The following is a 276437-nucleotide window of genomic DNA, read 5'->3' as shown; positions in this document are numbered from 1 at the left end:
GGGGTCACAGGTTCTTCTTGTTGTTGATTGAAGTGCCAATTTATCGATAGTGCTGAGAAGTGCTAAAGTTGTAGACTCTTTCTTCAGATGTCAGATGTTACAAGAAATTACTGTGACATGCCGGGGATTCTATAGATGTATATCTCAAGGTTAGAGATTCAATAAATGATGATCCTTTTTTAAATCAAATACCAAACTTTAATTTAAAACTTGGAATCACTGTATGTACAGAATTAAAACTATCAGATAATAACTTTGTTTCAAAGTAAAATAATAAAATATTCAAATTTACTGCTAGATCCTATAAAAATACAAGACTGATCTCTACAAATTCTAACTCAAAACTAAATTACGACGTCTCTACAAGATTGAAGGTTCTAGATGGCGACCTTTTCGACCTTGTTTTTGACACTTAGCTTAACCAATGAAATTGTTTTCTTCAACCAATCGAAATCACTTCATGTGAAGTGTCATACAAGTGATATGGTGTCTGCTTAGGGAAATTCCGTGATTTACAGGCATGGATATGTTAAATTTCAAATTTATACGTGACAGTTGGGTAGGATATAACCTTGGTTACGCCCATGTTATATAGATATTCAATTAATTTTGTACACAAACTGTGATTTTTCCATAAAATAGGACCCCCCCCCCTCAGAGTGCTAGAGTGCGGAGGCCATTTGATGCAATCGCCCCCCCCCCCCCCAATCGGCCAAGATACCTTAAGGGGAGCGACATAATTTAAAAACTATATAGTAACTCAACTAATTTTGCTCAAAAACTATGAAATACTTCATTTTCTACATGAGTTTTCCTCGTTGATGGTAGGCATGTCTTGCTAACAAAAAAAGGGCTCATAAATTAAATACGTTCCTTCCTAACAAGACACTTACATCCTAAATGTATCCATGCAGGCCTATAAGTTTAGTATGTGTATATTTACTTCTCTAGTTTAAAAAAAATGGTTGATAAGCCCTTTAAACGGTGACAGAAAATTAAACAGGCATAAGATCTAGAGCTAGGTTCGTCCCATTAAGCGTAGCCTACATTTAAGTATATATAATTGAATGTAAGTAGTATTTATATAGGCCTAAGTATGTATGGGTGTAAGTAGTATTTAGGTAACTATGAATGTAGGTATGCCTTCAATAGAAATTAAAACCAGTTGACCAATCTTGATGAAACTTAGGATAGACGCTTCTTATATACTTGCAGTAAACATAAAATATGTTAAGTCGCCCTACCATAAAGTGAAGATCCTAACAATAATATAAAAAATTGCCCAACTCTGTGGACACATTATTGGATTTAAGATTGACATCGATAGCTCCATTCATAATATCGACAGCAGCTTACATGAGCAGCACGGAGATAAAAATTAAAAAAGCATGAAAGGCCAAAAACAACCAAAATATTAAAAACGTATTATTGAACATGTTAGCCATTAATAAACTACCTTATATAATAAAACAATTATGACACCTTTCCCTAGATTAGAAAATAATAGCACATCGTTTGCATCTTTTTGATGGGCCAATTTAAGGCTAGATCTATTCACTCTAATCTTCAAAAAGATAACCTTTTAGTTTCAGAAGTAAACGTACAAAATATAGTCTATCCATTTGTTTATTTAACCAAATTTACATTCAAATGGGCGTTTTAATAAAATATTTAGAACTGCAATCACTGTAGTTGTAAGTCTTTATTTTAGACTGTGTTTAGAAAAAAAAACAACTTTCAAATTACTATTAGAGGCCCACTTAGGTATATATTTTAAAAATTATTTTATTAAAACTATTAAAGGTATATTTCAAGTAGATTTACGTGTATAATCTATTTTGTTCACTTATTATATTTATAAGTACATAAGCACACATTCCACCTTTCCCACGTAGCTATAAACAAACAAAAAAAAAACGTATTTATAGCAAATAATCTTCCAGTTTTGAAAAAACTAGCCATGAATATAACAAAAAAAAAAACATAATTCAAAACTGGAAAAAAAAAGCCGGGTAAAATAGCTAGTTGTAAATGATAATGTATAAAATCTGGCAATCTGGGTATATTTAAAACTTGAATATAGATTTAGGCATTTTCGTTATAGAATATTGATCTACCGTGTTTACAATCAATCTAGATGCCCATTCTACACTGTCGTAATATTTAAACGTAGTAATAATCAAACTAATAATAGATTTAGATTAGAAAAACTTTTAGATAATATTAGATGAGCACTATACTTCACTAGAAATAGATTCTATTTTTTAGATATAGCGCTAGATAATCTAGTATTAGTTTAGATTACGGCATTTTACTTAGTTTGTAAACACTGTAGATCTATTTCCGTTAAGGAAAATGCTTATATCTATTTTCTAGTTTTAAATATACCCAGATTAATAGTACTTTATTAACATGGTTTTAAGTAGCATCATATATTACAACTATTCTACGCTCATAAAAAATCGTCTGCAAAAAAAGCATACTAGATCTGATAGGCTATCAGTATTAATTAATTAAGTTGATTTCATTTGATTATTTTAAAATATTGTCTATAATTAAAATGTCCGTTTCTAATGTCGTAAAGATATAGATAGTTAAGCTCGACTTTTATAAACATTGCTAAAAATATAATAGCATTATTAGATATAGATCTAGTTCTAAGTCTCTAAATATAGCCTACCGTCTGCGAATAAGTCTACTATCAAAATATCTAATAGTCTTTTTTGTTTTTCATAATATAGATTTTTTAAAAATATCTTTATTACTTTATATAGATTATAGATCAATTAAAAATTTACTTTTTAATAAAAGGGGTCCTTTCTATCGATCGCGCGTTTATTAACTTCTTTTGCATTAGGCCTATATGTAGGAATACGTTTTGTATTAATTACTGTTGACTGTTGTTATGCAAATATGAATTAAACTAATGAGATATAGGAATGACATTCTCTATGAATTTCGTTTTTTTTTAAATGTGTATAAGTAGGCCTACATGTATAAGTAGCGCATAAAAAAAATTACCTATTACATCTAATCGAGATAATAATATTGACTAACTCTAATAAATTATATCTACTACAACAGCTTGTTTGAAAATGGATAAAGTTTTTATTGATCTGTTTATAAAAAGCCAAAAAAACATTTTACAAGCAACACGAGTAAATTGCGCGCGTTCGAGGCGTAAAATCCTTGTGTATTTCCACCATTTTATTTTGTAGGCATTGCAGGATGCGCGAGACATGCGCAAAGAACCTGTTTTCTATACGGCTTTGTACAAAAAACTCCAAGTCGTAGTTCCTTTAGTATAGTTCCATGGTTACATCTACAGTATATCTAGACTCTTGATCTAAGTCACTAAAATTCGCGGACTTTTCACGGCTGTGTGAGAATTACCTTCACTAGATTCTAGTGATTTAGCGTAGGCCTAAATCTGGACTCATCACACATATTTTTAGCAAGTCAATAAAATTCGCGGGCTTTTCATGGCTGTGTACGATTTATATAGATTCTAGTGATTTAGCGTAAATCTAGAATCTCGGAAATCTAGATTATTTCAAGAGTAATCTTTACATTACATCTAATCGAGATCATAAAATTGACTAAAATTCTCGGAGTTTGTAGGTTATGTGCGAATTATCGCCACTAGATCTAATTTAGATATAAATGATAGTAAATCTAGATATTTCTAGCTAGTTAATTTACGGACATTCCACGCAAAGTCACTCTTACTGTCACAACAAGAAGATTTTAGGTGAGGGAGGGCCCGGAGGGTGGTGTAGCTTACACATTAGGCTGGTAATTGCTCTAATTACAGACAATAGCCCGTCTTCAGTCGTAACAACAATGAAAGGAAACAACCATTTCTACGCTGCCTTCAGAAAAATAATGCCAGGTGAAATGCTTGCTTGAGCCAAGGCCATCTTCAATCACGAGGTAGCGCTTCACAAGTGGGTGAAAGGCGGTGTAGACGCGTCACTGGTCAGCTCATTAACACAACCAGCCCGCCGCGTAACGTTATGCGATCAGATTGTCTAGTTACGTACGCTGTTGTCCCCCCCCCCCACACACTCACACACATTTTTAGCAAGAAATAAGCAAAATTATATTTTTTTAAAAACATCGAAGTCCCTATTTCCAACCAGCTGGGAATTGGCTTCAACCCTATTCCCAGTCCTCCGTATAGGCTTCAACTCTATTCCCAGTCGTCAGTTGACTTCCGGTCTATTCCCAGTTAACTGTGTATAGACTTCCTGCCTATCCCCAGTCTGTTGACCGGAAGTGATGCAATATAAAAGGCTTGCGTAAACATGCCCATGGCATTTATCTAATCAATTATCCTCTTGTGAGCTTGCGCTCCCAGAGCTAATTTTATATATTTTATTTTTATAGGTTAGTGTCAGATTTTATAATTGTACTTCCGCATATTTTTATATAGGTTAGTGCGGGATAATATAAAAAGTGATGTACATGCATGCTGTCTTAAAACAGTTGAGTGTACATTTGACCAGTGGTCAGTACAGTATCTCTGTCTGGGTGACAGCTGAAGATCTTTGAAGATCTTTGTGGTCTGTCGTGTAATTATTTTTATATTTCTGTACCTGGGACGGCCTGTAAGTGTAGAAATATTTTATATTTTCTTTTACTAGATCTATGTCACACTGTGTGTAAATATGCTAGATATATTTAGTTTTATTTTCTAGTTGGCAGTTTATGTTTTGAGCACGCCCATCAGTCCTGCTTTGAGTGTTCTAGATCTAATAGAATATATGATTTTGTATTTATAGTTTTGTATTGTTGCAACCCTGCCTTGCACCAGTGCTTGAGGTGCACACTAGCGCACTAGTGAACGTAAACAGGAAGACACTAGAATGGAGAGAAGAACAGTGCATCAGGGATTGTGAAGAGTCTGAATGTTTGGGAAACTAAGAGGCCAACTTTTGTGCTTTCGAAGGTTGTAGTAGGGACCTGGAGCGAAGCGGGGAAGGCTGTCGTTGGTCCACATTCGGGTTAAGTAGCTGAAGGATGTTTAGTGTTTACCCTAGTGAATAAACACTTGTATTTATTTCCTGTTAAACTGTGTCGAGTTGCCTGCCTTTTCGTTGAATGTCTAACCAAGAGTTGCAACAGTATGTTGCAGGCTATTTTTACTGCCGAATATTACTGTTGTATTATTGCTGCTTTAAGCTGCTATTATTCTGCTGCAATAACCCCTGTTAATGTCCATTCTTACCTACTTCCTTTTTTAATCTAGAAAATTCATTGTTAGTTACATTTTCTGGAGTGATTGTGTCTGTTAGGTTGCTTGTATGATTGTTGACTATGTATGAATATATTTTGTCCAATCTGTCTTCGAGTGATGCAATCTTTTCACATAATTAAAGTAAAACTGTTTTACTGATGGTGAAATCGAAACATGGTCGAGATGTTCTGTCTTAAAAAGAATATTTCAATCGTTAAAACATTTATATAAATATTATCTTTCAGAATATATTAACAGTATTGTGTAAGGAAATAAGTATTTAATTAAAACAAATTACAATTTATCTGAACAATCATTACAAAGAATACAAATGGAAGTAAAACAGAGAAAAAAGGTATAATTAGAAATAAAGTGAACCAAACTTATTAAGTATAATCATTTATCTTAGAATCTTTTTTATGATAGTTAACTATTGTTCTACATTTGAGTTAACAAGAAGAATCAACCATACCTATAAACTCAAAATAAAGCCATATAAAATGACAGCTTATTTTAGGCGGGTAATGAATGTATTATTTATATACTATTTTTACAATTCCCCTATTCAGCTTGCTAATACAAGGGTTACAAATCCTGCGTTAGTGGGCGCACGTTGTTATTAAAAACGTCACTAACGTATTTTCCTAGAACTTTGAAAGATGATACCTAACTTATGGAAAAGAATTACTATATACTTGGCCACACGGGGAAAACTCTAGGCTGACCGTTATAATTTTTCAAAGTATACAAGCGCTATGAAGACACTCTCAAGAGCTCCTTCAAGGAATGTGATATTGACATTCACGGCTAGGAAGCACTAGCTTTCCACCGCTCCTCATGGCGTGAAGCTGTAAGTCTCGGAATCTCGAGATTCGAAGCCAGAAGATTGGCCAGCGTGAAAGAGCGCCGAACCAACAAAAAAACTGAGAGAAGAAGCAAGCCTATCTGTAACTGACCAAACCTACCCATGCTACGTATGCGAGGATTGGACTCTCACCTTGAAGTGGAGTCCATAGGATATGAGAAATGTGCTCATCTTCGATAAAGAAGGAGGATATATATATATATTACAATTAAATAGTTTGACTCTGAGAAGATTTAATTATTTACTTAATCAGGATTTTTTTTGTATGGAGATGAAATCGGGCCCCTATTGAAGCGGGATAGAAAAATGTTCTAGAAATACAGTTTGTGTGGAAACACACTCAAAATATGCCCCCAAAGAGGTCCACCCAGGCAGGTAAAAAGGCCGGTATCAATATTTTCAGAAAGATCATCAGAATTAAATTCTATCAAAGACAAATGACAGAGAAGAATGGTGAAAGAAGGTTGACAGATCTTGAGTGGTGCCCCAGCGGTCCAGCAGACCAAAGGATAGGTGAAAGTGAATGTGAAATTAAATGCGAACCTGGCTTAACTGATGTCTTATAATGAATATCTAATTGATCTAATTGTTTTGTAAAGGGTCAAACTCTTATTCAAATCCTAAAAAAAAAAAAAAGAAAAAAACATTTTCGTTTAAAAAAAATCCTTACGTTAAGTGTCATTTGTGTACCATAGAATACTGCAGTTCACGAGATTACATGAAAACTACTTATTAAGTGTTGTCTTAAATTATGTCCAACTTATATGCAAATTAAATAGCTTTTTCTCTTTAAAAAAAGTAAACATTATTTTTGGGTAAACTTAGTAGTTAGTAGGACAGAACTTACATAACGTAGCATTACAAGAAAAAAGTAGAACTTTGAATGACCTAATTATTATGTCCGATTTTCATTTTCTCTTCTAGGTTCTGAGATCTAAACGGGACAGACGGACGGACAGACAGGCCACACAAAACTAATAGCGTGTTTTCCCCTTTCGAGGACTCTAAAAATAGCTAATTTTTTCTATATTAAAGAACGGAATATTTTAACCAATAGGGTAAACTTGTTTTCACAGTATTTTATATTAGATACTAGCCGGAAATTACCCGCGGCCTGCGGGCCTTATTTTGTATATTTTACTAATCTTTTGGATTGGATTTATATCTATGTCAAACTTGGCTAACGTTTCTTTCAAGTTTTTCTCGTTCGCCACGAAAATAAAAGTAGTTTTGCGAAAATGGGTTTATATCCATATCAAATATAAAATACTATGGAAAAGAATTTACTCGATTTTAAGATCGAATACAGATAACTGTAGCAATTAAAATGAAAGTTGCGCGAGATGAATGGGATATAAAGTACAATTAAAACGGGTTTACCCAATTTGTTAATTGAATGGGACTATATTTTGTATTTTCACGAGTCAAAGTAAAAAAAAACAACTATCTGTGCGAAGTCACTGCGTAGTGTAGTAATTAAAATTAGATCTAGATCCTTTCTATCTTGTCTCTGTAAACATGGCCTAGATCCATGAAATAGTAACACTTTCAACACTTTTTATGTTTTAAATAAAAGAATTTGCTTTTAAAACTATGGCTATGCACCAAATATCTTTTATAGTACAAAGACAATACCTGTTAATCTAAATAGAAATAAAATTTTACATTATAAATTCGCATTACATACATAGCAGCAATGGCTGGCACATTTTAAAAGCTTGTCTTGATCTTTGAGTGGTCTAGTAAACATGTACATGTAATATGCCTTAACTACGTCAGGCTGATAATCTGTCTAGATGTGCGGGTATATCTCCAGAGGCAGAGATGAGCAAACGCCAAATCCTTTTGTTTGTTTAGTCCATAACATTGAATTCATTGATAGACAGCTGACCACATTAAGCCAAATGTCAACATGTTGGCACTGTCTAGAGGTCACATCTTATGAGGGAACTGAGTTTGTTTACTTGGAGAAAATTTTTTATTAGGGGGCTGGACTACAAGCCATACGTCTAAAAGGTTAACCTGGTTTGACAAAGTGGATTAAAATTTGGCCGTTTTAGTATGTCTAGGAGGTTTTATAGTTTGGAGAACTCACACTTGCACACAATAATATACATACAGACACAGCGTTTAAAATGCAGGCAAAAAATACTATGTTTAGATGTAAAATTATGTGCAGTTGTGCAGGTTTATTATACAAGGAAAACAATAAAAAAGGTGTAATGCTGTACAGTAGCAAGGATCTACATATACCAGTATATCATTACTAGATTTGAAAACCAAGTGGTTTGAGTGTCATTAGGCTTGTTGCTTAGCTTTGTGTCCGGTGCTGCACTGATGAGTAGTGTGGCTGGTGCTGACGCTGTCTGCTGGTGGGCTGGCGTAGTAGATCCAGGCACCGGGTTGAGTCCAACGGTTCGTAGCTGCAGAGCTCAGCTGCGACTACTATCAGTCAAGCCAGTGACGGGTCTGTGGCTAGCGTTGTCGATTGGACACTTGTGAAAAGTAAATAGAGCTGGTATCAACAGATCTGGTGCCAACAAATCTGGTATCAGCGTTAGGTTGCTAGGTTTCCAAGTGGAGGTTGCCCATAAATAAAAGCTGCAACGACATGATGCATAAATCGGTTTAGCCATAATGATACCACTGGAGAGTAGATGCCTTTCCATGAAGGACATCTTCAGAATGATGTAGATAAACTATAAGCTAGTTTCATAAATAGCAAAGGGAGCTTACAATAAATATTGCATCCCATCAAGGAAGATAATAATAGAAAGATCCCATAGAGTGAAATAACAAGTAGTGATAAAGTAATACAAGTAAGGTTCACCAGTCACGGTGATAGAAATTATATACATTGCTTAGATGAAGGAGATGAAAGGGAAGAGGAGATCAACAACTGATGCTCACATAAGTACACCTAGCTGGGACGAAGTCTCCAAACAAGAGAACAAGTAAATAAACATGATTTTACCTAGAGTAATACATTTTCACCAACACGGCCGATAGAATAAAATGCAATACATAAATGATTAAGGGATTCCTTGCCAAGGAATGAGGGTGAATGCATACTTGGTAATATGACATGTTATGTTATGATAATCCCCTGCCAAGGAATTAATCAATAATCAATAATGATATGTCAAGGGCTCGTGGTGAGCGATAATTTATCAGCGATAAATTATTATTATTAAAGAGCTAAATACATGTGGTAAGAATTATTAATTCATCCTAGTCCAGATAAAGGGGATGACTTTGGACATTTGCCACAAAAGTCGTGATATAAAATATAAACATAAAGTAATCTACTCACATTATCCATGATAAGAAATACACAAATATGTACACAAATAATTTAGTAAATAAATGCACAAATATATATATATATATTGTTATAACTCTGCAATGCGCACCGCCATCCAGGCTAGTGCTAGAAGGTGCGCACTGTGATAGACTAGAGCTAAAAGGATGTCAACATTAGGAGGAGATCGATTTCCGCCCAAGGAGAGACTGTGCTAAGAGAAGATGTTGTTTTTGTGTAACTGTGATGTCGTGTAAATAAACATCTATGTTTCGTTGAGTTGCCTCCCTTAAGTTATTACATTGGTGTCAGAAGTGGGATTATAGGCAACTCAACGGGAGGAGGTAGGATTCGATCTCTATGGCATCGTTGAAGCTATTACATCAGCTCTTAATTAAAGAGCTAAGACAAGAGCTTCGGGACCGATGTTTAAAACCCGTCGGTAGCAGGGAAACGCTCACGGCTCGTTGCGGCAAGCTCGGATCGATGAAGAAGAAGATCCGGAGACCTATCAATTTGAAATTGAACCTGGGATTGTTGATGTCATTGGCAAGATCCAGGACTGTGTGGATGCATTTAAGGAAAAAATAAACACGATTAGGATCATGATGAGGAACATGAGTAGGAACATAATGTTGAACAGGGTAGATGAAAGTGTATTGCAAGTAGAAGGCCAAATAGGGGATAAAATTGTGTCGCAAGCGAAAGAAGGAATAAACTCGTTAGTGAAAGGGCAGTTACTCGGTCAGGACTGTGGCTGCACAAACAGTGGTGATGGAGGCGCTGGGCATTGTAGCGCCGTCTGTGACTGTGTTGTGGGCAATTCTTGCGGGGGTGACTTTCAAGACGAGAAACGTGACGACGATTGCTGCGACGATCTGAACGGTATGTTTCGATTCGAAAGGAAAGACAAATGAAGAAACAAGAGAAGTCCGTTATGTGCCTGAAGTTTTTGTTCCTGGTGTACCCGAAACGAGTACCTCCATGAGCCGGACAGATCAAGACAACGTTGGGTCTGAGTTCAAGCTTTCTGCTGTGGACCTTAAAGACATCGTTTATCTGTCAGTACCTTTGACGAGAATTCAAACCATGAAAGCCTCAAGACCGTTTCTGATTCCTTGCCTTGGATGTCGTCGTTTGAAATTGCGAATACGAGCCCTAACAATGGCCGAGACAGAAACAACGAATTTGACTTTGCCAGCGGCATAAGAGAGAACTCGATGCTTGGCAACTGCATCCAGGCGATTGACTTGAACTGTATATGCGGCGCCCTGCGGGGACAGTGCTCATGCCAAGAAACCCAGCTACAAGATCTGAACTTAACAGAAATTTGTACTTCTGACCACATCAGTGAGAGTGACTTGAACGGTTGTGAATTATTTCCAGCGAAACCTGATATAGTGGTGGATGAACATTACACGGATGTTTCATGGGCATACCTTACAGATGAAGCTGAGAAAGACTATGTGTTGGAGACCATGGCTCCCTGTGGGCCTACAATTGTACAGTGGTCGCCACAACCTCCATTTGTGTTAAGTGGATGGCAACCCTGACCTCCACTAACTCTCCCTGTGTCAGCTGGCTGGCATCAGCGACTATCGTCATGAGGTCAAAGCAGCGACCACGATATCGTCTCAAGCATAGACTGGCCAACTGGAAGAAGAGAAAGCGACGGCCGCGGAAAACTGTGCAGATGGCATCGTGGGCAACAGGCACCCTACCGTCTGTGGTTCCCACCGATCGACCTCCACCTGAACTGTCAAACTTACACTGCACTGTTTCTTTTCGGGACGAAAAGCTCTAAGAATGGGGCAATGTTATAACTCTGCAATGCGCACCGCCATCCAGGCTAGTGTTAGAAGGTGCGCACTGTGATAGACTAGACCTAAAAGGATGTCAACATTAGGAGGAGAACGATTTCCGCCCAAGGAGAGAGCCAATATGGAGAGACTGTGCTAAGAGAAGATGTTGTTTTGTGTACCTGTGATGTCGTGTAAATAAACATCTATGTCTCGTTGAGTTGCCTCCCTTAAGTTATTACAATATATATATATATATATATATATATATATATATATATATATATACCACTAAGTAAAATGGTTCTCAAGCACTTTACTAAGTTACATACCACCAATCCAAAGTGTAAGAAATAGGGGATGAAAATATGTTCAAGCAAGAGTCCGATGCGCTCCCCAGCAGGTCTTGAGCGTGAATGAAATCTCGGACAGAGAGGTTTATCTATTTAAAGATGGGTAAGAGGTGGAACAAGGGCGGTGGGGAGACAATCGCAAATGTGATGTAGACTATCTGGCGTCTTCGATAAAGAATTCCCCGCTTGACCGAGGTGAAAGTTCCTGGGGATAGACATTACGTGAAGGCGCGAATTGAAAGAACAGGAAACTGGTCGCCTCGCGCCCCTTTGTCTTCTGCCCAGGTGGTCAGAGATGATCGAAGTCGTATACAAGCGAGTCCATGAAGACTGCATCAATGGTGCCATGCACATACTTACATTCTACGTGGAACCGGGCGATAGGATAAATCTATGGAAAAGTGCCACGGTCTAAGGATTGGACCGACACTGTTCCACCAGTGAGATCCGGTGGGTCGACCAGTGCTTTGCTGATGACAGAACTCATCGCACGTTCGGAATCAAATAAGGCCTGGACATAAGATCCATTGACCAGAATGGTCTCTACCACTGGGGGAGATGAGATGGGGTGAGATGGTACCGATGGTTGGGTAAGGCAAAGAGCAGTGGGTTCAGGGACCACGGTCAGCGCCGATATGACGTAGTAGTCCTCCTCTTCCTCATCAAGAGGCGATGGCTGATGAGGCAAAGAGGGTTCTGGGAGCTCAGTCATGGCTGACAAAGTACGTGCGACCTGCTGCTGTCGATTAGTTCTGTCGCACGTTCGGAATCAAATAAGGCCTGGACATAAGATCCATTGACCAGAATGGTCTCTACCACTGGGGGAGATGAGATGGGGTGAGATGGTACCGATGGTTGGGTAAGGCAAAGAGCAGTGGGTTCAGGGACCACGGTCAGCGCCGATATGACGTAGTAGTCCTCCTCTTCCTCATCAAGAGGCGATGGCTGATGAGGCAAAGAGGGTTCTGGGAGCTCAGTCATGGCTGACAAAGTACGTGCGGCCTGCTGCTGTCGATTGGGCCTGTGGTCACTCGTGCTGTTCCAGTCACGGCGATGGTCATTGGTCTGGCTATGTCGAGGCGGGTGATTTTGTCTGTCATAGCTGTTGTGCGAAGCTGGTCGTTGGGTTTGTGCTTTGTTATGCTGAGGTTTAGCGGAAGGAATGGGTTGGCTAGAGGAAGCGGGTTGGCTTGAAGGTTTGGGTTTGTCAGTGGGCTTGTCCTCTGGTTTGTCTGAGGCTGAGGTCTTGCCTTTGATGTCTTTGCAGGCAGTCATGTACCTGTCTGCAGCTGACGCTATATTGCGAGGTGCAGAGGCTTGCTGTTCCCTAACATAGACTTTAACATTATTCGGCATGCAATCTAGTAGCTGTTCCGAGAGTATGAGGCTCAATAGGCCACCTCCTCAGGTATTTGTTGTTATGACATGATTAGGATTTAGTTATTTGTTTCGGGAATCAGGGAAAAGTTTTACTTAGTGACAAGTGACGCGACAGATCCTTTAAAAAAAAAACAAGAACGATCTAAGTTACGCTACAAACAAGACGCTTTGTGTGGAGCAGTAGAAATAACAAATAATAGATTTACGGCTTTACTGAAAAACATTGGACGGATCCCTTCTTAAGTATTAAAGTATTTATGATTGTTTGATACTAGCGTCGACTACTTATATTGATTGTTTGGCATTTCGCCGGTGTTCCTGATTTAGTTGAAGGTTACCTCATGATCATTGTATTGATTACATTCGACACCGCGGAAGAGCCATAACATTGTCCAACTTGTCGCAGAGATTGCCATTAATCTCTCTGCGCTCGAGGCGGGACGTCCTAAACTTCCTGTTTTAAGACTCAGCAATCAGTTCAAACTGGACTAGCAGCGCCTGTTTAAGGGCTGAGTAGTCTTCCCGATGGTTAGAGGGTAGTTTGGCGTAGACCTCATATGCTTTACCTCTGAGGCATTGGGACAGCCGGAAGCACCACTTATCCTCTGGCAAACCATAGTAGCGCGCTACCTCATCGAAGCGGACTAGATACACTTCTATGCTTTCGCTTTTGTCGTCGGCATGTGAGGTAGGCCGTTTCCGAAACCTTTACTGGAGGCAGGGCTAGCCGGGCGAGACTCGGAGGAAGCCTGACGGGCGGCCTCGTTCTCTTTGTCCGCGGCTATCCTTTCCCTCTCAGTTATCTGTTTCTCTTTTTCCCGTTCTGGGATTTCCTTTTCTTTCGCTATCGCTATTTCTGTTTTCTTCCTTTCCCTATCCTTTGCTATAGCTATTTCTATTTCCTTTCTCGCTTTTATCTTCTTTTCCTTTATTGCTATTTCATGCTCTCTTGTTGACCTTTCCTTTTCATCCCTATCAAGAGCAGCAATTTAGACTCCTCTATGATCTCTGCTAGCCGCTGCTTGCGGTCAGATTCAATCTATAAAAAGGTATATAAAAAAATTAGCTCTAAATGACACTCGATAGACTTGTACTTTAACGATGGCGATAGTAAAATATTGGGGAGTTGCCTGCTGTGCCTGCAGTATTAATTGGGTAAATCCCGGACTAGGCTCGACATTTATGTGACAAGGTGGATTAAGCGTTAGGTTGCTAAGTTTCCAAGTAGAGGTGTTACCTATAAATAAATGCTGCAACAACATGATGCATAAATAGGTATAAATTTGTTTATTGGGAGATAAGTTGTCAATCAAAGGTCGGGACCACAAGCCACACCTTTTACACTATTGACCAGGTAACAAGTTTGTTTAATTTGAGTTAAGTATCAATTAGGGGGCTGGACTACAATCCAAACCTCTACACTGTTACCGAGATTGCTAACTTGGAGGTAAATGTCAATTATGAGGTTGGACTTAAAACACACACATACAAGAGTCATTTTTTGCAACCCTAAAACCAAGAGCATATTATTAATAATTATTATATTTAATAGCTTAGTAAGCTAGGAACTAATTTTAATGTAGATACAAATATAACATTTCTGCGTATATTACCATAGAAGACTCTGACCAGGGGTATCTTTAAAGGGAGGGCTCAACAGACTCAACACCCCCAACTTCTTATTTGTTTAATCCATGACACTTATTGTATTGATAGACATTAACCATTCTTAAGCCAGAATGGATTAACGCAAATTGTTAAGACATATTGACACTGTCTAGAGGTCACTAGATGATGACACTAAGTTAGTTTACTTGGAGAGAAATGTCAATTAGGGCGCTGACCTACAGCACACCTCTACAAGTATTTTGTTACACAAGCCACGGGTATAAAAGTGGTTTGTAAGGGCCTTTAGTAAATTGGATAATAATAATAATGGCTGATAAAAAGTCATCACTTATACACAATCTGCAGCTATACACAATCATGGGAGAGGCTTCGGGAGTCAACCTTGAGGAAAAATCAGGAGCTGGCGACCCTAAGGCAGTTTGCAGCACCCAGTGCTACACTCTGGCAGAACCCGCGACGCCGCTGACCCCAAACTGTATATATATTTATATTTATAAAATATCAGGCGACCGAGCCTCGCTCGGATGAATAATTTGTTAAGGACGGATATATACCCGAAGTCATTTTGGGAATATTGTTGTAATTATGAAAATGAACGATCGGGTAAAGACTATCAATCCGAAGAGTTGCTTTTTCGTTCTGTCACTTCTCAACTTATTGTACACTAGACATATGTTACCCGCGACCCGCGGGTCTTTATTTGCGCATTACTTTCGATATAGTCACTGAGAGTGTTTTGTAAACAATTAAACGAAATAATAATGTAATAAGTAAAGCGAATGTATCAATGTAAAAATAGTGTGAATGAAGCTATCAAATCAAAATAGCTAATAGGCTTAAATCCATTTTTTTTTTAATTAAAACATTTGCTTGTAGGCCTACATATATTTGATTGAAATTTGAGATGAATAGACTAAATTTTGTATGTTCATGTGTTAAAGTATAAAGTAGATCTTGAGGTAGACATAGATCTAAATCTACACTAATCTAGAGTTAAAAATTGGCTTTTACAGAGTTCATTCTGTGCTGCGCATGCGTGAACTTCTTTTCATGAATGAATATAGGCCTATCTCAACACGGCTACGCAGCTTTAGCGAACAGCGAACGAATGTATTAAAAATGCTTTAGAAAAACAAATTTGAATGTTAATTTGATTAAAATATGAAATGAATGGACAATAATTAGTATGTTTTTGTGTTAAAGCATAAAACTATCTTTGCGAAAAGAAGTTTTATTATCTTAGAGTTCAATAAGAGTTTTAGACCTAGACCTAGGAATAGACTCAGTAGAGAGATATGTTAATGTGTAACCATTTGGTAATGTCCAATGAAAGAATGTTCGCCAGGAAATCTGTAGTCACAGATATCAGGAACTAATTTATGTAAAGATGTATGTTAAACGTAGCTAATGATCCTCTCACGTTATTTCTCTTTCGCTACGAAAATAAAATTAGTTTTGCGAAAATGGGTTTACCCCAAGTCGATACATTCTTATCTATTAAAAACGAAAAGAGCGATAGCTTTGTTAAATGAATGGGATTTTAAAGTGAACAATTAAACGAAATAATTTTTAGTACGCGATTCATGAATGAATATAGATCTAGGCCTATTGAAGAGGAAAGGATTTTGAAAGCCTTTTCAACTTTTTTTTTTCTTTTAGAGTCTTCCGAAAGAGGAAAAGTCGCTATAAGTTTAGTTGTGATCTGTCCTTAAAACATTAAAAAACGTTATGAAAATTCAAAAGGTCCAATGATATGGATATTTTTTATTTACACCATTTTAAAAACTATTTGATATAAAAAGTAAATTATTTTTAAAATGAGATGACATAGATATGAAAGCTCATAGCGCAACAGAAAAGTTTCCCGGAATAATCAGAAGTTAAAAGAAATTTGTCGTAAAACTGAATCTGATGTTAAACTGAAGTTATTGAACAATTATTCATAAAACGATGGCCAAAAATACTAAATCAATTGCATGAAGCAGTAAAGGTGTACTGGTCATTAAAAGACAGTATTCATGTAGAGAATGGGATATTGAGAAAAGAATTATAATTCCTTCAAGTATGAAATGAAATTCTCGACAAGTTGCATACAGGACATTTTGGTCTTGAGAAAACCAGATCGAAGCCAAGACAAAGCGTTTTGGCCAGGATTGTCCAAATATATTTTTTCGATAATAATGAAATGCTAAACTTGTGAAACCTTCAAAAGAAATAAAGTGAAAAGAAATTTAACAAAAACTTAAAAAGGAAGGATGTGCTAATATGTTTATATTAAGTGATTGTTTGTTGAGGATGTTTTTCTGAGAAAGTACTTAAAAGTCTTTTTTGGTGAGCTAAAAGGGGGTCGACGTAACAGAGGTGCCCACAGGAAACGATTAAAATACCAGATTAATCGCCAACTTGCCTTAGCTGACATAGAAGAGAGTACTTGGTTACATGCGGCCTCAGAATGAGATAGCTGGAGGACACTCACAAAGGCCGCTGGAAACATTTGAGACAAAAAGAAAATCCGCTGGGGAGGACAGACGCAGACGACGAAAAGAAAATTTAAATCGACCACCGCGGACAATGGTTATCCTTGCCCTGGATGTGGCAAAATATGTAGGTCACAGCAGGAGCTGCGCAGCCACGGGAAATACTGCATTGCTCACTAATCTTCCGACTCGAAGACAAGCCTTATTATTATTAGTACCAGGTGGCCTCGCCTCGCTCGGTTAAATAATTTCTTAAGGAAATTTTGGGAATATTTTTGTACCGGTAATTACGAAAATGAACGATAGGGTAAAGACTATCAATCTGAAGAGTTGCTATTTCGTTCTGTTAGTTCTCAATGTAATTGTACAAGACGATTAAATATAAAGTCTCTTAAGTCCTCCTACAGTCTAGACAAACCACAGCTCACGTCTTGTAGTTTTATATTGCATCTTTTGCGTAAAACTATTGTACTATTATTGGCTTGGAAAAAAGTCTTTGGTGAATTATTACAATGTATTCAAGTTTCAAAGTCTACTGTCCCGTACCAAAACAAAGGAAATGGTCATAACACAGCTTCTCTACTTCTTCTTGCTCACACTGAACTTGATATCTAGCTCACTGTCAACGAATTTGCGTACACTGCCGCCACTTTGGTTTTACTATAAACTTCGGTAAAATGCCGGTATGAGCTTCTTATAGTCCGACAGTCAAGCTGAGCACGGCACGTATCCAGAATGGAGGACGAATATACGCCAAAGCAAATCTGATTCTGAAAGGTGGTCGGAGTAACAGAGATGCCCCACGGAAACGCTTCTTTAGAATAATAACGCGATGTTTTTAGGTTTTTAAGCAAAAATTTTTACTGTTACAAAGTGCGTGTTTTACCCATAGACTTATATATTATATCTAGACTGGAAACTGGAAACAAATTCTTATCCGCTATTGATCGATTTACAGATCTATATTTTCTATGTACGTATTTCTTTTTCAAGTTTTAAGGGAAGTCGCCCCAATCAATCTTTTTCTGTCTTAGAAAAGTAATGATCATTAGTTTTCAAAGTTAAGAAAAAATGCAAAATCATTTCTCGGATTTTCTCTAGAATGGGCTATTAATCACAGAACTATATCTATTATATAAAGTAGAAAGTAACGGATTTTCTCTAGAATGGGCTATTAATCACAGAACTATATCTATTATATAAAGTAGAAAGTAAGGCGTATGTATGTATGTATGTTAGGAATAGAAATCAAAACCGTTTGACAAATCTTGATAAAACTTTGCCGAAATGTTCCTTGGGTACTAACTTAGACCGTAGTGTATGTATTGTAGCCCTAAAACAAACTTAAGACCCTCAAAAAAAGACCAACTCTATGAAAGAATAGTATCCTATCTTAGCATCATGTTTACATGATGTGACTAAATGATGAGACAAAACGGAGAGGTCACGCATGCGCAGAAAGGAAAATTTCTTACATCAAAATTAGCCCTAATTCAAGAAATCATAATTTTGTAAATTTACACATGAACATATAAATTAGTGTCTATTCATTTCATTATTTAATGAAAATTAACCTTCAAATTTGAGTTTACAAAACTTTTTTTTACATAAAATCAATTGTTCTAAATGCGAGAATAGCTTTAGCCGCATTGACACACTTTTCCATAAGTCGCGCCCACCTTACTTGTCTTTTACTATAATAGGCTCAAAGTTTTTATTTATTGACTAGACTACAGTGGCATTCAAGTTGTTTACATTGTAAATCTAGATTTAAATATAATTAAACTAACAATGTTATATAAAGAATTACATTCGCGCGTTCGATTTGATTATCATTTTTATTAAATATTGTCACCTACAGTTTAGAGTACTCACCAAGGCAACGCGTATTGAGGTCATGAACTTTCAGCTCAAAATAAAATTAAAAACAGATGTTGGCTTTTGACTAATAAATTGAATTAACTCTATTTTGCGTTATTTTTAGATTTAAATCATTGAGAGTTCAATATTTACTCTCTTAAATATACTTTGACTATACTTTTAATGAAGAATACACATTTTAAACCATTTATCTCTGTCATCTATGTAGCCTTTAGATGATACTTATACCGGTACTAGAAATATCTAGATTCTAGATCTAGAAAGTCTAGATCTACTTATTAACTTACACTTTATACATAATAATTAAAAAAAAATACATTCTTCAATAGCAGTCTACACCAAGATAAATGCCCTGACCCCATAGATAAACTGGTACAAAATAAAGTCTATTCACTTCATACTTTAATCCAATATATGTAGGCCTATGTGACAAGTCAAAAGCTTGCTGACACTCAATTTTATCACAGCTTTAATTATTATTATTTATCTATTTATTTCAATTATTAATAATTATTTATTTATTTTAATTATTTCCCATTTTAGTCCCGATTTTCCTACCAACCACCACCCTTTTCCTCTTCTCGCTAGACTTAGTCCACCACCTTGGCGACAACTAGGCCACGACTTTTCACTTATCTCCACATGACCGGGGAAAGATAAACACACAGTCTCTTTGGTCTTACCCCCCGGATGTCTGACGGTCACGGTTGACACCATCTTGGGTGGAATACCAGTTACTCTTTCCCCCCCCCTCCCACGTCTCTCTTTGATCAAGGAGATTATTCGTGCCACCACGCCTCTTGGCCCTTCCAAGGTGCAGCTGTCGTCGGACTTTACCCACGTGAGAGATAATCCTTAGCCTATTACATTTCCTGTTTTCGCCCAGCCCAACGCTTCCGGACCTTTATAAGGTAGAATAAGGCGGGACAGATACACTCTTTCACTTCTCATTTTTGCTGACCAGTTGAGTCTGGACTATTTCATTCACTCTTACTTCTAGAGGAATACCTGGTGATATGCCGAACTTAATCACAGTTCCATCTTAATTGCTTTGTGTATATTTCTGGATATTATCATGTGTATTTTATTATTTTATTTACATTTAATTAGTGCATTGTGTATTTCTCACTGTCGTAAGTAGGAAACATAAACATTGCAAAGTTATATATTTATGTATTGCATTAATCTATTAATCTACGTGGCTCAATTGATCGTTGATGCAACCATGTATATATTTGTACATCTTATTTTATTCCCTTTATCTCGTCTGACTGCCTTGATAATTTTACTAGCGCACTAATACTGCGCTTAGAGAAGATATATGAATTATCTCCCCCTTTACTCATTTTACTCTAACGAGAGTTGCGCCCCTTGAATGGGCACTCTCCATTCAAGCGCACTCCATTGTTCTTGGCCGACGGCCATATATAAACAAACCGTCATGGTCGCTGACCACCGTCCATTTCTCCCCGCCCCCCTTTTTTTTCTCTTCCAACTTATGTTGTACCATTGAGATTATTATCTCCCTTACTATGTAAATTTTATATTGCTATTATCAGCCATCTATTTTCCAAATCCCATTTGTCATCATCTCCCTACTGTACATCGATAAGATGCATGAGGGACATGTCCTAATTTGTCTTTGTTTATCCGCAGCCTCCCTCAGGTATCTGCCTATTTATTCGGCATTGTTTGACAGCCACTCGTCAACCTACTTAATTGCCTATTGATCGGATCACCTGCCTATTGCCTATTTCCTTTTTGCTAGTCAGCACTGCACTACTGCTTCCTAGTATCACCTATTTACTTGGTGCTATTCAGCACTGCACTACTGCCTATTGAGTATCATCTACTGCCTACTTGGATCTACTCAACTATTTATTTGGCTCTACTACTCGGCGCTATCGGCTCTACTAGCCTGCCTATTTGACAGTTTGTCAACCTATTAGGCACGACGTCCATATAGACCACGTGTCTGTGCGAGACGTCATAGCTCCGCCAGATCTCCGCAAGTCACTAGACTTATCCTGCTAACGACGCTGCTTACGGCAGATCAGGTCTGCCCGCAGCACCCCTGTGCCCATGGTAGCCGGCCACCCGCCCAACTGTGCCCACTACAGATATCAGAACTTTGGATTGAGACTCCACAAGAACTGTATCACCGGCGACCCTCTACCCGCTAGAGCGCCACCTCCAGCTGCAAGACCTCCAGCCAGGATCAAAGCCAGCTGCTATACCCACAGGATAACCAGCTAAGTGCAGAGGACGAAAGTAACATACTCTCTAATTAAGAGCTTAGTATGATGATGCAATATTGCTAACGAGATAGATGCCACCCCCCCCCCCTATTTTATTATACTTTGTGTATTTATGTAAATAAATATTCTTTATTTTTTCAACATTTGTATCTTTCTCCATTGTTTGTCTCGTTGCGTGTCTGCTCCCGATTTATCTCTGATGGACCAGTGTGTGGCTATTCAAAAATAATCATCCCCTAGACATTAAAAAAGCTAATCACACACGTCAAACACGAGGTTCGTCACAGTAAATAATGTATATAATGCTTGTACTATATCTCTGGCTTCAATTCTTTTGAGTGGTATAGCTTCCGTCCATCTTGAGCACACGTCTATCACAGTTAGAATATAACGGTGACCCCTATTCGAAACCACTGGCATCGGACCAATCAAATCAATGGCTATTTTACTAAATAGTCTATCTGGTATATCCACCCTTTGTAATGGCGCTTTTATTTTTCTTGACCCTTTTATTTGACATAGTTTGCACGAAGTCACATAGTTTTTGATGTCCTTACTAATAGATGGCCAATAAAAATCCTTGAATATTCTTTGTTTCGTTTTGTGTACTCTCATATGTCCTGCGTGCGCAACATCGTGCCCATTTTCCATAACAAGTTGCCTGAATTCTCTAAATACCACAAGCTGAATTATATTATTTTTTCTCATGCCACTCAATCTCTCTAACAAGAGCTCCTCTTTCTATATAGAATTTTCCTCCTCTACCTCCTTTCTGAACCCCCTCCCCTATTTTATTCTACTTTGTATATTAATGTAAATAAATATTCTTTAATTTTACATTATTTGTATCTTTCTCCATTGTTTGTCTCGTTGCGTGTCTGCTTCCGATGTATCTCTGATGGACCAGTGTGTGGCTATTCAAAAATAATCATCCCCTAGACATTAAAAAAAAGCCACTCATACACGTCATACACGAGGTCCGTCACAACCTACAAGTAAATGTTTTTATTTGAAAAAAAATGGATTGATGTCGATTAGCTAATTTGATAGCTCCATTCATACTATTTTTACATTCACGCATTCCGCATTCGCTTAACTGTTTACAAATCACTCTCAGTGACTACATCGACAGGACAGTGATACGCAAATTAAGACCCGCGGGTAACATATGGCTAGTATATATATATATATATATATATATATATATATATATATATATATATATATATATATATATATATATATATATATATTCACGCTAATATATGAAACAAAGCCATTTCCTGTTAATTTTCATTGAGATAATGTTTCAAAAATCCTAAATCAAAATATATCATGTCTGTTGATTTTAATCATCTTATGCACATTAACTAAATAACACCTTAACAAAAGAATCAAATCCACTGGAGCTCAAAGCAGGCACGCTCGAAACAATTGAAAGCTACCCAAAAACAGATATCCATATATATACCAACGGATCGGCCTTCAAAGCCACCATCAATGCTGGTCTTGGTGCCTTCCTGAAAAATAAACACTTTGAAATAAGTGCACCGTGTGATGATTACTGCTCAAACTTTCAAGCCGAAATTGAAGCAATTACCATAGCACTACAGACAGTGGAAAACAAATTATATGAAGAAGTGCAATCACCATCAGACATTGTTGTCTTTACGACTCCCAATCCACTCTACAAGTACTTAACAGCAGCACCTCAAACAGCCCAAGAGAATTGACAACACTAATTGTGATAATCCACCAGATGATATCAAAATTAAATATCAATATCACACTACAGTGGATCCCTGGACACATTGGCATCATGGGAAATGAAAACGCAGATAAGCTATCAAAGGCAGGTTCATCTATGGAACAACCAGACAGACCTGTAAGCTACCTCACCCTAAGGTCAATGCTAGTCAACAATCACAAAGAGGAGTGGCTCAACCAATGGGCATCAGGAAACACAGGCAGAGCAATGTACAAAGAAATGACTATACCTAACAAACTGGACAGTATTAACTTCCTCCCCCGCAAAGAACAATCTACAATCTTCCAACTAAGAACAGGACACACACCACTATTAAATTACCACATGAACAAAATAAACTCCACACAACTCCCCCTTTGCAGACACTGCGCCCACCCCTTTAAAACGTAAACCATATCCTCTTTGAATGCCCCTCCCTAATCCAACTTAGGCAGACCCTACTTCCACTACAGCCCAAACATAACCAACACCCTGTACGGCAGTGCTGAACAACTGAAGAAAACAGCACACTTTTTTTTTACCTTGGCACAGTCTGCAAAAGAGCTCACAGCTCAGCAGCAATAAAGCTGGCTAGAAGAAGAAGAATGTGTACAATCACTTTCTATTGAGTTGGAGCCTAATGATTCTAAAATTTTATTGGGCGAAGAATTATTCGAAACAATATCAGATCTTTTTATAGCTTTTAGAAGAATTGAATGTTATTTGGGATTCTAGTTAGTTAAAAAAACAACTAATAACTTGAAGGCCGAAATTTTTATGCAGATTTTTCAGTTAGTCATACATTCATAATTGATTTTTTTTTGGGTTGATTTTCCATTACTATAGATATAAATGCACATTATCTTGAAATTAAAATCAAATTGAATAAAAAAAATAGGTGTAGATCTGAACAAAAGTTGGTAAAGATGTAAGATTGTAGGCTTATTGACTCACTATATTGTTTTTTTTTATTTAGACTAACTCATTCACAGACTTAATTTAGGCCTATATCACCCATTATATACAAAGTTAATAAATGACACTCTCAAAAATGTATTGACTCTTTCAGTAAATCGCTTATCACATTTAAAATATACATTGTAAAAATAATAATTATTATTATCAAATGTGATGATAAAAAAGAAAAACAAATAATCCAAACTGGCAGCACCAATTAGCAGACAATCAATGTCGTAAACAAGAATACACGAAATACAGGCTTGGCTAATTAGTCTTTATTGGCTAAGAAAATCAGTTACAAAGATTTATAGTCATAAATCTAAGTCACAAATTGATTTGTGCACACTTACCTCTGTAAAATCGTATATGACAATTAAGTTTCCATTTATGATTTGCTGTAAAAGTGGTGATGAAAATCTTCGGGAATGGTTTCTTTATATAGTAAAAAATTCTACCGGAAGTCAATTTACCATGCAACCAAGGACGCCTCGGTGAATGGAACTTATTCTTAGTTACCTTAGTGTTGGAAGTCCATGTAATATATAGTCTATGGGTGAATCTCATCTCACTGTAGATGAAACAGTGGCACCAGTGTTCTCCCAGTGTCGGAACATTCCCCTTACTATGAAAAAAAAAAGTCAAGAAAGAAATCGAGTTGTTGGTGAGTCGAAAAATACTTGTCCCTGTCGACGAACCAACTGACTGGGTCAGTCAAATGGCTGTGTTCAAGAAAACAAATGGAAACCTTAGGATCTGCATTGACACACAACATTTGAACAAAGCTCTCAAGCGAGAACACACACTATAAACTTCCAACGCTAGAAGATATTTTACCACAATTCGAAAATGCCAAGATATTCTCCAAGCTAGACATAAAAGAAGCCTGTTGGCATATCCGATTGGAGGAATACTCAAGTTTGTTAACAACAATGATCACAGCTTTCGGTCGTTTTCGATGGGCTCGACTACCATTTGGACTAAATGTAAGTGGGGAAATATTCCAAAAGAAGCTAGCCCAAGCCCTCGAGAGGCTAGACGGATGCATCAATGTGGCAGATGACATAGTCATAGCAGGATGTGGAAACTCCATTGAAGAAGCGGAACGAGATCATGACACCAAACTGAAAAAAAACTGCGTCAAAGATGTGCAGAAAAAATGATAAAACTCAACGAAACAAAGACAGCAGAAAAACAAAAAGAAATCATCTTTATGGGTCATGCAATTAGTGCACTCGGGATCAAACCTGATCTAAAGAAAATCAAAGCCATTACAGACATGGACCAACCGAAAAATGCCCAAGAAATAAGACGTTTTTGCGGCATGGTTCAATATCTGTCGAAATTCTTACACAATCTTGCTGATGTGCTACACCCACTGAGAGAGCTAACAAGAAAAGACAGACGTTTCCAGTGGAGTGACGCGTGCGACAAGGCATTTCATGACATACAAAAATGATAACACAAACACCAGTATTAGCTTTTTACAACCCAAACAAAAGTTTGGAGATTCAAGTTGATAGCAGTAAGGACGAATTAGGTGCTGTCCTAATGCAAGAAGGTCAGCCAATTGAATTTGCATCAAGGACATTAACACCAACAGAAAAAAGGTGGGCTCAAATAGAAAAAGAGCTACTATCTTTGGTATTCGGTTTGGAAAGATTTGACCAATACACTTTTGGCAGACCACTTATCATAATCAATGATCATAAGCCTTTGGACAATATCCTGCGAAAACCTCTAAACCAAGCTCCGAGAAGGCTTCAGAATCTAATGATGCGATGCCACAGATATGATTTTACGTTGAAATGGGTCCCCGGAAAAGAATTAATACTTGCTGACACACTTTCAAGAGCATGCACTGAAAGTCAAAGTGAGTCACCCGAAGAAGTGGAAGAAAATTATTATATATTACAGATGTCTGACATACCTGATTGTCTACTTGAGAGAATAAGAACTGAGTCAACGAAGACTACAGTTTCCAGAAACTGATGCAAACAATCAAAATGGGTGGCCTAACAATCGAAAACATGTGGACAATAACCTTAAAGAGTTCTATAGTCTTGCGGATACTCTAAGCATCAGTGATTGAATAATAATGAAAGGAGAAAGGATACTCTACCTAAAAGCATGCGTCAAGAAATGAAAACGAAGTTACACACCTCTCATCTGGGATACGACAGTATGATGAGAAGAGCAAGAAATGTCATTTTCTGGCCAGGTATGGCTAGTGAGATCTAACAAATGGAACAATCGTGTGCTGCTTGCCAGGGAAGAAAACCCAGAAATCAGAAAGAGACACTCTGTCAACACAGTGAGGGGATTAGCCCATGGGAAAAGGTAGGCGCTGACATAATGGATATTCAAGGAAACCAGTATCTAATCACTATGGACTATTATTCCAACCTCATAGAAGTGGACCTCTTGACGAAAAATGACCACATTTGAAGTAATAAAAAAACTGAAAAGACATTTCGCACGATTCGGAATACCAAAAGTGTTCGTGTCAGATTTTGGGACTCAATTTACAGCTCATGAATTCAAGAAATTCACTGAAAAATGGAACATAATTCATGTAAAATCAGATCCGGGTCATCACCAAGCAAAGCCGAATCTGCTGTTAAAATCATAAAAAATCTGATGAAAAAGGCGAACCAAAGAGGTGAGGATCAGTATAAAGCTTTTTTGGAACTAAGAAACACCCCTAGATTGGAATCATTAGTGAGCCCAGCCCAACTCCTGCTAAACCGAATACCCCGCACCCTAATACCAAGAACAAAGGACATATATCTTGCCCCACCAGGCATACTTGAAAAAAAAGTAAACATAAACAAACTGTTAAAAGGAGCTATGATGAAAGAGCCCGTGATTTACCAACACTAACATTAAACCAATCGATATATTACCAAGACCAAGGAAGGAAAACTTGGCGTCCCGGAACGATTATTGGACAAGAAACTCCAAGGTCCTATAAGATAAGAAGTGAGGAAGGCGGAATGTATATACGAAACAGAGTTACACATCAGACCACAGCGATCAACAAAGATGGAAAAATAGAAACATTGAAAGACAAGACATCTACGACGATGACGAAGATTGGTGGAGAGACTTCAGAACAGTCGATCCAGTCCCAGAACAAGACACCGAAGCAATTGTCTTGTTGACCCCTCCTGTAAACGAAAACAAACCTATCAACCCCTCACATACGCACACTGAACCAACCAAGAATAGAAGACCTGCATCAACAAGAAAAAGGAAGAAACATGTTTGGCAAAAGGACTATCTCATGCCGTAAAACTACGGACAGTAACTTTGTAATCTTTGTGTTGATAAAGAAAAGAGGATGTTGTTATGTTATTATGTCAAATTTGTCACAAGACGCTAGCAGTGTGCTGGCGCCTGCTTTAACTGGTCGTGGTCTAGGGTGATTCTGGAGGCCCGACTGTTGACGCTGGAACTTTGGTGGCTTTAGCCCTGTCGCGATTTGGTGTTTGTCTATATAATTAACATATAAAACTAAACACCGGAATATAGTTAGAAAAACGTAGGCGTATAACTTTATTTACATCCAGTATAGAATCTTCCAAAATAAAACATTTACATACAGGTACATCAACAACTGGTGACTAAACTCAGAACTCTAATGACTATGAACGTTAGATTCTGCTATAGTTTTCTCGTGCAATTTTAGGAAGACAAGCAGGAGCGGGAAATAAGACCGTCCGCTCTACGAAACCCACGCCAACTGTGCGTTCGTTTCGAGAGCAAAAACCCTCCCACGTGGACTACACCGCAACACAGTGGTTACGTCCCCTTGCATCATCAGTGACGCATAACCTCCGTGGTTACGTCTACATGCATCATCGGTATCTGACCAGTGGTGTCGTAGGCCGCGCCAACTGCCCCTTTCCCCAAATAGTCCCCTGGTCACGTGACAACAAAATAAACATTAAAGCACAAACAAAATACTTATTTCCCCTACCAATAATACAATAAATCTAATTCAACTAATTAAAATATATTAAAAACATAAATAATTGCATTAGATCTCAAATATAAATAACAGTAAACAAACTTAAAACTTTCCACAATAACTAAGGCCATGGTAGTGGACTGCGGTTGTTCTGCTACACACACACAAACGGGTGTGGGCTCACGGCGGTTTGTGACACACACACCCCCCACCCCCAAACTCAAGCAGAACAACACGGTCAATAGGGTCATTCTGGTTACTGTTGGAATTGATTAAAAAAAAAATTATTTCTTTGAGGAAAAAAAAAGACTTCTTAGGTATACATTCGTCTACCCATTAGCAGAAAAGGTAAAAATTTAAAAAATTGCTACAAAGTAATACAATGTATTCTAATCACCCATTGATGTCACACACACACAAGTGAACAAAGAAGTACCGTAGTAATTCAGTTAAACGAACCCAATGGATACAATGCAATGAATAGTATATAAGTACTCAGCTATGTACAGAAGAAACAAATAGATACATAGTAGTAAGACATCTGGTATTCATTTCGATACCCTGAGTATCTGAATATGTAGTCTCCTTGTAACAAGTAAATAATAGGTATAAATACAAGCAGTTTTAACATACATGAGTATAGTGTATAGAAATAAACTAGATATGTAGATATACGAAAATCAAAATTAAGATACTTAACTCTGAAAAGATATGACAATAAGCACGAAAGGCTGCATCCAAAAATAAAAATGAGAATTTAAATCAAATCTACTTAAGCTGAAATAAAATAAATGATAATAACATAAAAATGAAGTTAAGTGAATACAATAATGTAAATGTAGGTTGACTGACTTGTGCACATTAGGTTCATACAGTGGCATTATCAATCATACTGTCCTGCAAGCCTATTCTATAGGATAACGGCCCCAACAGAAACATCATGTTCCCCTGAATGTTGGGGTCCAGGGATTGGGCTGCCCTGGCTTTCTCCTACTTTCTCTTTATCAGTATAGAACTTAAGTAAGTTTCCATGGAGTAGTTTTGGACCCTTAGGAATTTTAATCCTATAATCATTGAGCCCAACCTTCTCAATAACTTCATATGGTCCCTTCCATCTTACTAATAACTTGTTCTGGTCGTCGGACAACAGAACGAGGACCTTTTCACCAGGGGAAAACACCCTTATTTTGGCCTTTCGGTCATAATACCGTTTGGCCCGAGCACTAGCCTTCGACAACTCTTTCATGGCGGTCTGGGAGGTGCTTTTTAATTTGTTGCGGAGATCCATCACGTACTGATAAGTAGTGCGTATCTCAGGAGATTCCTGTTCCTTCGCCTATAATTCCCGAAGAATTTGACTAGGGCCCCTAACAGTTCTCCCATACAACAATTCAAAAGGAGAAAACCCCATACTCTCTTGAGGGGCCTCCCTATATGCAAATAGGACGGCGGGGAGATACCTGTTCCAATCGTGAGTTCTCTCACCACACATGCGTCGAAGCATGTTCTTCACGGTCCCATCGAACTCTTTAACCCGCCCGTCACACTGGCGATGGAACGTGGTGGTAACCAATTGCCTCATCGACAACAAACGGGTAATTTCACCCACAAGTTTTGAGGTAAACTGTGCCCTTTGATCGGTGAGCATTTCCCTAGGGACTCCAGCCCGGGCAAATATCTCAACCAAGCCTCGGCCACTCGAATTGTGTCAATTGAGCGGAGTGCAACCGCCTCTGGATAGCGCGTCGCATAATCCACTAGAGTGAGGATATACCGATTTCCTCGTCAGTGGGTGGGTCAATCGGTCCCACGATATCCACTGCAACTCTAGAAAAAGGGGTGTCAATCAAAGGCATTTGACCCAGAGGAAGCTTCCCTGTTCGGCCTCTGGGAGATGTGCGTTGGCACATGTCGCAAGAGGCGCAGTAGCGTTTTACATCGGCGCTTAACCCAGGCCAGTAAAACTCTGCGGAAACTCTATCTATGGTCTTCTTAGACCCGAGATGTCCCCCAAATAAAATTTCATGCCCAACACGTATGACTTCTTCACGGTGATCCTTCGGAACAACCAACTGAGTGGTTTTCATTCCTTCTTTATCTATAAGTTCTCTATATAAGAGACCTTCCTTATGGATAAACTTCTCAGAGCCCCATGTAGACTTTCTAGTTCTCCCAATACCTGCCCATTCTCTCTGTTGAACGATAGTGGGATCTGACTGTTGGGAAGTTTTAAATACATCTGGAGATATACCGGTGGGTGGACAAGGTGGCATGGCAAGTGGTTTGACAGCCGCCTTTTCCCTTCTAGCAATCCCACGGGTGATAGCTGCCCCAATTTCAACGGGCGAGCTTGGGGAATCCACCCCAGCTCCTTTTGTAAAGTGTGAGATATTGGCCCCCTTGGCCTCACTCCTTTCCAATGTATCAACTACATTAGGTGAGCTTGGGCACATCATCCCAGCCACCTTAGCAGAAGAAGAGATGTTGGCACTCTTGGTCGCACTCTCTTCAGATTGTGCGTCACATAAATTAGGTGAGCATGGGGGAATCACCCCATTCACCTCTGCAGAGGACGAGATCTTGGCACTACTGGCCTCACTCTCCTCAAAAGTTACCTGCATCCCTCCAATTAGGATTAGGTTGAAACGGATCGGCAGCGCAAGGTATGTTTCCAACTATGCAATCATATAGTGGATGATCCAACAAATAGGCCTCCTCTTCCCCAGTAAAATAAGGCGAATCTATCAGCACCATGGCATTCGCCACTTTCAACATAGTACTGTCGATGGTCTTAATCCACCTAAATCGACCCGTACGCTTAGGTGCCAGGGTAGATCGCACAACTACCACTGAGCACCCAGTGTCACGTAACACTTTAATAGGAGTTCCGTTCAGGAACCCATCAGCTATGGGACGTCTTCCCTCTTCTTCTCGCCAGACCACAGGTTTCCTCCCCTTTGCCTTATGGCCTGCTTTGGGTTTGGGAGCGGTCGCCCTCCCTTCCTGTACAGCACCTACCGGACTCACCATCCGAAGGTCGCATGACGTGGATTTGTGCCCTATCTTTCCACACTTATAACAAACAATTTTTGCATCCCCCTCGCTTCGCCTATTATCGTACCTGCCTGCCTGTCTACCATCTAAGCCTCCCCTTGGACAAAATGTTACCCTCTTATCAGTTGCGTAATTGGCATGGGATTGGAACGACTCCCCATGTATCCTAGACTGGATCCTTCCCCTTTGGGTTTAGATTTCGATGTTTCTAAACTCCTGGTCGCATGTGCCAGTCTATAGTTTTCGGCCAACTCTAAGGTTTGGTCCCAGGACGTGGGGTTTCTTTCCTTTAGAAATATTGTAAGCCCTTCTGATGCCCCATCCAATAGCTGGTCTATCAGCAGTAGCTGAAGAAGTCCTTCGAATGTCTGTTCGGCCCCAGACATTTGCACCCATTTATTTAGGTACCCTTTGATTCTTGTCCCAAAAAGTTGATAAGTTTCTCCCCTTTCTATACGAGCTGTCCTAAATTTCCCTTTATACCCATCACTAGTGTATTCGAAGGATTTTAACAAGGCTTCCCTCAGAGATGGGTAATGTTTTGTCACCTGCACCTCGTACCTCATTGCAGTATTGAGGGCTTTTCCTGTCAAGAGGGACAGCAGATAAGTGGCCCAGTCATCCTGGGACCACCCAACAGTTTGGGCATGGCGTTCAAAGCGGGTGATGTAACTATCTAACTCATCCACCCGCTCGTCAAATTTTGGGAGCTGTGGGGGTTTAACAGGATTACGGGGTGTATCTAAAGAAGAGCTTGTTGACGAGTTATCACTGGTGTCCGCTTGTCTATTTAACCTAGCTAACCCTATTTCCTTCTGAGACTCTATCCTAGCTAGCTCTCTCTCAGACTCTAACCTAGCTATTTCTAAATCTTTGTCGGCCCTTTCGGATGCAATCCGTGCTAACTCTAACTCCTTTTCCCTATCTGCCTTCTGTGCTTCTCTCTCAGCCTGGCGTTCGGCCCTATCGGCCTCAAGTAACTCTAGCTCTAACTTCCTCTCATTCTGAGCAAACGAGAGAATGTCCGACTCAGGGACACCGATACTCCTACCTAGCGAAATGAACTCTTGGAGGTCTCTTATCTTAGCCATTACAGAATTGAAAGTATAAAAGTTTTTATTTGATATTGAGGTAGAAGCTACAGAAAATTGGAAACTATGAGAGTATTCTAAAGACAGTTTGCATACAGCAGAAAATGGACTAATTTATAAGAATTAAGAAGTACATGAATAGACAAATAGGAAAAGATATCTGAATAGAGAGTAACGATAATGAAAAGACAAATCAAGGTCTAAATTAAAAATAGCAGCCTTAAAATAAATAATGTAAACTATAGATTACACTAGACTCCCACTAGCAAGGACAGTATGGCGACAATAAGGTCCCCACTGAATAGAAAAAAATTTATATAGTGCAAAAAGTCAGCCTACCTTACAGCATGGAATTTTAGTTAAAAAAAAACACAGCAGCTGAAGATCCAGTCTCTTGCGCTGATCCGTCGACGAAACTTGTTTTTGAAATTTTTGATTAATTTGATTTTGTATTTAATAAAAAAAATAAAATACAGTGGCATAAAAATTAATTTAAAGTCAATGTCACCACCACTGTAAGTAAATTGTGTCTACACAATGTTTATTCACAACAACACATCAGCAGTATCGGCAGCACAATCTGGACTCGAGTCTAGTACAGTAAAGTCAAAGTAAAGTCCTAGACCTTACGGGTGTAGACTTAGACTTCGACTCTGGCGATTTAGGCTAGACTGTAGTTGAATAGTAGGCTATCAAGTTAGTTACATTTGACTGGTTCCACTGGATTCTAGTAAAAGGCTCTGCCCCAGCGACGATTGTGGCTAAAATATTTCTATAAAAAAAATCAGCAACAGTTCCAAACGTACAGCAGTTGATCAATCAAGGACGAGCCGTCCACTTTAGTTGTCACAAGACGCTAGCAGTGTGCTGGCGCCTGCTTTAACTGGTAGTGGTCTAGGGTGATTCTGGAGGCCCGACTGTTGACGCTGGAACTTTGGTGGCTTTAGCCCTGTCGCGATTTGGTGTTTGTCTATATAATTAACATATAAAACTAAACACCGGAATATAATTAGAAAAACGTAGGCGTATAACTTTATTTACATCCAGTATAGAATCTTCCAAATAAAACATTTACATACAGGTACATCAACAACTGGTGACTAAACTCATATCTCTAATGACTATGAACGTTAGATTCTGCTATAGTTTTCTCGTGCAATTTTAGGAAGACAAGCAGGAGCGGGAAATAAGACCGTCCGCTATACAAAACCCACGCCAACTGTGCGTTCGTTTCGAGAGCAAAAACCCTCCCACGTGGACTACACCGCAACACAGTGGTTACGTCCCCTTGCATCATCAGTGACGCATAACCTCCGTGGTTACGTCTACATGCATCATCGGTATCTGACCAGTGATGACGTAGGCCGCGCCAACTGCCCCTTTCCCCAAATGGTCCCCTGGTCACGTGACAACAAAATTAACATTAAAGCACAAACAAAATACTTATTTCCCCTACCAATAATAAAATAAATCTAATTCAACTAATTAAAATATATTAAAATCATAAATAATTGCATTAGATCTCATATATAAATAACAGTAAACAAACTTAAAACTTTCCACAATAACTAAGGCCATGGTAGTGGACTGCGGTTGTTCTGCTACACACACACAACGGGTGTGGGCTCACGGCAGTTTGTGACAGTCAAGACTAATATATTATGTCAAGAACATTAATTCTAATGCTTAAAACATATTATGTATTGTTGGAGTAGTCTCCCTTGAGTTTCATGCTTTTTGTTATGATCTCTATGCAATGTGGCGGCAGCCTGAAATGCAAGTGTTAACTATTAAAGTACCCATCGTTTTAGCTGATCACTGAAAGTGTTTGGCCAGAATGTTTAATTAGTGCAAATTTTCCATGACGTCAAAGGGAAAAAAACGCTTACGTCAATAGGCTTACAGCAGTAAATTAAAATATTTCTTTGTAAACATGAAAAACTTTTAATGAATCAATAGACCTAATTAAACATTTGGGCACCATCTTATTGTAGGCTCTATTACCTTAGTAAAAAAAGTAAAAGTCACCTACACGGCTCTCCGCAATTAAAGTGTAAACAATTAATTAAACTCGCTAAACCCCATAATAAAACATACCTATGCAAATTTTATTTCATTTTTTTCTTCCATAGTTCCATAATAAATTAATCTACTAAGTTTTTGTAAGATTCTGTGCATTATTAAAATACAAAATAAAAGTTATGAATATTTATCAATTGCATTATAATAAATGAATAACTTTTTTTTTGATAGTGCAACTTTCATGCTTATAGCATTAACAGAGCGCTACGGTCCAATCTCTATGGTGGGGGAAGGTGTTATCTGGAAGCAGATTTCCTTGATGCCTTTATACAAGCCTTGTCTTCGAGTCCGATGATTAAGGGGGAGGGGTGCAGTATTTTACGTGGCTACGCAGTACCAGCTTCGACCCACATAGTTTGCCACATCCAAAGAAAACATAACCATTATGCCAGTGGTCGATTTAGATTCTCTTTTCGCCGTCTATGTCTGTCCTTGGCAGTGGATTTTTGTTTTGTGTATCTTGCGGCCTATTAAAAAAAATCTCCTTCTATCTCGTTCTGAAGCCACCTGAAGTCAGATACCCTCTTCTATGTCAGTTAAAGCAAGATAGTGCTTAGCTGGTCTTTAAAGCGTTTCCGTGGTACATCTCTGTTACGTCTACCTCCTTTCAGCTCGTTCCCCCATACGACAGCGTAACTGTCAGACCACAAGAAATCCCTCTATACTGTCTATACTGGCGTATTCTGTATGGGGACTTTAGAGACATTCTTTTATAATCGCCATGTACATTGACATTTATAACTAAAAGAACACGAAAGCAATTTTTCGAATTGGGAGTCTTTACCCGATTCAAAATAAGTAAATATATTTCCTCAACAAATTATTCAAACTAGTAAGGCTCGGTCACCTGGAACTTGACTCAGAATTACGCCAAAGAAGTTGGGAAGTAATCAGACTGATCACCACTGTGTCTAATCTGGCTTTTTTGTCCCACATGAAACTGCTTGAGAATGGATAGGAACGTAGGTAAGCATCCGAGCCTGGTCAAAATCCTCCATAAACAATTGCGACTTACTGGTACCGTGTAGAAAGCCTTGGTAAGGTCCACAAAGGCAGCGTATAGATTTGTATAGTATACTAGACTTAAATCTAGTCTAAAATCAAGACTAATTCTAAGACTGCTTAGATATACAGTCTAGAGTAAATTCTGATTACGGTATCTTACATTCCATTTCTACTATATTTATAATCTAGATCTATATTCTAGTAGTAGATCTATGAGACCTACTGATTCTATAGTTACAATAGTAAGCATTTGATTCGAATTCGACTTGAATATTTATTATATAAATTACAGATTCTAACTAGATTTTATAAATCTATTAGGGCAGTTGTTTGAGACAAACATCTATAACAAAGCTAACAAGATCCTCGAAATAAAGAATCACCCTTTGTGTCAGGATTTTGTGATTTTACCATCACAAAAGAGATACAAGACACCGATGGCAAACAGACACAAACACTCTTTTGTTCCCCTGGCAATCAAATAATTAAATAAGAACAATCTGATATAAACTTTGTCACATGTAAATTATGACTGCGTCTGGTGTGAATGTACACTTTGGTTTCTTATAGTTATAATGTTTTTTGTTTGGTGTAATGCACAAATTGTAAGACAATTTCCATATGGACAATAAAGATTATTATTAACTATTATGACAATCACGATCGGATCCAGAACTTTAGAGTGGGGGGGGGGGGGCGATTTTTTTCCAAACGCTAACCCTAACGCCCAGTAAACCCTAACCCTATGCATAAATGTGCGTACAGCATATATATATATATATATATATCATGGGCGTAGCCAGGGGGGGGGGGGGTGGGGTTCAAACCCCCCCCCCCCCGAAATGAAATCCCCCCCCCCCGAAGGGGGGGAGTCGGAATTTAGTGACTGATTTTTTGCTTTAATTTTATTTTAGTTGAGCTTTTAATACTAAACCATCACTTGCCCCAGCACAACCAAAGGGGTTTTGAGTTTAAAACCCCCTACCATGGGGGGTTCAAGTTTAAAACCCCTACCAGAGGGGTTCGAGTTTGAGGATAAAAAATACATCTTCAGTGTAAGAAAAAAAAGCAAATTACGCACTCAAAATATTATGAGCGTTGCCAAAAGGGGTTTTGAGTTTAAACCCCCATTCAGAGGGGTTTGATGCTAAAAATACCTCTTCAATATAAAAAAAAAAGCAAATTACACACTAAAATTATTTGAGCGTAGCCAATCCAATCGGGGGTTTTGAGTTTAAACCCCTCTTCTACAGATGGCTTTTTTTTTTTAAGTTTAAAACCCCTCCAGATGGTTTTGAGTTTAAGATCCCCCTAAATAGCATTTTGAGGTGGAAAACCCCCAACAGATGATTTTGACGATAAAATGTCTCTTTTCGATATAAAATCTAAAGCAAACTACAGTCACTTAATTCCAAGAGCGTATTCAAGAGAGGTTACACATTTTTACCAGTGGCTGGGCTCCATTAATAAACTGCAGTGAATAGTCATCTGCCGAAATTGAAAAACACTAAATATGGTTCAACAAAGATGGCTAAGACAGAATTTAGGAGTCAGTTATAGAGATCGGGTCTAAATCAAGGAAATCCTATGTCGAACTGGGAGTCGACCACTTAGTAAGATTGTGCGAGAGCGACGCATGAGGTTTGCGGGACATGTTCTCCGACAAAATGAATTGCGCATAAGAAGAGTTGCAATGATATCCTAGTACAATTTAGCGCCACACTTTCATGGAGGTCTTCAGAGCAGGTGGGAAGAGGCTTCAGACATTGCCAATGACAGATTTTTGTGAAAACATCTTGCCGCCAAATACGCCGAACGGCGCGGGAGGGTCTAAGTCAGTAAGAATAGTAGATTAAGTTTTTGAAATAGCTGGATAATACACTGTAGATACCTCAGAATATGCATTTTGTTAGCTTTCAATACAGGAAATAGTGCTTGGCGGCGGGGCTATGCCCCGCGCTCGGGGAGCTCCGGGCGCTCCCCCAGACCCACTTGCTAGCAAGCACGGGGAGTTTACAATTTTTTCACTAACTCCAGAAAGTATCTATTTTAGAGAAGAAAGAATGAAGGGTCAGACGCCACTCATTTATGGAGGTCCTCATGGCGGGTGGGATGAGATGAGACATTACCAGTGACAGAATTTTATGGAAACAGCTTGACGTCAAATGCTCCGAACGGCGCGGGAGGATCTAAGTCAGTAAGAATAGCACATTAGGTTTTTGAAATAAAACTTTTTAATAGAAGGAAAATGCACTGTAGATACCTCAGAATATGCATTTTTTTTGGTTTTCAATATCAGAAATAGTGCTTGGCGGCGGGGCTTTGCCCCGCGCTGGGGGAGCTCCTAGCGCTCCCCCAGACCCCCTTGCTAGTAATAGCGGGGAATATACAATTTTCCCACTAACTCATGGAAGAACCTATTCTTGGGCACAATAAACGTCTTCCGAAAGAATGAAGGGTCAGAATGTAATAAAGATTATGTACACACACACACATAAATACATATAATTTTTTCCGCGGGAAGGGGGGGGGGAAGAAAAAATCCCCCCCCAAACCCCCCCCGAAAAAAAATCCTGGCTACGCCCATGATATATATACATATATATATATATATATATATACTAGCCTGACATTACCCGCGGCCTGCGGGTCTAAGTTTGTGTTTACTAATCTAGTGGATTGGATTTAGATGTATGTTAAACTTAGCTAATGATCCTTTGAAGTTTTTTTCTCTTTCGCTACGAAAATAAAATTAGTTTTGCGAAAAATGGGTTTACCCGAAGCCGATACATTCATATCTATTAAAAACGAAAAGAGCGATAGCTTTGTTAAATGAATGGGATTATAAAGTAAACAATTAAACAAAATAATTTTTAGTACTCGATTTATGAATGAATAGAGATCTAGGATCTAGGCCTATCTCAACTCGGCTTCGCAGCTTTTGTAAACGAATGTAGTCTCTTAAAAATAATGCTTTAGAAAACCAAATTTGAATGTTTATTTGATCAAAATATGAAATGAATGGACTATAATTAGTATGTTCATGTGTTTAAGTGTAAAACTATCTCTGCGAAGAGAAGTTGAATTAGAGTTTTAGATCTCGGGATGGGATTATAAAGTAAACAATTAAACGAAATAATTTTTAGTACGCGATTCATTACGGTATTGTCTAATGAAAGAATGTTCGTCAGGAAATCTGTAGTCACAGATATCAGGAACTAATTTATGTAAAAAATGCTTTTGAAACACAAAATTGAAGGTTAATTTTATTATATAATGAAATCAAAGGATCTTCTTTTGTATTTTCATGTGTCAAAGTAAAAAACTATCTGCGCAAAGTGTATTTCTTAAAATTAGATCTAGGTCTAAATCCTTTCGACTTTTCTCATGTCAACATTGTAGACATGGCCTAGATCCATAAAATACTATAGCTGTAAGTGTAATAGACTCGGACAACTTTTTTTTTTTTTAGGGTCTTACGTTTGTTTTAGGGCTACGATACATACACTAAGGTCTAAGTTGGTACCCAAGAAACATTCCTGCCATGTTTTATCAAGATTGGTCAATCGGTTTTGATGTCTTTAAGTAACATACATACACCTCACATTCTACTTTATAGTATACTACTAGTAATACTAGACATATGCTACCCGCGACCCGCGGGTCTTTATTTGCGCATTACTTTCGATATAGTCACTGAGAGTGTTTTGTAAGCAATTAAACGAAATAATAATGTAATAAGTAAAGCGAATGTGTCAATGTAAAAATAGTGTGAATAATGCTATCAAATCAAAATAGCTAATAGGCTTAAATCCATTTTTTTTTTTAAATTAAAACATTTGCTTTTGAATAATCTAGTGGATTGGATTTAGATGTATGTTAAACACGTAGCTAATGATCCTTTCACGTTATTTCTCTTTCGCTACGAAAATAAAATTAGTTTTGCGAAAATGGTTTACCCGAAGTCGATACATTCTTATCTATTAAAAACGAAAAGAGCGATAGCTTTGTTAAATAAATGGGATTATAAAGTGAACAATTAAACGAAATAATTTTTAGTACGCGAGTCATGAATGAATATAGATCTAGGCCTATCTCAACTCGGCTTCGCAGCTTTCGTAAACGAATGTAGCTTTAGAAAACCAAATTTGAATGTTTATTTGATCAAAATATGAAATGAATGGACTTTAATTAATATATTTATGTGTTAAAGTATAAAACTATCTGTGCGAAGAGAAGTTTTATCATCTTAGAGTTGGATTAGAGTTTTAGATCTAGGGATGGGATTATAAAGTGAACAATTAAACGAAATAATTTTTAGTACGCGAGTCATGAATGAATATAGATCTAGGCCTATCTCAACTCGGCTTCGCAGCTTTCGTAAACGAATGTAGCTTTAGAAAACCAAATTTGAATGTTTATTTGATCAAAATATGAAATGAATGGACTTTAATTAATATGTTAATGTGTTAAAGTATAAAACTATCTGTGCGAAGAGAAGTTTTATCATCTTAGAGTTGAATTAGAGTTTTAGATCTAGGGATGGGATTATAAAGTGAACAATTAAACGAAATAATTTTTAGTACGCGAGTCATGAATGAATATAGATCTAGGCCTATCTCAACTCGGCTTCGCAGCTTTCGTAAACGAATGTAGCTTTAGAAAACCAAATTTGAATGTTTATTTGATCAAAATATGAAATGAATGGACTTTAATTAATATGTTAATGTGTTAAAGTATAAAACTATCTGTGCGAAGAGAAGTTTTATCATCTTAGAGTTGAATTAGAGTTTTAGATCTAGGGATGGGATTATAAAGTAAACAATTAAACGAATTAATTTTTAGTAAGCGATTCATTACGGTAGGCCATGGAACTATACTGGGTAGGCCTATTGTCTAATGAAAAAATGTTTGTCAGGAAATCTGCAGTCACAGATATAACGAACTAATTAATTCAAAAAATGCTTTTGAAACACAAAATTGAAGGTTAATTTTATTATATAATAAAATCAATGGATCTTCTTTTGTATTTTCATGTGTCAAAGCAAAAAACTATCTTTGCAAAGTGTATTTCTTAAAATTAGATCTAGGTCTAAATCCTTTCAATCTTTTCTCATGTCGACATTGTAGACATAGCCTAGATCCATAAAATACTATAGCTGTAATAGAGTAGGACAACTTTTTTTTTTTTTTGAGGGTCTTAAGTTTGTTTTAGGGCTACAATACATACACTACGGTCTAAGTTAGTACCCAAGGAACATTCCTGCCTAGTTTTATCAAGATTGGTCAAGCGGTTTTGATGTCTATAAGTAACATACATACATACATACATACATACATACATACATACCCCTCACATTCTACTTTATAATATACTAGACATATGTTACCCGCGACCCGCGGGTCTTTATTTGCGCATTACTGTCGATATAGTCACTGAGAGTGTTTTGTAAACAATTAAACGAAATAATAATGTAATAAGTAAAGCGAATGTGTCAATGTAAAAATAGTGTGAATGAAGCTATCAAATCAAAATAGCTAATAGGCTTAAATCCATTTTTTAAAATTAAAACATTTGCTTTTGAATAATCTAGTGGATTGGATTTAGATGTATGTTAAACGTAGCTAATGATCCTTTCACGTTATTTCTCTTTCGCTACGAAAATAAAATTAGTTTTGCGAAAATGGGTTTACCCGAAGTCGATACATTCTTATCTATTAAAAACGAAAAGAGCGATAGCTTTGTTAAATAAATGGGATTATAAAGTGAACAATTAAACGAAATAATTTTTAGTACGCGATTCATGAATGAATATAGATCTAGGCCTATCTCAACTCGGCTTCGCAGCTTTCGTAAGCGAATGTAGCTTTAGAAAACCAAATTTGAATGTTTATTTGATCAAAAAATTAAATGAATGGACTTTAATTAATATGTTTATGTGTTAAAGTATAAAACTATCTGTGCGAAGAGAAGTTTTATCATCTTAGAGTTGGATTAGAGTTTTAGATCTAGGGATGGGATTATAAAGTAAACAATTAAACGAAATAATTTTTAGTACGCGATTCATGAATGAATATAGATCTAGGCCTATCTCAACTCGGCTTCGCAGCTTTCGTACACGAATGTAGCTTTAGAAAATCAAATTTGAATGTTTATTTGATCAAAATATGAAATGAATGGACTTTAATTAATATGTTTATGTGTTAAAGTATAAAACTATCTGTGCGAAGAGAAGTTTTATCATCTTAGAGTTGAATTAGAGTTTTAGATCTAGGGATGGGATTATAAAGTAAACAATTAAACGAATTAATTTTTAGTACGCGATTCATTACGGTATTGTCTAATGAAAGAATGTTCGTCAGGAAATCTGTAGTCACAGATATAAGGAACTAATTAATGTAAAAAATGCTTTTGAAACACAAAATTGAAGGTTAATTTTATTATATAATGAAATCAATGGATCTTCTTTTGTATTTTCATGTGTCAAAGTAAAAAACTATCTGCGCAAAGTGTATTTCTTAAAATTAGATCTAGGTCTAAATCCTTTCTATCTTTTCTCATGTCAACATTGTAGACATGGCCTAGATCCATAAAATACTATAGCTGTAATAGAGTCGGACAACTTTATTTTTTTTTTAGGGTCTTAAGTTTGTTTTAGGGCTACAAAACATACACTACGGTCTAAGTTGGTACCCAAGGAACATTCCTGCCTAGTTTTATCAAGATTGGTCAAGCGGTTTTGATGTCTATAAGTAACATACATACATACATACCCCTCACATTCTACTTTATAATATACTAGACATATGTTACCCGCGACCCGCGGGTCTTATTTGCGCATTACTGTCGATATAGTCACTGAGAGTGTTTTGTAAACAATTAAACGAAATAATAATGTAATAAGTAAAGCGAATGTGTCAATGTAAAAATAGTGTGAATAATGCTATCAAATCAAAATAGCTAATAGTCTTAAATCCATTTTTTTAAAAATTAAAACATTTGCTTTTGAATAATCTAGTGGATTGGATTTAGATTATGTTAAACGTAGCTAATGATCCTTTCACGTTATTTCAGTTTCGCTACGAAAATAAAATTAGTTTTGCGAAAATGGTTTACCCAAAGTCGATACATTCTTATCTATTAAAAACGAAAAGAGCGATAGCTTTGTTAAATGAATGGGATTATAAAGTGAACAATTAAACGAAATTATATTTAGTACGCGATTCATGAATGAATATAGATCTAGGCCTATCTCAACTCGGCTTCGCAGCTTTCGTAGATGGATGTAGCTTTAGAAAACCAAATTTGAATGTTTATTTGATCAAAATATGAAATGAATGGACTTTAATTAATATGTTTATGTGTTAAAGTATAAAACTATCTGTGCGAAGAGAAGTTTTATCATCTTAGAGTTGAATTAGAGTTTTAGATCTAGGGATGGGATTATAAAGTAAACAATTAAACGAATTAATATTTAGTACGCGATTCATTACTGAATTGTCTAATGAAAGAATGTTCGTCAGGAAATCTGTAGTCACAGATATAAGGAACTAATTAATGTAAAAAATGCTTTTGAAACACAAAATTGAAGGTTAATTTTATTATATAATGAAATCAATGGATCTTCTTTTGTATTTTCATGTGTCAAAGTAAAAAACTATCTGCGCAAAGTGTATTTCTTAAAATTAGATCTAGGTCTAAATCCTTTCTATCTGTTCTCATGTCAACATTGTAGACATGGCCTAGATCCATAAAATACTATAGCTGTAATAGAGTCGGACAACTTTATTTTTTTTTGAGGGTCTTACATTTGTTTTAGGGCTACAATACATTCACTAAGGTCTAAGTTGGTACCCAAGGAACATTCCTGCCTAGTTTTATCAAGATTGGTCAAGCGGTTTTGATGTCTATAAGTAACATACATACATACATACATACATACCCCTCACATTCTACTTTATAATATAGACTAGACATATGTTACCCGCGACCCGCGGGTCTTTATTTGCGCATTACTGTCGATGTAGTCACTGAGAGTGTTTTGTAAACAATTAAACGAAATAATACTGTAATAAGTAAAGCGAATGTGTCAATGTAAAAATAGTGTGAATGAAGCTATCAAATCAAAATAGCTAATAGGCTTAATTAAATCCATTTTTTTTTTCAAATTAAAACATTTGCTTGTAGGCCTACATATATTTGATTAAAATTTGAGATGAATAGACTAAATTTTGTATGTTCATGTGTATAAAGTATAAAGTAGATCTTGAGGTAGACGTAGATCTAAATCTACACTAATCTAGAGTTCTGTGCTGCGCATGCGTGACCTTTTTTCATGAATGAATTTATATAGGCCTATCTCAACACGGCTACGCAGCTTTAGCGAACAGTGAACGAATGTATTAAAAATGCTTTAGAAAAACAAATTTGAATGTTAATTTGATTAAAATATGAAATGAATGGACAATAATTAGTATGTTTATGTGTTAAAGCATAAAACTATCTTTGCGAAAAGAAGTTTTATCATCTTAGAGTTCAGTAAGAGTTTTAGACCTAGGCCTAGGAATAGACTCAGACCTCAGAAGAGAGATGTGTTAATGTGTAACCATTTGGTAATGTCTAATGAAAGAATGTTCGCCAGGAAATCTGTAGATATCAGGAACTAATTTATGTAAAAAATGCTTTTGGATAATCTAGTGGATTGGATTTAGATGTATGTTAAACGTAGCTAATGATCCTTTCACGTTATTTCTGTTTCGCTACGAAAATAAAATTAGTTTTGAGAAAATGGGTTTACCCGAAGGAAGTCGATACATTCTTATCTATTAAAAACGAAAAGAGCGATAGCTTTGTTAAATGAATGGGATTATAAAGTGAACAATTAAACGAAATAATGTTTAGTACGCGATTCATGAATGAATATAGATCTAGGCCTATCTCAACTCGGCTTCGCAGCTGTCGTAGGCGAATGTAGCTTTAGAAAACCAAATTTGAATGTTTATTTGATCAAAATATGAAATGAATGGACTTTAATTAATATGTTTATGTGTTAAAGTATAAAACTATCTGTGCGAAGAGAAGTTTTATCATCTTAGAGTTGAATTAGAGTTTTAGATCTAGGGATGGGATTATAAAGTAAACAATTAAACGAATTAATATTTAGTACGCGATTCATTACGGAATTGTCTAATGAAAGAATGTTCGTCAGGAAATCTGTAATCACAGATATAAGGAACCAATTAATGTAAAAAATGCTTTTGAAACACAAAATTGAAGGTTAATTTTATTATATAATGTAATCAATGGATCTTCTTTTGTCTTTTCATGTGTCAAAGTAAAAAACTATCTGCGCAAAGTGTATTTCTTAAAATTAGATCTAGGTCTAAATCCTTTCTATCTTTTCTCATGTCAACATTGTAGACATGGCCTAGATCCATAAAATACTATAGCTGTAATAGAGTCGGACAACTTTATTTTTTTTTTGAGGGTCTTACATTTGTTTTAGGGCTACAATACATTCACTAAGGTCTAAGTTGGTACCCAAGGAACATTCCTGCCTAGTTTTATCAAGATTGGTCAAGCGGTTTTGATGTCTATAAGTAACATACATACATACATACCCCTCACATTCTACTTTATAATATATATATATATATATATATATATATATATATATATATATATATATATATATATATATATATATATATATATATAAGAATAAATAAGCAGTATTTCTCAGTATTTTCTTGCATTCTTCACTGAAGAAACGCATTCTCCTTACCAAAAGCTCATTATTCATTCTATTAAAAAAGGACCTTTTGAATAATGTTGTACTTGAAAAATATTCTAATTTGAATTTATACGCCCTTAATACATTGCAAATAAAACCTTTTCCTTGAAAAGATCAGATACCCCACATATTTAGATTAAGGCTTTGAGGATCGCCGCCAAAAAAAAAATTCGATAAATAATATTCAATAAAATTCAAGCATAGATTGTGAGTTATAGTCCCAAATTTAACTAGAAAAATATTAGATTGAGTAAAGGTTGGAAAAAAGGCTACTCATCTCAATCGTGACTCTTATACTGAATTTTTTTTTTTTTTTTTGAATTCTAACTTTTCCAAAGCAAAGTCTTTCTTAAAATAATTATAATAATAATAATAATAATCTTTATTATCCGTAAGGAAATTTGTCTTACAATTTGTGCATTACACCAAACAAAAAACATTATAACTATAAGAAACCAAAATGTACATTCACACCAGACTCACTCATAATTTACATGTGACAAAGTTTATACCAGATTGTTCTTATTTAATGATTTGATTGCCAGGGGAACAAAAGAGTGTTTGTGTCTGTTTGTCTTTGCTATCGGTGTCTTGTATCTCTTTTGTGATGGTAAAATCACAAAATCCTGACACAAAGGGTGATTCTTTATTTCGAGGATCTTGTTAGCTTTTTTTATAGATGTTTGTCTCAAACAACTGCCCAAATGGGGTTTGTTTTTTGCCAATGATTTTGCCAGCAGCATTTAGGATTCTATGAAGTTTATTTTTATTTTTAATGCTCAGATTGCCATACCAGGCAGTGATATTGAAACTTAAAATATTGCAGATGTGAGCGTGATAAAACATAGCCAAGGCCTTTTCGCTAACATTAAACGAGGACAGTTTTCTTAGTAATCGTAATCTTTGCTGCCCTTTTTTGCTGATATAATCAGTATTTGCAGTAAAATTTAGTTTATTGTCTAGGATAGTACCAAAGTATTTAAAGGTTTGCACAATTTCAATAGTCTCTCCAGCTACAGAAACAATATCATTTTTCTTCTTGTCCCTACGAAAATCGATTATCATTTCTTTGTTTTTTTTTACATTTAATAATAAAAAATTATCTTTACAATATTTTTCAATTTGTTCTATTTCTTTGAAATACTCATTTACGTTTGAGCTCTCTGAGAGCAGGGCAAGAAGAGCCGCATCATCAGCGAATTTTGTGAAGGAGCAACAAGAACTATCGGATTGAAAATCATTGGTGTACAAAATTAACCACAATGGCGATGTCACAGCCCCCTGGGGCGCCCCTGTAGTAACTATGCGTTTATTAGATATAACATAGTTTACCCTAACCCTCTGAGCTCTCTGGGTCAAAAATTCATTAGCCCATAGTATTATGTATGGACTAATCTGCAACGCTTTCATCTTTTCAATGAGTAAATGAAGTTGTATAGTGTTAAAAGCTGATGAGAAATCAATAAAGAACAATCTTACATAAGTGTTCGGTAAGTCCAGATGTTTGTAGACACAGTTTAAGATATTTAGGATGGCATCGTCTACACCTTTACCCTTTTGATAAGCAAATTGTAAAGGGTCTAACTTATTACAATGATCATTCAGAAGAAACATTTTAACCAATTTTTCTAAATATTTAGACACAATGGAAGTAAGTGAAACAGGTCTATAGTCATTCATTTCCTTCGGTTTGGAAACCTTTGGCACAGGTACAATTATAGATGACTTCCACACAGGTGGTATCTCATGTTTTAGTAATGAAGTAGAAAAAATATTGTGGAAAGGTTCAGCAAGTTGTTCAGCACATTCTTTTAAGATTCGCCCTTTTATTCCATCAGGCCCACCAGCTTTCACTGGGTTGACGTTTTTGAAAATGTTACAAACTTGCTCTTTAGTAATCGCTAATTCTAAACAGTTGTTAACATTGACATCCTCAAGGGCTTTGAGTCTTAGATAATTAAAATCTTTCGTGTCGAAGCGACAATAGAAATCATTTAACTCGTTGGCCAATGTTTTTTCGTCTCTTGTAGCAAGATTATTTTTAATTTTGACTTGTGCTCCTGCCATTTTGTTCATGATGCCCCACGCCTGTCTCATGTCACTTGTATTAATTGAGTCTTCCAGCTTGGTGCGGTAGTTTCTCCTCCCTTCCTCAAGAACGACGTTGAGATTTCGTTGAGCAATTTTCCTTGTCTGTCCATCGCCACTCATAAATGCTATTTTCTTTTTGATTATTTCCCGTTTTATTTTTGCAGTGACCCATGTTTTATTGTTGGGGTATATCTTGATGCTCTTAGTACTGACACACATATTTTCACAGAATTTGATGTAATTTGTCACTGCGTCGACCCATTCTTCCAGATTTGAAGTGGTCTCCTTAAACAAATTCCAGTCAGTGCAGTCTAGACATCCCTGTAGTTTGAGAATATTGTCTTGAGTCCATTCTTGTACGTTTTTCTGAATGATTTTTCCTTCTTTAAGTTTCGTACGGTAAGTAGGCAGCAGTCGTATTGTTTTGTGGTCCGATGATCCTAGTGGTGGCTTTTCACGAGATGTGAATGCTCCTTTGATGTTACAATAACATAAGTCCAGAGTTCTGTTCTCTCTTGTCGGACATGAGATGTGTTGATAGAAGGTGGGTAGGTCAACCTTCAAGGTGCATTTATTAAAATCACCCAGTATAACTACTGGTGAGTCCGGTGACCTTGTCTGAAACTCATGCACTACGTCAGCGATGATTGCAGCTGCAACTTCCGTTTTGGCTGTAGGCGGAACATAAACCAGGACTATGTAAATAACACCAAAGTCTCGTGGCAAATAAAAAGGTCTCAATGAGAGCGCCAGTAGTTCTAGATCCGGACAGCACATTCTCTTTTTAACCGTGTAGTTGGTACAGTATTTGAGGTTGATGTACACACAAAGCCCCCCACCTTTCTTCTTCTTAGACTCAGCCGTTCTGTCAGATCTCACGCAAGAGAAACCATCAATAGCAATCAGGTTGTCGTTGTCATCCTCCTCTAACCATGTCTCAGTAAAAGCCAATAGACAACTTTCCTAAATACGTGGTCGTAGCGTACATGGGCACATATCTCATCCACTTTATTTCTTATTGAGCGGACGTTAGCTAGAATAATCGTAGGAAGTGGTGGACGAAAACCTCTTCTTCTCAGTCTTTGCCGTAGTCCTCCTTTTTTCCCTCTTTTCCTTGTACTAATAGAGGAAGGGTAGAAACAATTTATATGTGCATAACACGGTGGAAGAGGCTTCCTCTCTGAACGAAGTCCGAGGAGTTGATCTTTACTATAATAAAAAGATCTAGTACTAGATCGGCCGCCATCTTGGGTCGCCATTTTTCTTCTTTTATTTCTAACCAAATAACCAAAGTTGAACAAGTCTAGATCTAGTAAAACGTTTAATGTAAATACTCATTGTGGAGCCCACCTTGAAAACAGAAGTCTTCCTCTACATAACTAATTACAAAAGAACATTCAATATACATCCAGCAAACAAATAATAATGAATAATGAAAGCACAAATTGCATGTCGCCACAGTGCAGCGCCATTTGATATGATAAATTCATGTGAAATTACATAAACTCTGTCTGGAAATGGGAGGGGCGGTAGAATGAAAACGATTTATCCTCGCTCCTTTTTATAATTTCTGCTAATGATTGCATTTGGCATTTAAGAATAAGGGTGGGGCGACTCGATATAAGAATTTAATTTATAGCATATATAAATTATATTAGTGGCTGATTTTTTTTACATTTTGTAACTTCTTAACTATAATACAAAAAGAAAAAATATTGCTTTGTCCGATGAGGGAAAGGAGACGGCATGTATCGCCCCTCCCACCTTTTTCCTTTTATATTTACTAATCATAAAATTTGAGACTAGAGTGTGGTGCGACATAATATACAAATGGTTTCACATATCAATTATATAGATATTCAACTATTTTTGTTCACAAACTATGATTCCTCCATAAAAATAGGACCACTCCCCACTCAGAGGGCTAGAGCGGGGAATGCAGTACATGCAATCGCCCCCCCTCCTCCCTACCCCACCGAATCGGCCAAGATACCAGACGGGGAGCGACATAATATCAAATTTATATATCAATTCAACTAACCTTGTTCACAAACTATGATTTCTCCATAAAAGTAGGACCGCCCCCCCCCTCCACTCAAAGGGTTTAGGTGGGAAAGGCAGTAGAGGTTTCGCCCCCCCCCCCCCCCACCACCAATCGGACAACAGGGGAACGACATAATATCTGTAGCATTTTACGTCTCGAGAGACGATCTTTTCCCTTTGCAACTTCTTGTGTGACTAAAGAGGCCAATCCTTGATACACAGCTGCGATCGCAGGTTGGGCATATATAATCACCAGGCGTCGTTGCATTTTCACCCTTCTTTCTGCTTCTGTTGTGTATGACATCTACAATCTGTGACCCTTCCTTTATGCTCTCTCTCCATGTGGATCTGTCCAGTGCCACCTCTTATCAGTTGCCAGTGTCGATTTTGAAGAGCTTCATGTCGCGTTTGCATACATCCGTATAAAGTCGGCTCTCCTGCCTTCTATTAGATCGCCATACAGGATGTCCTGTGGAAATCGACCTACTGGCATTCTATGAACGTGGTCAAGCCAGCCAAGGCGTCTGCTGCTGATAACAGAGCGGATGTCCTGGCATCCTGCTCTTTGTAGCACTTCCTCATTGGTTATCTTATCTTGCCACCTTATTTTAAAGATCCGCCTTAGGCAATGGCCACCATGTCACGGTTGCAGAAAAGAGTCTGGGACAACATATTGCTGACTAGCAGTACTAAAGCCCTATTCTACCGGACCTGTGTGTTGAGCACCTTGCTATACGGAAGTGAAACATGGTCAACCTACTCATGGCAGGAAAAAAAGCTGAATGTCTTCCACCACCGACATAATATAAAGATCGGTTAAAATATCAATAACAAGTTTTAATCATATAGATATTTAATTGATTCTTTTAGCAAGCTGTGATTTCTACAAATAAATTGGACCGCCCCCCCACTCAAAAGTTTATGGTTGGGGGGGGGGGCGGATTGATGCTATCGCCCCCTCCCGACCCCACCAAATCGGCCAACATACCAGAAATGGGGGGGGGGGGCGAAATAATCTAAAAATAGTTTGAAATATAAATAATTAGTATATATTATTAACATAAGTAATAAATTCGTATACAAATTGTGTGACTTCTATACTAAAATTCGTCGGGGGTGGGCCGAGTGGGGGGGGGGGGCGATCGCCCCTACCGCCCCCCCCCCCGGATCCGCCAGTGATGACAATGCCCATGGCATGTGTGAGATCAATTTTCAAAGCAACTATAATTAATGGACTTCGTCTAAAACAAGTTCATTCATATATTCAAATGCGATTTTCTTTTTATATTAATAAGCTTGGCATTATTTTGGACCAATGTCTCACAACGGCTGATAACAGAAATCAGGCATAAACATTAGGAGAAAACACGACCCCTTAACTCAAGAAAACATTAAGAAACTAGAACAGACTCTAAATAGACAGTGAGATTCATAACAAACGAATATTCACAATTGATTTCAGTAACACCACTGCTTGGTAGACAATGATTTTTGTAGGCAAGCGGAGCGATTAATTCGCCAAACTCTTGCTTGGAGGCATCCAAAAGCACTACTGGCTCTGGCCAGACGGTTATCAACTTTCTTTGAAAACGATGCGTCATTCCATACCATGCTTCCTAGATATGTGAAGTGGTTTACCATTGATTTACCACGTTGAGAGGATGTCCATTTACCGGTGTAGGAGTAGGTTTTATTGGGTGAATTTTGGAACATGACTTAAGTTATTATTATTATTTTTTTAAGTTTATAGATACAACAAAAGAAGCGGCAGCGTATGCCAAAAATGATATGATGAATCCTTCTTAAGAATATTAACGCTATAATTTAAGTCTTTCTTCCATTTTATCTTTAGCGGCCCCCGAAAGGGGAAAAGACGCTATTAGTTTTGTGTGAAATGTCTGTCCGTCCGTCCCGTTTAGATCTCGTAAACTAGAAAAGATAGTGAAAATCCGACATCACAATATATTAGACCATTCAAAGTTCTGATGCAACGGCTACTGTTTTTTTCCGAAAGCGAAAAATCTAATTTTTTTAATCGTTTATGCAAGCATTTTTTTTCAAAGAGAAAAAGCTATTTAGTATGCATTATAAGTTAGACCTAATTTAAAACAAATAGTTATCTTGTAAATTGCATTTACTTTAACATTTTCTTTTATTTGGCAAAGAGATAATTTTTTTTTAGGATTCGAATAAGAGATTGAGCCTTATTAAATCAATTACATCAATTATAAGACTTCAATTAGGCCAGGGGTCGGCAACCTTTTGAGTCGGAAGAGCCAAAAATTACGATTTACAAAATTTCGAGGTTTTTAAAGAGCCACAAAGTTTTTTCTTGCCAACTATAAATAGTTCTCAAACATTGAATTTTTTTTAATAAAAAAAATCGAATTCATATACAAGTAGGTTAGTGTTTTTCACAACAAATTAGATAATATTTAAATGGCATTATTAAATAATTATTTTTTATTTCGATAACAACTAAAATAGCTAAACATTTACTTAAAACACCAACTACTTGTACTTCACTAACAAACAATTGAGCAAACAAATTCAATGGGAGCGATGACTTTACATGGTTTTAGAAAGTTTGGATACATTTGGCTCATACGGTAACATGATGTTTTTAGTTTCAAACACGACTCTAAATTTTCATTTGTTAGTTGGCTTCTTACTTTACCTTGCTCGCACGAATATGTCGATCCAAAGATAGTCAGCACTTCAAATGTCAACTTCTTCACCTCACTGTAGCAATCTGGAAGATTGTCCAAGCGGCGCTCCTTTTAAGGCTGTCCACTTTTGTTGCGTTACGTAGGCCTACTTACATTTCTTAACCTCCATCACTAAATGATCACTTACAACTTGCTTTTCAATTCTGGAAATTTTCAACTCCACAAAACTTTACTTTTTAAATCGATCAATCGTATTTCTAGATATCCTGTATCAATTCCATACCTTCTAGTGTGGATTTCGTTACTATTTGTGTTGAGATGGTGTACTAGGAATGCTAGAATAGTTTGTTGGTTTTGAATTGCTCAAATCTGTCAAGAAATTTATCTGTGATTTTTTTGTATAGCTGTGCTGAAGTAGTTCGTGTCAAAAGTTGCACTGATTTTATCGCGATACTGCTTTACACATTGAAAATGAAGTAACTTACCGCTCTGAATATTTTCTGCAAAAAGAATTTTTTTTTCTTCAAAACAAACCAGTTCTTCTATCAAAACATAGGATGGGTTTTCCTTTCCTTGCAGTTTTAGATTCAGCTCATTTAATTTCTCTGTTATATAAATCATAAAGTAAATTTTTTGCAACTATTCGTCCTTCTCTAATTCGGTGTGATCCCTTTTTTTCATTTTGAAATGTATTCAAGCACAAAGTAAAACGTTTCATCACCTTACCTTTGGAAAGTCATAGGTCGGAATACTGAGTCTCCATTTCGTTTAAGTGGTAGAGTGCTTTTGACCAGATGCTGTTAATAATCTTGATTACCAAATTCATGACCTCAACTATATCGGTCGGAATCGTTTTGGGTTCAAAGCGCTTCTTTGTGCATTAACATAAATATTTCTTGGTTTATTTTGCTCCGACGAATTGTTGTTGCTCTTTTATTTTTTCTTGTCATACATTTGGCTCTATCAGTTGCTATTTAAACGATTTTATTTAAATCGATCTTATTGTCTTCAAGGTATTTTTGCATGAGCTCTATCGTCCCTGTCTAGTAAGTCATGAGAGTGGTGGCAATCCTTGGGAAGACATATACCTGACAAATTGGGCAACTTGTGCCGTGTCATTATGTCGCAAGACTCATCTATAGCAAGTGATAAGGCAGAAGAAAGTTGAATATCTTCCACCTGCAAATGTGCTACATTTGAAGACATTTTAGCTATTCTATCGTACTGTTTCAGCGAATAGTGGCAAGTCTTTGAATTTTTTTTCAAGATTTCTGGTTTGTTTTTGAAATCACGAAACTGTTCTTCAGATGCAAGTAGGAAGCAGTCTTTCACATACTCATCATCGGTAAATGGTTTCCCTTTTTGAGCAATTTCTAGTGGTATACGCAAAGCTTGCAAGGATAGCATTACTTATAGATCGCTTCTAACTTTGAGAAGATAAATTTGCTTACAACTCGTTTACTTGAAACAACAAAATATACGTCACAGTCAAAGCAAGTGGTTGAGATGCCAATTCTTCTTGCGTCAAATCGAATTAAAACCTACATAGAAACATCCGACGACGGCGTCATTCGAGAGCTTACGACGGACTGACGACAGCGACGACGCGTGTCAAGGGGAAGGGGTGTAGTGAAAAGCGAGTACAAGTGGCTGAGAGATAAAATCGGCGCCTAAGTTTCGTTAAACGATTCAGAACTATTTTAAAAGTGTTTCGATAAAATAAATAATATTTGCGTATGGAACTAAAGAGCCGCAGATTCACATCCAAAGAGCCGCATGTGGCTCGCGAGCCGCAGGTTGCCGACCCCGGAGTTAGGCCAGGGGAGGCGCGGTAGCTGAGCGGTATAGCGCTTGGCTTCCGAACCGGGGGTCCCGGGTTCGAATCCTGGTGAAGACTGGGATTTTCAACATCAGAATCTTTGGGCGCCTCTGAGTCCACCCAGCTATAATGGGTACCTGACATTAGTTGGGGAAAAGTAAAGGCGGTTGGTCGTTGTGTAGGCTACATGACACCCTCGTTAACCGTAGGCCACAAAAACAATCAAGTGCATCGATAAGATGCATGAGAGATGTGACCTAACTTGTATGTGTGTGTCATGTGTCTGCCTACTCGATGCTACTTGAAGTACTACTTGCTTCGTATACGCCCATGTATGCTAGCCACTACTACTTGATAGCTCCTGTTGATAATACTGCCCATGGTAGATAAACTCTGCCTATAGTACAGGTACTCTTCGTGCCGACGGTAGCCTGCCACCCGTACTACTGTGCCCACAACAGACTTCAGATTGACACTCCGCTAACACTGAGTCACCGATAGAATTCAAAGTCAAGTTGTATGACAAAGTGACATTCTCTCATACATGTGCTAAGAGTGATGATTAAATATCTCAATTAAGGGATATGATGCAATCCCCTCCCCTTTATTTTCTCTATCTTTTATGTAAATAAACATCTTATAAAGCAGTGATTCCCAAAGTGGTCTATATAGACCCCCAGGGGTCTACGAAGACTTCCAAGGGGTCTACGAAAGTGAAAAAATAAATTGGGGGTCTATGAGATGTCTATGGGGGTCTACGATAATGAATTTCATTTCATTTGTGACTTTAATTTTCACTCCCATTAATGCAATTATTTCCTACACTAATATGTAAATGTACCTTTAATCCTTTAAATATTTATACTGCTATTCAAATGAAAAATAAAGATAAAGTTCAGAATACACCCACAAAATCTCTCTTCGACATCATATAGAGAAGATGATGCGTTTGTGAGCGTCTTACAATGTCTCGGAAAACACTAAAGGTAAAACATTGATTTTACCTGCCCTTGAAGTAGTATTAAAAACTTGTATTACACAAACCTACATCTGATATTATGAATTTTTTTAAAGCAACAATACAGTTCAAGGGCATATCGGATTAAAAGCTTCTTATGTAATTCTTTGCAAACGACATATACAGTTTGGGATCAACGGTCTAGCAGGCTCTGACAGGATGTAGAGCTGTTTGCTGCAAACTGCCTAAGGGTTGCTGGCTCCTTATTTTTCCTCAGGGTTGACTCACAAAACCTTTCCCATGTTTGAGTATAGCTGCAAGGCAGCAAAAGTTTGAATTCAGTTCTTCTGCTAGGTAGGTAGAAAGCGCCCGCCTTTCCAAAGCTTACTGGTTTTGGCGCTAGTTACTCGCCTTCGCCGCTTCTCCTGTTAGTGAAAACAGTTATGCGGACTCAATATTTGAGCCACACATGAAAGATCCAGAAATACAAGAGAAACTGCTCTTTGTGAAAACGTTTACAAGAATCCCTAAAGCAAATTACTGAATTAATATTTAATGTTTCATAGAACAAAAAATTCCTATATGAAACATAATATCCGTAGCAATGGATGATGAGCCTACAAAAAAACCCAACATTTCCAGTGTGTTTGATTCCAGAAATATATATTTTGTTATTTTAATTGGTTTAACTTTAAATTTTATCAATCTGTAGAACTTCAAATGTAGCTTTTAATTGCCTTTTCACTCTTAGACTCAATACAGTTAGACATTAGTTTAAAAAAATGTTGATTGATTTGCAATAATGCAACACAAGTTAAGCAGGGGGTCTACGGAAAATCAGAAACCAAGGGTTCTACGAGACAAAAAAGTTTGGGAACCACTGTTATAAAGTATTAATTATTGTATCTTTCTCTATTGTCTGTTTGTTGCAAGCCTGTTTCCGATTTATCTTTGATGACCCAGCATACAACACACTCAAACAATCATCCATTAGTCACCAAACAAGTTACAGATACAAGCAATACATGCGGGTCGTCACACAGTTGTTAAAGGAGAAAACATGGTACAGTCAGTGTTGCTAATTGTACAGTATTGGTTGTAATCATACGTTATTCTGGAGCGCTAATTTGTCAAGTTCTTTGAATTGGTAGTGTCGTGTGGAGTAGTTTGCCGAAGTCTGGATAGTGAAAGTTGTTACAATATTCAACTCTAACCTGCAGTAAACTTTACTTATAATAAGAGCAACACAACTCTCAAGAAAAGAAATGGAGCAGAACTAGACACAATGGACCAAAAGAAATTGGGTGCTTTATTTCTTTTATTTGTTCCTCATTGTATTATGATATGACAGCAAAGCATTTAATTCCTTGTTGAAAAAAAGAGTTCAGTGAATAAATAAAAAAGAAGCTGAACAAACACAAAAAAGTACATGAAAGAAACAAAGCATAAAAGCTAAACATTTCGATGATGTTTCTGTTTAAGCAAATTTATAAAACAATAAATAAAGTAAAAAAATGATAATCATACTAGCAAAATATGAAAAATAAAAAGCTTTAAAAAAACATCAACAAAGCTTATCTAAGGAAAGAGAAAGATTTTTTTTAATCGAATAAGGGAAACAACATCTAAGTTCTTGAAGATATAGTTGTAAACGCAGAGCTTTTTTTTTTTTTACTAATGTTTTGTTAGGTACAATAAATAATTTTTTTTAAAGTAATGGTGCGAGAGAAATAACGTGTTCAATCATCTAAGAGGAAGAAACCCTAAATATTTAAAAGTATCTGTGAATACTGAAGTATTAATTTCCCATGTCGGTATCTAATAATTAATTGACTAATTGTTGTTTTTTTAAGTCTTGTCTATGACAATGAATAATTGTGCAAAGTTTTAACTTGATCCAAGAATGGGTGTGGGAGAAATAACGTGTACACACTTTTTACCAGACAGAGTGAATTTATATTAGCTTTGCTCCACAAGCGATAAGAAAACTGGATAAGATAAACTTTGTACTAGAGAAACATACAATTTTGTATTATGTATTGATGAAGCTTATTTCTACCATGAACATCTTATTTAACGGTACTTAAGTCTATATTTTAAATTTTATATGCATGTTAGAAAATAGTTTAAAACTGCTACAAAAGAAGGTTGTTTTTCATTTAAAGTGTATATTTTAAAAGATAATTGTGTATGGAATACATCACTGAAATTTACGTGACCTTAAACATGACCTAAGTAGCATAACTAATTTTTTTTATCCGCAAAGAAGCTTGTTTGGTGACCTCTAAGAGAAGTATTTTTAGAGTCATAACAACATTTTTTTTAAATTTCAAAATACTTATAGCTTTGTTAATATTGGACAACTAGATTTTTAAAAATATTTTTAGTGAAAAACTAATCCTTTAAATACCTTTAAGATATTTTAAACCATCCTAAATTTCACTAGTTTAAGACAAGATCCGGTCTCTCGTCTAGATCTAGGCTTTAGATCTATAGATATTGATACATTGCCCATTTCAACACTTGATCTAGATTTAATCAAGTGTATAAACGCCTAAATTCCACTGACTGTTTCATTAATTGATTCATCTATCAAGAGATCTCTTTAACTGCCCAACAGATTCACATGTAATGTACATATGTTTCTTTTATCCCAAAGGGGCACGCGAAGAAACGGTTTTGATATTTCTCAGTCGGAACGCCGCAATTCGCGAAAAATCGCAAGCTTTTCATTAAATATTTGTATTTAATTTTTAGTATTTACCCGAAAACACAACTGTCTATAGATAAAGCATAAATACCGGTACAAATGTTTAAAAACACAAAATAGATTTATGTATTTTATTTTCGAGCTAATTTCTTCCTTTTTCCTTAATACAACGGCCCACAGGTTGCGACGTCCCAGGACAGTGTTTGGGCCTTCTTAACAATTGGTATTGCTCCCTCCCCCCGTCGTTCTGGTAAGAAGAGCTTAAAGAGTTGGATAGGTTCAAATACCTAGGCAGCATCATAACAAAGGCTGCGGCCTTTTTGGACACACCAAGCTATTTAGACTTGAAAGAAAGATCCACCCATAGACTTATATATTATATCTAGACTGGAAACCGGAAATAAATTTGTATCCGCGATTGATCGATTCACAGACCTATACATATATAGATTTTTATGTACGTAAACTCTTTTTTCAAGATCTAAGGGGAGTCGCCCCAATCAATCTTTTCTTGTCTTAGAAAGTAATGATCTTTAGTTTTCAAAGTTTAGAAATAAAGCAAAATCATTTCTCTGATATTCACGCAAATATATGAAACAAACCTATTTCCTGTTTGTTTCCATTGAGATGTTTTTCAAAAATCCTAGATGGAAATAATTCATGTAGATTTCAATCATCTTATGTACATTTAAATAGATTGATTACCTAGATCTTTCTAGATTATGTATTTAAAAATTGCAAAATAATAATTATGAGACGAGAGTACTCTTACTTTTGATGTTCAATTACTAGATCTAGATCTAAAAGTAAATTATGTTACATAGGTTAGGGTTGAAAAAAACAACTTTACTTCTTATAACTACTTTACAAAACAAGGCCTTGAACCAACTTTCTAAAAATGTTCACGACATTTTTTGTAGTGTTAAAAAATCTCCATGTCCAGTCTAGAGTAGTAAATATAAGTCTATGGATCGACCTATCTAAACAATTGTGTGAATACGTGTGTACAAAGTTTATAAAAATAACAAGAAACCAATAATTCTTTGGTGCGCAACTCACTATTGTGGACAATTAACAAAACAATATTGAGATATTTTTTTTGTCTCAAAAACACCAAATATCTTTGAGGTCCAATTAAAAGTGTGTGTGACTTTTAACTTTTTCGATATTAAAAAAATAAACAAGGAGAGGAAGAGAGAAGAAGGATATTATATGGGTAAGCGTTACGATGCGCAGGGTGCAAATATGGGAAGTTCCAGAGTGAGAGGGGAGAGAGAGTGAGCAGGAGAAAAAAGAGTTAGAAAGATATAAAGAGAAAGACAACGAGAGCAATAGCGAACCGTTTAATTTCAAGTAAAAAATGTAAATGGGAGAGCATTACTATATGCATGTTTTTTTAAAAAAAAGGGGGGTTCAGGTAGAGAGAGACCAATTCTACCAGTCGGGACGCCACACAAACAAAATGGCGGTGGATCGGTTGACGACGCTTCGTGGGCCTTAACACTAACACTATCTAATGTTAGTTTAAGTTATAACTGAGTAGAAAGTGTCACACTGTTAACTAAAACATCACCTACAGAGTAATTATTATATGCATTGGACACATTTGAAGACCCTTGACAAAAGTTATCTTTTCCAATAAGATCATTATGAAAGCTTGTAGACCTTTGTTTAGATGTTTCTTCTGCTTTTATAGTATACATAATAGGTTCATCCTTTTTATGTTCGCAAGTAGAGATGTGTTCAATTGAACCTACATCTGAATCCACCAAATTGTCTTTTAAAATAACATATTCCAATTCATTATTAATAAAATTATTATCATTAAGAGATCTATTTTTTGAAATAGTAATTTTTTCCTCGTGCAAAGAGGATGAAACATCATTCCAAGTATATCCAACACTAAGATGTTCATCTAGATATGAACCTATGCTGATTTTATCTCTTGCTCGCTCTCCTTCACAGTCAATAGGCGAAAGGTAACATTTGAGTCTGGAAGGCTGGTACTGTTCAGAAAAGCTAAGAATGTTAATGTAGGTATCCGATTCAGTGGACATTGAGCTGGAGACTGATATTGGTTGTAAATCTTTTCTGGATTGCAAAACTGTTTCTTTCAGCTTTTTTTCTCTGTCTTCTAAACAGTACAACTCTTTTAGCTTCAACTGTAACATTTTCTTTGAAAAGAAAATATCAAATATTAGAAATACTAATTTGAACTAGATGGTACGAAGAGTAAGTTGGTAAACACAAATAGTTATTTTTAAAGTTAAAATTGTGCAGCCCATTGTGATTCTCTGAATTATTTTTTTTAACCTTTATAATAAAAATTCAGTAGAACCTTTGTTCAAAGAAATAAGTAAGAATAAAAAGGGGCTAAAATACTGACAGGTGTGTTTTGGATATGATTGGTTACCTTTATTGTTGATAAAAAATAGTGGCTTAATTAAGTAAAACAAATGATTTTATTTTTCATCTGCTCACATGCACCCGAGTCTCATATTCTTCTATTTTTTTTCAAGTTAAAAATATTTTCATACAAAATCACTGGGCTAGCTTCGTAATGAAGTACTCAAAGGCACATTTTTTTAGCCCCATAGCTTCTCTTCTAATAAATATCCTGTATCTCATATTCTTTTTCCCATGTACACCAAACAGCCAAATTGTCTTACTGACCAATGACAGAAAAGTCCTTCAAAACCTGAAAAACTCGGATACTTCCTATATAAATCAACTCAGGACAGCTCTTGTAAACCCTAACATCAACAGCAAAAAATTATATTCTTTAATGGATTTCAGCACACATTGAATTAGTAAGGCAGTGAAAAAGCATACATACTGGCCAAAGATGGAAGAATGAACAAACAAATGAAAATCCCTCTCTAACCAGATTAAATGATGAAAAAAATAGTGTAGAATAAATGAGAATCGGACCAGCTCACATTCCAATTACAAGAAAAAAGGACGCCATGACCAACACATAATTTTTCGACTCATAGCCGAGCACAACAGAATGAGACAACAAATGTTTCAAAGCTAAAAGTCGGGACTAACGAAACCTGCCATGGATGACGCATCATCAGAGAATGCTGACCGTGTCCTTCTAAGCTCCATACTAAATCAAGAGGCCCGAACAATACTCTAGCCCCAAAACCCTCCTATAGAAGAAAAACTATACGGAGAACTGCCTGATCAGGAAACCACTGCGCGGTTTATCTTAGATATAGGATCACCGGTACTGATCTGAACATTCCAACATGTAAAATGAGAACGAAGAATAAGAAGAAAATTCTTTTTGACTGCCCCAGATTTGCTGATTTCCGTCACGACATGTATGGGAAACCTAAAATTCTCGACTTGTACGCACTACTCAAAACAGCAGGGTTTCTGACAGGGCATTTGCAAGAAAGGATCCGAGTCTCTCAAGCCCTCACTTAAATGGATTTTGATGATAATGATGATGAATAAATTTCCTCCAGCAGATTGTGTTTCAAACCTATTCAAACCTACGGTATAAATTAAAAAGAATTTTGTAGCGAAGCGATATATTCTGTGTTAGGATAACATGGGACTCATTATAAAAACATCATACAACTATGACTTTGCACTTTTATAAGTACCGTAATAAAAATGTTTAGAAAACACAAAATTTTATATTCATTTCTTTTTCCGGTTTTTCTTCTTTTACTTACAGCCTCTTTCAAAACGCACTCGTACCATTCCACATTCACACTACGCTGCGAACCTACAAAAACCCTCAGCATTTTTAAAGCAGTTTTGAAAGAGACAGTCTGTACCATCATAGACTTATATATTATACTAGACATATGTTACCCGCGACCCGCGGGTCTTTATTTGCGCATTACTTTCGATATAGTCACTGAGAGTGTTTTGTAAACAATTAAACGAAATAATAATGTAATAAGTAAAGCGAATGTGTCAATGTAAAAATAGTGTGAATGAAGCTATCAAATCAAAATAGCTAATAGGCTTAAATCCATTTTTTTTTAATTAAAACATTTGCTTTTGAATAATCTAGTGGATTGGATTTAGATGTATGTTAAACGTAGCTAATGATCCTTTCACGTTATTTCTCTTTCGCTACGAAAATAAAATTAGTTTTGAGAAAATGGGTTTACCCGAAGCCGATACATTCTTATCTATTAAAAACGAAAAGAGCGATAGCTTTGTTAAATAAATGGGATTATAAAGTGAACAATTAAACGAAATAATTTTTAGTACGCGATTCATGAATGAATATAGATCTAGGCCAATCTCAACTCGGCTTCGCAGCTTTCGTAAACGAATGTAGCTTTAGAAAACCAAATTTGAATGTTTATTTGATCAAAATATGAAATGAATGGACTTTAATTAATATATTTATGTGTTAAAGTATAAAACTATCTGTGCGAAGAGAAGTTTTATCATCTTAGAGTTGGATTAGTGCTATTAGAGCATGGAATGGGTTGCCTGAGCTAGCCAGGAAAACCAGTGACTTGGCAGAATTTAAGTCATTGGTTAATATGCATGACTAAATGCATGACGCGTAGGACGTAAACATCTTCTTTTTTGAAGTAACGTCTGTATTATATAAGAAGATAAGAAGATTAGAGTTTTAGATCTAGGGATGGGATATAAAGTAAACAATTAAACGAAATAATTTTTAGTACGCGATTCATTACGGTATTGTCTAATGAAAGAATGTTCGTCAGGAAATCTGTAGTCACAGATATCAGGAACTAATTTATGTAAAAAATGCTTTTGAAACACAAAATTGAAGGTTAATTTTATTATATAATGAAATCAATCGATCTTCTTTTGTATTTTCATGTGTCAAAGTAAAAAACTATCTGCGCAAAGTGTATTTCTTAAAATTAGATCTAGGTCTAAATCCTTTCTATCTTTTCTTATGTCAACATTGTAGACATGGCCTAGATCCATAAAATACTATAGCTGTAATAGAGTCGGACAACTTTATTTTTTTTGAGGGTCTTAAGTTTGTTTTAGGGCTACAATACATACACTACGCACTACGGTCTAAGTTGGTACCCAAGGAACATTCCTGCCTAGTTTTATCAAGATTGGTCAAGCGGTTTTGATGTCTATAAGTAACATCCATCCATCCATACATACATACATACATACACCTCACATTCTACTTTATAATATAGATCTAGACTGGAAACCGGAAATAAATTTTTATCCGCGATTGATCGATTCACAGATCTATACATATATAGATTTTTATGTACGTAAACTCTTTTTTTCAGGCTCTAAGGGAGTCGCTGCAATCAATCTTTTCTGTCTTAGAAAAGTAATGATCTTTAGTTTTTAAAGTTAAGAAATAACGCAAAATCATTTCTCAGATATTCACGCAAATATATGAAACAAAGCCATTTCCTGTTTGTTTCCATTGAGATAATATTAAAAAAATCCTAGATGGAAATAATTCATGTTGATTTAAATCATCTTATGTACATTTAAATAGATTGATTACATAGATCTTTCTAGATTATGTATCTAAAAATTGCAAAATAATAATTATGAGACGAGAGTTCTCGTTAGGGTTGAAAAAAAAATTTACTTCTTTTAACAACTTTACAAAACAAAAACAACGCCTTGATCCAACTTTCTAAAATATTTTCAAGACATTTTTTGTAGTGTTAAAAAATTTCCATGTCCAGTCTAGATAAAGTATATATAAGTCTATGGTCTGTACATTTTCCCTCTTGGCAAAATCTACTGTGCACATACTATAAAAACTACGTGGCTTTCTGTACTGGCAAAAATAAATTAATCGGCAAGTAAACAAAGTGCTAAATGTTTAATTTATATTGAATGGTGAAAGATACGATTTGACGGAAAAAAGTAACGCTAACCTTCAATTTAATACAGCGATCTTGTAAATCTATTTTAGTGCAGCAGTTTTCAAACAGGACAGCTAATCTGAAAGATATTTCGAAAAACTTACACATATTTTTATATTTCTAATTAAGTAAACCAACTAAAATGAATAAGATAGTATAGCTTATTTAGCACAATTTTCATTCAAAGTGCAGGCACAATATGTAACTTGTAATAACTTAAGGGAGGTAACTCAACGATATACAGATGTTTAATCACAAGAAGACATTCTCTTTATCAGTCCTAGACTTGGGCGAAACTCCGTTATCCTCTTCTTAATGTAAACATCCTTCTCAGTCTAGTCTATAACAGTATGCACCTTCTGCACTAGCTTGGATGGCGGTGTGCATGGAAGGGTTATAACATTGCCCCCTTCTTAGCGCTCTTCGTGGAGTTTGGTAGTTCAGGTGAAGGTTGAACGGTGGAAGCCACAGACGGCAGTGATCGTGTTCCCCATGAAACCATCTGATGAGTTTTCTGCGGCCGTCGCTTTTTCTTCCTCAAGTTGACCAGGATGCTCTCGAGACGATATTGTGATCACTGCTTCGACATCATGACAATTGCCGCTGATGCCAGCCAGCTGACACAGGGCGAGATAGTGGAGGTCATGGTTGCCAGCCACTTAACACAAAGGGAGGTAGTGGCGATCCCTGTAGTTCCTAGGGCAGTTGTTCTAAGAGGCCAAGTCCACAGACTTATTCCATGGACGTCTTGTAGATTTGTAGTCCCACAGGAAGACAAACAAGCAGTTTGCTGGTATCTCCACTGCCATACTTTTTGCAGGTATAGTCTCTGCCACACATTTGCAGGTATCTTCTCTGCCAAACATTTGCAGATGTCTCCATATTTGAGGCGACGCACATACAGTTCTTGTTAAACACCAGTGTGCAGTTATCAGGATTCGAGTTTACCTGACAGATAGACAGAGGTATTTAAGATCCACAGCACAGGATTGGACGCAGACCCAACTTTCTCTTGATCTGTCAGACTCATTGAGGTACTCGTTGCAGATACACCAGGAAAAAATGCTTCGGGCGCATTACAGACTTGTCTCTGTCCTTTCGGTTCGGCACATCCCATTGAGATCGTCCCAGCAATGGTTATCACGTTTCTCGTCTTGAAAGTCACACCCGCAAGACTTGCCCACAAGACAGTCACAGACGGCGCTCCTATCCCCAGCGTCTTGGTCACCACTGTTTGTGTAGCCACAGACCTGACCATGTAACTTCTCCTTAACTAAAGAGTCTACAGGCAACTGCTCCTTCACCAACAAGTCTATTCCACACTTCGCTTCGTTGCAATACACTTTCATCTACCTTGTTCCCCATCCTGTTAATTTGTTCACGCATAGCATCAATATCTTTCTGGATCTTGCCAAGGAGCGCTAAAAAATCTCCGGTTCAATTTCCGGCTCTTCTTCTTCATCGATCAGAGCTTGCCGGAGAGCTCTTTATTGCAACCACCAAGCTCCTAACGTCGGTAACGAAGTTTCTGCTTTAAGCTCTAAAATTAAGAGTTGGTCTAGTTGTTTCAAAGATGCCATTGCCATTGAGATCGAATCCTACCTCCTCTCGTTGAGTCGCCTATTATCCCACTTCTAACACCAATGTAATAAGTTAAGGGAAGCAACTCACCTATATCTTATCTTAGAAAATACGGTACAGGTGTTTTATTACAAGAAGACATTACAAATACATAGAACAACGTCTGCCTTGAGCTCATCCTCTTTATTTCCTTTTTATGTCGGTCTGCATGGCAGGGTTATAATAGTATCGATAGTAATGGTTTTAGTTATGTGGAATATCTGCACATTTCAGACCATGTTGTGTCTATCCATCCTCATCAAGACTAAAAATCATTTACCCTAAGACTACCATTAAATGAGAAGCTTAAAAAATTCAAATGATAAAAATTCTAATTTTAAACACTAAAACAACAAGATTACAAAGACAGTTTGTGTGGAAACACAAACTCAAAACTGCCCCCGAAGTGGTCCACCCAGGCAGGCTTCAATATTTTCAGAAAGAACATCCAAATGAAATTATATCAAAGACAAATGAAGGATAAGAATGGAGAAAGAAGGTTGACAGATCTTGTGTAGTGCCCCAACGGTACAGCAGATCAAAGGATAGGTGCAAGTGAATGCAAAGTTAGATGTGAACCTGGCCTAACTAGTTCCCCTTTCAGACCTTGTGGTCTATAGGGCAGATGACGTAAAGTTCATCTGTTTTTGTGGCCTACGGTTAACGAGGGTGTCATGTAGCCAGCACAACGACCAACCGCCTTTACTTTTCCCCAACTAATATCTCGTACCCACTGTAGCTGGGTGGACTCAGAGGCGCCTAAGGATTCCGAAGTTGAAAATCCCAGTCTTCACCAGGATTCGAACCCGGGGCCCCCGGTTTGGAAGCCAAGCGCTTTACCGCTCAGCTACCGCGCCTCTCCTGGCCTAACTGAAGTCTTATAATTGATGTAATTGTTTTGAAAAGGCTCAATCTCTTATACGTGCTCAAAAAAACAACAACACATTTTCGCAATAAAAAAAGTTTACGAAAATGACGTTTACAAGATTACTATTCGTTTTAATTTAGGTCTAACTTATATTGCATACTAGATCAAATTAGCTTTTTCTCTTTAAAAAACTGCTTGCATAACTGATTTTAAAATTAGATTTTTCGCTTTCAGAAAAAAAAAAGTTGCCGTTGCATCAGAACTTTGAATGGTCTAAAATATTGTGATGTCGGATTTTCAATATCTTTTCTAGTTTACGAGATCTAAACGGGACGGACGGACAGACATTTCGCACAAAACTAATAGCGTCTTTTCCCCTTTCGGGGGCCGCTAAAAAACAAAACAAAGAAAAAAAAACTAAAAAAAAAAAAAAACTAAAACAAAAAGTAATAAAAAAAATAAAACTTACATTAAGTGTATCAATTACTGTGGATCAGTCATGTAATAAAATTTGTACTAGATATAGACTAACAATAACAGGATAACAAAGAGAGTTTGTGTTGTCACACAACAGTTTGTGAGAGTTTTTGTTGTGTTGTCACACAAACTCAGAGGCGGCCCCCGTCGGAGTCGGATCCCTGTCGGATCCGCCTATTCGCAAGGAATATTCAAGACGTGATTTTGTTTTGATTGTCAAAAGTAATAATGTTTTAAAGATTCATTTGGCGTTGATAAAGAGATATATTACACATTACGGCATGACAATTACCGGATATGAACAATATTGTTATAAACCTGGTGGTGGCACAGATGGGGGTAGTGGTGTGTGTGTAGTCAGCCGACGCAAATCGCCCCAGGCCAGCGCTAGACGAGCGGTCAACCGTGACGAGTTACGACTGTCAGCCGAGTCGAGTGTCAACAGGACAGTTCGGGAAGGATCGCCGACGTGAACAGAGCTCAGGAGCGTCACGAGAATTGTAGTCATCTGACCACCTAGAAACGTCGAGCGGCGTTCTGTCCGGTTCTAGAAGGCCAGTAGGGACCCTATATAAAGAGCGAAGGTATCAGAGACCAGTCAGTCACAACTTCCCGATCTACAGTTCGTTACAACGGCTCAGTTCAAGTCCGAGACGAGACAGAGAGACCAGTGCAAGAGTTGATACGGCGGAGAGATATTTGTACAGTCTTGTGTTACTTGCTGCCAATTGTACAGTATTGGCTGTTATTTACTGACATTAAACTATTACGTTATTTTCAAGCCCAGAGTTGTCAAGTTCTTTAAGTTGGTGGTGTATGGTGCAGTTTGCAGAGAGCCTGGATAGTGAGATTCGTAACAATATGTCAGACGAGCGGTTTTTGATAATCTTTTGGTATTGATTTGTTATTGAAAAAAAAAAGAACAAGGCATCGAGCTTGTACTTCGGCAACTGTCCCAGCACAGTTACCAACAGAGCTATTGGCATTTTCATTTAAATGGAACTAGAATGAGGATGTAGATCTACCTAAATTAAACTTCTGATTTAGCACTCTTAAGATCTATATCTACTAGATCTAGATCTAAAATATACATTTGGAATACAATTTAGATAAGATTTATGTAAAAAAAAAAAAGGCCTAGATAATCTATTAATAGACTGAATGCAATATTAAATTTAAAAATAGTAGATTAGTTTTAGTATTTTATAACAGTGCCAAATTGATCTAGACATTTGGAAATAAAAATCTACACTTTAAGTCTAGAAATTGAAATTATAGATCTTGATCTTGTCTAAATCATGGCTGCCTGGTCGTGCGGTTTGTGCGCTGGTCGTGCGGACTGTCGTTTGGATTTATCGATGGTCCCCTAGGTTCAAACCCTGCCCGCTCCCATCCCCGTCGTTCTGTCGGAGGTTTGGACTAGAAAGTAAACATCTTCAACTCTGAAAGAACATCCGAAACATGTAAAACAACAAAATTCTAAACTAGACCTAGAAATTCTAGATTTAGAAATTCTAGATCTAGAATCTACAATGATTTTAATTATAATATAAATCTAAATCTAGTTTAAAAAATCTAGCTCGTGTAAAAAAATCTAGATCTAGTGTAAAAATCTAGATTAGAGCTAAATCTAGCTATTATGTCGACAGATTACGTTGTTTAATAAACATTACTATACCGAGTTGTTTTTTTTGCATTTCATTTAGAGAATTAATTCCAAATGACGAGAAAGGAAAATAATCCACTATTTCACACGGCCTAGTTAGACTAAAAATGTCTTTATCAATACGAGCAGACTCTCGAGGGTTCATAGACATTGGTGCACCGAGTTATTTTAGCATTTCATTTATAGAATTAACTACATATTACGTCAAAGGACAGAAATATCCATTACGTCACAATGATCTAGTTAGAATAAAAAATGTCATCAATACCAGCAGGTTGTCTAGGGCTCTTAGACATTAGTGCACCGAGTAAGTTCTTTTAGCATTTCATTTAAAGAATTAACTCCATATGACTTAAAAAAGAAAAAAAATCCAGTACGTCACACTGCCTAGTGAGACTAAAAATGTCTTTATCAATACGAGCAGGCTCTCCAGGGTTCATATACATTGGTGCACTGAGTTATATTAGCATTTCATTTAAAGAATTAACTACATATTACGTCAAAAAAATAATTCTTTTATCACAATGGGCTTGTTAGATTAAGTATGTATGTATGTATGTATGTATGTATGTATGTATGTATGTATGTATGTATGTATGTATGTATGCATGGGCGTAGCCAGGATTTTTTTTCGGGGGGGGGGGGAGTTTTGGGGGTGGGGATTTTTTTCTCCCCCCCCCCACCCCGCGAATTTTTTTTTTTATATGTATTTATGTGTGTGTGTGTGTGCGTGTACATAATCTTTATTGCATTCTGACCCTTCATTCTTTCGGAAGACGTTTATTGTGCCTTAGAATAGGTTCTTCCATGAGTTAGTGAAAAAATTGTAGATTCCCCGCCAATACTAGCAAGGGGGTCTGCGGGAGCGCTAGGAGCTCCCCCAGCGCGGGGCGAAGCCCCGCCGCCAAGCACTATTTCTGATATTGAAAGCCAACAAAATGCATATTCTGAGGTATCTACAGTGCATTTTCCTGCTATTAAAAAGTTTTATTTCAAAAACCTAATGTGTTATTCTTACTGACTTAGACCCTCCCGCGCCGTTTGGCACATATGCCGTCAAGCTGTTTCCATAAAATTGCAGATTCCCTGCCATTACTAGCAATGGGGCCTGGGGAGCGCTAGCGCGGGGCGATGCCCCGCCGCCAAGCACTATTTCTGGTATTGAAAGCCAACAAAATGCATATTCTGAGGTATCTACAGTGCATTTCCCTGCTATTAAAATGTTTTATTTCAAAAACCTAATGTGCTATTCTTACTGACTAAGACCCTACCGCGCCGTTCGGAGCATTTGACGTCAAGCTGTTTCCGTAAAATTCTGTCACTGGTAATGTCTGAAGCCTCTTCCCACCTGCCATGAGGACCTCAATGAATGAGTGGCGTCAAGTTGTACAAGGATATCATTGCAACTCTTCTTATGCGTAATTCATTTTGTCGGAGAACCTGTCCCGCAAACCTCATGCGTCGCTCTCTCACAATCTTACTAAAGGGTCGACTCCCAGTTCGGCATAGGATTTCCTTGATTTAAACCCGATCTCTATAACTGACTACTAAAATCTGTCTTAGCCATCTTTGTTGAGCCACATTTAGTGTTTTTCAATTTCGGCAGATGACTATTCACTACACTTTATTAAGGGAGCCCTGCCAATGGTAAAAATGTGTAACCACTCTTGAATACGCTCTTGGAATTAAGTGACTGTAGTTTGCTTTAGATTTTATATCGAAAAGAGAAGTTTTATCGTCAAAATCATCTTTTGGGGGTTTTCCACCTCAAAATGCTCTGTAGGGGGATCTTAAACTCAAAATCATCTGGAGGGGTTTTAAACTTTAAACAAACGCCATCTGTAGAAGAGGGGTTTAAACTCAAAACCCCTGATTGGATTGGCTACGCTCAAATAATTTTAGTGTGTAATTTCCTTTTTTTTTATATTGAAGAGGTATTTTTAGCATTAAACCCCTCTGAATGGGGGTTTAAACTCAAAACCCCTTTTGGCAACGCTCATAGCATTTTGAGTGCGTAATTTGCTTTTTTTCTTACACTGAAGATGTATTTTTTAGCCTCAAAACCCCTTTGACTACACTCAAAACATTTTGAGTGTATAATTTGCTTTGTTTTAATTATTAAAGAGGTATTTTTTACCTTCAAACCCCGCTGAAGTGGGGTTTAAACTAAAAACTAAGTCAAAACCCATTTAGCTACGCACATAACATTTTGAGTGCGTAATTAACTTTTTTTTTATATTGAAGAGGGGGTTTATCGTAAATTTTGGAGGGGGTTTTAAAATCAAAATCTCCCTTAACTGTGCTCTTGGAATTAGGGGATTTTCGTTTGCATTTTTGTTTTGTTTTATAGAAGAGGGGGGGTTAACTGCAAAAACCCCAAGTAGGGGGTTTAAAACTCAAAACCCCTGGTAGGGGGTTTTAAACTCAAAACCCCCTGGTTAGGGGTTTTAAACTCAAAACCCCATTGGTTGTGCTGGGGCAATTGATGGTTTAGTATTAAAATCTCTCCTAAAATAAACAAAATCAAAGCAAAAAATCATTCACTAAATTCCGATCCCACCCCCAAAGGGGGGGGGGGATTTCATTTCGGGGGGGGGGGGGGGTTGAACCCCAACCCCCCCCCCTGGCTACGCCCATGTATGTATGTATGTATGTATGTATGTATGTATGTATGTATGTATGTATGTATGTATGATGTATGTATATATAAGGTTTAAAGACGCATTTTTGTGCGTTTTGTCTGTCAGTCTGCCTGTCCGTCATGTTATTATCGAAAAAAAAAAAGACTAAAAGCTATTGAAAATCAATTTAATTTCCCTTCCGAAACATGGCAATATATATTTATAGTAAGAGAAAATAAAAATTCCAGATGAATCAAATACCGTTAATTACAATTTTTGGGATAGTCTCGTTTGAAAATAAAATCTACCATAGCCTTGGGGAGAGATTTTCAAACCATACTTTGGTGTTAGGAAGTTGTTTTCCTTAAAATTTGGAACATAATATTTACGATAATTAGATTTTCTAACGTTTGAGCTAAAAAATTTAATGTAGTGTAAGAGAGAAGTGCGATTTTACATAAATAAAGTTAAAAAAATTTCTAAAAAAATCCGGAAAAAACAATTTTCGTAAATGAGAAGAACATTCTCTCTTTTTTTTTGTTTATTAGAAGAGGGATTTCAAAGAATTATTTGGCGTTAGTAGATTTTTCATATAAAATTCGGAACATTTTTGGAGACGATTTGTAAGGAAATTAAAGTAATGTAGGTCGATTTCTTTTTCAAAACAAAATCCGGAACATACTTTACCGATTAAATAACTTTTGGTATTGTTACGATCTCTCTTCCTAATCCGGCCTTCCGTAAACACTGCTAAAACTCAACACAACACATCAACACATCAAGAACTTGACAACAAGAGCTCCACAATATCGGGTACTTTAATAATGAGTGAATAAGTAGATAACAGCCAATACTAGACAATTGGCATCAAACACATCAACAACTGAAATGTCACTCTGTACATCACCGTACAAAACTCTACTGTCTCTCTTTCTGGACTTGTACATCAACACATGAGGACTCGACCAGGACCGACTTCATAGCCGACTAACAGTCCCGGTCTCGACGCTCTCCGGTCTTGAACTGCCGCTTTCCTACACACTGTGTCACTCGTACACGCAGGCTTTCGATCACATCACCATAACATTGGTCATATTTGCGTGTAATCGTAGTACTGTCCCTTGTCCATGGCCCCGCTGACCTGAGTGATTCACGTGTGTGTCAGCTGAGCCTGAGTTAGCCCTTTTGCGCCGCCAATAGGGTCGTAACAGTATGTTTCGGCAAGAAAATTAACTGTAAAATAGGTCTAAAAATGATTTTCAATAATCGTTTCTAGTAAATTACTTTCTTTTTTGAAATTCCTGAACAACCTATTGTCGACATTTTTGAAAAAATAAAGTCATTTGACATACATTTGTTTTTAGTTGAAAATACGGAACAATTTGATATCGATAAATAAACAATAGTGACGTATTGTCAAAGAATATACGTGTAATATTAGTCAATTATGCAATTTCAAACAATCATTTGACATAATTTATTTTGTATAAAACAATATCCGGAACGACTTTATAGTTAATGAAATATAAGTCAGTAGAGATTTTCATTTAGCATTTATATGCTATTTACAATAAAAACCAGAGCAACACATTATTGATCATATGTTTTTGCAACGTTTAAGCATGGAAATTAAATGTAATATAAATTAGAAGAGCAAACTATCATTGCTTGGCATTGATTTTTTTTTCACAAAAACATCCGGAACAATCTATTTTATATACTTAAAACTTTTGAGATGTTTCGGAAGGAACATTAAAGGTTAAATCAGATTTTCAATAGCTTTTTGAGTTGTTTTTGTTATCTAAACGTGACAGACAGACCGATCGGCAAACAAAACGCATAAAAATAAGCGTCTTTTATCCAGATGTGGTCACTAAACAAAAAATAAATAAAATTTGAGTATCAAGTCCATTTTAACAAATGTGCGTGATAATTACATACAAAGTACATTTTTAGCCTTTATAAGAAACATAAATGTTTTCTTTTAATTTTAAAAGCTAGTTGACCAGAAAAAAAAACACCTTTAACTAATATTTATATAATCGACTTAGTGATACTGAAAATACGCAAATGATTGTCGTTCTTTGTTAACATATTGTAACATTACCTCCCATACATTTATGTAATTGTTTCAGAATTGGTGTATTTTTATGAAAAAAAAAAACGCTTGCATAATTAATTTTATAAATTAAACGGTTTGCTTTTAGAAAACCAAAAGTAGCCGTTGCAACTAAACTTTTCAAGCTGCATCGCATGATGAAAAAATATTTTTCATTTCTTTTCTAGTTTTCGAGATCTGAGTGTGACAAACGGACATTTTGCACAAATATAACAGCGGCTTTCCCCCTTACGGGGGCCGCTAATAAATCTGTGCGATTAGAAATATTTTTACCAATTGTTTTTTTTTTTTATCGCAATTTCATGCTTTTAGCTTTCTCTTCTCAATACGCTATGATCCTATCACTCGTCTAGACCAGTTGGAAAGAGGTGGGGGAGATAGAATGGGTATCTGGATGATCGTTTTGTAAATCTATTATATAAAGTAGAATGTAAGGCGTATGTATGTATGCATGTATGTATGTAACGAATAGAAATCAAAACCGTTTGACCAATCTTGATAAAACTTGGCAGGAATGTTCCTTGGGTACTAACTTTGACCGTAGTGTATGTATTGTAGCCCTAAACAGACTTAAGACCCTCAAAAAAAAAAGTTGTCTGACTCTATTAAAGCTACAGTATTTATGGATCAAGGCTTTGTTTACAACGTTGAGATGAGAAAAGATCGAAAGGATTTAGATCTAGATCTAATTTTAAGAAATACACTTTGCGCAGATAGCTTTTTACTTTGACACATAAAAATACAAAAGAAGGTCCATTGATTTCATTATATAATAAAATTAACCTTCAAATTTGTGTTAAATTATTAAAAGCAAGGTCTATTCACAGTTAAACTAATAAAGTTAGTAAAAGTTTAATAATTTAGTAAAAATCTTTTGTAAATATTATATGTTCACAATTTCACAAATCAAATTTTCGTAGACAACCCCACCTCCCGGACAAAGCCCAGTACCTTCCCAGGGTCGACACTATCGAACAGTGTTTTTAAGTTGTGTGCTCTAAAAATTGTCCCCTAATATCCTGATATCTGGGGCAGTCAATGAGGATATGTTCCACGGTGAGACGAGAGTCACAGTACTCACAAAGTGGGGGCACCTCTCTCTTCAGCACAACGGAGAGCGTGATGTAGGTGTGGCCAATCCTAAGTCCTGTATGTATTGTAGCATGGTCATTGTCAAAAGTCACTCAATTTTATCACAGCATTAATTATTATTATTTATATATTTTATTTTAATTATTTCTTATTTTGGTCCCGATTTCACTACCAACCTCCACCACTTTCCGCTAGACTAAGTCCACCACCTTGGCGACAAGGCCACGACTCTTCGCTTATCTCCACTTAACCGGAGGAAAGATAAACACACAGTCACTTACTTTGGTCTTACGCGCCGGATGTCCGACGGTCACGGTTGACGCCACCTAAGATGGAAAACGCTTCATTATTTCTTCGACCTCACCCATGTCTCTCTTTGATCAAGGAGATTATTCGTGTCACCACGCCTCTTGAACATTCCAAGGTGCAACTTTCGTCGGACTTTACCCACGTGAGAGATAATCCTTAGCCTATCGCGTTTCCTGTTTCCGCCCATTTCTTCCGGACCTTTATAAGCTAGAATAAGGCGAGTTAGACTCACTCCGTCACTTATTCTCTTCGCTGACCAGTCGAGTCTGGACTATTTCATTCACTCTTACTTCTATAGGAGTACCTGGTGGTAAGCCGAACTTAATCACAGTTCCATCTTAATTACTTTGTGTATATTTCTCACTGGGTATTATTATGTGTATTTTACTTATTTCATATATGTTTAATTAGTGCATTGTGTATTTCCCACTGTCGTAAGTAGGAAACATAAACATTGCAAAGTTATATATTTATGTATTGCATTAATCTATTAATCTACGTGGCTCAATTGATCGTTGATGCAACCATGTATATATTTGTACACCTTATTTTATTCCCTTTATCTCGGCTGACCGCCTTGATAATTTTACTAGCGCACTAATACTGCGCTTAGAAAAAAGAAATGAATTATCTCCCCTTTACTCATTTTACTTCAACGAGAGTCGCGCCCCTTGAACGGACGCTCTGTCTCCATTCAAATTCGCTCCATTGTTTATGGCCGACGGCCATATGTAAACAAACCGTCATGGTCGCTGACCACCGTCCGATTCTCCCCGCCCTTTTTTTTCTTCCAACTTATGTTGTCTAATTGAGATTATTATCTCCATTACTATGTAGATTTTATATTGCTATAATCAGCCATCTATTTTCCCAATCCCTTTTGTCATCATCTCCCCATTGTACTCAAAAGCGAATTCACCAATCTGACGAATGCACCTCAGTCGAGGGCATCGATTAGATGCATGAGAGACATGTCCTAACTTGTCTTTGTTTATCCGCAGCCTCCCTCAGGTGTCTATTTTATTGGATCGGACTATTGGATACTATTTACTTGGTTTTACTATCCAGTGTCATCTGACCACTTGACAAGACTCAATTGCCTATTAACCTACCTGCCTATTAGGCTCTACTACTTGGCGCTATGTTTGACAGTCCACTTGTCAATCTACTAGACACGACGTTCCCCTAGACCACGTGTCTGTGAGAGACGTCATAGTTTCACCAAATCTCCGCAACTCATTGAACTTATCCTGCTAACGATGCTGCCCACGGCAGATCAGCTCTGTCCAAAGCACCCTTGTGCCCACGGTAGCCGGCCACCCGCCCTACTGTGCCCATTACAGATATCAAAACTTTGGATTGAGACTCCACAAGAACTGTATCAACGGCGACCCTCTACCCGCTAGGGCGCCACCTCTAGCTGCAAGACTTCCCGCCAGGATCACAGCCAGCTGCGACATCAGTAGGGCAACCAGCTAAGTGCAGAGGACGAAAGTGACCTACTCTCTAATTAAGTGCTTAGTATGATGATACAATATTGCTAACGAGATAGATGCAAATCCCCTCCCCTATTTTATTCTACCTTGTACATTTGTGTAAATAAATATTCTTTAATTTTTCAACATTTGTATCTTTCTCCATTGTTTGTCTCGTTGCGTGTCTGCTCCCGATTTATCTCTGATGGACCAGTGTGTGTCAATTCAAAAATAATCATCCCCTAGACATCAAACAAGCCACTCATACACGTCATACACGAGGTCCGTCACAATCGTGCTACCACGCCTTGTCAGACCCTTAGATGTGGACCGCCACCTGACATCCGCCACAATCTGTTGTTTGAGTTTGTTGTTGGGTCTCATCCTCCCACCCGATCCTGCCACTCTCGATAGGTGGCAGAGGCAATACTCTGTCTCAGGTCCGAGCAGTGAATTCGGGTTCCTGGCACCGCTTGATTTAGGGCTCTCTTTGCTTCTCTGTCTGCGGTTTCGTTTCCCTCTATGCCCACATGGGAGGGGATCCAGATGAAGGTGACATCCCTATGGTCAGCTGTTATTTGGTCCAACAGCTTTATGCTCTTATGTACCAATGGAATGTCAGTCTTCATCCGCCCCAAAGCTTGCAATGCAGATTTTAAGTCGGAGCATATGATAAATTTTCTTCTTTCTGATGCTTTGACAGCCATTAGTGCAAGCGATATTGCATGTAATTCGGCCGTAAAGATGGAACATCCATCAGGGAGTCTACGGGAGATTGTTTTGTTTCGAAAGGAGCAGGCTCACGCGACCTTTCCATCCATTTTGGATTCGTCAGTGTAAATGGTGCCACAATTTCCGTAGCTCTCCTGCAGTTCCCTATAGTGGACTTGTAGTATGCTTGGGTCTGAATTTTTTTTTTGAAATTAAGGAGGGATACATTTAATTTGGGTTTAATCATCAACCAAGGAGGGTTCTGTGGGATTTCTATTTTAGAGATTTGGTCGATGGGTGGGGTTAAATTTTGGATGGGTTCTCTCATTCGAAGGCCCAACAGCTTTATAACGTTAGGCCTTCGATTGTATAGTTCTACATCTGTAGGGTTAAATATGGAGTTTAAAGCAGGGTTCGTGGGGTTGGATTTTAGCTTGACTATATACTGCAAGCTTTTTCATTATTATGTCCATGGGGAGTTCTCCAGCCTCTACGTGGATACTTGGGATTGGTGATGTACGAAACGCGCCGAGACAGAGACGCAGGGTAGCATTTTGTATGGGTTCCAGTATTTTTAGTTAAGATTTCCTAGCTGCTCCATATATTATGGATCCGTAGTCCAACTTGGATTGGAATAGACTCTGATATAGAAGCAGCAAGGTATCTCTGTCAGCTCCCCAGTCCGTATGGCTGAGTACTCTGAGTATGATTAATGACTTTTGGAATTTCTTCTTAAGTTCCTTAATGTGGGGGAGAAAATTAAATTTGGAATCTAGGGTGAGGTCTAAAAGTTTTGTAGTTTTCACAATATGGATTTTCTTTTTGTGTAAAAGTAGTTCAGGGTCTGGGTGGATTCCCCTTAAATTACAAAAATGCATACTAACTGTTTTGGAGTCCGAAAATTTAAAGCCATTATTGTTTGCCCAATTTTGAATTTATAATTGTAATTTTCTTTCTAAAGTATTCATGTTTTTTCCATGTGTGAAAATGACAAAATCATCAACATACAAAGAGCACTCTATGCCAGGGGACAGAGTCTTTATAATACTGTTTATTTTTATGTTGAATATGGTTTCAAAGAGAATGCTGCCCTGTGGTACACCCATTTCCTAGTCATACGTGTCAGAAGAGGAGTTGCCCACTAGGACCTGAAATTTCCGGTCCTTCAGGAATTCTCCCACAAAGCAGGGAAGGTGTCCCTTAAGCCCCATAAGCTCCAGGTCACGTAGAATGCAATGTTTCCAGGTTGCATCATAGGCCTTTTCTATATCAAAGAATACAGCTACTAGATGTTCTCGTCTAAGGAGTACATTTCTGATGAAAGCTTCCAGCCTTACCAGATGGTCAGTTGTCCGCCCCTGCCGAAATCCGCACTGGTAGTTGGATATTATTTTATTTCTCTCGAGGTACCAGACCAACCTATTGTTTATCATCCTTTCCATGGTTTTGCAGATGCAGCTTGTTAGTGCTATTGGGCGGTAGTTAGCTGGGTCAGACCCAAATCTTCCCGGTTTAGGTATTTGTATAACTGTGGCTTTTCTCCAGCTGTTTGGGAAAGCACCTGTTTGCCATACACAGTTATAGATTTTTAGCAGGGTTACCAATGAGGGTTCGGGAAGATGCTTGAGGAACTGATAGTGGATTTCATCTTCTCCTGGCGCCGTATCATGCGATTTGTCCAGCGAGTCCCTCAGTTCTTCAAGCGAGAACGGTTTGTTATAATCTTCATTGTTCTCTGATCTGAAGTCAATGGGGTGTCTTTCCTCCCTTTTTTTGACTTTTTGGAATTCTGGATTGTAGTGTGCAGTGGATGATTTATCTGCTATTGAGGCTGCAAGGCATATAGCTATATCTCTGGGGGACGTAACAGTTCGTCCTTGGTTTTTCAAATGCCCTATTGCATTTGATTCTTTCCCTTTCATTCGCCTTACTGCATTCCAAACCGATTTAGCAGAAGTTTTGGCATCCAGACTGCTAACAAAATTTCTCCAGGAATTTTCCAGGATTCTTTATAAATGCAGCCAGACGTTTTTTCCTATCGCCAATAGCAGTTCTGCAAGGTGTATCAAACCATGGTTTGCTAAGCCGTTTTGGATTTGCGGAGGTTAGGGGAACAACTGTCGGGGCAATATCAAGTAGTTTGCTAGCAAAAATATCAACTGGGCTCTGTTCATTAAGGATATATTCTGTGACAGCCTTGGAGCATCTTTTTTAGAATCGTTCCCAATCTGCTTTATTCAGCTTCCACCGCTGAGGTCGTTCCATATTAGGGGAGATTGTTAGCAATGATGATTGGGAAGTGGTCACTTCCCCGTAGATCATTGCTTACTGACCATTTAAAATCGTCCAGAAGTCCAGGGACGCATACGCTGAGGTCAATGCAAGGGAGAGATCTAGTTCCTGGATGCAAGTACATCGGTGATGCATCATTAAGTATGCATAAATCATGTTGGAGAAAGATATCCTCCAATATGCGACCTCTTGCTTCATTTTAATGGATACCCACATAGTGTTATGGGCATTGACGTCTCCAAGGATTACATGGGGGCGAAAGAGCTGTTCTTTTAGGTAGGTTCTCAATGTCTGTTGGATTCAATCGAGCGCCTGGAGCAAGTGATAACCTTGTGTAGAGTTAACCGGTATCCTAGCTACTACGGCCTGTAGTGTGGTTTAGAGTTCTACCCTCTCATGGGGGATGCAGTCCTTCACAAGGATACAGACTCCACCTGATGCTCTCTCCGCATTTTCAACAGTATGTGCTGTAACTGCGAAAACTAATAATATCCGAGTTTTCCAGAAATGTATCCTGTGGGCAAACAGCTACAGGAGTCTCCGAGTTCATCGGTAGCTGCATTTCCTCATAATTGACCTTAAGGTCGCTACAGTTCCACTGCACAATCCTGGAATCCATGGCTTATTCTAAATGACCTACTTGGAGCTATTAGGCCTTGGAAGCCCCCGGAGGGGTTTCCCTTTATTCCTGTAACCTTTTGGGGAAGTCTTTCTCTCTGGAGAGGAAAGATTGCTCCGATTAAGCGGACGCTATTTACTCCTTCCACACTTCAGGTATCTTCTACTTTAGTTTGGCTTCTCCCTAGGGAGTTGATAAATCCCTAATTCAGTAGAAGTTGGGGTGTCTGGCTGGGTTCTCCGAGGAGAAACTGAGCCACAGGATAGTCCTTGGAGTAGGCTGAGTGGCCAGCGTGACAGCTTGGGCATTTGAACTGGGCTGCAGCCCTTCTCCTCATGACCCTCTACAGCACATCTGCCGCGCCGTGTCCATAATCCTGAAACTTTAAGCACCTCATGGGGTTAGAGATATAGGGCCTCACTGGAACTCGTAGGTACATACTCTAGCGGTGTCCTAGTTCCTCACCATCCCTACGCCTACGCCTTGTAATGCGCCGGGCATGGGTGACTCCTTTAATTCCACTATTTCCTTCTCGCAACATTCCAGCAGGTCTCTACAGCTGATTACACCTCTGCTGGTGTTCTGACTCTTGTGTGGCATGACGTCTACATGGAGATCACAGATTCTTCTGCATCGTAGAAGCCCATCAGAGTGTATCTTGCTATTAACTTCTACGAGACATTCAGGTGATTTGTGCAGCTTTGATACACTCTTGCGCTCTCCCACTACTGCCTTAAGTGCCTTGCGAATGAGAAAAGGGTTCATCTTTGTCAGGCTTTTCCCCTCTTCTGTGCATATGACCACCTTCGTATTTTGCCCAAACATAAATCTGGGGCAAGTATTTTTTTTTTTGGTGTTGCCCATATACATTTATGGTTGTTCGACACCTGTGCTCCCCATCCGCCAACGAGTCCAACAAGGAGACAAGCCATTCTGATGTTCAGAATGAGCCCGGCAGGGTGCTATACTCAGTCAGCTTCTGCATCGGACATTTGTCCGATACAGCAGCTTCCCGATGGTACATCTAGCCACTGCCCTCCAGCATAGGTTGATGACCTCAGGTCTAGAGGAACTTAAGCCAAAGTACTGTGTTGTAGTAACTTATCCTCGGATAGGCACCTACTCAAATACCAGAATCTCTTTATCCCCCCTTACCCGTCGCAGTCCACGGCAAACGGACTGGTCTAAGACGTAGGGAGATTTTAAAGATAAGGAGAGAGAGAGTGATGGGTAATGAATGCAGACCGAGGAAGAGAGGAGGCAGATACAATTATAAAAAACAAGTAGGGCACTTTTGAGCTCCTAAAGTGCTAAGCGAAGAGAAGCTCAGTTTAACGTCATGTCTCAGGACGCTATTTTTTATTTAATTATTTTTTTACAATAAAAATACTAAATACTAAGTAATACAAATAATCACAAAAACATTTTTTAATAAGTGAATCGTATACATGTACGAGGTAAGTTTTCACAACTAAATGTAATTAATTAAGCTTACGTTATTTTATTTTTGAAGACGGCTTGTCTGCCCATCTAACCTGTCAATATAAAAGATGAGGGGGTGTAGGTCACGTCAGGTTGGGACCATAATTGCTTGGAAGTGCAGGGTGGGAATTTTATTGTTCTCTACCTGAAAATGCCTTGGTCAACTGAAATTTATGGGATCGGGAGCATCTAAATTCATTGTCCATTCATCGTGTCCTCGGATACGAATCTCATTTGTTATAGTTCGTTCTATTTAATCGTTAAATATTTTTTTTTTCTTTTTAAATACCGTAATCCGATCCTTTTTTTTCTTCATATCGAAAAAAAAGTTTCTTCATATAGAAAAATATGTTATTACAAAATGTTGCGTGCTTTCTAAAACATTGACAAAACGGCCGTAGCCAAAAAGGCATCACCAAACGTCGCGTACCGGAATGGTATAGAGGAGGAATTTGCCAAACTGTATAGTGCTCTGCATGTTTTAGGGAATAGCTTTCGGTAGTTTACGTAGTTTAATTGGACAGACAATTTTCTCTAGTACTACAAACAGACCACTTCTACCGACAAGATCAAAAGCCTAATGAAAGTATGTGGAAGGAAATCGCGCAAGATCGGACAACAAGGAGACAGACTGTGAGTGCTGGTACAAACCTCACCGAAAGCAAAAGGGTTGAAGTGGCGTTAGACATAAGAATGATAACGAAATCTGCGCTATCAGAAAGTCCTAAAACAGGTGCATTTTCATGCACGAACTGTGGCAAACTTTGCCGCTCAAATGTTGGCTTGTTTAATCACTACAAATTCTGCCAGATTCGAGAAAAAAAATCGAAAAAAGGGATTCATCTAGGCGCACCCATTGTCTTTCGAGACAGAAGGAGCAATATATATATAAAGTAATTAAGCTAAATCCTGTGCGAGAAGTTCAATGTTGACGTGAATGATTGAAAAGCTTAACACCTGACCATGAAGCTGCTAGCTTAGTTGCTTATTCTGGTTAAGTCGATCGAAGTTAAACCAAATAATGTCGGAGACAAAAGCGTCATTATTTCACTAAACTAGAACCAGAGTTTCCTCGAGGCTGTTCTTCTGAAGCCTTAATACAGCAAGGCAGCGGAAGGGTAGTTTAAAATCAAAGTACACATCAAACCAGATGACTTATTAAGTTGACAAATTCCACCTGAACATCGCTCTCAATTTTAGAAGACCAGGTATCATCTACCTTAACCTGCCACTTCCGGATGGCCTAGTGTCTAAGCTATACAAGTCAGCACAGATGCGTGCTGGCCTTAGTTGTCAGAAGCTATATCTACTTGCCCAACTCCCCTCCCACTACATTATAATATCACATCTTTTGTTGTTAATGTTGTTCACAGCCATTTTAATGTTTGAAAATATGAAAGTGCGCTATATATTTACATTTGGATTAGCTAAACAGGGTTAATGTTTTAAACAAGATTCGTCTCTCCTAACTCTAAGAAATATTTTTATCTTACCTTAAATCTATGCTACTTTTTTTTATTTTAGTAACCAAATCATGATGGGAGTCATTTTCAACACTTTCTCCATTTACAGAAAGAATCACGTCACCTGGAAAGTGAAATATGTATTTTGTCTCGATGATATATGTTTATTGAGTCCTACACATAAAACTCATTTTATAACTTTGTACGCACACATATATCCATGGAGGTAAGGGATAGAATTCACAAGTAAAATTTCTCTGTGGGCAAGCGTTACTATGCATAGAATGGAAAGAAAAAAAAAGCAACATACACATAAAAACCTTTAGAAGCCGAAGAATATCATTTTTGGTGGTTGGGGAGGGGGGGGGGCATAGAACGAAAAGTATGTGTCTGTGTGTTTTTAAGAGTAACGGTGTTATAATGCGAGTCATTTCAATTCATTGTAACAGGTGCTAAAATTCACGGGCCAAATTATTAAAGTTAAAATGCGGACCATTCTATTGAAAGTACAAAAAAAAAAAAAAAAAGAGAATGGTGCTATTTTCCTCTGTGCATGTGAGGACGAAATGGTGCCTGAGTTGATCTTTGTAGCGGTTACGGGGGGCTCGCCAAAGAAAATCGTCTCTGGCATGAGGTCGTCTCCCAAGCGGGACAGGTGTCAGACCCAGCGTAGCTGTCGAACGATAAATTAGTGCTTATACACTGTCCACATTGGCCTCCAGCAGAACACAGTTTTTGTATGTAGTCGTACCAGCGTTGGACCATTATGGTGCGAATACATATTTGATGGAAGCGTTCGAGGAGCCTTAAATGCCTTTCTATAGAGCACCCAGGTCTCGGAGCCATATCAAGTGGTTCTCACCACTGCTTTATAAGCATTAACTTTTGTTGCTAGGTGAAGAGACCCATTCCGCATATTCTTAGCTTGAGAGACGATTTGCGAGACGGTTGTCTTTTCTCTTGATTGTGACGCACCGTTGGACACTGTGCTTCAAAAGTAGGTAAAGTGGTCAACAATATAAGTAGATGGCCATTCACATTGATTTTCGGATCTGGATTAGTTCCCATTGAGGCACTGGCGAATCCATTGGGGGGGGGGGACGGCATTGGCGATCACCCCTCTCACTCGGCCTACACCCCCCCCCTTGGGGGGGGGGGAAACGAATTTTAGTATAGAATTAAAAAAATTTTGTATACGAATTTATCACTTATGTTAATAATATATACTAATTATTTATATTTCAAGCTATTTTTAGTTTTTTTTCGCCCCCCCCCCCTCCCACTAATATGTTGCCTAATTTGGTGGTGTTGGGAGGGGGCGATGGCATCAATACCGCCCCCACCCACATAAACTTTTAAGCGTGGGGGGGGGGGCAGTCCAATTTATTTGTAGAAATCACTATTACCCTTCCCGCCGAAACCCTTTGAGTGAGGGGTGGCGGTCATACTTACATGGGGAAATCATAGTTTGTGAACAAAATTTGTTGAATTAAAATATAATTTTTATATTATATCGCTACCCGTCTGGTATTTTTGCCGATTCAGTGGGGTAAGGGGGAGGGGCGATTGCATCTACTGCCCTCCCCACTCTAGCCCTCTGAGTGGGGGGGCGGTCCTATTTTTATGGAGAAATCATAGTTTGTGAACAAATTTTTTTAGTTGCATAGCTATATAATATAAGGTACACATTGATGTTTTAACCCATTTTTAGCGGCCCCCGAAAGGGGAAAAGACGCTATTAGTTTTGTGTGAAATGTCTGTCCGTTTTAGATCTCGTAAACTAGAAAAGATATTGAAAATCGGACATCACAATATTTTAGACCATTCAAAGTTCTGATGCAACGGCTACTTTTTTTTTTCTGAAAGCGAAAAATGTAATTTTTAAAATCAGTTATGCAAGTATTTTTTTTTTAAAGAGAAAAAGCTAATTAGTATGCATTATAAGTTAGACCTAATTTAAAACGAATAGTAATCTTATAAGCTTCATTTTCATGAACCTTTTTCTTTATTGCGTAATTTTTTTTTATATTTTTTTTTGAAGATTCGAATAAGAGATTGAGCCTTTTCAAAAAATTAGATCAATTATAAGACATCAGTTAGACCAGGGTGGCGCGGTGGCTGAGTGGTAAAGCGCTTGGCTTCCGAACCGGGGGTCCCGGGTTCGAATCCTGGTGAAGACTGGGATTTTTAATTTGGAATATTTGGTCTAATGGGTACCTGACATTAGTTGGGGAAAAGTAAAGGCGGTTGGCTACATGACACCCTCGTTAACCGTAGGCCACAAAAACAGATGAACTTTATATCATCTGCCCTATAGACCACAAGGTCTGAAATGGGAACTAGTTAGGCCAGGTTCACAATTAACTTTACATTCACTTTCACCTATCCTTTGATCTGCTGGACCGTTGGGGCACTACACAAGATCTGTTAACCTTCTTTCTCCATTCTTATCTTTCATTTTGTCTGATATAATTTCATTCGGATGTTTTTTCTGAAAATATTGAAGCCTGCCTGGGTGGACCACTTCGGGGGCCAATTTTAAGTTTGTGTTTCCACACAAACTGTCTTTTGTAACCTTATTATATTATGTCGCACACAGACTCTGATCTCAAATTTTATCATTAGTAAATATAAAATGAAAAAGTGTTGTACCAGGTGGGAGGGTCGATACATCGCCTTCCGCCCATCGGACAAACCAATACTTTTTTTTTCTTTTTGTATTTTAGTTAAGAAATTACAATATTAAAAAAAAAATTTCACTAATATAATTTATAAATGCTATAAATTAGATTCTTATATCGAGTCTCCCCAACTCTATTCTTTAATGCCAAATGCAATCATTAGCATAAATTATAAAAAGGAGCGAGGATTAATCGTTTTCACTCTACCGCCCCTCCCCTATCCAGACGAAAAAATGATGTTTTAAAACAGAATAGTCAAATATGGCGACAGAGTTTATGTAATTTCACATGAATTTATTCTAATTTATTAAAGTTATGCTTTTGCTTTGGAAAATTTAGAATTCATACGAAATTATTCAGTAGAAGAGTAACGATTGAGATGAGTTCTGAACTCAGATATTCTTTTCCTAGTCGCCTTTTTCCAATTTTTACTCAATCTGCTATTTGGGGCTATAGCTCATAATTTATGCTTCAATCCTAAAAAATGCAAACAAATTTAGAGTAGAATCTAATTGGTCCACTTAATTTCTCCTCCCACTTCCGAAATTTTTTGTTATAGTTCTGTAACAAAGCAAAGTTACAATCATGCCTATTGAACAAAATGTATCACTTACAAATGAGCTTGTTTAAAAAAAATATTTTTCGAATTTTTTTTTCGGCGGTGATCTTCATAGCCTTAATCTAAATATTTGGGGTATCTTCAAATCGTTTTTGCAATGTAGTAAGGGCCTATCTAATTCATATTAGAATATTTTTTAAGTAAAACATTATTAACAAGATTACAAAAAGAGTTTGTGTTGCCACACAAACTCAGAGGCGGCTCCCGTGGGAGACGGATCCCTGTCGAATCCGCATATTTGCAGGGAAAATTCAAGACGTGATTTTGTTTTGATTGTTAAAAGTAATAATGTTTCAAAGATTCATTTGGCGTTGTAAATAAAGATTTTTTAAAATTGTAAAATCTCCCGCTGGTCGACGGAGGATGGCATCGAGCAGGGTATGAAACCGAGACCGTAGAGACAATCAGCCCTGCGCGCTAACCGCACGACCAGGCATTGCACTTAACCTAATGACAAACTGGTTACAAACTAATAGCCTATTATTGATAATATACCTACACATTACGGAATGACAACTACCGGATATGTACAATATGTCAGAAAAGCGATTTTAGATAATTTTTTTTGGTATTGAGCATTTTCATTTAAACGGAACTAGAATGAGGATGTATATCTACCTAAATTAAACTTCTAATGTAGCACTCTCACTATCTATATCTACTAGATCTAGATATAAAATAAATATTTGGGATAATGTAGATGTAATTTAGATAAGATTTATGTAAAAAAAAAAAACACTAGATAATCAATTAATAGACTAATTGCAATATTAAATTTTAAAATAGTAGATTAGTTTTAGTATTTTATAACAGTCCAATATTGACAATCTAGACTTTAGAAATAAAAATCTACACATTGAGTCTAGAAATTAAAATTATAGATCTTGATCTAGTCTAAATCATGGCTGTCTGGTAGTGCGGTTTGCGCGCTGGACTGTCGTTTGGTCCTAGGTTCAAACCCTGCCCGCTCCAATCCACCGTCGTCCAGCGTGAGGTTTGGACTACAACTCTGAAGGAACACCCGAAACATGTAAAACAACAAACATTCTAAACTAGACCAAGAAATTCTAGATCTAGATTCTACAATGATTTTAATTAGAACTTAAATATATATTTAGTTTAAAAAATCTAGCTCTAGTGTAAAAAAAAAATTAGATTTAGTGTAAAAAAATCTAGCTCTAGTGTTAAAAAAGTATAGATCTAGTGTAAAAAATCTAGATCTAGTGTAAAAAATCTAGATAAGATCTAAATCTAGCTATTATGTCTTTTTAAAATGCGAGTCACATTACGAGGTTTAATAAACATTACTATACCGAGTTGTTTTAGCATTTCATTTAAAGAATTTTTTGCCATATGACGTCAAAGGAAAAAAATCCACTACGTCACACGGCCTAGTTAGACTAAAAAATATCATCTATACGAGCAGCTTGTTAAGGGTTCATAGACATTGGTGCACCGAGTGATTTCTTTTAGCATTTCATTTAAAGAATTAACTCCATATGACGTCAAAGGAAAAAAATCCACTACGTCACACGGCCTAGTTAGAATAAAAAAAATGTCATCTATACGAGCAGCTTGTCGAGTGTCCATAGACATTGGTGCACCGAGTGAGATCTTTAAGCATTTCATTTAAAGAATTAACTCCATATGACGTCAAAGGAAAAAAAATCCACTACGTCACACGGCCTAGTTAGACTAAAAAATGTCATCTATACGAGCAGCTTGTCGAGTATTTATAGACATTGGTGCACCGAGTGAGATCTTTCAGCATTTCATTTAAAGAATTAACTCCATTTGACTTCAAAGGAAAAAAATTACATTATGTCACACGCATAGTTAGACTAAAAAATGTCTTCTATACGAGCAGTTTCTCGAGGGTTCATAGAAATTGGTGCACCGAGTGAGTTCTTTTAGCATTTCATTTGATGGGCTAGTTAGACTAAATATGTATATATATATATATATATATATATATATATATATATATATATATATATATATATATATATATATATATATATATATATATATATATATATATATATATATATATAAGGATTAAAGACGCTTTTTTTTTGTTTTGTCTGTCAGTCTGTCTGTCCGTCATGTTAATAGCGAGAAAAAAAAGACTAAAAGCTATTGAAAATCTGATAAAAAATTTAATTTCCCTTCCGAAACATCGCATTAGTTTTAAGTTTCTATAATGGATTGCTCCGGGTGTTTATATATTTATAGTGAGAGAAAATAAGAATTCCAGATTAATCAAATACCGTTAATTAAATTTGTGGGATGGTCTGTTATGAAAATTAGATGTACCATAGCCTTATGGAGAGATTTTCAAACCATACTTTGGTGTTAGGAAGTTGTTTTCCTTAAAAATCGGAACATAATATTAACGATAATTAGATTTTCTAACGTTTTAGCTAGAAAGTTGAATGTTGTGTAAGAGAAAAGTGCCATTTTACATAAATAGAGTTAAAATATTTTTCATAAACAATCCGGAACAACCAATTTTCGTAAATGAGAAAATTATTTGATTTATTTATTAGAAGAGGGATTTCAAACATTTATTAGCGTTATTAGATTTTTCATATAAAATTCGGATCATTTTGGGCGACGATTTGTTAGAAAATTAAGGTAATGTAGGTCGATTTTTTTAAAAACAAAATCCGGAACATTCTTTACTGATTAAACAACTTTTATTATGTTTTGCAAGAAAATTAACTTTAACATAAGTCTAAAAAGTGATTTTCAATAATTGTTTCTAGTAAATTACTTTCTTATTTTAAAATCTTGAACAACCTATTGTCGATATTTTTGAAAAAAAATAAAGTCATTTGACATAAATTTGTTTTCTTTTAAGTTTAAAATTCGGAACAATTGATATTGATAAATAAACTATAGTGACGTAGTGTCAAAGAATATAAGTGTAATATTAGTCAATTATGCGATTTCAAACAATCATTTGACATAATTTATTTTTTATAAAACAATATCCGGAACAACTAGTTAATGAAATATGTATTAAAGATCATGTGTTTATTGCAACGTTTAAGCATGGAAATTAAATCTAATATAAGTTAGAAGAGCAAACAAATATTCGTTGGCATTGATTTGTTTTTCACAAAACATCCGGAACAATCTATTATAGATTCTTAAAACTATTGCAATATTCCAGAATAAAAAATTAAAGGTTAAATCATATTTGCAATAGCCTTTAGTGTTATTTATAAAATAAGCTTCTTTTATTCGGATGGGGGAAGTAAACAAAAAATAAATAAAATCTGATTTTTTAAAAAAGTTTAAGGAATTGGTTTAGCACCATAACATGTTGCGACGTTACGCTACTGCACGAAAGTCGCTGCATAAAAAGTCCATTTTAACAAATGTGCGTGATATTTACATACAAAGTGCATTATTAGCCTTTATAAACAAACAGAAATGTTTTCTTTTAATTTTAGCAGCTAGTTGACCAGAAAAAACACCTTTAACAATTATTTATATTTGTTGTAAATATTTCTTGTACATTTTATAAATATATTTGACTTGGTGATACTGAAAATACACATTTATTGTCCATCTTTGTTAGCATATTGTAACATTGCCTCCCTTACATTTACGTAATTGTTTTAGAATTGGTGTATTTTTATTAAAAAATCGCTTGCATAATTAATTTTATAAATTAAACGGTTTGCTTTTAGAAAACCAAAAGTAGCCGTTGCACCTAAACTTTTCAAGCCGCATTTAATGGTGAAATAATATTTTTCATATCTCTTCTAGTTTTCGAGATCTGAGTGTGATAGACGGAAATTTTGCACAAACCTAATAGCGGCTATTTCCCCTTACAGGGCCGCTAAAAATGACATTTTTTAAAAGGATGAATAATGAACTGTACATGTCAGGAGAATGCGTTTCTGCAGTGAAAAATGCAAAAAAAAAAAAGCTTTTGGCGTTAAAGCTTTGCCCCGAACCCATTAATGAGTAATATGCTGTAGATGTCAGGAGAATGCGCTTCAGCAGTGAAAAATGCAAGAAAACGCTTTTGGCGTCTGTGCTTTGCCCCGAACCCCACTGATAAATAATGAGCTGTGATTGTCAGGAGAATGCTTTTCTGCAGTGGAAAATGCAAGAAAACGCTTTTGGCGTCAGGGCTTTGCCCCGAACCCCACTGATAGATAATGAGGTGTAAATGTCAGGAGAATGCGTTTCTGCAGTGAAGAATGCAGAAAAAAAAACAAGCTTTTGGCGTCGGGGCTTCGCCCCGATCCCCACTGATAAATAATGAGTTGTTATTGTCAGGAGAATGCGATTCAGCAGTGAAAAATGCAAGAAAACGCTTTTGGCGTCTGGGCTTTGCCCCGAACCCCACTGATAAATAATGAGCTGTGATTGTCAGGAGAATGCGTTTCTGCAGTGAAGAATGCAGAAAAAAAAAACAAGCTTTTGGCGTTTGGGCTTCGCCCCGAACCCCACTGAGGAGGCTTACAGCGCTCCCCCCAGACCCCCAAGAGAAGGGGCTCAACATGACTGTTTTTTTTTCTTCGCACAAAGTTGTGAAACACTGCTTTATAAATAAATAAATAAATAAATAAATAAATATATATATATATATATATATATATATATGCTGTACGCACGTTTATGCATAGGGTTAGGGTTTACTGGGCGTTAGGGTTTGGAAAAAAATCCCCCCCACTCCAAAGTTCTGGATCCGCTTGTGCATTGAGGACTTCTGAATCATGACATCCGTTTTTTTTTTTAGGTTGATGGACAGACCAAACGAGGCAGCAGCCTACGCAAATTCATTGACGGCAAGTTGAAGATCCTGTTTGGTGTGTGCAGGAAGGGCGCAATCGTCCGCATAGAGCAGCTCAGTAGCAATCATCACTTCCTTTTTTTTTTGTACGGGAGAGCAGGCGCCGTATCTATATATATAATTCTCTTCGTGGCTCAAGAGTTTGGACACACGTAAAGGAGAGATCACTCTTTTATTTCTGCAAGTCCGACGGACTAGAGTTACAATACGAAAAAAAAAAAAGATGGGGAGAACAAGTAGTAGTCACCCGTCACAAAATAGCAGGGCCGAACTTAACCGTTGTGACCAAGAAGTCATGGAAAGATCACTCTTTTTTATTTCTACCCCACGTAGTTTTAGCGGCCAAAGAAAAAAAAGGGGTGGGGGAGAACAAGTAATCTACTCTGTATTAACCGGTCACTAAATAGCAGGGCCGGACTCAACCGTTGTTGGGTCCTTTGCAAAACGGATTTTGCGTGGCCAAGTTTGGGTAGGGATATGGATAATAAGTGAAAATTAAGAGTTTATAGTAGAAAATATATTCGTATTTGAATTTTATTCATTCTTTACTACGCACAGAATTACTACACGAGCCTGCGTGTAGCGAAGTCATAAGAATTCTGTTTCCTACATAGATCACGCTCAATAGCATGATTTATCAAATGTTTCAATCTATCTTCGAAAATTGTTGACCTCAAGTAATTCTTCATTAGTTTGAGGAGCGAGAAGCTTCTTTCACTAGATTCCACACTTACGGGTATCGCATAATGCCATTTTTTTATCGCGCGTAGGACTGGCGTTTTCCATATTGAATGGCACCCCAAATGACAATTTTTGTCTATATATTTCAGGACATTTGTATGAGTTTTCAAAAGATTTCAATAATTTCCGGATATTTCCAGGACTTTTTCGTATATTTTGCAATTTCAGGAGATTTCCAGGAGCTCCTGGTAAATCAACAGGAGGCCACGGGATATCTGTTATAAGTTATAAAATGGTTTAATTTAATAATTTATACACCTAGAATTAGCGCGAGTCCTATGATAGTGCGAGGCCCATTGCGGTCAAAAAGGTTGCAGTGGCCTAAAGCTGGCCCTGCAAAATAGCGGCGTATGCTACACCGCCGGTCGACTAGTATTAAATATGCTGCTATCGGTACGGAACCTGGTGTAAATGCCCTCATGATGGCGTCACCTCATTTTGTTTAGCATTTTCTCCAAAGAATATTGCAAAGTGTAACCGAGAAAGCACACAACACTGCTGCACACTATTCTCTATAGATTAGTGAGCTGATAGGCGAATGAGAGCTGAACAGGTTATTAGGTCACATTGTTTATGTCAGACAAGATTTTTAAAAGACCTTCAATTATGTAAAACAAGCGTAATTTAGAAATACGTAGAAAAAGTTGGAGACGAAAGTTAGAGAACTATAGAAGATCGTTTACATCGCAGGAACTAGAAAAGATATTAAAAATCCAACTTCATGATATTGTAGATCTTTCAAATTTCTGATGCAACGGCTACTATTTTGTTTCCTGAAAGCGAACCTAATTTTTTAAATTAAAGATGTGTCAGTGGCAAGTAAGGCGAGAGTGAATGTGTTATTTTTTTGTTGCTGTTTTTGTATGAATGAGTTATATCCTTTTTTATGAATAGTCTGCACGTGATGTGAACTAAATATTTTGATTTCTGGGTATGAAAAAAAAGAGAGAGATTAGTTATTCAGTTGTTATCATGTGGTGGAACAAGACGTTAGTTCGTTATGAGTATAAGTGTTTGCGATAATGGATATTAAACTTTTTGTTCTTCTTGAGATGAAGTTTGTGATTTTTTTAATTATTTTTTTTTAGTAACGTTTAGAGATTTTTTATTTAATAGTAATAAAGTTTGTCAAGTTTGTAGATCTGTAGAGGTCTTATCTTATCTTATATGATACAGACGATACTTCAAAAAAGAAGATGATTACGTCCTACCGGTCATGCATTAATAGAAGCTATATGTTTTCAATCATGCCCCTAGAGGAGACAATAGAAGAATCAGACAATATGCAAGCACTTTTATTATACAAAACTTCAAGGGAGGTAATATATATATATATATATATATATATATATATATATATATATATATATATAGTTATACTTAAGGGAGGCAATTCAGCGAGATATAGATGTTTATTTACATAAGAACATCTCAAACACTAAGGTTCTAGACCATAGACATATATATACTATATCTAGAATGGACATTGAGACTTTTTAACACTACAAAAAATGTCATGAAAATGTTTTAGAAAGTTAGATCTAGATCTAGTAAATGAACATTAAAAACAAGAGGACTCTCATTTGATAATTATCATTTTGCAATTTTTAGATACATAATCTTCTTTATGAAAAGACTGAATGCAACACTAAATTGTGATTTTTTGTGCCGATGTGCCTAAACTAAAAACTCAAACTCTAAAAAATAAAATTATATGTTACATAGGTTAGGGTTGAAAAAAACAACAACTTGACTTCTTTGAACTACTTGACAAAACAACGCCTTGATCCAACTTTCTACACAATGTTCACGATCGATCAGTCGCGGATAAGAATTTATTTCCGGTTTCCAGTCTAGTAGTATATATAAGTCTATCATAGACATAAATAAATATAGACTGGCCGAAGGAAGTAACTTCATGTAACTTGAAAACATGTATATCTATTGTATTCGAATTTCCGAATTATGAAATATTGCATGATCTTCATTTTTAGAGATCAAACAAAACTACACTGCCTCCTTATTTACAATATATAGCTGTGTGGCTGAAATAAATATGAATACTTAACTTTTATACTGCTCATAAATGCTGTATAATAAAGTACACAAAATTGCAAATCACAAATTTTCGTTTCATAAAACTCTTTAATCGGCCAGTCTATATTTATTTATGTCTATGAAGTCTATGTTCTAGACTTAGGCGGAAATCGTCCTCTTCCTTCTAATGTCAATATCCTTCTTAGTCTAGTTTCTGGCAGTGCGCACCTTCTGCACTATCTTGAATAGCGGTGTGCATGGCGGGGTTATAACAATATATACACTAGCCATATGTTACCCGCGGCCCGCGGGCGGGTCGCAATATGCGTGTTACTGATGTGGTACATTAGAATAGTTTATGGGAAGCGTGGTCGAGAGGCTGAGTACGCTTGAACTTGGCTTGGCTACCTATGAAGGGGACTCAAGGCTTGACACCCGACTCGAGTTGAGCTGTGTTCACTGAGCACCTAAAGGCAGCACGGAAACAAATGTGAATGGACCATAGCGCTCTGAGCATTCTATATGCATTAAAGTAGCGCTATATAAAAGCTATAATAATAATTACAAGCAATTAAACAAAATAATAATGTTATAAGTAAAGCGAATGCGTGAATGTAAAAATAGTATGAAAAGTGCTATTAAAATAGCTAATCGACCTATATCCATTTTTGTTACAAAAAGATTTGCTTGCATATATATTGAGATCTAGATCTAGAGTCTAATATTGTTTTTTACCAAGATTAAACTTAGATTCATTTGTTTAAATTAAGTAAAATACATCTACTTTCACTAAACATTCTTATCAGTTTAAGATGAATTTAAGGTTCAATAAGCTTATTATTTTATGTTAGTATATTTAAGATACCGATATAGAGCCTCATTTGCCTGTCCAATCACAGCGTGTTTTCACTGCGCATGTAAGGTTTGCGCGACACATGAATGAAAATATTAAAATTTCTGTCAACACGGCATTGCAGTTATGGCGAACGAATGTATCAAAAATGCTTTAGAAAAACAAATTTGAATGTTAATTTGATTAAAATATGAAATGAATGGACTATAATTAGTATGTTTATGTGTTAAAGTATAAAACTATCTTTGCGAAGAGAAGTTCTATCATCTTAGAGTTGAATAAGGGCTTTAGACCTAGAAGTAGAGAGATGTGTAACAGTTCGGTCTTGTCTAATGAAAGAATGTACATCAGGACATCTAACAGATTTGAAGCTTAATTTTTATTAAATAATGAAATCAATAGACTATATTTTGTAATTTTTGTGTGTCAAAGTAAAAAACTATCTGCGCAAAGTGTAGTTTTAAAAATTAGATCTAGATCTCGATACTTTCGATCTTCTCTCATGTAACCATGATAAACATGGCCTAGATTTATTAAATACAAATAGTTGAATAGAGTTGGGCAACTTTTTTTTTTAGGGACTTAAGTTTGTTTTAGGGCTACAATACATACACTACGGTCTAAGTTAGTACCCAAGGAACATTTTTGCCAAGTTTTATCAAGATTGGTCAAACGGTTTTGATTTCTATTCGTCACATACATACATACGCCTTATTTGCTACTTTATAAAGTATATATATATATATATATATATATATATATATATATATATATATATATATATATATATATATATATATATATATTGTTGTAACCCTGCCTTGCACCAGTGCTTGTGGTGTCTACGAGCGCACAATTGAACCAGAACAGGAAAGCGCTATAATAGAGGAAAGAACAGTGTATCAAGTGAATGTGATGAGTCTGAATTGTTGGAAGCTAAGGAGCCGTCTTTTGTGCTGCCTGAAGACTGAAGTGGGGACCTGGAGCGAAGCGGGAAAGGCTGTCGTTGGTCCGTATTCAGGTTGCTGGTGAAAGGACTGGTAGAATTAGTGAGAAGACTCTTTGTGATGCAGAAGGCTGTTATGTGTTTGTCCTGGTAAATAAACACACTTATTTATTCACTGTAGGACGTCGTTGAGTTGTCTGCCTTACATTTACAACAATATATATATATATATATATATAACTAGCATCTATATCCGGTTTCGTTCAGACGGCAATGTGTTCAATCTTCGACGTCTACTATCCCATACAAAAAAAAAGAGATGGTCACAACGGAGCTTCTCTATGCCGATGATTGCGCCCTGCTAGCTCACAATGAACATGATCTCCAGAACACGGTAAACGAATTTGCATACGCTGCCGCCTCTTTCGATCTATCTATAAACCTCGGGAAAACAGAAGTCACGTTCCAAAAGTCATCCAATAAAACATAATCAGCCCCAAGGATCACCGTAAACGGAAAGCCTCTTAATGTGGTTGACCACTTCACATATCTAGGTAGTGTAGTGTCAAATGACGCCTCACTTTCAAGGGAAGTTGATAACCGTTCTGGCCAGGGCCAGTAGCGCTTTTGGACACCTTCAGGCGAGAGTTTGGCGGAAAAAATCGCTCCGCCTGCCTACAAAAAACAATGTCTACCAGGCGATGGTTCTCTCAACCCTTCTATATGGCTCTGAGATATGGACACTATACAGAATACAACTAAGACTTCTTGAGCGCTTCCACCAAAGATGCTTGCGCTCCATCATGGACATACGGTGGCAAGACCGATGTCCTTGCGTACGCCGGTATGGACAGTATAGAGGGACTTCTTATGGTCCGGCAGTTACGCTGGGTAGGGCACGTATCCCGTATGGGAACGAACGTATGCCAAAGGCAGTCTTTTTTTTTTGGTGAGCTACAAGGTGGTCGACGTAACAGAGGCGACCCACGGAAACGCTTCAAAGTCCAGCTTAGGCGTCAACTTTCCTTGGCTGGCTTAGAAGAGAGCACCTGAATGCATGCGGCCTCAGAACGAGACAGCTCGAGGTCACTCACGAAGGCCGCGGGATACACATTTGAAACCAGACATCGAAAAGAAAATCTAAATCGACCACCTGTGGACAATGGTTATGCTTGCCTTGGATGTGGCAAAATATGTAGGTCACAGCTGGGGCTGCGCAGCCACGGGAAATACTACACACATTTTATTACTTTAGACAGTCAAAACAAAATCATAGCTTGAATAGTCCTTGCCCATTGGCAGACCCGATGGGGGCCGCTTCTGAGCTAGTGTAGTAACACAAACTCTTTTGTGATCTAGTTGTTTATTTTTTTTAGGGATGGTCTGTAATTTATAAGATACTAGTAAATGAAACAGCAGGGTCAGAGAAAAATTGACAGCAAGCTGAAGCTCCTGTTCAGTGTTGGAAAGCAGGGCTCAATAGTCAGCATAGAAAAGCTATACAAGGCTCATTGATTTGTGATGATAGGAAGCATTGGTTGAATAAACTGCAGTTTGAGTAAAACTTGCCATTATTGCCTTTGTCAAAATGCTGCTGCATTTGACTCAGCAATACTGTAAAGAAAATGCAAATGTTGGAAAATTTTATAATACTTTTTTTGTTTTCTAGTATGTTAAAAATGATAGAATCATCCAGACTGATAGGCGTGGCAACTAGAAGTATAAGATACTTTACATTGCTGTAGTACCGACAAGTGACACATCTAATCAGTCTTTATAAATTGAGTTTGGGAATGTTAATGCTAAAATGCAATTCTTGCAATTAATACAACATTTGAGTCTTACAATAAAAAAAATAGATTTACCACGTTGAATGCCAGCTAACCAAGCAGGACTGTGTAATTCAACATAATCAACATAAGTCGTGACCTCAATTTCTCTTGTTTTTTTATTTCTGATTCCATAAGTCTAAAAGCAAAATACACAAATGTTACATTAAAACTTTTATAAAATACATCATTTGTCAAGTATTTTATTACTTGTAGATGCTCTTTATCTTCTATCGTTTTCAAACTTTCGTCTCCAACTTTCGCACGATAAGACTTGATAAACTGGGTTTAAGAACGCAAATGATTTATCTATATACAAGGATAATTATACTCATTTGCACCATTGGTGATGGCGCAATAATAAGTATTAAAGAATGAAAATCAGCCAAGAGCTCTGGAAGCAACAATGATACAGTTACAATTACAGGAGAAAAAAGTTTTTTTTTTTTTTTTTAAAAAAAAAGTTAGTTTACATTGACTGAAATCGCATAAATTATTTTGAATCAATCATGTAATCAGTCATCTGGGAGAAGGTTCCGTGCTGCATTTTCAAAAGCAATTAAAAAAAAAAAGTCTGCTCGAGTCATAATTTGAACTCAACCCTGCATGATGGTAGACAAACATGTCTTGCTATTGAGCTATTTTCTCTATATATTTTAAATAATTTAATTACAACTAATTGGTTAATGTTTTTATTGATTCATGTATTGTCAACAACATTGAATAATTGTGCAAAAGTTTTATCTTAATACGACAATGATAAATGGGAGAAATAATGTGTAAAAAGTTTTGACTAGACATACAAACAGAATTGGTAAAAAGAAAAACATTAACCACTGCTCATCCAATTTTGTTATTTTAGCCAACTGTGTGAAAACACAAACATCCTTAAGCTATTATGAAAAAAGTTTTCACGTAAACTTAAAGCCATAGACATTGCCTCCTTCAAAATGGACGCGACCTCTTTGCTGTTGCAACAGAGCAACACAGACGTTCTGAGCAATAACAATTCTTGCTTGAAAAAGTTGCTGGATAGCCATGCACCGCTTGTTACTTGTACAGTCTCAGGCCATCTGCACCCTGGATGACGGAAGAAATAAAGACAGCCAAACTTATTCGCCGACGTGCTGAACAAACATTTCGAAAGACAGGTCTGACGATGCATCGACAAATCTTCATCCAAGAAAAAAACAAGGTGAACCAACCGCATGATTAGAGATGCAAAAGCTAGTCATATTCGACAAAAAATCGAAACCTCTGATTCTTCAAAGGAGCTATTAAGGATCTCTGCTGAAATGTTAAGCGGAGCAAATAACGAACGTTTGCCGTCATCTATCCCAGCATCTGAACTCCTTGATTCTTTCAAAAGATTCTTCATTGGCAAGATTGAGCAGATAAGAATTGACATGTCATCCCTCTCCACAGCTTGACCACTATCCAATCTTTCAAAATTCTCCTTTTTGTGAGTTTCATTGTGTCTCTGATGATTATGTCATGAGTCTTATTTTGAAGATGCCAAATAAGTTATATGAACTTGATCACATTCCAACTTCCTTGCTCCTTGAATGTTTAGATGAGCTTGTACCCACAATTACTAACATTGTGAACTCTTTACTGACTTCAGGCATTGTACCACAACAATTTGAGCATGTACTTGTCAGGCCCTTATTAAAGAAATCCAGCCTTGACCCGGAATGTCTAAAAAAAAACTATTGCCAGTATCAAATCTTCGCTTCCTGTCAAAGCTTCTGGAGCGCATCATGTTAGCGCAGGACAGAAACAGCAGTAGTCAGGGTACTAAACGACTTACTTCACAATTCCAACATTGGCCACATATCAATACTTTCCATAATGGACTTGTCATACACGACCATGAAATTATGATGGCCAGATTCTCTGCAGTTTTTGTTTAGCAGGAATCGGGGGTCCCGGGTTCGATTCCTGGTGAAGACTGAGAATTTTAATTTTGGGATCTTTGGGTGCCTCTGAGTCCATCCATCCATCCATCCCAGTGGCGCTACAGCCCATGAAGGGCGGCGGCATGCTTCAACACATCCTTCCATTCAGATCTTTCCGGGTCCTTTCGTCTCAACGCCCTAACCCCAAGCTGTTGCAAATCTGCTTCCACATCATCAATCCATCGCATTCGGGGTCTGCCTTTGGGTTGCCTGCCTTTTGTTTTTTGCCTGTATACGATTTTCGATCCTCTGTTATCTGACATTCTTTCAAGGTGACCTGCCCAACGTAGTCTGTTCTTTTTTATTTCGTTCACTATTGGCGGGTCTTCATACAATTGATATAACTCATGGTTAGTGCGTGTCCTCCACCCTGTTTCATCCTGTATGGCACCATAGATTTTCCGTTCCAAAGTATTAAGTAAATTTTCAGATGTCTTAGTCAGTGTCCAGGTCTCACTTGCATACATTGCTGCTGGTCTTATTATGGTTTTGTAAATTATTTTCTTGGTTTTTCTTGAAATTGTTTTGCTCTTAAGTAAATGATGGGTGCTCCTGCGATTCTTTCCTTTATTTCTGTTAGTAGGTCATTTTTTAAATCAATTGTACTTCCTAGATATTTGAAAGTTTGGACGTTTTCAAATTCGTGGTCTTTGATTTTGATATATTGTCCCTCTGTTTGATTGTCTCTTGTCATTGTGATGTAGTTGGTTTTACTGTCATTGACCTCAAGCCCTGCTGGTCGAGATGCTTCTTCTAGTTGTGTGAAGGCTCTGGCAATGTCAGAGGTTTCTTTACCCAATAAGGCAATGTCATCGGCATAAGCAAGGTATTGTAGAGGTTGGCTGTATATCGTCCCTGTTGGTTGTGGACCTGTGTTTTCTCTCCTGAAGTAGTTAGTAATAGTTTCCCTTGTGTTTATGTGTATATTTCTTATAACTCTCTCCAGTGTCAAATTGAAAAGCATGCAAGAAAGTGAGTCACCTTGTCTTAATCCTAAATTCTCGTGAGTATTCACCTTGAATTATGACTTTACTTTTGTTGTTTAATGTCATATGTATAAGTCTTGTCAGCTTGTTATGTATTCCAAAATCCTGAAGAGTGTCATATAGATATTTCCTTCTGATACTGTCATAAGCCATTTTATAGTCTATAAAGAGATGGTGGATTGGTATGTTGTATTCACGGCATTTTTCTAGTATACATCTTAGTGTGAAGATGTGATCGGTTGTGGATTTATTGGGTCTGAAACCACATTGCTAGTCACCTAAGATTTCTTCTGAATATTTTCCAAGCCTCTTAGTTATAAGCCTAGACAGGATCTTATAAGTCACATTTAGTAGAGAGATTACTCTGTAATTACAGCACTTTAGCTTGGATCCTTTTTTGTGTATTGGGGTTATAAGAGCCGTTTCCCATTCTGTTGGTATTACTTCTTCTTGATATTATTCTGTGTATTTGGAAATGTAAGTCTTTCCCTCCATATTTAATTAGTTCTGCTGTAATTGGGTCCTCTCCTGGTGCTTTGTGATTCTTCATGGTCCTAATTATTTCTGATGTTTCAATGAGTGTTGGAGGGTTCAATATGGGATCTGGTCATCCATGAGGCAGTTCATATTCTCCATTGTCTCCATCTTCAGTGGTATTTAGGATCTCCTCAAAGTATTCAGCCCATCTCTCAATGACCCTGCTGTTTTCTGTAATAAGCTGATCATCTTTGTTCTCACATATCTGTGATCTAGCTTGAAATCCGTTCTTTTCATCTTTAATTTTCATATATATTCCTCTTCTCATGTCTCACACCTTTGCAAGTTCCTCAATTTGAGTAATCTTGGACTTTTCCCATTCCCGTTTTTCTTTCTCACGGCTTTTGTGGCCCTTCTTTCTGGTTTCTCTCTGTAGCATTATCATCCGAGCATTGTTTTTCTCTTCTATAATGTGTCTGCATTCATCATCATACCACTCCATTCTTTCGTTCTTTTGTTTAAATCCAACTACCTCTTCTGATGTTCTTTTGATAACTTCATTATTTCCCAATGTTCATTTATGTTATTTTCGCTGTCCTTTTCTAATGTTGTTAGTTGCGTTTGGAGTGCAATTCTATAAGTTTCTGCCACAAGTGGATCCTTTGTGAGTTTTTGACTATCGTATTGCTGTGCTCTCTTTCTTTGGTAATTGTGTATGGTACTTATTCTTTGTCTAAGTTTAGCTTTTACAAGTAGGTGGTCTGAGTCAGCATTTACTCCTCTGAAACTTCTTACATCTAGTATATCTGATCCATGTCTCTTATCTATGAGTATATGATCTATTTGATTCTGGGTATAGCCATCAGGTGAGATCCAGGTTACCTTGTGAATATTCTTATGTTGGAATTTTGTGCTGCAGATAGACATTCCTTTTCCTGATGCAAAATCCACTAATCTTATGCCATTATTGTTGTCTCTTCATGTAAGCTTTCTTTGCCAAGTGTTGGTCTGAATGCTGATTCCTTTCCAATTTTTGCATTAAAATCTACTAGGGATATTTTGATGTCATGCTTTGGTGCTTCATCATAAATTATTTCCAGTCCATCATAGAAGGCTTCTTTTGTGTTATCATCTGCATCTTCAGTAGGGGCATGAACATTGATAAATGATATGTTGAAGAATTTGCCTTTCAAACGTAGTGAGCAGAGTCTATCACTTACAGGATTAAATCCAATGACATTACCTACCATTTCCTTTTTAACAGCAAAACCTGTACCTAAGTTGTTAGTGCTTCCACCACATAAAATATAGTATACTCCTTGGTTCTGAGAATGTCCGAGTCTTTCCACCTGATTTCCTGTAGGGCTACAAGGGGTATCCTATATTTCTTTAACACTTCAGTAAGTTGGGCTAGCGCACCTGCTCTATAAAGGCTTAGCACGTCCATGTCGCAAAAAAAAAAATCATGTCCTTTTCCAGGCCTAGGTCGTTTTTCATTGAGATCTGTCCGGGTTTTCTTGTGTGTAGAAGCTTATAGTATTTTTTTTTATGACAGAGTTGTAAGCACTGTACAAAACCATCTGGGGGGCTGCCCCTTTCAGCTCTCTGGATAGATGCCTTTGTTTTCGGATAAGGTGCCCTAGCTTTTGTGGATCCCTCCACTTCCTGCAAGGCAGCAGGTTTGATACCCCGGGTATTTTATTTCCCCGTACCCACCATATCTGGAGGGTATTCCACTATCCACCACCTGAGGAGGCGCTCGATGGGAGATCAAAAACTCCACACGAGCCTCTGAGTCCACCCAGCTCTAATGGGTACCTGACATTAGTTGGGGAAAGGTAAATGCAGTCGGTCATTATGCTGGCCACATAACACCCTTGTTAACCGTAGGCCACAGAAACAGATGACCTTTACATCATCTGCCCTATATACTGCATGGTCTAAAAAGGGAACTTTACTTGTACTTTTTTGGCTTTTGTCCATTGAACAGCTTCAATTGGCTTTGCAACATCTTATATTGTCAGATTTCTATAGCCTTGCTAAGGGTCAACTTCTGTTCCTGATTAAAAAGTCTTTTTTTTTTTTTTTTGCACTTTTCTGTTTTGTTAATGATTAAATCAATAAGCATGTAATCTGGATTATCATACTCACTGTCCATAATGATAAGCTTAAAATCTTTGACAAAGTTGTTAAACCTTCACCTTCTAGACTTTTTGTTTTCTTTGATGCACTCTAAATCTAGACACTCTCTTATTTTGTCTTGGTCATATGTAGTTTTCAATTTTCTTTAACATAATTGCAGATCTCCCTATTCATCATCATGAATATTGAGATTTTTTAAAAACTTTCCATCTTTTTGACATATCCTCATTCCCACCCATACTGTCTTTTGTTGGTAATATGCAGCAACTAACCAGTCCTTTGTAACAAAATCTCGCCTGCTGTTGGAATCTCAAAAACTCTTGGTTTTGCTTTCTGATTCAAGCTTGGTAGCTCAAAATAAAAAGAGCTGTTATTAGATTCATAAATACCTTTGTCTAGACAGCACCATATAAAATAACAGTGCAATATAACAAGACAAATGTTCATGAGGGAAGGCATACTTGGAACCCCATTTATTATTTGATTGCACTGTAGTGTTGGTAGATATGTATCATTTGATGTTAGAATATTTCTTTCTTTTTTTTTTTTTTAAACAAATAAGAATGGCTATAAGCTGCGATTTATTTCTAAGCTTATGCTTATTATATATGGATAGTTATTTCTAACCTGTTGACTCATGGTACATGGTACCATTCTGATGTGTGGTGTTTTTCCTTTCCAAAGGAAAAAAAAATAATTTCTACCCTGATCACTCAAAGTAGATTTGTATCATACATTACTAATACAGGTGTGTAGAATTTTTTCCTTTCCTGAATGAGACCTTACATTGTCTTATGGCATATGATTATTTTTTTATTTAATCTACAATATATGACTAGTAACTGATGAGTCATACTGTTTTAGATTGTTTAGTATTTACGACTATTTATTTATGCATTTCTTTATCATATTTTTTTTACACTTGTAAATAAAATCATGTGTCTTTTATTTACCTACAAGCTCAGCTTATTATTTGCATTCTTATTTGTTGACTTACTTTCTAAAGTCTTCTCATGTCTAAACATAATAGAAAATGAAAATTTACATCACTAAAATGTTGGCTATTTAGAAGTTTAAAAATGTGCTTCTTGTGTATATCAAATAAACAAAACTTAATATTAAGTGACTAATTGGAAAATATAATAAAAATAAGTAATTAATTACACTAATTTGGCTTCCTTGTGTTTATTAGTAAATATATCTATTATCAATGAATGTCAAGTAAATATGCCCTAATAAAGAGCTTCAGATAAAAAAAACTTTCTTGCCTGAAGTGTGAATCCCCATGAGTTATGGTTGCTGCGTAAAAGTCGAATAGCTCTTCGTCTTTTAGTTTCTTCAGGATTTGTAAATATCTCCCTGTCTTTGGCTAACACATAGATATCAGCCCCAAATGATTCTTTAAGTACAGGAAACTGTTAAAAAAAAAAACATTTAAAAAAATTAAACCAAATATTTAATGTATGCTTTAAAAAAATGTTTCTAATGGCTATTATAGTGTTTTATACTTTTAGAATGGCAAGATGCAAGCCTTCACAAATATCAGTCTCTCTTAACTTTTATTGAATTGCCACTTCCAATGTTCTTCTTTGAATGATAATATTTTCAAATGAGGTTATGAAACCAAATCAGCTTCAGGAACATACAGCAATATCCAAGAATATTCATGAACAATTAAAAAACTTTCTAAAAAAAAAAAGTGCAAAGAAAAATAGGTTTTAGTGGCCTCTTAATAAATTGACACAAAGACTTTTTTTTTCATAGTGATGAAATTTTATTTCAAATTGTGCAGTTATGTACCTAATTGACACATATGAGGCAACATCAGTGGTTGGACTCTACAAAGGCTTCAGAAGTAATATAGAATATAGAATAAAGAGAATCCAGATCTATCCACTATTCATCTTGTGAGTTGTGATACACAGGCAACATCTTGTTAAGATTTTAGCACAGAATTTGATTCCTATTTGAATCTAATTATACAAAAGTAAAATAAAATACAAACTCATGCGGAAAACAAGCTCCATCTTTCAACAGTTGTGTGAAACAAATGATGAGCAGCATGTTAAATTCTTATTACAAACTGAGGTTCGCTGGATTTCAAAACAGAGTTGTATTGTTTTGTTGGGTTCTTTAATACAACTGTGGAATTTATTTGAGAAACAGGAAGATTCATCGGTTGGTGATGACTTTGAGCAGGTTTAAAAAAATTTTTTTTACATGGTAGGCATCTAACCCAAATGAATGAAACCAACCTCCTACTGCAAGGAAAGAAATTTACTTTCATTAATTAAATTATTTTCTCTTTTATTGAGATATTAAATGTATATTATAGGGTTTTACAATCTCACATAACTTTATGTTGACAAATGAATTAGTATGAATTACTGCCTAAAGACATCGATGTCTATGCATTCATCAAACAATGCTCTATGAAGAAATGATGATTCGCTCCTAGGATGTAATAAATTTACAAATTTAAATATAAATGACAATATTTAATCATTTATTACTGATATTCAAATACAGTTGATGGAAAAATTAGATTTACAAAATTATGTCTTCAGTAAAAAGAATGTTAATATAGGAGGCACAACAGAGATATGGCTGCACTTAAATGTTCCTGTAAAATTCCAAAAACTGTGGTTGAAAATGAAATTTATTTTTAGCTTTTCCATCAACATACATGGTTAAACTGGATTTAGTGTGTAACAAACTTATGAGTGAGCAAAGAAATAGACTGGATGTAGCCATCAGAGGAGAACTTCACCATACTAATTTAAAGCTTGACATGTTTGTTGAGTCACGTGACCTAATACTGGGAGATAGCCCAAGACTCGGAAGTCATTAAAATTTAATTCGGTTTTTAAAATAGGCCACTGCGATATGAAAGCCGGCACCATGGAGATTGAACTCAATATTCTTTCAGTCTCTTTCTTTAACAATCTTCCTTCCAGTAAGAGGCTTGCACTGGATGATGATGATAATGGTATTATTAAGTGGGAGGGAATCTCTTCGATCCCCCCATTCATATCCCAGCGCCATTGTTGGAAGCTGGCGCTTACCATTTTTGCTGCATAAATTAATCATTCAACAGTGGAGAGTGCTGCCAAGTCCCCAAGGGAGGTTGTCTTTTGTTTTATGATTTCCCATCCAGATTCTAGACATACTTGAATTTAAAATTAAAAGATTTCCCCTTAACACAGGGGAGAAAAAACATAGAACACAGGAAACTTTTTTTTTTCTAACTCAGTAAGGAACGCTTAATGCGCATGCACACTTGCCCATTTGTGGAGTAGGTTTTAAATATTTTTTTTCCAGTAGATGGGATTCATCTCCCCTTGGATTCGAGGTGCGGTAATCCACAATCATCTTGTATATATTATAAAGTAGAAAGTAAGGCGTATGTAGTCCTATGTATGTATGTTACGAATAGAAATAGAAACCGTTTGACCAATCTTGATAAAACTTGGCATAAATGTTCCTTGGGTGCTAACTTAGACCGTAGTGCATGTATTGTAGCCCTAAAACAAACCATCAGATCCTCAAAAAAAAAAGTTTTCCAACTCTATGAAAGCATAATAACTTCATCGATCTAGACTATGTTTACCATATTTACACGAAAAGATCGAAAGGATCTGATCTAGATCTAATTTGCAACAGATGGACAGCATAACCCCTGTAAAGTTTTCATCATTGTTCTGTTGAGACAGCTTCAACAGTCTGTAAACAAGAGTCTCAGAGAACAGCAAGCAGGCTTCTGAAGAGGCAGATCATATGCAGAGCAGATCTTCATTCTACAGAATATTATTGAACCAAATCTCGAATACCAACAATGGCTAATTATCAGTTTCGTAGACTTAAAAAGCATTTAATAGTGTGCGCCACTATGGAAAATAGTTAGAGAATATGGCATACCTGAAAAATTCAAGCAGATCCTTGGACACTTATACAGTCAATGTAGTTGCTGCATTAAAACAGAATATAAACCCCATTTGGGCAGTTGTTTGAGACAAACATCTATAAAAAAGCTAACAAGATCCTCGAAATAAAGAATCACCCTTTGTGTCAGGATTTTGTGATTTTACCATCACAAAAGAGATACAAGACACCGATAGCAAAGACAAACAGACACAAACACTCTTTTGTTCCCCTGGCAATCAAATCATTAAATAAGAACAATCTGGTATAAACTTTGTCACATGTAAATTATGAGTGAGTCTGGTGTGAATGTACACTCTGGTTTCTTATAGTTATAATGTTTTTTGTTTGGTGTAATGCACAAATTGTAAGACAAATTTCCTTACGGATAATAAAGATTATTTTTATTATTATTATTATTATTATAAGGAACAACTGAGTCCTTTAGAGTTGAAACAAGTGTGAGACAGGGGTGCATCTTGTCTTACTTCCTCTTCCTCCATTGACTACTTAATGTGGAGATCAATGAATCAGACTGCATTCGGTATTCCATGGCATGAACAGAATTGAGTGACAGACTTGGACTTCACCGACGACATTGCACTACTCGGGTCTACAAGTAAATGCATACAAGAAATGATGAAGAGCCTGGATAGACAGGCACCTAAAATTGCCTCCGCATAAACTTGGATAAGACTAAAAGTGTGTGATTGGGATATAAGGCAAAGGGTGCCCCCGTCATACTTGGCGAGTCAGAGCTTAAAGAGTTGGACAACCTAGGCAGTATCATAGCAAATGATGGAAATGCCTACCATGACATAGTCTGTGAAAATAGGAAAGGCAGGGAGCATTTTCCAAAGGCTGAGGCCTATTTGGACAAGCCAAGCTATTGGAATTGGGACAAAAATACACATACTTAACAGAAAAGTCATTCCAACAGCAATGTATGTATGCAAGACATGAAAGTCATCTGCCAAAATTGAGAAAAAACTAAATATAGCTCAGCAAAGATGACTAAGATGTATTTTAGGAGTTAGCTACAGATTCAGGTCTCAAACAAAGAAACCCTAAGCTGAACTGGGAGCCAACCACTTTAAGAGGTTGTGACCAAATGTCCCATGAATTTGCAGGACATGTCCTCCAACAGAATGAATTATACATCAAACATTGCAATGACATGGAGGCCAGTATGAGGAAAGCACAAACATCCTAGTATTACTTGGTGCCAAACCTTCATGGAGGACCTCTGAACAGTGTGCACCAAGTGGGAAGATGCTTCAGACATTGCCAGTGACAGTTGTAGAGACAGCTTTACGCCAAATGCACAGAAAGGCGTCGAAGGATCTAAGTAAGTAAATATATTTTATAGATTAAGATTGCCTGTTATTCATTTTGTATTTCTTAGTAGTTCGTAAATAATTTATTATAAATATCTTTTTAATTCACACATTTAATACATGCTTATAGCAATTCTAGTAATTCTACAGAATGATTAAGCAAAGAAGAAATAAAAGAGAATCATTTTGCACTTTGCCCCAAAAAGCCAGGCATTCTTTAAATTGTCCGCATTTCACACTTTGCCGGTATCAACTTCATTTTAAAATATTGTATTATTTACAATCAGAGATACTATAGTGCCTGTTCAGTTTACAAATTAATTTAAGGTTCTTAATTTCTTCACAGACCTGCATCATGCTCATGATGGGAAGAAAATGTCAATAGATTTAAGAGTTCATTACACAATAAATGTCAGTTTCCTATTCAGCATGACAAGTTAGTTTTTTTCTATACAAAATTTAAATTTTACCTTAGGTTCTTTTTCTTTTTCATCTAAATTGTGCATAAGTTGAAATGAGCGAGATCGTAACATTGTGATGTCTGATGAATAAAGATAAAACATTTTTAATATTGATCTTAAATAGTAATTCACATTATAAAAATAGTTTATTAATATACAGGTAGCTCTCACTTTATTACAGGTCCACTTAACACTACCTAATTTTGGATGGGCTTGACAACTGATTTTTATACAATAAAATTTTGAAGTTATGATGGTCAGGCAGCCAACCAAACAATATTTTCATTATGCAGCAAGTGCAGTATGTGACAGCAGTCACAACTGATTTTTATACAATGAAATCTTGAAGCTATGATGGCCAGGCAGGCAGAGAACCAAACTATATTTTCCAAGTGCAGCACTTGACAGCAGTCACAAATGTTGTGTACAAAAGGCTCGGCGTTCCACAACACCTCATAGTGGTCGCCGGGTGAACACCCCACTCTTTAGAGGGGTGGCCAAGGGTACTGGTTGCTTGCTAACGATGAATGAGCGGTCAGCAAATGTAAAAGAGCAAACAAATGGGTTATGTCCAACCCCCCCCCCCCGGCCCGCCGGGCACGGGGCAACAGTGAGTAAGAGACCTAACGGGATCTCCGAAAAGCGAATAGCGCTGGACACCAACTCGAGGGTTGGCCGGGTTCTCCTAGAGCTCTGCTAATTTGCTGGTCTCTCTTTGGGCAAAGACTGGACTGACTGGCGCGACCTTTGCGGGTTGTCTTGTTGGCGTCCAAGAGCTAGGCTCTAACTAGCCCGTTCCCTGGTGCGCTAGTGGAGGAATTTGTTGCGATAAATGGTAATTCCAATACTGGGAATATCAAGAAACGTGTACCATCCCACTCCTGTCCTGCAGGAAACTATTTTGCCAAACTGTGGTGTTGATTGCTGAGGCAGGTTCTTCCTTGACCTCTATGGTGACATGAGTATAGGTTATACAACTGCTGCATTAGAGCAGTAATCAAGGCCGCCAACGGTCTTAACCATACATCTATGACAAGTACAGACACGAATAAAAGCGGGAATGAGTAGATCCGAACAGGCTACGCGCCCCGGGTAGTGGGCGACAGGCCCGGGCATGAAAAGTCCACTACTGGTCACTCCACGCCCTCGGTGAGGGGGAATTTGTCAGGTCGCAATGAATGGGCTAAAATTCCTCCACCAAAGTCCTCTTCTCAATGAACACTGCATTCGTACCTCCTTCGGAGGTCTGATTCGAATAAGGTTGATGGACGTCAGTCACAACCTCCTGTCAAGAATGATACGCGGCAGACAGAAATGACTGAATGCGATATAGTGATGAGAGCCCCCGGCTATCAAACAAACCAACTAGATATTAGTGGGATCCAACCACCCCAGGGACTAAGCCCATTAACACTAGGTCCTTCTCGATTCTACAACTAAACATCTGTGGGGTCACACCCAAGATTTTAGAGCTCTCTAGACTCCTACACGAGAGGTATATGTCAATTGACGTAGTATTACTACAAGAGACACTTACTGGCAAGCGAAATGCCAGCATAACCGGTTACACAGCACTTAAATGCAAGTGCAACAACCTGCAACAAGTCCCCGGTCCACGAGTGCACGGGTGTACCGACGCCATCACCCTCGAGATCCACAAACAAGGGCGAAAACTTACAGTAACTAATCTGTATACCCCCCCCTCCAAGCACGAAATCGGCCTAGAAATTGACAGTACAAATATCAATTCTCAAAATGTCATCGCGGGTGATTTCAATGCAAAGTCTCCACAGTGGGGCTATGACCTAATGGGCAATGTTGGACTATTGCATTTCGTTTCTTTGATTAAAAAGTAGAATCATAAATTGGGCCGGAAGTGCATTTTTTCCTTATATATCTTTGCATGTTTCAGTTCTCGTTTTAAATTAAACTGACATTATTTTGCTATAATTTTAAATGTGCCTGATAGAGAAAAAAATTCTGCACAAAAGTACAGGTAGTTGGGATAAAACCCGATAGAGCAGTGGTCTTCAACCTTTTTTGGCCTAACGCCCCCTTTTCGTATTTTTTCTTTTAAAAAATCTGCCAGCGCCCCCCTCTAAGAAAAAAAACACATAAAGAATCGTGAGAAAGCAAATTTGAACAAAATATTATTTATTTATTAATTTTTATGCTGTCAATAACACTAATCCCGCATGGGAGACGACCGCATGCCAAAGGCGATCTTCTTTGCGAGCTTAGAGGAGGACGGCGTTACAGAGGTGCCCGACCCCCCGTAAGCGCTATAAAAATCCTTTCAGGCGCCATTTAGCACTCACTGGCATAGAGGAAAGTACCTGGCAGTAGATGGCCTCTGAGAAAAATAGTTGGAGAGCTCTCAAAAAGGCTGCGGGACAAACATTTCAGACTCAAAGTAAAGTCATTATTGAAGACAAGGTGCAAAAGAAGGAAAGAAAACTTAAATAGACCATCAGCGGACAGCGGCTTTGTCGGCACAAAATTCGGGAAAATATGCAGGACGCAACTGGGTTTGCGTAGTTATGTGAAACATTGCACTCAGCCTTAATATTCAGAATTGAAGACATTGCTATTATTATCAATATACAAAAATTAAGTCAAATAATTTGCAGTGATTACACAAAAAAAATAATGTCATAATCATGACTTTCTTTCAAATCCTAAGAATAGTCCCTTTTTAAATTATTGAATAATAGGGTCTACTGTTTTTAGGTTTAAGCTAATGGGGACCTTCTGCAGTATTAGAAATTTCAAGCTTTAAATTAGCCAAAGCAAGGCAAGGTCTCCTCTAGTGGCTACAACCAGTTTATTTCTTTGCTTATTCTGTAAGTTTGTTACGTACTAAATCTAGATAAACCATGTATGTTGATAGAAAAGCTAAAAAAATAATTCCATTTTCGATCACAATTTTGGAATTTTACTGAAACATTTACGTGCAGCCATATCTCTGTTGTGCTTCCTATGGTAATATTCTTTTTTTTTTTGAAGACATTATTTTGTAAATCTATTTTTCTTCCTTGCTGTCGGAGGTTGGTTTCATTCATTTGTATTAGATGCCTACCGTGTAAAACAAATTTTCTTTTTATCCTGCTTTAAGTCATCGCCAACCGTTTTCATGTTTCTCAAAAAAAATTTCCAAAATGGTATTTAAGAACTTAACAAAACGAGCAGTATCAAACCCCATTCGAAATCCAGCGAACTTCAGTTTACAAGAGTTTAACTTGTTGCTCATCATTTGTTTCACAAAACTGTTGAAAGATGCGCTTATTTTGGGCATAGGTTTGTATTTTATTCACAATTTTTATAATAAGATTCAACTAGAAATGAAATTGCGGCTAAAATTTTAACAAGAAGTTGCATAAAGCCATTGTAGCGTTCAACCACTGATGGTTCCCTATATGTCGTCATAAGCTACAAAGCTAGACAATTTTGAAAATATATTTCATCGCTAACAAAAACAGTCCTTTTGTGTCACAGAAATGTTTCGAAAAAAAATTAATTTACTTTTAATCAATTCTCAAACAATATCATAAGAATTAAAAAAAAAAAGCTATGCATTTGTCGTTGTTATTTTTTTATTTTTTTTTTAAATATTGTTTGAATAGTAAATTGAATAGTAAATTTGTATAATTTTTCATGAATATTCTTAAATTATTTTTGGATATTGCTATATGTTCGTGAAGCCGATTTGGTTTCATAACCTCATCTGAAAACATTGGATTACTTTTTATCTAGTGGCAATTCACTAAAACTCATAAATATACTTTTTTTTTACATACCAGCAAGTTCTCCTATCAATGTTTTTGTCAATCTATTTGAATGTTAGCTTTAAAGTTGTTGTTTTTTTTTAATTAACATTTACATATCAATATATTAGCATATGAAGATAAAATAAACTATTATCACAAGGGTATAGGCGAACAAGATCTAAGGACAAAAGATTCGCACAAATTACAATAACAGAGTAGCCTACTAATTTAAAAATAGAAACTGGGATTCCCGAACTCAATTTCTACCGTTGTATCTGTTCATAAATTAGTCTTTATTTAGTTTGCCAGCTTTAATTTAGAGGAATTTTTTACTATTTGTTTTGTTTCAGTGCACTTTTAGTTCTTCTTTCCTCCTTTATACCCAGCGCCCCCAATTTTGCCAAGCGCCCCCTATCTCCCATTTTGCTCCCAGTGCCCCACAATTTTACGAAAACGCCCCCCAGAGGGAGATAGTGCCCCCGTTGAAGACCACTGCGATAGATGCTATACAAATAAAAGACCTGAAACTAGCGCGTGAAACTACACATTTACAGTACCTTATTTGATGAGTCTTTTATAAAACGCTGTTAACAAACAAAATGTAGGCTCAATTAATCTAAAAAAAAAAGTCTTAATGTTCTTCTTAAAAGTGGTGTAGCATGTTGTCTGTCTGAGATAAATGGGGAGTGAGTTCCAAACCCTTAGTCCGTGAACTGAAAAAGCCCGCAGACCGTAGCTTTTGAGGGAGAAACGTGGCACCACTAAAAGCGTTGAGTCCTTTGAGCGCAGGGCTCTCTGGGGGACATATGGAGTAATCAGTTTGCTAAGGTGCAAGGGCATCTCATTGTTATATATATACTGATGACAAAGTGTGGCGACCATGTAATCGATTCTCACTTTCACGGGAAACCAATGGAGCGTGCGCAAGAGCGTAGTAGCAGAATCTCATCTTGTTTTTTCTAAGGACTATTCATGCGGCATTGTTCTGAATACGTTGAAGCTTGGCTATTTTTTTATCGGGTATACATGTTAGCACGGCGTTGCAGTAGTCAAGGCGGGAGAGTATGAATGCCACAGCTAGCGCTTTTTGTTGACTTCGTTGTTAAATATGGTCGGATTTGGCTTAACTTGTGCAGCTGCAGATAAAGACCCTTGCAGAGCTGACTTATGTGTGGGTTGAAAGATAGTGTTGAGTCGAAGAAACTCCAAGATTCCGCACTACATGGACAAAAGGAACCTGGCAGTTTGTGATAAAAAGAGAACCTGTGCTCTCGACTTTTGAGACGTTGTTCCGAGTGCCAATCTTAATTATTTCTGTCTTGTCTTCGTTCATCTTGAGTTTATTCTCAACCATCCAATCGCTCACCCTTGCAACGGTACCACTGATTTTCTCTGCCAGATGCGACACCTCTGAGGGTATTGAGGAATCATATAACTATGAGTCATCGGCAAAGAACTCGTATAAGATGCCGGTTAACCGTATGACACCGCTGAGTGGACATGTATACATAATGAACAGTAGGGCCTACTGGGCCTAGAACTGATCCTTAGGGTACTCCGTCCCGCTAATAACGACACTTTGGGTGCGTTCGGTCAGGTAGGATCTAAGCTACTTTAGAATGATTCCTGCTAAACCAAAAGAGGCAGAGAATCTGGCCATCATAATTTCATGGTCTAGCGTATCAAAGGCTGCAGACAAGTCCAGCATGGAAAGAATTGATATGTGGCCTATGTCGGAATTGTGAAGTAAGTCGTTTAGTACCCTGACCACTGCTGTATCCGTGCTACGGCACTTCCTATAAACAGTGATGTCCTTGCGAACGCCGGTATGAGCTAGTATAGAGGGACTTCTTATAGTCCGACAGTTACACTGGGCAGGGCACGTACCCCGTAAGGGGAACGAACGTATGCCAAAAGCAGTCTTTTTCGGTTAGCGAGACAGACAGCTGGAGGTCACTCACAAAGGCCGCGGAATGCACATTTGAGACCAAAAGGAAATCCGCTGCCGAGGACAGAAGCAGACGGCGAAAAGAAAATCTTAATCGACTATAGGCGGACAATGGTTATGCTTGCCCTGGTTGTGGGGAAATATGTAAGTTACAGCTGGGGCTGCGTATCGATGGGAAATATTGCATTCAAGATACTCATGACTTTAGTCAGGTAGAGCTAGATCTAGACTAGTGACAATCTAGTCTCTAGATTTCTAAACTAGATCCGATCTGAAATGTAGATCTAGATATAGAGTCTACTTAATGACAATGTCAGTGATTCCGAAGATTAATGATGAGTGCAGTGTTTACTATGTATTTTAATGTTTTACGAATCACATGTGACCATGTGGTGATATGACTACGCCTACATTATACGCAGAACCGTGAATGGCGTAAACTGTATACATATACGTAAAACCAAATTGCGACTTGACGGCTTTTGTAAATTTGTCTGCTGTGCTGTACGAGATGCAAAAAAATATGTAGATTTTAAAGTTCTAGAACAATAGATCTATTCCACTTAATTTATCAACATAAAAAATAGATCATGTGAAACACAACTAATAGGACTAATTGATGATTTTTCAAAAGGTTTAGATAATAGTGAACAAATAGATGCTATCTTACTAGATTTTTCTAAGGCTTTTGACAAAGTTCACCACCATAGTTTGCTTAAAAAAATTAAAATATTTCGGCATTAATGGTCCACTGCATCAGTGGATTAAAGATTTTCTGTTAGGGAGAGAACAAACTGTAATAATAAATGGCTCTAAATCAACACTGATAACAGTAAACTCAGGTGTACCTCAAGGAACAGTCTTGGGTCCACTACTATTTTTAATTTACATAAATGATTTACCAAATTGCATTACTTCAGGAACAAAAGTCAGATTATTTGCAGACGATTGCATAATATATAGAACAATAAAAACAACACAAGACATAGATATTTTACAAAGAGAATTAGATGAATTACAGAAATGGGAATCAAATTGGAGCATGTCTTTCCACCCAGAAAAATGTCAGTTGTTAAGAGTAACAAAAAAACTAAAACAAATTAATTCCACTTATCTTATTCATGGCAAACCAGTAACACAGACTAAAAATACAAAATACCTAGGTGTTATAATAAATGAAAAACTGTCATGGAATCCACATATTGATGAAACTACAAAAAATCAAACAAAGCATTAGGATTTATTAAAAGAAATTTCTATAAATCAAATAAGAACATAAAACTAAAATGTTATTTAACCTTGGTTAGGCCAATAATAGAATATGCATCCTCCGTTTGGGACCCCTAAACTCAAGAAAACATTAAGAAACTGGAACAGACACAAAATAGAGCAGTGAGATTTATAAAAAACGAATATTCACATTTGACTAGAGTAACACCTTTAGTAAAATCACTAAATTTAGAAAGCCTTCAGGACAGAAGGCTCAAAAGTAAAGTAGCAATAATACATAAAACACTGAACCATAATCTTCAAATACAAAAACAAAATTTAATAAAATACTCTGAAAGACACAAAGATAAAGGCACATTCCTCGTCCCATATGCTATGACAAATTTTTACAAATACTCCTTCTTCCCTAGTGCTATTAGAGCATGGAATGGGTTGCCTGAGCTAGCCAGGAAAACCAGTGACTTGGCAGAATTTAAGTCATTGGTTAATATGCATGACTAAATGCATGACGCGTAGGACGTAATCATCTTCTTTTTTGAAGTAACGTCTGTATTATATAAGATAAAATAAGAAGAATGACTTTTATAATTTCTTTTACTGAAAAATTTGGGCTATTCACGTCTGACAGATATATAATTTGTATTTGCAGCAACAAAGCCCATTGAAAAGCAATTTTGTTTATAATTAGTAATACGTTGTCATTCTTTAGTCCATGTTATTGAAGATACGTTAAGAAAAGAAATTAAATGATGATCAATGTCTACCAAGCAGTGGTTCTCTTAACCTGCATGACTGCTTGAACGCTTTCACCAAAGATGGACATACGGTGTCAAGACCACAGTCAAACAGTGATGTCCTTGCAAACGCCAGTACTGACAGTATAGAGGGACTTCTTATGGTCTGACAGTTACGCTGGGCAGGGCAAGTATCCCATATGGGGGACAAATGTATGCCCAAACCAGTCTTTTTTGGTGAGCTAAAAGGTGGTCGACATAGCAGAGGTGCCCCATGGAAAAATTTTAAATATCAGCGCCAACTTGACTTAGCTGACATACAGAGAGCACCTGGAGGTCACTTACAAAGGAATTGGGATACACATTTGAGACCAAAGGAAAATCCACTGCTTAGGACAAAAAAAAATCATAGCTATGTCCATGATTGACAAGGCTTTTCCCCTAATACTGAAGGAGAACATTTTTCTTAGTAGTCTTAATCTTTATTGTACTATTTTAGTTATGTAATCTTTGCTTGCAATGAAATTTAATTTATTGTCTAACACAGTTCTGAGGTACTAAAGGTTTGAACAATATAATTTTATTTCTTTTCTTTTCGGAAGTTGATAATCATTTCTTCAGAGTTTTTTGACATTGAATTTTAAAAAATTGTCAATCAGTATTTTTCAAATTTCACTTATCTATTTATGATCAAGCTCTCTGACAGTAGGGCAAGAAGAGCCATATCATCTGTAAATTTTGTCAAGGAACTAAACGGACTATTTGAATGAAGATCATTGGTACTGGCAGGGCCGGTCCTAACAATTGCGGGGCCCTATGCGAAACTGATTGCGCGGGGCCTAGTCTGGGTGGGAATAAGGGTAATAAGTGAAAATTTAAGATTTTGTATTAGAAAAAAAAATTCGACTTTGAATTTATTTATTCTTTACTAAGAACAAAATTGCAATCTAATTAACTTTAATTTACGAACCGTGCTATCTATGGCATATTTATATGCCAGTGGTTTTAAAACTAAATAAAGAATTGTAACTTCCGATTAAGGTGAAAATTCGCCCGATTATTACATTTTATTAAATGAAAGCTGACAATGCCTTTTTTCTTTTATTGCGCATAGGATTGGCGTTTTCTGCAATGAATGACACCCACAAATGACAATTTTGACTATTTTTCAGGAGATTTTTATTATGAGTTTTCAGGAGATTTCCATGACTTTTTCGTATATATTCTGCAATCTAATAATTACACATAGAATTAGCGCGGGGCCTATGAAAGCGCGGGGCCCACTGCGACCGCATAGGTTGCAGTGGCATAAGACAGGCCCTGCTTCAACCCAATTCCCAGTCAACTAAGTCAAATTAGGTCAAAAACCCAATTCCCAGTCAACTGTGTTTAGGTCAAATTAGGTCAAAACCCTATTCCCAGTTAAAGAATTGTTTGTTTTGTAATGTTTTACATGTTTCAGATGTTCCTTCAGAGTTGAAGATAGTTTACTTCCTAGTCCAAACCTCCCGCAGGACGACGGGGGATGGGATAGGGCAGGATTTGAGCCCTCGACCATAGATAAATCCGAACGACAGTCCAGCGCGCAAACCGCACGACCAGACAGCCATTAAAGGTATTAGTTTACGTGACTATATAGATTCACAGAATCAGATTTCTTTTATATTTTAAGAATACGCAGAAAAAATGCAGATTACAAATATGTAATTTGATTTCTCCCGAGATATGTCTAAATACTTTTTAAAATATATAGAATGCTAGATCTAGATCATATTCTAGATCTATCTATTAATCTAGCCTTAGTCCTAGATAGTAGATTATCATTAGTTAGATATCTAGATTCTATATATATAATAAATAATAAGATCTAGATTAGATCTATAATCTAGATCTAGACCCATCATCTAGTCATCTAGATCTAGAATCTAGACTATAGTAGAGTCACTAGATATATATATATGACTGTATATTCGATTACTTTATATTATATTCAATGATTTTTAAAAAAATCATAGAATGTATATTTTATGTTGCATAATTAAAACAAAAATTATAATACAAAATAAATATTAAATTCTGTAAGAGTGAGAGAGAGAGAAAACCTTCTAGAATATGTACTGTATTACCAATAATAATAAAAATCATAGACTGTTTATATATATATATATCTAGTGACTCTACGATAGTCTAGATATGTATATGTTATAGGACTTTCCGATAAATATTAAATTGTTTAAATTATCATTCTTGTTTTGTGATATTCCTTAATTAAGTTTTTTTTTAATTTGGCAATAGTCATCCCACCTATATACATTTTAAATCATTTAATATAATCACTGTATAATAATAAGCTTTTTTTTAACATTTATATAAACTAATTTCCCTTGTTAACATCGTTTACTTTCAAAATACACCACCAATAAAATACAGCAAGAGAAATAAATAAATAGAAATCGCTATATGACAAGTGTGAGAGACATAAAACGCTTGGGCTTGTCTTGGCTACTTATAAGGAGGCTCGAGGTTCTCAACACAGGACTCAATCAGAGTTGTGTTTACTGGGCACCTAAAAGCATCACTGAAAACATTCTCCCTGGATACCCCCCCCCACCTAGTGATCCAGAAAACAGATTGGACCATAGTGCTCTGAGCATGCTATAAGCATGAAAAATGCTCTTTATGAAAATAAAAACTATTTAAAATAATCTGGAATCTGGTCTAGCATTTCATAAAAGCTTTTTTTTTAAAAAATCTCAATCCAGATCTTGTCTTATAAAATACAGACATAGGTTACTTCACAAAAAAAAAAGTATTTTTACTCAGAGAATGTAATAATTCATAATTCAGTGACAATGAAAAGATGTTAAAAATTTCACTGCAATAAATCTTTAAAAAAAATAATAAAACTATTTTATTGTGGTCTAAATTATTTTGTCTAACATTAATACATTTCTCATTTCTAGTTGGCAGCACTTAACGATGCCAAAATTATTTTTGATAAAAAAAATCTGGATTTGTTTTTGGCCAGACAGTGACAACAAGGAATGTCGCGAAAAATAATTTTTAACGCTCACATTTACGATTACCCAGTTTTTTTCCTAGGTCTAATTTTTACAGAGATACACAAATTTAAACATAAAAAATGTCGGCGACTTAGCTTTACTTGTTCAACAGATGTCAGTTTACTCTATTAGATCTAGAATCTAACTATCTAATTTAATCATAGAGGAGGTTCTTATATTTTGAACACTTCATCAAATTCTCCTTCCTTGAACGGGTCGCTTTTTTTGTTTGTAATTCATTTGTTTTTATGTTTGGAGCAAAAATCGACCATTGGGGACTGCGCATGTCCAATTATAGACAAGTTCTGGTAATTTTGTTCCTTATTCCAAAGCTGATGGCAGTTTTTTAAATTCTCTGTAACCGTGTATGTAAAGTTGTTGTTTTAACCTCCCCTGGCAATTCATACCCATATAAGGGATGAAGGCTATTTTTTTTTTTTTTGCCATAAAGTATGGTTCATAGTGTGCTACAAAGACACTCCTTTGAAACATCACAAATACACTAAATAATAACAATAACACATTTAACCACTCTCTTATCCTGCCTACGCCCTCTTAGCCGCACTTTCTTCTAACACAATTCCACTCTCCAACATTCACACTTTTTCAGTGCAAAGTAACAATGTAAATTTCAAGCCACCAAACTAACACACAACAACAAAAAAATGGTTAGTGATAGCGCAACACACAGTGTAAACCAGGCCATCAACACAGCCCCAAAACATTGTTCAAGTTGTAGTAAGAACAATATTGAGTGGAAAGGGGGAGGAGCCATCAGTCGAGTACCTACCGTCAAGCCACTAATTAGGTCACAAACACTAGGTGTGATAGATATATAGATATGTTGTTTGTGTGTGTGTGTGTGTGATAAATACAAAACGTGCTATAAAATATGTTGTTTTTTTTTGGTCAACCAGGTGGTTTAGGGAGGGCGGATCTATCTACATCTATAGGTAACACAGCTCACAAGCTACCATAACTTTTCAGCCCCCCCTCCTCCCCCGCCCTGATCGAAAAATATCTCTACAGCACTGACGTTTGGGCATACACTGAGTGTGCTAGATCGGCGGCTAGATACGTAGAGCCGCATATTTTTTGTTTTTAGGTCAACCACGTAAACTGTTGTGTCCTGCAATGGCTTGTGGAGGGCGGGATTATCTATTGGCTCTCCCCCAAATAATATAGAATCTGGATTTATTAAGGGCCTTATATCTCAAAATAGCTTAGAGTCACCTAAATAAGTACCGGTATGGTAATGTGTCGGTAATGCGTTACTGGGCTTAGCACCTTACACATATGTGTATTGTCAGTTTCTTAGCAGAGCTGATAGATTCCTTCGATGTGGGGCATGTGTATAAAAATCTGTCTGTCTTGACATGGCGTGAAAAGAAAATGATATTTATTATAAATAAAAAAAAATTAAACCATACTTTTCACAAAATTTTAAGATTATAACACTTTTAAAACACCATACTTCTCGTGTGTTAGATAGTTTCTTAATATGTTTGATAAGATAAGATTCTTGAAGGTAGCGGTAAAACGATGTTCGATGCTTGAAACTGAAAGCATCGACCTGACCCACTTTAACATCAAATATAATTTTAACAATGAGTAGTAATAGAATAAAACATACAAAGTCTACATTATAAGAAAAATGGATGAGGAGTTCATAGATACAATCAGTTTTTTTCTAGGTCTAATTCTTACAGAGATACACAAATTCAAACATAAAAAATGTCGGCGACTGAGCTTAAGGGCTTAACTTGTTTGATAGATGTATTAAATGATATGATAATGTAACGTAAGTTTATAAAGTTACTCTAGCTGACTCTAGCTAGTTAAGCTAGACTTAGACTCTAACTTAGAGTACTTAGAACTTAGTCTAGACTTAGACTTAAAGGGTAACTCCGATGGTTTTGACAATTTTTGATATAATATGTGTTTTGATTTATAGATAATGAATATATTATTCTTTTTTTTTTATTTGCAAGAATAACTTAGTAATTGATGTTTTTGTGACATAATTTTTCTGCGCATCCAAAACAGTCAGATTTTCACTGAATTTCTGTGTGACGTCACGACGGTGCACTCAAATCCTATTGATACTCATTGATAGGGAGGCGAAAAAGAAATTATCTTTGATAAAAAAAATTTTTCATTATTACATCATTAAAATACTTTAAAAGAAATTTCTAATGGTGTATAAATTATGACTGTATGTTTGACCGTAAGAAAATTATGATTTTTTTGTGCTGTTTCGACCTAACATTGGTTGACATGGAAAAAGTGATGAGAGAGCTTGACGCTGGCTCAGCCGGCGAGACACACCCCCAAGGTCAAAAGTTAAAAAGTTGGAATTGAGTTTCGTAGACGATAGATCTACTTATTAAATAAGAAATTTAATAGTAGATCTAGTATTCGTAGTAAATTTCTAGCTCACAAATCTGATTTCATTTATATTTATGAACTTCAGTTGTTTAAAATGTCTCAGTAGTATCATTAATTGAATTCTTTGGCCTGGAAATCCAATGTATTGTTGGTACTGCACCTGGTATTAACTTCAATTTTTTTTTAAAATCCCATTTCCACAGCAGTGAAGTTGCTGAAACAGCTTCTCTCAAAATGGTTTGAGCATAAACAGGAATTAGCTAATGCCTTTGTAAAATATTTGCTCTTCAGGCGAATAAATTTTCCCCATTTTCCCTTTAAAACTTCATCTCTTGGAAACAAATGAAAAGAGACACTAATTTCTGTATCAGCATACTTGCTGATTTTATCTTTGTGATTGGAACTACTGCAACAAGCTGAAGAACAATATTTAATTTTCTTCAAGTAGAAATAGAGGTTTATAAACAATGACCGATTATAAATCAACGTGGAGACTAGATCTAGCTGTGAAGCGTAACAATAAATGCGACCCGATAGGTCTAGATCTAGACTAGAGAGTTTATCGGTTATATAGGTCTAGATCTATATTTAGCCAGCACTTTCGTGACGTCACGTTTTTAAAAACTAAAAACATCTCGCAGAACCCCGTTTTTTGGGGGGCGTGGAGAATTTTCTGTCTAATTTATTAAATATAAAATTTTCCGAGCATTTAAATAAAAAATGATATAATGTTTACTATTACAACTTTTTACGCAGAATTTAAATATGTCAATAACTAAAATTTGAAAAACTATCGGAGTTTACGACTACATCATATTCATGATCATTGAGACATTATATTAGATCTATATGAATAATGATTATCATTATGATCATGAATCATCATGATTATCATTTATACAATTTATTATGATCATCATACATACTAGATCTAGATCTAGATACATAGTTGATACTCATTGATAGTAACATAGTACATAGGTCATAGATCTATATACTTATATAGTATAACTGTATATAGATCTAGTAACATTAAACATATGCTGTTTGTGTCCGTTCTTATTCAGTTATTATGATCCTACCTTAGCTTAGCCCCTGATCTGATAGACCTGAATTTAAAAGATTTTTAGAGCAAATTAAGATCTAGATCTCTAATCTGTTATTTTTTTATCTAATCTAGATCTAGATTAAGCTGGGGAGAAAATATTTAGAACGCCATATTGTTTGTGAACTCTGAAGACTAAAGAGTAAAATCTCCATAGCAGAAATAAAACAAAAAATGAGGATGAAGTATCACTGAACTATAAATCGTAGTGCAAGGTCATCTAAATGAGAGTCGCGACTTCCTGACGAAAAAAAAAATGTAGGACATATAACGTTATCACTAGAAGCATCTGCGCCATGGGCGTAACTGGGGGGATGGGTCGAGGTTCAAAACTCCCCCAAAATGAAATTGGGGATGTGGAATTTTGTAGGTGATAATTTTTATGTTAAACCATCACTTGCACCAGCGCAGCCAAGGAGGGTTTTGAGTTTAAAATCCCCTCCAGGGGATTTTGTCGTTACCCCCCCCCTCTTTAACATAAAACCAAATTCTGTAAGCTTAGACTAGGCCCCCCCCCCCCAGGTAAGTTTAAAACCTCCCAAACAAATGTTTTTGACGTCGAAAGTTCCCTGTAAAATAAACTATAGTCATCAAATTCCATGAGCGTAGCAAAAGATGGGTTTTGAAGTAAAAATCCCTTTCCAACATAAGGAAAAGCGCGCGCCAAGCTACAAATACTAAATTTAATGTGTAGCCAAAAGGTGTTCCCTCCAATAAAAAATAAATTTAAATAACTACTGTAAAACTATAGTTATCAATTTTTATCTGTCGCTGGGCTTCATTAATAGAGTGCAGTAGATAGCAGATTTGTTTTTGTTTTTTTGTTAATTACATTTTTAGCGGCTCCGATAGGGGAAAAGACGCAATTAGTTTTGTGTGGAATGTCTGTCCGCCCATCCATCCGTCCCGTTTAGATTTCGTAAACTAGAAAAGATATTGAAAATCCGACATCATGACATTTTTTAGACCTTTCAAAGTTCTGATGCAACGGCTACTTTTTTTCTTTTCTGATAGTGAAAAATTTAATTTTTAAAATCAACTATGCAAGCAGTTTTTCCAAAAAAATACACCATTTTTACAACTATTCACTATTAATAGTAACAAACACACGAGGCTATTAAGTAAGGGAGATACTATTATATTTACCATATTTTTAACACATTAATGCAAACGGTTTTAGATTTTTTTGTCAATTTTTTTATTATTTTTTTTTTTACAAAAGTATTGCTAAGTTATGTGAGTTCTCTCATACTAAATACTACATTTACAAAAAAAATTTACTTTTTTTTTCAAATAAAACAAATCTAATATGCATATAAGAGAACATAATTTAAAACAACAGTTAATAAGTAGTTTTTCATATTATCACTTGAACTGCAGGGTAGCATAATGCCCACAAGACACTCAACTAAGGATTTTTAAAATTATTTTTTTTTGCGAATTTTTTTTTATGAGGTTTTGAATAAGAGATTGACGCTTTACAAAACAATTAGATCAATAAGATAATCATTAAATGAAATCAGGCCAGGTTCACATCTAACTTCAACTTCACTTTTACCTATCCCTTGGTCTGCTGGACCGTTGGGGCGCCACACAAGATCTGTCAACATTTTTCTCTATTCTTCTTTGTCATTTGCCTTTGATAGAATTTCATTCTGATATTCTTTCTGAAAATATCGAAACCTGCCTTTTTATCTACATGGGAGGACCACTTCGGTGGCCGATTTTGAGTTTATGTTTCCACACAAACTGTCTTTGTAACCTTGTTTTTATTAGAATAGTAGCAGTATACATACCTCAGAACATGGGCGTAGCCGGGGGGGGGGATCGGAATTTAGTGACTGATTTTTTGCTTTGATTCTGTTTATTTTAGGTGAGATTTTAATACTAAACCATCACTTGCCCCAGCACAGCCAAGGGTTTTTAAGTTTAAAACCCCCTACCAGGGGGGGTTGACTTTAAAACCCCCTACCAGGGGGTTTTGAGTTTAAACCCCTACCAGGGTTTTTTGAAGTTAAATCCCCCTCTTCTATAAAACAAAAAAAAAATGCAAACGACAATCCCTGAATTCCATGAGCACAGTTAAAGAAGAATTTGATTTTCAACCCCCCTCCTAATCAAACAAAGCATTAGGGTTTATTAAAAGAAATTTCTATAAATCAAATAAGAACATAAAACTAAAATGTTATTTAACCTTGGTTAGGCCAATAATAGAATATGCATCCTCCGTTTGGGACCCCTCAACTCAAGAAAACATTAAGAAACTGGAACAGACACAAAATAGAGCAGTGAGATTTATAAAAAACGAATATTCACATTTGACTAGAGTAACACCTTTAGTAAAATCACTAAATTTAGAAAGCCTTCAGGACAGAAGGCTCAAAAGTAAAGTAGCAATCATACATAAAACACTGAACCATAATCTTCAAATACAAAAACAAAATTTAATAAAATACTCTGAAAGACACAAAAATAAAGGCACATTCCTCGTCCCATATGCTAGGACAAATTTGTACAAATACTCCTTCTTCCCTAGTGCTATTAGAGCATGGAATGGGTTGCCTGAGCGTAGGACGTAATCATCTTCGTTTTTGAAGTAACGTACATGTCTGTATCATATAAGAAGTAGAAGTCTAGTTGCTAGCAAATCATTGTTACATCATTGTAAAATCAACAACATACCTTTTTAGAACTACCAGTAACAAACAAAACATGCTGATCTCTTCATGCTTCTTGATAAATTCCTTGAATATTGTGAAATATTTGAATGATTTTCCTTCCATGTTGTAATTAATGATATACGAAATAAAGTAAAAATGGTCAGAAGATAATTGATTAGATAAATGCCATGGGCCTGTTTACACTAGCTTTTTATATAGCAACACTTCCGGTCAACAGACTGGGGATTGGCAGGTATACAATATACATAGTTAACCTCGTTCCATATGCTAGGACAAATTTGTACTAATACTCCTTCTTCCCTAGTGCTATTAGGGCATGGAATGGTTTGCCTGAGCTAGCCAGGAAAACCAGTGACTTAGCAGAATTTAAGTCATTGGTTAATATGCATGACTAAATGCATGACGCGTAGGAGGTAATCATCTTCTTTTTTGAAGTAACGTCTGTATTATATAAGATAAGAAGATAATAGACCGGAAGTCAACTGACGACTGGGAGAAGGATTGAATCGGCACCTTTGACGGAGGTCACGGTTGAAGCCTATGCTTATACGCAGTTGACAGGGAATAGGCTTGAAATTCCCAGCTGGTTGGGAATAGGCACTTCGTTTATCATAATCATAATAATTCCTAACTTCTTTTATGAAAACTTTCGCCCATACTAGACTCCAGTTGTAGTTCATAAACATTAATTCTAGATCTATACAGTATACGACTAATACGTCTATAGACACTATAGTCTATACTATACAGATGATGATACTTATAAACTATCATCTATAGATCTAGATAGTAGATTAGATAGATCTAATCTAGACAATCTAGTGGTTATAATAGTTATATCCGTATCAGTGATATTATTATAACGGTAAAACTTTACATCGCAGGACCCTAGTTTTTCAGGTCAATTATTTGGCAGCTGTCTATCCGCACGTATGATGACGTACTGACGTGACCTCACCTGCTCGCGCGCAGAGCGCGCCCGGTCACTGCCCTCTCTCTCTCTCTCTCCTCTATGTAATATAGATTTAGATTTTTTTGTACAATTTATTCTTGGAATAACTATTAATGTTTAGATGGTATTTTATGTTTTTGGGGAATTTTTATTAATATATTATTAATTAATTACAGACCTACGTATCTTTGCTAAAAAAATAATATTATAAATCTAATCGTGATAAATCTAATCGTGTGTTAACTGTTTTGTTTCTTTTAAATACGTATTGAAATACATTTTTTTCTGCTCTTGTTTTTTTTTTTTTTTTAGAGTATGTAATCTTATTTTTCTACTTTAAAATTAATTATAATTATTAAATATGCAAGCAAAAAATGTGTATTTTGTATATTTTTATGTTTGCGGAAATATAGGCACAGGGTTGACGTACTGCCGTAAATCCATAACTGGATTTTTATATTACGAGTACGCTACAAATGGACATTTTGTTAACCATGACGAAGTTGCCGACCGTAATATGTCTCTTTCTGTCTTGAAAGACAAAGGATGTAAATAATGTACTCACATGAAAAACTAGTTTGTGTTTCTTTTTGAGTCCACGAACAATCGGATCCTACTAAGTAAGCCGATTCCGAAGCGGCAAAGTTAGCCACTGTTCGTATGTCTGAATGCTCCTGTTTTAGGGCTATCTAACAGGGCTGCTTTTTTGTGCATCCCCTTTTTTATGGCAACTTCATTTCTTTCGCTATCGGCGAGGTTCGTACCAGCACGCTCAGTTTGTTCTGTTGTCCATCCTGCGCGATGTTCTCAAACTATTTGTTTATACCTGTAGTCGTCAAGATAGGAACGGCCCAGGAATATATGGTGCCGCAATTTGGAAGCAGATGTCAAGCAGATGGGCAAGACGTGGGGACAGTTGGAGAGAGTCTAACTTGACTCGCTGATTCTTAAGATGAAGGTTTATGTTTCTCATCTTTGCTGCCACTTGCAGTTTTCTCAGTCTCGTAAATGGTCCTGACGTTCCTTGTACTGATGATGGTGAAGGTCGGATAATCCTGGCGCCGAACAGCTGGAGATCCATCTTCTTCCAGGTCCGCTGTTTGGTTTTTCAAGTTCTTTATTGTTTAGGTCAAGTGACCCTAGCATCATATAAGTAGATAAAATTTTTACGGAATAGGCTACTTCCAAATATTTGAGATTTCTCTACTCCTTGACTAAGCTAAGCCGAAATAAACTAAGATACACGTCCAAAAATCTCTATAAAATGTTTACAAAGCTGTGCGTTTTCTAGTTTGTGAACCTAGTATAAAATGCAAAGGTTTATAGACGCCAACTAAATTAGGTAACTTTTGGTGTGCTTGGAGTGAATGGAAAAATTCAAATCCTGGGCGGGTGTCTTGTGGGGGGGGGGGCCTGAGCCGTAAGGGTAAACTACAGGGTGCGTCAAAAAAATGGTTCAAAGTTCCTCTTGTCCTGTAGCCCAGATGGCCCGCTCTGAGTCAATCGGCTGGTCGAGCTGAGCTACCAGCATAGGTCATCGACCTAAAGGGTCAATCAGGGAGCTGCTGTATCCAGTTTCAAAGCTCCTGATTTGAAACACGATCCTCCAAGAATGACACATTATGGTATAATGCTGTCTAAGCGGGCTCAGAGGGCACTGGTAGGATGAGAAGCGCATGGACCACGGATAAAAACAGCCTCATTCCATTCAGTGAAGAAGAGGATTAACTTAGATATTGTCTTAACAACAAATGACAGTGAAGAGGAAGAGAAGGATAATATTTACAACAGACTGACTATCATCATACTCGACAGACTTAAAAAGAGAAAGATAGGGACGGCCCAGGAATATATGGCGCCGCAATTTGGAAGCAGATGTCAAGCAGATGGGCAAGACGTGGGGACAGTTGGAGAGACATGCCCAGAACCGAGACGCCTTGAAGAAGCTGGCTGGTGGCCTATGTCCCATAAGGGACCACAGGCAGAGATGAGATGATGATGGCCAACCATGTACATCTAATAATAGGCTTGCAATTCTTTGCACTATAAAAGGTATATTAGAAAGTTCTTCAACTTCGTACGAGTCAAAACGTTGATTTGGAATAAATAAATAAAAAAATACGAGCAAGAGCATTATGAATCAACTGAATTTGCCGGGTATATTGGTGGTGAAACGCAGATATCTCAGGCCCTGCTCAGTCACGGTGAAAGACAGGGCATTTGAATACTTTTGTCCAAGCATATGGAATAAGAAAAGTGCCTTTATCGGCTTCAACAATCTGTAGATGAGAGGCTCAGAGAAGAACAAGCAGGCTTCCAAAGAGGCAGAACATGTGCAGAGCATATCTTCGTTCTACGAAATATCATAGAACAAAGTATTGAGAACCAATAATGGCTAACGATCAGTTTCGTAGACTTTAAGAAAGCGTTTGATAGTGTCCACCGAGAATCAGTATGGAAAATAGCACCGGTATAGCCCTGGTGGGTTCATTCTGAACACCCGAATGGCTCGACCCTTGTTGGACTCGATGGCGGGTGGGGAGCACAAGTGATGAACAGCCACAATTGTCTATGGACAACAGAAAAAAAAACCTACTTGCCCCAGATTTATGTCTGGGCAAGAAAGGAAGAATGGAAGAAAGAAAGAAGGAGGGCACAAGAAACTCTACCAAGCCATCATTTCTGGTGGCCAGGTGTACAGAAGAGGGGAAAAGCCTAACAAAGATGAGACCTTTTCTCATCTACAATGCATTTAAGGCAGTAGCTGGAGAGCCCAAGAGTGTATCAAAGTTGCACGAGTCATCTGAACTTCTCGTAGAAGCTGATAGCAAGATACATTCTAATGGGCTTCTACGATGCAGAAAAATCTGTGATCTCCATGTGGAAGTCATGCCACACAAGAGTATGAACATTCGATGTCTATGCACCTGAGATGAACCCCAATTGGTAACAAGACTGGAAGGATTAGTCCTCCCGTAGAGCCTTGGCGAGAAACTCTTCTGTTAGGCGTAGTACCTTCAAGCTCCCATACAGGTTAAGTGACTGCAGACAAACTATCCCGCAGCTCTCGGAGCTGCATACACTCTTGCAAGAGACGCGTCACTGTCTCCACCGACTCTCCACAGTGTCGGCAACGGGCATCAAAATTTGGCCGGAACCTGGCAAAGTAAGCACCAACAGGGCAGTGCCCCGTTTTACACTGCGCAATGATAGATTGTTTCGACCTTTTTAGCCTCCACCATGGATCGTCGCGGTCCGGGCGACGCAAATGTTGCCAGACTCCACGGGCTTTGTTGGAGCCATCCCAGGATTTCAACCACTTGCCATGTACCCACTCTCGGATTAATGTCGTAGCTTGGTTAAACGTGTCTATGCACAGTAGCCTATAAAACACTTAGGCTGAAAATATGTAGTGATCACGTTTGTGACAATAAAATCTCCGATCGCGCCCCCCCCCTCAGACGTAGGGCCTGGGGTGCTTGCCCCATTAGCTACACCCTATGGCCGCTATTGCTTCTTATCTCTCTTCTATTTTCTGCTTAGCTCTATTTTAAGAAAAACTTTCTTTTGGAAAATTTAGAATTTATACAAAATTATTCAGTATAAGAGTAAAAATTGAGATGAGTTCTGAACCCTAATATTCTTTATCTAGTCGCCTATTTGCAACCTTTACTCAATCTGATATTTTCTATTGTATTAATACATTTGGGACTATCACTCACAATTTATGCTTGAATCCTAAAAATGCAAAAAATTTAGAGTATAATCTAATTGGTCCATTTAATTTCTCCTCCCACATTTTTTTTTGTTTAGAGCTTGGAATTATAGTTCTGTAACAAAACAAAGTTACAAACAGGCCTGTTGAACAAAATGTATCACTTACAAATGAGATTATTACTTAGGTGTCTGTGAGGGTGGGTCGGGGTTGGTAGGTGGTGGGGGGGGGGCTCCATTCTGTCTAGCGCTATGTCATGTGCCAAACTGTCCAATGGGGAGAAATGGAGGAAAGGAACGACGTAGGTATTAAGAGGATTGACCTTAATTACTGGATGGCATAGATATGTTAAAAAAAAGTGGACAAGATTAGAGGGCGATAGCCACATAGCCGTAGGGAAAGAGCAAACATTCGCATGTATGTAAATAGAATGTATATACGGCGTACCGGCACCTTTTTCAATTTGGGAAAAAATATTACTTCTCTTGTATTTTAACGTTTATTATTAATTTATTAGTGAGTACCGGCACCTATTTCTTTAGAAAAAAAAAAGCACCGAATAGAAGTAAGTATGATGCTGATACCATCCCCTTACCAGGCTAATTGACCCCACTTTTTATTTGGGGGGGGGGGGGAGTCAATATGTCCGTGTTTTATGGCCGACCGTCTAGCGAGTTTGATAGCAGACGTGAGAAGAACTATTGCGCCGGAGAACAGAGATCCTATACGTTGGTTACGGTAAGACACAACGCCGACGGGGCAGTAAAGCACGCGCGTAGCAAATAAATAGGAAATGGTGAAAATGTTTCAAATAACTATACAAATGGGATTTTTATATAGTTTATTTAAATAAACACACTTTTTATTTAATTATTCTAATAATTAGCTAGATAAATAAACAAAATCTACGTATCTCTCTTTCTATGCATCCATTTACCTATCCTCTCTCTGTCTAACTTATCTCTCTCTATCTATCCCTCTCTATCTATCTATCCTTTCTCTATCTATCTATCCTTTCTCTATCTATCCCTCCCTCTCTCTCTCTCTACCTATCTATCCTCTCTCTGTCTAACTTATCTCTATCTATCCCTCTCTCTCTCTATCTATCCCTCTCTCTCTCTATCTATCCCTCTCTCTCTCTCTATCTATCCCTCTCTCTCTCTCTATCCCTCTCTCTCTCTATCTATCCCTCTCTCTACCTATCTATTCTCTCTCTGTCTAACTTATCTCTATCTATCCCTCTCTCTCTATCTATCCCTCTCTCTCTCTATCTATCCCTCTCTCTCTCTATCTATCCCTCTCTCTACCTATCTATCCTCTCTGTCTAACTTATCTCTACCTATCTATCCTCTCTCTGTCTAACTTATCTCTATCTATCTATCCCTCTCTCTCTCTCTCTACCTATCTATCCTCTCTCTACCTATCTATCCTCTCTCTGTCTAACTTATCTCTATCTATCCCTCTCTCTCTCTATCTATCCCTCTCTCTCTCTCTCTATCCCTCTCTCTCTCTATCTATCCCTCTCTCTACCTATCTATTCTCTCTCTGTCTAACTTATCTCTATCTATCCCTCTCTCTCTATCTATCCCTCTCTCTCTCTATCTATCCCTCTCTCTACCTATCTATCCTCTCTCTGTCTAACTTATCTCTATCTATCTATCTATCCCTCTCTCTATCCATCTATCTATCTATCCTTTATCTCTCTACCTCATCTCTGTCTATATATCTAAAATGTTTCTTTTTAAAAGCTATACAGTTGAAGATACATGAATCTTTTTAAGTAATAAATGTAGGTTTACATACTCAATACATACAATACATCATGAGCCCGCAGGCCATATAAGACAGATGGACATGTTGCGTAACTCCCTCGCCACATGCTAGACTGTCAACATCCACCCATTCCTTCCTATCACCCCCCCCTGCTGTTTTGTCATGTAACCCTCACTTAAATGGTCAAATCACACACATTTGGATAACCCACGACAGATTTGCATGATTGGTTTGTTTGTCTTAAGTCACGTGTCCACGTTTTAGTTAGGGCAGTTTATTATCAAGCTATCCAACAGTGAACATCGCATCGTCGCTTTCAATTTTTTATTCCTGATTGATTCGGATACAAAACCCAGTGTGAGTTTCAATCTTTTCAATTCTTTAGTTGTCTCATATAGTTTCATGTCATGACATAATAGATTCTGTTAGCTTATCTGCTTCTCACTTTCCCAACTGATTATTTTTTTCATAGTTTCCTATTCACTTAATGCTTACTTTATTACATTGGAAGTTACAACTTACGTCACTTGACTTTGTTTCTATAAATATTTCTTTGATCATAAATTGGTACCTAGCTGTAATTCACTTAAACATCAGTGTAGAAAATGGGGAGACATATGTTATCATTATCTATTAATACAGTTGATATCAATTCACTTCACTGGTTTTATGTAAAAGCCTTAGAGTTGCTTCTAGTCTCACTCTAGTGTAGCTGAAATAAGTATTTAATTTAATTATGACATTTGCGAAGTCTATGTGGACATAAAAGTAGTCGCTATAGTTTCAATAGATCATTCTTCATACAGACAACTAATGATGTAGCTCGAAACTATGTCTATCCCAAATGAATACCGAGCGCTCATTTATTATCGGTTCCCGAAGACAAAAGTGGACATCATGGTCATGGTAATCTATGTATCTTTCTTTACACAAAAGCCTCTATACAATTAATATTTGAGCGTTGTATGTTTTACGGTGGATTTCACAACTTGAAATAATTAAAAAAAAAAAAACATTTGTAGAGATCTGGCAGAAATGCGTGGATTTTAGATAAATATCTGTACTTATAAGGAAACCCATTCAGTTTAATTTAATTTGAAAATAAAATAAAGAATATGTTGCACATATACGAAACCCAATATGATTGGTTTACTTCATAGACTATGGTTTACTTTAATTTTAAAGTAAAATTACATTAAATCAATAAATTAAAAAATAATAATTTAGGTCTGTAAAACATTACAAATGAAAAAAAAAATAGTGTCAGCAAAAATATATAAATATAGGCCTATAACCCGTACATATATAGGATAACGGTACCATACATTAGTGACACAAACAAACAAAAAAAAAACAAATTAAAAAAATAAAGATTAATTCATTCTCATTATTTATTTTTTATAGCCTTTTAAATATTTTTTTTATTACATAATATAGATCCAGAGTTTTCATATCATTAGCGAATGACTAGATCTATCACGAACTATTAGGCCTACATGATACTACCGACACCGTCTAGCCGGTAGTGACCTTGTGACCTGATTACCGTAGCGATAGACAGCGCGGTGCTGCCACTTGCGTAACATTCTTCATAAGGGTCCTGCGATGTAAAGTTTTACCATTATAACTACCCTATTCCTATACTATAATCTAATCTAGAATCTAGATACTATCGTAATATATATCGTAACTAGATCTAGATCTACATCTAGATTCTAGATCTATGTCTAGATCTATTTACTTTAGACACTTTAGTATTTACTACTAGAGTAGATCTAGATGTAGACTCTAGACTAGATTGTTGCTAGATCTAGATTCTAGATGTACTCTATATCTAGAATCTTAATCTACTAATAGTAATACTATCTAGATCTACATCTAGATCTAGTAAATCTAGTATCAACTGATCTAGATCTAGATATCAATTCTAGAATCTAGTCCTAGAGGCTAGATCTACTATATAATTATTATAATATAGATTATAGATCTATATGTAGTATAATATTATTAATAAATATAATAATATTAAAATTAAATATATGTGATTATCATATGATTATGTCTAGATTTCTAGAATCTATTTTCTAGAATATTCTAGATCTATATTAATATTATTATATATATAATAATAATAATAGATTTAGTGACATTTAATGATTTATAACATTAATCATTTACTGATTTAGTCGGACTTGTGGCTGTGGAAAAAATGTCAACTAACTTATCTGATGGGCCAACAGAACAAGATGAACCTGCTGTTGCTAAATATGACAAGCAAACCCTGTTTGCAGTTTTGCAATTTTTACAAAAGCACAACTTAAAGGTTTAAACTTAAAGAATTTTTTAGATCTAGGAAATCTAGAGTTTTCTAGAATTTTTTAGATCTAGGAAATCTAGAGTTAAAATTTAGATCTAGATCTAGAATCTAGACTCAGTGTAGAATCTAATTTTGGATATTGAAACCCTAGACCCTCTAACTCTAGGCTAAAGTTAAAGCCCTAGTCTAGGCAAAAATTGGCTAAATCAAGTAGATCTAGATCTAGATCTAATAAATTATAAAATTATAAATCTAGATCTTGATCTTTTCTAAATTTAAATTTTAACTACTTCCAGCCAGTTGAACCACTTCAAGAATCAAGATAAACTTTAAAAAAAAAAAATAGACCTGAATCAAGAATCTAGATCTAGTTCTAAAATTCTAGATTAGAATCTTATCTTATCTCTAGAGTGACTAGAGCCTAGTATTCAGACTAGTATTCAGACTATTTGATTTTAGATCTAGACTATATAAATCTAGATCTAGACTTTAGTCAGATTTCTAATAGTCTAGATTCTAGAAACACTCTTAATCTACTAACACTAACAGTTAGACTAGGGAATGCTAGATAAATATCTATATAATATTATATTATATTAAAGGTGGTGCAGTAGCCCAATGGTTAAGTGCTTGGCGCTTCCAAACCTGAGGTCCTGGATTCGAATCTTGGTGACGACAGGGATTTTGAATTTCTCGATTTTTAGGGCGCCTCTGAGTCCACCCAACTCTAATGGGTGCCTGACTTTGGTAGGGGAAAGTAAAGGCGGTTGGTTGTTGTGCTGGCCAAATGACACCCTGCTCATTAATCGTTGGCCAATGAAACAAATAACCTTAACATCATCTGCCCTATAGATCACAAGGTCAGTAAGGGGAGCTTTACTTTACTATTGACCAATACTGGGTTGGGTCGTACCATAAGTATGGTGCTCCACACCTTAGTCCTGGGCCTGCTCACTGCTGAAAGCAGTGCTAACCACTGGGAATTTCTTTAATACTGTAACTGCCATGATTCTATGTAAGGGCGACCACTCCAGACACAGGTCTCTGGTGACGGCCCTCTGCACAGAATGTGTAGTTTTATTATACCTGTTACAGAGGTCAAGTGTTTCTTAACAATCCAGCATTTTTTTCTTTGCTTGTTAGATCTAAATGCGGTGATAATTATATACTTATAGCAGTAATAACGAGGATTTACTTGACACTCCCAAATTATTAAGAATATTATCAAATCAAGACATTTTATTTGATATTAACATGTTAAAGTAATTGAACTGAAATACTTATTTACAGTGTCCGTATGCTGTCTTAGCATGTTGACATTCTGGCTTAAATATGGTCAATGCCTATCAATAAATTCAGTGTCAAGGACCTAACAAATAAAATAAAGAATAAGGGTGTGTTTACCTCTCCGTTTAAAAATTGCCCTGGTCCACAAGAGGCATTAATGGAACGAGGTCCACTATACATCTTAATAGAAATGTAGGTACCATGTGTACTTTTTACTAATTGGCCAACTATCCTGCAGTGATATTTGACTGGAGCTAAATATGGCCCAATAGCGAAGAATAGCTGGATATTCGTCTGGATTCAGAGCTACCCTAGTCATAATTTTCTTTCTTTAGTTTAATAGGTTATGTTGCTGAACTATAAAATATATATATGTTAGTCACAATTTGACCATGATTTCCCATTTAGAAGTTAGAAAGAAAATTATGATGATATACACTTATACATGAGAGGATCAATAGTTGCTTCTCACCTCAAGGAGGCCATAAAAATATAGTAAATCTAATTCTATCATGGATGCTATTAAAAACTGTATATATACATTTACCAATTTTATTATTTTTCTTGTATTAATTGAAAAGCTTGAGAAATATCCTTCAAGATTCCAAGTTCACTAGTCCAGATTAAGACCAAGACTGCATTTATATATTTTGTTTAGTTCTGAGATTTGGTCTAAATTAAACCTCAGTGAATCAATAAAAAATAGAGACATAACTAAAATAAAACCCATTTTTTTGAAGTGTAAAAATGTCAAATATTCAGCTGGCTATTTACTTTGATCTACTTATTTTGAAAATAACATGCTTTGAATAGGCCCTATTTACTATTTAGTACCAGGTGACAAGAGTTTTGCTCGTTTGAATAATTTGTTGAGGAAATATATTTACTTTTTTTGGATTGGGTAAAGATTCCCAATTAGAAAAGTTGCTTTCGTGTTCTCTTAGTTCTTAATGTCAATGTACATGGTGATTAGAAAAGAAAGTCTCTTAAGTCCCCATACAGAACATGCTGGTATGGACAGTATAGAGGGACTGACAGTTATGCTGGAGAAATCACTATCCTGTATGGTGTTACGAGTGTTTGCAAAAGGCAGTCTTTTTTTGTGAGCGGAAAGGTGGTAGATGTAACTGAGATGTCCCACAGAAACGCTTTTAAGACCAGCTTAGGCACCAACTTGCTTTAACTGAAATAGAAGAGGGTATCTGACTCCAGGCATGGTTTAATCCACGAAAGTGGATTGAAGCAGGAGACCTTTTTTTTAACCACCAGTTTAGAGCCCGCATATTTTAATGGCTTGACCCTTCACTAGGGGGTGAACTTACTCCAACACCAAGACCACTAAGTCGACAATGCCCTTGAAAAAATCCATGCAGTCTAGCTCTGTCGACCTTGTATACCATCAAATAACAGCAGCGATCCTGGGCATGACTTAAAGGTTTATTCCTCGGACTTACCCTTGTAAAACATTCAAGAACTTTTGGACAGCTAAAATCAACAAACTTGTTACGGCTTGGAAAAGGGCGTACCAAAAGAACCCAAACAACCCAACACTCAGGCAGAAATATAGCAGACTCAGCCTACTAGTCAAAACGTCTGTCAACAGTGAAAAACGAGAAAGTTGGACCAACACCTGTGCAAGGTTAGACCTAAGGGAAAGCTCTAAGGCTTGAAGTCTTCTGAGAAATCTCGAAAATGCTGGCCACATGAAAACAGCAACCCCATTATCTTTACCCAGTGGGGTAACCATTTCATCAAAGAAGAAAATTGCCATCTTATTGAACAAATATTTGGATAAAATCAACAAGGCTGCCAAGAAGTTCCCAATGTCCAAAGCCATTGATAAGGCTCGCAAAGCTGATGAAAAAAAAAGACAGAAAGGAACCACAGACCGAAAGTGATAGGCGATAATGCAGCCATAAGGAAATGCCAGCTCAAAAAGGCTCCCGGGCCGGATGGTTCCACCCCCCAAAATGCTCAAGCATGTAGGGGGGAAAGGAAGGGCCTTTCTCTTGGCATTTGTAATTGAACCTGGGCAGATGGGCCTGGAAACGTGCCACCATTATTCCTATACCAAAAAAGGGAAAAGATAGCTTCCACACATCTTGTGTGGGAAAGATGGCTGAAAAAAAAAAGGTATATGAGCGTCTGGTTTGCCCATCTTATAGCTCTGGAACAGGCTGGTTTCAGGGCTGGAATGTCCGCTATAGACCAAGTCAACATCTTTGTGGAGAGCATGGCAGATGGATTCTAAAGGACCGAAAGCACATACGCAGTCTTCTGTGACTTAAAACAGGCATATGATAAAGTATGGTGGCCTGGTTTGCTTCATAAGATAAGAGCAAGAGCCTACAAGAAGAACCAGGATGTAAGGAGAAGTCTCAGGGGAAATGACCCTCGAGCACAGCCTCCCGTAGGGCTCCGTCCTGTCATGCGTCCTTTTCACGGCCTTTATAAATGAACTACCAGCTCAGCTAAAATGCCAAAAGCTGCTATATGCTGATGATATTGTCCTTTGGAAATCCGGAAATAGCGCAACCACTATACAAAAAGTGTTGCAAGAATATCTCCATACACTCTGCTCATACACACAAAAATGGAGGCTAGAAATAAACACATTCTTTGTTCATGCTCGGGACTGGCATTCTCTGGGCAACCTTTCCAGCTCTCCCTTAATGGAGTGGCTCTCAGCATGGTAAAGCTACCTAAGTACCTTGGTGTTAGTAGATTAATTTATTATAGAACTATGGAAGAAATAAAGTTTTCAGAGGTATGTTTGGTTATTGTGTTTAGTGAGTTTTATTAATTGTTTACACTTTAATTGCGGAGAGCTGTGTAGGTGTCTTATACTTTGTTGACTAAGCTAATAGAGCCTACAATAAGATGGTGCACAAATGTTTAATTAGGACTATTGATTCATAAAAAGTTGTTCATGTTTGCAAAGAAATATTTTAATGTACTCCTTTAAGCCTAGTGACGTAAGTGGTGTTTTTTCCCTTTGACGTCATGGAAAATTTTCATTTATGAAACATTCCAGCCATAATTAATTTTTCGATAATGAAATATTTTCAAACTGATATAACGTCAACCTCGAGTTTTCCCCTTGCTGAGTTGAGAATTTTTTTCTCAATTATATACATATACCTTGAAATTTTAAAGAAAATCGTTAGAGCCGTTTTCGAAATAAAATTCATATATACGCTTTATTGCCAAACAAACAAAAATCTGAAAAAAAAGGGAGGGGGATAGAATTACTTAAACCAATGTACCGTTTTATTTTTTATATAATTTAACATATTTGAGTTTATTTTAAAAGGCAATAGGTATCCATCTGTGCTAGCGAAGTTGCTCCCCGAGAAAAAACCTCGCACTGAAAGAGATAAGAAGTTTGACTTTAAATAAATAGAATATTGTAACTGTTAATTTTTAATTAAAAAATATATATTAATATGGTTAATTTTACGCATAAAAAAATAAAAGTTCCCCTTTCAGACCCTGTGGTTTTAAGGGCAGATGATGTAAAGGTCATTTGTTTCTGTGGCCTACGGTTAACAAGGGTGTTATGTGGCCAGCACAACGACCAACCGCCTTTACTTTTCCTTAACTAATGTCAGGTACCCATTAGAGCTGGGTGGACTCAGAGGTGCCTGAAGATCCCAAAATTAAAAATCCCAGTCTTCACCAGGATTCGAACCACGGTCCCCAGTTCGGAAGCCAAGCGCTTTACCGCTCAGCCGCCGATCCTCAGCCTTTTACATATATAGGCCTAAATTTATTTATTTAACTGTTATGTGTCTACATATCTTTGTAGATCTAGAATTTATATTTCAATCATACTTTTTGGCAATGCCATGACAGGTTTGTGAAATCACTTTATCAGTCTAAATGCTCATGAACCATTATTTGTGAGCCGATATTTTGATTTTATATATTTATAGTTAAAAGATCCTATTTTATTTTTAAATAAAGGGTATTAAATTCTTTATTACAAACTTTATCATAATTTAATATCTTAATGATATAAATAAAAATATGAAATAATTAAATAAATTTTTTAAAAATTTTACAAAATGATTTTCTAAAAGACTGTTTTTATATCACCAGGAAACAGAACAGTTGCTGAAGCAAGAAGCAAAAGTCAACGATGATGATCTGAGAGATGAAAATGACAAAAAAGCTGAAGTATCTCAAGCATTAGCTGCAGTGTACAAAAGGTTTGAATTAACATTATAAAGCTATTTGGCACATAAATATAAATTTAGATTTTTTAAATAAGATATTTTTAAATGGCTATTTTTTGTTGGATTATTTAAATGGAGAGTGAAATTAAATAAGTCAGGATTTGTAAAATTAAAACCAAGTGAAAACATAGGAGATATTATCATATAGATAAACAAGAAAAAGGGATCCAAAAACTATTAGCTAAAATAAAATCAAATAAAGCATGATGACAGATGATTTTCCAGCCGGAATACTAAAAAAAAACTAAGCGATGAGCTAGCATCAGTGTTCAAAATACTTTTGTAGGTATCACTTAATCAGGGTAGAGTACTGAGGAACTGTAATGAAGCTCCCCTTTTTAAGAAAGGATATAAATCTTATCATGGGGGTAGCCAGGATTTTTTTTCGAGGGGGCGGGTCTAGCCTCTCCCCCCCCCTACCCCCCAGGCGAAATATATATCTGTGTGTCTGTACATAATTAATCTTTATTACATTCTGACCTTTCATTTATTGTGCACTAGAATATTTCTTCCTAGAGTTAGTGGAAAAATTGTAGACTCCCCGCCCATGAATTCTACACCCATGAATCTTATCTAGTTAATAACAGACCAGTATCACTTACCAAGCATCACATGTAAAATATTAGAACACATAAGGTTGCACTATCATAAACCACTTACATATTTGTTCTGTTCTCACAGAGAAATAAGTTTTTGTAGACAATTAAACATAAGAATTAACAGAGACTAAAAGTTGATAAAAGTAGACATTGAAAACTATCATTTTATTACGTCGCATCCTTTCAAGTAATATATTAGCACATCCTTCCTTTTTAAATTCTTAACAACAATACAGTAGATAGATAGCACTATGCTTTTTTCACTTTCAGTTGACAGTCACCACACTTATGTCTACAAACCTATTAAGTACTTAATCAAAAAACATGAGTAGGTCTAGGTTGAGAACATGATTCTTCAAAACAATGCTGGAGAATGAAGCAAAACTGCAATGAAAACAAAGTATATGCTATTTAACTTTGGTCTTGCACCTGTGTTTCCAACAATGGCAAAAAGCCACTGATGGAGTTTCTACCTGGCATTGCAACCAACTTGAGTCTGTGACTATCTGTTTATATGAAATAACTGATCAAAAAGTAATTTTAAAAAATAAGATAATAAATTTTGGCACTATTTTGTCATGGGCGGTATTCTGTCGCTAAAATTATCCCCTTAATCTAATTTTGTAATATATCCCATTATGTGTAGAGCTCCAACAAACCAATGATTATGATCAGTAATAAGCGATCTTTCCCACCACTTTATATCTGCAAGTGGCTATATAAGTAAGAAACTTTGCACATAGGTTAAATTTAAATCTATTGTATTATATAAATATAGATCTAATTTATACAGGTTGCCAGCGTAACACAGGAGTAAATCTATTTACAGCTTTTTTTTTTCATTGTTGCATTAAATGAAGTAAATTGGTACGAACCTGGGTTTTTTAAAGTTCCAATACTTGGTGTATAATAATAATACAGCACCTACCTAAATAAATTTTGTTCATAAACCATGTACCTATATATATGTCATAGTATATATAAGTCTTTAGTTTTATCGAATATATAATTTTTGTAACTAATCAGGTAAAAATAAACTTTTGTAACTTATTGTATACAAAAAAAATTGGGCTATATGTGACTGACGCATACATAATTTTTACTTGCAGCAACATAGCCTATTGGTTGATACTATGTATTATGGGTCACTTCATGTGCATTATTATTATTCTTATTATATAGAGGCTACCTACCTAGGAGAAGGAAAACTCTGAATTCAAACCTCTGTTGCCTTGCAGCTATACTCAATCATGGGAAAAGCTTTGGGAGTCAACCAGAGGAAAAATCAGGAGCTGGCGACCCTAAGGCAGTTTGCAGCACCCAGTGCTACACCATGGCATAACCTGAGACGCTGCTGACCCCAACCTTTTTTGGCACTGCTGTTCCTTTGGATACATCATCTGCATGGAGGGGGGGGGGGGGGGGACTGATGTATGGGCGACATTGTTCTGATCACAGCTAATGCCCAGGCATTCATCTCATTTCCATGAGATGATCCATAGTCGCTTCGCGACTGAAAGAGGCCATAGATAGATATAAATCAACGCGGTGAACCTTTACATCTTTTAAGTTTTCTTTGTTAAGATTTGATTCACAAATTATATGCCATTGCAGTAAACAGCAGTGAAAAATCCAGACATGACCCCTAAAAGGAGGACACTGCCTCTTTTTGCCAGACGTTTTGTAACACTACAAAACAGGTCCACTACTTGCTGAACACAAGGATGGTCTTATGATAATCAAGCCCTTTACAACCCTTTACAAACATACATGCTTCAGGGACTCAAATGTCTCTCACCCATTATAAATTAAACTTTATTTAACCTGCAAATTCTACTAGGAGAAATAGTTCATTGTATATTTTGGAAAATAAATTTTGGAATCTTAGAATGCAGAAAAGTGATGTGCTCTACCTCCTGCCTTTTGTATACATAATTAGATTTATTACATTTGTGGGTATATTTTATGCTGAGACATTTACTTTTCAGTTGGCCATTGGCTGGAAAATAAAATTATTTTTTGTTAGAATAGATATATTCTGAACTACTAGGCCTACTACTGGCACAATATTTATAGTGAGAACTTCTTACAATTTTCTTTTTAGTGATGATGATCCAAGCTTGTATGAGGACCTCTACAAAGATTTAAAAACATTTATAGATTCCTGTCTTGATGTTCATAAGGTGATAACTATTCATTAGAGTTTTTTTTTAATTTATTAGCAAAAAATAATATGAAGTTTTAACTGTACTATGTAGATTCACTTAAATTGAAAAACTGAAGCACCAACAGAAGCATACAAATTATTCAAGTATAATATTATGTGTTTATAGTTTTAATACGCAATTAATCTGAATGATTAAGTTGTTGTAACTTTGATAACTGAAATTCAATCAGCTTTAAAGTGTTACAGTGGAGCAGTTTGAGCTTGAAGCATAGATTAAAGAAATTATTCCTATGTATAAACAGCAAAAAAACTTATCTTATATAATACAGACATTACTTCAAAAAAAGAAGATGATTATGTTCTATGCGTCATGCATCTAATTATGCATTTTGACCAATGACTTAAATTCTGCCAACTCACTGGTTTTCCTGGCTGGCTCAGGCAACCTATTCCATGCTCTAATAGCACTAAGGAAGAAGGAGCATTTGTACAAATTAGTCCTTACATATGGAATGAGGAATTAGATGTTGTTTTTGGAATTGAAGATTATGGTTCATTTTTAATGTTTTAATTTCTACTTTACTTTTGAGTCTTCTTTCCTGAATGCTTTCTAAATTTAGTGATTTTACTAAAGATGTTACTCATGTCTAGGAAAGTGGAGAACCATCAGAGCCCTTCGAAGTATCTAACTGGGTAAAACAAGGCTGTGTCCTAGCACCTACACTGTTCAGTATCATGTTCTCTGCTTGCTGACAGATGCATTAACAAACAGAGAAAACAATGGGATAAATAAAACATACAGATTTGATGGTGGCCTATTCAACCTGAAGCAGTTCAAAGCAAAATCAAAAATAAAATCAGCAGTAATCAGGGACTTGCTATTTGCTGACAACTGTGCCTTAAATGCCTGCTCTGGAAATGATCTGCAGAGCATCGTCTGTGACTTCTCAAGAGCATGCTCAGACTTTGGCCTTACCATACACAAAAAAGACTGTCCACTGCTCTTAAATCATATCCATTTATCTTGATGCTTGGATCCGAGGAGGCTTTCTCTGGAGCAGGCAAATTCTATTATTGGCCTAACCAGGGTTAAATAACATTTTAGTTTTATGTTCTTATTTGATTTATAGAAATTTCTTTTAATAAACCCTAATGCTTTGTTTGATTTTCAATATTTTAATCAATATGGGGATTCCATGACAATTTTTCGTTTATTATAACACCTAGGTATTTTGCGTCTTTAATGTGTGTAACTGGTTTAATATGAATAAGATGGGTGGAATTTATTTGTTTTATTTTTTTTGTTACTCTTAATAACTGACATTTTTCTGGGTGGAAAGACATGCTCCAATTTGATTCCCATTTCTGTAATTCATCTAATTCTCTTTGTAAAATTTCTATATCTTGTGTTAATTTTATTGTTCTAATATATTATGCAATCGTCTGCAAATAATCTGACTTTTGTTCCTGAACTAATGCAATTTGGTAAACATTTACCCGGTATGTAAATGTGGACCTAAGACTGTTCCTTGAGGTCTACCTGAGTTTACTGTTATTGGTGTTGTAATGGACCATAAATGCTAAAATATTTTAATTTTTTAAGCAAACTATGGTGGTGAACTTTGTCAAAAGCCTTGGAAAAATCTAATAAGATAGCATTTATTTGCTCACTATTAACAAACATTACTATTTATCACTCTCCTTTGTACAGAACTGGTTTGACACTAATTAATGAGTTAGAGGTATGGATTTACAGAGAAATCAGTCAGGCTACTGAGAACTTTCAATGTATTTTTACTATGAATACAAATGATCTTGCTACAGAATTGTGCCTCTACTAAAATCGAATACATCAGCTTGCCATTCTGCTTATGAAAAAAAACTTTTTTCATAACATAGTTTATTATTGATAAGTTGGAATTACATATAAAAAACTACATTGATATGGATAAGCTAAATTCTTTACTATTCAGTCTGTGAGATATGAGCTTATCTTATGAAAATTTTCAGGAATGCTTAGAGAATAGTATGGGGATACCTGCAAGAGGAATTAGTTTTAGATGGAAGGGTGGTTTATTTTTTTAAATACATAAAACAAGCAATTTAGATATAGTAGGTTTAGTGGTGTTTCTTATTTTCTTAAATGTATTTCTAGAAAAAATAGTTAAATGTATTAAATATTACATAGGATTTTGATGAAAAAAAAGTCAACAATATTTTTGTATTTTCTTAGGAACTTTCCATTATGAACATTTGAGTAGCTATAAATTGTGGAAATCACATAATTTTCACTTCTGTTAAATTTAAATGAATGCTTAATAAAAATGTCTTTTTATTCTTCAAAGCTACCATTAGGAGAAGGCATACTAATTACATTTAAATGATTTGTTCTCTTTTAATTTGTTAGGTTGAACTTTCAACAATTTTGTATCCAATTTTCGTTCACATGTATTTGGAATTGGTATACAACAATCATGAATGGAATGGTAACAGATATTAATTTTTTATTAACTAGATAAATTTAAGAAATGGTAATAGAACTTAGTCTTTGTTCATATTATATTACATTCATTGTTTGATTTGAAGTTGTAATATAAATCCATTTTCATTATTAGCTGCAGAATTTTATGCTAAATTTTGGCAAGATCAAGATGAGTATTATCATGAAGATCTGTCTAGATTGGCTTGTGTAAGAAAAAAGGAACATATGAATGGAAACCAACTGCTGGAGAGTTTCAAGTAATTAAATCTATATTTTACTACATAACTTGTTTTGCACTTAGAATATATATATTTTTTTTTACAGCAAACTACAGTTTCCTTCATTTTCATACCATTGTGATAGGGACAAAAAAACAACAACAAAAAAAACATGCATCATAAATACTAATCCAGGGGTGGCATGGCTAAATGGACATGTGCAGATGTTTAGTGGACCATTACTAAATAGCATGACGCTAAACAGTGCTCCTCTTTCTAAGAACTTTTGGAGCTCAAAAGTGCCCTACTTCTTTTCTATCAATGTGTCCTCTTTCTGCCTTCATTACCCATTGCTCTGTCTCCTTATATAAAAAATCAACCTACGTCTTCAGACCAGACCGTTTGCCATGGACTGGGACAGGTAAAGGTAAATAAAGAGAACCTTGGCTCTAAAAAAATGTTCTTCTAGACCTGAGGCCTATATTGCACTTTCTGGGTCAACTGGCTGGTCATGCTGAGCTACCACCTTGGGTCATTGACCTATACTGGAGGGTGGTGGCTAGAGGGTCAATCAGGGAGCTGCTGTATTGGATGCATCGGCTGAATATAGCACCTTTGTAGCGATGGTAAGCTCATTCTGGACATCCGAATGGCTCGCCCCCTTGTTTGACTAGGGTGGGGAGCACAGGTGTCAATCAACCATAAATATCTATGGATAGCACAAAAAAAAAAAAAAAACTACTTGTCCCAGATTTAGGTCTGGGCAAGAAGTGGAGAAGAGAAGAAAAAAAGGAGGAGGCCACAAGAATTCGTGCTACCTGGCCATCATTTCTGGTCGTCAGATGCACAGAAGAGTGTAAAAGCCTGACAAAGATGAGCCCTTTTCTCATCTACAAGGGACTTAAGCCTAAGTGTGTATTAAAGCTGCACAAATCGTCTGAACTTCTTGTAGAAGTTGATAGCAAGCTACACTTTGATGGGCTTCTACGATGCAGAAGAATCCATGTGCTAGTCATGCCACACAAGAGTCTGAACACCAGCAGAGGTGTTATCAGCTTTAGAGACCTGCTGGAATGTTCTGAGAAGGAAATAGTGGAGGGATTGAAGGAGTCACCCATGCCCGGCGCATTACCATGTGTAGTGACGGTGAGGAGGTCAAAAACGCCACTATTATCCTCACAATTGGAACTAGGACACTCCCAGTTCAAATGCCCAAACTGTCACGCTGGCCACTCAGCCTACTCCAAGGACCGCCCTGTGTGGAAACAGGAGGTTGCTGTGCATGGGTACAAGGCAAGAAATGGATATACCTTCAGTCAGGTGAAGTCTGCTGTATTGGCTCTACCCAAGGGCCCATTCAGCTTGACAAAAACCTAGGCCCAGGCTGTGTTTAAGATAGGAAAATCCATAGCCACGTAGACAGACATATCAACCCCACCATCTCCTCCTTCTCCAACTCTGAAGAAAACACCGCCATGAAGCACACCTCAAAGCTAAATAAAAGCAGCACTATTGTGAATAGGACATGGAGATTGAGCAGCATGAGAAATCCATCACTCCTGGAAAACCTGGAGACAACATGTCTGACTCAGGTCCTACTTGGAGAACCCAACTCTGTCTCCTTATCTTAAAATCTCCTTAAGTCTTTAGACCAGTCCATTTGCCTTGGACTTGGATGGGTAAGGGGAGATAAAGATCTAAGTTCTTTGAGACCTGAGGCCAAACAAAAAGTAGGAGATGCCTGAAGTGAGGGAGCAGGAAATAGCCTCTGCTATAATTGGTGAGATCTTTCCTCTCCATCCAAATTTAAGTAAAAAAACACTTAGGTCACAGAAATTAAGGGAGCCTTCCAAGGCCTAATAGCTTCAAGTAGGTCATTTAGAATAAGCCACAGATTCCAGGATTGTGCTGTGGAATTGTAGAGGCCTCAAGGCCAATTATGAGGAAATGCAGCTACTGATGGACTCAGAGACTACAGGAAACATTTCTGAAAACCTCAGACAGTATTAGTTTCAGCTGTTCCGGCTCATAAAGTAGAACTGTTGAGAGAGCATCAAGCGGAGTTTTTATCCTTGTGAAGGACAGCTTCCTTAATGAGAGGGTAGAACTCCAAACCACACTTCAGGCCCAAGCAGCTACGATAACTACACAAAGTTATCACTAGCTGCAGCTTGTATCTACCTATAGGTGCTCCATTGAATCCAACAGACATTGAGAACCCAATAGAACAGCTCCCTTGACCCTATATAATCCTTATATAATAATGCCCATAACACTGTGGGGATCCAACAATACTTACATAAGAGGTTGTATGCTGCAGGATACTCCACTATGATTTATGCATACTTAATGATGCATCATGACCTACTTGCTTCCAGGAACTGGATCTTTTACATGCATTGACCTCATCTTTAAATGGTCGGTAAGCAATGACCTACAGGGAAGTGACCACTTCCCAATCATCATTGCTAACAATGCCGCCTCATTGGGACGATCTCAGCGGTGGTAACTTAATAAAGCTGATTGGGAATAATTCCAAAAAAGATGCTCCGAGGATATCACAGAAAATATCCTTAATGGACAGAGTCAAGCTGATATTTTTGCTAGCAAGCTACTTGATATTGCCAGGAAAGTTATACCCCTAACCTCCACAAACCCAAAATGGCCTATCAAACCATGGTTCGATGCAGCTTGCAAGAGTGCTATCGGTTATAGGAAAAAAAATCAAATGCAATAAGGCATTTGAAAAATCAAGGATGAACTGTTATGTCCCCCAGAGATATAGCTGACTGCCTTGCATCCTCAATAGCAGATAAATCACCCACTGCACACTACACTCCAGAATTCCAAAAAGTTAAAATCAGGGAGGAAAGACATCCCATTGATTTCAGATCAGAGAACAATGTGAAGCTGTTCTCACTTGAAGACAAATCACATGACACAGCATCAGGAGAAGATGAAATCCACTATCAGTTCCTCAAGCATCTTCCTGAACCCTCATTGACAACACTGCTAAAAATCTATAATTGTGTATGGCAAACAGGTGCTTTCCCAAACAGTTGGAAGAAGCCACAGTTATACCAATACATAAACTGGGAAGAGATGGGTTAGACTCATCTAACTATTGCCCAATAGTACTAACAAGCTGCATCTGCTAAACAATGGAAAGGATGATAAATAATAGGCTGGTCTTATTCCTAGAGAAAAATAAATTATTCTCTAACTACCAGTGCGGATTTTGGCAGGGGCAGAAAACAACTGACCACTTGTAAGGCTGGAACCTTTTATCAGGACTGCATTTATTAGATGAAAACATCTAGAAGCTGTATTTTTTTATATAGAAAAGGACTATGATACAACCTGGAAACATGACATTCTATGGGACCTGGATCTTATGGGGCTTAAGGGACACCTTCCCTGCTTTGTGAGGGAATTCCTAAAGGACCGGAAATTTCAGGTTTGAGTGAGCAACTCCGCTTCTGGCTTATGACCACTTTTGACCTGGCAATGGGTGTAATCAGGGCAGCATTCTTTCAGTAGCTCTGTTAAATATAAAAATAAACAGCAGTATAAAGGCTCTGTCCCCTGGCATAGAGTGCTTTCTGTATGTTGATGACTTTGTCATTTTTACATATGGCAAAAACATAAATACTTAAGAAAGGAAATTACTATTATGTTAGACTCCAAAACTGTTAGTCTGCATTTTTGTAATTTAAGGGGAATTCATTCAGACCCTGATTTATTTTTATACTAAAAGAAGATCCCTGTTGTTAAAACTAATAAATTTTTAGGCCTTACCCTAGATTCAAAATTAAATTTTTTCCCCCATATTGAATAACTAAAGAAGAAATGCCACAAGTTAGAGTACTCAGCAATATGGACTGGGGAGCTGACAGAGATACCTTCTTGCTGCTTTATTGGAGTCTGATCCGATCCAAGTTAGACTATGGATTCATAACATATGAAGCAGATAGGAAATCGTATCTAAAAATACTTCAGTGCATACAAAATGCTGCCCTGCAGCTCTGTCTCGGCACTTTTCATAAATCACCATTCCCAAGTCTCCATGTGGAGGCTTGAGAACTCCCCATGGACATCAGAATGAAAAAGCTTGCAATATAGTAAAGCTAAACTCCAATCCTGCTTTCGACTCCATATTTAAAGACCAACTGAAGAGGTTTTGGGGTCAGACGCGGAAACCGGTGTGATACTTTTTTTTAGTTTCATAATGCTTAAAAAAACATACATACGAAATATTAGACATATATTCTTTGTAATTATTTAGATATAATGTGCGTTTTAGGGACTATAAAATTTCACAATCTCGAAGCCATTCGAGATCAGTATTTCCCAGACAACCAAGGTCGATGACATAGTATAGGGGAAATTAGGTCAAATTTTTCAGTTTATGGCTTAGCGTATTTCCCTATTCCTTTTTACAGGAATGCCAGTTTCTGAAAACAAAGGCGACTAAAACACACCAATAAAAAGTGGATGTTAGAGTTAGGGAAATTAGGTCAAATCACGCAATTTATGGCTTTGCATGTTAGATCTACTGTTTGTCGGCTTATTCTTGATCTAGTCAAGCGAACAGCGTTTCAGCCCACGCAGTACCGCGCGCCTCAGTTCACATGTTTCGTTTTAGTCAAGTTACACAATTTATGGCTTATGTTACTGCCTCAGGCTTATTCTAGTTCTAGATCTACTGCTTTTGATCAAGAGCTAGATCTTTTCTCGGATCATTGTATTGTTATGTTGACCCTGAGAAAATTCTGGGCTTTATCTGGGAGGTGTGGTTGACTACGAAATTTGATTTGAGATAGGGTAAAGTAATTGTAAATATATATTTACAACAGATTTGTATTAGATTATATAAATTTTTTATTTTTTTTTTACTATCTGAGCTATGAATGGACCCTATTGTTAATAACTTAGCTGTATAACATTTAGATCTTGAGCTATAACGGGGAAGTAAGCCTTGAGGGTTTATGGGTACTACATAGCCTAAATTGTGCCAATTTGCCAAAACCCAAAAATATCAAAATATGGTGTTCATGGGAAATGAGAAATGTGCTCATCTTTGACCACAAAGGAGGAGATATATATATATGGTAATGACCATGTCAAGTTTTTTTTCTTGGTTGTAATTTGTTGATGGTAGCAAAGTATTTATTAAAGATTTTAACTTTTTTTAAGGTTTCTTAGTGACTTTTATAGGTTGTGGGTTTGTAGCTAACTGGTGCAGTAGCTTCCAGGCTTTTTAACCATCCATGTTTAGGTCTAGTTGCTCACATGTTGTAACTCCACCATCTATCCCAGTGGTCCTAGCCTAAACCAAATTAATTGTAGATCTGCCTCTACATCGTTAATCCATCGTATTTGTGGTCTGCCTTAGAGTCGCATGCCTTTTGGTTTTTGCTGGTACCAGTATACAATTTTTGTTCCTATGTTCTCTGGCATTCTTTCAAGGTGACCTACCCAGCAAAGTCTATTTTTTTTATTTCTGTCAGTATTGGTGATATATCTCATGGTTAGTGCATGTCCTACACCCATTTTCCTTATTTTTTAAACAAAGCTCATATTATGTGTGATTTTATCAATAATTTTGACTTGATCATATAATTAATTTGTTATAGACTAGACAGTATGGTAGAAATTCATTAATTTGATTTTCATTTATTAATTTTTTTAAAGAAGAACCTGAATCAGCTAATAAAATTTTTTATTTATTTGTCATCTCTGCATTGATGTTTACCTTATGGAATCGATCTCACCATATTTTTCAAGAAGATTCTTTTACTATAAGGAATCATCTCTGTTGGTTTTTCTCAGTTTTATTTTGAAGTACCCTTACAATTTGAAGACCTTTTTCATACAGGAAGTCGCTTACACCTTTTTTTTACAAAGCTTATATCAACTCTGGTTGGCTATCTGGTAAAAAGTTTGTACACGTAACTTATATCTCTGACACCCAGTCTCGGATCAAGCTGAAATTTCGCACAATTATTTCTTTTAATTGACAACACAAGAATCAATTTTAAAAATTACCAATTAGTTAATTAACAATTGGTAATTAAATATTTTGTTTGGTATCCTGAAGAAGGGAAAAAAAAAGTGTATTTGGCTGAAGTGGTAGTATAAACTAAATTAGTCCCCTTTATAGGTTGCCACTCTAAATTGAAACAAACAATTATAACTATACAGTCTTTTCTAGTTGTAATTAAAGTACCTCACTAGTAGAGTGGTTAGCACATACATTGGCATGAGGAGACTGAGCAACAAGTTTGAATTCAGGTCATTCCCTTTTTTTTTCTTACTGTAAATGGTTTTAAAAACCAATTATCCCTTTCTTTTTCTCTTCTCTTGGGTCTAGTTCTATTACAAATTGAATTAATGACTGATCCAAACTAATTGATGACATTTGTTATAAGCTTGTTTTTTTTTAACTATTTTTAAAGTTTTTCTTGTTTCTGTATGTAGTTGATAAAAGCTCCATTAAATGTCTTTAAAAAGCCTTTTCAACCTTCCTTATGTTTTTTAACAGAGTTGAATACATACAATTATTAATATTATTTATTATACATAATTTGTTTATTTTGATACCAGTTAATGGTGTTTTATCACAATTTTTTGTTACAAAATCTTTTCATATACTTGTGTTTGTGGCCTTTGAGAAATAGCAGGTAGTAACAGAAAACATTTTCAACTGTATTTAATTTTTTAGGACTAGCAAGTTTGTGATACGTATGTCTCGAGATTCATACACCCATCTGAAGCGTCATTTTCAAGAAAAAAGACTGTCTCCTTTGTTAAACATTATTCAAGATCATCTTTTTATTGATGGTAATTTTAATTTGTCTTTGTTTTTCTATTTTAACCTTTTTAAAAAACATTTTTTAGACATCTTAAGTAGAAGCTAAATTTCTTCTTGTTTAACCTTTCACTATAGTGATGATGAAGGTGTACCAAATGATTCATATTAATTGTGTTAGCCAATTATTTTTTTTTATAACATTTATAAAATTACAAATTAAAATGAAAAAAAAAATTAACTAGAGCTCAGGAGTTGCATATCAAATTGTTCATTGTGTCCCATTAGATAGGCCAATGCTACGGTTTTGATGAGAATTGGGTACCAAGTTACAAAATTGTGATTGATTACTTCATTGATTCTCAGAACTCCATGATGACAGAGCATCCCTCCAGTCACTTAGTAGTTTTTATATCATAGCTGAGGGATCAAAAGGATCATGGAAGACGAAAAAAAGATTTGAGTGCTGGGACAAAAACTAGCAAAGTTGAAAAGTTTGTCTATTTGGGAAGTACCATATCAGCAAATACCAACCTAGATGACAAGGTATATTTCCGTGTTGCACCTGCCACTGCTGGTTGAAGATCAAGTATGGCGATGGAGAGAACTCTGCATATCTACAAAAGTGAAAGTCTACAGTGCTGTAGTCCTCCCTACACTCTTATAAGCTTCTGTGTCCTGGTCCTTATATTCCCACCACATCAAAAAGCTAAACTCCTAAATTTATTCATCAAGTCAACTGGTTTGACCATAAAAGGTCTCATTTTCAATGGGCGGGCCTTGTAGTCGGTATGCCAGAAAATCGCCTTCCCAAACAACTTCATTATGGGAAGCTGTGTGCAGGAAAGTGCTCTCAGGGGGGGTCAACACAAATGTTACAAAGACACCCTTAAGTGCTCCCTCAAGGAGTGTGATATGGACATTCACGGCTGGGAAACACTTGCTTCTCATGATGTGAAGTTCTGAGTGTCAAGAGTCTTAAGATATGAGGCAAAGAGAGTGGCCAGCATGAAAGAATGCAGAGCTAAGAAAAGGCTGAGAGAAGAAGCAGGCTCATCTGCATTAGACACAACTTAACCCAGCCATTTGTGCAGAAGGCTTTTTAAAGCAAGGATTGGACTCTATAGCCATTTTCGGGTTCATAGGAAATGACAAATGTGCTCATCTTCAACCACAAAGGAGGAACTGTATATCAGCTGCTAATTTAATCAATTAAATATAGCCAAAAATGTTTGTATAGTTATTACAATTCTTTCAGATTCAATTATCATTGTAATAAATGTTTTTTATTTTTGTATAAAACAAATTATGTTTAAGTTTAATTTCCCTTAAGTTTTATTTGACTTGCTTTCCAGCTTTTCATAAGTACAAAGTGGGTTTGCAGAATTGAAAGAAATTCCAAGATTAAAGTTACCTTTTATTTTTTTACTTGGAAGCGCAGTGGCTGAGCAGTAAAGTGTTTGGCTTCCAAACCGGTGATCTCGGGTTCAAATCCTGGTGAAGACTGGGATGTTTAATTTTAGGATCTTTGGGTTCCTCTTGAGTCCACCCAGCTCTAATGGGTACCTGACATTAATTGGGGAAAAGTAAAGACGGTTGGTCATTGTGCTGGCCACATGACACCCCCATTAACCGTGGGCCACAGAAACAGATGACCTTTACATCAACTGCCTAAAAGGGGAACTTAACTATTTTTTTTACATATTTTCTTACTTAAAAATTAGACACAAATTGTTTCATCTTAGTAGCTATTAAATTATTAATTTTGAGTTTTTTTAAGTAAACTTGAAGCCCAATAAAGCATTGGGTAGTATTTATCATTGAAAAAAAATTTTGCTTTGTATTTAACTTAATCATAATGTTTGTAATTTTTATGTAGATCTATCTAATCAAAATGTATTTTTTAAAACAGTATTTGATGGTGTTCCTCGAACTCAACAACAGATACAAGCAACATATGGTGGAATCTTAGGTGAAGCAGAAAAAGATGGTAAGTATGACCACAATTTAGTTATGAATATTATTTTTTTATTCTTTATTCTTCAGCTTTCATTAGTATTGTTATGGAAAAAATTCTTATATACACTAATTACTCAATTTAACAAAATATTTGCTGCTATCACTTGAAATTATATCAAAAATATTTGTACTGTCCATCTGAAAGGCCCAGCTAATGTCTTTCAGTCTGAAGAGATTTTGGCTGCACCCAGATATTTTACTTATTTTGTGGAAGAATTCGTTATGACTTTACAGTCAACTCTGGAAAGGCAAGACTTTTTAGAAGCAACAGATTATTTTATATTTAAATTTATAGACAGATTATTGATGTCATAAGTTAAATGATAAAATCTGTCTCTATACTAGAATGCTTCAAATTACTATGCAAATAGGAATATTATTTTATTGAAAGTTATTGATGCATATACAAAAAAGGCTTCAGAATTGGTGGTGTTTCCCTAATTGAAAGACTAAGACTATCCTATCCCTTTAAAAAAAAAATAAACATCTAAATGCTTTAATCTTTTGCTATTTTTTAAATTAATAATCATAACCAGACCAGGACCAGGGTAAAATAATATAACAATAATAGATCTGATTAATTGTTATTATTACCCTAACAAAAAATATCTTGACTATCTGGATCTAGTAAATCTTACTCAGGAACAAATACAACCTAACTGTTATATGTGCCTGTTAGTGTAAATTTGAAATGGTGCGAATGCATGTTGAAAGGAGAGGAGAACCAAAAATGGAGAAATAGAAATAAAATAGTGTTTTAGTGTTCATGAAAATCAAATGAGTTATAAACGATGATGTTGTTGTTTTAGTGTTAATGTACTGTTAAGAGTCTCATCTTAGAAAGGAACGTAACACTAACACAACTACACCAAGCTGCATTAAACTTTCAACAAACAATCTTATCAGAAAAAGACATTAACCAACCATTTGATAACCTCTGGAATTTCATTAAAAACTCTTAAAAACATTATAGAAAATCATTTACCAACTAAATACTCATCAAACAAAATAAATAAATGCTGGTTTAATAATAGATTAAAGAAACTTTGTAAAAAGTATATTAAAATTAAACATATAACCCAAAAAATAAGCGGACAGCTGCAAAATGAATACATAAACAATGTAATAACTAAGGATAACAACAAAAACCTATGGTCATACATAACGTCTAATAAAATGGAAACAACTGGAGTAGCACCATTAAAACTTAACACATAATGAAAATGAATCTAAAGCTAACAAACACATAATGATAATGAAACTAAAGCTAACATGTTAAATAAATACTTTGCATCAGCATTCTCAGCACCAGGAGACAAAGACATATTACTTAATTTGAACCAAGTAAACAACATAGTAGACATAGAAGTACAAGAACAAGGGATCCGAAAACTATTAGCAAACTGAATAAAGCTTTTGGACCTGATGATATTCCAGCTACATTACTCAAAGAACTTAGTAATGAGCTAGCACCAGTGTTCAAAATACTTTTTCATTTCTTAACCAGGGCAGAGTACCAAGCGACTGGAAAGAAGCTAACGTCACCCCCCCCCCCCCCCTATTTAAAAAAGGAGAAAAATCTTACCCAGGAAACTACAGACCAGTATTACTAACCAGCATCACATGTAAAATCCTAGAACACATAATATGTAGCAACATCATAAACCATAAAACACTGAACCATAATCTTCAAATACAATAACAAAATCTAATAAAATACTCAGAAAGACACAAAGATAAAGGCACATTCCTCGTTCCATATGCTAGGACAAATTTGTACAAATGCTGCTTCTTCCCTAGTGCTATTAGAGCATGGCAAGGGTTGCCTGAGTCAGCCAGGAAAACCAGTGACTTGGCAGAATTAAGTCATTGGTTAACATGCATGACTAAATGCATGACGTGTAGGACGTAATCATCTTCCTTTTTCAAGTAACATCTGTATTATATAAGATAAGATAGTAGTTGTACAATTATAGACAAATAGATAAGCTAGCTTGAACTAGATTTAGATTCAAATCTTGATCAAACCTGAATCTGGACTACAATCTAGAAAAAAATTTAATACCTAATTAACCTAGTATAAATATCTATCCCAGACCTACAACTGATCAGCCAACATGGAACTGCTTTTTATTGAAATAATTATCAAATTGGCACAAATTGAAAAATCCAATCAACCTCCCAAAAAGTAAGACTTCAACATTCATCACCAATCAACACATCATAGATTTATGTAATCTAAAAAAAATAAGAAAAAAAAAATCCCACCACAAATTGAAACTTGCAATCAGAGACAGACAGCATTAACATCAATTACTTTTAATATAGTTGGGGATGTAGAATCAAACCAAGAACCTAGATTTATTACTAAATTTAATATTTGTAAAAAAAAAAAGTATGCAAAGGAAAAAAAAAGCTTTTCTGTCCCTGCACGTAAACAATTCAGTTAATTAGGATGCATCATGTCACTGTGGCTTTCCTTAGTAACGTAAGGGCTATTTGATTCCTTTGACACAGACATTTCTAACCCATACAACATCTTGAACTGTAGGTCACATGAACAGTAGGACACATTGAAACATTGTTATTGTTTGTTTAAATTAGTTTATCTTTATCTTTTTCAGTAAACAAAGCAAAAGTGTTTTATGGTTTATTGAAAGAGCCTGATGTCAACATAACATTAGATGAAGAGGAAGAGGCACAGGAAGGGGATGAAAAGCCTAAGGTCTGTTTTATAATACAAAATTCCCACCTAAAGTTAATTTATTTTTTATTAGCATTTTGTATCTGATAATAATTTTTTTTTTTTTAGAAGAAAAAATCTAAAAAAGATCCATCTTTAATGAAGAAGTCAAAGAATGACCCTAATGCTCCTCCTGTGACCAGAATTCCCTTACCAGAACTGTAGGTATTAATTTTTAAGTTGAATTTAATTTAGAGATACTGTTTGCACAGATGATTCAATGACAATATTTATCTGATCTTGTTAACAACGAAATTAATAATAGACAATAGAAATACCAATCAGTTCTCCAAGAATTGTCTGACATAAGGGCAGAATAATTTGTTTATTGTGTTAATTCATATGCTGCTAATTCAGAGGTGTCCAACCTTTTTTTTTTTCATGCACCAATTTTTAGCGGCCACCTTAAGGGATATAGCCCTTTTAGCTTATGTGGGGTCTGTCTGTCATCTTTCCAAGGACACCTCTGAGTTAGCAGCATATGAATTAACACAATAAACAAATTATTTTGCCCTTATGTCCGACTCTAAAACTAGAAGATAATGAAAATCAGATATCATATTTTAGATCTTTAAGTTCTGATGCAACAGCTATTTTTTTTATTTTCTGAAAGCAATAAAATATTAAAAATTAACTATGCTAGCACTTTTTTCATTAAAATACACCATTTTTACAACTATGCACTATTAATAGTAAAAAAACGGGAAACTTTATTAAAAAAGGATTTTTCATTATATTTTAAACATATTTTTGGAAATTTCTTTTTTTTTCTAAAATAATATTTAAAAAAATGTGTATTACTAAATTAAGTAAATAAAATGTTAACTTTTGTTTTAAATGAGAAATAATGCATTGTTGTTGGCCTCCTTTAGTCGTAGAATGACTATGGTTCATCTCGCACACTTCCTCATGTGGCTATGGAGCCCTTTTTTGGAGAGATACTCCCATCCACAAATATTGCAGGTTAAGGTGGCTTTTGCTTCGGTGGTAGAGGAGCTGGCCATTTTTCGTATTATACATTTTTCTTCCTGAGCTGAGACCCATGTTCTTTCACTGTCCATAGCTTTCTTGGTCACTGTCTCTCTCCATCTGGTGCGGTCTAGAGCTATGTCTTCCCATTGGTCGATATTATTGTTCACTGATTTGAGGTCCCGTTTTATTACATCTATGTAACGGAAGTGGAGGTGATCAGTTTTTCTTGAGTCAGTCGCGAGTTGTCTGTAGAGGATGACTTTCGGGATGCGATTGTCCTTCATCTGGCGAACATGTCCAAGCCAGCACAAGCGGCGTTGTCTGAGGGCTGTAAAGATGCTGGGAATACCTGTTCGCACAAGGATCTCAGTATTGCACACTTTTTCTTTCCATGTGATTTTCAAGATCCTAGGGAGACATCGCCAATGGAATGAGTTAAGTTTTCTCTCTTGCTTTTCGTAGGTGGTCCATGATTCACTGCCATACAGTAGTGTACTCATAACGCATGCCTTGTAGACTTCCATTTTGGTCACTGTAGTGAGCTTCTGGTTTTCCCAAACTCTTGGCCTTAGTCTAGCAAAGGTTGATGCAGCCTTCCCTATGCGTTTTTTTATCTCCTCTTCTAGAGACAGGTCATATTGAATTGTGGATCCCAGATAGCAGAACTCAATTACTTTGTCCAGCTTGTTATCATCTATGAGGTTGGAGGGTGGTGCTGTAGCAGGTGGTCCCAATAACATTTGTTTTCTTCGTGCTAATAGTTAAGCCATATTCTTTACAGGCCTGAGAGAAGCAGGACATTAGTGTGTGTGTGTGCCACTACCGCTGCGTCATCCACAAATAACATCTCTTACGAGGGTGGTTCTGATTTTAGTTTTGGCCCTCAGTCTAGCAATATTTAGGAGTTTGTCATCAAATCTGGAATGGAGATAGATGCCCTTGGTGGATTTGTCAAATGCATTGTGGATTAGCAGTGAAAATAGTATTCCAAAGAGGGTTAGGGCCAAGACACATCCTTGTTTAACTCCGCTGTTTATACTGAAACTTTCAGAGCTGGCACTGTTGAATTGCACTGTACCCATCATATTTTGGTGGAAAGATACAATTACATTTAATAGCTTGGGTGGACAGCCTATTATCTGTAAAAATTTTAAAAGAGGCCATCTCTGCTGACTAGATCGAAGGTCTTTGTCAGGTCAATGAACGCAATATACAAAGGCATCCTTTGTTCTCTGCACTTTACCTGAAGTTGGCATTAAGTATGTATGTTAGAGAAATATAATTTAAGTAATGCATTTAATGTAAGAATATAATTTAAAATAATTTATTTGAAAGAATGTTCCACCAGATGATTCATACTATACAAGAGAAGTGCAATGCATGGTACATGGATGTCAAGAGCGTGGGTGTGTAAGATGTGAGATTGTGTGTGTGTTTGTTTATTTTATTGGTTGGTGTGTGAATTGTTTTATCACGGGATTTTCAAGGGGGGGACAATTAGGTTTCTAGCGGTCAGTCTAGCAGTTGGATGCTTGTAGTAGGGTGCTTGTGTTGTATTTACCAGTTTTATGCCTAGCGTAAGGAGATGTTTATAACTTATATTTCTATTCATTGTTATGTATGAGAACTGACTATTAGTGGGTAATATTATGTATGGCATTGATAGCCTTTTGTCCAATGAATCTAGTCTAAGCACCCTGTAGTGTGTCAGATGGGCACGTTTTAGTATCTCAGTTATTAATGACTATGCATTCAATTATTATATGTGTACTTGCTGTTGACTGTAAATAAATACTAATTTTATACTCCGTTGAGTGATATTTTGTAACATTTACGCATGTTAAGGTCTGCCTGTGAGAATCATACCCTAGATCATCGAGCCATATGTATGTAGTAAGGAACTCAGCACCCCGAGTTCCCTTACAATGGAATACACTTCATCATTTAACCAAAGGGAAAAGTTTCTTCCATGAGGCCTTGAATGAGAGAAGGGCACTTTACAAAACAATTAAATCAATCAGATAAGTGGTGGGCAACGTTTTCTAGAGGGCAGCATGAAAATAAAATTAGGAATGGGGTCGCACACAAACTTTTACCCACATTAAGTCCTTTATTAAAGCATTGTAATTTGGACTAATTTGGCATTTATACATACCCAGTTTAATCATATCCTTGTGGTATGTAAATGGAGCCTGTTATGTAATGAAGATCTGTTTTATAATTTACTAGCCTGATATTGCTCACTGGTCTTAATTTGCGTTTCACTGATATAGTCACTAATCTAGTGTATTAGAAACAAAAAAACTAAAACTACCAATAGAATAGTGTAGACAATAATAGATCTAATTGTCTTTTCTACATTTGATTAACTATTGAAACCACTCTATCTAAAACTGGAAAGTTATCTTTAGGAATATTAAAAAAATACAAGATAGTTTATTAGACCAAAATAGGATATATATCTATTTTTTAAATAAGTATTTTTAATTTACAGTATAGTCAAATGAATAGAAAGTAAAATATTAAACATTTAAGTCTAAAATAATGTTTAATTATTCAATATTATTATTCAAAAGTCAACATTTTTTTTTTTTATCTAGTGCTGCAAGTTCTTGACCTCAAGTTGCATTACCTTAGTAAATACCATAGGAAGCGCTATAAAAAAAATTATAACTTAAGTGAATGTGTGAATCTAACTATTAAAGTAACAATTTTAGTTAAATTTTATGTAGATCTAGAATCTAAGAAATAAATGACTAAATACCTTGAATTCATGTTGACCTATGTCCAATGAAATTCAGAATAAAGACTTTTTCACACTGCGCTGTGTATGTTGTCTGCACACGATATTATGACTTTTAACGTTATTTGATTGTATTACTGCGCTGCGCATATAAGGGGCACGCAATATTGTGAATGGAGCAAATGAAATGTATGTCAACATGGCTATATGGGCTGAAGTTGCAGTTACAAAACATATTTATATTCAAATGTTTTTGAAACACAAATTTGAAGGTTAATTTTTATTAATCTAATGAATATTTGGTTTGTTCACGTGTCAAAGTACAAAATTAGATTTAGCCTTGGTGAATCAAAGATCGTGAGATGTTCTGCTCTGCACATGCGGGCATATAAATGTGACTTTTCTGTTGTGTCACATGTAAACATGGTTATTTACCTAAATCTGTGAAATACTAATACTTTCATAGAGTTGGCAACTTTTTTTTTTGGGTCTTCAGTTTGTTTTAGGTCTACTTTGCATATGTTAGTTTTACCATTAGTATCTAAGGAACATTTCTGCAAAGTTTTATCAAGATTGGTCAAATAGTTTTGATTTTTATTATTTATTTTTATTAGATGTAAATAATAAAGAACTTTTTTTTTCAAAGGAAAGATCAAGATTTTAGAGAAAGAGCGATAGCACTTAGGGACGCAAAAAAAAGAGTTAAACTTGATTCTAATCATTTACCATCTGTTTGTTTCTACACTTTTCTAAATTCTTATCAAGGGTATGAAGTTTGTGATTATATACTATTTTTTAATCTTTTAGTTTCTTCACATTGATGCATTTTTTATATTAAATTTATTTTTAGATTTTATTTGTCATACTTAAATAGCTGTTAATCTTATGAGTCATAGAATGAATAAACGTGTGAGTATTTAATATATTGTTTTTGCAATAGAACTAAATGACATCTGTTGTCTTCTACTTGCACACAAAACTTTCTTGATCCTTATTAAAATGTAGGTTGTTTTTCTTTATTAGTTCATCTTTGATTGGAGATTTAAAGACATTTTTAATTTTTAATTTTTTTATTTTTAAGGTTAACTTCTTTTTAATTAGCTTGAAATTGAGTTTAAGCTAGCATGTGTATTTTTTTTCACACATCAGTTCTACTTAATGAAAAGTTTCTAAAGAAATGTGTTTTTGTATTAGAGTGACAAGTGTGGATGTATCAGATGATACAAGCTTATTAGCAGCCGGTTTTTCTGATGGCAATGTCCGAGTGTGGTCACTTACTCCAAATAGGTTAAGGGAGATGAAAGATCCTGAGGACCTTGACAATATTGATAAAGAAGCTGGTAAAACCATTTATACTTCTTTTCTTATCTAGGCTTAAAATTTGTATCTGTATGTGTAAATTACAACTGTTGGTGTCTAAATGAGCATTCCAAATAAAGCTCTCATATGACAAGTATAAAGTGATCAAAAGACAGTGTTTTACATTGATTGTTGCCTCATTTAAAAATAATCTGCTTAGCTTGTCTTATAATAATTTTAACCAATCAGGTCAAAAGTTGTTCTGTGTTACAGAAATCTTGCCTATTTAGTATGCAAATGAACACGAAAATATGTAAGTATGAAAATGCCACTAAAAAAAATAGAAATAAATTTAAAAAAAAACAAGTCATTGCTAATCAAATATATGTGTGTCCTTGTCTGTACACAAACTTTTATTATTAGATAATAATCTGATCTACCTTGGGAGTATTTTTTTTTTATCATGCGGTGCAGCACGAACATTTAAACATATTGTTTACACAAGCTAAAATGTCTATTAAAGAAAATGATGTTAAACACAAAATTTACATGCAGTAAATGATAAGTAAGGGTGCACCGGCTAGAGCCAAATATGACCCGATAGTAAAATAAGATATTCGGCCGTAGCCGAATACCTACATGTCTTGTAAATAGCTTGTGTTACTGAGCATTTCGCAAAAATGTTAAATAACATACCTATATTCGTAATAATAGTTTTCTTTTTATTTACCTTATTGCTTTAAACTCTGTTAATGATTGATGAATTAAACCTTAACAGTATTTACAAACAGATAGGCCTATCACAAACTAATCTGTGTAGTTTGAGTGTGTATTATGTACGAGTCCACCAACTGTAAAGGGTGGGGGTGTGGCATGGTCAATGTAAAATATGTAAATATATATTTAACTAGTTACTAATGTAAATCTCTCAAAGGTAAAGTGCATTCTGGTATGTATAGTGGGTGAATGTATGTGTTCATGAATTTCAGACCAACAACTGGTCAACAGGCTTGTAATTAAAAGTCCAAGGACTGCTTCTGGTTCTGGCTTCAAGGGTTAGGGCACTCATTGTTTTAGATTAATTCATTTGCGGTAAACGATATTTTGTAAATATCAATTATACCAATTTATAGCTTGAACCTTAGATGATGCCGAAGCATAGATCAAATTGTAGTCTGGTCTATTATTGAGATCTATATTTAAATCTACAGCTATATAGATCTAAGAGTATTAGGAAAACTAAATATAAAAGGAAAAAAAACAACTCATCCACACCCTCCCTGCCCAAAAAAAAAAAATAGACTGTGTGTTTGACAGATTTAAACTACCTGGTCAGATAGAGGTAATGGGCCTACAAATGTAGTCCTAGTGTAGTGTGTATAGTTGATGGTGTTGACCATCACGTTTTTTTTTTTCCTTGAGCATATGCAATAGTGTTGAGAGGTCAGGCTAAAAAAATAACACATTGCCTTTGTACAAGCATGTAAATAAATTATACCCGTACACTAGTTACAGAGGTTAAGTGTTTCTTAACTCTCCAACACATTTTTTTCTTTGTTTGCTAGATTTAATTGCGGCTCTTTAAATAAAATGGCACGTAGTAGGCCTATGGGTATCAGGTGTGTAAAAAGTCGTCCCGGTCTGATACACGCTGGCTAAGTACGTGTCGTAAGTAAAAAAAAATAGTATTAATGAAGAGTTACTTGACGATCTCAAATTATTAAGAATATTGTTATCAAATCAAGACACTTAACGAATGATTAATATTCAATTTAACATGTTAGGAAAAGTAAATCAACCGTAATATTTAATTACAGTGTAGTATGCTTTCTTACCAAGTTGTGTTTTTCCATTCTACAAAATAATTAGTTACTGGCTTACTGGGCTATGAAATCGGTTTGTTCTCTGTATAGCAAAAGGTCTCTTGTTTAGCTGTGTGATCTTTAGTCCAGCTTACTAATTGAGATTTATATCCAAGTAAGCAAACAAGGCATTCGTGAAGAGGTGTGGCCTGTAGTCCAGCCACGTGATTGAGATTTTTCTCCAAATAAGCAAAGTCATTGTCCAGTTACCCCTGAAGAGGTGTGGCTTGAAGTCCAGCCCCTAATTAAGATTAGCTACTAAGTAAACAAACTCAGTTCCCTCGCGTAAACTACGTCCATCGTATTTGACTTGTGGTACCTGTCCATCAATGAACTCAATGTGATGGACTAAACAAATAAAAGGGGGTGGGAGTTGTTCATCTCTACCCTTGCTACATGTGTAGTGGTGCGACTTGAAGTCCAGTCCCCTTAATAGAGATTCTTCTCCAAGTAAACAAACTCAGTTCTCTTATAAAGTGTGACCTCTAGACAGTGTCAACATGTTGATATCTGGCTTAATGTGGTCACTTGTCTATCTATGAACTCAATGTTATGGACTAAACAAACAAAAGAAGGTGGGGGTTATTCATCTCTAACTCTGGAGATATACCCGCACATCTAGACAGATGTCTGGTCAGCGTGACGTAGTTTTGGAATATTATGTTAACTAGACCACTCAAAGATCAAGACAAAAATTTAAATGTGCCAGCCATCGCTGCTATGTATGTAATGCAAATTTATAATGTTAAGTTTTATTTCTATTTAGATTAACACACTTTGCCTTTGTACTAAAACATGTTTGGTGCATTGTCATAGTTTTAAAAGACATTCTTTTATTTGAAATATAAACTTTTATGTATTTCAGAACTGACATTATTGAATCATGTCCACTTTATGAATATTGGCATGTTTTTATTGCTGTAGAGATTTAGTTTGACCATATTCGACGGTTCCCTTCATAAGTATTAAACTTCTTGTTCAACATCGTTTATCAGCGTCAACTACTCTTATATTGTTGGCTTTTCGCCTGCGTTGTTTCGCTATTTAAGTGTTACCTTCATTTGACTTATCTGGAAAAGACTTAGCGCAGAGGCGTCTAACAATATTATTAGAAATATAGGTACTACAGTGTAGTTTTTACTATCCTGTCAACTATTTAGCAGTGATATTCGGCCGAAGCCTAATATTGCCAAATGGTGAAAAATTGCTGAATATTTGGCCGAAGCCGGAGCGACTATCCGGTAGACCCCTAATGAGAAGTAACATTGATTAATGGACATCTCATAGTTTACATATTATAAGTTTTGTTAGCAGATATAAAAAATATAAATATGAAAAATAAATCCTCTAATAACTTATATATAATGTACAAAAACTACTACTGTTTTTCGCTTAAAAATGTGTTTAAAAATGTATAATAGACAGATTTTTTTCACTATATTATATCAAGATAAACAAAGTATACATTCTAACATCCCCCACCACCACCCCACCCCCCACCCCCGAAAAAAAAAAGTCTTAAAAACTTTGAATATTTCATGCACACTGAAGTATGGATGGCATACTGGTCTTGTGTAATATTAGTGATTGAACAATAATTAAATGACAAACTTAAACAGCAAAAATAACTGACATAAATATCTCTTGTTCTGTACATGAAATATATGTTCAACACAAACACACATACAAAACATAGATATGTATAATTCTTTTTAAAGAAATAATACAATGAACGTAAACAATGTGACCAAAAACATTTCGGGCCAAAATGTCCCATGTGCCAAAACGGCTGCGCCAAAATGTCCTGCTTCGTGTTTGACCCATCTGTGCATTTGTTAGTTCTTGTGTCTGATGATTTACCTAGTGATTGATTTAAGAGGTGATGACTTGTTTTGTGCAGGTTTGTGAGCCTTTTGATTCTGTCATACATTCCTCTGATGTTGACTGTTTGGGCTTCAAGCTGAATACTTTCACTGAGCTCTACCCAGTACTAATTGACCCAGTTTCATGCTGTCCTCTGCACAGTGGCTCTAGTTTCTTTCAGAATAATCGGAGTGTTAACTGGGCTGCACTTTATATGCCCTTAAAGCATCTAAATATTGTACTGTAAATGTTTGTTCTTTGAGTTTAAAAGTATTAAACTTTTGAAAGTTAAATAAAGCACTGTGTCATTTCATTGTGTACTAGTGGTGATGGAACTATATTAACGGCTCTTTTGCATTCACATAAATCAGATGATTGTGAAGAAAATAAAATACAACTTTCTCTACAAATAAAATCGTGACACTAGCTTGGCAAGCTTTAATTGGATACTTATGATGAACAAGATTTCACATGATGTTTGTTTTTTAAGATGATTATACCAAAGTAGATTCTATCATTTAATTTCAGATGATGTCATGGAAAGAATATTTGATGACAAGACTGCATCAGATAATAAACTTTTAATTGGTCACAAAGGTGCTGTGTTTGCAGTTAGTTTTAGTCCTGATAGAGCTTACCTGTTGTCATCATCAGATGATGGAACAAGTAAGAAATTTATAATATATTATTAGCACTTAGCATTGTACTGTTGTAGTACGTCTATACATAGTGTGAAATCAACATCTCCTGGACAAATAAATAACATTACATCGTCGTTAGAACAATTGTCACTACCTCTATAAACAACATATTTTGGCACCCTAAAATTGTCCAAGTTCAATTCTCTTTCACTCACCATTTTCCTTTGGCCTAACTTTAATAATGATCAATGATGTGATATTTAATAAAATACTTACTTTCTGAAGCTTACTACAATTACTTTCACTTTCAGTTATTACCTCCCTTTTTCATTTTAAGTTATGTTGTGCCATGTTAATAAATATTAACATATAATAATGTAATCTAAAACAAAAATGTACCTCTATATACATAATTTTTACATCTATCAGTTCCTCATATTAGTATATAACATTACAACTATTTACTATTATCATCAACACACATGTGTCAATCTAGTTCTTGTATGTACTCCCAATATTAATTTTGTAACTTTATAAGTTTAGACACATCACTATTCTATGGAATCCAACCTCATAGAATTTACTCATTATAGTCATATACTCTTTATCATATTTCAACTTAGATTTAATCGTTCCAAATTATTTCTCAACTTTTGTGATAATACAAATAACGACTCTTTAAATAAAACTTATACAATTTCTTAGATCATTTTATTATCATCAACTTGTTTAAATGTGTATGGTTCCATATTCAGAAGACTTAATTCTTAGTTTAATTTTAAACACCATATCTTGTCATATTATCATTTTGATTACTGTAAGTTCTGTACTTATTTATTTTATAGTCTCACTGTACTTAGTTCTCTTTTGATTTATTCTTTCACTTTTTCTACATTAATGAGAACTTGCAATTTTCTGATTCTTATATGCCATGTTCCAATAATCTCTGGCAAAATGTCCTTGCTTATTACAATTATAGCAAGTTATGTTTCTTTTATATGAGCTATTCATAGGTCTTTGTTGGTATTTCTGTGTCATCTATTTCTGTGTAACAAATGACTATTTATTTTGCCACATATCTATGTCTCTCATGTACATTATCTAATTCCTGTAATGTCACCTAACATATAAGCTAGGTATGGCTACACCATTACAATAGCCTATAAAGAAAGGTGTCTTAACAAAAATTCTTCAAGCTTTATACTTCTTTACACTACCATCTAATAGTCTGGCACTTTTCATGTATCCTAAATAACACCATGGTTCTACAAATTTAGATTTAATTGCAATTGTTGTATAAGCTGTGTCACTAATGAAGTCTACACATTTACATTTACTAGACCTGAGAATAATTTAAACTTATTTTATTTTCTTTTATTCATTTCTTTTATTATATTACCATAGTTGTTCAAATTCACTATCCTCATTATAATCCCTCTCATGATTTTCATTTGTATAGTAAAATCTACATGTTTGATTCCTATTCCTATGATTGCCTTTTCTGATCTTTATTATACGAGTCCTATTATATGATCTGTAGTATGTAGGTTTTTACACTTAGAGGCTATGAGACCTTTCTTTTGGCAATTAAAACAAATTATTTCCTCAAAATTATTATCTCTAGTTTTAGTCTTTCATTACTATCTCTATGTCTGTTGTCAAATCTATCCTCATTTTCTCTAGTGTATTTATCTTTGTTTCAGGATTTTTTCTCATTAGTGTATCCTACTAAATCTATGTATCTATATGAGAGAATGGGTTAGTTGAGTATTATTATTATTATTATTGGTCTCCTTCAGTCGTAAAATTACTGTGGTTCATCTCAAACACTTTTTCATATGGCTGTGGAGCCCTATTTTGGAGAGACAGTCCCGTCCACATATATTGCTCGTCCACATATATTGCAGGTCAAGGTGGCTTTCGCTTTGGTGGTAGAGGAGCCTGCCATTTTCCTTATGGCACGCTTTTCTTTAAGAGCTGAAGCCCATGTTTTCGCTCTGTCCATAGCTTTTTGGTCACCATCTCTAACTAGTTTGGTCTAAGGCTATGTCTTCCCAATGGTCAGTATCAATGTTCACTGATTTTAAATCCCGCGAGTTGCTCATACAGAATGATTTTCGGGATGAGATTGTCCTCCATCATGCTAACATGTCCGAGCCAGTGCAGGCGGCGTAGCCGGAGGACTGTAAAGATACTGGGAAGGCCTGTTCTCGCTAGGATCTCAGTATTGCACACTCTTTCTTTCAATGTTATTTTCAAGATCCTTCGAAGGCAGTGCAAGTGGAGTGAGTTAAGTTGATTTGTGTAGGTAGTCCACAACTCACTGCCATACAGTAGCACGCTAAGAAGGCATGCCTTGTAGACCTCCATTTTGGTCGCTGTAGTTTCTCCAAACTCTATGGAGCAGCAAGGAAGTCTTATCTAAAAATACTGGAACCAATACAAAATGCTGCCCTGCGTCTCTGTCTCGGCGCGTTTCGTACATCACCTATCCCAAGTGGAGGCTGGAGAACTCCCCATGGATATAAGAATAAAAAAGCTTGCAATGCAGTATATAGTCAAGCTAAAATCCATCCCCACGAACCCTGCTTTCGACTCCATATTTAACCCCACAGAATTAAAATTATACAATCAAAGACCTAACATCATACAGCCGTTGGGCCTTCGAATGAGAGAACCCATCCAAAATTTAACCCCACCCATTGACCAAATCTCTAAAATAAAAACCCATCAGAATCCTCCTTGGCTAATGAATAAACCCAAATTAAATTTATCCCTCCTTAATTTCAAAAAAGAAAATACAGACCCAAGCATAGAAGTCCACTTTAGGGAACTGCAGGAGAGCTACGGAGAATGTGGCACTATCTACACAGACGGATCCAAAATGGATGGAAAGGTCGCGTGTGCCTGCTCCTTTCGGAACAAAACAATCTCCCGTAGACTCCCCGATGGCTGCTCCATCTTTACGTCCGAATTGCATGCAATATCGCTTGCACTTATGGCCGTTAAAGCATCAGAAAGGAGGAAATTTATAATCTGCTCCGACTCCAAATCTGCATTGGAAACGAAGCCGCAGACAGAGAAGCAAAGAGAGCCCTAAATCATGCGGTGTCAGGAACCCAAATTCCCTGCTCGGACCTGAGACAAAGTATTGCCTCTGCCACCTATCGAGAGTGGCAGGACCGATGGGAGGCTGAGACTCACAATAAACTCAGGCAGATTGTGGCGGATGTCAGGTGGCGGCCCACATCTAAGGGTCTGACAAGGCCACACCTACATCACGCACTCTTTTGTGCTGAGGGAGAGGAGCCCCCACTTTGTGAGTACTGTGACTCTCGCCTCACCGTGGAACATATCCTCGTTGATTGCCCCAGATACCAGGATGTCAGGGAGAAATATTTTAGAGCCATTAACTTAAAACACTGTTCGACAGTGTCGACCATGGGAAGGTACTGGGCTTTGTCCGGGAAGTGGGGATGTCTGCGAAGATCTGATATATGAATTTGTCAACATGTACTATTTACATTAGATTTTTACCAAATTTTTACTACCTTTACTATTTTAACTGTGAATAGACCTTGATTTTAATGATTTAACTGTGTGGAATATGGCCCTTGTTATGTGGAGAGAGAGTGGTTCTTGAGGGAATGCAGGCAGGACATGGCCTAAATTGTGCAGATGTGCCTAAAATCAAAATCAAATCAAATCAATTCTCCAAACTCTTGGTCAGAGTCTAGCAAAGGTTGATGCGGCCTTCCCTATGCGTTTCTTTATCTTTTCTAGAGACAGACCATCTTGAATTGTAGATCCAAGATAGTAGAATTCATTTATAGCATCTAGCTTGTTATCGTCAATGAGGATGGAGGGTGATGCTGTAGAAGGTGGTCCCATAACATTAGTTTTCTTTGTGCTAATGGTTAGGCCATACTCTTTACAAGCATGAGAGAAGCGGGACATTAGTGACTGAAACTTCCCTGTAAGTGAGCCACTACTGCTGCATCGTCCTGAATAGCATATTTCTCTTCTGATTTTAGTTTTCGCCCTCAGTCTAGCAATATTTAGAAGTTTGCCATCAAATCTGGAATGAAGATAGGTGCCTTCAGTGATTGGTCTAACGCGTTATGGATTAGCATTAAAAAGAGTATTCCAAAGAGCGTTGGTTTGGGGTGAGGACACATCCTTGTTTGACTCCGCTGTTTATACTGAAACTTTTGGAGCAGGCGCCATTGAATTGCACAGTACCCATCATATTTTGGTGGAAAAAGACAATAATATTTAGCAGCTTGAGTGGACAGCCTATTATCTGTAAGATTTTAAAGAGGCCTTCTCTGCTGACTAGTACAAAGGCATCCTTTTCTCTCTGCACTTTTCCTGAAGTTGACAATAATATTTAGCAGCTTGAGTGGATAGCCTATTATCTGTAAGATTTTAAAGAGGCCTTCTCTGCTGACTAGTACAAAGGCATCCTTTGCTCTCTGCACTTTTCCTGAAGTTGACAATAATATTTAGCAGCTTGAGTGGATAGCCTATTATCTGTAAGATTTTAAAGAGGCCTTCTCTGCTGACTAGTACAAAGGCATCCTTTGCTCTCTGCTCTTTTCCTGTAGTTGACGGATGGAGAAAATCATGTCAATTACAGATCTCCGTTAGTGAAAGCTGCACTGTGATTCTGGATAGACCCTATCAGCAAGTTTTTGTAGCCTGGGAAGTATCACTCAAGCAAAGACTTTGCCTACAATGCTTAGGAAGGAGATTCCCCTGTAGTTGTTGCAGTCACTTCTGTCACCTTTGTTCTTGGACAGGGTGACAATCTTAGCATCCCGCAGATCCTGTGGCACAGCACCTTCTTGCCCACATTTGCAGAGCAGTTCATGTAGAGGTTTGCTTAGTTTAGTTTTGCACTGTTTCAGAAGATCTAGGGGGATACAGTCCAGGACCGCCGTGAGGGCTGTGGCCACCTGCGTGTGAAATTTTAAAATGCTGCCCCCATTTTTTTTCTACAAAAGAAATGAATTACGACTGAGCTGGACAGTGTAACAAAAGCGCCCGCTAATTTAATTAATTTGAAAAGCATTTTTAAAATTTTCTTTCTGCATTATAATCGTGTCTTTTCAGAATTAATATGACCCTAATCATTTACTCCTTGTGTACCTGTAATGTCGCCTTTATTTATTTATTCCTAAAACATGGACTATTAAATGCAAAATAAAGTGACTCGAAACACAAAAGCTATTGACTGTGAAACATTTTCAACGTTCTGTAAACTTTAATAATGATTATCACGTTTGTATTTTTGGAGAGTTGTACATTGTCTCCACAATCATCTGACATACACGGATTTGGAGGTGCCTACAAATTTATCCAACACATCTCTTGGACAAAGTGAAGCAACTCAACGCTGAATATTTTCTTGAATTGATACAAAATAAATAATCCTAAGTACAGTACAAGTCACTTATACAATGACTTGAAATAAAACACATTGAGGCAGTGTTTCCGGGTGGCGACCCTCTACATGACAAAATTTTTATTTGAGCCCCCCTTAGAACCTGGGGACATAGAGGAGCTGTGTAAAATGAGTCCGAAATAATAATTTTTAAGTGTTGTATAAAGTTCTTTCTGGAGATAGAATTGAACATTCGGCGGATTTCCGCTCAAGTCGGCAAGGGGTCTGATTTTGGGTCCGAGCCCCAGCTCTGAGCGTATTCTGGAGTTTTCAATTTCAGAAATTCTCTTTCTCTTTCTTGTAATAAGAAGAAAGAATATTAAGAAGGTCAACATCAGTGAGTTTTCTTTTAGAACGCTCTATTCATCCTAGTAAAAAAAAAATCTAATAATAAAGAGTCAGCCCTGGCCAATAGTATTATTTGAGGGACATTCTAGGTATATAAAGTGCATGGACGTCTATAATGGGTGTGATCTTTTTTAAGATCATCTTCTTGCTAAGTAAGATGTCTCTGTCGCGGACCTTTTTTCATACAAAAAAATCATCACTATAGATAAGTCGGAAAGAATTCTACCAAACTCAGATAAGGGAATCCAGAAGAATCACACTAGCAGAGACGTTTTGAAATGTTTTCTTCAAAAAGTTTTAACCTTTATGATGTATACGCCTCTCATGAAAACAGTCTACATTTGACAAGGTCTTATTAAAAGATGAAATGATGTCTCTTACTTAAGATATTTTAATTTGTAATTATTGGTAACATTCATACACGGATTAATAACTACAAAGTAGTAATAAAACTTTTTTTTCGCTCTCCCCCAGTTGTTGGTCAGTCGTTACCTTGTTGCTCCAAACAGCTAGTAGCCTACAACTTAAAGTAGATCTACATCTATGATGACCCAAGAATATTATATGCTTAACTGTTCCCTCTTGTCTGTGATAATTTCCCAATTGGTTGATTAGAGAGGTGCTGACTTGTTATGGGCAGGTCTGAGAGCCTGTTTGATTACTTCATACATCCCTCGGATGGCTGCCTGGTCGTACGGTTTGCGCGCTGGACTGTCGTTCGGATTTGTCGAGGGTTCAAACCCTGCCCGCTCCCATCCCCCATCGTCCTGCGGGAGGTTTGGACTAGGAAGTAAACTATCTTCAACTCTGAAGGAACATCCGAAACATGTAAAAACAAAACAAAACAAATTGCCTGCTTGAGCAGTGAGCTGAACATTCTCACTTCTACTGAGTTCTACCCAGTATTCATTGGCACAGACACTTCTTTAAGAGTTAACAGGTTGCATTGGGTAGGTTTTGCCTTTTATGTTGCAAGTGCTTCTCTCTTTGTTCTGATGACAGATGATAGTATAGTTGATTTAGAGTTGAACCAATCGTTTCGCTTTGTAATTTGAGTATGCATTTTTATACATTCTCACTATGTCTGTTATTTCATCTATAGTGGTGATTGAAGTTTGGGGTCACAAATATATTTATACAAACAGTTTAACAATAAAAACATCTTATTTCTGTCTTTAATTTAGACATTTTTTAAAAGTTTCTTCTTTTTTTTTTAAGTTCGACTATGGAGTCTTCTTATTTGGACCAATTTAGTTTGCTACAAAGGTCACAACTTTCCTGTTTGGGATGTCAAGTTCAGGTACTAAAACTTTCTTGTAATGAAACCAAGCATAGAACATAATTTAAATAGATCTACTAGTTATTTTCTTCTAACAAGATCATAGAACAAATTATTCACATTTTTCCCCAACCTTTTTAAATATTTAGTGAGATTTTAAATAAACTTCACCATAACTGTAGACCAAATGTATATATGTACTCTATCTAAACTTCCATAATTAACAAAACATCTGATCATAGCTTACAATTTTTCTAAATAAGCTTCAAATTTGTGTTCTTCGCCTTGAATAACTTAATATTTTCCAAAATATATACAACTAGTCGACTGGCAGTGTAGCATACACTGCTATTTTGCAGGGCCAGCCTTAGGGCACTGCAACCTATGCAACTGCAGTGGGCCCCGCACTGTCATAGGCCCCATGCTAATCCTAGGTGTAAATTATTAATTTAAACCATTTTATAACTTATAACAGATTTTCTGCGGCCTCCTGATTTACCACGAGCTCCTCGAAATTTCCTGAAATTACAAAATATACAAAAAAAAGTCCTGAAAATCTCCAGAAATTATTGAAATCTTTTGAAAACTCTTACAAATCTCCTGAAATATATAGTCAAAAATTGTCATTTTGGGGTGTCATTCAATATCGAAAACGCCAATCCTACGTGCGATTAAAAAAAACGGCATTATTCAGAAATTGTGGTATCTCGTGAAAGAAGCTTCTCAGGCCTCAAACTAATGAAGAATTACTTGAGGTCAACAATTCTTAAAGATAGATTGAAACATTTGATAATTATTGCTATTAAGCGTGATCTATGTAGGAAACAGAATTCTTTTGATATACTGTATGACTTCGCTACACGCAAGGCTCGTGTAGTAATTCTGTGCGTATTTTCTAATACAAACTTAATTTTCACTTATTATCCATGTCACAGCTTTCCTGTTCTATAACTCTATCTTATAACTCGATAGAATCTACCTTAGGTCTCGATACGTCTAGATGTCCCTGGTTCAGTTCTAGTTAACAAAATAAAACAATTAACCACTAGATCAAACACATAAACTTTAATCAGCTTTACTGCATATCACACACGCTGGTCTCTCTGTCTGACAACAAAACACACTTCCGGTCATTCGTGCAGAATGTAAAAATAGATTATACATACATACACACATTCATCCGTGACAATCCATATCCCTACCCAAACTGGGCCCCGCCAAATTTGTTTCGCATTGGGCCCCACAATGGTTAAGTCCGGTCCTGCTGTTTAGTGATAATAATAATTTTATTTATAAAGCGCTGTTAACAAACAAAATGTAGGCTCAAGGCGCTGTAATAACATTACAAACACAAACACGACAATAGAAATAAAAAAACTAATTTAAAAAAGTTTTAAAGAAGTAGGTCTTAATGTTCTTCTTAAAAGTGGTATAGCATGTTGTCTGTCTGAGATCAATGGGGAGTGAGTTCCAAACCTTTGTTCCGTGCACTGAAAAAGCCCGCAGACCGTAGCTTTTGAGGGAGAAATGTGGCACCACTAAAAGCGTTGAGCGTAGGGCTCTCTGGGGGACATATGGAGTAATCAGTTCTCTAAGGTACAAGGGCATCTCATTATTATATATACACTGATGACAAAGTGTGGCGACCTTGTAATTGATTCTTGATGTGTGAATACAGAGTAGATTACTTGTTCTCTTTTCATGACTTCTTAGTCACAATGGTTAAGTCCGGCCCTGCTAGTTAGTGACAGGTGAATACTACTTGTCCCCCCCCCCCCTTCTTTTTTTTTTCGCCTCTAAAATTACGTGGGGTAACTCTAGTCCATCTGGCTTGCAGAAATAAAAGAGTGATCTTTCCATTACTTGGTGTCCAAACTCTTGAGCCATGAAGAGAATTATATATAATATAGATTCTTCATGCTATTGACAACTATTCATTTTTTCTTTTCAGTTCACATGGGTATTATTTTGCTTCAGCTGGTCATGATAGGACAGCTAGAGTTTGGGCCACAGACCATTACCAGCCAGTCAGAATATTTGCTGGACATTTATCTGATGTTGATGTAAGCTTCCATAGAACTAAAGATGTAAAATGTTGGTTACTTTAATTTAAAAAATGTTTTTATAACTTTTTAATATTAAGTGAAAAGCTGCAGTATGATATAGTGTTTGAACTGATATGTTATAAAATGTATTTCAGTGTTGTCAGTTTCATCCCAATTCCAATTATGTTGCAACTGGATCCAGTGATAAAACAGTTAGGCTATGGGACATGTTAAATGGTAGCTGTGTGCGAGTTATGACTGGACACAAGGTCAATATTTTTATACTATCATTTTATTCATATTGTGATTGTCTTGTCTTAGGTGTACATGATATTTTATATTTTATACATATTAATAGTATTGTAACCTGCACTGTATACCACTAGCAGTATAGTTCACCATCCATAATAGTACTGAGCATTGTATTGACATTAAGAGATAGCAACTTCCAGTCAGCATAGTTAAGGGTAAAAAAAATAATTTTATAGTGTCTATGGACAGCACCATATGGCATACAGTTGTCCACCAGACAGTAGTTGTGTTTCAACAGCCAAGGCGTCCCAGATACAGACATGTCAGAAGAAGCATCTGATGACATTGGCAACCTGAGAACTCAGTTACCTGCAAATTATGTGTCAGAGGCAACCAGAGACTTATTTGTATTTGTTGTCTTGTCAATGTCATACTTCTCCAATGTAGATAAACATTTGCAACTTTGGTCACTTTCATTGAATTTATATTCTTAGTTTAAAACAATAATTTTAACTAGGTTATAAAGAAAAATTGTGTTACTCACATGCATGTTTTTAAAATCTTCAAATAAAAAATAATTAAATATATTTAACATACCAACATGGCTTTAGGAAATATAGATCATGTGAAACACAACTAATAGGACTAATTGATGATTTTTCAAAAGGTTTAGATAACAGGGAGTAAATAGATGCTATTTTACTAGATTTTTCCAAAGCTTTTGATAAAGTTCACCACCATAGTTTGCTTAAAAAATTAAAATATTTTGGCATTGATGGTCCATTGCATCAGTGGATTAAAGATTTTCTGATAGGGAGAGAACAAACTGTAATAATAAATGGCTCTAAATCAACACCAATAACAGTAAACTCAGGCGTACCTCAAGGAACAGTCTTAGGTCCACTACTATTTTTAATTTACATAAACGATTTACCAAATTGCATTAGTTCAGGAAAAAAAGTCAGATTATTCGCAGACGATTGCATAATATATAGAACAATAAAAACAACACAAGATACAGAAATTTTACAAAGAGAATTAGATGATTTACAGAAATGGGAATCAAATTGGAAAACAAATTAATTCCACTTATCTTATTCATTGTAAACCAGTAACACAAACTAAAAACGCAAAATACTTAGGTGTTATAATAAATGAAAAACTGTCATGGAATCCACATATTGATGAAACTACAAAAAAATCAAACAAAGCATTAGGATTTATTAAAAGAAATTTCTATAAATCAAATAAGAACATAAAACTAAAATGTTATTTAACCTTGGTTAGGCCAATAATAGAATATGCATCCTCTGTTTGGGACCCCTCAACTCAAGAAAACATTAAGAAACTGGAACAGACACAAAATAGAGCAGTGAGATTCATAACAAACAAATATTCACATTTGACTAGAGTAACACCTTTAGTAAAATCACTAAATTTAGAAAGCCTTCAGGACAGAAGGCTCAAAAGTAAAGTAGCAATCATACATAAAACACTGAACCATAATCTTCAAATACAAAAACAAAATTTAATAAAATACTCTGAAAGACACAAAGATAAAGGCACATTCCTCGTCCCATATGCTATGACAAATTTGTACAAATACTCCTTCTTCCCTAGTGCTATTAGAGCATGGAATGGGTTGCCTGATCTAGCCAGGAAAACCAGTGATTTGGCAGAATTTTAGTCATTGGTTAATATGCATGACGCGTAGGACATAATCATCTTCTTTTTGAAGTAACGTCTTTATTACATAAGATAAAGATAAAAGAAAACAACACTTAGAATGCACTAAAAAGTATTTTAAAAAATGCATAAAATTATTTTTTTTTTAAATTTGAATTCTTAATTACAGTTCCAAATGTTCAATTCCAAACTAATGTTTTACATATTACTATATTTTTTTTATTTCTGGTTTTTAAAATAGTTTTAAATGCATTAGTTTCTTGTCATTTTAGCAATTTTTAAAAAATGTATGCCTTTAAGTTTCTACTGTTTGCTCGAGTGTTTACCTTTATTTACTTTGTCATCCTGCCACTACATTAAAATAAGTCATATAATTGAAAATTACACTTAAAGTAAATAAAGAAGTTCTTCTTCAGCCATCTTGGTCTCCAACTGTGCCCCATATGTACAAGCATAGATAATAGTATAACATTTTATCAACAGACATAATTATATCAATCAATGCTAGGTAACAAAATTATTAAAGTTCTTATAGATAATTTGTACCATCATGTCTCTAAAATCACTGACCGCCTTCCAAGGTTATACCTAATTACAGATGCAGATTTAAATGTATTAAAAATAACCATCTGCTGTGTAATTCGAAATGCCATATATATTCAACTTGTTGAAATAAGTAAAGATAGAATTTATCATTTTCTATAATACACTATTTTGTCGGATTTGTTAGTATATCGTGTGATTATCATTAAGGTATTTTAATAAATACAATCAAAATCTGCAAAAGACTATTTCCTGCCGACTTTGGCCAATCATCCCTAGCCATTTTGCTAAATGGATGGCCTAATTATGAATGGCCTGCCATTCCTGGTTTTGGGCTCTTGCCATAACATATATTTAAATGGACATGGCATTTTAAAACAAATTATAAAAATTATTTTTTTTGTTTATCAATTATAGAACACAGTTCACTGCTTGCAGTTTAGTCCAGATGGAAGATATTTAGCTGGCGGTGGTAAGCTTTTTTCTACAAACTTACAAAGTGCATTCTCACTCTGCCTGATAAAAAGTTTGTGCAAGTTATTTCTCCCACACCCAATCTAAGATCAAGCTGAAATTTGGCAACATTATTTCTTTTACCTGACAACACAAGAATCAATTTTAAAAATTTACCTAGTTAGTTATATAATATGGTATTTTTGACTGAAGTGGCGGTATAAGCTGAATTAGTCACCTTTATAGCTCGTTGTTTGATTCATAGTGAACACAACATTAAAAATAGGACAAGACTATAAAACCAAAAGATAACTACACATTTTTCCAAGTTCATAGTACTCTCCACTAGCAGTGTGGTTACCGGTACCGTGTTGGCCTGAGAAGGCTCAAGCCAAGAGTTCGAATTCAGGTCATAACTGTTTTTTTCTAGCGGCCCCTGTAAGGGGAAAAGCCACTATAAGGTTTGTGCAAAAATATTCGTCTGTCAGATCTCAAAAAATTAATTATGCAAGCAAAGAAAGATACATCAATTCTAAAACAATACATAAATGTAAGGGAGATAATGTTACACTATGTTAACAAAGAAAGATAATTTTTTGTGTATTTTCAGTATCACTAAGTCAAATATATTTATAAAATGTACAAGAAATGTTCACAACAAATATAAATATTAGTTAACTGTGTTTTTTCTGGTCAATTAGCTGCTAAAATTAAAAGAAAACAATTATATTTGTTTAAAAAGACTAAGAATGCACTTTGTATGTAAATATCACGCACATTTTTTAAAATGGACTTTTTATACAGCGACTTTGGTGCAGTAGCATGAGTGCCGCTGCAAAACATGGTACTAAACTAGTTCCTTCAAAAAAATGCATAGGATAGTTTTTCCTTTGACAAAGATAAAATGATGTAAATTTATTTTAATTGTTTATTCATTTGAAAACTAAGATTTTCTATAATTTCTAATGACCCATACAAATTTATTTTTCCAGGAGCAGACAGGCTAGTTCTTGTTTGGGATCTAGCATCAGGGGCTGTTGTGGCTGTTTTGAAAGGTCACACCAATATTGTGTGCTGTCTTTGTTTTAGTAGAGATGGCACAATGTTGGCTTCTGGTAAGAACATTCGATGATGTTTTTTTTTCACTTTTGTGTAAGTTTTTTAGTATTTTGTAGGATACTCTGATATCATGATTTTTTTTTTTGAAGGAGTCAAAATGTCAAAAGTGAAGCTTGTGGAAAATTATATAATTTTATGTGGATACATAGGCACTGCTGTAACAAATATTTTTTCACACTCTACTCTTTTCTCCAAGGATAGATAATCTTTCAAATATTCTTCAGCTTTTTGGAAGCCAGATGCTGGCTAAGTGTTCTTCTATGCTATCAAGAGTAAATCAGAAATTGATGGTCTCTAAAGCACTCAAAGGATTTGTCTCTTGCCACTTAATTCTTTGAACCCAATCAGTATTTGTGTTATTTTATGCCCTTAACCCAATAGCTACCCCCAAACACACCTACTAGGGGGCTGACAAAGGGTGCGAAGATGGTGTTATTTTTATTTTTTTTAAGAACAAAAAACTGTTTTAGTTAAAAATCCAGACTTGAGTATTAGTCAAGTGAAAAGGATGTAATAATCAATGCTTAAAAAAATTATTACATTAAGTGAAGTCGTTTCATCTACAAATTAGGACTTTTCATATTGTTTTTGTGAGATGCGCCTGTAACAAGATCAATTCATAAAGATCTTTTATAGGTTCTAATGTGAAACTTACATGAGATATGTTAAATTTCTTCCTAGTGGTGCGTACCATCGTTTAGTAGACACTTTTTACGGCAACACTTAGGCACGCCATAAAACATCTTTTTGAGCACCATGTGCGAATGTGCATTCTCAAATGCCTAGAATATATCTTACAATTCAGTAGCAACCTGTCCCAAGCTTCACTTGACGCACTTTTCTTTCTAAGAGTACAGTGTGGTATAGACCAAAAGATAATGCAGAAAATAGCTTGATCCTGATGCTTACAGACCTATTACTGGATAAGGGGGTGAGGCAAACATATTTTTTGTTTTGGGTGGAGGAAGTTGGAGAGTAAGCCATTATTAAAATATGAGAAACATTAATTTAGGACTGTGTTCTTCTTAAGAAAAAGATATCAATCTTGATTTTACAATGTGAGAAATAATTGAAAAATATTACAAAGATTGGAGCTTATTTAGCTAGAGTAACTCCTACTAAATTTGAACATTAATTGTGCACTAATTACAAACATTGCTTTTTAAACATTATTCTTTATTTAATGCAGTTATGTAATCTAACATCAGGGTATCATCATCCTACTAGTGTGATCTACAGTTTAGTAATGAAATATGATTACATAGGTTTTGTTAAATACTGTTAGACATCCAGTCTGCACTTGTTATTTTTATAGTGGAATATGGTTTGTCCAGGCCAAAACCACTCTTTAGGCGTAACAGAGATACCCCCGTAAACGCTATAAAGATCAATTTAGGCGCCATTTCGCTCTCACTGGCATAAAGGAAAGTGGCTGACAGATTTTCTCTGAAAGAGACAGAGAGCTGTCACAAAGGTCGTGGGACATACATTTAAAGACTTTGTATAAGACAGGCGCAGAAGGCGTAAAGAAAAGTTAATAGACCCCTAATGGACAAAGGCTTTGTCTGCATCAGATGCAGGAAAATATGCAGAACACATCTGTGTCTGTGTAACCATGTGAAACACTGCATTTATAATTAATCTTCTGAAAAGAAGACATTGTCATTGTGACCGAAATTTTTTTTTTCTAAAATTGTGAATACATCTTTAGCGTGTATTTCAATAAGTCACCTAAAACTATTCCTTGTTAAAACATTCTGTTTGTAAAACAATATCTACATAGCTAAAGACATTTGCTCTCGATGAGGTCAAGTCAAAAAAAGTTTCTAATTTTATTTGTCTTTACCTTTACATATGCCTTAGTTTTTGGACTGTTGAGGCACCATGCAAGATTTGTTGACCGTCTTTTTGCCTTAGTTAGAACTTCTTTCAATAGGATCCATTCTTTTATGTTGTCTTCCCATCGCTTTCTTTGTCTGCCTCTTATTTTTCTTTTGGTACTGTTCCCTGAAGGAAGGTCTTTGTGAGCTCTGAAGACCTTGTAATATGGTTAAAGAGTTTTAGTTTAGTTCTTCCCGAGACATGACGTTAAACTGCGCTCCTCTTTCCTTAGCACTTTTGGAGCTCAAAAGTGCCCTACTTCTTTTCTATCACTGTGTCTGCCTCCTCTTTTCCTCGGTCTGCCTTCATTGATCATCACTCTGTCTCCTTATCTTTAAAATCTCACTACGTCCTAGACCAGTCCGTTTGCCGTGGACTGCGATGGGTAAGAGGGGATAAAGAGATCCTGGTGTCTGAGTGGTGGCTATCTGAGGATAAACCACCACAACACAATACTTTGGCTCCAAGTTCCCCTAGACCTGAGGCCCAGATGGCCCGCTCTGGGTCAACCGGCTGGTCATGCCGAGCTACCAGCAAAGGTCTTCGACCTATGCTGGAGGGCGGTGGCTGGAGGGTCAATCAGGGAGCTGCTGTATCGGACACATGTCCGATGCAGCAGCTGACTGAGTATAGCACCTTAGTAGCCCTGGCGGGCTCATTCTGGACATCCGAATGGCCCGTCCCCTTGTTGGACTCGATGGCGGGTGGGGAGCACAGGTGCCGAACTAATAAGAACACCTTTGGATAAGAAAACACCAAAAAAACTACTTGCCCCAGACCTATGTCTGGGCAAGAGACGCTGTATGGAGGATAAAAAGGAGGAGGCCACAAAAAGCTGTGCTACTTGGTCATCATTTCTGGTGGTTAAGTGCACAGAGGAGGGGAAAAGTCTGACAAAGATGAGCCCTTTTGTCATCTACAAGGGACTTAAGTCAGTAGTGGGAGAGCCCAAGAGTGTGTCTAAGCTACACATGTCTTTGGAACTTCTAGTAGAAGTTGATAGCAAGATACACTCTGATGGACTTTTACGATGCAGGAGAATCTGATCTCCAAGTGGAACTCATGCTACGCAAGAGTTTGAACACCAGCAGAGGTGTTATCAGCTCTAGAGACCTGCTGGAATGTTCCGAGAAGGAAATAGTGGAGGGCATTGAAGGATTTATTAAAAGAAATTTCTATAAATCAAATAAGAACATAAAACTAAAATGTTATTTAACCTTGGTTAGGCCAATAATAGAATATGCATCCTCTGTTTGGGACCCCTCAACTCAAGAAAACATTAAGAAACTGGAACAGACACAAAATAGAGCAGTGAGATTTATAACTAACGAATATTCACATTTGACTAGAGTAACACCTTTAATAAAATCACTAAATTTAGAAAGCCTTCAGGACAGAAGACTCAAAAGTAAAGAAGAAATCATACAGCCGTTGGGCCTTCGAATGAGAGAACCCATCCAAAATTTAATCCCACCCATTGACCAAATCTCTAAAATAGAAACCCCTCAGAATCCTCCTTGGCTAATGAATAAACCCAAATTAAATTTATCCCTCCTTAATTTCAAAAAAGAAAATACAGACCCAAGCATACTACAAGTCCACTTTAGGGAACTGCAGGAGAGCTACGGAGATTGGGGGCACCATCTACACAGACGGATCCAAAATGAATGGAAAGGTCGCGTGTGCCTGCTTCTTTCGGAACAAAACAATCTCCCGTAGACTCCCCGATGGCTGCTCCATCTTTACGTCCGAATTGCATGCAATATCGCTTGCACTTATGGCCGTTAAAGCATCAGAAAGGAGGAAATGTATAATCTGCTCCGACTCCAAATCTGCATTGCAAGCTTTGGGGCGGATGAAGACTGACATCCCATTGGTACATAAGAGCCTGAAGCTGTTGGACCAAATAACAGCCGACCATAGGGATGTCACCTTCATCTGGGTCCCCTCCCATGTGGGCATTGAGGGAAACGAAGCCGCAGACAGAGAAGCAAAGAGAGCCCTAAATCATGCGGTGTCAGGAACCCAAATTCCCTGCTCGGACCTGAGACAAAGTATTGCCTCTGCCACCTATAGAGAGTGGCAGGACCGATGGGAGACTGAGACTCACAATAAACTCAGGCAGATTGTGGCGGATGTCAGGTGGCGGCCCACATCTAAGGGTCTGACAAGGCCACACCTACATCACGCACTCTTTTGTGCTGAAGAGAGAGGAGCCCCCACTTTGTGAGTACTGTGACTCTCGCCTCACCGTGGAACATATCCTCGTTGGTTGCCCCAGATACCAGGATGTCAGGGAGAAATATTTTAGAGCCAATAACTTAAAAACACTATTCGACAATGTCGACCCTGGGAAGGTACTGGGCTTTATCCGGGAAGTGGGGTTGTCTACGAAGATCTGATTTATGAATGTGTGAACATGTACTATTTACATTAGATTTGTACCAAATTATTAAATTTTTACTACCTTTACTATTTTAACTGTGAATAGACCTTGATTAATGATTTAACTGTATAGAATTTAGCCATTGTTATGTAGAGAGAGAGTAGTTCTTAAGGGAATGCAGGCACGACATGGCCTAAATTGTGCCTAAAATCAAATCAAATAATTTTAATTTGGGTTTGTTTGTTTTTTTACAATAGTTAGCAGGCCATGGTGGGGTCCAATCGCTGTGGTAAACCTGTCTCTAATCTCTTTGTTTGTGATGCGGTCTTTAAATGTGATACCTAGGATCCTTCTGTAGCAAATTTTACATTCCTTTTTATATCCATGTAGAGCAGTGATTCCCAAAGTGGTCTATATAGACCCCCAGGGGTCTACAAAGACTTCCAAGGGGTCTACGAAAGGGAAAACATAAATTGGGGGTCTATGAGATGTCCACGGGGGTCTACGATAATGTATTTCTTTTAAACAGGTCGTGACTTTAATTTAACATCAATTTAATGTAATTCTTTTATACACTAATTTATGATATGTTGATTTGTACCCGAGTTAATCCTTTAAACTTTTATCCTGCTATTCAAACGAAAAATTGTTATATTTAATTTCAATATCACTGCCTGGTTTGGCAATCGGAGCATTAAAAACAAAAATAAACTTTATAGAATCCTAAATGCTGCTGGTAAAATCAGTGGCAAAAACAAAACCTATTTGGGCAGTTGTTTGAGACAAACATCTATAAAAAAGCTAACAAGATCCTCGAAGTAAAGAATCACCCTTTGTGTCAGGATTTTGTTATTTTACCATCATAAAAGATATACAAGACACCGATAGCAAAGACAAACAGACACAAACACTTTTTTGTTCCCCTGGCAATCAAATCATTAAATAAGAACAATCTGATATAAACTTTGTCACATGTAAATTATTATGAGTGAGTTTGGTGTGAAAGTACACTTCGGTTTCTTATAGTTATAATGTTTTTTGTTTGGTGTAATGCACAAATTGTAAGACAAATTTCCATACGGACAATAAAGATTATTATTATTATTATTATATTTAACTAGCTTAATTTTGTTTACATGTAACTAATGTTTAACAAAAAGAATGTAGACTGTACAGCATTGATTATTTTAAAATTGGTATTTATTCTTTCCTCGTCATACTAGCGGTTGCCTAATAGCCTTTTTATAACGATAAGAAACCAATGACGCAGAAAGATCATTTGAGACAATTTAACCATAACAAAATAGATTTGATAAACTTAAGAACACTCAAATATAAAGAATAGACCCACAAAATCTCTTTCGACATCATTTAGAGAAGATGATGGTTTGCGGGAGTTGTACAATATCTCTTTACTTATATCAAAATACGGAAAACACTAAACATTGATTTTACCAACCGTTGTAGTTTTAAAAACTGTTTTACAAAAACCTACATCTGATAATATTAAACGAATTTCTTAAAGCAACAATACAGTTCAAGGTCCCATCTGTGGCATGAGTTATAAAATTAAAAGCTTCTTATGTAATTCTTTGCAAACGACATACAGTTTGGGATCATCTGCGTCGCAGACTCTGGAAGGGTGTAGCGCTGTGTGTTGCAAACTGCCTAAGGGTGGCCGGCTCCTTATTTTTAAGAGGGTTGACCCACGAAACCTTTCCAATGTTCGGGTATAGCTGCTAGGCAGCACAGTTTGAATTCAGTTTTCCTTCTGCTAGGTGGGCTGCAAGCCAAGTCTAATGAGCCCTTCCTGCCCAAAGCTGACTGGTTTAGGTGTTCACTAGGTACTCACCTTCACCCCTTCTGTTAGTGAAAACAGTTCTGCGCAACAATATTTGAGTCACACGTGAAAGATCAAGAAATACACTAGAAACTGCTCTTTGCGAAAACTTTTACAATGATACATATGGCAAATTAATAAATTGATTGAATAATATATAATGTTTGAAAGACTACTTCATAGAACAAAAAAAATCCTATATGAAACATTTGTCCGTAGCAACGGATAATAGATGTGCAAAAAAAAATAATAAATTGTTATTTTAATCAGTTTAAATTTAAATTTTATCAATAAAAAATATATCTCTATAACTTCATGTGTAGTTATTTCTTTGTCACTCTTTAACCCACTACAGTTAGAAATTTGCTTTAAAAATTTTTTGGATAAATTTGCAAAAATCCAATACAAGTTAAGTAGGGGGTCTACCGAAAACCAGAAAACATGGCAAAGGGTCTACCAGACAAAAAAGTTTGGGAACCACTGATGTAGAGGAAGATTTTGTATAATCATATATTTTCTGCAAGTTAATATTAGTTGCAAATACATTTTTTCTACAGATTCATGATTGAATTTTAGAAAATCGCTTTAAAAATTCAGAAACATCATGGAGTATCCAAGTTCTTATTAGCATGTAAAATTAGAAGTAAAATAATTGTAGATATTTTAGTTACATTCTAAGTTTTTTTGTATTATATTATTATTAAACACATTTTTATAAGCCTATTTTTCTATGTGATGTTTATGGAAAAGGAAGGGAGGCGCCAATAAATTATCTTGCCCCAGGCACACGTTTTGCTCATTATTCCTTTGCAAAGCAGTTTTGTTTTTATTCTAGGTGGTCTTGATGACAGTATTAGACTTTGGGACATGCAGAAAATTTTTTCTGAACAAGACACAGAAACAGATACAAGTATTCCTAGTAATGTTACAATGTGAGTCTATCTTTATTTATTCGTCCCGAGACATGTTAAACTGCGTTCAAAAGTGCCCTACTTTTTTTCTATCATTGTATCTGCCTCCTCTTTTCCTCAGTCTGCTTTTATTACCCATCACTCTGTCTCCTTATCTTTAAAAATCTCCCTACTTCTCTAGATTAGTCTATTTGCCTTGGACTGTGACAGGTAAGGGGGAATAAAGAGATTCTAGTATTTAAGTAGGTACCTATCTGAGGATAAGTTACAACAATACAGTACTTTGGCTCTAAGTTCCTCAAGACCTGAGGCCCAGATGGCCTGTTCTGGGTCAATCGGCTGGTCACGCTGAGCTACCAACATGGGACACATGCCCAATGCAGCAGCTGAGTATAGTACCTGTGCAGCAGCTGAGTATAGTACCTGTGCAGCCCTGACGAGGTCATTCTGGACACCTGAGTGGCTTGTACCCTTGTTGGGGAAAAACCTGACAAAGATGAGCCTTTTCCTCATCTACAATGGCTGCCTGGTCGTGCGGATTGAGCGGTGGACTGTCATTTGGATTTATCGATGGTTCAATCCTGCCCACTCCCATTGTCCTGCGCTAGGTTTGGGCTAGGAAGTAAACTATCTTCAACTCTGAAGGAACATCCAAAACATGTAAAACATTTAACAAAACATTTAACAAGGGACTTAAGGCAGTAGTGTGAGAGTCCAAAAGTGTGTCTAAGATTCACAAAGCATCTGAACTACTTGTAGAAGTTGATAACAAGCTTCACTCTGATAGGCTTCTACGATGCAGGAGACTCTGTGATCTCCACGTGGATGTCATGCCACAGAGGAGTCTAAACAACAGCAGAGATGGAAATAGTGGAGGGAATTGAAGGAGTCACCCATGCCCAGCGCATTACCAGGCGTAAGGATGGTGAGGAGGTCAAAACCACCACTATTATCCTCACATTCGGAACTAGGACACCGCAAGAGTATGTGAAGGCAGGATACCCATGAGTTCCAGAGAGACGCTGAGAAATCTTCTGAGATCTCTCATCAATTGGCTCCTGGTAACACAAAGACTTCGCCGAGTGTCTCCCAATACTTGGTAGCCTCTAAGGACATGGAGACATCTGCAGAGAACGTGGTTCCATTTGCTTTAAGAGCAGAGGAAAACACCATTTAAAAATGAACAAAAATTACTTGCCAGAGATACGCCTGTACAGTACTCGTATAATCTCAGAAGTAGAGCAAAAAGAAACTAAACGTGGGGTGAATGTTGTGTATTTATGTCTCTTGTTGTGTATTGTTAACTGATCTGTGCTGGTGTATCAAAATGTCGTTGTTTCCAGGTCAGCTTGTGTGTGTGTACTGTGTTATTGTGAACTGTTTTGTCATTCTTCTACAATAAAGCCTAGGATCAAGACATATTTTCCTGTACTTGTAACTTTTTTTTTCAATAAGGCCAAAGAAAAAATAAAATGAAGCAAATCCTAATACACCAAATCAAATTGAATTCAGATTATCTTGATTCCTCTATAGCATGATTGTTTTAAATTAGCCTTGAAAGAAAATAACTGATATGCACCACAATGATTTTCAATCCGATAGTCCTTTTTGCTCCTTCACAAATTTCGCTGATGATGCGGCTCTTCTTGCCCTGCTCTCAAAGAGCTCAGGCGTAAATGAGTATTTCAGAGAAATAGAACACATTGAAAAATACTGTAAAGATAATTTTTTATTATTAAATGTAAAAAAAAACAACAAAGAAATGATAATCGATTTTCGTAGGGAAAAGAAGGAAAATTATATTGTTTCTGTAGCTGGAGAGACTATTGAAATAGTGCAAACTTTTAAATACCTAGGTACTATCCTAGACAATAAACTAAATTTTACTGTAAATACTGATTATATCAGCAAAAAAGGGGAGCAAAGATTACGATTACTGAGAAAACTGTCCTCGTTTAATGTTAGCAAAAAGGCCTTGGCTATGTTTTATCACGCTCACATTTGCAATATTTTAAGCTTTAGTGTCACTGCCTGGTATGGCAATCTGAGTATTAAAAATAAAAATAAACTTTATAGAATGCTAAATGCTGCTGGTAAAATCATTGGCAAAAAAACAAATCCCATTTGGGCAGCTGTTTGAGACAAACACCTATAATAAAGCTAAAAAGATTCTAGAAATAAAAAATCCCCCTTTGGGTCAGGATTTTGTGATTTTACCATCACAAAAGAGATACAAGACACCGATAGCAAAGACAAATAGACACAAACACTCTTTTGTTCCCCTGGCAATCAAATCATTAAATAGAAACAATCTGCATGTATCGCATGTAAATTATGTGTGAGTCTGATGTGAATGTACATTTTGGTTTGTTATAGTTCTAAATTATAATGTTTTTTGTTTGGTGTAATGCACAAATTGTACGACAAATTTCCGTACGGACAATAAAAGATTATTATTGTTATAAACCTGGTGGTGGCACAGATGGGGGTAGTGGTGTGAGTGTAGTCAGCCGACGCAAATCGCCCCAGGCCAGCACTAGACGAGCGGTCAACCGTGACGAGTTACGACGGTCAGCCGAGACAAGTGTCAACAAGAGGGTTTCGGGAAGAATCGCCGTCGTGAACAGAGCTCAGGAGCATCACGAGAGTTGCAGTCATCTGACCACCAAGAAACGTCGAGCGGCGTTCTGTCCGGTTCGAGAAGTTCAGTATGGACCCTATATAAGAGCGGAGGTGACGCAGTCAAGACGGTTCAGAAAGCGGGTTCACGACAGGAGTTCCGAACACGGTCGACTACAGCACAGTTCAACGGTGTGGTTCTGTACGGAGCATTACGACGGTTCAGTGCGGAGTACTGTCAGGTACAGTTGAGACGAACGGCGTCTTGATCTTGGTCTGTGATCGAGTCCGACACAACGAGCCCAGGTGTGTGAAGTCAGTCCCGAACTGTTGAACCCAGTGCAAGCCCGGAACGAGACGGAGAGGCCAGTGCAAGACTTGATACGGCGGAACGGTGTTATCGGAGAGATATTTGTTATCGCCGAGCTATTTGTACTGTTCTACGTGCTGCCAATTGTACAGTATTGGCTGTTATTTATGGACATTAAACCTTTATATTATTTTGGAGCCCTGACTTGTCAAGTTCTTTAAGTTGGTGGTGTATGGTGCAGTTTGCAGAGAGCCTGGATAGTGAGATTCGTAACATTATTATTATTATTATTATTAAACAATTGAGAAATTAATATTTAATAAAGTCTTTTTTCATATAACTAAACTAATTGTATTGTACTCTTATCTTCTCTACAGAAATGACAGTCCATCGTTGTTACTAGCTACATTTTTTACCAAAACAACAACAGTTATGGCTCTTCACTTTACTAGACGAAACCTTCTTATTGGATGTGGACCTTTCATATCCACCTCCTAGCATTTGTTTTTTTTTTAGATGTGTGCATACAGTTCATTAGGAATTTTGAATGATCTTTCCATTCTTTGTTACTGATATTTTTAATGATTAAATTTATGTTAGAAACTAAATATTTGCTAGAAACTAATTATTACTTAACACCATAGCATAGTTGGAGTTTAAAATAGTGAATAAAAGTTTTGTTTCTAAAAGCCAACTTTCAATTTTTCTTATTTGAATGTTGCAGGCTGTTGGTCTACTGCATATTTGTAAGCAAAGCTGAAAGTCAGTTTGTAACTCTGATGTCCCTAAAATGAAAAATGTAATGAGAAACCCTACTGTAGGTTCCACTGCACATAATAAAAAATTTTTTTCATTAAACAGAAATTTTTTTCCTGGCCAAGGAAAAAAAATGTTTCAAGTATTTTCTTAGCTTCGTTTTCTAATTCAGCCTAAATAATTATTTAATTATACGGACAATTAGATTTTTAAAAATCTTAATTTATTATAAAAAAAAATCTAAAATTTTTAACAATTGAAATGAATATAGCATTGAGGCTATAGGCTGAATTTTAAAAAAGCAAATGACTCTTCCCAACTTCATTAAAAAGTTTTTGTTAACTGTGTTGATGTTATCGCTAAGTACAGAAATCAGTTATTCTACACCACCTGTTTTGTGCCGAAAATTGTTTAATTCCTCTCTGTCTCCTTTATTTAAAAAAAACTCTATAAAGATTATTCCGTTTGCCTTGGAGTGTGACGGGTAAGGGGGAATAAAGAGAACTTGGTATTTGAGTAGGAGCCTATCCGAGTTTAACTTACTACAACACTATACTTTGTCTCTAAATTCCTCTAGACCAGAGCCCAAATGGCCCGCGCTGTGTCAAACCGCTTGTCACGCTGAGCTACCAGCATGGGTCATCGACCTCAATAGCCTGACAAAGATGATCCCTTTACTCATCTACAAGGGACTGAAGGTAGCAGTGGGAGAGCCCAAACGCGTGTCAAAGCTTCAGAAATCATCAGAACTTCTCATGGAAGTTGATAGCAAGTTAAACTCTGATGGCCTTTAACAATGCAGGTGACTCTGTGATCTCCATGTGGAAGTCATGCCACACAAGAGTCAACAGAGGTGTAATCAGCTCTAGAGACCTACTGAAATGTTCCGACAATGAAATAGTGGAAGGAATTGAAGGTGTCTCCCATGCTTGAAGCATTACCAGGCTTAGTGATGGTAAAGAGGTCAAAACCGCCACTATTATCCTCACATTCGAAACTGGGACACTGCCAGAGTATGTGAAGGCAGGATACCTAACCTCGTGAGTTGCTTAAAGTGCCAGGTTTACGGACACGGCGCAGAAGTCTGTAAGAAGAACACTGTATGCCAGATGTATTTTGGAGGGTCACGAGGACAGGGCTGCACAGCCCAGTTCAAATGCCCAAACGGTCATGTTTGCCAATCAGCCTACTTCAAAGACTGCACTGTGAGGAAACAGGAGTGTTAGATACTTAGTACACGCACCATAGTTGAAGGATTTTTAGACATTTAGTGACATCACGGATTAGTGGGTTTTAGTTTATTTATGTTATTATTAGTCAGTTGGTGTTAGGAATTCAAGGTGACAACATCTTATTACGGACAAAGACTGGATTGCGGCCTTTATGCATTCAAGTATCTAACCTTACATCTTGTTAATGTATAGTTCTTGTTCATAAGTAGTTTAAACGCATCTAATACACTCTTACAAGAAATTGAGTGATCTGTCGAAGCCAAGTCAGACTGTCATAATACACAACAAAATCAAGGCCTATCACAGGAGATTGCCTAGCAGGAGTACAAGGCAAGAAATCGATGTACCTTCAACCAGGCGAAACCAATTATGTTGGCCCTCACCAAGTGCCCATTCGGCTGACAAAGACCTACGCCCAGAAAACACAGCCGTGAAACACACCTCCAACTCTGAGTAAGAGCCCTGTTGTGACGTAGCAGAGGGAATCCGACTGCAGGCGGCTTCAGAACGAGAAAGCTGGAGAGTTTGTATAAAGGCCGCGGGATACACAAAAGAAAATCTACTGCCAAAGACAGACGTAGACGGCGAAAAGAGAATCTAAATCGACCACCGGCATATAATGATTATGTTTGCGTTGGATGTGGCAAACTATGTGTGTCGCAGCTAGCGCTAAGTAGCCACGTAAAATACTGCATTCCTCCTTAATCATCGGACTCGAAGACAAGGCTTGTATAAAGGCATCAAGGTAACATGTTCCCCTACCCAACATAGAGATCGGAACGTATCGCTCTGTTAATGCTATAGGGTTATAGGCATGAAAGTTGAACTGTAAAAAAAAAGTTATTCAATAATTATAATGCAATTAATAACTATTCATTGCTTTTTATTTTGTATTTTAATTATGCACACTCATACAAACACTTAGTAGATTAGTTTATTATGGAACTATGGGTTTGCATATGTATACGCAAATGTTTAATTAGGTCTATTGATTCATTAACATTGTTCATGGTTGCAAAAAATATTTTGATTTACTGCTTTAAGCCTAGTTAAGTATGTCCAGAGGAATTGAGGCAACAATTGTCGTAGTTGGGCCGAACACTTTTATTCATCACAGAAGGACGCCATCTTAGGCAGGAAGAAAATGTTCACAACAAAAGACGCATAACTCACAATGACTAAGGGCTATAACTTACATATCAACTCTTAACATTGTCAACAGACAACATTGGTATGTACACAACATTATAAATATGAGTATAACATACAATATACGTAGAACATAATATACATCAATATTAAAGGCTATGCAGATCTAGCAAAAAATGTAAGATAAAAAAAAAAAAAAAAAGCCACAAAACTTGAGGGGGTTGTCACCACTTGCCCATGTCATAGTCCTTGTGCCACGTAGGAGTGGCTCTCGTTCACCCACTCCTTCTCACGCTAGGCTCTGCTCCGTGAGCTAAGGGTGGGATCCCATCAGGGCCGGCGCTGGACTCTAAAGCGGGTGTTAAGTCTGTGGATGAGGCATCTAGTGGTGCCTCATGGGTTGCCGTTTCGTCATCTGAAAAGATGTCTGAGTAAGGGACATTCCTGGGCCGGATGTGCACTCTGTTCCTAACGTAGGTACCGCCCGTTGTTCCATTCACGGTGTAGGACCGCTCACTGTTTCTCATAATGATTTTGCCAGGCCGCCAATCATTGTTTCCCGGACTCTGGAAGTAAACGTTTTGGTCCACACTCAGCCGGGGCAGGTCTCTTGCTCTTTTATCATAGTGTTTTTTTATGGTGTACCTGTGACGGGCTTTCGCCCCCAGGCCTTCTGTGTAGCTTTCAGGCTCAAGGGCTTTAGTCAGGGGTAGTAGTGACCGTGGTACTCTGTTCAAACACAACTGGGCCGGGCTATAGCCACAGTCCTGTTTGGGAGTGTTGCGAAGTTCCAGCAGGGCTTCGTATTGATCATCTCCGGTTCCGATGGTCTTTCTCATCATGTTTTTGATTGCTTTTACTGCGGCCTCTGCTTTTCCGTTGGCTTTGGGGTGTCCGGGATCGGACCTGATGTGCGATATGTTCCATCTGTTAGTGAATACGGCGAATTCGTGAGACGTGTATTGAGGCCCACAGTCAGAGATTAGGACTTTAGGGACTCCGAATCTGGCAAAGTGAGCTTTCAGTTTTCTAATCACCTCGGTTGAGGTTGATGTTGTTAATAAGTCAGCTTCGATCCAATTTGAGAAATAGTCAACTGTGATCAATTATGTTCTCCCTTGGATCTCCATTAAGTCTGTTCCAACTTTTTCCCAAGGTCCTTTCCCTTCATAATGTGGCCACAACGTTTCTCTTTGATTGCTTGGCTTATTCTCTTGGCAGGCAGTGCACTAGTCGGACATCTGTTTGATTTCTGCAGTCATTCCTGGCCAGAAAATCAGAGCCCTCGCCTGCCTCATCATGCTGTCGTATGACTAAGGGCTATAACTTACATATCAACTATTAACACTAGTGACGCTAGCGGTGTTTTTTCCCTTTCACGTCAGGGAAAATTTTCATTCATAAAACATTGTAGCCTAAATTAATTTTTCGATAATGAAACATTTTCAAACGGGCGACCTCGAGTTTTCCCCTTGTGGCCAATGAGTTGAGAATTTCTTTCTCATTTATATACATATACCTTGAACTTTTAAAGAAAATTGTTTGTAGGAGTATGTGCATTATTAAAAAAACACTTGCCTTCTTGTTCCAAGCCAACCCAACACAGTTCTTCATGGCATTGAATAAATACTGGCCTGAGTTTGTGTCTTTCACTAAATGTTTCGAAATATTGCCAATAAGAATAATCTTCATTTACTTTTAAAAAAAGGAAATTTAAACCCTAACCCATTTCCTCAACAAATTATTCAAACGAGCGAAGCTCGGTCACCTGGTACTTAAAGACCAACTGAAGAAGTTTTGGGGTCAAACGCGGAAACCGGTGTAATACTTTTTTTTTAGTTTCATAATGCTTAAAAAAACATACGAAATATTATACATACATTCTTTGTAATTATTTAGATATAAGCAATTTAATGTGCGTTTTAGGGGCTATTAAATTTCACAATCTCGAAGATATTCGAGATCAGTATCTCCCAGACAACCAAGGTCGATGACGTAGAATTAGGGAAACTATATCAAATTATTTAGTTTATGGCTCAGCGTGTTTCCCTATTCCTTTGTATAGGAATGCCAGTTTCTGAAAATAAAGGCGACTAAAAACAGACCAATTTATAAAAAGTGGATGTTAGAGTTGGGAAAATTAGGTCAAATTACGCAATTTATGGCTTTGCATGTTACTGTTTGTCGGCTTATTCTGAATATATGTAGATCTGGGCTCTATTTAGTCTTATTTAGACTATCAAGTGTAGGCCCCTGTAGTGAGGATATGTCAAAACTGCGCGCTATAAAAGTAGTCCGTTATTTTTGAAACATATAAATAAAACGAGGTTCGTATCAAAATTCTTTTTTTAAAATAACATTTGAATCAGTATTCTATCCAATGAGTTAGTTAATAAATGAAAAATATATTTTATAATGATCCATTGACACTTTTACCATTGTGACCTTAGATGCAAATGTTTTGTACCAATGCGCGAATCTATGAATAAAGCTTGATTTATTTAATGAAGAAGTCAATGACCTTTTAAAAAAAGTAACATCCCCTGAAGTTTTTCATTGAATAGTGTAATTTTTTTCAAAAATCTGCTAGCATATATAATTTTAAAAATTAGATGGTTCACTGTCAAAAAAGAAAAAAAGTAGCCGTAGCATCAGAACTTTGAATGGTCTAAAATATCATGATGTCCGATTTACATTTTCTATTCTAGTTTCTGAGATCTAAACGGGACGGACAGACGGGCCACACAAAACTAATAGCGTCTTTTCCCCTTTCGGGGGCCGCTAAAAAAGACAACATATACTAAATAACAGAGTGTTTTTAAGCAGAGATTACTTGAATTTCGGAAAAAAAGTGTCCCAATCGAACTGTTCCATTGGAGAACTAATGCAAATGCTTTCATAAAATTCGCGGGCCGTACCGTTAGATCGTCTAAGAGCTGAGCCGAAGGCTCTTCGAGCTCATGTTTAAAAAAAAAACAAGATTACACAGAGAGTTTGTGTTGCCACACAAACTCAGAGGCGGCCCCCGTGGGAGACGGATCCCTGTCGGATCCGCATATTCGCAAGGAATATCCAAGACGTGATTTTGTTTTGATTGTTAAAAGTAATAATGTTTCAAAGATTCATTTGGCGTTTTAAAAAAAAATTTTAATGTAAAATCTCCCACTGGTCGACGGAGGATGGCATCGAGCAGGGTATGAAACAAAGACCGTAGAGATAATCAGTCCTGCGCGCAAACCGCACAATGACAAATTGATTACAAACTAATAGCCTATTATTGATAATATACCTACACATTACGGTGTGACAACTACCGGATATGTACAATATGTCAGAAGAGCGATTTTAGATAATCCTTTGGTATTGAGCATTTTCATTTCAATGGAACTAGAATGAGGATGTAGATCTACCTAAATTAAACTTCTAATTTAGCACTCTCAATATCTAGATCTACTAGATCTAGATATAAAATATATATTTGGAATAATGTAGATGTAATTTAGATAAGATTTATGTAAAAAAAAAACGCACTAGATAATCAATTAATAGACTAATTGCAATATTCAATTTTAAAATAGTACATTAGTTTTAGTATTTTATAACATTGCAATATTGACATATTGACAATCTTGACTTTAGAAATAAAAATCTACACTTAAGTCTAGAAATTAAAATTATAGATCTTGATCTAGTCTAAATCATGGCTGTTTGGTAGTGCGGTTTGCGCGCTGGACTGTCGTTTGGATTCATCGATGGTCCCAGGCTCAAACCCTACCCGCTCCCATCCCCCGTCGTCCTTAGGGAGGTTTGGACTACAACTCTGAAGGAACATCCGAAACATGTAAAACAACAAACATTCTAAACTAGACCAAGAAATTCTAGATCTAGATTCTACAGTGATTTTAATTAGAACTTAAATCTAAATCTAGTTTTTAAAAATCTAGCTCTAGTGTAAAAAAAAATTCTAGATCTAGTGTATAAAAAAAAACCTAGATTAGATTTAAATCTAGCTATTGTTTTTTTTAAATGCGAGTCACATTACGAGGTTTAATAAACATTACTATACCGAGATGTTTGAGCATTTCATTTAAAGAATTTATTACATATGACGTCAAAGGGAAAAAATTCCATTACGTCACACGTCCTAGTAAGTCTAAAAAATATCATCTATACGAGCAGCTTCTCGAGGGTTCATAGACATCGGTGCACCGAGTTAGTTCTTTTAGCATTTCATTTGATGGGCTAGTTAGACTAAATATGTATATAACATATATATAAAAGAATTAAAGACGCTTTTTTTTTTGTTTTGTCTGTCAGTCTGTGTGTCCGTCATGTTAATAGGAAGAAAAAAAAACACTAAAAGTTATTGAAAATCTGATTAAAATTTAATTTCCCTTCCGAAACATCGCATTAGTTTTAAGTTTCTATAATAGATTGTTCCGGATGTTTATATATTTATAGTGAGAGAAAATAAGAATTCCATTTTAATCAAATACCGTTAATTAAATTTGTGAGATGGTCTTTTATGAACATTACATGTACCATAGCCTTATGGAGAGATTTTCAAACCATACTTTGGTGTTAGGAAGTTGTTTTCCTTAAAAATCGGAATATAATATTAACGATAATTAGATTTTCTAACGTTTTAGCTAGAAATTTAAATGTAGTGTAAGAGAGAAGTGCGATTTTACATAAATAGAGTTAAAATATTTTTCATAAAAAATCCGGAACAACCAATTTTTGTAAATGAGAAAATTATTTCTTTATTTATTAAAAGAGGGATTTCAAACTTTTATTAGCGTTATTAGATTTTTCATATAAAATTCGGAACATTTTTGGCGACGATTTGTAAGAAAATTAAGGTAATGTAGGTCGATTTCGTTTTCGAGACAAAATCCGGAACATTCTTTACCGATTAAACAACTTTTATTATGTTTCGGCAAGAAAATTAACTGTAAAATAGGTCTAAAAAGTGATTTTCAATAATCGTTTCTAGTAAATTACTTTCTTATTTTAAAATCCTGAACAACCTATTGTCGATATTTTTGAAAAAAATAATAAAGTCATTTGACATAAATTTGTTTTATGTTAAAAATTCGGAACAATTGATATTGATAAATAAACTACAGGGACGTAATGTCAAAGAATATAAGTGTAATATTAGTCAATTATGCGATTTCAAACAATCATTTGACATAATTTATTTTATAAAAAAAACAATATCCGGAACAACTTTATAGTTAATGAAATATAAATCGTATAGATATTTTTATTTAGCATTTATATGCTATTTACCTTAAAAAACCGGAACAATGTATTAAAGATCATGTGTTTATTGCAACGTTTAACATGGAAATAAAATCTAATATAAGTTAGAAGAGCAAACAAATATTCGCTGGCATTGATTTGTTTTTCACAAAACATCCGGAACAATCTATTATAGATACTTAAAACTATTGCAATATTCATGAATGAAAAATTAAAGGTTAAATCAGATTTACAACAGCCTTAATTGTTATTTGTTAATCTAATCGTGACGGACAGACCGACCAACAGACAAAACGCACAAAAATAAGCTTCTTTTATTCGGATGGGGGCACTAAACCGAAAATAAATAATATCTGATTTTTTAAATAAGATTCAGGAATTGGTTTAGAACCACAACATGTTGCGACGTTACGCTACTGCACGAAAGTCGCTGCATAAAAAAGTCCATTTTAAAAAATGTGCGTGATATTTACATACAAAGTGCATTATTAGCCTTTATAAACAAACAGAAATGTTTTTTTTTTTTATTAATTTTAGCAGCTAGTTGACTAGAAAAAACACCTTTAACTATTATTTATATTTGTTGTAAACATTTCTTGTTCATTTTATAAATATATTTAATTTCGTGATACTGAAAATACGCAATAATGGATTCATCTCTGTTAGCATATTGTAGCATTGCCTCCCTTACATTTACGTTTTTGTTTTAGAATTGGTGTATTTTTATGAAAAAATCGCTTGCATAATTAATTTTATAAATTAAATGGTTTGCTTTTAGAAAACCAAAAGTAGCCGTTGCACCTAAACTTTTTAAGCCGCATTTAATGATGAAATAATATTTTTCATATCTCTTCTTGTTTTCGAGATCTGAGTGTGACAGACGGACATTTTGCACAAACCTAATAGCGGCTTTTTCTCCTTACGAAGGCCGCTAAAAACCTGTTTGAGCGTCAAACAGTAAAAAAAAAAAAAACCTGTCTGAACCACCGTTCTGTCTGGAAGAGACCCAAGTCAATGCCTATATAAAGTATTGCTATTTCCGACAAAACTGGCCTCCGGACGCATGGGCTAGACATGGCCAAAGGACCGAGTTTACCGGGAGCCTCCGCCATCTTCCTATGTTATACCAACCTAACCATGGGGAACTCGCCATTAATGTAACGGTCCTTTGAGGAACGGCGCATGGATTATCGACAGGGTCGTGAGAGCTCTCTTTCAACTCCGTCCGTGCAATGGGTTCACTCTCGCGTACCCTTGGACACTCCCACGGGAATTTTGTATTGCCATTCATTTAGCCTAGTTACCCCCGTTTCCACCCCCGAGTGCCACGTTGAGGCAGAAATGTGTATGTCTATTGCGACAATTAAAAAAAAAATCTCGGTCGAAATAGTCAAAATATAGACATACCAACTATTTCAGAGTAGCGAAGCATATTATTTTTTTTTTAAATTAGTTTATGTAAGGAAACCAACCAAGATAATGCTTGGGAAACACTGCGTTAGAGTGAGATAAAAAAAAAATTCCGCGCATTTTAATAAGTAACATCTGTCTAGTTCCTGTAAGATTAAAAGATACTGGTTTCCAAAATTAAAAAAGCTCATAAAACAAAGTGAGATTATATTTATTAAGGAAAAAAATTATCTAGTATGTAGTACTTTTTATAACATCTCTATATATACAATATTTAGTACTAGCTGACTAACTGAAACTGATAGTGATGGGAACTTAACTAAATTTTAAAAGTTTAACTAAAATAAAGCTTAAACTAAACTAAGTATTGTTATAAATTAAAGCCAGGCAACTTTACGAGACTGATGTTTATTCACAGGACATTACAAAACATATTAACAATGTCTTCCTTGAGTACAGCCTCTTCGTAAGTTTTAGACTTGGGCGAAACTGCGTTGCTTCTCTCCAATATCAACATCCTTCCGAGTCTCTAACAATGCTCACCTACTGCACTAAACATGCCCCCTTCTTAGCGCTTTTCATCCCGAAAAGAAAGAGGTTCATAACGGTGCAATGGTTTGACGAAGTCATCTTCACTGTGGTCAGTCTTCTTTTGAAGCGATGTCGTGGCCGTCGCTTCACCTTCCTAATGATGGCTGACGCTAGCAACTCAACTTACAGATATGTAGTGGTGGTCACTTGTAGTTCCCAGAGGCATTGTTCGATGAACGTCACAATCGAAGGCCTAACGTCATATAGCCTTTGGGCCTTCGAATGAGAGAACCCATCCAAAATTTAACCCCACCCATTGACCAAATCTCTAAAATAGAAACCCCTCAGAATCCTCCTTGGCTAATGAATAAACCCAAATTGAATTTATCCCTCCTTTATTTCAAAAAAGAAAATACAGATCCAAGCATACTACAAGTCCACTTTAGGGAACTGCAGCAGAGCTACGGAGATTGGGGGTACCATCTACAGAGACGGATCCAAAATGAATGGAAAGGTCGCGTGTGCCTGCTTCTTTCGGAACAAAACAATCTCCCGTAGACTCCCCGATGGCTGCTCCATCTTTACGTCCGAATTGCATGCAATATCGCTTGCACTTATGGCCGTTAAAGCATCAGAAAGGAGGAAATGTATAATCTGCTCCGACTCCAAATCTGCATTGCAAGCTTTGGGGCGGATGAAGACTGACATCCCATTGGTACATAAGAGCCTGAAGCTGTTGGACAAAATAACAGCCGACCATAGGGATGTCACCTTCATCAGGGTCCCCTCCCATGTGGGCATTGAGGGAAACGAAGCCGCAGACAGAGAAGCAAAGAGAGCCCTAAATCATGCGGTGTCAGGAACCCAAATTCCCTGCTCGGACCTGAGACAAAGTATTGCCTCTGCCACCTATCGAGAGTGACAGAACCGATGGGAGGCTGAGACTCACAATAAACTCAGGCAGATTGTGGCGGATGTCAGGTGGCGGCCCACATCTAAGGGTCTGACAAGGCGTGGTAGCACGGCCATGTCCAGACTTAGGATTGGCCACACCTACATCACGCACTCTTTTGTGCTGAAGAGAGAGGAGCCCCCACTTTGTGAGTACTGTGACTCTCGCCTCACCGTGGAACATATCCTCGTTGGTTGCCCCAGATACCAGGATGTCAGTGAGAAATATTTTAGAGCCAATAACTTAAAAACACTATTCGACAATGTCGACCCTGGGAAGGTACTGGACTTTATCCGGGAAGTGGGGTTGTCTACGAAGATCTGATTTATGAATTTGTGAACATGTACTATTTACATTAGATTTGTACCAAATTATTAAATTTTTACTACCTTTACTATTTTAACTGTGAATAGACCTTAATTTTAATGATTTAACTGTATAGAATTTAGCCCTTGTTATGTAGAGAGAGAGAGAGTAGTCCTTAAGGGACTGCAGGCACGACATGGCCTAAATTGTGCCGATGTGCCTAAAATCAAAATCAAATCAAATCTTCGATTTTACAAGACATTCATTGAAACTCTCTTACATGAGAGTTCTAGTTCCACAGGAAGCCTGCAATGTAGTTTGATGGTATTTTCTGTCACACATTTGCATTTATCTTTTCTAATGCGAATTCACAGGGATCTGCATTTCAGGCCTCGTAAGTACAGTTTTTGTTAAACACCTGAGCGCAGTTATTACAGGCAATGTCAAACTCATTTTTTTCTCTCTCTCTGCTTTTGTTGCGGTCAGTATTCATAAACTCACATAGTTGTATCAGAGATGGTCTTCAGGGTTCCATGCTTTAAGTTCTAATCGTAGGCACTGGAAGATGGACAGAGGTCTTTAGTACTCTTTACGGTCTACAGCAAAAGGCTTGGACGCAGACACAAAGTTGTCTCTGATTGATTGAGGTACTACTAGCAGATACATCAGTAGCAAAAGCTTCTTTCTTCTCTTCTTTCTTCACCTCTTTCCTTTCAACTCTGTATCTATCGTTGAGATCGTCGCAGCAATCGTCTTCACGTTCCTCGTCTTGAAAGCCACATCCGCAAGATTTGCCAACAACGCAGTCACAATATACCCAATCATGGGAAAGGCTTCGGGAGTCAACCCTAAAGAAAAATCAGGAGCTGGCGACCCTAAGGCAGTTTGCAGTGCTACACCCTGGCAGAACCTGTGACGCCGCTGACCCCAAATTATATGCCGTTCTTTTGGATATATCAGCTGCGTGGAGAGGAGGGAACTGATGTGTGAGCGACATCGTTCCGACCACAGCTAACGCCCAGGCATTCATTTCATTTCCATGAGATGATCCATAGTCACTTTGCGACTGAAGACCATATATCCTATACTCTTAAGAGAGCAATGCTTATATATATGTACGTATGTAAATAAGGGGTGCACCGGATAGTCCCTCCGGCTCCGGCTTCTGCCGAATATCCGGCATTTTTTACTATCCGGTGCTATTCGGCTCCGGTTGGATATCACTACCGGATAGTAAACCGGATAGTAAAAAATACACCTATTTAATATGCATAAAGTGGACCTCGTTCCATTAATGTCTGTTGTAGAATGTATTAATGTTTATATTAAAACAAAATAATGTGCTTAAAAATAGAGCCATTATGAATATGCACCAAACATCGTTTATTATAAAGACAAGGCGTGTTAATAACTTAATATAAATAGAAATGAAACTTTACATCATAAATGCGCTTTACATACATAGCAGCAATGGCTGATACTTTTTTCAATTTGTCTTGACCTTTGAGTAGGTTAGTTAACATGTTAAAATGCTACATTCCTTGACTACGTCATGCTGACCAGACGTCTGTCTAGCTGTGCGAGTATATCTCCAGAGGAAGAGATGAACAACTCCCACCCCTTTTTATTTGTTTAGTCCATCACATTGAGTTTTTTTTATAGGCAGTTGACCACAAGTTAAATACGATGGACGTAGGTTTAATGTCAGCGTATTCACACTCTCTAGAAGTCACGCCTTTCGAGGGAACTGAGTTTGTTTATTTAGTAGTTAATCTTTATTAGGGGGGCTGGACTACAAGAGCCACACCTCTAAGGTAACTAGGTATATTTCCAGATGAACTCGCTCCCCCTTTTATTTGTTTAGTCCATCACGTTAAGTTCATTGATTGACAGGTGACCCCAAGTCAGATACGATGGACGTAAGCACTCTCTAGAGGTCACCCGAGGGAACTATGTTTGTTTACTTAGTAGTTAATCTTAATTGGGGTGGGGTGGGTGGGGGGTGGACTGGACTTCAAGCAAAACATCTACACGGGTATCCGGACAAAGAGTTTGCTTATTTGGAGAAAAATCTTAATCACGTGGTTGGTCTAGAGGCCACACCTTTTCAAGTGTGCTACGTTACTTGAACATAAATCTCAATTAGTAAGCTGGACTAAAGATCACACGCACCTAAACGAGTGACATTTAGCTACACAGAACACAAACCGCGAGATTATATAGCCCAGTAAGCCAGTAACTAATTATTTTGTAGAAGACACGAACAGGGCTATCTTTAAATGGAGAGCTAAACACCCCCTACTCTTTATTTTATTTCTTTGGTCATTGACACCCAATTTATTGATAGACATTGACCATTTTTAAGCCAGAATGAAAAAAAAAACGAAACTTGCTAACAAAGGATATTACATTGTCAATAAATATTAATGTTAAATAATTTTTCTAACGTGTTAACTTGAATATTACTCCTGCAGTTAAGTGTCTTGATTTGATAACAATATTCTTAATAATTTGTGACAGTAAATTAACTCCTTGTTATTATTTTTTTTTTACTTAAGATGCGTACTTAGCCACTGTGTATCAGGCGAGGACGACTTTTACACACCTGACATTCATAGGATTACTATCGTTCCCTTTTGTAACAGTTACTGAAACCACGAATAAAATAATTAATAAGTATTAATTAAGAAAGATGTTTCAAACATTTAATGTTTCTTACGTACGTTCTTTGCACTTTAAAATAAAACAAAGATGTGCATGTTTGCGTGTGTGTATTTTTGCCTTGTATTAAAACCTTTAGAAAGAAAGCTAATTTTATTATTTAATTCTTTTGACTTAATAAATAACGGAAAACCTTACAGTAAATTTTTAAATCGCATAAAATAAATTGAATAATAGTACCGCAGTTAGATCTAGCAAACAAAGAAACAATATGCTGGAGCGTAAAAAAACAACAACCCTTGACTTCTAACTAGTGGACGGGTATAATTTATCTATATGCTTGACTGACCATGCCAATGTGTTATCTTTTTTGACTGACACCCAACTCTATTGCGTGCGTATGCTCAAGGAAAAAACAATGCTTGATGGTTAACACAAACAACTATACACACTACTCTAGGACTACATGTCTACACTCACTAGGTATATCTGACCAGGTTGTTGCTCTGAAATGCATGAACACATACATCCGACCACTATATAAGGCAGATTGCACTTTACTTATGAGAGATTTACATTAGTAATTAGTTAAATATATACTAACATTATTTACATTGACCTTCCTACACATCCTTTACAGTTGGTGGTATCGTACATACACACAGACACACTCATGCTATACAGATTTTTAGAAATACTGTTAAGTTTGAATAAATCAATCAGTAACAGAGTTTAAAACAATAAGGTATATAAAAGGAAAAAAAATAAAACCAACCAATATAGGTATGTTATTTAACAGTTTCGTAAAATGTTCAGCAACACAAGCTATTAACAAGACACTTAGGTATCCGGCTCCGGCCCCGGCCGAATATCAAATTTTACTATCCGGTCATATCCGGCTCCGGCCTGATATCAAAAAGTACTATCCGGTGCACCCCTAATGTAAATATATTTATATATAAATTTTATTTCGAAAACGGCTATAACGATTTTCTTTAAAATTTCAAGGTATATGTTTATAAATGAGAAAAAAATTCTCAACTCATTGACCAAAAGGGGAAAATTCAAGGTCGACCGTTAAATCGGTTTGAAAATGTTTCATTATCGAAAAATTAATTTGGCTAGAATGTTTTATGAATGGAAATTATCCATGACGTCAAAAGGAAAAAATACCGCTTACGTCACTAGGCTTACAGCAGTACACTAAAACATTTCTTTGCAAACATGAACAAGTTTTAATGAATTAATAGACCTAATTAAACATTTGCGCACCATCTTATTGTAGGCTCTATTAGTCTTGCCAACAAAGAATTTAAGTCACCTACACGGTTCTCCGCAATTAAAATGTAAACAATTAATAAAACTCGCAAAACCTCTGCAAATTTTATTTCATTTTTGTTCTTCCATAGTTCCATACAGTGGCACAGCAAGGTAACCGTGGGCCCGGGTTCAAGAATATATTGGTGCCCCCCCCCCTACCCCAATAAGACGAATGTGATGTGTGACTAAATCGTTGAGTAATCTTATCTTATATGATACAGACGTTACTTCAAAAAAGAACATGATTACGTCCTACGCGTCATGCATATTAACCAATGACCTAAATTCTGCCAAGTCACTGGTTTTCCTTTCAAAAGCATAACATAAGAACATAAGAGGCCATTCATTTGGACACCGGAATGTCAAGAAGCTTTTGAGAGATTGAAGAACACACTAGCTTTAGCCTCCGTTTTGGCCTACCCGATACCATGCATGTTCTTGACACAGATTCGAGCATTACCGGAATAGGTGCTGTCCTGTCCCAAAGGGTGGATGGAACTGATAAGAGTGCTTGCCTATTTCAGTCAAAGCTTGTCGAAATCGGAAAGGAACTACTGCGTCACGAGACGGGAGCTTCTGGCCGTTGTGGATGCAATAAAACATTTCCACAAATACCTATATGGGCAGACGTTCATCCTTAGAAGCGATCACGCCACTCTACAATGGCTGCTTTCATTTAAGAGTATTGAAGGTCAAGTCGCCAGGTGGATTGAATGTCTGCAAACCTATGACTTTGAAGATTCAGCACCGAAAAGGACAGACTCAGTAGAATGCTGATGCGCTGTCCCGAAGACCTTGCAAAACCGAATGCAAGCACTACAGGAAGGTCGAAGAAAGGGAGGCGGCCGTTGATTGCCGTCTTCTTGGGGTAGAAGCTTCTGAACCATGGTCAGACGAAAAAATCCGAGAGGATCAGCTAAGAGACGAAGATATGTCTCCCATTCTCCTAATAAAGGAAGATGGTCAACGAGCAGATTGGCAACACATCTCTGATAAGGGAGCCGCTACCAAGGCATATTGGGACCAATGGGACTCCCTGAAAATTGTCAACGGGGTCCTCAAGAGAGTCTGGGAAACGTAAGACGGGACAAGCAATCGCTTTCAGCTGATGTTACCTAAGGTTAGGGTGTCTGATGTACTGCTAGAGATGCATAACGGCTTCAGTGGCTCCCATCTTGGTGTCAACAAAACTTTGGAGAAAGTACGCCAGCGGTTTTACTGGTTCCACTACCGGGAAGATGTGGAAGAATGGTGCCGAAGGTGCGATGTCTGTACAGCAGCCAAGGGCCCGCAACGTAGAACAAGAGGACATATGCAGCAATGCATTGTCGGAAATCCCTTCGAAAGGATCGCGATCGATATAGCCGGGCCGTTCCCTGAAACCAAGAGAGGAAATAAGTTAATCTTGGTAGTTATCGATTATTTTACGAAATAGCCTAAAGCATACGCAATACCTAATCAAGAAGCCAGCACGGTAGCGGAAGCCCTTGTAGAAAACTGGATAAGTCGGTATGGTGCCCCAATTGAGTTACACTCAGACCAGGGCCGAAACTTTGAATCCAGAGTCTTTCAAGAGATGTGCCAGACACACTACAGCAAGAAGACTTGCACCACACCTCTACACCCCCAGTCTGATGGGATGGTGGAGCGATTCAACAGAACTCTAGAACAACACCTATCGAAGGTTTCTGATGGACGACAAGAAGACTGGGACGCCTATATCCCAATGTTCCCCATGGCATACAGGGGATCCATTCATGGCACCACAAGTTATACACCAGCGAAGATGTTGTTTGGCCGAAAACTGCGATTACCATGTGACTTGCTATTCGGGGTTCCAGGGGATAAGCCAGCCACTTCGACGGAGTAAGTCACTAATCTCCGAAAAGAAAACGAATGGAGGAAGCCCATGCTCTGGCCCACAGAAATATCAAGATGAACAGTGACCAGATGAAGAAAAGATACGACAAACGGGCCAATGCCTCCGGGTTCCACGAGGACGATTTGGTGTGGCTGCACAATCCGCAGAGACGAAAGAGCAGGTCTCCAAAGCTAGCAGAGAGACTGGGAAGGCCCATACCGCATCATTAAAAGAATCAACGACGTCGTGTACCACATTCAGAAAAGTCGCCGGTCCAAACTGAAGGTGGTGCATATCGATCGTCTCCATCAGTACAGTGGTGAAGCAGAATCTGTCTGGGACGGACAGTTCTAAAAAGGGGACATTGTTGTAACTGTGATGCTGGTCGGTGTAACCCTATGGGTAATCAACCGAAACAGGCCTGTGTACTTAAAAAAAGGACGGATGTAAACATTCCCCGTCAACAATGTTTTTGGTTATCTGACTATGAACTATGTGTTGTTTTTAAAAAGACTTTGGGTCAAGTGATTCGGACAAGAACGATATTTTTGTTTTTACAAGTTGTGTATAGATGTTTTATTCAGACATTGACTTCTGCCCATTTGTAAAGTATTTGATTGTTTTCTCTTCATTATTTATTGCACCCATTAAAGTGCCTCGTTTTATTAGTGCCCAAGTTGTCTGGTTCTTGATTTAGCCACATTGTTTTGCAAGATTTGATAGAGATTCGTAACTATATATAAGACGCAGAAGAAGACCAAAAAAGAACATGGCGACGCAGTGTACTAGAAGAAGCCGAGAGGACCGGGAAGAGCTGGAAAACCATCAAAAAACTAGCAAGAGACCGTGGAGCGTGGCGTGTTTTTGTCGAGACCCTATGTTCCATGAGGAACCCAAAGGAATGATGATGATGACACAAAAGAACTTAATGTAGATCTACATCTAGACTCTATAATCACAAAAAAAAAATTCTACGCATAACTAACAGACATTTAAAATAAAAGTAAAACTTTTTTCAAGATTAACTTTCTACTTATGTGGCGGGCTATTCGACTCAAAACCGATATTAAAACAACCCGCAAAAATTTAAGGCCAGAAATGAATAGGCGGTTGATATGGTGCGCAAAGGTGCACTCGTTCAAGATATTAAAGTAATGTTTCCGCCATGACACTAATGGTAGTTGTTTCCTGATTGCTGACTGTGAACCTGGATCTTAATCAACATGGTGGCAGCGGTGCAGAGACATTTGCAAAGCCTACGAGACAGCCAACAAATGGTTGAGACAGGTACAAGCCGACCCTCCGATCCTTAAGATGTCCTTAGAGAACCGCAAAACGAAAAGAATGACAACAGTTATGATAGTAAATGGTCACCGTGTAAAGTTTCAAATGGATAGTGGAGCTGATGTAAATCCCATACAGGAGACATACGTCAATAAGAATTAGAAAAGGCAACGTAAAGACTAGTAATGTGGAATAAGACTGAAATGAAGCAAATAGGGAAGGCCACTCTAACGACGAGAAATGAGAAAACTAATGAAACATTTAAGATAGAATATATAGTTTTGCCAAACAATCCAGCATGCCATCTAGGTCATGAAACTTTAACAAGAATGAAACTAATCAACGTTAATAAAGATAGGTTCATAGCATCGGTAGTGAATAACCAAGAGGAAGACAGTAGTTCAAAGTTTACTGGTGATTTGGGTGATTCAGGAGATGTGTCTTTAAAGATTGATAGCAGCCCAAGGTTCTGCAGTGTAGAAAATTCCCTATTGCTTTACAAGAAAGAATTAAGGAGGAGTTAAAGACACTACTTAAGAGAGGAATCATAGAATCAGTGATAGAGCCTACAGAGTGGGTGAGTCAGATAGCGATAACCGAAAAAGCTAATGGAAAAATTAGGTTTAGCATAGATCCACAAGCCTTGAATAAAGTTTTACTAAGGGAATTCCATAATTGCTACTTTAGATGACATAATTGCAGATTTTAACCAGGCCAAAATATTCAGGAATATTTCTGGCATGTCAGGCTAGACACAGCGTCATCTAATTTGACAGTGATGATAACCCATTTTGGTAGATACAAATGGAAGCGATTACCATTTGGTCTTAAAGTGAGTTCGGAATTTTTTCAGACAAGATTAAATCTAGCATTAGAAGGACTGAAAGGCTGTTTCAATTGTGTTGATGATATTATAATGATAGGAGAGGAAGAACGAAAAAAGAAGCACTAACAAATCATGATATTAACCTAAGAGAGCTGTGACGGAATTCGTTTATGACGTGTATGAGTAGCTTGTTTGGTGTCTAGGGGATGATTATTTTTAGTTTGTCACACACTGGTCCATCAGAGATAAATCGGGAGCAGACATGCAACGAGACAAACAATGTAGAAAGATACAAATGTTGAAAAATTAAAGAATATTTATTTACATAAATGTAAAAGGTATAATAAAATGGGGGGGGGGATTTGCATCTATCTCGTTAGCAATATTGTATCATCATACTAAGCACTTAATGAGAGAGTATGTGTCACTTTGTCCTCTTCACTTAGCTGGTTGTCCTACTGATGTCGCAGCTGGCTGTGTTCCTGGCTGGAGATCTTGCAGCTGGAGGTGGCGCTCTAACGGGTAGAGGGTCGCCGGTGATACAGTTCTTGTGGAGTCTCAATCCAAAGTTCTGATATCTGTAGTGGGCACAGTAGGGCGGGTGGCACAAGTATGCTGCGGGCAGAGCTGATCTGCCGTGGGCAGGATAAGTCCAGTGAGTTGCGGATATTTGGCGAAGCTATGACGTCTCGCACAGACACGTGGTCTATAGGAACGTCATGCCTAATAGGTTGATAAGTGGACTGTCAAATAGGAAGGCAAGTAGAACCGATAGCGCCCATAGTAGAGCCAAATAGACAGGTGGGCAGATGACACTGGATAGTAGATCCAAGTAAATAAGTGATACTAGAAAGGCAGACACCTGAGGGAGGCTGCGGATAAACAAAGACAAATTACGACATGCCTCTCATGCATCTTATCGATGCCCTCGGCTGAGGTGCATTCGTCAGATTGGTAAAATTGCTTTCAGTACAATGAGGAGATGATGGCAAATTGGATTGAGAAAATAGATGGCTGATAATAGCAACATAAAATGTAAAATAGCAAGGGAGAGGATAATATCGATGAAACAACATAAGTTTGGAAGAGAAAGGGGGGAGAAATGGACGACGGTCAACGACCATGACGATTTGTTTACATATGGCCGTCGGCTATAAACAAAGGAGCGAATTTAACTGGAGAGAGCTTTTGTTTTCGGGGCGAAACTTTCGTTAAAGTAAAATGAGTAAAGGGGAGATAATTCATACCTCTTTTCTAAGCGCATTATTAGTGCGAAAATTATCAAGGCGGTCAGCCGAGATATAGGGAATAAAATAAGATGTACAAATATATACAAGGTTGCATCAACGATCAATTGAGCAACGTAGCAACAATATCGTGAATATAGATTAATGCAATACATAAATATATACATATGCCATGTTTATGTTTCCTACCTACGACAGTGGGAAATACACAATGCACTAATTAAACATAAATGAAATAAGTAAAATACACATAATAATATCCAGTGAGAAATATGCACAAAGTAATTAAGATGGAACTGTTCGGTTTACCACCAAGTATTCCTCTAAGAGTGAGAATAAGCCCAGACTCGATGTCGGCGAGAATGAGAAGTGAAAGAGTGTATTTGTCCCGCCTTATTCTACCTTATAAAGGTCCGAAAGAGATGGGTGGAAACAGGAAAGGGAATAGACTAAGGATTATCTCTCACGTGGGTAAAGTCCGACGAAAGTCGCACATTGGAAGTGTCACGAAGCGTGGTGACATAAATAATCTCCTTAAACAAAGAGAGACGTGGGAAAAGTGTGGAAGAAAGAATGAAGTGTACTCCATCCCAGGTGGCGTCAACCGTGACCGACAGACAGCCGGCGCGTAAGGCCAAAGTAAGTGACTGTGTGTTTATCTTTCCCCCGTCAAGGGGAGATAAGTGGAAAGTCGTGGCCTAGTTGTCGCCAAGGTGGTGGGCTCAGTCTAGCGAGACTAGAAAAAGGTGGGGTTTCGGGGATGAAATAGGGGCTAAAAGTGAGAGATAATTAAATTAAAATAAATAAATAATAATAGCTAATAATTAATGCTGTGATAAAATTGAGTGACTCGGTCAGCAAGCTTTTGACTTGTGACAAGAGCTGATGAAGAGATGTCAAGAAAAAAAGATTAAACTAAACCACGAAAAGTCTGTTTTTAGAACAGCTGAAATTAACATTCTGGGTCATATTATTACAGAAGCAGGAATAAAACAAGACCCGAACAAAATATCTTCGATTTTGAGTTTGAATGCTCCAAAAGATAACTCATCTGTCCAAAATTCTGTGGCATAGTTAAATATCTTGCAAGATTTGTTCCAGACCTGTAGACAGATTTACAGCCCATAACAGAGTTGACGAGAAAGAACACACCATTTGTTTGGTCTGTTCAGTGAAACATGAGCTTTCAATAAGATAAAACACAAAATATCGAATCATGGCACACTGATATATTTTGACCCTAACAAAGAGCTTACATTACAAGCAGATAGTTTCCCAAAATGGGTTGGGAGCAGCGTTATTACAAGGTGGAAGTCCAATAGCGAATGATTCTAGATCCTTAACTGATACTCAGAAAAGATGGGCTAGGATTGAAAAAGAATTGTTGGCTTGGAATGTTTTGACCAGTATACGTATGGCAGGACAGATATAGTTCAGAATGACAATAAACCACTGGAAAACATCATTAAAAAAAACACAAAGTTCTGCTACAAAGTCTAATTATGCGTCTTTGTCTATATGATATCCTGTTTCAATAGGTCAAAGGCGAAAACGTGTTCATAGACCCATCAGTGAAAAAGAATGATATCCTGATGTTTGTGACAATACAGTAGGACTGGCAATACCTGATGCAGTGCTTGAGAAAGTCAGAATCAAGACAGAAAGATAGAACAATGCAAACACTGATTCAGTATATCATAAATGGATGGCCAGACAAACACAATAGTCTACCTGAGCTCAAACAATATTTTTCACTAAGAGACATGTTAACATACGAAGACGGACGCTTGTTGAAAGGAGAACAAATAATCATACCGATATTACTTCACAAGATAATAGAAGAGTAGATTGGGAGTAGACTCAATGAAAAGAAGAGCAAAAGAAACAGTTTTCTGGCCTGGGTTATCAGTTAGAATAAAGGAAATAGCCAACTCATTTTACATTAGTCAGAAAAACGAACAAGTGAATCAGAGAGAAGAAATAGGTTCTAATCCGTGTGACAAGATTGGAATTGATTTGTTCCAAATGTGTGACCAACAATATTTAGTTATAGTAGACTATTATTCAAATTTCAAAGAGGTAGAAAACACGCAGTCGACAACAAAACACGCAATTAAAAAGAAACTAAAAGTTTTATCTGCAAGATATGGGGTGCCTAAAGTCTGTATATCTGATAGTGGACCTCAGTTTACGTCGGAATATTTTTCCAAATTTATGATGGCATGGGAAGTGACTCATTTATAGAACCTTCCAAGGACACTATCAATCCAATGGAAAAGCTGAGTCAGCAGTTAAAATTTTAAAGAACACAATGAAGAAATCTAGAGAAGCAAAGTCAGATACTTATGAAGCTCTCATGGAATTCAGAAATACTCCAAGACAAGACACAGCTCAGATGTTTTTTGGTCGGATGCTCGAACACTGATACCAAACAAAAGGAGTAACATTAAGATTTCTACATTTCAAAAGAACATTATGAAAAGGAAAAAAAACGTATGAGTGTAAAAACATCTTATGATAAGAGGTCAAAAAAATTGAATCAGCTGAGAAATGGACAGATAGTCAATCACCTAATGACCTTACACGGAGACATGGAAGAATCCAGTACCAAGTAAACCAGAGTTTACATTATTCGAGGTGACAATGGTGCAGTGTGCCTTGCGCATCTGAAGTTGCTTTTTTAATTGATATCTTCTTTTGTGCACCATAATAGTTTGTGCGCTATTTCTAGGGACGCGCTAAGTGGGCATCATTGCTCTGTTTGTTTTGAGGGATAGCAGTTCTTTTGATGGAGCTCTCTGTTGTTGTTTTCTTCCCCAGCATTGGGTAAGTTGGTTTATTTTACTTTCTTCATGTTGTAGATCTGAAATCGTTGGCCACATTATAACCCCGACAAGAAATGAATTCTCGCCGTCGAGGTGGGGATCCCGGTGGCATACCCTAGATAGACCGTGTGAATCTTGTGACAAGGTCACAAGGAATGCATATTTTTCTTGTTCAGGCACGCAGGCTTGGGACTCTGCTGAGTCAAGCCTGATCTGTGGGCTGCCACTGTGTTATTGTATGGACCCTACTTGGCTATCATCCATGTCATTGGGTTGTGGGCATAGAGAGGTTGAAATATTGCACTGCAATTAAGGTGTGCTATATTTATGTTGAATAATTTGCGTAACTTGTACTTGACCTTGTAATTATTATTGTGTAGGCCTACCTACTCATCATTCATGTCATATTACATCATTTATTCATTAAATTGTTCTTATTTAAACTCTTGTTGTTAACGGATATATGTTAACTTATCATTATTACTTGTCATAATTACTTATCATAATTACCTAACATATCAACTAATAAACGATCAGGGGTGCCCTGGCAGACGAGTCTCGGCCACATTACAACCCCTACAGGAAATAAATACTCAGCGTCGAGGTGGGGATCCCGGTGTCATACCCTAGATAGACCCGTAAACCCACCTTGACACAGTGTACCAAAGAAACAGAGTGCATATCAACCCGAACAGAGGAACAGAACAAGATTTGTTTTTTTGATACTGATGACAACTTACAGGACAATAGAACTCATGATCAACACATTCGCCATAGGTCATTACAAAAACAAATTTGGAAACGAAAATCAAAGAACTACTCATCATTCCCTGCGACCAAGCGATCAGTTAAAGAAACCGACAAGACTCAATGATTATGTGTCTTAATGAACTACTGAATGTTGATTTTTAAATGTGATATGTTTCATATTCATTGAAGCGTATATTTGTATGTTATGTTGATTATGTTTGTTGTGTTTTTGTTTTGTTTATTTTTTATGATATTCCCCGAAATGTTTTTTTTTAAAGAAAAGAGGATGTTGAGGAGCACTTGTTCAAGATAATAAAGTATTGTTTCCGCTATGACACTAATGATAGTTTTTTGCTTATTGCAGACTGTGAACCTAGATCTCAATCAACAGACGCATTTGGAAAAACTGTGGGAATCACTCGCGCGACGCTCTATTTCTTTTTGTTTCCAAGATAACTTCTTATGTATGAATATCATTTGTGTTTGTGTGTGTGTGTGTGTGTTTTATGGATAAAGGAATAATTCAAATTTACATATACATTTTTTTTATATTAAATTATTTTTATTTTTAAAAAGGTAACCTTGGAATATGATTTGTCCGCCCCCTGAATTCAGTCGTCTGCGTGTAATGCACACAATGCACAATAGGTAGCGGCGTCCTTGCTAATACCGTGCATTAAGATTAAAGGTTAAAAAAATGGGGTAACGGTCGAAATATATACAGTTAGTAGATTAAAATTGAGAAGTCGAAGAAAAGTCATAGCCTGTACATAGGACTAACTTTTTGTTTTTGTCCGGGTGGGGGAGGGAAGCGGATAAGTAAAAGTACTTCTAGAATTAACAGGCCCAACATAAGATTGCGTGTTTGTGTAGGGGGCGCATTATGATAGTTAAAATGAAGCCCGATCATTGAAAACACTAAAATATCGACTATTGTTGTGGTTTCTTGGTTTGGTATCGCGAAAGCCTCAGGCCATTTACTAAAATAGTCCATTATTACTAGAATATATCTGTTGCCTTTTAGTGTCTCAGGAAACGGGCCAGCTATATCCAGTGCGATTCTTTCGAATGGAACACCTACGTTGTACTGTTGTAGGGGTCCTCTTGTTCGACGTTGCGGGCCTTTGGTTGCTGCACATCGGTCACATCTTCTGCACCAATCCTCTACGTCTTCCTTGTACCGACACCAATAAAACCTTTGTCTCACTTTCTCCAACGTCTTGTTAATACCCAAGTGACCACACGTGGATCCATTGTGCAACTCTTGGAGTACCTCTTGGATTCTAACTTTTGGGAGAACTATTTGTAATCGTGTTGATGTTCCATCAGTAGATTCCCACATTCGCTTAAGAACACCGTTTTCCACTACCATTGAGTCCCATTGTGCCCAGTACGCCTTCATGGCAGCCCCTTTTTCAGAAATGTGTTGCCAATCTGGCCGTTGTCCCCTCTCCTTCCAAAAAAAGAACGGTTGCCAGATCCTCATCTTTCAGCTGATCCTCTCGGATATTCTCATCAGACCAAGGTCCTAAAACATTCAGGTCCAAACGTTGACAATCGATTATCTCTTCCTTTTCCTCAACTTTCTTACAATGTTTGCATTCTGTTTTGCAAGGTCGTCGAGATAGCGCATCAGCATTTTGGTGAATTAGTCCTTTTCGATGGTGAATTTCAAATTCATAAGTTTGCAGACGTTCGATCCACCTAGCGACCTGACCTTCAGGGCACTTAAAAGAAAGAAGTCATTGTATTGCTGCGTGATCTGTCCTTAAAATAAATTTCTGCCCATATAGGTACCTATGAAAATGTTTTATTGCATCGACGACGGCCAGGAGTTCACGTCTTGTGACACAGTAGTTCCTTTCAGCCTTTAACAAACTTCGACTGAAGTAAGCGATGACTCGTTCCGTTCCATCAATCTTTTGGGAAAGGACGGCGCCTATTCCGGTATTGCTTGCATCCGTATCCAAAATGAACGTCATGCCTGGTATCGGATAGGCAAGTATGGAGGATGAGACAAGTGTGTCTTTTAACATTTCAAAGGACTCTTGACACTCCTGTGTCCAGTTGAATGACCTCTTTTGTTCTGTCAATCGATGAAGGGGTGCACATATATTGGAGAAATTTGGCACAAACCGTCTATAGTACGTACAGAGTCTTAAAAAACTTCTTAGTTCTCGAATATTGGATGGTGTAGGCCAACGTTTTACTGCCTCAGTCTTGTCGGGATCAGTGCTGATGCCGTCCCCTGATACTATGTGGCCAAGATATTTGACACTCTTCCTGAAAAACGAGCACTTCTTTGGATTGATTTTCATACCTGCATTTCTGATCCGTCCAAAAACTTCATGTAGATTAGCCAGATGCTCTTCAAACATCCTACCAGTGACTATAATGTCATCCAGGTATACAAGACACGTGTTCCAATGAAGTCCCTGTAAAACGCGCTCCATCAATCTTTCAAAAGTGGCGGGAGCATTACAGAGACCAAAAGGCATCACAGTGAACTGCCAAAGACCGTTGCCAGCAGAGAAAGCCGTTTTCTCTTTATCCTCAGGATGCATTCCCACCTGCCAGTATCCGCTCTTTAGATCAAGAGTAGAAAAAATCTGTGATCCAGCAAGCGTATCCAAGGTATCGTCTATTCTTGGGAGTGGATAGCTATCTCTATGCGTGACTTCATTAAGTGCTCTGTAGTCTACACAAAATCGCATGGATCCATCCTTTTTTTTCACTAGGACGATCGGTGAACACCAAGGGCTATTAGAGGGCTCTATGACCCCTTGCTGTCTCATGTGTTCTATCAGGTCTGTAGCCTCCTGTTGTTTTGTGAGAGGAAGGCGGCGTGGTGGCTGCCGAATCGGTCTAGTTATTCCAGTATCGATCCTATATTGTACCATGTCTGTTCTTCCGCATTCTGACTCATCAGATGGGAAGATGTCTGCAAATTTCATTATCAACTCTTTGGCTTTGCTATACTGCTCTTCAGATAGGTTCGCCTTGGTTCCTGTCAAAAGCCTGGTAATTAGAGGGTTGACCGATTCAGTGGGCGTAAAAGAAACGTTGTTTATGTTGCAATTCTTAATTAGGTCGATTGTATGGCATTTAGCAATGTAACTATCCCTTCGTAGGTTCATAATTCTGACAGGTACTCTCGGATGATCTTTACCGATCATGACCAGCGTTTTCCCTACAGCCACTCCGTCGTAATTGTCTTCCGTTCCTTCGATTAGCGCCGTTCCCGACATTTCATGTCCGTTCTCTAACTTTCCCCAAATAATTGATTCGGACTGTGCAGGCAGACTTGTATCCTCCGTCAATAGTATTTTCATCATTCGATTATTTCCTTCTTCACTATCACCTAACAAAGGAATCTCCACATTTCCATACAACAAAGTTCCTCCGCTAATGTTAATGGAAAAATCCAAATTTCTGTAGAAAATCTAGACCTAAAATGCAATCATCAGTTATGTTTGCTATCAAAAATTCATGCACGAATGACTGACCTCCGAGCTCAAATCCTAAATCCGCCAGTGCTTTTATGGGCATCAGTTCTCCACTGGCTGTTTTCAGGGAGAAAAGGCTCACATTTGTAGTATTATTGCTGTTTGCGACATTTGGCCGAATGACTGAACGTGAAGCACCAGTGTCTATGAGAAACCGATACTTCCGAATTCCAATTTTTCCTTCTACCATAAGACTCCTACTTTGTCCCAGCACAGCTATTGGAGTGACATTGACAGGGGCTCCCATTTCCTGGATCGCCGGTTTCTGCCCCTTGAAGCCGACGAATGTTAGTTTTCCTGATAGCCATTGGCTCCAGGCCATGCACCCGTTTCTGATCTGTGCTGAATCGCCTCTTGCTGATTAGGTGTTCTTCTACACATCCTTTGTATATGCCCAGATTCACCACAGTTCCAGCAACGGACCCTGGTCGCACGATGAGCTCCCTGTGACCGGCTTGGCTTATACTCTTCAAGAACCTCCGTCATTCGTCTAAGTACTTGTGTTAGATCTTCTTCCTGAACTTCCAGTCTCCGACCATGATGACTGTTGATGGATGCGTTCTAAGCGGCTTCATAGGACAGAGTGTACACAAGGGCTTCGCTGTCCTTACGCTTGCCACTAACTCTAATAACCTTTTTTTAGCTCTGGATCTAGAACGGCATCGATGAAGGCACCAGTGACGATTACTTCGAGGAACTCCTGTGCTGCTGTGGGGTATGCCAGATGGGCAAGTCGTTCAATTTCCGTCTTTAGCTCTTGTAGGGTTTCACTGACCCGCTGTTGTCTGGTCTTCAGCTGGACCCTATAAACTTCCTGTAAGTGCTCGTCCCCGTATCGAAGCTCCATAGCCTGGACGAGAGCAGCATAATCCTGCTGGTTTGGAATGGATTGGAGTACTTCGGAAGCCTTTCCTCTAAGTGCCAGTACTAGAGCGGTCGCTTTTTCCTCCTCGTTGCCCCATTTGTTGACCTTAGCAGCTGCCTCAAACTGTCTTCTGTAGACTGACCAGGAGACGGACCCATCAAACACAGGGGGTTTCATCTTTACAAGCCCTTCGGGTAACATTGATCCCGTATTACTAACCGGCGCCTTGCTGAGCCCTTCTCTAACTTGAACTTTCAGTTCTTCTATGTCTCTTTCTACCACATCGACTCTCTGGTTCATCGTGACCTCCATCGTGGTTATTTTCTGGTTAACCGATACCAATTCAGTCCTGATCCCTGAATCCAGTGTGTCTATTTTGTCCTGCATGGTTCTAATCCCTATATCAAGTATATCCATTTTTTCCTGCATCTTACCTAGGAGTTCAATTATATCTGGCCCTACTTCGAATTGATAACTGTCCGGGTCTTCTTCTTCCTCAATCAGGGCTTGCCGGAGACGAGCTGTAAGTGTCTCCTTGCTACCACCACCTTGCTTTAGACCTCGATACCGAAGCTCTTGTTTTAGTTCTTTAATCAAGAGTTGCTCTAGTTGTTTCATAATAGGGGAAGCCATTACTAACTTACCTCCCGTTCGTTGAGTCGCCTATAATCCCACTTCTGACACCAATGTTACAACATTTAAAGGAGGCAACTCAACGAGGTATGGGAAAAAAGACAATACAAAGTTTAATCAACATAGATCACCAAAACAAGACCCGTTCCAATCTTCTCGCACTTCCTCTTCCTCTCTCCCCGTTCATTTAGTCCATCCTCGTGCGCTGGTGCGCAACCATAGAGTCACTACAGAACATGGTCATTACAGTATGTTAGATTGATCTTTAAAATGTGGCCCGTTTATTAAAATTCAAAAAGAAAAAAAGACAAGATTACAAACAGAGATCGTGTTAACTCAGAGGCTTCTCTGTCGGAGTCGGATCCCTATCGGATCCGCCAATTTGCATGGAGTATTGAAGACGTGGTTTTGTTTTGATTGTCAAAAGTAATAATGTTTCAACGATTCATTCGCAGTTGTAAAAAATTTTTTTTTTTTTTTTCAGTTTTACATGTTTCGGATGTTCCTTCAAAGTTAAAGATAGTTAACTTCCTTGTCCAAACCTCCCGCTGGACGACGGGGGATGGCAGCGAGCAGGGTATGAACCCAGGACCGTCGAGATAATTAGTCCAGCACGCTTACCGCACGACCAGACATTGCTGCTAATTTAATAACAAACTGGTTACAAACTAATAGCCTATTATTGATAAAGAGATATATTACACATTATGTCATGATATCGTGCTTTTACTTCGATGTATCAGCACAGTTACCAACAGAGCAATTGGCATTTTCATTTCAATGGAACTAGAATAAGAATGTAGATCTACCTAAACTAAACTTCTGATTTAGCACTCTTAAGATCTATATCTACTAGATCTATATCTAAAATATAATAATTTAGATGTAACTCAAATAAGATTTATGCAAAAAAGAAAAAGTTATTTAAGCATTTCATTTAAAGAATCAACTCCATATGACGTCAAAGGCAAAACGTATGTAAATATATAAATTTATGTATATATTGTTACGTATTTCTGAATCTTCTGGCTAGATGTATTAGTTGGCACACAAATAAAAACACAGCAAAGAACTTGACGACTAAACTTTCAGTTTCATATAACTTTAATGACTATCAACTCTAACAATTCGTTACTGTAACATGTAGCGTAGAAGACTGTACAATATCTGTCAGTTTACAGTTAGCTATACTTCGTTGCAATTCATCTCTTCACTTCGTTGCAATTCATTTCTCAACTTGCATCGAGCCGTATTCCACAGAACAGACAAACGACACACTTCCCAGTGTCGCTCCAGGTCTCCCAAAGCTGAACCAAGTCGTACTCAAGTCTACCGAATCAGAGCCGCACACGTCTTACATCGACTGTATCGACTGTAACGGCTCAAGTCCACTGTAGTTCGCTGTATAGACTTTAACGACAGTAGTCCACTCCAGTTAACTCTACCCTAGTTAACTTGCATCGAGTCGTACACATTTCTCTTCCACAGAGCCGCACACGTCTTACATCGTCTGTATCGACTGTAACGGCTCACTCACGACTCCATACGACTGACTTTCACATTAACTCTCTGGCTTATATAGAGTCCCTAATCGCTTCTCCAAAGTTGCACAAACACTGCTTGTATCTTCTGGAATAACACGTGAGGAAACGTCACATCCTGTCTTTATTTATACATGTAGATTCCAGAGAACACTCGCTGCAGTGTCATCAAGTCGGGGTCACACGTAGTGACCTATATCTGTCACTGTTCATTAGTAACTGTCCCCCTACTTAGATCTGTTCGTCCCCTGGAACAACACGTGAGGACACGTCACATCCTGTCTTTGTTTGTACATGTAGATTCCAGAGAACACTCACTGCTGTGTCATCTCGCCGGGGTCATACGTTGACCTCTACCTATCACTGTTCATTTGTAACAATATATATATATATTTCACTGGGCCTGAAATATGCTGAATAGTCGATCAATCGGAGGATGCTTAAAATGTTAAAAGTTGTCATTGTAATAAAAATGGGTCGAAAAGTGTGAAAGTGGTTGTCTGTGTATGTCACTATGGATGTGTTACTCTGTGTGTGTGTGTGGGGGGGGGGTTGCCGGTTGATCGATATCCTGATCCTAGTAATAGTCTTACTAACTATTCAGAGTGTGTCAATGCCACCATTCTTAATTTAAAATTAGTTGACCTCAAATTTTACCAGAAGGAATAGTACGATGAGAATATATTGCTGAAGCTAAGAATGCAGCAAAGCTCTTGTTTCCCCAAGCTTTGCACCTGATTCGCTAACTAGCTACATGAATGAAGCGAAAGGTGTTTTTTTTTTGGGTGGGGGGGGGAGGGAGGGGGCGGGGTCACAAATAAAAGACCGAGAAACACTGATCTGCTTGGCGACAGCTGCTGAAGCACTCTGCGATCGTTCAAAAAATATGGACTCCAGAGGCGAATCACTAGGACTATTTCCAGCTGACTGTGATTTTACTTTTTTTTAGGAGTGGGGGCAGATGTAGCGTACAGATGAAGTTAACTATTCACAAGAATACGTTTAGTTCAAACTAAAGGTTTGGTTAACTATGGACAATGTGATGACCAATCAAAAAAAGCATGAAAATTATCCACCTGAAAGCATTTGACAAATTAGCTGAAAATGGTACCGAAAAGATTATTCTCAAATCAAAGCAAAATGAATATATATCATGGGCGTAGCCAGGGTTTTTTTGGGGGGTTCCAACCCCCCAAAATGAAATCCCCCCGCGGGGGGGGGGGGGAGTCGGAATTAAGTGACTGATTTTTTGCTGATTTTCTTTATTTTAGGAGAGATTTTAATACTTAACCATCACTTGCCCCAGCGCAGCTAATGGGGTTTTGAGTTTAAAACCCCTACCAGGGGGGTTTGCAGTTAAATTCCCCTCTTCTTTAAAACAAAACAAAAAATTTAAGCGACAATTTCCGAATTCCAAGAGCATAGCTTAAGGGGGGGGGTGTGATTTTAAAACCCCCTCCGAAATCTATGATAAAATCCCCGCTTCAATATAAGACTATTCATACATCAGCCACCAGATTCTATGAGCTTGCCAAAGGGGTTTTGAGTTTCTTCGGGCTTGAAGGTAAAAAATATCTCTTCAATATAAAATCAAAGCAAATTATGCATTTAAAATGCTATGATCGTAGCCGAAAGTTGTTTTTTTTAGTTTAAATCCCCCCTTAAGCGGGGTTGAAGCTAAAAAAATACCACTATACCTCTTCAATATAAAAAAAAAGCCAATTGCACACTCAAAATTATATGAAGGGGTCTTTGACTTTACCTCCCCCCCCCTCCCTTCAGCGGGGTTTGAAGCTAAAAAATACCTCTTCAAAATAAAAGAAAAAAGGAATTTACACATTAAATATCTATGAGCGTAGCCAAAATGCATTTTGTGTTTAAACCCCCCTTCAGCGGGGTTTGAAGCTAAAAAGTACCTCTTCAAAAGCCAATTAAACCCCTCTACTTCATAGGGCTTTTTTTTTAAAGTTTAAGACCTCTCCAGATGGTTTTGAGTTTTAAATCCCTCTTACAGAGAGTTTTGAGGCTGAAAAACTCTCTCTTCGATATTATTCTAAAGCAAACTAAATTTGCCTATTTCTATGAGCGTAGCTAAGGGTTTTTTAACTTTGAAAAAAAAAACTACAGAGATTTTTTAGTTTAAAACCCCCCAACAGATGATTTTGACGATAAAACATCCCTTTTCGATATATAGTCTAAAGCAAACTACAGTCACCTAATTTCAAGATCGCTAATCAAGAGAAGTTACAAATATCTACCAGTGATTGGACTCCATTAATAAAGTGCAGGGAATAGTCATCGGCCGAAATTTAAAAAGACTAAATGTGACTCAACAAAGATGGCTAAGACGGATTTTAGGAATCAGTTATAGAGATCGGGTCACAATCAAGGAAATTTTATGCTGAAATGGGAGTCGACCCCCTAGTAAGGTTGTGACAGAGCGGGACATGTTTTCCGACAAAATGAATTACGCATAATATAATATATAAGAGTTGAGATGACATGGAGGCCATTAGGAGGAAAGCGAAGAAAAGGGACATCCTAGTACAACTTGGCGCCACTTTCATGAAGATCCTCATAGCGGGTGGGAAGAGGCTTCAGACATTGACAGTAACAGATTTTTTTGTGGAAGCAGATTGCCGCCTAATGCGCCGAACAGCGCGGGAGGACCTAAGTAAGTAAGAAGAGCAGATTAGGTTTTTGAAATAAAACTTTTTAATAGCAGGATAATGCACTGTAGATACCTCAGAATATGCATTTTGTTTGCTTTCAATACCGGAAATAGTGCTTGGCCCTGAACCCGCTGGGGGAGCTCACAGCGCTCCACCAGACCCACTTGCGGACAACGGCGGGGAGACTACAATTTTTCCAGGAAGAACCTATTCTAGGGCACAATAAACGTCTTCCGAAAGAATAAAGGGTCAGAATGTAATAAAGATTAATTATGTACACACACACAAACAAACATATATATATATATATATATATATATATATATATATATATATATATATATATATATATATATATATATAACCTCTCTTGGCTACGCTCTTGGAATTAGGTGACTGTAGTTTGCTTTAGATTTTATATCGAAAAGGGAAGTTTTATCGTCAAAATAATCTATTGCCGGGTTTTGAACTAAAAAATCTCTGTGGTTTTTTTTAAACAAATTCAAAACCCCCTTAGCTACGCTTATAAAAACCATCTGGAGGGAATTAATCATTAAAAAAAGACCCTCTGGAGGAGGGGGGTTCCACCTCCCGGGCTTGGCTACGCTCATAGAATTTTGAGTGTGTAATTTTTTTATATTGAAGAGGTATTTTTAGCTTCAAACCTGCTGAAAAAAAAAGGGGGGGGGGTTAACTTAAAACCATCTGAACGGGTTATAAATTTAAAGCCATATGGAGGCTACGCTCATAGAATTTTTAGTGTGTAATTTGCTTTTTTATATTGACGATGTAGTTTTTTAGCTGCAAAACCCGCTGGAGGTGGGTTTTAAACACAAAACCCCTCTTGGCTACGCTCATAGAATCTGATGACTGATGTATGGTTTAATCTGGTGACGAGGGGGGGGGGGTTTATCGTAAATTTCGGAGGGGGTTTTAAAATCAAAATCTTCCTTACCTATGCTCTTGGAATTTTTGTTGCATTTTTTTGGTTTTGTTTTATAGAAGAGGGGGATTTAACCGCAAAACCCCCGATAGGGGATTTTAAACTCAAAGCCCCCTTTGCTGTGATGGTTTAGTATTGAAATCTCACCTAAAATGAACAACATCAAAGAAAAAAAATCAGTTAATAAATTCCTTTCTGGGTGAGGGTGGGTTTGAACCCCAACCCCCTTGGCTACGCCCATGATATATATATATATATATATATTAGCCTATATATGACTGTAGTTTGCTTTAAAATAATATTGAAGAGCGGGTTTTTAACATCAAAACTCTCGGGGGGGGGGGGGGGGTAACTTAAAAACCATCTGGAGGGAGTTTTGAACTTAAAGCTTTCTGGGCCGGGGTGGGATTAAACTCAAAAACCCTTGGCTACACTCATAGAATTTTGTGACAGTAATTTGCTTTAATTTTGTATTGAAAAGGTGGTTTTAGCTTCAAACCCCGCCGGAGTTTTTAAACTCAAAATCCTCTGGGGGGGGGGATTTTAACTTAAAGCCCTATGATATGGGTTTTTAAACTTAATATAATAAGCTCAAAAATCTGGTGACTGTTATATGCTTTAGTCTTACATTGAAGAGGGGGTTTATCGTAAAAAAAATTTGGAGGGGGGTTTAAAATCATTAGCCTCCTTTGGCTACGCTCATGGAGTTTGGTGACTTTTGTTTGATACGCCCATGATAGTTATATCAGTCAATCAATATATTAATCAATCAATCTCCTACTTGTAGGTTAAAGAATAATAATAATGATCTATTTTTTTGGAAAAGTTTTTTTATTTTGGTGATAATGGGGGTTCCAGTTTATGATGGGAAGGGGGGAACATCGAGCCAATAGGGACGGTGCTGCTCACTGTATGTTTGTGGTAAATAGATGTATATGTCTACTGTACACTAATAATGCATCTTTAGGTGACACACCTGTTCAACGGCTTGAGACGTGTAAGCAACATGAAGATAACATCTTTTTATTGGTGTGCGTGGCAGTGTTTGCTATTAGATACCTCTAGGTGACATGCTAGATCTATGTATGTTTTTTAATAAATATTTTCTACGTTTATTTCGTGATATTCTAGATATCTACATCTATCACCAGAAGTTAAATTTCACTAATCAAGATATAAATCTAGAACTAGACTTGACTAGATGTATTGAGATAAGGTATCTAGTCTAGTGTATTTTCTAAATAAAAAAATGCATAGGATCATTTATCCTTGAATCAAAGGTAAGAAGAGGAATTATATATAGATCTAGAGCCTATTCCTATTCTAGATCTGTAGTGGTATGATTATGGTAGAATGTAATCTAGATCTATATACACCAACTCCAAGACTCTAGATCTACATATAGATCTATTAATATATCTAGATATATATTCTCTAGACTAATCAGACTTAAAAAATGAATCTTAAGAAGGCTAACAATTTGTATTCGATTCAGATACACACGGAATACTTTAATACTTTACACGCAATACTTAGTAACTACTTTATTGAATAATTTAAAGCAGGCATATTGCCAGTCCGTGTTGTTTTTTCGAAATAAAATAATTCATTAAACAAAGTGCTTACTAGATCTAGATATTTTGATGTAGGCCTATGCTTTAGATCAATTATTAAAAAGTAATTATTTTTAGGTTCAATTAAAAAAAAAAAAATTTCAAGTACTGAGATTGGATTGTTTTTGGCGGTCATTTTTATTGTTTATTGTCTATTCCAACCCAGCTGACAATTGACAAAACCTAAAATATAAAACAGCTTTGAATTTATTTTTAGAAATAAAACTATCAAAATATTTTAAAATTCTTTAAAAAAACAACAACAAACAAACAAAAAAACTTATCTATAGGTAAAAATTGTGCACATACAACTAGTTAAAGTCCCCATTTTAAACCATCCAGTTTATAGGGCAGATGATGTAAAGGTCATGTGTTTCTGTGGCCCATGGTTAACAAAGGTGTCTTGTGGCCAACACAATGACCAACTACCTTTACTTTTCCCCAAAATCCCAAAATGAAAAATCCATCTTCACCATGATTCGAACTCGAGGACCCCCCCCCCCCCCCCCCCCCACAGTTCAGAAGACAAGCGCTTTATATACCACTTAGCCATGTACTGCAACTCCCACTTACAACTCTCAATAATATTGAAGTTATTCCCCTTTTTGATAGTAAACATAATATTTAATTACTAATAATTTGATTGACTTATTGGATTTTTAAAAATTGATTCATGTTTTGTTAGAGTATAGAAAAAAAAAAAATTTCCCCTTTCAGACCTTGCAATCTATAGGCTGGGGACACGACAATTCGTTCACTGACATTTCGTTCACCCGACAATTCATTCACGCGACATATTGCTCACAGACAACTTGTTCACCGACAGTTGGTTCATGACAAATCGTTCATGTGACAAATCGTTCACTGACAATTCGTTCCCAAACAAATTGTTCATAGACAAATCATTCACTGGATAGTAACATATTTCCAAAAACAAAAAATTGCTAACATCTCTTATAATACAATTAATAATTTTTAAATAGAAAGTAAAAGTAGAAATGTACAGCACAACACAATTAATTATCAGTTGTTTTGTTCACTTGGACATATATTTATCAAAGCTAATAATAGATAATATAAAGCAAGTAAACAATATGTGTAAAATTTGGCATTTAACTGTTATAGATAGAAATACATTTAATTTTCTACATTAACAATGCATTTCATAATTAGAATTAAAGAAATGGATTGGAAACAATGTACATTGTAATATTATTATAAGAGCATATATAAGAACTTGAAAACTTACAAAAATTTTGTTATCACTTTCTTATATGCAAAATAACACACAATGGAATCTACAAAATATTACTAAATAAGTAGAAATTCAGAAACTATTTTTCGCATAATGTGCAATCAATCCAGTTCATAAAAAAGTAAAAGTTGATGTAAAGGTCATCTGTTCCTGTAATTTAATGTCCTTTGCAAGAACTCACTAGTTTTACTATGAGATTTTTAAAAATGTATCAGTTGCAATTCAAAATTTTATTAGCGATTATAAATTATTTTCCTTTTTTTTTTTTGCAAACATTTAATTTTAAACCTGAACATACTCTTAGTTTCCTTTTTAGATTTAGCAGATTGAGATATTTAAATTTAGATTACATCTTATTTCCACTCATAGAAACTTAATTAGCATAATTTCAATTATTTGTGCATTCAGTTGTTTTTTTTCAATTCAATTTAAATCTATTTGCTGGATTATTATTATTAATTTTTTTTTACTGTCGCATTTAGATTTAGAATCTTTAGATAGGATTAGAGTTCTTCACTGTCGGATCAGAATAGACGCTATTGTTTATAAATTATAAATTTTGGGCAGAGAACTCTAAATTCTAACCTTGTTTAAAGATCTAGATCTATAATATAGAGCTAGACTAATTATATAGATCTAGATTTACTGTATCTAGAATATATCTAGTATAGATAGAGTAGATCTAGAGATTAGATATACAATCTAGATCTAGATCTACTATTTCGATAGATCTCTCATCCTTAGAAATGGTAATTTCCGCATTAAGCGTCAATATTTATAATGGCCGCTTGTTCAACTGTTGCCAGATTGGCTTCATCTTATAATCTTAAATGACTTAATCTTCAGGCACTTCAGCATTTTAAATCATTATTGGGATCAAGAGTTTCAGGATAATCATAATTATTGACAAATAGACGACCCAAGGCATAGTATATGCTGCTATTTTGCAGGGCTGGTCTTAGGGCGTTAGGCCACTGCAACATAGATCTATATTCTATATCATATATATGCAACTACACTTTCATAGGACCCTCGCTGAATCTAGGTGTAAATTATTAAATTAAACCATTTGATAACTTATAACAGATTTCCTGCGGTCTCCTGATCTCATGAAATTGCAAAATATACGAAAAAGTCCTGGAAATTTCCAGAAATTATTAAAATCTTTTAAAAACTCTTACAAATCTCCTGAAATATATAGACAAAAATTGTTATTTTGGGGTGTCATTCAATATGGAAAACACCAGTCCTATGTGCGATAAAAAACGGCATTAATAAAAATGCAATACCCGTAATTGTGGAATCTGGTGAGAGAATCTTCTCGTTCCTCAAACTAATGAAGAATTACTTAAGGCCAACTATTCTCATAGATAGATTGAAACATTTGGTAATTCTTGCTATTGAGCATGGTCTATGTAGGAAATAGAATTGTTATGATATACTGTATGGCTTCACTGCACGCAAGGCTCGTAAAGTAATTCTGTACGTAGTAAAGAATGAATAAAATGCTTAAGAATTTATTTTCTAATACGAACTACTAAATTTCACGTATAATCCGTATCCCTACCCAAACTTGGCCCCGCAAAATCCGTTTCGGATTGGGCCCCACAATGGTTAAGTCCGAACCTGCTATTTAGTGACTACTTCTCCCCCTTCTTTTTTTTTTCGTTGCTAAAGTTACGTGGGGTAACTCTAGTCCGACTTGTAGAAATAAAAGAGTGATCTTTCCTTTACTTCTTGGTGTCCAAACTGTTGAGTTATGAAGAGAATTTTATATATATAGATTGCGAATGTCAGTTTGGCTGATGCCTTCTAGATTCTAAATAAATCTATTTTCTAAATTGTAGCTCTTGATTTTTGATCAAGATTTAGATCTGTAGATAGAACTACTCTAGATTCTAGATCTATATTATAAATGATTATGATCTACTTGACAGACTAGGGTCTGAGCTTATAAAATATATAATCTAGATCTAGGTCTAGAATAGTCTAGATCTATCTAGATTAACTAAAACGAACATCTTTCTAGATTTCCAAACTACTTTGTCTGGTAGGGTGTCTGGAAATTTAGGCACTGGTATTTTAGGTACTGGGTAATTTAGGCACTCGAAAATTTAGGCACTGGTAAATTGGACACTTTTTGACAAAGTGTAAAATTAAGCACCAGAAAATTAGACACTCTTTTATAGTGACCTTAAATTTGAAGATAATTTAAACATTAACATATATATATATAATCCTAAGGCTATGAGCTATATATTGGTGACGTTATGAAAAAATACTAACTGCATTTTCATGATACAAAAGAAAAGTTGACAAAATGGGAAAAAAAGGGCGCTCATAAGAATGCAGGGAAATAATGGCACCAGATTAAGAAACATCATATTTCATATGTCATATATAGACATATCACTGCATTCAGGGGTGAGAAGATTGTGATCGTACACACTGTCTAATTTCTTTTTTTTTAAACATATATATGATTTCAAGTACCAGTATTCCAAAGTAAAACGGAGCAAGAATAGTTAGAGTCTGAATTTTCTGGATATTGTAGGACTTTAATTATTTTTGAATGAATTATTCATTCCCACGATATATAAATTGGATATTCAGTTATTTTATTCAAGTAAACAAAACATCTTCGTAGCTTAAGTATTAAAAATAATTATTCAGGATCACAACTAAAGATAAGTTAAGGGAAATCAATACAAAGTCAGATCGTGACATCACTTTTTTTTTTTTTTACCTTCAAATAGTTTGTTTTTTTCACAAAATATTATGCATTACATCTTAATTTTTTTTAAATTTAATTTTAGAACACATTGGTTTTCCTTTAAATTTGTTTATTTTAAGATCTACACTGAATAAAAAATATTTTTTAAAAATATTATTGAAAATTTAATTTTTGTTATACAGAGAGAATGTCTGTAAATGTAAAAGATGGCTAGCTTATCAGTTACTTATATACTATGGCTATTCTTTGGATGGCTTGGTATTCACCATCTTTATCTGGGCCGTCGCAATCATGCTATTGTCTGGTTTGCCACACTTGGGGGTGGATTTGGAATAGGATGGCTGAGAGATTTATGGCGTATACCATCTTATGTAGAATGGGCTACAGCAAGTGGAGATTTTCAAAGGCGTTACCTTTTAAGGTAGGTATATGAACATTTACAAATTCAATTGAGATAAGTAAAGAAATAAAGTAGATTGATATTTTAGTATATTTTTTAATCTAAAGAAAGTGCTCTTATATTCCAAACATATGGACTTATTATGTGAAGTGTTTATTGAAATTAATGACATTTTAAAATAGTCAAATGTACTAAATTCTATACCTGGACTTAAATGGTAGGCTATACCCTTTTTACAATACCTCTATTCAACGTGTATCTTTGTTGAAGATGAGTGGACGCAATTCTCAAAAATGGCTCTAATAGTTTTCCTAGAAATTTGACAGTTGCCATATACCGTTAGGAAAAGAACTACTAACATATTGGCCATACTGGGAAAATCTAGTTTGACCATTATAATTTTTAAAGTAAAAAAAGAAATAAATTTAAATTTGGCTAGAGAATGATAAAACATCTATCTTGAACGAACTTTACGTTTTCAGATAATTCTCCATTCAATCAGGATTTTAAAAAATTAATATTCAGTAACATTTTGTGCATTGTTTACTAAATCTAGATCCAAAGGACTATCATTGGAATATTTTAAAGTAAATCTATGTATTCGCTTAATCAGGATTCCATCTTGGGGGGTGGGGGGTAATCAACAGGTCACTGTTGCTGATAGTATCTGGCCAGCGAATGTGAAAAATTCTTCATAGGAAGCTGTTTATAAAAGTTTGCACTTTCCTAATGGCAGTTTTAGTTGTTCTACAGGTCTCGGCTCCATAAAGCAAAACGGCCTTTACATTTGAGTTATAGAGGCGAATCTTTGTTGTCAGGGAAATTTCTCTAGATATCCAGATTTTCTTAAGCTGTATGAAGGCGACCCTTGCTTTTCCAATTCTTGCTCTGACATCAGCATCAGTTTCACCTGTTTAATCTATATTACCCAAGTAGGTGAAGGATTCTACTTTCTCCAAGGGACAGCCATTCAAAGTGATGGGTTCTGTGCTAGCTGAGTTAATCTTCATTATCTTTGTATTATCCTTGTTAATAACCAGCCCAGTTTTTTATGATGTGTCTGCTACTAAGTTAGTCTTTTCCTGCATTTGCTGTTGGTTGTGGAAAGAAGTGCAATGTCATCTGCAAAGTCTAAATCATCCAGTTGGTTCCACAATGTTCAGTGTATTCCATTTCTGTTATTGTTTGTAGATGTTTTCATGATCCAATCAATACAAGTAGAAAGAGAAATGGTGACAACAAACAAACTTGTCTGACTCCTGTTTGCACTGGAAAACTTTTTGTAAGCTGGTTACCTAAAAATAGTAGGCCCTAATATTCAATAACTTAAAAAGGGATTATTCAAATGATTTGAATCAAAGTCATGACAATGACATAATTTTTGTATAATGATTATATTTTTGACAGCATGCCAATTAATAAATAATGACATTTTATTCAAATTTGCCTTCTCACGCTTCTTTATTAGTATTTTTCTTAGAGGGGGGCGCTGGCGGATTTTTAAAAGAAAAAAATACGAAAAGGGGGCGGTAGACAAAAAAGGTTGAAGACCACTGATCCAGACCAACAACAATAAATCTGTGCAATTAGAAATATTTTTACCATTTGTATTTGTTTAGCGCTATTTCATGCTTTTAGCTTTCTCAATTCCGGTATGCCATGATCCTATCACTTATCTGGACCAGTTGGAAAAAGGGGGGAGGAAAGTAAAAAATGGATATCTTGGTGAATTTTAGTGAAATCGTTTTTTTTAAAGTATTTACAAAAAAAAAAAAAAGGGAGTGACCCTAAACTCATGGCTTTCGCCTCCTAAAGCTGACATTCTAACCACTCTGTTAGTGAACTGCTTATGACTATAGAAGATTGCATAGTTTTGTATTGTTTGTTTTAAACTTGCTTTAAACGGCGACCTTAAAAGGGGACTGATTCATCTTATACCACCACTTCAGTCTAGTACCATTTCTTTTCTTTGTTTGAGGTACCATACAAAATAATTAATAACCAATAGTTAATTAACTAATTGGTTAATTCTTTTTATTGATTTTTGTCTTGTCAGGTAAAAGAAATAATTGTGCTAAACTTCAGCTTAAACCGAGATTGGGTGTGGGAGAAATGACATATTATTTTTACCAGACAGACAGACAGACAAAGTGAGTTGATATAAGCTTTTTAATTCTTTAGCTTAAAACAATATTGTCAAGTTAAAACTGATGTCAAGTTTGTTTGGTTTATTTGAGCTTCTATGTAGTCAAACATATTCTTTTTTGAGTTAATTCAGCATATCATTGAAAAAAAAAATAAAGTTCTTCTTTCAGACCTTGCAGTTCATGTCATCATACAATATAACTTGACTTCAAAATGAATAAAGTACAAGCAAATCCAGGGAGATAAATTAAAAAAACTAATGGATAAGAATAAATTCACAAATCCAAGAAACACTTTGCATAGAGGGGCCCACATTTATCAACATTTATACAGAACATTCTGATTTACAATGCCTAAATTTCTTACTCCCAAGTGCAGTCACCATAGGACTAGGACATCATAGTTAGTTAAGGATGATTGGAACAATAAAATTCTCCACTAGACTTGAAGAAATAACTTCAAGATCGTTATTGATTAGGACCATCTTAGTTAAGAACAAAGCACTTTAGACATACAGCAATTACTTGCCTAGGAAAGGGCATAACCCTTGTAATACCTATCAACAATCAAGTTAAGTTTTGTTTTTTAAGAAATTTATCTCATTTTTTTTTTTTTTTTTAAGGATAAATAAAAAAATTTTTTTTATCTCATTATTAACAGCTAGAAAAGTCAGAAAAGTCAACTGAAAGATCAAAACCTTACAAGAAAGCATTAGTAGGAAAAAAATATTTTGAGACAATATATAATTATTTTTTCACTTCGTACCTGCTGATATAAAGTAAAATTATAATTATGTATCTGAATTGCAACAAAACACAGTAACTTGAAAGTGATGACAATATCTCAAAGAGTTAGTGTTTATGACAAAACAATGTTGTTGTTTTTTGACATCACAATGTATTTTATATGTGCCAAACGTTGATTTGACCCAGCAACAGTGTGCGAATTAGTGCTGGCAATGTTAATGCTGTGAAAGTTATTTTTTTCATTGTTATTTTATGTTTTTAATTGCTTGAACTTTATCTTGTATAGTTTCCCTTGGCTAAACATTTGGAATTTTATTCTTTCAACATGTTTTACAGAGAAAAATGTTTTTAGAATGGGGGCTTAAAAAGGTAGAAGGTAGTAATGTGGGATAATGAGCTCAAGACAATCATTTTTTGTGTTTTAAATGTGTTATTTATAAAATTTTGTGTAAATGAGAAATATCCTAAAAACATAATTGGTTATTAATTTGGATCATAATATATTTCTTAGAACTAGAGCTGTTGACTTGTCCACAGCTAGTCAGTTCTAAATTTTCTGATGGTAGTGACATGGATTTTCAAGATTTTCATTTTCTCAACATTTTCATTTAAAAAAATAATAATCTTCATTATCTGTAGAAACAACATATACACTAGATTTACTCAAAATTTACTTAAAATGTTTACATCACATAGATGAATTCTATTCAGTGATTTGATTGCCAGGGGAACAAAAAAGTTTTTGTGGCTGTTTGTTTTTGTAAATGATAAATGATATCTTTTGTCTACTTTGTGATGGTAAAACCTCAAAATTCTAACCCAGAGGATGTATTTTTTATTATAAAAATCTTTTGTTTCAAATGTTTCTCTCAAACAGTTGACTGAATGGAGTTTGTTTGCTACTTATGACTTAACAAGCAGCCTTTATGATTTTCTGCAGTTTTTTTTTATTTTTGATGTTCAGATTGCCATACCAAGCAGTGATGTTAAAACTGCAGATGGTAAAACATTGACAAGACCTTTTCACTAACAGTTAAGGAGGTCATTTTTCTTAGTAATTGTAATCTTCAATGCCCTTTTTTGGTGATGATAATCAGTATTTGCTGTAAAATTTAATTTATCAGCTAAGACAGTGCCAAAAAATAAAAAGCTTGCACTATTTCAATATTTTCTCCAGCTGCAGAAACTTTTCCTTCTATTTTGTACAAAAATGATCATTTCCTTTTTTTTTTTACATTTATATTAAAAAGTTATTGTTGCAGTATTCTTCAATATTTTTTATTTCTTTAAAATACTCATTTAGGTCTGAGCTCTCTAGCAGGGCTAGGAGAGCCGCATCATCAGCTAATTTTGTCAAGGAGCAAAAAGGATATTTTTGTATAAAATGTACCACTATGGCAATCACAGAACCTTGAGTGCCCCTGTATTTTAGTATACTCTCTGGGGTCTTTGTGTCAAAAATTCATTAGCCTAAAGTTGGATTAATCTTCAACGCTTTCATTTTTTCAATAAGTAAATGAAGTTGTTTGGTATTAGCTATTGAAAATCAATAAAAAACAAACTTACATAGATATTAGGTAAGTCTTGGGGTTTGTAGACACTATTTAAAATATATAGTATGACATCATATACACCTTTATCCTGATAAGCAAATTGTAAAGAGTCTTAGGTGCATTTATTAAAACCACCCAGTAGTAACTATTGGTATGTCCAGACCTCGTCTGGATAAATATGATTTAAAACAAAAACAAAAAAAAATTTGGATCATTAAATTTTTCCTAAATCTAGATCTTAGAGACTTTTCTGAAGTCGATTAGTTTTACTTTTTTTAAATGTTCATAAATTAATTTTAAAATAATTTTTTATTTTATAAGTGCTAATTTGTCTTGTACAAAAAGGGTATGTATTCTCCTTTAATTCAATAAAAGTAAAGTAAAGTTCCCCTTTCAGATCTTTTGGTCCATAGGGCAGATGATGGCCCACAGTTAAAAAGGATGTCATGTGGCCAGCACAATGACCAACTGCCTTTACTTTTCTCCCAAATCCCAAAATTTAAAATAAAAAGTCCCAGTCTTCACCAAGATGTCAGGTATCCATTAGAGCTGGATAGACTCAAAGGCACCAAAATTAAAAATCCTTGGACTCAAACCCAGGACTCCCAGTTCAGAAGCCAAGCACTTTACCACTCAGCCACCTGTCTCTTTAATTCTATACCAAATATATCATTTTCTCATAACAAACAAAAAAAGTTATAAAAGTTTAGTCAAAGCATTTTTTCATACACTCTGCAAGGGTGAAAATATTAATTCTGGTGATATGTGGAAAATAATTTCTGAGTTAAAGAGATAACAATTTTATTGTAGAAATAAAATGTGTGTAAGCAAAGCAATACTAGTCCATTTTTTGTAAGCTGGAGGATTTGCATAGTCTTTGAAAAAAACAACACATTTTAAGAAAATATTTGTTTATTTGAGGGCTATCTTGATGACTGCATTCCCTAAGACATTTATCAAAAGACATCTAAGGAGTTGAATGTACCAATAATTAGTTGCCTTTGCCTTTATTTGTTCCTTTTTACTATATAAATCCAGTTGACATTGTAAAAGTATGTTACCTAGATATATCAATTTTAAAATTAATCGAAATTTGTTTTTATAAGTCTTTTAATTCCTTTTTTATTTCTTTTCAGAATGTCATTAAAGAAATATCCATCATGTAGCATATTCAGACTATTGGGTTTCTTTTTTATGGGATTTCTAGCTGCCTTGGTGTTTTCTGGAGTTATTCCTAACTATTCAGAAGATGACTGGCTGTCTAATCCTTTGTATTACTTGATTTGTCGATGGTGTTCAAAATTGTTGTATGTTTGTGGTGCTATTTTAGGTATGATAATTTTTAAAAAATTTCCTTTTGAATTCCTAAATCAAGAAATAAAAAAAAAAAAAAGTCTTATACTTTTCAACCAATTCACTAGAAATAGTTTGACCTTTCAGCAAAATAACAAAACCTGTTTTCATTTGCTTGCCAGCAGAAGCTTTGTTTGAAAAAATTTAACACCTCGTACATTTCATGTGCAAATCATCCCATTGCAATTCTTCCGATGAAAAACATGAAGTCAGTCTTCTACTCTTCATTAGAAATATTAGTAACAAGGTCAGTCAATGTCCATAACATAACTTTTTCTTCCTTGTGACAGGCAAGACATGGCCTAAATTGTGCCGATGTGCCTCTAATCAAAAATTAAAAAAAAATCAATCTTCCTTGTGATCCCATACTTATCTCATGCTAATCCAGCGAATGCTAATGTGGTACCGAACATCGGAATGAAAATTTTCCACATCTTTTAAGTACTTCTCGGAACTACCTGTGGTTGAAAGTTTAATCAGGGGCATAGCTAGGAATTTTTCATGAGCTTGACCTCTTTGGGGGCCCCTGCATTTTGCGTATTATTTGATATTAAATGTAAAAGAAACTCTCATTAGGGGCCCCCCTCTTTGAGGGGGCCCAGGGGGATTTTCATAATCTCTTCCCCCAACTTTATATATGCCACTGAGTTTGATATTCAATGCAGCTTTACACCAACTTTCCGGTTTAGAGTTTATGGTTTTGATATTATTCTGCAATTTATGAAGAAACCTTTTGTTTCCCTCTGTCAAAGATCGGGCACCATCAGTCCAGGCCAACCCAACACTTTCTTCATAGCATTGAATAAATACTGATATGAGTTTGTGTCTTTGATTGAATGTTTCGAAATATTGCAGATAAAAATATTCTTTGCTTACTTTATACTTTGTACAATGACATGTAGAGACAATGTTTCTTTAGCCTCTTCATCTCAAGTGATAAGAATACGAAGTTTCAATTATTTATAGAGATATTTAAAATTATTTATTTTTTAAAATATATTTGCATTTTTTAATATGTTTAATTTGTGAGCACACCTGATTTCTGTAGGTGTCCACGGGCCGCATGAAACAGTCCGGCCGGCCGCATGTGGCCCGCGGACCATAATTTGCCCACCACTAATGATTAATTAGTGTAAGCACAATTAGTTTTAAATATTATCATTTTTTTAATTTATGAAAGGATGAATAAATAAGAACAAATATGATACTAAAGAAACACTATGAATTCGAATACATTTATCAATATTTTGGAATTTTTATAGAAGTTGACATTCCTTCAAAACAAATAAACAAGATAAACAAAAATTTCCCATGCATATGCTATTGGAAGACTTAGACTAAGATCCTTTCGCGCCATTTGGCACATTGGGCGGCAAGCTGTCTCCATAAAGATCTTTCACTTGCAATGTCTGAAGCCTCTTCCCACCTGGTGTCTAAAGTCCTCCATGAAAGTGTGGCGCTAAGTTATACCAGAACATCCCTGTTTGGGCTTTCCTTGTATTGACCTCCATGTCATTGCATCTCTTGGTATATGTAAACCTCATGCAATGCTTGGTTGCTGTTTTGATTTTGTGAAAATTACAAAATGTTTATTAGGTGTAACTTTAAAAAATGCAGTCCACAAAGGATATTTATTTACTCCAAACACATCATGACATATAGTAATTGCATACATATAAGTGTTACCCTACAAAAGTACATGTTAATTGCATAATCAGTGCTTCAAGAAATCTTAGTATTAAAGTAATAATAATTGTCAGGACTTAAATAATGTAGTATTAGATATTATAAATGTCATGGTAACATAAGCTTAATTTTACTTACAATATGTGTGTGTATTAAAGAATAGTTAGTCGACCCACGCGTAGCATACGCCACTATTTTGCAGGGTCGCCCTTAGGACACTGCAACCTATGCGACCGCAGTAGACCCTGCACTTTCATAGGACCGCGCTAATTCTAGGTGTAAATTAGGTGCAATCTCCTGAAATTGCAAAATATAAGCAATGTCTTTGCGAACGCCGGTATAAACAGCATAGAGGGACTTCTAATGGTCCGACAGTAAGGTTGAATTAGCCATGGCAGAAGTGTTTTTTCTAGGACATCGAGTTAGTTACAACTCATCAAGATCACAAGAAGACATCATCAAACGCATCTTAGACATCAACGTGCCCCGTAACCAAGAAGCAAGTCAGAGGTATCTTGGGACTGTGTAATTTTTATTGGACTTTTATTCCAAATTACACAGCACTCACATCAACCTTGATTAACCTCACCAAGAAAGGTCAACCCATTAAAATTCCATGATCTATGGAATTACATGAGACAATTGACAAAATCAAAGCACCCCCATGAGAGGGTAGAGCTACAGACCACACTACAGGCCGTAGCAGCTAGGATAACCCTACACAAGGTTATCACTGCTGCAGCCTGTATTTACCGCCAGGCTCTCCATTGAACCCAACAGACATGGAGAATCTCATAAAACAACTCCCTCGGCCCTACATAATCCTTGGGAATTTCAATGCCCATAACACTATGTGGGAATCCAACAACACTGACACAAGAGGTCGTATGCTGGAGGATATCGTCCTCCAACATGATTTATGCATACTTAATGATGCATCAACTACCTACTTGCATCCAGGAACTGGATCTCTCACGTGCATTGACCTCACCGTATGCGTCCCCGGACTTCTGGACGATTTTAAATGGTTAGTAAGCAATGATCTACGTGGAAGTGATCACTTCCCAATCATCATTACTAACAATCTCCCCTCAGTTGGGACGACCTCAGTGGTGGAAGCTGAATAAGGCCGATTGGGAACAATGCCAAAAAAGATGCTCCGAGGATATCACAGAAAATATCCTCGATGAACAGAACCTAGCTGATACCTTTGCTAGCAAGCTACTTAGTATAGCCAGGAAAGTTGTCCCCCTAACCTCCGCAAATCCAAAACGGCCCAGCAAACCATGGTTTGATACAGCTTGCAAAAGTGCTATTGGCGATAGGAAAAAACGACTGGCTGCATTTATAAAGAACCCTTTCCAGGAAAACCTAAAGCTATTTAGGATAGCTAGAGCAAAGGCCAGACAAACCATACGGTCAGCCAAAAGGAATTCCTGGAGAAGTTTTGTCGGCAGTCTGTATGCCAAAACTTATGCTAGAGCGGTTTGGAAGGCAGTAAGGCGAATCAAAGGGAAATAATTAAATATAATAGGGCATTTGAAAAACCAAGGACGAACTGTCACGTCCCCCAGAGAAATAGCTGACTGCCTTGCAACCTCAATAGCAGAAAAGTCATCCACTGCAAACTACACGACAGAGTTCCAAAAAGTCAAAACCAGGGAGGAAAGACACCCCATTGATTTCAGGTCAGAGAACAATGAAGACTACCACAAACCGTTCTCGCTTGAGGAACTGAGGGACTCGCTGGACAAGTCACATGACACAGCGCCTGGAGAAGATGAAATCCATTACCAGTTCCTCAAGCACATTCCCGAACCCTCATTGGCAGTACTGCTTGGGGTCTATAACTGTGTGTGGCAAACAGGCGCTTTCCCAAACAGCTGGAGGAAAGCCACAGTTATACCGATACTTAAACCGGGAAGAGACGGCTCTGACCCAGCTAACTATCGACCAATAGCACTAACAAGCTGCATCTGCAAAACCATGGAAAGAATGATTAACAGTAGGCTGGTCTGGTACCTGGAGAGGAATAAAGTGATCTCCAACTACCAGTGCGGATTCCGGCAGGGGCGGACAACAACTGACCACCTGGTAAGGCTGGAAGCTTATATTGGAAATGCATTACTCAGAAGAGAACATCTAGTAGCTGTATTCTTCGATATAGAAAAGGCCTATGACACAAATTGGAAACATTGCATTCTACGTGACCTGGAGCTTATGGGGGTTAAGGGACACCTTCCCCGCTTTGTGGGGGAATTCCTGAAAGACAGAAAATTTCAGGTTCGAGTGGGCAACTCCGCTTCTGACACTCATGACCAGGAAATGGGTGTACCCCAGGGCAGCATTCTGTCAGTCACCCTGTTCAACATTAAAATAAACAGCATCATAAATGCTCTGTCCCCTGGCATAGTGTGCTCTTTGTATGTTGATGACTTTGTCATTTTTACTTATGGGAAAAACATGAACACCTTAGAAAGAAAATTACAGCTATGTTTAAACAAAATTCAAAATTGGGCAAATGATAATGGTTTTAAATTTTCGGACTCCAAAACAGTTAGTATGCATTTTTGTAATTTAAGGGGATTTCACTCAGACCCTGAACTATTTATACACAAAAAAAATATCCCTGTCGTGAAAACTACAAAATTTTTAGGCCTCACTCTAGATTCCAAGATTAATTTTCTCCCCCACATTAAGGAACTTAAGAAGAAATGCCAAAAATCATTTAACATACTCAGAGTACTCAGCAATACGGACTGGGGAGCTGACAGAGATACCTTGCTGCTGCTATATCGGAGTCTATGGATCCATAATATATGGGGCAGCTAGGAAATCTTACCTAAAAATACTGCAGCCCATACAAAATGCTGCCCTGCGTCTCAATCTCGGCGCGTTTCGTACATCACCTATCCCAAGTCTCCACGTAGAGGCTGGAGAACTCCCCTTGGACATAAGAATGAACAAGATTGCAATGCAGTATATAGTCAAGCTAAAATCCAACCACACGAACCCTGCTTTCGACTCCATATTTAACCCTCAAGATGTAGAACTATACAATCGAAGGCCTAACGTCATACAGCCGTTGGGACTTCGAATGAGAGAATCCATCCAAAATTTAACCCCACCAATTGACCAAGTTTCTAAAATAGAAATCCCACAGAACCTTCCTTGGTTGATGAATAAACCCAAATTAAATTTATCCCTTCTTAATTCCAAAAAAGAAAATACAGGCCCAAGCATACTACAAGTCCACTTTAGGAACTGCAGGAGAGCTACGGAGATTATGGCAACATTTACACTGACGGATCCAAAATGGATGGAAAGTTCGCGCGTGCCTACTCCTTTCTGATCAAAACAATCTCCCGTAGACTCCCCGATGGATGCTCCATTTTTTATGGCCGAATGACATGCAATATTGCTTGCACTTATGGCCGTCAAAGCATCAGACAGAAGAAAATTTATCATATGCTCCGACTCCAAATCTGCATTGCAAGCTTTGGGGCCGATGAAGACATTCCATTGGTACATAAGAGCCTAAAGCTGTTGGACCAAATATTAGCTGACCATAGGGATGTCAACTTCATCTGGATCTCCTCCCATGTGGGTACAGAGGGAAACGAAACAGCAGACAGAGAAGCAAAAAGAGCCCTAAATCAAGCGGGGCCAGGGACCAAATTCCCTGCTCGAACTTGAGACAGAGTATTGCCTCTGCCACCTATCGAGAGTGGCAGGATCGGTAGGAGGATGAGACCCACAACAAACTCAGACAGATTGTGGCGGATGTCAGGTGGCAGCCCACATCTAAGGGTCTGACAAGGCGTTGGAGCACGACCATGTCCAGACTTGGGATTGGCCACACCTACATCACGCACTCCTCTGTGCTGAAGAGAGAGGAGCCCCCTCTTTGTGAGTACTGTGACTCTCGTCTCACTGTGGATCATATCCTCATTGATTGCTCCAGATACCAGGATATTAGGGGGAAATTTTATAGAGCGCACAACTTAAAAACACTATTCGAAAATGTCGACCCTGGGAAGGTACTTGCTTTGTCCGGGAGGTGGGGTTGTCTACGAAGATTTGATTTTTGAAATTGTGAACATATAATATTTACAAAAGATTTTTACTATCTTTACTATTTTAACTGTTAATATACCTTGTTTTTAACAACTTAACTAAATAAAATTTAGCTCTTGTGGTATAAAGGGAGAGTAACCTTTTAGGGATTACGGGCACGACATGGCCTAAAATGTGCTGATGTGCAAAAAAAACTCAAAATCAAAGCATTTTCCAAAGACGGTATACCTTTCCACCTTGCTGCATACGCCTCATGAACAGCCACAGGAGCATGTCTCATGCAGGATTACCAATGGCCTTTACATTCTGTATTCTTCATCAGCAGGAAACTCACGTCAGCTGAAACCAGATACTCCACAATAGAACGAGAATGTTTGGCCATTGTCTGCGCCATATCCGAATTTGACAAATACTTACTGGGTGCACACTTCACATAACTTACTTACTCATGCATCATTAGCTTTCTTAAATTCGAAAAAGATGGCAAACGGAAGGTTGACTCGTTAGAGTTTACAGCTCATAGATTACCAGTTCGAAGTCGAGACGATCCCAGGACACATGAATGTTTTTGCTGACACTTTATCAAGATGTACTTAAATAATTTTCTCTTTATCCTATTATGTTATTACAGATACATGACATAAAATTATAATTGTGATTTTATTTCACATATATTGTAATTTGTTGCTATTATTTAAATGATTTACATGTAAAGTTTAATTATTTATAATACTTCAGATTATGACATTTCACATATATTATATTTGTATATATATATATTGTGGCATAGACGCATTTTTTTTAAATTCCATACAAAATGCTAAAGAGAACGGGGGGGGGGGGGTATTAATGTCACGTATCAACTTTATGACTTTATTAAACCTAACCTAGGGTAATTAAACTTAGTATAATTTTTCCCAGTAGGGAAAGTTCCCACGTGCAGATGTCAGAAATACCCATGACGTAATCTGACACGCGTCCTGTGATAGCGTGCCATCTGACAGCAAGCGTCTGGGGGAAGGGGCTAAGGAAACGCGGGATCTTGAGACTTCAGTTGTGAAGTGCCGACAATGGGTTCAGCAGTCCAAGACATTCAGCTATTGTCTCAACGATGCGGACAGTCCAATTGTCTAACATGCAACCAGTCCGCCTACCCGGGGTAAATTTCTCTCTATCATTTCAAAGTCAATAATCGGAAAAGCGGGTATGGGCAGGACCGACGTAATAGGCCCCGACCATACAACGGCAACGATGGGTTTATGGTCGCAAAGAGTGCTACCATCGGATAACCTATCAACTCGATTCCTTCTACCAGATATATACCAGGATGTGAGCCAGGTGGCCAGCATCCCTCGGGTACCCCCCCCCCCACACACACACACACTGTACCAGAGCGCCATGATGGCCTCACGCACAAACAAGGGAGTTGTACCCCCCCCCCGGAAAACCCGAAAGGTGACCGCACCAGGAGGCAAGGGGGACGTGGTGCACTCCCACTCATCAAAACCCGAAAGGTTACCGCACCAGGAGGCAAGGGAGGTTGGTGCACTCCCACCCGGTTACGACCGTAGCAAACAGCTTCGGATTATCCACCTCAATCTGAATCGGCAGTTCTCACTGAAACGGATCGAGGTCTATACGATAGCAGAGCGATGTGAGGCAGATGTTCTAATGTGTCAAGAGACTCTACGCTCAGACGAAGGACCACCGCTTTTTTTATGGCTTTATCGCTTACCGGTGTTCCTGCTCGAGGTGCCAGATACTAGTAACGTTCGTACGAAATACGCTTACGGCCCGAGTAGTGAAATACAGCGCCCCTGTGGGACCCGGCGAGACGTATACTTTGGCAGTTGAGGTGTACAAACATGGTCCGCAATTCGCATGCGTAAACCTATACAATCAACCTAAGTCTGAGTTGCAATTCAAACTGCGTGAGCCATTTGACACAAGGATGATCGTTGCAGGTTATTTCAACGCTAAGTCCCCCGCGTGGGGATGACAGAGGGCGTCGACTACTTGAGATTTGTGACGAAACAAAGACTGTCCCCCGACCTTCTTGCACACCGGCAATGGGGGCGTGTCGCGACCAGACTTGTCACTGGTGTCAACTGACTTAAGGTCACAATCGAGAGTGGACGTGCTCGAAGATGTCGGTAGTGATCACCTGCCGGTCTTGGTCACAATCGAACTCAAAAAGCTCAACGTGTTGACCCCATACACAGAACCAAAATGGGTGTACAACCGTGCTAACTGGGGTCTGTTTTAAGAGCGTATCGGATGCCTCTCTGAACGGACTGGATATCCAAGCTGATTGCATTATACGGACTCTTTGTCGAGGCCATCTTGAGTGCCGCTTGAAGGGCTATCCCGAGGTCCTACGGTAAGCGCAAGTTTAGGCCCTTTTGGTTTCCCGCTCTGGCACGCCAAATCCGACTGAGGCGAGCTGCACGTAGGCAGAACAGTCGTCGAAAAACCGATGAAACCAGACGAGCTTACAACAAGCGGTAACAACGGAGGTAAAGGAAGCTATTGCGGAGGGTACGAGACTAAAATGGGCTAGGACATGTGCTAACCTGGATCTCGCGGACGGGCGCCAGGCATGGAAACTTCTCAACAACTGACCAGGGCGAAAGAACCAAAAGCAGCAGCGCCCCTGCAAACGGCTCAGGGCATGGTGGTCACAGACTGTAAAAGGTCGGATGCTCTAAACCGTGCCTTCGCGGTTGGCTATCTCCAAGTCAAGTAAGAGGAGCGAAGTGTCGAAAGCTTCAGACGGCATCAGAAAGGCCAAAGCGAAATGCAGTATGGTCTATGGTGAATATGAGACGAGCACATTCATTAACTCTTTCACCCACATAGATCTAGATATTGCACTTCCAAATTGCAAATTGCGCAAGGCACCGGGGCCAGATGGACTCAACAAAATGTTGAAGAATATCGGCAGAAAGAAACTGTAGAATTGATCAATCGTACGTGGACTCTAAGGAATTTCCCTAAGGCGTGGTGAGTGGCAACGACCGTTCCCCTTCTCAAGAAGGGGAAAGTCCCGGATCGTGCGGAAAGCTATCGACCCATGTCGTTAACGTCCAACGTTGGGAAGACTGCTGAACGTATGATCAACAAAAGGCTCACATTGTTAATGAAACGAAAGGTCTTTTCATTGCTCCTGAACAGGGCGGGTTCAGGCGTCACAGAAATGCGATCGACGAGGTGACATTATTTATGCAGAAGGTGGCGGACGGCTTCCAATGGGGCAACACAAATCGACTTGGTCAGTCGACGCTAGCGGTATTTTTAGATCTCAAACAAGCCTATGACAGGGTATGGAGGCCCGGTTTGTTGTTGAGACTGATGAACCTAGGTGTCGGTTCACATATGCTTAGGTGGATACAAAATTTCCTTAAGTTACGAACGATACAGACACGTGTTGGTAAGCACATATCAAGGAAACGTCCACTGGAGCAGGGGGTGCCACTGGAATCGGCACTCAGCTGTACGCTATTCCTAGTCGAACGACTTACCGGCTCTCTTACAATGCCAAAAGCTTCTGTTTGCGGATATTATGTTGTGGGAGTCGGGGAGAGATCGCCAGCAGCTAATTGGCAGGTATTAACAACTCTATCCTGCTACGCCAGAATGTGGAGCCTTGAGGTAAACCACTCGAAGTCGGTTTACTCTTGGTTTACGCTTAGACGTGACATATTGAAGGAACCAGTTGAGCTACGAATGGACGGTAAGATTCTAGCATGGGATAAAAATCCCAAGTACCTCGGGGTCATCCTCGATCTGACTGACTGTGCGATCATATCTAGCAGTTGCGAGACACGCTAAACATTGTGAAAAAACTAGCTGGAACGAAGTGGGGAGCGATAGCGGATGTGCTGAGAAGTCTGTACATGGGTGCAGTACGCTCTCACTTGGACTACAGTCTACCTGTTCAGGTCTGGGCTTCGCAAACGACTCTAGCAAGCCTAGACGCTGTTCAGAATCGCGCCTTACGACCAATCTGTGGAACTTTCTTTACAACGCCAATTGCTGCTGGCGAAATCATAGCGAACATACAACCGTTGAAATTGCGAAGAGAGCGAGCCGTCATACTAGCTCAGGAGAGATACATGCGGCTGGAAAAAGTATGCCCACTCAGAAGTCTGGTCGACAACTGGGAGGGTTGGAGACGTCTCAAAAAACCGGCCCTGCTTCATCCATGAGGCGCGTGGGCTGGTCAGAGAGGCGAATCTACAGGTGGAACGGGCTGTTCTTTCCCGTCCGGTTCTTTCTTCCCTATGGAGGCTCTCGGCATGCCAACGATACCGAAGAGCCTACTTGACCCAGTGGTAACAAAGCAGAGTGATCCTACACGGCTACTTCATGCAGCCAGTGACAATCGCATCATATCCAGCCGGAGTGACCACCATCTACACAGACGGCTCTGTGCAGACGCTTGAGGACACTGTGAAAGCTGGGTAATGGGCGGTAGTCCGACTCTCTGGCACCCTCGAATGGGTTCCTGCCAGGGGAAAAACAGCCACGAGGCTGAACTGGAGCCAATGTTCCAGGCCCTGGAATGGGTGGAAGGAAAAGTACGGAGCGGGGCTGCGCCAACCAACGACGTAGTCGTTCACTGACTCGATGTCGCACTACAGGCCTTAGTGGGGCTAGAAGAAGTGTCAGAAGGGTATGGGACGTCCTCACGGTCGGAGGTTGTCTCGTACGATTCGGTGTGAGCATTACTTTACAATGGGTGCCCGCCTATTGTGGAGTGGTAAGCCACGACTTGGCTGATCACTTCGCAAAAACCGCGGTCGTAACGGCACTCGTGCATGATGAACCGTGCACTTACCAAAGAGTACGATCCCTGGCCGACAAACGTTTGTTGGCTCTTTGGTACGATGGCTGGGACTCCGGATAAGGGCCGGTGGAGGGAGAATTACGACACAAGGTACTGCCACTGCACGGAGGACGACGAGACAATAGAACACATTCTGTATGAATGCCGAGTTCTGCACGAAAGACGATAAGGATATGATAGAGAGAAAACTGGTACATGACCGACACTAGGGCTGTCCTTGTACGGAGACAAGGCGACATTAAAACTCATTGCTCGCTTCCTCTCACGTGCTTTAAGGGAGTAATTACCAGCATAGTTCGTTACTAAGGGGTTTCTGATTCGGGAATGATTTGATTTGTTAAAGCAAGTGTCTGGGTTGAAGGGGCTAAGAAAACGCGGGATCTTGAGACTTCCGTTGTGTAGAATATTTCATAGAGATAGGACGTATCTTAGTTTTGAGTTGTAACTTGCAGTGACAAGTCTTATATTTTATTAAATCTAGTATTTATCTGAATATATTTTATTATTGAGCTTTGAAAGAATTATTCATCTGATACAGTTTTATTTCTGTACAAACTTTATATTTTTGTGATTCCAAGTTTTGTATTAAAGTTCTGTATTTGAATTAAAAGGATCTTCATTTATTGAATCTCTGAGACATATTTAGATCTAGAGATGTATTTACAGAATCCCCGTCATTTTGTAAAATCTCAACAATCTTCAATAAAAGAAAGTATTGTGACAATTATATGTAAACAAAGAAATAGACCGGTATATTTTAATAATTTTACTCTTTCTCTCCGTAATTATTTATCACATTCTGGTGGAATCAACGCTTGTATCGTCAGTTAGGAGAGAAATAGTTAAAGTTGTAATTGGTATTTTTTATATTCTTAATTTTTTTTTGGTTTTAATGTTTCTTTTTCAGGTGTTTATCTTGTTGCTAATATAGGAGAAATAAGATGTTCATTGCGACAGCCATTCATGGGATGCCTTTTTTCTCTTCCATGGGTATTTATTGGCGATGGTAATGTAACTATGGCACCACTTCTGGCTGGTTTAAGTACAAAGTTCAAAGGCCTTCAGTGGCAGCAGGTAGAACATGTGTCCAAAGACGATAAGACCAAATTTATATTTGATATTACTGGCTACTGTTTGGCCTCGATAACATGGATATTTTTAATATTTATTGGTTTGTACTTTAATGCCACTGTTGTAGTTGATGATGAACGCATTCCATTACGTTTAGCTTTATCCAATTTTTTAAAATCTGATGTTTGGATTCGAACTAAAGATTCACTCTATCAGTTATACAAAATATACAGTCATGCTGGATGGAAACGGATGTATTCTGATGCTAAGCATTTGTTTGATCTTTCTGGAGAGGGAAATGCATATCGCGTAAGTATTTATAATTATAATGTTCAAATTCATTTAAAATTATTTGTGTCTCTCTCTTTTTTTTTCAATATTATCATTTCTATATATGATGTATGTCATAAAAATATCATTTTAAAAAAATCAATATTTCATACAGAGTATCATAACATATTTCTCAGTTTTTAAATCTTGAAAGTAAAAGGATAACATTTCTTATTAACAGACCGCTTTAAGTTGGGGCAAAGGAAAATGTATACTATTTCCTTTTTTACAATTCCTCTTTTCTGCTTGCAAATTCTTCATGGTACCGGTAACTTGAATCTGGGTGGGTGGATGCAGATCTCGAAAATGGCTATGACGATTTTTCTAGAAATTTGACGATTTATGTATATATTTGGAACAAAAATTACTAGCTAAATGGCCACACAGGGAAAACTGGTTTGACCATTATGATTTTACTAAATATTGTAACGAATTTCCCTATCCAGGCTCTCTGAAAATTGCACCACATGACACCACCAACGTAAAGAACTTGACAACTCAGGGCTCCAAAGTAACTAACACTTTAATACTTGTCACGAGTTGTTGATAGAAGTGCTAATTCATTGATGGTGCTGAGAAGTGCTAAAGTTGTAGACTCTTTCTTGAGATGTCAGATGTTTCAAGAAGGTACTGAGACGTGCAGGGGATTCTATAGATGTATATCTCTAGTAGGGGTGCACCGGATAGTACTTTTTGATATTCGGCCGGAGCCGAATACCCAAGTTTCTTATAAATAGCTTGTGTTGCTGAACATTTTACGAAACTGTTAAAATAACATACCTATATTGGTTGTTGTTTTTTTCGTTTTATTTATCTTTTTGTTTTAAACTCTGTTACTGGTTGATTTATTCAAGCTTAATAGTATTTATAAACAAGTAGGAATATCACATATTAATCTGTGTAGCATGAGCGTGTCTGTGTGTATCATGGGTGTAGCCAGGATTTTTTTTCGGGGGGGTTTAGGGGGGGGGGATTTTTTTTCTCCCCCCCCCCGACCCCCCCCCCCCCCCCGCGAAAAAAATATATTTAAATGTATGTATGTGTGTGTGTGTACATAATCTTTATTACATTCTGACCCTTCATTCTTTCGTAAGACGTTTATTGTGCCCTAGAGTAGGTTCTTCCTGGAGTCAGTGGAAAAATTGTTGACTCCCCGCCATTGTTAGCAAGAGGGTCCAGGGGAGCTCCCCCAGCGCGGGGCGAAGCCCCGCCGCCAAGAACTATTTCTGGTATTAAAAGCCAACAAAATGCATATTCTAAGGTATCTACAGTGCATTTTCCTGCTATTAGAAAGTTTTATTGCAAAAAATTAATGTGCTATTCTTACTGACTTAGACCCTCCCGCGCCTTTTTAGGCGCATTTGTCTCAAGCTGTTTCCACAAAAATCTGTCACTGGTAATGTCTGAAGCCTCTTCCCACCTGCTCTGAGGATCTCCATGAATGTGTGGAGCCAAGGTGTACTAGGATGTCATCGCAACTCTTATTATGCGTTATTCATTTTGTCGGAGAACATGTCCGCAAACCTCATGAGATCTCTGTCACAATCTTACTAAGGGGTCGACTCCCAGTTCGTCAAAGGATTTCCTTGATTTAGAGACGATCTCTATAACTGACTCCTAAAATCTGTCTTAGCCATCTTTGTTGAGCCACATTTAGTGTTTTTCAATTTCGCTGCAGTTTATTAATGGGCACCATCACTGGTAGAAATGTGTAACCTCTCTTGAATACGCTCTTGGAATTAGGTGACTGTAGTTTGCTTTAGATTTTATATCCAAAGAGATGTTTTATCGTCAAAATCATCTGTTGGGGGTTTCAAACTAACGAATCTCTGGAGTTACTGTTTTTTTTTTTTTAAATTCAAAACCCCATTTAGCTACGGTCATAGAATTTGGTAACTGTAGAATGCTTTAGAATAATATTGAAGATAGAGGTTTTCCACCTCAAAACGCTCTGGAGGGGTTTTAAACTTTAAAAAAAAGCCATCTATTGGAGAGGGGTTTAAATTCAAAACCCCCAATTGGCTTGGCTACGCACACATAATTTTAGTGTGTAATTTGCTTTTTTTTCATATTGAAGAGGTATTTTTTTTAGCATCAAACCCCTCTGAAGGGGGTTTAAACTCAAAACCCCTTTTGGGAACGGTCATAGCATGTTGAGTGCGTAGTTTGCTTTTTTTTTACATTGAAGATGTATTTTTAGCTTCAAACCCCGCTGGCGGGGAGTTTAAACTCAAAACCCCTTTGGCTACGCTCATAGATTTTAGAGTGTGTAATTTGCTTTTTTTATATTGAAAGGTATTTTTTAGCTTCAAACTCCGCAGGAAGGGAGTTTAAACTCAAAACCCCTTTGACTACACTCATAAAATTCTGAGTGTATAATTTGCTTTGTTTTTAATATTAAAGAGGTATTTTTACCTTCTAACCCCGCTGAAAGGGGGTTTAAACTCAAAACTTAGTCAAAATCCATTTAACTACGCTCATAACATTTTGAGTTCATAAATTGCTTTTTGTTTTCATGTTGAAGAGGTATTTTTAGCTTCAAACCCCGCTGAAGGGGGGTTTAAATTCAAAACTGAGTCAAAACCCATTTAGCTACTCTCATAAAATTTTGAGTGCGTAATTAGCTTTTTTATATTGAAGAGGGGGTTTATCGTACATTTTGGAGGGGGTTTTAAAATCAAAATCTTTCTTAACTATGCTCTTGGAATTTTAGGATTGTCGTTTCCATTTTTTTTGTTTTGTTTAGAAGTGGCGGATTTAACTGCAAAAACCCCTGGTAGGGGGTTTTAAACTGAAAACCCCCTGGAAGGGGTTTTAAACTCAAAACCCCCAGGTAAGGGGTTTTAAACTAAAAAACCATTCGCTGTGTTGGGGCAAGTGATGGTTTAGTATTAAAATATCACCTAAAATAAACAAAATCAAAGGAAAAAATCAGTTACTTAATTCCGATCCCCCCCCCCACTGGGGGGATATTCATTTCGGGGGGGGGGGGGGAGGTTGAACCCCGAACCCCCCCCCCCCCCTTTGGCTACGCCCAAGGTGTGATGTACGAGGCCTGCAAAAGTAAAGGCTGTGTGTGGGAGGGTCAATGTAAAATATGCAATTATATATTGAACTAGTTACTAATGTAAATATCTCATAAGTAAAGTGCAATCTGGCTTGTATAGTAGTTGGATGTATGTGTTCATGAATTTCAGACTGGTCATCAGACTTGTAATGTAAAGTCCAAAGACCGCTTCTGGTTTTGGATTCAAGGGCTTAATACTAATAGTAGCTGCTAGTTAATAGTAATAATATAAGCGTAGTAGATCAATTATTTATTGTTTAAAATAAATCCATTTGCGGCAAACGATATTTTATTATCTATTATACCTATTTATAGCTTGAACCTTAAATGTTGTGTCATCCACACCCTCCTACCAAAAAAAAACACAACATAAATAGACTGTGTTCGACTGATTGCAACATCTGGTCAGATAGACGTAGTGAGCCTACACATGTAGTCCTACTGCAGTGTGTATAGTTGATTGTGTTGTCCATAACGCGTTTTTTTTCCTTGGGCATACGCAATAGTGTTGAGTGGTCAGACCAAAAAGATAACACATTGGCATGGTCAGTCAAGCATATAGATAAATTATACCCGTACACTAGTTACAGAGGTCGAGGGTTTTTTAACACTCCAGCATATTATTTCTTTGTTTCCTAGATCTAACTGCGGTACTATTGTTCTATTTCTTTTATACGTTTTCCGTTATTTATTAAGTCAAAATAATTAAACAATGAAATTAGCTTTCTTTCTAAAGGTTTTAATACAATGCAAAAAATACACACACGCAAAAAGTACATCTTTGTTTTATTTTATTGTGCAAAGAACGTATGTAAGAAACATTAAATGCAAAGAACGTATGTAAGAAACATCTTCCTTAATTATTATCATTCGTGGTTTCAGTAACTTACAAAAGGGCACGATAGTAAGCCTTTGGGTGTCAGGTGTGTAAAAGTCGTCCTGGCCAGATACACAGTGGCTAAGTACGCATCTTAAGTAAACACAAATAGTAATAACGAGGAGTTACTTGACTGTCACAAATTACTTAGAAAATCGTTATCAAATCAAGACACTTAACTGCAGGAATAATATTCAAGTTAAAACGTTAGAAAAAGTAATTTAACCGTAATATTTATGTACAGTGTAGTATGCTTTGTTAGCAAGTTGTGTTTTTTTCATTCTGGTCATTGTCTATCAATAAATTGGGTGTCATGGACCAAATAAATAAAATAAAGAGTAGGGGGTGTTTAGCTCTCCATTTAAAGATATTGCCTTTTACGCTAATATTTTTTTTCGCTACAAAATAATTAGTTACTGGCTTACTGGGCTATTAAGTCTCGGGGTTTGTGTTCTGTGTAGCTAAAGGTCACTCGTTTACGTGTGTGATCTTTAGTCCAGCTTACTAATTGAGATTTATATTCAATTAACTCTGCACACGTGAAAAGGTGTGGCTTCAAGTCCAGCCCCCTAATTAAGATTTACTACTAATTAAAAAAAACTATTTCTCTCATGTGACATCTAGAGAGTGCTTACGTCTATCGTATTTGACTTGTGGTCAGAGAGTGTCAATACGCTGACATTAAACCTACGTCCATCGTATTTCACTTGTGGTCACCTGTCTATGAAAAAACTCAATGTGATGGACTAAACAAATAAAAAGGGTGTGGGAGTTGTTCATCTCTACCTCTGGAGATATACCCGCACATCAAGACAGACGTCTGGTAGCATGACAAAGTCAATGATATAACATATTAACATATCTTATCTTCTTATCTTATATAATACAGACGTTACTTCAAAAAAGAAGATGATTACGTCCTACGCGTCATGCATTTAGTCATGTATATTTATCAATGACTTAAACTCTGCCAAGTCACTGGTTTTCCTGGCTAGCTCAGGCAATCCATTCCATGCTCTAATAGCACTAGGGAAGAAGGAGTATTTGTAAAAATTTGTCCTAGCATATGGGACGAGGAATGTGCCTTTATCTTTGTGTCTTTCTGAGTATTTTATTAAATTTGTTTTTGTATTTGAAGATTATGGTTCAGTGTTTTATGTATAATTGCTACTTTACTTTTGAGTCTTCTGTCCTGAAGGCTTTCTAAATTTAGTGATTTTATTAAAGGTGTTACTCTAGTCAAATGTGAATATTCGTTTGTTATGAATCTCACTGCTCTATTTTGTGTCTGTTCCAGTTTCTTAATGTTTTCTTGAGTTGAGGGGTCCCAAACGAAGGATGCATATTCTATTATTGGTTTAACCAAGGTTAAATAACATTTTAGTTTTATGTTCTTATTTGATTTATAGAAATTTCTTTTAATAAATCCTAATGCTTTGTTTGATTTTTTTTATAGTTTCATCAATATGTGGATTCCATGACAGTTTTTCATTTATTATAACACCTAGGTATTTTGCGTTTTTAGTCTGTGTTACTGGTTTGCCATGAATAAGATAAGTGGAATTAATTTGTTTTAGTTTTTTTGTTACTCTTAACAACTGACATTTTTCTGGGTGGAAAGACATGCTCCAATTTGATTCCCATTTCTGTAATTCATCTAATTCTCTTTGTAAAATATCTGTGTCTTGTGTTGTTTTTATTGTTCTATATATTATGCAATCGTCTGCAAATAATCTGACTTGTTCCTGAAGTAATGCAATTTGGTAAATTATTTATGTAAATTAAAAATAGTAGTGGACCTAAGACTGTTCCTTGAGGTACACCTGAGTTTACTGTTGTCGGTGTTGATATAGAGCCATTTATTATTACAGTTTGTTCTCTTCCTATCAGAAAATCTTTAATCCACTGATGCAGTGGACCATTAATGCCGAAATATTTTAACTTTTTAAGCAAACTATGGTGGTGAACTTTGTCAAAAGCCTTAGAAAAATCTAGTAAGATAGCATCTATTTGTTCACTATTATCTAAACCTTTTGAAAAATCATCAATTAGTCCTATTAGTTGTGTTTCACATGATCTATATTTCCTAAAGTCATGTTGGTATGGTGTGAGGACATTATGTTTGTCTAAGTGGTTTATGATGTTGCTACATATTATGTGTTCTAGGATTTTACATGTGATGCTGGTAAGTGATACTGGTCTGTAGTTTCCTGGGTCAGATTTTTCTCCTTTTTTGAATAGGGGGGTGACATGAGCTTCTTTCCAGTCCTTTGGTACTCTGCCCTGGTTAAGCGAAGCCTGAAAGAGTATTTTGAACACTGGGGCTAGCTCATTGAGTTCTTTGAGTAATCTAGCTGGAATACCATCAGGTCCAGAAGCTTTATTTGGTTTGGTGTTGGCTAATAGTTTTTGAATTCCATTTTCTTGTACTACTATATCTTCTATGTTGTCTACTTGGTTCAAATTCAGTAATATGTCTTTGTCTCCTGGGGCTGAGAATGCTGATGCAAAGTATTTGTTTAGGATGTTTGCTTTAGTTTCATTATCATTATGTTATATTCATCTTTTAATGGCGCTATGCCTGTTGTTTCCATTTTCTTAGACTTAATGTATGACTAAAGGTTTTTGTTGTTATCTTTAGATATTACATTGTTTATGTATTCACTCTGCAGCTGTCTGCTTACTTTTTGTGTTAAGTGTTTAATTTTTAGCGGCCCCCGAAAGGGGAAAAGACGCTATTAGTTTTGTGTGAAATGTCTGACCGTCTGTCCGTCCGTCCCGTTTAGATCTCGTAAACTAGAAAAGATATTGAAAATCGGACATAACAATATTTTAGACCATTTAAAGTTCTGATGCAACGGCTACTTTTTTTTCCTGAAAGCGAAAAATCTAATTTTTAAAATCAGTTATGCAAGTATTTTTTTAAAGAGAAAAAGCTAATTAGTATGCATTATAAGTTAGACCTAATTTAAAACGAATAATAATCTTATAAACTTTATTTTCCTAAACCTTTTTTTTTATTGCGGAATTTTTTATATATTTTTTATTTTTTGAGGATTTAATTAGATCAATTATAAGACATCAGTTAGGCCAGGGGAGGCGCGGTGGCTGAACGGTAAAGCGCTTGGCTTCCGAACCTGGGGTCCCGGGTTCGAATCCTGGTGAAGACGGGATTTTTAACTTTTGGAATCTTTGGGCGCCTCTGAGTCCACTCAGCTCTAATGGGTACCTGACATTAGTTGGGGAAAAGTAAAGGCGGTTGGTCGTTGTGCTGGCTACATGACACCCTCGTTAACCGTAGGCCACAAAAACATGAACTTTACATCATCTGCCCTATAGACCACAAGGTCTGAAAGGGGAACTGTTAGGCCAGGTTCACATCTAACTTTACATTCACTTTCACCTATCCTTTGTTGTGGTGGACCGTTGGGGCACTACACAAGATCTGTTAACCTTGTTTCTCCATTCTTATCTCTCATTTGTCTTTGATATAATTTCATTCGGATATTCTTTCTGAAAATATTGAAGCCCTCCTGGGTGGACCACTTCGGGGGCCGATTTTGAGTTTGTGTTTCCACACAAACTGTCTTTTGTAACCTTGTTTATATACTTTTTGTAAACTCTTTCTGCCATAGTTTCTTTAAATTTTCTATATAGGTTTTCCTTCTGTTTACAAAGCTTCTTTAGTCTATTATTAAACCAGCATTTATTTATTTTGTTTGGCATTTAGTTGGTATATGATTTTCTATAATGCTTTTAAGATGTTTTTTAATGAAATTCCAGAGGTCATCGACTGGTTGGTTAATGTCTTTTTCTGATAAGAATGTTTGTTGAATGTTTAATGCAACTTGGTGTAGTTGTGTTAGGTTACATTTATTCCAGAGTAGGATTTTTCTTTTGGGTTTTGTATTGGCTACTGCTTTTATCTGACTGTGTATTTTTATGATCTCATGGTCTGATAGACCAGGGATAATATCATAATCAACTACTAATCCAGGTCTGTTGGTTAAGAAGAGATCTAATGTGTTGTTTAATCTAGTTGGCTTTTTAATGATTGGATCTAAACTTAGGTTGTGTAAAGTTTCTATGAAAAGCTCATTTATATCCTTAAGGTTTTGGTGTTTATCTATGGTTAGTGTTTTCCAATTTATATCAGGTAGGTCGAAATCACCCATAATCCAAAAAACTGCATTTTTATTTGTCTCTTTAAGTGTAGTAATCTGATTACATAGTTCCTGCATGTATTCTAAACTAGAATTTGGTGGTCTGTAAATGCTGCCTATTAGGGATGTTGAGGTGGTATTAATTTTACAAAATGTTGATTCTATATTTTTTTGAGTTAGGTAAGGTAATTTCTTCTGCTATAAGAGTGTTTTTTATTGCTAAAAGAACTCCTCCATGATTATCAGCCCTATCTTTTCTAAAAATTTCATAATTACTATTGAAAATTTCTGCATTATAAATTTCAGGATGTAGCTAAGTTTCTGTTCCTGCAATTATGTCTGGTTTCTCACATTCTAATAAAATTTCTAAGTCTGCTGTTTTGTTCCTAATGCTTTGAAAATTTATTACTAAGGTTTTAAGGTATTTTGGTATTACTTCTTTAGTAGGTTTGTTTAGTGAGGCTGTTGTATTAATTTTAGTAGATTTAGGTTTAACAGGAGTGGATCTGGCTAGTGGTTGGTGAGTTTGGTTTGGGATGGTGTTTAGGATGTTGTATGAGTTAGAAGTGTCCGCATCAAAGGAATCAAACAATCCTGATGTAAACTGAGGTAACCCACACGGTACACAGTGCGTCTTTGTTGCCTAAGGCATAATACACAGGTGTATTCATTTGGAGATATGATGCAAGGTACCATTCATCGCAGGTGTCACATTGAATGGCTTTCTGTTTCATGGTGCATACTTTTTTGCAGATGTTGAATCTATCTTTAGATCTAGGCCCTGGATTTGACTCTACATCTCCTTCTATTAATATTAACAGTGATAGGTATTTATTTCTGCTGTGTCTGATTGAGAACCATTTGTGATGGGTAATCTTGAAAATCTTCTTTAATGTTATGGGTGTGTATGTTAGATTATTTTTGAAGTTGCATTGATCTAAAGTGTGATGATTGATTATGACTGTTGTTTCCTTTTACAATTTTAGTGTTGACTAAGGTAGATCTAGTTCTGTGTTCAGCTAGTGTGTATTTAGTAATTATTAGGATAAATAGCCAGAGCAATTTCATGTTGATTTTAGTTTTTAAAGGTCTAGTCTAAATCTAGTTGAAGGTTTACAATGCCTAAGTTAAGTCTCAGTCTAAAGTGAAAGCTAATTTACAATGACAATCAAATCAAATCAAATGGTTTATTCAAAATATAGACCTAGACTAGATCTAATTCTAGATCAATATATTTACGTGTATAACTAACTATATAGAATGTTACTATTAGTTATTATTAGTAGCATTAGTAGATGATTAGTAGATCTAAAGCCTTAATTAAAGACTAAGTCTAACACTAGACTGACTAGATCTAAAATCTAAGGATATAATAATAAATATAGACTAGATCTAAATAATATTAAATATATCTATTATTATATTAACTAACCCACTCAAAGGTCAAGACAAATTGAAAAAAAAAATGTGCCAGACATTATGCTGCTCTGTATGTAAATCGCATTTCTATTTATATTAACACGCCATGTCTTTATAATAAATGTGTTGGTGCATTTCATAAAGGCTCCATTTTTAAGCACATTATTTTGTTTTAATATAAACATTAATACAATCCATAACAGACATTAATGGAACGAGGTCCTATTTATGCATATTAAACAGGTGTACTTTTTACGGTCTAACTCAAAACTAAAATACGTCCCATCTCTACAAAATTTACATTCCGACTGAAGGTTCTCGATCTGGCGCCTTTTCTAAGCTTCACACTCCGACGTATTAACTCTGTAATGTTGTATTAATTCTCTGCCTCATCCTAGAATTGCATTTGATTCTCTGTTCCGGACCGACTTCACCTAGGCTCGTACTTGTGAAGTTGCGAGGTGACGTGAAGCCGACTTGACTGTGACACCTTCGCTCTTATATAGGGTCTTTACTGTCCTTCTGTGAATTAGGGGGCTGAACTTCAAGCCACTCTTCTACACGGAAAACCGGACAATGAGTTTGCTTATTTGGAGAAAAATCTCAATCACGCGGCTGAACTTCGGGCCACACCTTAACACGAGTACCGAGTTTACTACTAGGATATAAATCTCAATTAAAAAGCTGGATTTTAGAACATAAACATAAACGAGTGACCTTTTGCTACACAGATCACAAACGTAGAGATTTCATAGTCCAGTAAGCCAGTAACTAATTATTTTGTAGATAAAAGTAAAAGGCTCAGATTTGTATACGTTAGCGTAAAAGACATTACCAGGGCTATCTTTAAGGGTAGAGCTAAACACCATCTTCTTTTTTTTTTTATTTAGACCTTAACATTCAATTTTATTTGGTAGGGAAACAGAGGGTGGGTAAAAATGTAATGAAAAAGAAGAAACATAAAGACCTTTAATTATATTATATGTTTAAAGCACTATTTTTAGCGGCCCCCCGATAGGGGAATAAATGTTATTATTTTTGTGTGTTCTGTCTGTCCGTCCGCCCCGTTTGGATCTCGTAAACTAGAAAAGATATTGAAAATTCGACATCATGATATTTTAGACCTTTCAAAATTCTGATGCAACGGCTACTGTTTTCTTTGCTGAAAGCGAAAAATTTAATTTTTTAAATTAAATATGCAAGGATTTTTTATTTTTTTTTTTGTAAAAATGCACCTTTTTTTTTTTTTTTACAACTATTCACTATTAATAGTAACAAACACGGGAGGCCATTTAGTAAGGGAGGAGACTATATACCATATTTTTAACGCATTTATGAAAAAAAGTTTTTAAAAATGTATTGCTAGGTTAAGTAAATTCTGTCATACTAACTACTACATTTACAAAAAAAAAATGTTTACTTTATTTTTTAAAGAGGAAAAATCTATTTAATATGTATATAAGTGGAGCATACTTTAAAAAAAAACAATTAATTAGTAGTTTTTCATATTATTGCGTGAGCTGCAGGGTGGCACCATACCCACTATACACATAGGACACTTAACTAAAGGATTTTTTTTTTACGGAAATATTTTTCTTCTTGACATGGACGCTTTACAGAACAATTAGATCAGGCATGTCATTAAGATGTATGGGCCGCATAAAAACTTACTACGACCTGAAGGGCCGCAGCCAAAAATCAGTTGGAAAACATAGCCTACTAGTTTTATGTAAATTAGAAACAATACTATGGAATATAATAATTAATGGTATACCTGTCCCTTAGTTATTATTATTATTATTTTGCCTATTAGAAATTACAATGATTACGCATTATTTTCGTTGTCCTTATGCTTGACATTTTTTCTGGGATACAAGTTTATTAATATCAGGTTGAAGTTTGATAGGCCACAGACACTTTTCTCACTGATGACATATTTTGATCAGATAAAATCGCTCGATGTGGTGTTATTTGTAGCTTTCAGAGAGAAAGTAGCAAACAGCAATTGAGAATTTCCGAAATTCGACATACCATTCAGATAAATAACTGTAAATTTTTGGCACAGCCACTGCTATATACTTCGCTTTCAACTAAGAATCTGGCTGCAATTCTATCAGTTCTAGTTGGACATTATCAGCAACATTTTCACGAGCCAATGAAAATGTAGATAAAAACAACGACACTTCTTGCTCGCATGAAACAAAGTCACGAAAACGGTCATTGAAATCATCTAACAACGATTCCAGGTGTAGGACATTTTTACCAAAAGTTGCAGCCGTATTTAATCTTTTTAGTATCACGTTGAGAAGTGAAGAAGGTTTTTTCTTGATATTTGGTTTATCCACAGTCGTAACTTTGCTTGAAAGCACCTCACATCACCACATGCAGTTGTGACAATTTTGTCTTTACCTTGAAGTTTCCAATTCAAGTCTTGCAGATAACCACTGAGATCAACTGCTAATGCCAAATCCTGAACCCATTCGTCAGTTTATAAATGTTCAACAGGTTCACCTTTCATGTTCAGAAACAATACAATTTCTTCACGCGGTGCAAAAAATCTCTTCAATACATTATGACAAGAAAAGCCAGCGGACTTCTGTGTAGTAAGGAACACAATCAAATTCGTGTCCAACGTCATCCAGAAACATTGAAAATTGGCGATGACGTAAGCCACGGTCACGAATAAAAGTGATAGCGACTAAAACTGGTCTTAACACATGTTGGAACTGTCATTGCTTTGCACATATTGCTTCTTGGTAAATGATGCACTGAAAATAAGCAAATTTAAAATTGCCATCAGTCTCTCTTATTTTTGCAAGCAGCTTTGCACCAACACCATTTCTAACCCCAATCATGGTTCGTGTGCCATCCGTTGCTAAACTAGATAGCTTTACCAAAGGTAAGTTGTACTGTAATATCACCTCCTGTAATTTCTCAAAAACATCTTCGCTTGTTGTGGTGTTATGCATAGAACAGAGCTCAACTAGTTCCTCATGTATCTCAAAATTCCTGTCACAGGCCCTTTATGAATATAGCCAACTGTGCTACACCCGCTACATCAGTTGACTCACCGAGAGCCAAAGAAAAGAATTCAAAATCAGCTATTTTGTTCTTTAATTGTTTACGCAAGCTGACTGACATTGATTTTTATCTCCCAGTATGTTCCTAGTTAATGTTATTTCTTTGAATGCTTTCACCTTTTCTGGACAGATTACTTCGGCAGCTTTAACGACACACGCGACACACTCCTTAATAAAAATAACTTTCACTAAATGATTTGTGACAAATGTAAGTCTTACTCTAACATATTGGCTTATTTATAATGTGATTATTAATAAATAATAAAAATTAAAAAGTTAAAAAATCAACACTAAACTTAAAAGATAACTTGAAAGATAATTCGAATTTAATAAATAAACGAAATTTTCGAGAAATTATTTGCTTAAAAAAAATATCATTAAAGAATAGTTAATAAGTGCAACGAAGTTGATTGTTACGTTTTTTAGCGTAAGTAAATATTTTACCTGAATTAGATAATCATTATATGAGATCAGTTAGGCCAGGTTCACATCGAGCTTCCCATTCACTTTCATATATCCCTTGGTCTGCTGGGCTGTTGGGGCACCACACAAGATCTGTCAACCTTCTTTCTCCATTCTTCTCTGTCATTTGCCTTTGATAGAATTTCATGAAAATATTGAAACCCGCCTTTTTACCTGCCTGGGTGGACCACTTCGGGGGTCAATTTTGAGTTTGTGTTTCCACACAGTCTTTTTAACCTTGTTTTCTTTGCATTTACAAATTTACATAATAAATGTTCATTACAGCTAGTTGACAGTGCACATATTTATTCTTAACATTTTTTTCTAGTTTCTTTATTTTTACTCTTATTTACATTTTTTTCTTTAAAGACACCCTCAATGAACTAGATTTTATTATTTTCATAAAAATAATTAAATTTTATAGTTAGATGACAATGCAACGCTATTGTTAGTATTGCTGTTGAATGTTCACATTTTACTCGTTGTTGTTTTTAAAGATAGTGTGAGAAACATTTGATGAACATTGTTCTCAATTTCTTTACTCATTGAATCTGCTACATTTCTCCAGTGGTGTGAAGAAGTTAAGGTTAACTTTTGTACGTTGTTTAGCTTAATGGGCCTGCTGAAATGTTAATGTTCATGCCTAGTGCCCATGTGTTTTTTCTTCTAACAGTTACTTGAACTCAGTAAAAGTGCCAGTCAGAAGGAAATCAACAAACAGTGTCGCATATTAAGTAGACAGTATCACCCTGACCGACAGAAGGACCAGGAAGAAAAAGTCAAGGCTCAGGAAAAATTTATTGAAATTCAAAAAGCATGTAATACCTTATCCACTGAAAGATCAAGGCGTGCTAAATCTAGCAGTAGATCTGAGGATAAAAATACAAGAATGAAATCTGATCCATTTAGGAAAAGAACAGATCTATAACTTATATATATATATATATATATATATATATATATATATATATATATATATATATATATATATATATGTATATATAAAATTTAGTTCCAATATGTTAGCAAGTTTTCATTCCAGTTTCCTTAATTTTACTTTCATTTAGATTTTTTTTTCTAAAGTATCTCTCAATGAATTACATTTTATTATTTTCATAAAAATAATTAAATTTTATAGTGAGATGACTATAGAATGATATTGTTAGTTTACTGCAGAATGTTCACATCTTATGTATTTTTAAAGAGAGTGAAAACCATTATTCTCAATTTCTTTACTAGTTCAATCTGATAAATTTCTAAATTGCTTTAAGGGAAGAGGTTACGGTTATGGCTAACCTTTATTTGATGTTTACTGCACCAGTGCTTCACTATGAAGTATCATAATAGAACTGGTGTTTAAATTCAATGTTTTTCATTAACTCTTTTTTCCTAATACCAAAATACTAAGTAATTTACATGTTTATCTAGATCTTTATAAAAATATATTAAAATTATTTAAATGAATAAAAATAATTAGCGTAAGTAAAATAAAATACATTTTCTGAACGCTTTTTTTTTAATTAGGGAAAAAGGGAAAAGCTGTTTTTAGTTTTGTGTAGTCTGTATGTCCGTCTGTCACACTCAGATTTCAAAAACTAATAAAGATATTAAGAATCAGATTACGCCTTACGTTGTGTCTTGCAAAGTCTATGTGCAACGACTACTGTGTATCTGCTTTATGCAAACCTTTTGTTTTTAAAATTGATTATGCAAGGTATTTTGTATTTAAAACTTCTGAAACAATACATAAATTTAAGGGAGATTATGATAACATAGATACAATTTTCTGTTTTGTATTTTCTGTAAAACTTATTCATATATATTTCTAATATGTAAAAAAAATATTGCTCCAAAAATATAAACATTAACTGAGTTTTTCCTAGTACACTTGCTGTTGATTAAATGTTACGTCCCCTACATTAATGTGTCTAACATTGTGTGTTATCCTTCTTTTAGATTTATTGTATGAAGAGTTATGCCCATACATTCGGGACACATTATGGAAGCCAAGATGGCTGAATAAAGAATCTAGTTTACATGTTTACTTTTTGAAAGTTTTTGTTGTTTCAATTCAAAAGTTTCTTTTAGCATGATGGCAGCTATATCTTCTATAATATAAAGCAGAAAGTAAAGCGTATGTATTGTATGTATGTCTCGAATAGAAATCAAAACCATTTGACCAATATTGATAAAACTTGGCATAAATGTTCTTTGGATACTAACTGGAAAAGTAACGTATATAAAGTAGACTTAAGTCAAATGGCTTGGCTTGTCCAAATAGGCCGCAGCCTTTGGAAAATGCTCCTTGCCTTTCCTATTCGGCACGCTACGTCATGGTTGGCATCACCATCGTTTGTTATGTGAACTAAGCCAAGCTATGTGAACTTGACCAACTCTTCAAGCTTTGACTCGCCAAGTCTGACAGGGGCACGCTTTGCCTTATATCTAGTGATGGGCGAAAGTTAACTAAAAAGTTAGAAACTTTTAGTTTAACTAAAAAAAATAGTTACGGCCATTGTTTAACTTTTTATTTATCTGCTGCTCAACATTTATTCATTTATAACAGTAGGCAGGTGGTAGCTCTACTGGGTGGGCCCAATCTGTGCACCTCGGTCTGCGACCAAGGGGCTAGAGTCGCCTAAGCAACCAGACAGCTCAATTAAACTAAACTAAAAGGAAACAAACTAGCTAACTAAAAGTAAAACAGCCAACTAAAATTTATAAAAAGAAACTTATATACACTTTATTTACATGGACACAAAAAACAGTAATAAAACAAATATACCGACTACAAAACAATAAACCACTCAAATAACCTAAATTACCCCAACACTAAACAGTAAGCTACTAGCGGCAGTAAAGCAGAACTACAGCAGACAGGCAGTAAGCCACAGTAAGGCAGTAGAAATAACGACAGGAATTATAGCCTGCAATCATACAAAATAAACAAACATAAGACATATGAAAAATATATAAAATAATCATTATAATGGACTAGATCTAGACTAACACACACTCAAAACAATCACCTTCATTTGGCTAATAAAAGCCATACATACTCAAGTCAAAGTCTAAGCCACAACACACATTGGGCCAGACAACAATAACATAAATCTAAGTCTAGGCTCGACAAACTGAATAAAGCCGCCATGACAGCGATGCTTAGGACGCAGCCATCTTTTACATTAAAAATGTAGGACAAACTGCCAACTTAATACAATTAAGTGATTATCCTAGCAATAAAATATTAATAAAAATACATAGGGAACATAAAATAATAAAATATTTCAAATAGACATAAGTATAGAAAAACAATAAGGGGATCATTAAGGATGGCGCAAGGGGGTGACGCTACCCAAGTCTACGGAACTTCCGGTTCCACCAGAGGTAATCCTGGCTAATTAACTAGCCAGTGATGTCACTCCACTAATCAGTCTACATCTAGACTATAACAGTAGATGTAGGAATAACTAATACAAATACAAACTAAAGAAGTAAAAAAAACATTTTCCAACTTACAGGCGGTCCCAGCTGAAATTACACTACAATTACTAACTACTAACTCACTACATGGTCACACAGACCAACGGTCAACACCGGAAAAAGAAAGAACTGACCGCACCCTTTCTATTTATAGAGCCAGGTCATGACTCACCTAAACTAACTCTAGCATTAAAGAGCTGGCGGGAAACATGCATGCACTCAGCACTAGCCTAGATAGTTTACACAAATTACCAATAGATAAAAATAATTAAAAAAAAAAAGATCTAGGAGCGCCAGCTCACACGAGTTTAACGGTTATGCAATATTGTTAGTTGTATTTTTAGTGGTTATTAATAAGGACAAGGATTCTAGACTATGTCTAAATTCTAGTACGGACTTATTTGAAAACTTTGTCTTAAATGTAGATTCAGATCCAGAATTACGCATAATAAGAGTTGCAATGACATCCTTGTACAACTTGGCGCCACACTTTCATTGAGATCCTTAGAGAAGGTGGGAAGAGGCTTCAGACATTACCAGTGTCAGATTTTTGTGGAAACAGCTTGCAGGAAAATGCGCCGAACGGCGCGAGAGGGTCTAAGTCAGTAAGAATAGCACATTAGGTTTTTGAAATAAAACTTTTTAATAGCCAGATAATGCACTGTAGATACCTCAGAATATGCATGTTGTTGGCTTTCAATATCAGAAATAGTGCTCGGCGGGGGGCTTCGCCTCGCGCTGTGGGAGCGCTGCGAGCTCCCCCAGACCCCCTTGCTAGCAAGGGGCGGGGAGTCTACAAGTTTTCCATTAATTCCAGGAAGAACCTATTCTAGGGCACAATAAACGTTTTCCGAAAGGGTCGAATGTAGTAAAGATTAATTATGTACACACACACACACATATATATTTTTTTTTTCCGCGAGAATTCCCCCCCCCCAAACCCTCCCCGAAAAAAAATCCTGGCTACGCCCATGCATTGTGACCCTATGTAATTCCTAACAATAACTTAAATTGAATGATTAAAGGATATTGTTTCAAACAAATATTGAAGGAAGATTAAAAAAGATGTTACTGAAAGATCAAAAACAAAACATAAACTAACGACAATTATGATATGCTGGTATGTTTTTGTTGAAAGTCCGTTTCTAATATCGTAAAAATATAGATAGTTGAGCTTGACATTTATAAGCATTGCTAAAAAAATATAATAGCTTCTAAATATACGTCTGCGAATAAGTATACTTTCAATAGGCTTACAAATTTTTTCATAATCTAGATTTTAACAAATCTCTTAAAACTATACATAGATTTTAGATCTATAAAAATTTACTTTTTAATAAAAGTGGTCCTTTCTATCGATCGCACGTTTATTAACCTTTTTTTTTTTTTTTTTACATTAGGCCTATATTTTGTATCAATTACTGTTGACTGTTCTTATGCAAATATGAATTATATTAATGACATTCTCTATGGATTTCGTTTTTTTTTAAAAAAACATCTGGAGGGGTTTTAAACTTTAAGAAAAGCCATCTGTAGGATAGAGGTTTATACTCAAAACCCCAAATGGCTTGGTAATTTTAGTGTGTAATTTGCTATTTTATATTAAAGAGGTATTTTTTTTAGCATCCAACCCCGCTGAAAGGGGGTTTAAACTCAAAAGCCCTTTTGGCAACTCTCATAGTATTTTGAGTGCGTAATTTGCTTTTTTTTATATTGAAGAGTTAGTTTTTTAGCTTCAAACTCCACTGGATGGAGTTTAAACTCAAAACCCCTTTGACTACACTCATAGAATTTTGAGTGTATAATTTGCTTTGTTTTTAATATTAAAGAGGCATTTTTTACCCCCAAACCCCGCTGAATGAGGGTTTAAACTCAAAACTGAGTCGAAACCCATTAGCCTACGCTCATAACATTTTGAGTGCGCAATTTGCTTTTTTTTTAATATTGAAGAGGTATTTTTTAGCTTCAAACCCTACTGAAAAGGGGGGGTTGTCCATAGAGGTAGTCAATTTTTATATTATTTTTAGTACCTTTACTTTATGGTAGGGTTACTTAACATATTTTAGGTTTATGCAAGGAGTGTTTATGCTAAGTTTCATCTGGTTTTAATTTCTATCCAAGACATAGGGGCCTACATAATTACATACATTCTGCTTATAGTCAATTATATATACTTAAATGTAGGCTACGCTTAATGGGAAGAAACTTGCTCTAGATCTATGCCTTTGTAATTTTCAGTCACCGTTTAAAGGGCTTCTCTACCATTTTTAAACTAAACATACACATAATCATACTTAGAGGCCTACATGGATACACGTAGGACATAATTATCTTGTTAAGAAGGAACGTATTTAATTTATAAGCACTTTTTTTTTTTTTTTGGTTAGAAAAATAGCAGGATATTCCGCTGTCAACAAAAAATATCATTATACGAGTAGCAAGACATGTCTACCATCAAGACCCAGAGTGAGGAAAACACATGTTGAAAATGAGATTTTCACAGGGCCTTAAAGAGAAACTTTAAGGCATATGTGTTTAAGCTCATTAACCTCGTTGTGCGCAAAAATTTAAACTTCAAATATTACTTTTAAAAAATTGTTATTCGCTTATCTAATATATAAAGTAGAAAGTAAGGCGTATGTAAATATGTATGTATGTATGTAGCCTATGTATGTCCCCGTATAAAAATTAAAACCGTTTGACCGATCTTGATAAAACTTGGCAGAAATGTTCCTTGGGTACTAACTTAGACCGTAGTGTATGTATTGTAGCCCCAAAACAAACTTAAGACCCCCAAAAGAAAAAAGTTGACCAGCTCTATGAAAACATTATCACTTCAACGATCTAGGCCATGTTTTCATGAGAAAAGATCGAAAGGATCTAGATCTAATTTTAAGAACTACACATTGCGCAGATTGTTTTTTACTTTGACACATGAAAATACAAAATATAGTCCATTGATTTCATTATTTAATAAAATTAACCTTCAAATTTGTGTGTCAAAAGCATTTTTTACATAAATTCGTTCCTTATATCTGCGAATGTAGAATTCCAATATGAGCATTCTTTCATTAGACAATACCGTAATGTTACACATCTTTGTTTTCCTAGGTCTAAAACTCTAACTAAACTCTAAGATGATAGAACTTCTCTTCGCAAAGATAGTTTTATACTTTAACACATGAACATACTAATTATAGTCCATTCATTTCATATTTTAATCAAATTAACATTCAAATGTGTTTTTTTCTAAAGCATTTTTCATGCATTCGTTCGCCTTAAAGCTGTGTTAAGATATATTCTAATAGTTTCATTCATTCGCTAATTAAAAAGGTCACGAATTCGCAAGTGCAAAATGAACTCTATCCAAGCCATTATTTAACTCTAGATTACTCTAGATCTAGATCTATGACTCTATGTATAACTCAAGATCTACTTTATTTTTTAACACATGAACATACACAATTAAGTCTATTCATTTAATTTTAATCAAATATATGTAGGCCTACAAGCAAATGTTTTTTATTTGAAAAATGGATTTAAATGGATTAGCTATTTTGATAGCACCATTCACTCATAATATTTTTACATTTTTACGCATTCGCTATATTATTTCGTTTAATTGTTTACAAACAACTCTCAGTGACTCATCGACAGTTTTACGCAAACAAAAAACCCGCGGGCCGCGGGTAATAGGCCTATATGTCTAGTTATTTATAAAATATCTCTCTCTCTAAATATTTAGAATGAATTAGAAAAAAAAAAAAAGAAAAAAAAAGTAATGTAAGTAGGCTATCATAATTATGTCCCATAAATGCTTGAAATCTAAATGATGAGTTTTCAGTTTGACTGCCTTAATAAAACTTTTACAAATCTAACGTAGTCATTATAGATCTAGAATGTAGATCTACATTACAAATTACAGAAATAGATCTAGAATTTCAATCCAGACGTATGATAATTTAAAATATATTAAAATCTAACCTTTAGCCTAAATATTCTAATTCAAATAGATTTTAGACGATATTAAAGTTTTAACTTAGCCTGTAGTACTACAAGATCTACCACTGTAGATATAGAATAAATATCTACATCTATATATAGATTATCTATCAGAGAGAGAGAAAGAGAAAAAGAGACACTTTTGGTTTCTAGATTATTTTGTAAATATAATCTAGATCTAGATAATAATCTAATATCTAATATCTAGATTCAGCCTAAATCTACTAGTTACTGGATTTCGTGTAGATTTAGGCCTAGATGTAAATCTGATCTAGAATAGATTTAAATATATATATATAGATCTAGACCAATATTTAAGTCAAGACAACAACTTGAATCTAGATCTAGCTCTAGAAGATCAAATAAGCAGTAGATCTGGATCTACATTTAAGACAAAGTTTTCAAATAAGTCCGTACTAGAATTTAGACATAGTCTAGAATCCTTGTCCTTATTAATAACCACTAAAAATACAACTAACACTATTGCATAACTGTTAAACGCGCAAGGGAAAAAAAAACTGGGTGATCTTGTCATTATGGACTGCACACTCAGTACACTATATAGACCTACACGTGCCAGGTTGTTAAAATCAGTCGGACACACTGTCTATTTACTTTCTGGGCAGGGAGGGTGTAGGCCTATAACTATTTTAGTGTAAGGATATATCTACCAACATGCTTGACTAGCCACGCCAGTGTGTTATTTTCTTGTCTGACCACTCCACATTAAGAAAACACTATTGCATAATGCTTAATGCAGGGTAGTCTAACAGTATTATAGTACGTACAGTACACAAGGCCTACATGTGGTCATGTGTATGTCTAGCTGACCATGTTGTTAAAATCAGTTGGACACAGTCTATTTACTTTATGGTCAGAGAGGGTGTGGATTCAGATTTTTTTTTCTAGAGTTGGTTACCCTAATACTTTTAGATCTATATAGGCCTAGCTTTTGTCTTAGACTTAATAGATCTCAATAATAAGTCTTAAGACTAAAAAAGGGTGTACTTGATGTTCCTGCAGTTTAAAAAATATTGTTTGCCGGAAATGAATTGATTAAAACCCCTAAATATTGACCTAACTCACTAATCAGATTCCCACTAGAAAGAGGAATTAAACACCTCCACGTGGCTCACAAAAAAAAATCGGAACAACCTCATTCGTAATATTGCATAGAAGCTTTTGGCAAAAAATGTTTTACATTTTATAATACTGCTACTTTCAAGTGCAAATATTTACTCTCATAACTTCTACCAGGATCTTACTTTACCCTCTTCAAATGCAGACTGTCTAAATAGTTGTTAACTGCATCTTTTTTTTTTTTTGATAATCAAAGTTATTGATATCACATGACCAGAAAACAGGGAGTGTGTTTTAACTCTGACCACATGTTAAAAAATTTTACAAATTTAAATTAAACTTTTTAGTTAGTAACTAAAAAAAAAGTAATTAAACTACGATTTTACCTAAACTTTTTTTTTTCTAGTTAAATAATGGCCGTAACTAATTTTTTTAGTTAAACTAAAAGTTTCTAACTTTTTAGTTAACTTTTGCCCATCACTAGATATAAGGCAAAGCGTGCCCCTGTCAGACTTGGCGAGTCAAAGCTTGAAGAGTTGGTCAAGTTCACATAGCTTGGCATAGTTCACATAACAAAAGATGGTAATGTCAACCATGACGTAGCGTGCCGAATAGGAAAGGCAAGGAGCATTTTCCAAAGGCTGTGGCCTATTTGGACAAGCCAAGCCATTGTTAGACGAATTAATGTAGGGGACGTAACATTTAATCAACAGCAAGTGTACTAACCCAAACATAACCATTATATGCCGGTGGTCGATTTAGATTCTCTTTTCTACGTCTGTCCTTGGCAGTGGAATTTCTTTTCCAAGGCCTTTGTCAATAATCTCCAGCTACCAGTATCTCTTTCTGAAACCGCCTGCAGTCAGATGCCTTCTTCAATGTCAGTTAAAGTAAGCTGGTGCCTAAGATGATCTTTAAAGCGTTTCTGTGGGTGTAAATGTAGCAAAGAAAGTTCCCATAGTTTGACGGCGAAGTTTAATACAATCATAGTACTTTACTCACCAATAAAAGTTTTAAAAAATATCTTTTTAGTTAAAATTTATCATTATAATTAGATGACTTTTACAAATTTAAAAATATTACAAAACTTGCTTGCTAATATTTTGTAAAAACGGGTTGTTTTTTTTCAATAACATTTTTCAAAACCTTAGAAATAAGATTTCACATCGTTACTACACACAAACACACACATTAAATCAATAACATTTGTACCACAGTGGTGTTTACACTGCGAGCCATTCTGGCATTAGATAGCACGGCACAAGAAACTGGCCGTTGAGACGAAAGCCTGTCATTTGAAAGCTCACCTCTTCCCTTCCTAGTCCATTGTGTGTTGTTTTCTTCGACTGTCCGCCCTTTTTGTGTTCTTAGATCACACAACTTTACTGTACCAATAGGAATTTTTGTATCCGGTTGAAGGAAAGATGTGATGTCTCAATGTATTAGATTCAAACTATTTCTCAGTGGTATGTATGTGTATTACATTTATAGTTTTAAATGTGTGCATTTTTAGTTCTATTTCCATGTGTCTTTCTAGATTCGAAACTATTTATTTTAATTGCCTTCTTGTTTATCTTAGACTCAATCATATAAGAGTATGATATAATTAGAGTTCAATTAAAATAAGTAGATCTAGTTTAAAAAAAAAGTTCTGTTAGGCCTAGTCGTTATAAACCTAACCCATTAAAATAAGTAGTCTAGTTTAAAAAAAAGGCGTAGACAAGGGGGGTTCTTGGGGTTCACCCCCCCCCCGGAAATGAAATCCCCCCCCCCCACAGGTGGGGGTGTTGAATTTAGTAACTGGTTTTTTGCTTTGATTTTGTTTACTTTAGGTGAGATTTTAATATTAAGCTATCACTTGCCCCAGCGCAGCCAAAAGGGGGGGGGGTTGCGGTTAAACACACCTCTTCTATATAAAAAAAGAGGATAGATAAGGGGGATTTTGATTTTAAAACCCCCTCCGAAATTTTTTTTACGATAAAACCCCTCTTTAATATAAGACTAAAGCATACATCTGTCACCATATTCTACGACTGTAGCCAAGAGGGTTTGAAACCCACTCGCATAGCTAAAGGGGGTTTTGAGTTTAAACACTTCTCAGCTAGTGGGCTTTAAGTTTAAAACACCTCCAGATGGTTTTGAGTTTTACCCCCCCCCCTTACAGTTTTTAGGTTGAAAACTTCAATATTATTCTAAATCAAACTACAAGTCACCAAATTCTATTAGCGTAGCTAAGGGGGTTTTGAGTTTGTTTTAAAAAAACAACTCCAGAGATGTTTTAGTTTTACCCCCCCCCCAACCAATGGTTTTGACTATAAAACTTCCGTTTTCGATATAAAATTTAAAGCAAACTCCAAGAGCGTAGCCAAGAGAGGTTACTAATTTCTACCAGTCACTGGCCTCCATTAATAAAGTGATGTGAATAGCATTGGAAGTCATTTGCAGAAATTGAAAAAAGACTAAATGTGGTCTCAATCAAGTAATTCCTATGCCGAACTGGAAGTCGACAACTTAGTGAGGTTGTAACAGAGCGTCGCAAGAGGTTAGCGAGACATGTTCTCCGACAAAATGAATTACACATACCAAGAGTTGCGATGACAAGGAGGCCATTACGAGGAAAGTGCAAACAGGGACATCCTAGTATAACTTGGCTCAACACTTTCATGGACACCAGGTGGGAAGAAGCTTCAGGTATTGCCAGTGACAGATCTTTGTGGAGATAGCTTGCCACCCAATGCACGGAACGGTGCGGTAGAATCCAAGTCTAAGTCCTAAGTAAATAAGAATAGCAGATTAGGTTTATGAACTTTAATTTTTTAATACTGTAGATACCTCAGAATATGCATTTTTTAGCGGCCCCTGTAAGGGGAAAAAGCCGCTATTAGGTTTATGCAAAATGTCCGTCTGTCCGTCTGTCACACTCAGATCTCAAAAACTATAAGAGATATGAAAAATATTATTTCATCATTAAATGCGGCTTGAAAAGTTTAGGTGCAACGGCTACTTTTGGTTTTCTAAAAGCAAACCGTTTAATTTATAAAATTAATTATGCAAGCGATTTTTTCATAATAATACACCAATTCTAAAACAATTACGTAAATGTAAGGGAGGCAATGTTACAATATGCTAACAAAGATGGATAATTTTTGTGTATTTTCAGTATCACTAAGTCAAATATATTTTTAAAATGTACAGGAAATGTTTACAACAAATATAAATGATAGTTAAAGATGTTTTTTCTGGTCAATTAGCTGCTAAAATTAAAAAGAAAACATTTTTGTTTGTTTATAAAGGCTAATAATGCAATTTGTATGTAAATATCACTCACATTTTTTTAAATGGACTTTTTATGCAGCGATTTTCGTGCAGTAGCGCAACGTCGCAACCTGATCAGATGCTAAACCAATTCCTTAAACTTTAAAAAAAAATCAGATTTTATTTATTTTTTGTTTAGTGCCCCCATCCGAATAAAAGAAGATTATTTTTGTGCGTTTTGTCTGTTGGTCGGTCTGTCCGTCACGATTAGATTAAAAAAACTAGAACTCTAAAAGCAATTGAAAATCTGATTTACCCTTTAATTTTCCTCCCGTAACATCTCAATAGTTTTAATTATCTAAAAATTGATTGTTCCGGATTTTTTTGTGCAGAACTAATCAACCCCAACAAATGTTTGTTTGCTCTTCTAATTTATATTACATTCAATTTCCATGCTTAAACGTTGCAAAAACACATTATCAATAATATGTTGTTCCGTTTTTTATGTAAATAGCATATTAATGCTAAATCAAAATCTCTATACTGACTTATATTTCATTAAGTGTAAAAATTGTTCCGTATTTTCATCTTTAAACAAATTTTAAAAATATCGACAATAGGTTGTTCAGGGCTTTAAAAAAAAGTAATTTACTAGAATTGATTACTGAACATTACTTCTTAGACATTTAATTTTCTTGCATAACATAGAAGTTTTGTAATCGATAAAGAATGTTCCGGATTTTGTTTCTTACAAATCGTCGCCAGAAAGTTCCGAATTTTTTTAAAAATCTACTAACGCCAAATAATTGTTTGAACTCCCTCTTCTAATTAATAAACAAATAATCTTCTCATTTACTAATTAATATTTTTACGGATTTTTAAGAAAAATATTTTTAATCACTACTCTCTTACAGTACATTTAACTTTCTACCTAAAACATTAAAAAATCTAATTATCGTTAATATTATGTTACGATTTTTAAGGAAAACAGAATCCAAACACCAAAGTAAGGTATGAAAATCTCTCCACATGGCTGTAGTACATCTAATTTTTATACGAGACCATCCAAAAAATTTAATTAACGGTATTACATTTATCTGAAATTCTCTTTTTCTTTTACTATTTATACAAACATCCGGAACAATCTATTATATAAACTTTTCAATTGTGTTCATACCTAAAAATTATTGCGATGTTTTGAAACGTAAAATAAAGGTTAATCAATTTTTAATACCTTTTAGTTGTTGTTTTTTTATTTCAAGATGACGGACAGACCGACTGACAGACAAAACGCAAAAACAATGCGGCTTTGATCCTCTTTAAATAAATTCTATTAGAACTCAGTGCACCAATGTCTATGAACCCTCGTTAAATATCTCGTGTAAATAAAGACATTTTTTTATGGTACCGGTACTAGCCTATTGTGAGGTAATGGAATTTTTTTTCTTTGACGTCATATGAATGACTCTTTAAATGTAATGCTAAAAGAACGCACTCGGTGCACCAATGTCTATTAACCCTCGAAAATTGCTCGTATTAATGAAAATATATTTTAGTCTAACTAAGCCGTGTGACGTAGTGTTTTTTTTTCCTTTGACGTCATATGGAATGAATTCTTTAAATGAAATGCTAAAAGAACGCACTCGGTGCACCAAAGTCTATGAACACTCGATAAATGGCTCTTATTGATGAAGGTGATTTTTAGTCTAGCTAGGCCGTGTGACGTAGTGTTTTTTTTTCCTTTGACGTCATATGGAATGAATTCTTTAAAAGAAATGCTAAAAGAACGCACTCGGTGCACCAATGTCTATGAACACTCGATAAATGGCTCGTAATGATGAAGACGATTTTTAGTCTAGCTAGGCCGTGTGACGTAGTGTTTTTTTTTCCTTTGACGTCATATGGAATGAATTCTTCAAATGAAATGAAAAAAGAACTCGGTATAGTAATGTTTATTAAGCCTCGTTATGTGACTCGCGTTTAAAAAAGGAATGATATCTTGATTTAGATCTAATCTAGATTTTTTAAACTAGATCTAGATTTTTATTACAGTATATCTAGATCTGGATTTATATTCTAATTAAAATTATTTTAGAGTCTTGATCTACAATTTCTAGATCTAGTTAAGACTAAAATAGACTAGATTAAGATGTAGAATTTCAATTTCCAAACTTAAAGTGTAAAAAAAAGTGTAGATTTTCATTTCCAAACGTTTTGATCAATATTGAAATGTTTTAATATACTAAAACTAATCTACTTTTTTAAATTTAATTTAAATTTACGGCTAATGAATCTTTGAAACATTATTACTTTTGACCATCAAAATTAAATCACCTCTTGAATATTATTTGCGAATATGCAGATCCGACAGGGATCCGACTTCGACGGGGGCCGCCTCTGAGTTTGTGTAACACAAACTCTCTTTGTAATCTTGTTTGTTTTATATACCGGAAACAGTGCCTGGCTAGCAGCGCTGCTCCAGCGATACAAAAATTGTTCTGAATTTTATATGAAAAATCTACTAACACAAATAACTGTTTGAAATCCCTCTTCTAATAAATAAAACAAATAATTTTCTTCTCATTTACGAGTATTGGTTGTTCCAGATTTTTATGAAAAACATTCCAACTCTTTATGTAAAATCGCACTTCTGTCGTACATTACATTTAATTTTCTAGCTAAACGTTTTAAAATCTAATAATCGTTAATGTTGATGGAATGTTATATGGTAGGAGGAGTTGTGCCCATGCACAGAGGAAACTACTCTGGTAGCCAAGATGGCTGATTAAACTTGTTCGTGTTTACCGGAGAGTGTCCTTATTTCAAGTGTATTTATATTTAAGTGTCCATCGTAACAGTTAATATTATGTTGCGATTTTTAAGGGAAAACAAATTCTTAACACCAAAATATGGTATAAAAATCTCTCCCAAAGGCTATGGTACATCTAATTTGCATACGAGACTAGGCCGTGTGACTTAGTGGATTTTTTTCCTTTGACGTCATGTGGAATGAATTCTTCAAATAAAATGTTAAAAGAACTCACTCGGTTCACCAATGTCTATGTGCCCTCAATCAGTGGCGTCACTAGGCAGGTGCGGGGGGTGCGGGCCCACCGGGTGACCCCCTCTAGGTGGTGACACCCAAGTGGGAAAAATGCACTTTTCCAAAATGCAACTTAAAAAAAAATTACTGCCTTGAATTTCTCTCACAATTTAGTATCAACAAGTCCCAACCCTTTTTAATTTAATTCTATTTGACTTTATTATGTGTTGTAGACGCCAGGAGAAATAGTTTCTGAGGCTCAGAAATGTAGAAAAACGCCTGGCGCCTGGGGCGAAGCACCGGGCAGCTTTGAGTGAATTTAAGGCACTCCACCAAACATCTTATCTGATCAGTTGAGTGGTGAACGTAACATTTTTGGTGACTAAAACATAGGCATAAACCTCTCGCGCTCCATTCGACGCATAGGGCTGCAAGCTTTCTCCACAGAAATCAGTCTAAGGCGACTTTCACAGCCACTTCTCAGCAGGCGCCCACAAAATTCAGAACTTCTACAAGGTTAGACGTGGATGGCCATATTTTTTATTTCCTCTTTTCGGCTTTCCTGTTAAGGCTGACTTTGTGTTTCGTCTTGTCTCATGATATATCTCACAAATGTCAATTGACGTTCAGTCACCACTTTCCTTAGACAGCGAATGCCTGTGTTGGAAAAGATTTCTCTATTGATAAAATTATCTCGGGAGGATTTTTAGGATCCTTCTCAGCCATCACTACTCCGCCTCTTTTCAACCTTCCACACCTCGAAGCGTAGATTGCTGTTGGGAGAAGGATTGTATTGAGTAGGTGGATTTTAATCTTCAGGCTAATTGATTTGTTTGTTCTGATAGGCCGTACTTATTGAAAGACGGCTCCTGTTTTCCAATCCGACATGCAACATCATGATATATATCTCCATTGAATTTCCCTAAATAGGTTAACTTTAAATTTGTTCAAGATCTGTATGACCAATGTTGATCGGGAACTGGATAACCTGCACCCTATATGTATAACTTTGAGGGCGTCTTTATCCGCCATCTCGTGTATACATTTAATTGTATTTTAAAGTAATCCTATGTCGTTTGCGAAATCCAACTCGGTTTGGTTTACGCCATAGGAACCCGAATGCAGCCTGTTTAATAACATCGTCGATGGCTACAAGAAAGAGAAACGGTAATAAGATACACCCTTATCTCATATCCGTATCTATGTTGAAGAATTCCACCGTCTGTTGTGAGACAACAGCTTGATTTGCTATAGACATGTCGTAGAATCTGAACAAATTGTTGCAAGATGCCTTACCCTCTTGCTATTTTCCAGAGTTATTCCGATGGACGCTATCATTTTTTTATCTACAAAACTGAATTTTGTCCTTTGTTGGTATTCTAGACTTTTTTTTGACGAAGTTTCGCAGGACGTAAACCTGTTCAGAGCTTGATTTGCCTTTTGGAAGCAGATGAGAAACACTAGTATAATTTAAGACCTTTTCCGTAAGGAGCTCTTAAAAATCTCTTGTAAAAAATATTTGTTCAACTCAAGGTTTCTCAATTCTATGATAGTACATTTTTAATTTATACAATAACGTTTGCTAAAATGTGAAAAACAACGACATTTTAAAATAGAATCGAAAACTATTTTTCGAGTCTAAAAAAAATATTAATTAGCTTACAGTTTTATTATTCCAAATAAAGAAAGTTGTTTTTTTTTTAGGGGAAGATTATTTTTTCCTGGGGGGGGGGGTGACACCCCGAGCTTACCGCACCGGATGACA

General features: G+C 36.5%; 3 protein-coding genes across 10 annotated transcripts; 2 read left to right on the top strand and 1 right to left on the bottom strand.

The window, feature by feature from the left end:
• Window positions 1-55765: 55765 nt before the first annotated feature.
• LOC106058455 (uncharacterized) lies at window positions 55766-124772 on the bottom strand. Of its 2 annotated transcripts, none has more exons than XM_056014377.1 (7): window positions 124574-124772; window positions 107667-107737; window positions 103207-103353; window positions 96412-96514; window positions 81884-81977; window positions 63052-63118; window positions 55766-59349 (listed from the first exon to the last, which is right to left on the bottom strand). In XM_056014377.1, exons 2-7 carry the CDS (start codon window positions 107727-107729, stop codon window positions 58705-58707), a joined length of 1119 nt encoding a protein of 372 aa, XP_055870352.1. In that variant the 5' UTR covers window positions 107730-107737; window positions 124574-124772; the 3' UTR covers window positions 55766-58704. The 2 variants fall into 2 exon arrangements, with proteins under 2 accessions (XP_055870352.1, XP_055870351.1); XM_056014376.1 differs by lacking the exon at window positions 124574-124772 and adding an exon at window positions 121869-122043.
• A 375-nt stretch (window positions 124773-125147) lies between these two features.
• On the top strand, window positions 125148-189085 carry LOC106058453 (transcription initiation factor TFIID subunit 5-like). 3 transcript variants are annotated; one of them, XM_056014373.1, is made up of 20 exons: window positions 125148-125240; window positions 133199-133335; window positions 138718-138827; window positions 141558-141636; window positions 144028-144106; window positions 144236-144359; window positions 151045-151163; window positions 153044-153121; window positions 155775-155875; window positions 155963-156054; window positions 160255-160374; window positions 160803-160948; window positions 165161-165298; window positions 172286-172367; window positions 174298-174409; window positions 174547-174660; window positions 177290-177344; window positions 178318-178440; window positions 185387-185483; window positions 188769-189085. In XM_056014373.1, exons 2-20 carry the CDS (start codon window positions 133222-133224, stop codon window positions 188887-188889), a joined length of 2004 nt encoding a protein of 667 aa, XP_055870348.1. In that variant the 5' UTR covers window positions 125148-125240; window positions 133199-133221; the 3' UTR covers window positions 188890-189085. The 3 variants fall into 3 exon arrangements, with proteins under 3 accessions (XP_055870348.1, XP_055870349.1, XP_055870350.1); XM_056014374.1 differs by having other exon boundaries at window positions 125223-125243; XM_056014375.1 differs by lacking the exons at window positions 125148-125240; window positions 160255-160374.
• Window positions 189086-223787: 34702 nt separating this feature from the next.
• LOC106061350 (dnaJ homolog subfamily C member 22-like) lies at window positions 223788-261863 on the top strand. 5 transcript variants are annotated; one of them, XM_013219452.2, is made up of 5 exons: window positions 223788-223926; window positions 228714-228952; window positions 234512-234705; window positions 246248-246720; window positions 260483-261863. In XM_013219452.2, exons 2-5 carry the CDS (start codon window positions 228738-228740, stop codon window positions 260735-260737), a joined length of 1137 nt encoding a protein of 378 aa, XP_013074906.1. In that variant the 5' UTR covers window positions 223788-223926; window positions 228714-228737; the 3' UTR covers window positions 260738-261863. The 5 variants fall into 5 exon arrangements, with proteins under 5 accessions (XP_013074906.1, XP_013074904.1, XP_013074905.1 ...); XM_013219450.2 differs by having other exon boundaries at window positions 223860-224012; XM_013219451.2 differs by lacking the exon at window positions 223788-223926 and adding an exon at window positions 224047-224209.
• Window positions 261864-276437: the final 14574 nt, after the last annotated feature.

Source organism: Biomphalaria glabrata, chromosome 16, assembly GCF_947242115.1.
Source record: "Biomphalaria glabrata chromosome 16, xgBioGlab47.1, whole genome shotgun sequence".
Classification (NCBI taxonomy): domain Eukaryota; kingdom Metazoa; phylum Mollusca; class Gastropoda; family Planorbidae; genus Biomphalaria; species Biomphalaria glabrata.
This window is presented reverse-complemented; position numbering and strand designations above follow the sequence as displayed.

Excerpts from the sequence above, each read along its gene's own strand:
- LOC106058453 (XM_056014373.1), top strand. The coding sequence starts at position 133,222 with ATGTCAACTAACTTATCTGATGGGCCAACAGAACAAGATGAACCTGCT. Across the intron at positions 160,375-160,802 it reads TTTCTAAATTCTTATCAAGG|AGTGACAAGTGTGGATGTAT; the intron begins GTATGAAGTTTG and ends TTTTTGTATTAG. Across the intron at positions 185,484-188,768 it reads ATTCCTAGTAATGTTACAAT|AAATGACAGTCCATCGTTGT; the intron begins GTGAGTCTATCT and ends TCTTCTCTACAG.
- LOC106058455 (XM_056014377.1), bottom strand. The coding sequence starts at position 107,729 with ATGTTACGATCTCGCTCATTTCAACTTATGCACAATTTAGATGAAAAA. Across the intron at positions 96,515-103,206 it reads CATGGGGATTCACACTTCAG|ACTTATGGAATCAGAAATAA; the intron begins GCAAGAAAGTTT and ends TTTTGCTTTTAG. Across the intron at positions 59,350-63,051 it reads ATCGCTGTATTAAATTGAAG|AAAATGTTACAGTTGAAGCT; the intron begins GTTAGCGTTACT and ends TTCTTTTCAAAG.
- LOC106061350 (XM_013219452.2), top strand. The coding sequence starts at position 228,738 with ATGGCTAGCTTATCAGTTACTTATATACTATGGCTATTCTTTGGATGG. Across the intron at positions 234,706-246,247 it reads TGTTTGTGGTGCTATTTTAG|GTGTTTATCTTGTTGCTAAT; the intron begins GTATGATAATTT and ends TTTCTTTTTCAG. Across the intron at positions 246,721-260,482 it reads GAGAGGGAAATGCATATCGC|TTACTTGAACTCAGTAAAAG; the intron begins GTAAGTATTTAT and ends TTCTTCTAACAG.